This window comes from Mesoplodon mirus, assembly GCF_964341445.2.
Source record: "Mesoplodon mirus genome assembly, chromosome: 2".
In the NCBI taxonomy this organism is placed as follows: domain Eukaryota; kingdom Metazoa; phylum Chordata; class Mammalia; order Artiodactyla; family Ziphiidae; genus Mesoplodon; species Mesoplodon mirus.
The window spans coordinates 27,339,905-27,625,704 of record NC_138977.1 but is presented as its reverse complement, the minus strand read 5'-3'; the positions used below and the strand labels follow the sequence as shown (position 1 = coordinate 27,625,704).

The 285,800-nt window shown below is 39.9% G+C and overlaps 6 protein-coding genes and 1 pseudogene across 10 annotated transcripts; 4 read left to right on the top strand and 3 right to left on the bottom strand.

The window, feature by feature from the left end:
• The first annotated feature begins 46,121 nt into the window (after positions 1-46,121).
• On the top strand, positions 46,122-63,868 carry APELA (apelin receptor early endogenous ligand). Of its 2 annotated transcripts, none has more exons than XM_082611651.1 (3): positions 46,122-46,561; positions 47,757-47,846; positions 52,165-52,398. In XM_082611651.1, exons 1-2 carry the CDS (start codon positions 46,486-46,488, stop codon positions 47,843-47,845), a joined length of 165 nt encoding a protein of 54 aa, XP_082467777.1. In that variant the 5' UTR covers positions 46,122-46,485; the 3' UTR covers position 47,846; positions 52,165-52,398. The 2 variants fall into 2 exon arrangements, with proteins under 2 accessions (XP_082467777.1, XP_082467776.1); XM_082611650.1 differs by lacking the exon at positions 52,165-52,398 and adding an exon at positions 62,296-63,868 and having other exon boundaries at positions 46,127-46,561.
• On the bottom strand, positions 53,642-94,184 carry LOC309798910 (tripartite motif-containing protein 75-like; annotated as a pseudogene). Its single transcript, XR_014296216.1, has 6 exons — positions 93,287-94,184; positions 89,077-89,201; positions 88,521-88,718; positions 72,512-74,042; positions 56,743-56,840; positions 53,642-55,996 (listed from the first exon to the last, which is right to left on the bottom strand). The product of XR_014296216.1 is annotated as a tripartite motif-containing protein 75-like (transcript).
• A 105-nt stretch (positions 94,185-94,289) lies between these two features.
• NUDT9 (nudix hydrolase 9) lies at positions 94,290-127,285 on the top strand. Its single transcript, XM_082611649.1, has 8 exons — positions 94,290-94,649; positions 102,377-102,616; positions 105,765-105,860; positions 108,977-109,063; positions 115,595-115,706; positions 117,340-117,486; positions 119,033-119,117; positions 124,192-127,285. The coding sequence occupies exons 1-8, from the start codon at positions 94,543-94,545 to the stop codon at positions 124,368-124,370; spliced, it is 1,053 nt and encodes a 350-aa protein (XP_082467775.1). The 5' UTR covers positions 94,290-94,542; the 3' UTR covers positions 124,371-127,285.
• SCPPPQ1 (secretory calcium-binding phosphoprotein proline-glutamine rich 1) lies at positions 126,244-135,604 on the bottom strand (the record flags this gene model as incomplete). Its single annotated transcript, XM_082642534.1, has 6 exons — positions 126,244-126,267; positions 131,352-131,378; positions 132,536-132,574; positions 134,341-134,418; positions 134,511-134,543; positions 135,548-135,604. The coding sequence occupies 6 exons, from the start codon at positions 135,602-135,604 to the stop codon at positions 126,244-126,246; spliced, it is 258 nt and encodes an 85-aa protein (XP_082498660.1).
• Positions 135,605-138,776: 3,172 nt separating this feature from the next.
• SPARCL1 (SPARC like 1) lies at positions 138,777-184,483 on the bottom strand. Of its 2 annotated transcripts, none has more exons than XM_082611641.1 (11): positions 184,113-184,483; positions 162,873-162,936; positions 157,978-158,154; positions 156,602-157,591; positions 155,243-155,315; positions 154,408-154,526; positions 154,053-154,173; positions 152,180-152,316; positions 149,869-150,017; positions 148,880-149,028; positions 138,777-139,237 (listed from the first exon to the last, which is right to left on the bottom strand). In XM_082611641.1, the coding sequence occupies exons 2-11, from the start codon at positions 162,924-162,926 to the stop codon at positions 139,209-139,211; spliced, it is 1,998 nt and encodes a 665-aa protein (XP_082467767.1). In that variant the 5' UTR covers positions 162,927-162,936; positions 184,113-184,483; the 3' UTR covers positions 138,777-139,208. The 2 variants fall into 2 exon arrangements, with proteins under 2 accessions (XP_082467767.1, XP_082467768.1); XM_082611642.1 differs by having other exon boundaries at positions 157,978-158,088.
• A 51,125-nt stretch (positions 184,484-235,608) lies between these two features.
• DSPP (dentin sialophosphoprotein) lies at positions 235,609-242,317 on the top strand (the record flags this gene model as incomplete). The annotated part of the gene is made up of 5 exons (XM_082602330.1): positions 235,609-235,659; positions 236,700-236,786; positions 236,921-237,916; positions 238,399-239,597; positions 242,274-242,317. The coding sequence occupies 4 exons, from the start codon at positions 235,609-235,611 to the stop codon at positions 239,554-239,556; spliced, it is 2,292 nt and encodes a 763-aa protein (XP_082458456.1). The 3' UTR covers positions 239,557-239,597; positions 242,274-242,317.
• A 20,623-nt stretch (positions 242,318-262,940) lies between these two features.
• DMP1 (dentin matrix acidic phosphoprotein 1) lies at positions 262,941-269,565 on the top strand (the record flags this gene model as incomplete). 2 transcript variants are annotated; one of them, XM_082604924.1, is made up of 5 exons in its annotated part: positions 262,941-262,994; positions 263,482-263,529; positions 266,042-266,074; positions 266,256-266,303; positions 268,198-269,565. In XM_082604924.1, 5 exons carry the CDS (start codon positions 262,941-262,943, stop codon positions 269,563-269,565), a joined length of 1,551 nt encoding a protein of 516 aa, XP_082461050.1. The 2 variants fall into 2 exon arrangements, with proteins under 2 accessions (XP_082461050.1, XP_082461051.1); XM_082604925.1 differs by lacking the exon at positions 266,256-266,303.
• Between the last annotated feature and the right edge of the window lie 16,235 nt (positions 269,566-285,800).

The following is a 285,800-nucleotide window of genomic DNA, read 5'->3' as shown; positions in this document are numbered from 1 at the left end:
TAATATTATACCTTATGCTAGGGAATATATTCAGTGTTCTCTCTCCTTCCAGCAAGATTACAGACTGCTGACAAGGTGAGGTCTTTCTTTTGTTTTATCTATTTGTAAAGTTACAACATGGCCTTGCAGCTCAGCTGAATCAACAATTAGACCACTCTACATTTTAAATCTTATAATCAATGAGCTTGATTATTAGTAACTTGATATGGTTATACCTTCAACCTGTGACTATCTGAATTCATCAAAGCACAATTCGTTGCTTAAGCGTATATGGTCAATCATTAAAAGTGGATTTTCCATTTAATTTCTCAGATTTAAGGTAAAACTTCATTATAGACAGACTTCTATTTTTAAAATGTTTAATCCCATCCTATCATAACTCAATACCTGAGAACCCAAAATAATGAATTTAATTCCTGATACTAGATTTTTAAAAAATTTTTAATTAACATGACGGCCACCAAAATTAAAAACTATTTTTTCACTGTTATATAGCCTTTCCCTATAGTATATAACATCTATATTATTAGTTTGTTAGAGCTTCCATAACAAAATACCACAGACTGAGTGGCCTTAACCAACAGAAATGTGTTTTTTCTCTGTTCTGGAGGCCAGAAGTCCAAGGTCAAGGTGTGGGCAAGGTTGGCTTCTCCTGAGGGTCGTGAGGGAAGCATCTGTTCCAGGCCTCTGTTCGTGGCTGGCAGGTGGCTGCCCTATCGCTGCCTCTTCACAGGCGTGTCCCTCTGTGTCCTGGTGCCCTGTTGTCCCTTCCTCTTCTTGTAAGGACACCAGTCCTACTGAATTTGGGCATCCTTCTGATGGCCTCATGTTAACTTAGTCACTTCTTTAAAGACCTTATCTCCAAATAAGGTTACATTCTGAGGTGCTGGAGGTTGGAATTTCAACATATGAATTTCAGGGCATGCCGTGGGGAGGGGACGAGGACACAGTTCTGCGCATAACAACATCCTAAAATGGTTTCCATTTCCAAAGATAGAGGACGTTTAAGTACATTAATACTACTGCCCGCCCCCGGAGGCTTACAGGGCTCCCAAAGGCAATCTGTAAATAAGTGGACGGTTACATCAGAATCACTAGGGAAGCATTTTAAGAATGCAGACTCTCAAACCTCACCCCTGCCCCACCCCAGAAGTGTGATTTGTTAGGTGTAAAGTGGAATCTGGGAATGTGTAGTTTTGCAAAGTCCAGGAGACTCTGTCATGCTGCCAAATCTAGGAAGTCCTGTTCTATGGAGTCTCTCCTGCCTTGAGACATCGATATCAAATGTCGTTTGATAACAAATATCGTATATTAACACATATATGTGGAATCTAGAAAAATGGTATAGATGAACATATTTGCAGGGCAAGAATAGAGATGCAGACATAGAGAATGCACATGTGGACATGGCATGGGAAGGGGAGGGTGGGACGAATTGAGAGATTAGGTTTGACATAAATACACTACCATGTGTAAAACAGATAGCTAGTGGGAACCTGCTATATAGCACAGAGAGATCAGCTCGGTGCTCTGTGATGACCTAGATGGGTGGGATGGGGGGGTGTTGGAGGAAGGTCCAAGAGGGACGGGATATATGTATACATATGGCTGATTCACTTCACTGTACAACAGAAACTAACATGACAATGCAAAGCAACCATACTCCAATAATTTTTTTTAATTAAAAAGAAATTAAATTCAGAAACTAAAAATTTTTAAATGACTTTAATTAATAAAGTAGTCTAATTGTTAATGAAATAAGAAGAACCTTCCTACTCACACTGAAAATTTCAAATGACCTTTCAGTGAGGAAAAGGGTATTTTCCAAAGGAGAGGTAGAAATAGGCTCAAAAATCATAAGTACAAAATTTGTAGGTATGGATAGAATCCATACACCTCAGACCACAAATGTACATTTATAGGGGAACTGATGAAAATTTCAGCCTCAGAGGTTTAATCTTGGGGTTTCTGTGTCCCCTAACCCAGTTCCTTGCAAACATTCCAGGCAGGATTTTAGGATCTTAGGCAGTTGTGTATGTTTGGGGGTGGGAAGTGTTGCTTAAATGAATATTTCATAATATTACCTAGGTTCTTTGAAAGAATTAGTAACTCTCTTAATACATGGCAGAGGAGATTCAAATTGCTCCTTGAGGGTTCACATGAAAAGCAGCAGAGCCCTGACTGTAGACGTCCCTAAGGTGGCAGCCGTGGAGGATCAACCAACATCTTTTGAGCAAAGGACTCAGAATTACCTTACAGGTCCTTGGACTAGAAGCAGGGCTGTGGGGAGGAGAGGAGAGGAGCGGGGAGGATGAAAATATGTGCATTTCAAAATGACAAAAAAGGGAATTCCCTGTCAGTCCAGTTGTTAGGATTCTTCACTCTCACTGCCGGGGGTCCAGGTTTGATCCTTGGTCAGGGAACTAAAATCCCACAAGCTGTATGGTGCAGCCAAAAAAAAAAAAAGACAAAAAAGAAGAAATAATAAAACAGCTTATGTTTTCAACAGACACATTTTAAATAAAAGCCTGGAAAAGAGAGGATGACCTTGGAGTTTTCTAGAAAGAAATAGAACATGCTCATCGTCCCCCTGACAGTCCTGGAATCAGTTCCATGTCTTAACAAAAAAAAGCAAAAAAAAGAAAGAAAGGAAGGAAGGGAGGGAGGGAGGGAGGGAGGAAGAAAGAGAGAAAGAAAGAAAGAGAGAGAGAGAAAGAAAGAAAGAAAGAAAGAAAGAAAGATAGTCCTTAAAGGCACAATGCAGGAACTGAGTGATGACTTGTCAGCCACAGCACACACATTTTTATTAAGAAAAAATTTCTTTACACTTAGGAAAAAGCCCCAAAAGCACAAGTAACTTTGTTGTTGATGCTATTTTTACCGTGGTTTAATTAACAAAACTCTAAACAACTTAGATGGCATGGAGAACACATGTCAGCACCCTGTAGACCAATTTATACAGGCTTCTCAACTTTGCACTTTCCTTAATGTTATGGGTCAAATAAGAGTAATTTCACCAATTGTATCATAGTATCACACTGTAAGAAAAGAATTCAAAAAAAAGGATCTGTAATTTTGATTACGTATTCCAATTAAACTATTGCTACAAATACAACAGTATATCTTCCTTGGCCTAATGATATAAGATATTTAAAATTAACTGTCTAAAAAGAACATTCATCTTAATTTCTCAGTATAATACATTGTTGGATATAAACTGATTTGAGTTAGATATTTTTTCCAGGTTTCCTAAATTGAATTATAGCATTTTGCCTCTTGTGCATTAGAGATTAGAAACTTCACATTAAAAACTAGGCTTCATGCCACATACCAAAAAAAAATCCTAATCATTCCCAGTTTCTCTTCAGTATTTCTTCCATTACTCATCAAATGACTTTCCTTTGTCTTTTCACATACTTTTGAAACTCCCAGGACCTTAGAGATCTAATGCATCCACTCTTTCTGCCAGCAACATCACCACCTGAGTCCTAGCTACGCTCACTTCTCATCAGACACAGGAAGGCGTCTCCCAGCAGCGCTGGCTCTCTTCCCATTGTTCTCCACCGTGGAATCAGAGTGATCTGCTCAAAACTTTGTCAGCACTCACCCTACTTCCAGTCAACCCAGCCATCCACAGACATTCTAACCCACAACAGACACACCTTAAAACTCTTCCGTATCTTTCCACCATGTTCATGACAAAGCTAAAACTCCTTGACTCAGCCAGCCAAGCCCTGCAAAGTCCATGCCTGTGAAGTCTCCTCCGCCATCCCAGTCCATGCTCACCTCCACTCCCAGTTTTGGCCCCCTGACCATCTTGAAGTCCCTGGCACTCCCTAGGCTGTGTCCACCTTCTGTCTGAAATGCTCTTTTGCCCCTCTTGGCCTACTCATCATTCAAGGTACTTTTTCAGAGATGCCAATGCCCTATGTTTTGCATAAATCCCCAGTAAATTCTATTTGAATTTCCTGCTGATAGGTAAAGCTAACATTCACACGTGGCAGGTTTTTAACTTGTAATACACCTGAATCTGTATCCTATGAAAGAGCAGCAATGTGATGGCAAACAGTGTGAGACTTAGATGGGGAAATGTCTGCCAGGCTCACGTGTGGGAATGAGGAGATGTGGATAACCAGCCAGTGTGTGAAGGCTGGCCTGAGCCTATTGCAAAATCTGTCTGTCATTACCCCGCCTCAAGGTTAGGAAAGGGACCTCACATTGTTTGATCTCTTGAATTGGAAGTGCATCTAAAGAAACCAAGCCCCTCATCCACCTGAAAGACAGGTGTACTCATGGATATCAAAGAGGAGGAGGGAGAGAGGGAGGAGGGTAGAAGAGGGAAGGGGGGGTGGAGAAGACGAGTTTTCTTTCTCTTCTACTGGTCCGGAAGCTTCTCCAAGAACTCAGACATTTGTAAAGGGCCCTCTGATGTCTTTTCAATGTTTACTTATCTTTCTGAGTTATTGATAGTGGCAGAGAACAATGGTTAAATAAACCTCATATCATTGTTTTAGTGCCTCTTAAATGGGTGACAGAAGGTTTGGAAATTTGGTCAATAGACTCTACATGTTTCCTCAGTAATTTAGTAAAGACTGTTTAAAGCATCTATAGAGACTGGCAGTCAATTGACTTGTAAACTTATTGAGGCTTCTGTGTATTGCTTTGGGTCTTGTCTTAAAGGAATATATCAAAATAGTGAACTTGGTGGTGAAATATTCATTCATTTATTTGACTTTGGTGGAAGAACTGTGATGATTTATTTCTTCTTTGAAAGCATGATGAGTATAATCTGAATAAAATATCATTGAAAACTGGATTTATCTGAACCTAGGAATACATTCTGTTTTAACTTCACTATAAAATGACTGTCAACAACAGAAAAAGAATAAATAAATAAATAAAACAAAAAAAATAATAAAAACCGAGTTTCTGTCAGGATCAGAGGGTTCACAATAAACGTTACTAGATTATATTAATATTACAAAGCTTACTAATGGAAACCTACTGTTTTTAATTTAAATATCTTTAATTTCTTTTTAATTTCCAGGCTTTGATAATTTATCAAATAAACCACCGTGCTTTTTTTTCTTTCTGCAAAATGACTGTTTTAAACTACATTTGTGAGGACTCATGAGCAAAAAAAAAAAAAAAGGATACAAACTCAAATTCTATAACTGGTAACCTGATAGCTAAAATCAACAGTTCCTGGAATAGAAATGTCAAATAGCTAATGAGAATAAGAGCATGGAGTTGTAACAAATGAAACCACACGTGCACTGAAGTCTCTGACCCTAGCTGCAGCTCACCTTGCAAAAGCCTGTCATTTTAAAAATCAACCATATGTATAGCATGGAACTGAAAATTAAATGAGTTTTTAAAAATATAAAGGAAGATCTATTAAAATGTGGTTAACACCATCATATATGGTAATGACAGAGTAATTCCAAAGACATTTCTGTGATGATTTTGAGACATAAAGTAGTTAAAATTTTTCTAATAGCGACAAATTAATCATTTTAATAAGATCAAGATTAGCTATTTTACCTACCATTTCAGGCTACTATATGCTAAACCGCACTGTCACTTTACTATTTAATCTTGCAAGGCCTTAATGTGAGGGACAAGAAATATCATATGTGATGTGGAATTGTATTATGGCTCAGAAAGGGGGAAAACTTCACGTTACTTATATAAACTGCATTTGGGGAGAATAAAAAATTAAGATATTACATTCTACCTTGTATTTGGCTGTTCAGTAGCTTTTTAAAAAATAAAACGTATATTAATAATAAAGTAACAGCAATATGTACCAACATATAACTTAATCAGGAAATTTATTGTCAAAGTATTTCCTGGTTTGCTACTTGAAAAATCTTTTACTTTCATTTATTCAATTAAAAAGTAAACAAGCACATGCTAATATCAGGCAGGAAGAGTTTCGTGCTCAGGGAACATAGGAAGAAATAAACCATAATCCCTGAATTCCAGTGTGTCCTAGCAGCGTTGACCATTTTCTAGTCACTTTTTTCCTCCTCGCGGTAGACGCCTTAATATCATGTAACCACTGCACATACAGAGGCTGCTCTAAGCTCTTGGAGGATTCAATTCATCCCTTAGCAAACATTCATACACAAGTTCAAAGCACATTCAGAAAAATATGCAATGTCCCAGTATTTGTACAGGCCAGAAAATCTCCATAAAATATTGACTGAAAGATTTTGTTTCCAAAAAGTGAGCCTCAGGTGGGGAGATGTGTACTGTAGTTCAACAGATGAATAAACCTGTCAGGGTCAGATCTGGGGAGGAGGGAGGCGATATAGAAAAGGCACATAAATTGACTAAAAGGTAAAATCTCCCAATTTAAATTAAAATTAGGTTAAATATTTTCAAAAGAGGAAATGCTGCTTTTCAGAAGAACTGCTTCAGAGTTAAAATGGATTCCAGAAGAGTCCAGAAGATTATACACTAATTAATGTATGTGACACCCCAAATTGTCCACTCAAAACCTGAGAACACAGGAAAGAACATTATGCAGTTAAGGGTCTAATTTCTGACCAGAGAAAGACATTACTCAAGCCATGAACTAAAGATCCAAACACTTCTTTTATAAAAGCATCGATTTGCCCAAATGTGAGGCTGTGCGGGAGGCCCCTGAGACTGACTGCTGTTCCTTTCCAGGAAAATACATTCCTTTCCAGAATGTTTCACACTCTCAAACCCATCTTTTTAATAGTATTTTATTGCTTAAGATTAGTTTTATTATTTTTATTTTTATATTTTATAAATAAGTAAATCATTGCATACCTACTGCCTTTAAGGCTATGGACAAGTTATTGCATCTCTCCCAGCCTTTTTTCTTCGTGAGGAAGATGAAGATCATAATTCATAGCCAATTCCCACTACTGTTGGGAAGTGCAAAGACTGTCGTGTATATAAAACTCAGTGAGTGGCCCACAGGAAAAGATCAGGAAAGGGTAGCCACGGTCAGTATCCATCCTATGAAATAGCTTGATAGTGTTTCTGTGCCCATGGTTTAAATTCAGTTTTCAGGGCAGTTTTGTTTGTGTTAGTTAAATTCTTTATTACTTCTATACAACAAAAAACAGAAAAATAGAATTCTTCTTTAGAACCATTTCTTCATTGTTCCAATGAAATGCCGTAAACTTTTTATACATAGTAGATACAAAAAACGACCTCTAGGGGCTTCCTTGGTGGCGCAGTGGTTGAGAGTCCGCCTACCGATGCAAGAGACGCGTGTTCGTGCCCCGGTCTGGGAAGATCCCATATGCCGCGGTGCGGCTGGGCCCGTGAGCCATGGCCGCTGAGCCTGCGCGTCCGGAGCCTGTGCCCCGCAAGGCCACGACAGTGAGAGGCCCGCGTACCGAAGGGGAAAAAAAAAAAAAAAAAAAAGGACCTCTAGGATCACTCAAATGCCAAAGAATTTAAATTCCTTTTCCCGTTCCCATACATCATGAGCAGTGAGGAAAGATTTTATTTTATTTTTTGTGAAGTGATATTGCTTCGAAGATCTTGGAAATATGAAAGCAGCTGGAAAGCATAATGGAAATAAAACATGCAAGCCAACAGCCCTGACCACCAATACTAACACCAACCACATTCAATCCTGCTTAGTCAGCATGAAAACCAGGCAGAACAGCTGATGGAAAGCTGGAAAGTTTCCCTTTATTTGGAACAAGGGAGGACTATTCAAACGACTAAGGTGCTCAGGACTGTGTGTGTGTGTGTGTGTGTGTGTGTGTATCAGGACAACAATATCGTTGGTTATATGATAGGAAGAAAAAGGAGTAACTGTGCATTTTTAACTAATTGGCAAAGTTCTCAGCCTAAACTTCAAGACTATGATTTCATTAGAGCTGTGATTAGTCCGCTAGAGATGGCCACAGCTCTGTTTACTTTGGCTATTTCGTGCCTTCTTGCAGTATCTTTATCATCATGGATGCTAACTGTTATTCACATTAAAAATAAGCACACCTTAAAGTCAAAGAAAACTATGCCAAAAGGGTGTAGAAGAAAACCAAAAAAAAAAAGTATGTGAAATACACACTAGCCAGGAAACAGACGAAGCAGTCCCTACTTAAAAGAATTATACTAGTTACATGGTGTAACCATTCTATTCCTGTAACCACACAGGACTTGGTGTATTCTCCCTGTATACAGGAGAATCATTCAGGAATTGTCACTGTCACAAACTGATGAAGAAAACGTGTAGTTGATATCTTACAAATATTTTCAGCATCACTCTGCTTTTACCAGCTTTGATTTGCTAAGGATTGCCCTGATCCCAGCATCTACCTGGAGAGAGATATTAGAAAATCTCACCCACTCAAGCCACAGCCAAAGCACCTTCTATATTTATTTACAGGAGTAATAAATGCTGATAATAGATAATGACAGTCCAAAAACTACAGCCCTATAAAAGTTCTCCTGCTTATTTAAATGTCACCTGTGACTGAGTTTTGTTGGAGGTCACTCAGCTTGCTAAAGGATCACGGGGATGAGACTTCATGGACTGGAACCAAAAGGTAAGTCTGAAAAGTTACGAGTGCAAACAAAAAATGGTTTGGTTAAAGTCAACTTTTTCTCACGTTGTAAGAAGCATTTCAAGTCCACATTTGTTTCCTCAGAATCTATGTATAGCCAAGTCCTTATTAGCATTGCCTGGAGAAGATTACAACTTTAGTGCTCACCAATTTTCTAATTTCTTCAACCTTTTTCACAATTCTGTACTCACCTCAGCCCAGAGTAAACACACTCTGACTTCAACTATTTTGCTCTCCAAGCAATTAGAAGCAGAGAACATAATTCTTTAGCAAAATCTGTTTTCCCTTTATGAGAATGAAAATCACATTAATCTCAATACAAAAACAGGAGGAAAACAGGGAGGTCTTAACTTCTCACGTAAAGGTCTGCGATGCCCTTGTGGAAGTATCCTATGATGTTAAGAAATAGTCAATGAAATTACTTGTTTTTCTTCTTTCTATTTTCCCCCCTCTATCTGCTCTCATGTTTACTTAAAATAAGACTCTGGATACTCATGGTCGCTTTCATATTTTTGTTCTCTAAAATTTGAAGATTTTAATTTGGAATTTTGTTATAAACTAACTATATAACTGTGTTCTTATTAAAACTGCACTGTGTACTTTAGGTTGTAACTAAGTCAATGTACTGTGCAGCCCTGATATGCAAATGAGGTTTCAACATATTCTTTTCTATCCTGGTCCCCGTTCTTTTCAGGCTGCTCAGCCAGACTTACTCCAGATCTTAGATCCTAGGCTTTTCTTCTTCCTCCTTTATACCCCTAAGTGACAGCTCTATCTAAAACTGTCAAGTGAATTATCTGAGTTTTTCAAAATAAGTAGGGTAAGTATGAATAGCACAAAACCATTCAGCACAAACTAGCCGTTTCATTCCATTCTATGCTGCTTTTACAATGCCTTCCTGCGTGGGGTGGAGGGCAGGGAGGTGGTGACAGCAGTGACCTCAGGGGATTAGCTTACTTTCTTCTTTATTCATCTTTGATTAGCCTGCCTGATGTTTCCTTGACAGAACTTCTCCATTGTATATCTCTTTGTACCTTTAAGAACTAATCTGCGTTTTACAAGCCCACTTTGTGTTCAGAGACTAAAGGAAAAGAAGTTTGTTTTGTGATGCGATTAGCAACTTTCTCATTGTAATAAGCAGGGGGTCAGAATTTAGTAAGGGTACAAATTTGCATCTCCTTTCACCTCCCCTCCATGACCCATCCACTTAAAGAAGGAAAAAACTGAAGGGAAATATGTCTGGAACAGCATCTTTTTTTCCTCCCCAGTGAACGTCTAATAGTTATTTCTAAAGCCAAAAGATTTGAATCAAGCCTTTCTGTGACCATTACATTAATTGAAAGTAATGACGATATTAAGGCCAAGCTACCCTAATTCCTTGAAACAAGGAATAGCATCAGTGGGATCCGGCAGAAGAGAGGAAGGATGTCCTAAAAAGAGGTCAAACCACTTTCCTTCAGTTTCTGATTCATTACCTGGTGGGAGGAAGGAAGTAACTACGGGCAGGAATAAATTAAAAACATTTTACAGGGGGTGTTTGTTGTTTTGTTTTGGGGTGGAGATTTTTTCTTTCTTTCTTTCTTTTTTTTTTTTTTTTTAAGGATATTTCTTTGGAAATACCCTGACCAGTGTGCAAATATATACGTTAATTATATGTTATAACAAAAAATTGAGAACAACACAGGGGTGTACTTGTAAATGGCGGGGTGGAGGGGTAGGTGGGGAAAAGGAAGGTGATCCTCATGCAGTATTTGCCAATTTCCATGGTATACGTACCCCTACCATGGCTAGTTTCAAGCTACCAACACGATGTCAGCTGGGCACAGAGTTAGGAAGAGATGTGACCATAAGCTCTTACGAGCTGCTATAAACAACCTTCAACATACCACCGGGACTACAGTTAATGCCCACTGGGCAAGCTTTGTTTATAAAGTGAGGTACATGTATACAGTATTATAGTATTACTGGCAACGTTGTGCAACCATTAAAAGAAATTGCTCATTATAATTGTTGAGGAGGAAGAAAACTTTCCTCTACCATTCTAGGTTCTTCTGGCTGGTCTAAGAATTAAATTAACAAGAGACAGATTAACAGGAGAAAATTAAATTTATTTTCATCCATATGGGAAACTCACCTACACGAGAGGTTTTGAAACAGAAAGGTAAAATGAGACATATATGCCATCCTGAGCTAAGGAATGGGATGGGGGCCTGGGGCTTCTAAGGGCAGGAGGTTCATTCACAGGATGATAAGAAGAGCAGATGTTGGGTTGTTAGATGTTTTCCCTGCCATATACATGGGGCCTCTTAGATAAAATATATCTCCCAAATAACTTTCTTCTGGGAAAAATCCCCAATTTAATTTCTTCTAGGTAGTTGAGGGAAGGACAGTAGTTTCTCTTGAACATGCAGGGTCTCATTGCCTTTAGCTCAAAATAATCCTCATGCAAAAGTGGCACATTTGGAGAATTCTCTTCTGAACGCCTACACTTAATATATATATATATATATATATATATTATTGGGATATATAATATAGTTTCCCCTGCTATCTGAAAGTAGAGCATTCCTATGAAACTTTTCATAAGCCAAAATGGAGTAAAGTGAAGAAGCAATTACCTTAGGACACATCTTGCTAATGGGTGCACAAAATAAATCAAGTTAAAGCACAGATGCTCACAGACACAGTTCAAAGCTATGGCAGCTGGATGCTGAGATGCTGAGTGCATTTCCGGGGGAAGACCTTGGTGGTATCATTCCCACTGCTCAGGGTGCTTGCTGCCCTGGAAAGTCTCACTGCTGAACAAATACTGACCGCTATTGTCACTTTTCTTCTTTTTTCATAAAAGCAAAAATCCTCTTCAGATTTCTTTTGGTTAGCAAAACAGCTGCTAATGTAGGTCTTTCGTAAAAGCTAAGTGACATAAAGCAAACTTTCAAAAAGTGGGGAATACCTGTAATAGGAAAAGAATTTCAAGGTGGATATGATTAAATAGGAAAAAATAAAATTCTCTATAATTCTCATATCTATCACATTGATATTGATGAGGAAAAATCACGAATTTCTCTACGGCAGAAAAATCAAAGTCAGAATTAAAACACACACAACAGGCCTCCACATGCCCTGCTTTGTGGTAGGCCTTTCCCAGTGTGCAATGTGCACCTGCATGTATATTAACCAGACCTCCTCAAGGCAGGAGGGTGTAAGCAACCTTGAGAAAAATGGTCCCTGTCTTCTCCTTAGGGAACTGTTGACCAAACCCACCCGCCTTGGCCAGGCATGACCATAACCACTTGCATGAGCTGTCTCGTGATAAGAGGGCCCGATAGGGAACACAGCGCTGCCTCTGAAAGCTGAGAGAATTTGGGAGGGCCTGAAAGGAGGGAGGACACGCCAGCCGGTAGTAAAACTCACCCAGAAGAATCCGGGAGGGGCCAAAAGGAGGAGGGAGGAGATGATATGCTCTGCCAACCTCCCAGAAGCCCTCACGCTGGAATCCATCTTGGCTGAGAGATGCACGCGCCACCAGAAAGGACCATGAGTCAGACCAAATACGGGCCAAGGAAGATGATGGGCCAGAGACAACCTGGAAACTAACCCCATTACCATAAAACTTGAGACTGCAAGCCACATGACAGAGCAGTTCTCCTGGGTCCCCTTACCCTGCTGCTCTCTGCCCGGGTGCCCCTTCCCAATAAAGTCTTTTGCTTTGTCAGCATGTGTGTCTCTTTGGACAATTCATTCCTGAGTGTTAGACAACAGCCCACTCTCAGGCCCTGGAAGGGGTCCCTCTTCCTGCAACATTCTGACACCAGCACTGTAATTTTAAGATTATTGTTTCTTTCTCATCCTATACAAGGTGTTGCATTGACCTAAAATCTCGCTCTATACGTGCATACCTGAACAAAACATCTCTGATGAACTTTAGGTATAATGTTAACCTGTCAATCTGATACATAATTCTTTGCCTCAAAAATGTATAAAATTGCATTTCTAACTCTTGACCAATGGGACAGTCCTCAAGCTTCTGAGAGTCTGTCTCCCAGGTTATAATCCTTAGCTCGGCTCAAATAAAATTCTCTTTGTTTGTTCTTCTTGATTGTTAATTGAATTTTCATCGACAATACGTAACGCATATTACATAAGCATAAAAAGTGGCTAACTTTAAATGAAAACTTAATGTAAGCCATGTGTACAGAGCGTCTTATGTGTCATTTCATTGACTATTCCCAACACCTTGATAAGGTAGGTATATTATTATCATCCCTTTAGAAATGAGGAAACAGAGCATCAGCTAGTGAATGGTAGAGTCAGAATTTAAGACCACCAGACTTCGAAGCTGAAGCTCTTAATGAGTCCTCTTCCTATATGTGCTACTAAATATAAATACATAGGAGAACACATCTGTAATGTTATATTTACCAGTTGTTTACACCGTTATGTGGAGGAGAGAGATTACAGACAAGTTCACATTCTAAATCAACATTTCTGTAATACTTGAATATTTACCACATGTGTTATTTATTTAATCAGAAAAAGTGAACTTTTAAAAATCAACTGCATCTTTGCCTCTTGCTGTTACCCCCAAACTGGGTTCACCTCTTGGTGGGTGTTGAGCCAATAGACACAAGCAAGCCAAAGACTGAGAGAAGGAAGGATTTATTATTACTTGCAGCAAGTAAGGAGAACACCGGGGATCTTTCCCAAAGCAGTGTCTCCCTGGACTGCAAAATTGGGGAAGTTTTAAGCTAAGGGTACATGCATATTCATGCAGGGGCTTCAGCAGAGGAGAATTCTGCATAGAATTGGGGCAAAGGTCAACAGAGTCCAAGCTTTAGTTGATTGAAGTCAGGAAGGTCAATATCATCATTCCATTCTCACTTGGGTGGAAGCCTTAGTTCCTACGGAACTCAAAGGTATATTATTACATATATCCCTTAAGGGGAAACTAGGACTCTGCTTTATCACTGCACTATTATTTGCCTTTTCTCCATTCCTGCATTCCTTTGTTCCCTTAAGATCATTAATTACTGACACCTGTTCAAGGGCAAGCATTGCAGCCAGGCTTAGATCACAAAATGCTTTAGGCCAAAATGGCTTCTCTTATGTCAAGAAAGCCATTCCTGGTTCTCTATCTCCTGGCACCCCCTAACTTATCTGCTTACAATGCCAGACAGGAAAAGCAGAGATATTTACTTTGCTGGGGAGGAAGAAATTTTCCTCTACCTTTTTAGGTTCTTCTGACTGGTCTAAGAATTAAACTGATATGAGACAAATTGAACAGGAGAAAAATCAAACAAAAGTTTAATAACATGTATACATGGTAAATACCCAGGAAAATTGAGTAACTTACCAAAATGGCCAAAGCCCTCACTTTCAATACCATCTTCAGCTAAAGACAAAAGAGGATGTCGGGTAAAGAAAGTCAGTTATGGGAAGTTACCAGAAAAGTCACAGTAAACAAGGGTGATTGTGATGCAGATTTAAGTCATTGCCTTCTCTTTTCATAAGAGTTTCTAGAGATTTGATCCTTCTCCTCTTCCTGGTATAGAGAGGGAGGCACCCTTACAAATGGAGATTTCCTTTACAAATGTAAATGTTTCTTACAAAAGAGCAACTCCTACTTTGTTCTCAGAGCCCTTCCCATGTCTGCCGTCTCTCAGAAAATAACCAGCTTAAAATAATTAATATGCCAAAGAGACATGTTTCAGGGTGGCAAATTCAGTTCCCCTACAGCTTAGTGAAATTAGCAGGATAAAAATCAGTACTTGGCTGTATTAGATCAACTACTAATAAATATATCTGTAGCATACACAGACACACATATATGACAGCAACAAATATTTAATATTATTAAAGGCAGTACAACAGGCCCAACATGAAGTCACTTATACTAAGCCCCACATCAGCAAACTGAAACTTAATTATAGTTTTAGCTCTCACAGAAATGGAATCTTAAACCAGTTAATCAGGAATCCCATGATCAGACTAGTAGGTACTCTGCTTGATAGACCCTTGTCATTCCCTATAAAGAAAGTAACTTTGCAATAACCAATCTGCTTTCTGCCTAGTGTAACTTCCTTGTTTCTGCTCCCTTCTGCCTATAAATTCTCTTACCTAATACAACTCTTTGGAACACCTTTCTCTTAGCTAAGTTGAAAGATGCCCAATTCTTGAATCACAGAATAAAACCAATAACATCTTTAAAATTTACTTAGTTGAATTCTGTTTTTTAACGATATGATCCTGAATGAGTTCCTAGCTACTGTAAAAGCCTTGTTTTCTAGTTTTGACATTGAAACCGAGCAGGATCCTGTGGGGCTCCTGCATATGGAAGCCTTTCTGAGTCCTCCATTTCTTGTTTGTAGGGAATAGCCTTCAACCTCCATGACATTCCCTGAGTTCCAAAGGGCAGATTCAAACAGTTGATAATCAGGGAAGGGAGGGAATGCAGAAACAAGGGAGAAGCAGTCAATAAACAATAGTGCAGACTTGGGGCAGGGTCCTGGTTCCACCTCAAGGGATACACATAACAATATCTTTGAGCTCTTCTGCACAACTAAGACCCCCCAACAAATGAACTACTTGATGAAGCGCTCTTCATTCCAGAGAAAAGGTCATAGTTTGATAACCTCTAGAACCACACAAGCTTATCAGGAGATCACCTGAGGCCGGATTAAAGGAATGCAGGCCCTGCACACACCCTGATCCTTATCAACAACACTTCCCTTGAACCATTGCTATGAAACTCCTCACCAAATCCCCCCAGGTTGGGACGCACAGTTTTTGAGGGGTTGAACCTGCTGTGTCCCCCTTTACCTGGCAAAGCAATAAAGCTATTCTTTTCTACTTCACCCAAAACTATCTTCAAGTTTTGATTCAGCACTAGTGCACAGAGGCTGAGTCTTCAGCACCAAAATTACATTAAAAAGGTACAGGAATAAACCAGGGCCCCTCAGAATGGCAAAGGACAACATAAGGAGATCATGTTATATAAAGGTTTCTTGAGGAAAATAGAGAAAGACTCAGGGAGAGGCAGAGTTTTTCCTCCAAATATTGAAAGATATTTCTAATAAAAAAATTTTTTTAAAGGACCTAGATTTATTCTAGAACACCACAAAGTTCAAAACTAGAAACACTGGCTAGATATTTCAAAAAGGTATAACTCATTATCATCTTAGAAAATTTTTATTAAAATTTTGTAATTAAAAATACATTTAAAAAATGTAAATCTGTTCAATGGGATTCTCCGTGATGAAATAAATAAATAAGTTTCTCATTAGAAGAGTTGAGGATAACCATCTTGAGTTGGAGCAGGACCCTGTTGGGTCCTCCCAGGTACAAACCCTTTCTATGTCCCCTGTTTCTTGTTTGTAAGAAATAGGTTTCATTCAGCCTCCTTGACCTTCCCTGAGTTCCAAAGGGCTGATTCAAGCAGTTGCTCCTCAGGGAAGGGAGGGGATGCAGAGACAAGGGAGGAGCGGTCAAGAAACAGTAGTGCAGCCTTGGGGCAGGGTCCTGGTTCATCCTGAAGGAATATACATAACAATATATTTGAGTTCTTCTGTAGGAACTAAGACTCCCAACTAGATGGAGGATGGTAACATCAGGTTGAGCACAAGATTTCTGGAGCAGCACCCTGTTACCTCACCACCAACCAATCAGGGGAAAGTCTGCACACAGTAAAAAATAACGCAGACTCTCATCCTCCCCTCCCCCACCGCCATGATTCTCCCTTTAAAAACTTTCATGGTTGAGCAGAATCTTCAGAGTTAGTTTTTGGAGATGAGTCCACCTTCTCCTCCTCTCCTCCTGAATAAAGCAGGCTTTCTTTTCCAACCAACACTTGTCTCTCGAGTATTGGTTTTTGAGCAGTAAGTAGCCAAACCCAAGTTCGGTAACAATCTCACTAGGATATTGCAAAATAAATTCTTCCACTGGGTAAAAAGAAGATTAATACTTCTAAAGTACCTACCAGCCCTATAATTCTATGAAAAGTTATGGCTTGGGACTCATTAGGTCCATCAGAAAGTTTCAATGATATGAGAACCAGTCCACTGTGACCCAGCATTTACCACCACAGCCATTCGTTTTCCCACCCAACCATGAAGTCAGTAGATTGACTAGGAGAATCCTAAGGTTGGCTGGGTCCTGATAACATCTAATGTAGGAAACTCCCCACAAAAAGCATTTTTTAGGGGATCAGACCAACTCCTCAGCTCGTATAAACTGAGCACTAAAGATTCACTGAACATCTTAGCTAAACCCCAGACTGAATCCAAAATCCATCTATCCCAAGAAGTTGAAACTCACATTATATCCTGAATTAAAGGAATTATTTCAAAATCAAAGCACACTGGGAGACAGAGAACCCAGTCCCACCAATTCTTACCTCCCTTACACTAAAATGTGATTTAAAAAAAACATGTAGGCTGTCCCACTTTTAAAATGTTACTTAGGTATTGGAAATGACAGTGATGAGAGTGAAACAGTAATTTATTGATGACTGATTTTTTTAAAGTTACTATTATCATTCAAACTACACTAATCAATGGCCCAGGTTAGTGTGACATTCTTCATTTCAAGAGGTTTCTCTGAAAGCAGATGGAAATGACTATCTGTGTAAACCCTGGGCAAATGTTCCCTTACTAGGCTCTACTTCTCAGAGGGTCAGACATAAGGCAGTGTTAAGGTTCTTTTCCACAATTTCAGTCTTGAAGGTCATTTGAGAATTTAAGTTAGAGGAATGAACAGGCTCTGTGACAACTATTTATTTCCTCAGAAATGTAAGCGCTGTCTTCCTTTTAGTATTTTTAAATATAAAACACACTCACCTTAGATCTTGGTACTGAGATCCAGCTTCCTCTTCCTGAGTAAAATTAGTTTTTCCTTCCCCAAAGAAAAGTTCCCTAGATGGCTTCAACAGGTAACTGGTTATATTTCAAAGGCTCTTTGGAGAATGTCTTTTGGTGACCAGTCTTTTGGTCTTTGTTTTTATTTTACTTTTGTGGTATTAAAGTCTAGGGATTTTCTTTGAAGGTACTGTTGATATTTTCTCAAATCTTCTTTAGCCATTTTTTAAACTTGACTATATTCTTAAGACCCCACAAGTCAAACAAATTATGACTAATTAGATTAATTTGAAAGTGAAATATGAAACTGAAAATCTGTTTCCTAAACTAGCTCATTCTCAGTTTTGTTTCTGATGTTCCATTTCCATTAGTCAAGTATACATCCTCAGCAAAGAGCCAGGAAGATTTCATGACCTGAAAAGTTGTCAGTTGGAGAATCTGAGGCTGCTTATAGATGAAGTTTATTCTGCTCTATTAGAGGCATATGGGATTTGGGGAAACTTCTAACTCAGGCCCATCAACCATTGACCATAGAGTCTTCTTTGTACATGGCAGAAGATTTGGAGAAGCACTGCATTTTCTCAAACTTTCTTTGTATACCCCCCATGACCTCCTGTTACCAGTAAGAACACTTCTTTTGCAGCTAGCACCCTATAGATTAAACGCTTATACTTTTGAAAAAAACATTGCTTTGTAGCTTTAAAAATATGTACTACTCAAAATTCCACTTCTGGGAATTTATCCTGAAGAAATACAGCACATGTGCACAAAAATGCTTTATAAGGATGATCATTAAAATACTGTATGTGAGAGTTAAAATTGGAATATAAAATGTACTAATACAGAGAGTTATTTGAATAAATTATAAAACGTAAAAATGGGGACTTCCCTGGGGTTCTGGGGCTGGGACTCTGTGCTTCCAATTCAGGGGGTGTGGGTTCCATCCCTGGCCAGGAAACTAATATCCCACATGCCACGCGGTGTGGCCAAAAAACAAACAAATGTAACAATGACAGACTGCTATAGAGCTTAAAAAATTATCTAGACCTATAATTTATTGAACACAAAAGGCATATCATAATTCATTAAAAATAAAAGATTGTTTAAAAGTATAATCTTATTTCTTAAAATACATATTAATATGCAGAACATAAAATCTGGGATTAAACTCACTAAAATGTCAGTAGTGATTACCTCTAAGTGGTAGAATTTCTGTTGATTTTTTTCCTGTGTTTTCCATTTTTAATAAATATGTATATTTTTCAATCCAAGCTATTGCTTTGTTTTCAGAACAATATATGTTTGTGTGTATTTTACTGCACAAAGTAACTAAGGTGAAGGTCATTGTTGACTTTGAAAAGAGCAGTTGGTGGGATGATGAGTCTGAAAGGCTGTTTAGAATATGCTCATATACCTGTTACTGCTATTGGTTTTGAAATAATCTGGTAGAAGCTGGATGATGGGTATACAGTGTTCATTTCACAATTCTCTGTTTATTTTAAAATTTTCCATAATAAAGAGTCAAACAAATTTTAAAAAGAGAAAAAAAGAGAGAAATTGGAGACAAATCATCAATAAAGTATAGGCAACTCTTTGTGGTTTTTTTTGGTTTTCTTTTTGTTTTGGGGGGGGTTTTTTGGTCATGCCACACCGCTTATGGGATCTTAGTTCCCTGACCAGGGATTGAGCCCGGGCCCATGGCAGTGAAAGTATGGACCACCAGGGAATTCCCTAGGCAACTCCATCAAAAAAAATTTGTTTTAAAGAAAAGGAGAGAAATAGGATGGTAGCTGGATGGTATCTGAGATCCAGAGAGAATTTTTGAGATGGGAGAAAGTAAATCATTTGCAAATGATCCAGGAAAGAGGGAAAAAAATCAATGTTACAGAAGAGATTGGGGGCCAGTTTCTGGAGGGATGAGTTTCAGTGGGTGAGGGAGGGAGAGGATTTATTATGCAGGTAGAATGGCAGGAAATAAGAGGGGGAAAGGTCCAGGCCAAGATGACAAAGACCTTAATGCCTCTAGAAAGAGACTGGATTTTACTCAGCAGATTACAGGGAATCTTCAAAGGATTTTAAACAGGAGTGGCATGTTAAGTTGGTGCTTTAGATAACAACCATGTATCCAAGATGGGATTTAGTTTACAATGTGAATTGACCCCTTGTGGTTCAATATTTGGTATTTCTTATAGTGCACCAAAACCTGCAATGTTCAAGTGAATTATTTTGGAAGAAATTTATTTTTGGAAAGACTTTAAGTGTCAAAAAATAAAGTTTGTCTCACAAAAGAGTATCAACATTTATTATGTCATTACCCAATGGTGAATATTAGAAAGTGTCATCTTTTTCTTTGTAATTTAATGTACGAAAAATGGTATTTTATCACTGTTTTAAGTTGGATTTATTTAACTTCTAATGAAGGTAAACATTTCTGTATGGGTATTTGTTTTGTGTATTTCCTTTTCACTGAGTTGTTAGTAAACTTTATGGAGTCAAAGGTGAAGTTGTACAATGTGTTTTAATAGCTCAAGAAATCTCTTTAAGTAAAACAAGAAACTTTCTTGACTATTTCTATTATCAGCATAGAACTTCCTTCTCAATGAACATTAAGCTTTTAAATCCATGTAAAATATTTAATTTTAACCATCTAGACATAGAGCATAACGAGTTTGAAACCCAGTAACTATTAAAAAAACACATCCTCCCTTGCAGACAATGTAGTCAGATCCCCGGGAGACTGGTCCCACTGTACCATTACAAATTATCTCAGTGCAGACCTTCTGCTGCTGGCTGTAGAAAGCTTTTATTTCTGCCAAACGTAAACACCTCTTGTAAGCTTTAGTTTTTTGAGAAGAAGACTATACAGATATCAACACAGTATTAAGTAAGAAGAGAAAGTAAGGAAAAATCTGGGCCTAATTGGGGTTATGTGCAATTCAGGGATAAAGATTTCCATGTCCTCAAAGTTACTGAAATCATTGGCTCCTATTAAATAGCTATCTATATGTCCCACAAGTGTTGGGAGCAATAGGAAAGTACTTAGGATATTTGTTGCTGTAACGCAGGGGTGAGTAAACTCTATCCATAAAGGGCCAGAGAGTAAATATTTTAAGCTTTGCAGGCCACATGGTCTCTGTTGCAATCATTCAGTTCTGATGTTGTATTGAGCAAGCAGCCATAGACATCACTTGAATGAGCATGGCTGTGTTCTGATAAAACTGTATTAATGAACAGCTAAAATTTGGATTTCATATTATTTTCATGTCACGAAATATTATTCTTGTAATTTTTTCCATTTATTTAAAAATGTGAAAATCATTCTTTGCTCATAGATTGTACAAAAATAGGCACTAAGCCAGATTTGGCCCATGGTCTGCAGTGTGCCTACCTTTGCTATAACAGATTATCTTTCTTCTACTTACTGTTTATAACGCAACTCTGACTCAGTTCTTAAATGTCCTTTATTCTGCAGTCATGATCTTCTTAACTTTGTGGCATTATAATATCATTTATTTTATTAAATGACTGTGATAGTCCTGGGGTTATGGGTTTGTTTGTTCTTAATAGCCTAGCTTAGCTCTTTGCTTCAGCAAATATTCAGTGAGTGTTCTAGTCAACTCAGGCTGCTGTAACAAAAATGTCATAGACAGAGTGACTTAAACAACAACAAATATTTATTTCTCACAGTTCTGGAGACTCTAAGTCTAAGATCACGATGTCAGCATAGTTGGGTTCTGGTGAGGACCTTCTCTGGTTTGCAGACAGCTGCCTTCTTGCTATGTCCTCACATGTCAGAGAGAGCAAGAGATCATCTGTCTTGTGTCTTTCCTTATAACGACACTAATCCTATTTATGGGGATGCCACCCTCATGAACTAGTTACCTCCCAAAGGCCCCAACTCCTAGTACCATCACACTGAGGATTAAGGATTCAACATATGAATTGAGGGGGACACAGATATTCAGTCCATAACAGTGAGATTCTGCTTTTTTGTCAGGTGCAGTGGTAAGCACTGGAGATACATCAGTGAACAAAAGTTTTTAAAAAAATCTCCCTCTCCTCACAGAGCTACGTTCTAGTGGGCAAGACAGATAATAAATAAGTAAACTAACAACAAACCAATATTCAAGATGATTATTGATTGAGATGTGAATTATGAAGTATACAACATAGGTGACATGACTGTGTTGGTTGGTAGCACCAGGAAAACTTGTCTGAAGGAATGAAATTGAAACTAAAAAACTCATTCTGGATGAAACACAATACCTGGTACAGGAACACTAATAGTCAGTGGCTGTCCTGCTTGTTGGTCCCCTACTGTCATGAGGCTCAATAGTCAATTATGTTGAAGCCACGTCTCAAAAGCACTAAGCTATAAAGATGTGATTATATTTTGGCTTTAGGAAGATATATTTGTCAGCAGCAAAGAGATTGCACTAGAGTAAGTTTAGCATGGAAACAAATTGGGAAACTATTATTAGGAACCAAGAAATAGGTAATGAAGGCTTGAAAAAAGTCAGAGATTGTGGTGATTAGATACTTTGAGGCAGAATCAAGGCAAAGGCTTAATTAGAAAGGCAAAGCCAATAGGACTTTCCAGCTTGGATACAGGAATTGAGTACGTGAGTGTCAGGGTAATTCTGAGGTCTCTGACTCTTGTAGGGCAGGATTGTGGTACCAATAACCAAAATAAAGCATCTAAGGACAATGCTGTTACGACTTGTTGACCACTTGCTGCACATCAGGTTAAGTGGTTCATAAACATGAGCAGCTGTACAAACTTGGGGATACACAAATGCTGGGTTTACTCATGGAACTATGAAGGAAAATGTACCTTACTGCCTGCTGTAGACTGAATGCTTGTGTCCCCAGAATTCATGTGTTGAAACCCAATTCACAATGTGAAGGTATTTGAGGTGGGGCCTGTGGGAGGTGATTAGATCATGAGGGTGGAGCCCTCACAAATGGGATTAGTTCCCTTATGAAAAAGAACACTGAAAGCTCCCTCACCCCTTCCACTGCATGAGGACACTGCGAGAAGACGGCTGTCTGTGAAACAGGAAGTGAGTTCTCTCCAGACTTGGAATCTGCCAGAGCAGTGATCTTGGACTTCTCAGCCTCCATAACTGTGAGAAATAAATGGTTGTTGTTTAAGCTACCCAGTCTGTGGAATTCCTGTTATAGCAGCTCACACCACTATGACACTGCCTTTATGACCATGAGTAATTTTATTATGAAAAATAATTTCAAATACAAATTTCTAGGGCCCTCCCATGATCTTAGAAGAGACTCGTGCAAGTGAAGAAATGTGAAGCTTCAACTTCACTAGCTTCCTGGTAAATCCTCCTTTGCACAGCACAGAAGTTAATGAGTTTTATTTGCCTGCAAGATAATGCTGTGTGGAGAGTTGAAATGATGAGTCTGTATATTGAGAGAGATGGTCTTGGGAGTCATTGGTCATGGTTGAAACCTGGATAGAAGGGAAAATGTCCAAGTGAGAACATATAGAGTAAGGAGAAAATGGGGCCATGGGTGGAGCTCTGTCTTAATCTAAGGGTTTAGAAAAGAATTGATAAAGACACAGTATATTAGTTTTCTATTGCTGCTGTAACTAATTACCACAAACTTACTGGCTTAAAATAACACATAAAATATTCCTTATAGTTTTGCAGGTCAGAAGGCCAAAATCAGTTTTACTGGGTTACTGGGCTAGAGTTGAGATGAGGGCCAGTTTTTTTCGGAGGCTCTGAAGGGAGGGCGTTCCCCTGCCTCCTCAGCTTCTTGTGCTCCTGAGCTTTCAGCCCCTTCCTCCATCACTCCAATTTCTGCTTGCACCATCACATTGCCTTCCCCCACTCTAACTCTGACTGCTGCCGAATCCTTCTGAAAAGGACCATTGGGACAACATCTGGCCTGTGGGTTAATCCAATATAATCTCCTATCTCAAGACCCAGCTAATCACATCTACAAACTTTTTTTTTCATATAAGGTAACATTCACAGGTTCTGGAGATGAGGACACGAATATATTTGGGGGCCATTATTCAGTCCACCTTACATGGCCACAAAGGAAACTAAAATGGAGGGGGTAATAAAAAAGAATTTAAAAAATGGTAAATGCAAGGAAAGAGGAAACTCAAGGATGTCTTAGTCAACTGTGTCCACTGACTGAGTTAAATAGAGATGTACGTGGGAAAATACTGAGACAAAGGCACTAGATCTGTTCATAAAGAGCTTTGCCAGGTTGGTTTCAAGCAGAAACTATATCTCAGCAGATTGAAGGACAAACAAAGAGGAATACATAAAGTCAATAAGACCATTATTTCAAGAAGGGAAAGTGAAAGATTTGTTTAGGAAAGCAAGGGAATTCAGAGAAGATTTTTGCTTTATTTTAATTAAGAGTGAAAGAGACTTGAGCATGTTTATACCCTTAAGAAAGAAGCCAGCGGAGAAAAACTGAAGACAGCCATAGAGAGAGGACGCAGAGCAATTCATGGGTGCGTAGCTGCGGTACACCTAGCTGGTCATTGCTTTTTCAGTTAGTATCTCTGCTTCATTAATGAGAAAACAGCCTTGAATGGCTGAGTTGAGGAAAGAATGCAACATCAAGTATGATCACTCATACTGCAGCAAATAACCTGTGGACCGCACAGTCTTTAGTCTCCAAGATTATCCTTTGAGATGCTTTCCTAAAAACAATTAATCATGAATTAATATTTGCGCTCCCGTGATCATTGCAGTGCTATTCATAGTAGCCAATATGTGGCAACGACCTAACCTTCATTATGGTGAATAAATAAAGAAACCGTGGCATACGCATAAAATGAAATATTCTCAGCCTTAAAAAAGAAGGGAATTCTGCCACTCGTGACAACGTGGGTGAACCCTGAAGACACCATGCTAAGCGACATAAGTCGGTCACCGTAGGACAAATAACTGCATGATTCCACTTATCTGAGGTATCTAAAATAGTCACCAAGTCTGCTCATGGGAGCAAAGACTAGCATTGTGGTTGCCAAGTGCTGGGAGGAGGGGAACATAGGGATTTGCTACTTAACAGGTACAACGTTTTACTTATACAAGGTGAATAAACTCTAGAGATGCTATACGGCATTACGCCCATACCCAGCAATGCTGTACTGTACACTTAAACATCAGTTAAGAGGGTAGATTGCATGTGAAGTGTACTTAACACAATAAAATTTTTAAATTCATCATGCCAAATATTCACTGCATTTTACTGCACATACTGCATTAAAGTTTTATTACATAACTAAAAATATGTTTTTGTGGGAAAAGTTCTAAAGTACATATAAAAACAAGGAGGAAAATCTACTGTTACCATTTAAAGATCAAATGTTGTTAAAATTTATATATACCATATATATATACCGTATGCCTTGTATGTACTTCTTTTTTTCATCAACATGGGATTACACTCTACAGTAACCGGCTTGTTTCGATTTGCAATATTTTATAAACTTTTTTTTTTTTTTTTTTTCGGTACACGGGCCTCTCACTGTTGTGGCCTCTCCCGCTGCGGAGCACAGGCTCCGGACGCGCAGGCTCAGCGGCCATGGCTCACAGGCCTAGCCGCCCTGTGGCATGTGGGATCTTCCCAGACCGGGGCACGAACCCGTGTCCCCTGCATCGGCAGGCAGATTCTCAAACACTGCGCCACCAGGGAAGCCCTAAACATTAAAAAAAAATAAATATAGACCTGTTAATGGCAGCCTAACATACCGTTGTATTGCTGAGCCATAACTTATTTAACCAGTCCTTTACTTATTGGGCATTTAGTTTTGATTTTTTAATACATACCCAGTGCTGGATTAATATTTTTGTATAAACATCATTACACACTTGTCCTGTTTCCTTAGACGAATTCCTAGATAGGAAACACTGAGTCAAATGTTATGCACTGAGTCAAATGTTAAGGCAATTGATGCATACATATTGTCAGATTGTCCCCCAGAAAGGGGATTAATGCGGTTTCTGTTAACACACCAGCTGCGAATGCCCACCCTCAGGGGTATCAGATCTCATGCAGCATTCACAAATAGAGCAGGGTCTAGACAGGGATGGTCTTAGTGTGAATCTTAATCTAATACTTACTAATATTTCCCCACTGTAGTCTTGGGCAAGGAATTTAACTTCTGCAGGTTCAGTTTCCTCTTCAGCAAAATAGAAATAATAATAGTTTCTCTATCATAGGACTTTTGCCAGAGTTAAATGTGAAAAGAGAGGAAAAATACTTGAATATGCCCAACTCAGATTAACTGCCTGATAGCTATTATACGTCTTCTTATCTGCTTTAAATTATACTTTTATTGATAGTGAGATCGATATGCAATTATATAGTTTTCTGTATCTATTGTCCATTTTTGTTTTTCCTTTTGTGACTTGACTTCATTTCCTTTGCCTGTTTTTTACTGGACTGTTCATGTCTGTTCTCATTGATTCATAAGTGATTTATAATTTAATGATAATAACCCTATATATGACATATATTTAACAAATATTTCCCAAATTTGTCAGTTGAGTCTTAACTTAGCATTTTGTGATTATCAATAGAAGGGTTTTTTCAACTTTTTGTTATGAAAATTTACAAACACACAGAAACGTTGGAAGAACAATATATGAACATTTACCAATCAGGTTCAACAATATCTTAACAATGTGCCACATTTGCTTTATCTGTCGCTTTACATTTTTGCTAAAACATTTCAAAATACGTTGCAGACAGCATACCAGTCCACATCTACATGCTTTAGCAGATACCTCCTAAGAATGGAGACGTTCTCATATATCTACACCAACATCATCATTACTTCAAGCTTCACGTACACCTAGTTTAGAGAAGTTTTTAGTTGTCTCTTTAAAATTCTAAAAATAAGTAAATAAATAAGGCTGTTCGTCTTCAGAATCAAAGGAGATCTTTCAGTGACTCAGTTCTTCATTCCTGTAAAATTTCTAGCAAGCCTAGAAGAAATTATAGATATCACAAGTAAAAACCACAAGATTTTACTTTTTTTGTACCACAGCTGCAGGGAAGAACAGGAGAACAGAGAATTCTCCCCAGGCTGTGAGAAGCCCAAGTCACCCTTGATCACCCCACTCTCTCTCTTTTCTAAATATTCCTCATAAAGTAATTCAAATGGGCCCAACAGCTCAACAAAAGACACCTGGGAATGAGGGCCTAAAAGGCGGCTGGGACACTTGTTAGCCTCATATAAACGTGAGTAAACAGACTGAATAACAGCTTGGAATATTTAGTTGAACCTCCTTGAATCAGCCGGACATGCGAGTCATTTGTCTTCCGATTACCTGCCGTCTCCCAGGCACAAAGGTGTCTGTGTCAAACATTCACCCACAGAGCAGCCCTCCTTTCAACACGTCTTGGTGCAGTTAAAAAAAAAAAAAAAAAAAAAAAAAAAAAGAAGGCTGGTGTTCCCAGAGTTATTTTGCAATCACATGTGTAATAAAGACAAATTTGTGTTTTTTTTCCAACCATTTATGCCTACTCAATAATTCTACCAGAAGAAGAAAATGTTGTCATTGAAATCTAAACCTAACAGTGCAAAATAGAGATGATAAAATGTGTGCTCGTTTGAAGTGTCTCACTAATGGGACTATTGAAGTTTGGGAGGAATTCAAATATTTTACTTTTAACTATGACTTAGAGGTTGGCAGTCATTAAAGCCTGCAGAACTCAGCACCTGCTCAGTGATACTTAATGAAAAGCAGAAGCATCTCTCTTTTGCCATGAATTCAAACAATTTTAAATTATAACCAGTAATGGGCCTGAAACCCATTATGAAAAGTGTGGGCTTTTTGTGCCCTGGAATCTATATCATCAGCAACTCCTTGGAACCAGGAACTTTGGCCGTATCATCAGAGAGGGAAGCAGGCGTCCACAGTCACCCTGCATCCAACCAGGCATCCACGAGGGCCCGATCCAGCCAGCCCAGCACCCAAACTACAGTGGGAGGTGTCGGTGGGTTTCCTTCTGTACCTAGCCACACTCCTTCCTGACATTTAAAGTTCAAATTCTATTCCAACATACAGATGCTGTTTTCCACATCTTTTTTTTTTTTTTTTTTTTGCGGTATGCGGGCCTCTCACCGCTGTGGCCTCTCCCGTTGCGGAGCACAGGCTCCGGACGCGCAGGCTCAGCGGCCATGGCTCACGAGCCCAGCTGCTCCGCGGCATGTGGGATCCTCCCGGACCGGGGCACGAACCCGTGTCCCCTGCATCGGCAGGCGGACTCTCAACCACTGCGCCACCAGGGAAGACCCTCCACATCTTACTGACTCATAAAAAAATGCACAAATAATAAAAGTACTAGCTAATATTTATTTTTTTTTTGAGTTTATGGGCTCCGTTGTGTAAACTGTCTTACTGCATGACATGCAATAAACACTCGACCGAGTTCTGTTAATCTATCTTCTCATTTTTCAGTATTTCACAGGGATCCTTTAAGAGACTATGGATAAGTAATAAACCCATTTCACAGGTAATGAAAGTGGGGCTTAAAGCAATTTCATGACTCTCTCAAGGTCGTACAGGAAAAGGATCCTAGGTCTCATCCTGTACGTGACAGGATTAAGACTGTTACCGAAATTCTCTGTTAATCTGGTGCTTGTGCCGCCATGCTCTTTAGGTTTGCCTTATGTTCGTTCTTACTCTGCATAGGTGGCAAGGCTCTGGGTATTTCTACCCTGGGCGCAATCCACCCCCAGGAAAGGCAATCTGGAAGAGAAGGGCTGGAGGAAACGTAGGAACTGAGACGTTATGTGCTGTGGTCGAGAGTCCAATCTCTGCCCAGTGGAGAAGGCAGACTCGACGTCCCTGGCCACGGGAAGGAGCAAGAACACCCGGGTGACTCAGGGGAGAAGAGGACCGAGGAAATATGGAAGCTGCGCTGCTGAGTTTCAAGGACATGTCACCGCACTTCTGGTGGAGGACTGAGGCAGCGCTCTGGAAAGACGATCATTGATAGTATTAATAGTAAGATTGTTAAGAGCCCTGGAACCATGAAAAGCTCCACATTACCCAGTTCAGTGTGTGATGCTATGTCCCCCAGGTCCTGCCACCAGATTAAAAGATGCCTCTGTTTTGCTCGTTCCTCTGGTTGTCAAATCTGTTCCTCCTCACAACTGCACACCACAACAGGTGACACAGGCAGCAGCCCTGAGGTTAATGGGTCATGTCATCAGGAATAAAGGGACTGTATGTCCTGCGGGTCCCACTCACACTAACTATGAGCCATTGTTGTCTCAACTTGACTGTCATTTAAAATGTAATCGGTAGTAAAAACTAGCATTTCGCTCACCACGCCCTGCACTGAGTGCTTGCTCTGCATTCTCATTTATGGCTCACTCCTTTCCTGTTAGACTTGATCTCTGCTTACCGAGAAGTAACTTAAGAGCACCCAGTCAATGTGTGGTGGAGCTAAGTTTTGCACCCAATCTTTCTGAGGCCAGATGATAGAGCTCTTTACTGTATTATACTGTCTTTATTGAAATAAATTGGTATATCTAAAAATTAAAATAAATGAAAAGAGAGAGAGGAATAGAAAAGCAAGAAATGCATAAATGCATGAGGGGATGTTATCTGCATTCTTTTGTAAAGGCAAATTCCATTCCCATGTGAAATATGCAGATGATGTTTCCTGCCACATATACAAAATGTCACTGTAAATGACATCAATAAAACATTTTCTACACTACATGCATGTACGGCCAGCAGTTGGGTGAATGCCGTATCCAGCTGGGTCTGCTGACCCAGCTGGTCTGGAGGAGGTGATGACTCTTTAGTGCTCTCCCCTGACTTGACTTCCACTGGAAAATAGGTATCTGCCCTCCCGCTGCAAGTTACAATGTCCTACTGCTGCTTTTTTTTTTTTTTTTTTTTGCGGTATGTGGGCCTCTCACTGTTGTGGCCAGTTGCGGAACACAGGCTCCAGACGTGCAGGCTCAGCAGCCATGGCTCATGGGCCCAGCCGCTCCATGGCATGTGGGATCTTCCTGGACCGGGGCACGAACCCATGTCCCCTGCATCGGCAGGCGGACTCTCAACCACTGCGCCACCAGGGAAGCCCCCCTACTGCTTCTTGATTTAGTAGCAAGCATCAAAATCAGTAACACAAAGAAGGAATGAAAGGTACAAGCATCAGTCTCTGGGGGGACATTATAATATATATTACTATCCACATTCCAAAGCTGAGAAGTGATGCTTTTCAAATAGTATTTATGGGTAAGTCTTCCCTGATGAGGACGATTTGAAGTCAGAGAGCGTGAGGAGGAATTACTGCCTGAAAAAAAGCAAAAATTATTTGTTTCTATTCCCTGGTTTGACCACTGCTGTTGGGTTACTGGGTGCTGCTAGACTGATAGTTATAGCCCATTTAATCAGATGGAAATGTTTGGAAATAAAAACACAGACAAATGGCTAAATTTGTTTGGATTATTCTAAATCATGAAATGCTAATGTCTTTAAAACTTGACCTACTTCAAAGTACCTGATGCCAAAGTACTGCAGGCAGCCTTAATAAGAGAGCTATAAAGTTATCTGTTGGTTTTTAGAGTTAATGTTTGTTGACTATTTTGTGACAATAGCCACATCTATTTCAAAATGCTTTACTCAATACACTTATGGAAGACCCTTTGAAAAGAGAAATTATAGATCTATATGTTTAAGTACAACCCATGAAAACACTGAAAGGGTACTAAGGACTTCAGTATGAAAACACTTTGCAAGGTAGATCTTTGTCTGATATGTAACGTTAACATGCCCCAGGGTGAGAAGTTACCTAGGGAGATTAAAAAAAAAAAAAAACAAAAAAAACCAACCTGGGCTTCCCTGGTAGCGCAGTGGTTGAGAGTCTGCCTGCCAATGCAGGGGACACGGGTTCGAGCCACGGTCTGGGAAGATCCCACATGCCGCGGAGCAACTGGGCCCATGAGCCACAACTACTGAGCCTGCGCGTCTGGAGCCTGTGCTCCGCAACAAGAGAGGCCGCGATAGTGAGAGGCCCGCGCACCGCGATGAAGAGTGGACCCCACTCGCCGCAACTAAAGGAAGCCCTCGCACAGAAACGAAGACCCAACACAGCCAAAAAATAAATAAATAAATAAATAAATTAAAAAAAATACCTTTCCTTCTCCATAAAAGTCTTGACTACCTCCCCTTCCCTTCAAATAATAGAAATAATATTGGCTCTTTTTCTTCTTGCATCTCTAGAAATTCATGCTGGTCCTAAAAAATGATGAGCACCCTATACTTTTAATTTTCTCTAAGTTACAAATTAATTTTCACATGTAAATTCCATAGAAGGAAATGTCTGAGAAACGTGATGGTCAAAGAGGAGGCAGGCAATTCAGTTAAGTCTGAATTTGTCCCCCCCCCACACACACACACTCACACTCACACACACAGACACACACTCTCACACACTGCCGAGGCATGCCTGACTTGTCCATCTCACTATAATCCACACATTTTGATAAGATCAGGATAAATCCTTCTCTTTTAATGGAGATGAAACTAACACCAACTACACGAAAAGGCACTTACATTTATCTAAGAATATGCTAGGACAAAGAAAAACAAAAACAGCAACTGAACCATGTATATGGAGTTCAGCCATTCTGGTAGATTCTTGTTCAATGAATTAAGGTTTAATTCACAACTTTATTTTTTATACACAAATGAAAACTAGTGAGTAGTCCAAGCACCAACTTTAATTAGCTGGAAACCATTAACTGTTCTTTCCTAATTCTTTGACTATATATTCTACTCAAAACCTGGATTCTTTCCCAAAGGAACTCCATTAATTATGGGGAATCTTTTTTAAGTTTGCTCCTTTCCATTCCTAAGCTTTTGTTTCTCTCTCTAAAAATGCACAGGGCATACTATCCTAATTTGGAGGAATGCAATTTCATAGCAGAATATTTATTTTATAAATTATTCTGAGCTATCATTTAAAAAAAGAAAAACATCCAAAAGCCAGGCACAATTTTTTTTATTTTTTGCGGTACGCGGGCCTCTCACTGTCGTGGCCTCTCCCGTTGCGGAGCACAGGCCCCGGACGCGCAGGCTCAGCGGCCATGGCTCACGGGCCCAGCCGCTCCGCGGCATGTGGGATCCTCCCGGACCGGGGCACGAACCCGTGTCCCCTGCATCGGCAGGCGGACTCTCAACCACTGCGCCACCAGGGAAGCCCCCAGGCACAATTTTTTAAGGCTATTTATTAAAGGACAAAAGTTAGTGAGACCAGCGCTCTCGTGTCTGACATGCTCTAAAGTACAAAACGATAGAACAAGTCAGTCATCAAATGTAGAGTGACATATTCATTAAAATGTGGGACAACGTGAGAATAAGAAGAATAGGGGAAAATAGTTTTAAAGAAAGGAAGGAATACTTCAAAATTTTAATAGCGACTGCCTCCAAATGTAGAATTATGAGTCATATTTTCTTCTTTCTCATATTGTTTCTACACTCAGCTTTATTAAATTTAGGGTGGCTACAGAAAGAGCTATGATTCAAAATTCCAAAATCAGAAAGGAAGAGGCTCAGATGTTTTTCATTGGGAATCATAAGGTAAGTTGCTATCCAACATCCTGTATTTGACATTTCTGTCGGTGCAGGCAGCTTCCATGGCGAATAAGACAGGCGGTTTTGCCAACATGATAAAATACTAATTGAATTAAAATACTTGCTTGTGTTTAAACTCTAAGAATTCAGAGAAAGTAAAACTAAAATGTAAAGGCCTTTCCAACATCCCTTCTGTAGTTCGTTATCTGAAAACCTGGACACAGTTTTTAAACCAAAGTAATTGATTCCTTCAGACCAAAGTGTTTTAGTTTCTCAGGGCTTACAAAAATCCCTGAGATGGGTACTGTTAATCTAATGTGTAAAGCACATAGATTGAAGCTTTACACATTTGCATAAATTAAACCTACCAGTTATTAATCCAGGGGTGACTTCTGTCAGTTGGCGGTTGTTTTCTGACTCTCCGGATATAAAGGGAGGAGATGGCATGTTTGAACGGTTCCCTGGGTCTGGCATTTTGTAATCCCCCAGCCAGTTCTTCAGCACACAGTGAGTCAGCCCTGGGCTGTATTCTCTGCTCTGTGCAGACAGTGACAGAATACTCTTGTGGGATTTCACCCTTACATTTGTCTGCAGGCCGCGCAAATTAGATGCTTTCACAAAGTAAGAAAAATAGCTTCCCAGCTACATTACAAAATAAACATTTTCCCCTGAACTTGAAGTAGTTGAGTCATAAAAATGGTTTGTAGCCTGGGTGGTCAGAATACAGAAGCATAGACAAGGAAGATGAAATTTATTCTGGAAAATATCATTTCCCAGTCTGGTAAAAGCCCTCAGAAATGTTAAATTATTATGAAATGTTGCAGAAATGTTAAATTATATTCTGCTTGTTCTTTGTCCTTTAACCTTTCTTTGCCTTATGATTATTAAAAATAAATTAGTTCCCTTATATGTATATATAATATTTATTTATTTATTTGTATTTTGTTACTTAGAGTTAGGTTTTTGAACTTACGAAGGTTAGTATTTATGAACACCGATGAAGGTATTTTCATGCCATATTATAGCAAAAGTCAAGGAGTTTCCTGCAGTGACAACAAAATCTTTACATCCTCCTTCTCCACACCCATAACGCACCCTGGTGTTCTTGTGGGGAAGCTTGGGTGTTCACTTCTGATTGACAGGGTGAATACAGAACAGCAGTTGGCAGAGCTCAAGCAGAGCCTCTTTGCACGCATTCAGTGATTCATCAAGTATTTATTGAGTGACTACTATGTACCATGCACTGTCCCAAGGTCTGTGAGTCAAAAGAGACAAGATCCCCACTTTCACAGAGTTTATATTCTAGCGGAGAGAGACTCACTAAACAAATATATTTTAAACATTTAAGAGCACATTTGAATATTCCAAAGATAAGGAAATAGGACAGTGCGAGAGCGTATAACTAGAGGGAGTAGCCAAGACCAGAAGGAAAAGCCAATGTAGGGAGGAAACCTCCACCCTCTTAGGATCCCTGGCTGGGTCTGCAAATGAAGCTGACAGAGTCACAGGAGAAAAGCATACACGTGTATTTCATGTAAGTTTTACATGACATGGGAGCCTGCTGAGGGAAATAGAGATGTGAGGAAACAGAGCAGTTCAGGGTAGTTCATGCTGGGTTTGATGCAGAACAGGCAGTGGCGGAGGAGTATAGCAGGTGAGAGAGTGTGGGCTCAGGGTCGTAAACTGGGGGAAACGGCAAGGTCTGTTTGTCAACATCCTTCCTGATGTCCCTTTGTCTTAGGAGATAAGGATGCTTCTTTCCTCCAGGTATAGGGAGGGCACCTCTCAAATGAGGGTTTTATAACCTGCTTCATGGGAGATGGGAAGAGGGAACGTCACAGTGACCTTCCTGCTGCCATTTTCTCAAATTCCTTCAGCTTAAAATATTCGACATGCCAGGTGCCATATTTTGGGGTACTGTGTCCAGAACCCCATCACTATGCATGTGAAGATCTGAGGAAGGGAATTCCAAGAAGGGGGGGGAAACAGGTGTAAAGACCCTGCAGCAGGAAAATGTGTGGGTTTCATAAGCCATGGAACACAGCAAGGGGAAGGGAGGAGAAGGAAGCAAGGACGGGCCACACGACACAGGGCGTGGAAGGAACTGGTGCCACGTTAGATTTCCTTCTGAGGGAAATCTATACCAAATGCCTCTCACCATTTATGACTTTCCTTCTGAGACTCAAAGGGATTTTTGTTCAAGAGGAGTCTCTTTTTTATAAGCATATTCTAGGCTGTTCCTTTGGCCACTGATAAAAGAAATTTTCCCATATTGTGGAGTGGAGAAGTCATTCTGGTTTATACATGAGTTAACTTGAATTTTATCCTAACTAGAACAGCCTGTTTGTGGCCTATCAAACATACATTGTACATCTGATTTAATTAGTAAAGAAAAGGGCATATTGAGCAGAAGTAAAGAATGTCCATGTTAAAAGTAAAGATTAAATGTCTCCCTTCCTGGGATGCCAGTGCTTGTTCTTCCACAATAAGACTCCCTTCCCAGGTACCAATGTCATAGTGACTCATTGTGTATGTGCTGATCTGGCTTTTTTTGAAATCTTGAAGGTATATATCCCTGACTTGTTCAATCTTCTTTGTTCTGAGAAGACATAAAACCGTACTGAAAACCATGCTTCCCTGGAGCAGTTCCTCCGAGTTATCTGAGAGGCCGTCTTCCGGGCTATAGTCCTCAGTTTGACTCAAATAAAACTCTGTTCTATTCCTACCATAGATTGTTCGTTGACTCTTTTTGTTGACACCACTCTTACCCAACAAGTCCCAGCAGTCACACGAAAGATTAGTCTGTGTTTTACGTGATTATTTTCTAACTCCGTTTCTAAGCTCTTTAGTGTGAAAATTTTAAACATAAACAAAAGAAGAAAGAAGAGTATAACAAACCCCATTTTTCAACAATGATCAACTAATTTTTAATTGCACAAGCAATACATGCTTTCTGTAAATAATACAAAAAAAAAAAACCTCAAAGAAGAAAAAACACTTACAATTCCTCTACGTAGAGAAAACCACTGATAACTACAGTATAATACTACATCTTTTTTTTTTTTCATATACATCCATAGGGTAGGGTTTTTGCTTGTTTCTTGTTTTTGTGGTCAAGATGAATCCATGTTGTACGTGCTATTTTGGAAGCTCAGGCAACTTTTAAGCTGTGTCTTCTACTCTCTCCTCACTGTTCCCATAGAAGTTTCCATTTGACCCCAGCATTTTTTTTTTTTCCTGGCAGTACGCGGGCCTCTCACTGTTGTGGCCTCTCCCATTGCGGAGCACAGGCTCCAGACGCACAGGCTCAGCGGCCATGGCTCACGGGCCCAGCCGCTCCGCGGCACGTGGGATCCTCCCGGACCGGGGCACAAACCCACGTCCCCTGCATCGGCAGGCGGACTCTCAACCACTGTGCCACCAGGGAAGCCCATGACATGTTTATTTTGACATTCCTCCTGTTTATTCATTTTTGTACATGTCCAGCATAGCTGAACCATGTTGGTTGGGAATAATTTCCATGTTGGTAAACTATCTACATGGATGGAAGCTGAAGGTTAGGACAGTGGCTAGAAATGCAAGCTCTGGATTCTAATCCTGACTCGGCCTCTTAACCCTCTGAAGACAGGTAAGTCATTAGCCTCTCTGTGGCTCAATTTCACTGCTCATAAAATGGAGAAACAATCGTTTCTGCCTCCTGGTGTTGCTATGGATAATGTAGAATAATGTATGTACTCAGGGCCCTTGCCATATATCATGAGCTCAGTAAATGGTTGCTATATTTATTATTAAAACACTGGTTATTGGTGAACCGAACTTTTATGCCAAATGATAATATATCAAGGATAGTGATTTAACTTCCCCCAAAGCTGTACACAGCACCTGTGGCAAGTCACTGTCTTATAATAATATAACAGAAAGCACTCTTGCTTTTTAGGTCCTTAGTTGAAGTTAGACTAGATATAACCAAGCAAAGAGCTCATGTGCCCGCAGTGCAGAAAGCCAAACTCTGGCAGGGGGAGTTCGCCCCAAGGTAAGGGTCTCCTGCAGGACACCAAGCAAGGGAGAGGGAGACAAGCCTCAGATCCACTCCCACTTGGTCTTTGGGTTGGGGGTGTTTTAAAACAAAGAGACTGGATTAATCATCATCTTGTGACATTTCTTAATCTAGTTCAGGAGTCAGAATGTCTCTGGTTTAGATTCTCTGGCCAAGTGGTCCACGGCTCAGGGTCTGTGAGCTCATCTTGCCCTGGAGAAACAGCCTGAGATTATATGTTAATGATGATATCCATAATAGCAGTTTTAGTACATTAACTATGTTATTGACAGCAGCCATTTAAGTCATCTGATTCTGGTTGATGAGAGTTCAGTTAGTAAAGGACTGAGGTCAGAGGGGACAAGAAAGGGATGACATTTTGGATAGAGAGATTAATCATAAACTTCGTAAGGGAACTTGGTTTTAGGGGGACTCGGTTTCAACGTGCCACGATGGCATCTTATTTATTAATTAGTGTATCCTATGTAATATGCTACTTAGTATATAGAATAGCACCACTTGGTAATACTGTATTTATACTGAAAATATTTGGTCTTGGTCTGTGTTCAAGAGGGGCTGGCTAGTATATGATCAGCTCTTCCAGGTAAGGGAAGGAAAAGCCAGTAGTGTGGGAATAAAAAACATATTACCTGTCATTAATAAACAATAGTGAGGCTATGAGGGCAGGAGGAATCTTGCTACCACAGACCCCCATGCCCATTTGAGGGATAGTTTATGTGGGCTCCAGCTTGCAATTATCTGTGTGTGCTTCATTCCTCACCTGTAGGTAGCACTGAAAAATCATTAAAAAGTAAAGGAATATGTTCTCCAAAAGGGTGAAGGAGAAAGCCATCTCCTTAGTAATTCTGCCTTGCAATTTTCCTTCCACCCTATTTTGCTGACATCAATCTTCCTGCATTCGATTTTTAAAAAGAATGAGACTAAAAAGGAATCAGAGGAACAGAGCAGAGATTCAGCAGAAAACTTAAAGTGAAGAGGTTGATCACCTTTGTCAATTTTAGTTTTAAGACGAGATTTTATGGAAAATGACACTGTATTGTCCCAGTGCCATACTCAGGAGGAGACCAGCCTCTTTACCTCTCATGCTGAGGTGTGATTAGATGCCTAGCAAAGTATTTTCAAAATGTAAAGTTGTTTCCATAAGATCGCAATTCCAGCTCTACAACTTCCTTAAGTTCATTTAACATGGTATGGCCTTAGTGTTACATTTTACTAGGAGCACTCCTGCTGTGTGGTGATTAAATTTGTGAAACAGCTTTTCCTAAAAGTAAACAAAGAAAGACTCCATTGAAATTCCTTAACATGCAAGCTCTCTCCCTTTGTCTCCCTCCATCCCCTTCTGTCTCTCTTTCTCTCCCATTTTTCCCTTTTGCTTGGCACTTTATTCCTTTCCCTTTCAAATGACTAGCTTACCATAAAGATTTTTCCTTTCCACACACACACATACACAGACACAGACACACACACACACACACACACACACACACATAGGTACACCTGGCACCACTCACCCAACAGTGTCTGCTACTGATTGGCTTTCTCCAAAAAGGACAAAGGGTCAGTTAGAGGAGCCATCCTTCAGTTTGCAGTGGAAATCTGGCAAAATTGCTGAAATTGGTAGAAGTAACTGCCCTTACAACTCTGCAGACAATTAAGTAATTGGATCCATATCTGCTGGCTTAAAGAATATTTCAATGATGTTAACTTCAGCATGGGGCTCTGATTTCAGTAAGAAAAGGAGCAGAAGTAAAAAGACACACCTACAATGATCCACCTGGTTTATTTCTTGGCAAGTGAGTATCACATCTTCTACAGAGACTTGGGCTTGTGTTACAGGGGAAGTGGGTGCCTTAAAGCTGTCCGCAAGAAAGCAGTAGCCTAACCTAAATTATTAAATGTCTCTAAGCACATAATGCATGCATACATACTCTATAACTCCATAACCATTCGATTTCTGAAAAATAACATTTGACTGGGAGTTCATCAGTCAGAGATCTAATATGATTCGTTCATTTGAAGACAAGAGCATGAATAAAACTTAAATTCAAATAAAGCTTTATTAAAAATGCAAATCACTTTCACTATAAATATTAAGGAAGGCTCCACATAAAACTTTATGTGTTAAACTTTTAAGTTTAACACATAAAAAAGATTGTTTTGGGCTTCCCTGGTGGCGCAGTGGTTGAGAGTCCGCCTGCCGATGCAGGGGACACGGGTTCGTGCCCCGGTCCAGGAAGATCCCACATGCTGCAGAGCGGCTGGGCCCGTGAGTTATGGCCGCTGAGCCTGCGTGTCCGGAGCCTGTGCTCCGCAACGGGAGAGGCCACAACAGTGAGAGGCCCGCGTACCACACACACAAAAAAGATTGTTTTATTTCTGCAGCTGTGGAGAGGTAGCTAGCAACTCAGAAGAGGAACTCCAGGGTCTCACTGTCTGGGTTCAAATATTTCATCCTTTCAATCCTGAACTTTATCTCACTCCCTGGTAGCATCCTGCAAAATATCATTTCTCTTTCCCAGAGAATCCAGTCTGGATTCTAGCTATGTAGCCTTGGAAAACTCTCTGTTTCTCTACACCTAAGTTGCCTAATTTGTAAAACAGACATAAGAGGGTTGTTAATTAAACTAGTTAATTCAAGTAAAGTTCTTACAATAATGCTTGGTATATAGGAGGTGACAAACAGAAGATCTTTCACACTGAACTTGTCTCTAACAAGAACTATTATGGTGCATGCTTATTCTATCACTAACTTGCCTTGGCCTCTGCAAGCCAGCTAATGCTAGTTTTCTTGTTTGTATGAAGGAAGAGATAGGACTTCATTTCTAACATTCTCTCTATATAGAATACACATAGAATATTTACATTTCTAGGACATTTATTGGACTTCAATAGCACATAAACTAGTTTAAATATTGTTGTGTGTGATATGGGCTCAACAAATCTAAAACAGTCACAGTAATTGAGTAAATTGATCGCAAACATTTCTAGTTCAGGTGCCAAGTTTCGGGAAGGCAGAGGTAGCACCATGATAATAAATAATAATAAAATTCTTCTTCCAGCCAGGTCATGAGACATGACAGAGAACTGTACCCAACATCCTTGTCAAATAGCTCATGAGGGCACTCACTGTATAAAAGAGAGAGTTGAAAATTTTTCTTGACTGATTATTGGGAAGAAAGGCAAAGTGCAGCAACGCTAGACAACTCACCGGAGCACCCAGGGATAACATTAATTGGAGGGGATTCTCTGGGAAAGAGAAATGACATTTTGCAGGATGTTACTAGGGGGTGAAATAAAGGTCAAGATTGAAAGGATGACGTGCTTAGAAATTGATCAACAAAGTTTTCTGTACTTTGTCAACCACACATCAGTTAGCATGTTACCACCCAGAGGTTGTGACTTTAAGACATGGATGCTTTGGGTTTATATTTTTCTTTCTTATAAAATGCAACAAAACCCCTGCATATACCAACTGTTCACTTCATCTTTATTAAATCAATTAGTGATCCCTCTTACATTTTTAGCCAGAGGAAACTGGAGTAGAGACAAACAGGGTTTCAGAGAACTTAAGAATGTGTAAATTTAAAGACTAAATACCTCACATTTTAAATGAAGGATAGGATAAAACAACTTGACCAAAGCCATATGACTTAGTGACAGAAGCCAGGACTAAAAATTCAAGTTGCCTGACTCTAAGGTCATGCTAGTCCCATTACACCAAACTGCCTTCACTTTTGGAGATGAACAAAATCTTCACAAGCCAAGATTCAAATATCAAGTTTCTGTTCTATCAGTTAAACTCTAGACCATTCAAGCTCTGTGGTTCAAAAGAGAGTCAAAATTCCATGACTCTCAAAGTCTTAAATAGACCCTCAAAGAATTCCAATACAAGGTTTACTAGCAGCTTTATAGCATATATATATTGGGTTGGCCAAAAAGTTTGTTTGGGTTTTCCCATTATGGAAAAACCCAAACAAACTTTTTGGCCAACCCAGTAATTCATCCAATAAACAATAATTGTTGTCTTGGAATCATTTGGATTTATTATGAAAATTCTTGAGACTGTTTTTGATAAAAATAAGCATATAAACAAGGTTAAAAATAGGGTAGCGAAGATAAATCCAAAATATCTCACTTCTTTCTTTCTTTTCCTTTTTTTTTAAAGAGAGAAATATTACTATTTGGGATTTCTCCTATGTCAGTTGAATGATTTTTACCTAATTCACTCTTCATTACAAAAATATGTAAGATTACAAATATCCCTTTTTAACCTACCGCAATGACAAAAGTTTTCTTGATGCCATTTGGTCAATCACTTTAACCCAGTAGCCTGGGTAAGAATCACCACAATGTAGGGGGTGTCTGAATGTTCCACACATGTTGCGACTTCTATTATTTTTGTACTTGATATAATTGAGAGTCTAGTAAACCCATGACTGTGTTAATTTTTTTTTTCAGGTTTGCCAGGCATGTGAGGGCTAGAAAACTATCCATACTCTCAATAGTGTGTGCCTTTTTTGGAGTTATGGTTTCTTGTGAAAATATATGTTTTGGCTCAGATATTAGCTTGATGCAGCATTTATGATCAGTAATGTTTTTTCAACTAGCACATGTGCCCGAGAAGATCCTGGGAAAATTTTTGAGTGAGCATCGTACTGAATAAATGCTTTAGTATACTCAGTGTTCTAATTGTATACAATTGATATCTCTAACATGTTTAATTCACCATTTCCTCTAAGCGGGGAGAATGCCAATTTTGGTCACATCTGTTTTCAAAACCCAATAGTTTTTTTTATTTGCTAAGATTCTGTTTTCTATAACTTCTTTTGTTAGTTTCTTCTTCAGTGTTAATTTGGGACCCAAGAATAGCAGTAGATAAATAACGGAGGCCTAGGAGAACTAATGTAGGGAATGAAAACTGAAAAGCATGGGATTGGTCTAGACCCAGAAGTGGTCACAATGGAACCAAGGATCAAAGGAAAGATGCATACCAAACCAGAGGTCAGTCAATGTCCTGGTGTGAAGTCCAGAGAGTTGGAAAGCAGAGAAAGGGAAGAAATGGGAAGCCAGGAGGAAATGAGGTCTCAGGCAGAAAACTGAAGTCAGAGCAAGATTGGGAAGGGGAAGTTAACACACCACCCATCCTAGCAATCAAGAATCAAAGAGGAAACATTCTTGGGAAGGGAGACTCTAAACCCAAAGTCTCTCTCCACCAGGATTAGTTTTTTTTTGTTTTTTTTTTTTGCAGTACGCAGGCCTGTCACTGCTGTGGCCTCTCCCGTTGCGGAGCACAGGCTCCGGACGCACAGGCTCAGTGGCCATGGCTCACGGGCCCAGCCGCTCCGCGGCATGTGGGATCTTCCCATATTGGGGCACGAACCCGTGTCCCCTGCATTGGCAGGCGGACTCTCAACCACTGTGCCACCAGGGAAGCCCTCAGGATTAGTTTTAAATGTTTCCATCTATGGGCAGGAGCTAAGCCCACTACAGAGACAGGTGGTTAACCAGGAATCACAAGCAGATCCTGACAACATTAAGATCTACTTTACTAGGATACTTAGAGTGGAATTTTATTCAACAATAAGTTAGATAACAAAGATATAATAATGAAGAAAACAGATAACATTTCCTACCCTCATGAAGTTTACATTTTATAGAGGTAGGTAAATACAGGTTATGGAGCATAGTTACAGAACACAACTTTTCAGACTTGAAAGGTAACCTAATTTCTATCCTTATCTAGGTCCACTTCCATAAACAGCTATCCTAGCATTTGCTCTAATTAATTCCTGAACTTGTCTCTTTTTTTTTCTTATTCACTTTTTCTAGGAAATTTTTTTTTCACATATTCCTTTTCTTTGTTCCTATATTCACTTCTGGAGCCATTCTGGTTTTAAGTTCTCATTCATTTTTTTAATATCTCATGATTCCCATATCCAATTCAAGTCAATATGAATTCAATATTTCTAGGCTCCAGAGAAGACATCAAAAGGAGAAAGGGCAAGTCTCTCCACTCAAGGAGATTTTATTTCTGCAGGAGTCCATATGTCCTCAAGAAGCTGTCAGACCAGGATGAATGTATGATGGCCCACACGGGAGGCATTATGTACTGCAGTGGTAAAAAGGCTATGATAACAGAGGACAGTTTCCAGATTCCCAGAACAGAACTGAAATCGCTTTCAGTTGGCAGGCATCAGGAAATGCTTATAGAGGAAATCTAATGAATTTATAAGAAAATTAAATTAAATTAGATAAACTTTAATGAGTAAACATTAAATTCAAGAGTAGGGACTGTGTCTGATTCCTCATTTTATCCCTAGTACCTAGAACCAGAGCCTGGAATGTGGTAATAATTTAAGTACACAACAAATATTTGTTGAACTGATCTTGAATGATTGGATTAAATCCTGGACAACTAGTAGGACTTCAATTAAGTAAAAGTGGGGCAAACAGAGCAGGTCTTTTTGAAGAAAAGAAAGACATGACATGAGCAAAAATAAGAAAAGAGAACAATGTGAGCAGAGGGTAGCCTAAGTTGGACGGTTTGAAGTGTTGACAGAAAAGGCCTATTTGAAAGTTTAATGATTTTATATGAGACACGCTGGGTTCAGCATTGTGGTGAAAGCGTGTGCCCCATATCAAGGAGAATGGGGGAAGGAGTAAGACATCCAGGCAGACTCAATTCAGATGTCTGGCTGAATGAGGCTAATACGAAGGGGCCCACGAGAGAAGTTTCAGGTTGGAGAGAGCACTATTGTAGGGAGGGAGCTAGAGGAAGAGAGAGGGAGACCCCCATGGGGAGGAAGACAGGACAGGCGGGATAGGACCGCAGGACCAAAATCACAGGAGTAAGAAACACTGGGCTGGCTGGACACAGGCCTCATCTTGGCTTTGCCATTAACTATTTACTTTGGGGGCGAGTCACTTAATTCTGAGTGTGTTCTCTCGTCTGTAAAATGGAGATGACACTTACATCATACTATCATGTCTAAATAAGACAACTTTTGTTAAATACCTGACATATACAGTATACCACCATAAAAATAAGTATGTTTTCATAGAATTATATAGAGAATATGTTTACTTATAGAAGATATAGCAGTATTGGCTTGGCCAAAAAGTACGGAACATCATATGGAAAAACCCAAACTAACTTTCTGGCCAACCCAATACACTGATTTTCTAGGGCTGCTGTAACAAAGTACCACAAACTGCTGGAGTAAAACAACAGAAATGTGTTCTCTCATCATTCCAGGCGCCAGAAATACAAAAACAAGGTGTTGGCAGAGTTGATTTTTTCTTGGAGGCTCAGAGGGAGAATCTTGCCTCTCTTAACTTCTGGTGGTTGCTGGCAATCCTTGGTGTTCCCATGCTTGTAGTCGCCTAACCCCAATATCTGCCTCTGTTGTCACGTGGCGTCCTCCTCGTGTGTCTCTGTGTGTCTCCTTTTCTCATGAGGATGACAGTCATATTGGATTTAGGACCCAATCTACCCCGCTATGACCTCAACTTAACTAATTACATCTGCAAAGACCCCATTTCCAAATAAGGTCACATTCTGAGGTTCCAGGTTGGCGTGAATTTCAACCCAGCATAAGAAGTATATTCCTAACTTATTCTTATTTTTATAATAGCTTCGACAGGCTATTATTATAAGAACTAGGACTTGAGGCTTAGAGGGGAGGGGAACAAAATGGTTGAGATACCAGGTCAGGAAATCTGAATTCCATCTATTCCTCTTCCCACGTGTGTAGCCTTGGAGGCTACACCCTCTTTAGTGGTTAGTCTCCTCATCTGATAAAAGGGGGCAGAACTTCAGAGTGTTTGGGGAGGCCTAAGGGAAGTAATGCGTGTGATGCACTTAGCATGGTACTGGCCCAGAGGGATGGTGCTCAGCTCACTCCAAGGAGACCAACCTGTGCTGCAGATGGCAGGGGGTGGGGGGATGGGGGAGGGCAAGGCTTCCACTCACGTGCACGTGACTCACCATTCATCCAGATGCAGGCTGAAAGCACTGCGTGGAGAGCCACTCTCAGCTTTACAGTCTAGCACTCTGCCACTAAGATTTCCCCAGGCCAGCTTGTTCAGTGCCAACTCAAGTGATTTACCACTGCTCTTGATCCAAATCCCGAAGAAATGCCAGGTCACTGGTCACTGTCCAATGTCTAGCATTTCAGTTTGCCTATCAGCTTTATACACTATATTATTGGACTCCGAAAACCAACTGCTTAATCATCATCGTCAACTTCTTCTTAAGTTATTTTTGGAAAGAACGATTAAAAATATATGTAAATAAATAATGCCTTAACTTTCATAAATTTGTAATACATTTATGTAATGTATTTGTAATACATTATCTTGCTAAAAGGTAATGTACAATGATAATACATTATCTTGCTTTCTAACTCTTTCAGGTGGAAAACCAGGTAGTTTATTTACATGACTTAAATACAACACTTCACTGTATCCTGACTGGTGGGAACACCTTCCACAGTACTTGCTTATATTAGCCGTATTCTAGGAGTTCCTCGTTGGTCAGCTGGTCATGAAATACACAAATTTGAATCAGTTACGCAGTTTGTGGTAGTTATCTTATCCAGAAAGAAGGCTGACCATAGTAATACCTTTGAATAGACTTAAGACTTGGACTGAAGTTATATTGTCAAAATCTGTATTGGTCTCCTGTTGGTTTGCTCGATTTAACACTCAGTTTTGTCAGCTTGTGGTTGGTTTTCCAGGGTGCTGTACTGAGAAGCTTACAGGGGGAGTAAAATCTGAACATTACCTTTGCTATTTGTGAGGCATTTTTATATCATGAGTCCATACTCTTGTATTCAACTGATGTTATGGAATGATATATAAATGCAGCAGGGCTGCATAGTGCCCTTTAACCCCCAGATGGGCAAATATTCTCAGGATTTTTTTTTCTTTTTTTTTTCAGGATTTTAAGAAAATGATTTTAAGAATTGCTGTATGCTCTTGCCTGTTATAAAGTTCATGGATAAGCAGGCAGGCAGGGATTCTTACTGACTGATGTCTAAGAGAAGCAAATTATGCATTAATTTCAAACCTTAGGAAGCCCAAGGTTGTGTACCAACTACCTGAATCTAGAAAAGTGAAATGCAACAAAATTCCTGGCAATTCACAAGTTGCAGATGCTTTAGATTTGGTATTTGGGTTCTACCTGATAGTGTGTCTACACTATCATTTCCATTTACTTTATAGTTAAGTACAGTCCTTTTCATTTGTAACAGCTACATATGACACGCAAGGAAACACTTAAAACCACAAGCGATCTTGGAGCATGTGTGTAAAAGATGACACGAGACTGCTTTTGTCTTCTGAGCTCATTCCTAATTTCTGTGTCCGAAATATATCAGCCACCATATATAAATCTTTTAACAGAACCCAGATTTCATGAATTTGTGGCTTGCCTGAACTTACTTTTTTTTTGGTGCGGGGGGGTTCGCGGGCCTCTCACTGTTGTGGCCTCTCCCGTTGCGGAGCACAGGATCCGGACGCACAGGCTCAGCGGCCATGGCTCATGGGCCTAGCCGTTCCGCGGCATGTGGGATCTTCCCGGACTGGGGCACGAACCCGTGTCCCATGCATCGGCAGGCGGACTCTCAACCACTGCGCCACCAGGGAAGCCCTGAACTTACTTTTTAAAAATCCTGGATGTACTGCAGATGAAAATGATCTCCATTACTTTAGAAATTGCACTTTACGAAATAAAAAAGATGAACATTTTTCAGATTTATTTCAGAACATTCTAAATCCCAGGAATGTTTATTGATGGAAACCCACATAGATTACGCAATTTAGAGATTTGGGGCAAACAGGCACCACTTTGCAGTAGGTTTGGAAAACAGAAAGCATTTCAGCACATGTTCTGCCACAAAGCCTTTGGCAGTCTAAGTTAGAGCTTCAGATTTCCTTCTGAAAGGGACAAGAGACTTCCTGTCATTCCTCTGGGTTTCTGCATGTGACACCGATGTGCACAATGCAAAGTGTAAACAGATGTAAATGGTGAGGGAGGGAGCCAGGCCAGTGTGTGGTTCTACACACTCTCCACACCCTGCTCGGGCGCAGTCCGCCTCTCCTAGGAGTCGGCGGCGGACATTTCCACCCAAGTCACAGGACGCTTGACTGGTTTATTTCACCAATATTTACTTATGGAAATAAAGGGGGCGTGGCCGGGGCGGGAGGAGGGGTCTGGGGCCGAGGGGCTCCGACCGCAAAACAGCACCAGTAACCTTATCTGCAGGGATCATTAACCTTTCTGGAAAACGCAGCTGGCTGTGCTCTGAGGTTTGTCCTCAGAATGTGAGGAGCGCCACACAGATACCGCAGAGACTGTTCAAAGGCTGCTGGGTTTACCTTGCGAGCTTTTGCTCCACCGTAGTGTGGCAGAAAAAATGAGATTGCAACAATTCTTTGTTCTGTTTCTTGTTTTTATGATGAGTCTTCTACTTATCCCCGGACAGAGACCAGGTAGGACTTGGATGGATTTGTACCGAGTGACTTGTTTTCGTGCCTGTTTGTGTGAATGGGCCTCTGAGCATGACTGGGTCTCTGTCGAAAATCCGCGTAGGTGTGCTTGGGGGTGAGTGTGTAGGATTTCAGAAGTGTGTTATCTATCCCGTTAGGTCTGTTATTTGGATATTTAAAAAATAGCTGGATTTTAGAATGACGATAAATATTTGACCACGATTTTTCTAAATTCGAAGAAAATTGATCCCAAAGCTATCATAGATATGGTGTCCTTATAAGTAAAAAGAGAGCTGTTATTTCTAGATATATAGTTAGATGTGTCACTTTAAAAAAGTGCCATTTTAGTATTATTGTGCTTACAGGGGCAAAAAAAGTCAAAAATATGTATGGTCAAGATAAATAATATTAATTTACTTGACACATTTTTCAAGGATTATATCAGTCATGTTGTTCTTAACTAACAGGGATTTAGTAAACAAAGTTATTTTAAAGTGCTTTTACTTCAGAACCAAATATCTAAGATTTCAAAGCGCTGCCAAGTAAAAAAGAAAAAAAAAATTAGAAAGTTTTCTAAGGAAAAAGCCAACCCAAATTTAAATAGAAAGGTGACACCATTTATATCTAAATATGTTAGATTATTCACTTGATAATATACTTCTCCATTTACAACAGAAAATGGTGCATAACTGGTTAAACATTCAGTCTCTGCCTTTTAGTTAGAAGTTTGATCACTGAGACTATTTCAAATGACGTTCCCTGGTCTGCCCTCTTTACATAAATAAGAAAAAAAGTTTCAAATTAGCAATTCAGAAAGCAGCTGATCCCTTCTTACTGTTTACAGCAATTGCTATTCAAATTGTTTCTCCTCTCAAAATACAGAGCAACTTGGACAATAGTCTTGTAAAATATTTGTGATTAATTCACTATGTAAACGAAGAAGTCTAGAAACGTTTAGAAAGAAGTCATGCAGGAGAAGAATTTTACTATTAAATCCCACCATCAACAATGAACTCTTAGGAATACCCGTCCTGAATTTTCATCCCATTAATTTTTTATATCACAATCACATCTGAACAGATAGGAAATAATCACAGTATAATTTGGTTCGAAAGTATTCCCTCACAGTCTTCAGATTAAATAACAACTAATTTTCTGTAAATGCCCCTGATATTTTCCTCTTTTTTTTTTTTTCCAGCTAATTTGGCAATGAGAAGAAAGTTGCACAGGTACAACTGCCTTCAGAGGAGATGTATGCCTCTCCATTCACGAGTGCCCTTCCCCTGAGGTATTTCTGATGGAAAGGGTTTTATTACATTTAGGCAATGTTCCAGATTAGATATACCCGAGAATGCTTAAATGGCTTTAGAGTGATGTCAGTTTAAGGAATGCATACTAATGGTTTGCATAACTAACAGTGAAATGAAATGATGTTTGGGAATGGCTTTAATCATTTAATGGGATGGAGGAGGAAAATGTAGGAAAATCTTGATAATTGTTGAACCTGAGTGATAGTTATATGGGGATTCATACCATTGTGTGTGTTTGAAAATTTTCATAATTAAAAAAATCAGGCACGAGGAGGATGTAATTAATTATAAAGGTATCTTTAAACACGTGTTTTGAAAATCTCTGACTAGCTCCCTATGCTGTCCAGAACAAGCACGTTTCCCATTCACACCACTCTATGCTTGAAAGCATTTGCACACGTTTGCCCAACACCACCAAATGGATGATGTATTAGCCTCAATACTTAGTAATTTATGTTTCCTGAAAATATTTCTTTTCATATATAGAATCAACTTAATATTAATGACATGGCAGCTTTCCAGCTTCACTAATAGAATTGGTCATGATGGTTGCATCTTTAAGGATAAATTCTGAATAGAATTTTGTTCCTGATTTTACACTACCACCATCAGCAGTAATACTGCTTGAATCAGTTAACATCACACACCGCCCAAGTTTGTTACTTCACACTAAAAAATAAGAAACTTGACGCTCCATTGTAATTATTCTAAGCTCTTTAATTCACATGAAATATAGCTTCCTTTAAAAAAAAAAGTCATAGAAATATCCCTCAGCTGGTTAACATAACACAGGCAGTTGCTAAATTAGCCTATTCATTTAGCCTGTGGACTGGAGCATTTATGGCACTATGCATTCAGGGAAAAGAATGATTGCTGTGCCTGGTGTTTAATACACGCTTTTCAAACCAGTGAAGACCCTGTAGTAGGATATTAAAGAAAGGAAAAGCAGTTCAGTAATAAGCATTTACCAAGAGGACTGAGACAAAAACCCAAGGTCTCTACGCCTGCATCTGTAACAAATTACTCTTTGCTATCAAAATATGAAAAAGAAACTTGGTGGAGAAATCCAGAAAGATACAAGAGGAAGTTCTTGAGAAGCCAATTAATAGGGACTAAAACATGCTTTAACAGTGTTTTATATGTTAAAAAATCCTGTGGTGTATGTCGATAATGAATTTCAGTCTCATATAAATAACGGTAAAATCTGTGCTTAGGAGGAGTGGAGAAGTTCAAGATTTTTCCAGCACTCCTCCACAGATAACAAAGAGGCATTTCACAGTAGCAAGGGAATTCCTGCATATGCAGGAAAGGATGCCTCACAAATGCAAACAAAAGCCCTTAGTCAGCCACAGGTTATATTGGCTTTCTCCACAAAACACCTGCCATAAAAACTAGGGCTGTAAGTAAACAAGATAGAGTAGTGAAATTTGAATTGTCAAAGTTAAGGAAAATTTTGACCTATAAACCAAATTTGTAAACCAGAGGGAAACGTAAGTCGAAGCATATAAACTATTTAATAATAGCAATCCTTTACAAAAGTTGGGTAATCCTTTTAAAGAACTGCTCAGGTTACAGCATCCATTTTCTCAGTGTTTAGACTAGTCCTACGTTCCAGCTACAGTTCTTTGAAGAATGTGTAAAAGTCACATTTTGGAATCCAGCATTAGTATAAGAGCCATTGAAAGAAAAACGTTAATTTCCCCACAGGGAACTATATTTAATATCCAGTGATAAACCATATAGAAAAGAACATGAAAAATATATATATATATGTATAACTGAATCACTTTGCTGTACAGCAGAAATTAAAACATTATAAATCAACTATACTTCAATAAAATTTTCTTAAAAATTAAAAAAAAGATAATTTCCCAAGATCTTGCTCAACCAGTGCTCTAAGTGCCGTCTTCAAGTTTGATAGCATGATTCTCACTGCCCTAAATCCTTGCATCTTTTTTATATGTCTTGCAACAAAGATACTTTGACTACTAGATAAAGGCACTATAGACACAAGTAGTGGAACTCTGAGGCTGAATCTCTCTCCATTTGTCCCCCTCTGTTTTCTACATGCTTTAGATAAAATCACATGTCTTGACTTCATTCAGTTAGGGTCAAGGAAGACTGTAAAGGGATAGGTAAGGTAAACATTTGACTTTGAAGTTTTACAGATTAACCTTTTAGAGTGGTTTAGACTTTCAGCTCACTTGATGGAAAAGCCCGATTACATTTACTCCGTCAATTTTTCCTTCTCACAGAGTCCTCCCTAAAGATCCTCAGTGAGATTTCCTAACTGTTGAGGTAATTAAATAGAAAATCTTGCCATATAAAATTTATTTTCTGATAATTTTTTCCCACAAATATTTTGTCATTACCTTCAGCCCTAAGTGAATTAGAGTGAAGGAAAGCAAAAGAAGGGTGTCAGGAAATCTGAGCTTATAGGTTGATGTGGAAATGAGGTAGGGGCTTTGAGGTAGGGACTCTAATGATGTCCCCTTCCAACAGTATCATCTCACTACAGCCCTGATTGTATCGATAAATATGTGCTCTAGGTAACGACACACTCTGTTAACACATACTCTTTCTAGCTTTTTAATAATAGTTATAATACATGTTCATGGTATAACATTTTTTTCTAACAGTCTGGAAGAATGTAAAGTCAGAAGTAAAAGTCTTCCACCTTCCTCTGTTGCCCATTTTCCTTTCCCAGAGGTAATGGCTATGAAAATATTTTTGGTAAAGTTACCTTTTAAAATTGAGACCCTTGATTACCACTCAAATGTAAATGCTTCTAGTTTTCTATTTTCTGCCTTTTTAAAAAAATTGTTTTGTAGAAGTATAGTTGATTTACAATATTGTGTTAGTTTTAGGGGTATAGCCAAGTGATTCAGTTATATATTTTTTCAGATTTTTTTCCACTGTAGGTTATTACAAGCTATTGAATGTAGCTCCTTGTGCTATACAGTAGGTCCTTGTTGCTTATCTATGTTATGTATATCGTAGTTGTATCTGTTAATCCCCATACTCATCACTTGTCCCTTTGGTAACCATAAGTTTGTCTTCTATGCCTGTGAGTCTGTTTTGTGTATAGATTCAGTTGTATTATTTCATGCCACTCCTGCGTTAGGTCTTTGTGTGCTTTCTCCACACCCAGACAACCAGCCTCCATACTGTCTGCCTTATTCCTACGCCCTTAAAGTCATGATCCCCCCACAGCCATGACCAAATCTCTTCTCTGCCTCCAAACTCTATGCAACTGTCCTATTGTCCTGGCCCTTCTCACTCTATTCTGCCTCTTTGTCTTATCCGAAAGCCAACTCTGCCTTCAGCACAGAATCTCCACTTTAGTGGAGCACTTCACCTCCAACTTTAGTGGCACTCTCTGCAAATAACTCTTCTTACTTTGAAGCACCTCTGATTCCCATTCAGTTATATTTCAAGCCTTTAACGACCTCCAGTTTCCTTAAACTTTTTAACCTCCTCATCCAACTCACAGCAAGAGATGATTCCTCTTCCCACCGAAAATGGAGGTAATCAAGCTTCAAAACCAGACCCTGCCCTCAAACTACAAACATCTGCATCTGCAGCATCTTCTGTTTTCCCCTCCTAGTCTTTCATTAGGAGATTCCTTTCTTGGTTATGGTTCATCTCTCCACACCTCAGGAACCTTGATCCAACAATTACTGCCTTTCTTCCCTAGCATGTTCAATATGTCAAAACCGATCTATTTCAGCTTTAAAAAAAGAAAAAGAAAGAAAGTGCACCCTTGGCCCCATAGTGCTCTCTAGTGACCAGCTCAGGTTCTTCTCTGCACAGCCAAATTTCTTGAAAAGTGGCTACTTCCTTTCCTCCCATGTATTTTCGCCTTCTTCTTCTTCTTCTTTTTTTTTTTTTTTTTTTTTTTTTTTTTTTTTTTGCGGTACGCGGGCCTCTCACTGCTGTGGCCTCTCCCGTTGCAGAGCACAGGCTCCGGACGCGCAGGCTCAGCGGCCATGGCTCACGGGCCCAGCCGCTCCGCGGCACGTGGGATCTTCCCGGACCGGGGCACGAACCCGTGTCCCCTGCATCGGCAGGTGGACTCTCAACCACTGCGCCACCAGGGAAGCCCTCCTCCCATGTATTTTCAATGCACAGTTCCCACTGCATTCTGGGAAAGGTCCCTAGTGACTTCCCTCTTCTCAAATTCAGTGAACACATCAGCTGTCTCCGTGGGTCAAGTTGTAGAATGAATTTTCCTTGGTTTCAAAGATACCCTGCTCCCTTCTGACCATCTCTGGAATAAATCACTATTCCTTTCAGGACCTGTACAGGGTGTCCAACTGCCTACCTGGAATCACCTCAGCTGCCCTGCAGATACTCGAAGCCCATGGCCACAGTGCACATGCAGATCTCCACCATGGCTTCTGCACAGCTATTCCTGTAACTCAGCTCTCTGTTCCAATACCATGCATGTGATCAGGAAGGACTTCCCTGATGATCCTTTATGTAAAAAAGCAGTACCAAAATAAAGTCTTAAGACAATTCTTCAACCTGCCCAAGATATTTCCAGTTTTCCTTTTCCTGGATTGTTTTTCTCCATAATACTTAATGCCATGTGACATAACATATATTTACTCTGTTGTTGGTTTAGCATCTTCCTCTCTTCATTAGAATGTAAGTTTCATGAGAACAGGAACTTTGCTTTGGTCATCAGCTCTTCAGAAATATTTGATGAGCGACTGAATAAATAGCTAAAAGTAAATTCTTTAATTCCTTCCACTCAAATATTTCCCCTGTGTTCTCAAAGCTACTGTGTATTAGGCATTGTGCTGCGAAACGTAACGTGGTACTGTCCCAACCTAAACTTCTGAGCAGAGTGCCCTAGTGTCCAGTTCTGTTTGGTTCCTCAGCCTGTCATTTCTACCTGACAACCTGCTTCCTCCTTTTCATCTCTTTACTACTATTTCAGTGCCTGTTACATCTCTCCAACATGACTGCCACACCTTAACTGATCACTCCAGCCTCCAGGTCTCTTCTGGAAAATCCATTTTTTGTTTTATCATCTGATCTTTTTAAACTGTAAATGCAATCGTGTCACACCTTGATTAAAATCCTTAACTGTCTCTGTAGCCTTCAGGACAGTGAGAACTCCCACAATTTAACAAACGACACATTACAAAGGGTACCTCTGCGGCATCACCTCTTCTCCCCTGCCCTTTCTCAGAGTGGGTAAGAGTTAAGACAGGACTGCCTAGGTTCTAGCTCTGGCCACACAGCTCACCCACTGGTGATCTCTGGTAAGTCACTTATCTCTTCTAAGCCTCCTTTCACTTCCAGACCTGTACAATGGAGCTGGTAATGGTATGTACCTTATCGTAACTGTACCTAGCACATAGTAAGTGCTAAACACATAGTAGCTAGAATTATTAACATGGCTTTAAAGTCAGTCCATTCTTCACCTCTTGCCCTTCCTCAAGCTACACTTCTGCCTACTTACTCTTTTCCTCACTATCAAGGCGTCCTTCAAGACACCTTCCCTGGTTTTGATACCCCTACAGATTTTATTAGATGCCCACTTTTTGCTTTCAGCCCCGTTTGCATATACTTCGGTCAAAATACCCGACTCACTGCCCTGTAATAATGTGTTAACTGACTGGTCTCCTCCCTACCTCCCTCCACACGCTAGAAATTCTCTGAAGGCAGAGTGTGGGTGTTCTGACTTTGTTAAATTAACATTTGTTAAGTGGGGCACAGAGTACAGAATAGTGAGCCTTATTGCAACAGCTGACCACAGATATGCTGAAATAGAGAAGTTTATTACAGTCCTGGAGGAAGCGCCCGGCATGCCTCAAGGGGCCACATGGGGAGGCGAAGGCAGAGTGCAGACAGAGAGAGGGGACCTGGGGGACACACGTGCCTTTAGTAGGGTCTGTGGTGGAGTCCTCTGGATTCCTGGGCAAGGGCCTGATAAGTCAATTCAGACCAAAAGAGCATGGTTTTGGTAAGCCCCAGGGGGTCTTCTCTAAGGGGCACATAAGGTAACCAGGCCCTGGGAGACAGGGAGACTGTTGACCACAAGAGCTGCTGGGGAGCCACATCAGGAACTTCCATTTGCTTGTGACCTTGCACTGCTCTCCAGGGCATGTGCTTCGTTTGTGGGAGGTGCTGGTGTCAGTTTAAAGCCCCCCACAAAATGCATGCCTGGCAGCAACACCATGGGGTAGCTTAGCTAGACTCTCATCATTGGGTTGCATTGCTTTATCTTCCTATCTTCAGCTGAAAAAAGTGCCCGGAATACAGCAGACACTCCACAAATTTTGCTCAAAGAAATGAAATGAAACTTTTATCAATATTTATTGTCTTAGCATTTAAGAGGTACTACCATCAGGCCCCAACACGCATTTTCAGCTTTATTTCCTGATATTAACTGCCAGACGGAACTCTTGCTGGCTCATCTCACCAAGTTCAAACCCTGCCTCTCCCCCAGGGTTCTCTTCCAACTTCATTTCCTATATGAGGCCCACCCTTGTCCAAATAGTTTAAAATAATTTTCCACTCCCAACAATCACTGCATTTTTATCAGTACGTTTTTAAAGTCATTTATCATATTCTACTTTATTTCATCAAATTTTACCAGTACTGGAATGTGAGCTCCTTGAAGATAAGACTTGGCCCCTAAAGTTTAGACTATAAACCTTTATAGTGTGTGAATAGCGCAGAGCAGCTTTAAGTGTAGAGGATTCTTGCATGGACTATAGTATCTGTAGGACGTCTTGCTCAAGACTAAATAAAATATAGAAAATTACTCTTTTCTCAATTAATCATAGTCTAGTGTCCGAAGACCATGTCGGAGAAAATCCCTAATGTTGCTAATTTACCGATGGAATAAAGCTTTTTTATTTTTTTATTTTTATTTTTTTTTGTGATACGCGGGCCTCTCACTGTTGTGGCCTCTCCCGCTGCGGAGCACAGGCTCCGGACGCGCAGGCTCAGCGGCCATGGCTCACGGGCCCAGCCGCTCCGCGGCATGTGGGATCTTCCCGGACCGGGGCATGAACCCGTGTCCCCTGCATCGGCAGGCGGACTCTCAACCACTGCGCCACCAGGGAAGCCCAAAATAAAACTTTTTTATAAAGACCCTGATGCCTTTATGATAGTATATACAATATAACATACTGAATATTTAAATATACAGCTATGTTTTACATATATATTATTATAATACATGTACATTCCCCTATGCAAAATATGTATATGATGGACTAAAGCCAAATTTCAGAGTATTCTTCACTTTGGAAACTGATTTCTCATTACAAAGTGTGTAATAATTCTTTCTGCAGATATTTAGTTAAGGTAGCTGTTGTCTAACATGTTTAGGAATCTAAAATTTCTTTGTAGCATAAATTTTTTGTTCTCAATTATGTATTCAATTCGTGACCTAGTGATATCAGGTAAACTTTATTATTGCATAGCAGTAATGTATTTGAAAAATATATTAATCTTAGACAATAACAAGAGAATATTTTTTAAGTGACTTGAGAAAAACAAAATCACTTATCATTGACTTCTTCAATACATTCCACTTTTGGATGTATTTTTTTTTTTAATAGTGATATGTGATATTGAATGCCACAATTCTCTCCACACTACCAATAATATCAAAATGTTAGATGAATTCTAAACTTTCCTGATCTTAACAAAATTATCAGCAATTTTCACCAGAAACATTCAAAATCTTGTCAGTGTATCTAAAATTCCTCAGAATATTGCTGATTTATAATGTAAATCCTTGATAGTTTACCTGTTACCACTCAGAATATTTATAAATAAAATAACAATGCAAACCACATGTCTTCTGCTTTGCTTTGTTAAAATTCTATTAGAGAAGAAAAATAGGCAGAATAGACAGGCTTTCCCAAGGCCTCCTGCACACCTGGGGTCATGCCTAGAGCTTGGGTCAGCCACTGCCACTATTCTAACCCCATCAGGCCTTCCAGAGCATTGACCCTTGACTGGTCCCTTTCTCCTGCTAAGATTGTATAATTCATTAGTTCCATAATTGCTGCCAGTATTACACGTTTTCCTGCTGCTCTGTCTTCATCTCATTGTTCTGGAAGAATCCTGAAGTCTTCAAACAGGCATGTTATTGCTGCTGGAGAATACATAAGAAATACAAATGGAAATGCTTCAAATTCTTCATCGAACCCCAAACTGTACAGCAAACCTACATTTCTGTGGTCAACTTGCTGCCTTGCACTCCACAATAACTGTTTCTAACTTTTTCTATTCACCTCAAATTTTAGGCCCTAATCTTAAGGCCGGTGGCCTTGCCTCATATCACAGAGAAAAGAGAAGTCATCACATGGTATATCCCTCAGCCTCCAAGTATAAAACAAGACGCCCATCTAATCCACCTCCTACTCTGCCCACCCTGACCCTCCTCTTCCTCTGGGTTTCATGGAAGGTATGACCGTTGCTCCATCTGTGTGTGGATCCCTTCCCTTCCCACTTTCTCAGGAATCTCAAACTGCCACTTTCACACTGTCTTCATTCTCTTTGCCCTCTGGATCGTCAGGTCAGCACTGAGGTTTAAACACTGGTAAGACTACATAGTAAAACAACACGTGCACACACTCCTTAGTCAAGGCTCTCAAATGAGTCTTCTGTACTCCTCATCTCCAATTCATTATTTTCCATTCACATTTTAACCTACTCTAATCTCACACCTTCTTTAAAATAACGTCAATCATCTTCATTTGCTTAGTTTTCCCTCTGATTTCTCAGCAGAATTTATCAATTCTGCAAAAATCCCTTCCCTTAAATTCCAGGATACCATACTTCTACTTTTCTGCTAAATTCTCAGCTGACTCTCTGGCTCCTAGGCAGGTGTTATCTTACCTGGAAAGACTTGCATGGCGGAGTTTCTCTACTCTCTCCTGCTCCGTTTCAGCCATTCCTTTGGCCTCAATTACCTCTTCACGTGGAGTGGTAATACTCTGCAGGAAAAAAGGAAGATCATCTCAATGAGAACAAGCAACGCCTGTTTATTCAGAGCTTGCTATGGCAAGGGAGTAAGCCACCATGACTATTTGGCTATTAAGAATAATTCTGTTCTGAACGTTCGTGTACAAGGTTTTGTTTGAACATATGTTTTCTGTTCTCTTGGGTGTATACCCAAGAGTGAAATTGCTGCATTATATGGTTACTCTGTGTTTAACTTATTGAGGAACTGCCAAACTATTTTCTACAGTGGTTACAGCAATTTACATTCCTAACAACAATATATGTGTTCCAATTCCTCTACATTCTCACCAGTACCTGTTATAGCCATGCTAGTGCATGTGAAGTGGTATCCCGTGGTTTTGATGTACATTTCCCTAATGACTAACAATGTAGAGCATCTTTTCATGTATCCACTGGCCATTTGTCTATCTTCTATGGAGAAACAGCTATCCAAATCCTTTGCCCATGTTTTTCAATTGACTTACTTGTCTTTTTATTGTCAAGTTGTAAAAATTCTTTATATATTTTGAATACATGGCCCTCATCAGATATATGATTTGCAAATTAGTTTCTTCCATTCTATTGATTGTCCTTTCACTTTCGTAGTGTTGTCCTTTGAGAACAAAAGTTTTTAGTTTTGTTAAAGTCCAGTTTGTCTATTCTTTCTTTGGTTGCTTGTGCTTTATATGTTAAAACAGCATTGACTAATCCAAGGTCACATATATTTACATTTATATTTTCTTCTAAAAGTTTTATAGTTTTGTATCTTACATTTATGTCTGTGATCCGTTTTGAGTTAAATTTTGCGTATGGTGTGAGGAAGGAGTCCAACTTCTTTTGCATATGGACATCCAATTGTTCTAGCACAATTTGTTGAAATTACTATTCTTTCCCCCATTGAATTACCTTGGCACTACTGTGAAAAATCTGTTGACCACTAATGTAAGGGTTTATTTCTGGACTCTCAGTTCTATTTCACTGATGTAATATCAATCCTTGAACTAATCCTATAATAGTTCTATTGATTATTGCATTATTTTAGCAAGTTTTTAAATCAGGATGTGTGAGTTCTCCAATTTTATAGTTCAAGATTGTTTTGGTTATTCTGGTTCCTTGAATTTCCATATGAATTTTAATATCAGCGTGTCAGTTTCTGCAAAGAGCCAGCTGTGATTTGGATAGCATTATCTTTAATCTGTAGATCAATGTGGGAAGTATTGCTATCTTCACAATTATGTTTTTCAATACATGAACATGGACCCTTGAGCAACATGGGTTTGCACTGTGTAGGTCCACTTATGTGGATTTTTTTCACTAAGTAAGTGCCACAGTCCTATACAATCCATGGTTGACTGAATCTGTGGATGCAGAACCACAGATACAGAGGGCCAACTGTAAGGTTATACGCAGATTTTCAACTGTGTGAAGGGTCAGTGCCCCTAATCGCCACGTTGTTCAAGGGTCAAGTGTAATCAGATCTAACTTAGTTTATCTCAACATTTTATAATTTTTTAGAATACAATTTTTATACCTCTTTTGTTTAGCTTACTCCTGATATTTTATTCTTTTGGTACTATTGTAAATAGAATTTTCTTAATTTATATTTTTGAATTATTCATTGCTAATATATAGAACTGTAATTGATTTTTGCTTATTGACCTTATATCCTATAACCTTAATGAAATTATTAATTCTCATAGATTTTAGTAGGTTCCTTAGGATTTGCTATGTATGAGCTCATGTCATCTGCAAATAGATGTAGTTTTACTTCTTCATTTCTAATCTGGATGCCTTTTCTTTTCCTTGTCTAATTGCCCTAACTAGTCTGGTGCAATGTTGAATAGAAGTGGTGAGAACAGACATCCCTGTCTTATTCCTGATCTTAGATGGAAAGCATTCAGTCTTTCACCATTAAGTATGATGTTAGCTGTGGAACTCTGTAGATGTCCTTTATCAGGTTGAAGAAGATCCCTTCTGTTCCTAGTTTGTCGAATATTTTTATCATGAAACAAGAGCGTTGGGTTGTGTCAACTGTTTTGTCTTTATCTATTACTAGTGTGCATTTTCATCCTTTATTCTATTGAAATCATGCATTACAGTAACTGATTTTTGGATGTTAAACTGATCTTGCATTCCTGGGTTGAGTCCCACTAGGTATGATTTTTATATATTGCTGGATTCAGTGTGCTAATATTTCCATGTATTTTTGTATCAATACATTCACATTGGTCTGTAGTAGTCTTCTTGTCTTGTGATATCCTTTTCTGGTTTTGGTATCAGGGTAACATTGATCTCATAGAATGAGTCGGGAAGTGTTTCCACCTCTTCTATATTTTGGAAGTGTTTGTGAAGGATTAATACTAATTATTTAGATGTTTGGTAGAATTCACCAGTAAAGCCATTTGCCTAGGGCTTTTCTTTGTCAAAGATTTTAAATTGCTAATTCAATGTTTTTATTTGTTAAAGGTATATTCAGATTTCACTATTTCTTCTTGAGTCACTTTTGGTAGTTTGGGTCGTTCCAGGAATTCATTCATTTCATCTAAGTTATCTAACTTTCTGGCATACAATACAGAATATTTATAATTTGTTCTTTATTTCTATAAGGTCTGTGGTGATGTTTTCTCTTTCATTCCTAAGTTTAGCAATTTGAGTCTTTTCCTTTTTATTCTTGGTCAGTCTAGATAAGGTTAGTCAATGTTGTTGACCTTTTCATAGGACCAAATTTTGGTTTTGTTCATTTTCTCTATACTTTCCCCGTTCTCTATTTCATTCATTTCTGTTCTACTCCTTACTATTTTCTTCCTTCTCTTTGCTTTAGGTTTCATTTGCTCTTTTTTTCCTAGTGTTTTAGGGTGGAATGTTAGCCTATTGATTGACATATTTCTTCTCTTTTATTTATTTATTTATTTATTTTTGTGGATCTTCTTTTTTAATATGGATGTTTAGAGTTATAAATTTTCAGCTAAGCACAACTTTAGCTGCATCCCATACACTTTCCTATTCATCTCAAAGTATTTTCTTATTTCCCTTGTGATTTCTTCTTTGATGTAATGGTTGTTTAGAAGTGTGTTGTTAATTTCCAATTATTTGCGAATTTCCCAGATTTATTTGCTATTGATTCCTCATTTCATCCTGATGTTAAATCATCTATTTCTCATTTCAGTTGTGTCAGTTTTTGCTCCATGTGCTTTGGGACTCTGTTTTTAGGTGTATGTATCTTCATAGTTATTTTATCTTTCTCAATTGACCCTTTTATCGCTGTAAAATGTCTTTGTCTGTAATAATAATTGTTGTCTTAGAGTTTATTTTATCTGACATTAGTGTATCCACTTCAGCTCTCTTACGGTTGCTGTCTGCATATTATCTTTTTCTATCCTTTTACTTCCAATCTGTTTTGTGACATTGAATAAAAAGTGTGTCTCTTGTAGACCATAGAGTCGGATCATTTTTCTTTTACTGTCTGATAATATCTACCTTTTGAATGGTTTGTTTAGTAGATTCACATTTAGTGTAATTATTGATATGGCTGGGCACATACCTGATATTTTACTTTCTGTTTTCTATGTCTCACGTATTTTTTTCCCTCCGTTCCTCCATTCCTCCTTTACTTTTTTTTTGTTTTGCATTAAGTGAATATTTTCTGGTGTAATATTTTAATTCTTTTAACTTTTTTTCACGATGTTATTTTCTTAGTGGTTGCTCTAGGACTTAAACAATACATGTCTACACTTACCTGAATCTAATTCAGGTTACACTAGTTTAAGTCCAGTAAGATATAGAAATACATAGGTAGTGCTACTGTCTCTTCCCTGTTAATTCTATTATAGTTATACATGTTGCACACACACACACACACACACACACACACACACACACATATACAACACATCCAACTTTGCTGTAATTTTCGCCTTATACAATTTTAGGTCCTTTAAAGCTGAGGGAAGAAAGGAAAGGAAGTATATATTTATAGAGTTTTTATATCAGCCTTCTTATTTATCATTTCTGGTTCTTGTCATTAGTAGATTTTTCTGATATGTTAGTCTGTCAAGCTGTTTTAACAAAGTACCATAGACTGGGTGGTTTATAAACAACAGAGATTTATTTCTCACAGTTCTTGAGGCTGGGAAGTCCAAGAACAAGGCACCAGCAGACTCAGTGTCTAGTGTGAGCCTATTCTTGGTTCATAGATGGTCATCTTCTTACTGTGTCTTCACACGGTGGTAGGGAGTTCTCTGGTTTCTACATTATAAGGGCACTAATCCCAATCATGAGGGCTCCACCCTCATGACCTAAACACCACCTCCCAAAAGCCACACCTCCAAATACCAGCCACTGGGGTTAGGCTCCAACATATGAGTTTTGGGGGAAAGCAAACATTCATCCTATAGCACCTGAATAAATGTTTCTCTGTTTGCTATACTCCCTTAAGACAATTTCTATAAACTTTAAATACTTTGGAAAAAAAAATTTCACCAGCTATAGTTGATTCACAGGGAAGAAGGACCACAGAGTTCCTTATACCACCACTTTAAGTACTCTACAAATTATGCATATTTTAAACATGGGTACTTAGTGGCAAATTGCTCTCTAGAAAAGTTTCACCACTTTGCATTTCCAATAACAAGTCATGAGAATGTGTATTCCCCATACTCTTGCCAACACTGAATACTTTTAGTTTTTGCCTAGCTCATAAGCAAAAAAACTCATCTCTTTTTTATGTTCAAAATTTAGACAGTCTGAGTTGAGAGATGATTCCTAGAAGAGGCATACCTGCATATTCTTATTGCTAAATTATAGTTGACACTCCAACATGACTATCAGGAAAGTGAAGGAGAAAGAAGCTTCTAGAAATGAAGCAAGAGACTGTTTTCATGTCTTTGGGAAGTGGTCAAAACAAACTGCCTAGGACAAGCCCCAGGAATCCCCTGGATGCACAGCCAGCCATGCTGGTATCCAGTCCTACAAACCAACTGGCTAGTACAAGCCCTGGGATGCATGGGTCACATAGCCAGCATCACCATGACCTGGCCCTGTCCAGCAGTGGACTGGCAGCCACCACATGAAGCAGAGCCTCACAGCCAACTGAGCAGGGGGTCAGCCCCACCTACCAACATGCCCAAAGGGCTCAGTCCTGCCACAACTGAAGGACTCACACAACCAATATAGGGGACACCCCTAGAGCGTGTAACTGATGACCAGAGAGGAGTGTGCTGCTGGCCCCATAGGATGTCTTCTACATAAGGCCACTTATCCCAAGATTGGGAAATTAACTGACCTACCTAAGACCTAGAAATAAATACAGAGAATTTGGCAAAATGAGGCAACAGAGGAATCTGTTCCAAACAAAGGAACAAGATAAAAATCCAGAAGAGCATGAGTATATTGGTCTGCTGGATAGCATTTCTTATTATGTGTTTCTTTCTCCTTTGCTTCCAAATCTAGATCTTCTCTATCTAACTTCTCCAGGTCTACCAGAAGAGGAGTGAAGGAAAAGATACCCACCCACGTAATAGTGTGATCGCTTAGAAGTTTCTGTATGAAAAGGAATTGTTTGAAAGCAATGGGATGGTTTATTAGTTTCACACGATTCTCTTCTTTCTGGTTTCTCTTTAGAGAGAAAATAAATTCAAAAGCAATTCCAGTCTGAAGTATAATTATTTACTTGCTTAACAAAATTCTCTTATCTTTTTCTGCACGTTATTATTCTTACCTGGTTTAAGAAGAAAAACTCTTTAATGTCTTAGAACTCTCTAACAGTAAAAAGTGTAGGAGTTTAAAATTGTCCTTTCATATTCTTATAATTTTCCAAAGGTATTAAAATTACTTTTTATATGTTTGAGTGATTGTAAAAAAAAAAATCCTAAATCTGAAATCAGTTGCATTGGCTATTTGGCTTTGCAGAATAGGGAGAAAATTATTGGTTCATTGATTATTTATATAGAAAGACTAAGAAAGAAACTATTAACTGCTACCAATGTTATATAATAGGCTTTAATGTTTATGAACGTATTTTTTACTTTGAATAATATCCATTTATAGTTGTAAAATAAAGTCTGAAATACTAATTGTAGTTCAGTTTATATTACAGCTGAAATGTTTACTTCTGAACCTATTTTTCAACATGTCGTCATAAGAAGCCAATGTCTGATTTCTTTTGAAGTTCTGTTTTATGCCCTTTATTCATCTGTATAGACAGCTTCTTACAAAGGCCAACTTAAAATTGAAATTTAAAATACGCTTATGCCAATAAACTCTCAAGCAGAGTGATGTCTCCAATATATGAGTGCTCATCATTCTGCTAGGCTTTATGTTGGTGTGGTGGTGAGACATGTAAATAAAAACTCAGAGGGAATTTAAGGATATGATTACCAAAGAAGGACACTATCCTAAGTCTGAATTGTATTGATAATTAGTTGTTCTCAAATTGTTAAATATGCTCCTAATTTGTATTTATTCAAAGACTGTTAGCTCACTGCCATAAAGTTTTAATTCTTTTACTGTAAGTTAATGCTAGATATGAAATTTACATATTCATGTCTTGACTAGAAATTTTACTTTGTAAACATTCTAGAGTGGGAGAAGCCATAAACCTTTAATCCCTATTTTGTCAAAATAAAAAATTGAGATTTATATATAAAGAATTTGAAATATAAATTCTGATACATGAAAGTTTGTCTCCCTTTCATAGCTTGTTAACAGTGTTTTGGGGGGATGGAAGGTGCTTATAAAATACTGTAATTAAATTTACACACAAACAAAAGATGTTTTATGAAATGTGTTATTTCATTATTTAAATTGGATATTTGGGGGGAACTCTAAATGATTTTCTAGATGAATTATAATTCCTTTGCACAAGTGCATTTAAGTAGAAACAAAGCTATTAACAATTATATCTGTTGAAAACATATATGTACTTGTTTATATAATTTGTACAAAAAAAGAAGATTCATACAGCTCAGATACATCTCATGGAATACAATCCTACACTTTTGCAAGATCAGACTCTCACATTCACAGAAAAAGTTAAAAACCAGCCATAATTAAATGGCTATAGATTTCTGCCATACAACTGCAGTAATTGTTCAATAAAACGCTCAGTGATTTGAGTGTCTAGTTGTCCTTACTTGTGTAAGTTCAGAGTATTGAGCACAGCATGGTAGAACTGTTCCTGTACTTGTCTCTTTTCCCATTGTTCCTTTTCATTGGGGCATTTAAGACTGATCATACCCTGCCAATGCAGATCTTTTACCTAATTCAAGGTTATCAGAGGAAAGGCAAAGATTCTCTCAAAATTTATTAAAAAACTCAATAACCAGTGGCATGTATGTTGAAAGTGGCATACCAGCATAAGTCCATGGCAGTGGAGCCATATTTTATTCACTGGCAAGGTGAAGGGTGAGACCAGAGGCGTGTCAAATATGTGTACTTTAAACTTTACCTTCTCTGTGATTTGGTGTTTGTTTTATTGTTTTTCTATTAAAAGTTCTTTGCAATTTCTAACATTTTCAGAACACAAAGGAAAAGAAATTTTATATAGTTTAATCAAGATAGCTAAGGGTAAAAAAAAAAAAAAAAAGATAGCTAAGGGTATCAGAAGTAATGGTGCCACCTCAATTTGGAGTCATGGGTGAGTCAGTGAAGTGAGCAGATACAGAGTAGTGGACCAAAGAAGAGATGTAAATGTTGATCCCTTCTTTCTTGGCTCAGTCACTTCCAAACTCCGTGAAATCAGTGAGGGCTTTGGTCCCTTCATCATTTTCACTCTCCTGGTGCCAGTACTAGAATAAGTGGGCACAAAATTTAAGGGTGTGCCCAAAACCTCAGTAGTCAAGTTAACACCATTTTTAACATCATTTTTGAAAAAAAAGAGGACAATGAACAAAATATCAAGCTTTTAGATAAGTACAGGATGAGCTGAGCCATGTCAGAGCCTAAGGAAAAAGATAAAAATTGGTCATTCTAGTCCTATCAGTAACTATAGCCTTGTTTTAACACATTCGAGCCTGAATTCCAACCCTCTGTTTCTTCCCTTTGTTCTCACTTCAACAAATGACTTCACTCCCTAAACTCCAGATCTATATTTCCACTTCCATTCTTGGCTTCCACCTGGCCAGAGTGATCAAGGAAAAAACACCGGATTCTAGCCCCAGCTTCATTTTATATCTAAGCTCTCATCCTACTATAAAATCATATAATTGGATTCCAATGAGTCTTGGTAAGAGACAGTGTGGTTGATAATTTGAGGCTCTGGCCGCTGTCAGCTGCTCTGCAGAAAAGTCCTATCAACCTCCTCTGGAAATTTGTCATCTGATTGTACACTAAGAATCCACAAGAACTACCTACACCATCTCCTGACTGTACACTTTCAGGATTATCACATTACTCTATTTCTGCAAGTTCTCTTAATACCTTATATCAACTGTTTTGTGGCAGTTGCTATGGAAGTGGCCATATAATATTCTTCAAAGTCTTTAACTTGGTGTTAAGAGCAAAGAATACTTTGGTATATAACCATTTCTGTTTTTCTATTTTTAATGTAATGTTTCCTGTGATGATGTGTTAGTTGGTCAGTTTGCACACTATTTTCTTCCTTCCAAAGGAAGGAAGCTTTTGTATTTCATAACTGAAATAGTTATGCTTAACTAAATATGACTTGTATAAACTGAGCCACAAGTGTCATGAAAAGTTCAAATACTCTAAGTAAACCAAAACAAAAATATTTCTAATTTTTCAGCATTTGGAAAAATCTTTTAATAATATTAGCTTTGAAAAATGAAAAAAAAGTTCTAAACTTGCAATCTGGGACATGACCATCCTCTCTCACCCCATTCTCCTGCAACAAAAATAACTTGGCTTTTTCTCTTTAAAAAGTTGCTTTCAAATGGCAAAGAAAGTAAATACACTTTAATGTTGTTTTTTATTTTAAAAAAGCGTTTACAGTGGGACTTCCCTGGTGGCGCAGTGGTTGAGAGTCCGCCTGCCAACTCAGGGGACACGGGTTCGTGCCCCGGTCCGGGAAGATCCCACATGCCGCGGAGCGGCTGGGCCCGTGAGCCATGCCCCAGTGAGAGGCCCGTGTACCGCAAAAAAAAAAAAAAAAAAAAAAGGGTGTACAAAACAAAATAGCACACACAGACCTGCTCCATCTAAATCTCACTTCTGCAGGAAACAGATATAGGCATTTTTAGATGAATTTATAGATAATGTACGTGTGCATATGTATAAACGCACATAGACATGCCTGTGTGTGCCCATACATACACACATACATATATACGTCTCACACTACATATTAAAAGTTTGCGTGCCTTTGCAGGCATATGCAGGAAGGGGAAGGAGAGGAAGAGCAACTTGCTAAAACAAGTTGGAGCAACCAGAGCTCAAGACTGTAAAGTGCCTCAGAGAGCAACATACATAAAAAATATTCCTTGGCTGAGAAACTAGATCACTGATAAATTTAGAACAGTTTCAGTTTTTACACAGGAGGTGTAAGGGTAAAAGCCAGGCAACTTCTGAAGTAGTCTTGTAGGGAGGACGATGGTAATTCTTAAATGCAATGGGTCCAAAGGAGATTCAATGCATAACAATGAACTCTAGGTTAATTAGCATCTAGCAGGTAGGCTGGCCCCATCCTGTTGAATTACACTGTACCTTACAAAGCAGGGCCAGCCTTTCAGGATTCAGTATCATACTGACGGGGTTTCTGTCTTAAGGAATCTTGTGTGACATGAACTGTGACAGGGAATGAGTCATATTTTGTATCTTAGAGTATTTAAATTAAAGCCAAATACTCATCCCATAGTAAAAGAGCAAACAAAAAGGGGAAGCTGATGCCACCAGCAATTCAAAAGGTTTAGGGAAGACCTTCAAGATTGTGGAGGAGTACGACGCGGAGATCACCTTCCTCCCCACAAATACATCAGAAATACATGTACATGTGGAACAACTCCTACAGAACACCTACTGAGCGCTGGAAGAAGACCTCAGACCTCCCCAAAGGCAAGAAACTCCCCACGTACCTGGGTAGGGCAAAAGAAAAAAGAATAAACAGAGACAAAAGGATAGGGACGGGACCTGCACCAGTAGGAGGGAGCCGTGAAGGAGGAAAGGTTTCCACACACTAGGAGCCCCTTCGCGGGCGGAGACTGCGGGTGGCGGAGGGGGGAGCTTCGGGGCCGCGGAGGAGAGCGCAGCCACAGGGGTGCGGAGGGCAAAGCGCAGAGATTCCCGCACAGAGGATCGGTGCCGACCTGCACTCACCAGCCCGAGAGGCTTGTCTGCTCGCCCGCCGGGGCGGGCGGGGCTGGGAGCTGAGGCTCGGGCTTCGGTCAAAGCGCAGGGAGAGGACTGGGGTTCGCGGCGTGTACACAGCCTGAAGGGGGCTAGTGCGCCACAGGTTGCGGGGAGGGAGTCCGGGAAAATGTCTGGAGCTGCCAAAGAGGAAAGAGACCATTATTTCAGGGTGCACGAGGAGAGGGGACTCAAAGCTGTGACAAAGTGAGAAGGTGGCATGGACATATATACACTACCAAATGTAAACAGATAGCTAGTGGGAAGCAGCCGCATAGCACAGGGAGATCAGCTCGGTGCATTATGACCACCTAGAGGGGTGGGATACGGAGGGTGGGAGGGAGGGAGACGCAAGAGGGTGGAGATACGGGGATATATGTATATGTATAGCTGATTCACTTTGTTATACAGCAGAAACTAACACACCAGTGTAAAGCAATCATACTCCAATAAAGATGTTAAAAAAACCAAAAAAAAAAAAAAGGTTTAGAAACCACAACTTTAACAAAATCCGTTGAGGATTCTCTAACTCGCACCTGTATTTAACTGCTCACCATGCACGGCTTCTTGGATCTCTTAAAGACATCAAAAGACCTGTTTCCTGAATTGTCAGCCTTTCAAAATTCAAATATTATTATATCATGTTATAATGCTTCACAGGATTTCCTTTGCACTTGATAAAGACCCAGATCCTCATTTTTTGACTGAAAGGTGTTACAGCAGCGTTTCTCGCCCCCCCACCTGAGCCTGACGAAGGCCGTTTTTCACCTTGTCTACTTCCTGCACCTTCGTGCTGCCCCCAGGGGCCAGCTGTCAACTACAAATTGGCATTTTCCACTGGGACTTGCCAACTACCTCTACAAGGATTAAATCCTGCGCTGCTGCAGCTACTGACTTTCAACACTCCCTGAAAGGAGTTCAGGGCGGAAAGCAGAAACGAGGCCCTCTGTGCTCTGGGAACAACTGGCAGAACAGGTCTTCAGCTTCCCTCTTGCTTTCTGTTGACTAGTCTCTCTGGGGGGAAGCCAGTCACCATGTTAGGAGTCAGGAAGTTGGGAGTGGCTTGGCTAGCTGTTTCTGGCTCTGGGTTTCTCCTGAGGTTTCAGTGCAGATGTTGGCTGCAGCTGCTGTCCCCTGAAGGCTGCCTGGGACTGAAGGATTCACTTCCAGCGGGGTTCACTCACATGCATGGCAAGTTGATGCCACTTAGGTCCAAGAGGCCTCAGGTCCTCCACACCTGGGACCCCCCCACAGGCTGCCTTCTTCCTTCTTTTCTCCTTTCTTTCTCCTTTTCTTTCAAGGATATAGTGGCCTGCATGCAAGGTGGCTCCCAAGGATCCCAGCCACATTGCAAACAAGTGGTGTTGTGTCACTAGAACTAGGCAATAAAATGAGTGTAGACATGATGTGTGTTGTTTCCTGCCTGGCACGTAAGCGCCGCAGACCATCACGGCGTCGCTCTTTCATATAGTATTTAAATAACTTTGTTGTTTTACCATAGTTTTAGATTCACAGCAAAGTTGCACGCATATTAGAGAGAGCTCTCATATATACAGATGTTCCTTGGTGTCTGCAGGGAGACTGGTTCCAGCACCCTCGAGGATACAAAAATCCACAGATCTCAAGTCCTTTATATAAAATGGCATACTATAACCTATGCACATCCTCCTGTATACTTTAAATCACCCCTAGATTACTTACAATACTTCATACAGTGTAAATGCTATGTAAATCGTTACTGGGTATGGCAAATTCAAGCTTTGCTTTTTGGAACTATCTGCGATTTTTAAAAAATATTTTTGATCCACAGTTGGTTGAATCTGTGGATGCAAATCCCATAGATACAAAGGGCTGAGTCCTCCATACCCAGTTTCCCTACATTACTGAAGTACATTTTTCACAACCACTGATACATTAGTAACTGAACTCCGTATTTCATTCAGATTTCATGTTTTTCCTTAATGTCCTCTTTTTTCTGTTCCAGGATCCCATCTATGATATCACATTTCATTTGGGCGTCATATAACCTTGGGCTCCTCTGGTCTGTGACAGGTCCTCAGATGTCGCCTGACAGTTTAGAGGAATACTGGTCAGGTTTTTGTAGAATGTCCCTCAATTTCAGTTTGTTCTATGTTCTTATGGTAAGATTAGGGCTATGAATTTTGAGAAGAAGACCACAGTCTTCTGTATTATATGAATAATACAGTAATACAGTATTACTGTATTTGGAGATAGAGCCTTTAGGAGGTAACTAAGGTTAAACGTAATATTAAAAATGTACCCTAAACTGATAGGATTAGTGTCCATAGAAGAGACACCAGGTAGCTCTCTCTTCCTCTCTAGCATGTGAGGACACAGTGAGAAGACAGGCAGCTGCCTACAAGCCAGGAAGAGAGCTGTCTCCAAAAACTGACACTGTTGGACCTCGATCTGGGATCTTTTAGCTTCCAGAACTATGATAAAATAAAGTTTTATTGTTTCAGCCCCCCAGTTTATGATATTCTGTTATGGCAGCCCAAGCAGACTAATACATAGGTGATTATATAAAAAGAGGGACAAAAACTATCTTGTGATAGTTGAAAAGCATAAACAAATACATGATGCACTTATATGTACCTCCTTTGCACCATGGCATCTGGCAAGAGACCGAGAACAGTGAAGACCAACCCTCCCCCAGGGGCAATATGCCAGAGGGCTCGAGTTTGGCTCCATCTGGTAGTAAGGAGGTCTAGGTAGCTGTGGTGACCTGGTGGGGTTCTCGGCCCTTAATTCAAGGCATTGTGGGGAGCCGCGTAGGGAGGGTTACAGTCTCTGCCACTGTGAGAGCGTCTATGTCCAATAAATTCCAGCATGTGACTGGCAATGGCAATGACACAAATCTAAGCAGGTCAGCACAGGAGCCCAGGGGAAATCTATGGTGGTCATGGTGGTCCAGAGTCTCCAGGAAGCAGGAGGAAATTGCTAAAGTGAAGATATTTCTGGGGGCACTAATAGGAGTACCCAAAGAATTCCAACTTAGTTTCTAATCAGCTTCGTTGGAAGGGGCTTCATTAAAGGTGGGCTGATTTGCAAGTAACAGAAAAAAATGGCCTTAAGTGAAATTTAAGGAATATGTTGCTTCCAGAATCCCAAAAGGCCTAGAAGATGTTGGGTTTGTTTTCATGTTGTGGGTTTTGAGAGGGTCAATAGCTATTTCTTGACAGTGTTAGGGATAGAGATGCTCTCAGTTAACCAAGTAGCCTTCAGGAAATCAACCAAGGTTGAGTGTTCAAATGAATCTCCGAAGAAGGATGTCCTCAATGTAAATCATAATAGTTCTCCTAGAGTAAGTTGGATGAAGTAAAAATCTTGCCCTCACACACTGCCTGCCAGGGCAAGGCTGTTGATGTACCTGGGATTGCCTGGTTTCCCTTTGGAGGTGAAGGAAAATTATAGCTGGGAAGCTGTTGAAATAAGCCCTGAACAGAACATACTGGCCAAATCTGTAATGGCCACATATTTACCAGTCGCTGCTTGGATAGATCAGTAATTAGACAACGTTGGATGGGAACACTGCATTTAGGTTGTAGTAACTCACTGTGAGATGCAATCCATTCAAGTTAAAGAAGAGATGAAATTTAAGTAAAACAGAGAAGCAGTGGGAATAATTAATCTTTCCACTAAATAGATCAAGCGTAATGGATTTCAAATCTTGAATGTCTTGTTTTAATTAACATTTAGTCTTATTATCTATTGTAATTGGAGGTGGGGACACCTATAACGTCCTATGTCGTGAACGCAATGTGCAAGTGCCAATGGCTTGATTTGATTTCAATTTATTTCTCAGTGGGTCAGATTATCTATGCCTTCTCTTGGACATTTATGACAACATGTGCTATGACCATGGGGAATTTAGGCAAAACCACTGTTCCAATGGTTAAGATGAGACATACCTCTTTCATGTCCATTTTATCTTCAGTAACAGACTAACATTATCGGAGGTACTATGTTTAAATTTAGGGGGATCCTACCAAATCAACATCTAGCTTAGGGAGGCACAAAAGAGAATCTCCGCCTTTTACCTTTTTTGTTCTATCGATTCTTTCAGTAAATTGTGGATTTCCAATTAGGTCAAATTGTGGATCTCTGTTCTAGTTTTGTAATCTCCCCAGGTTTCTTTCTTTTCTTTCTCTCTCTGTCTCCCTTTTTTTTTTAAGGACCCCCTTAAGGGTGCGCTGATTCGCAAGTAAAAGTATAAATGCTCAAAGTGCATGCTTGCTTGGGGCATCAGAGCCAGTTAGAAGCCAAAAACAAACAAACAAAAAAACAGAGGAGAAGCACCCTGAAAATGGATGATGGTGAATATCACCAAAAGCCTGCTCAGAATGCCAAATGTTAGGACCAGGTTGCATTGCCACGGCGGATCCCCACTCAAAATTTGGTTCAGTGTCAGGCATCCAATGATGCCACACATAGCAGAGGAATATGAAAATCTTTACTACTCGTATAATAAGATTTATGGGGAGAGAACGGTGGTTACCCGAGTAGATCCAAGGTAACTTGAGAGAGAAAGGAGACTAGCTTGGATTTTTGTTTGTTTGTTTTGGTGGTTACTGTGTGGGGCTGGTGTCAGGATCCTGGCACTACTGGGGTCTCGCTTGTTTTGACATTGCCGCCTGCACCAAAGAAGGGGCTCTCAGGCTTTCCCAGCATCTTTCCCAGGTGTGTGGAAAAGGAAGAGAGAAAGGGGAGTCCTAAAGTCTGGATGGAGACACCACCTCTATCTTTCAAGGCTGTTTCCCATAATAAAAACATCCTGGGAAACAGTCTGGGTCAGGCAGTTTTTCGATCCCAGCACAGGCAGAAAAGCAAGAGACCCTCTCAGAACTGTCTCCGCACAGCTGTGTCTTCTCTCCCAACCTGGAACTTGTAATGTGTTTATGAACAGGTAAATGTGTGGTTATAGGAAAGATGCAAATGTTCACACATTTATTGAAGCTGTGAAATTATAGTTTTACAGGCTCCAACGTTAGAATTCCAGAAACACTTTACAGTTAATCTCCACGTCCCTGTTAGTTCCGACAACATCTCTACTGCTATGGAAACGACACCACCACCATCAAAATAGAAAACAAAATGAGAAAGTTTCTTCATGGCTTTAAGTAAAATAAGCATTAAAAAATAATGTCTCGGAGCTAGATGTACGGACAGGTGTAAATATTTTACCTAGTGTCCATACATTTCAGGAAGAAAAGGAAGCAAAATCACTGATCATCCTTCGCATCCGATACAGAAAGAGGGCTTTAGGACCTCAGAAAATTTATCGGTGAAAGAGTGGATGTGCGGGACCCGTCCTTCCAACTGCAGAAGGAAATCGCGCCCAACTCACAGTCCAGATACACACCGGTCCCGCCAGCCTCCTCCTTCAGCTCCAACGGGACGGCGCCCCCCGGCCCGCGGGCCTCGTAATCCCCTCGGCACAGTCCCGCAGTCCGGAGGCGGCTTTGTCCCTCCGGGGCGGAGTCTGCGCAGGCGCCCACGGCCCACGCAGCCCCGCCCACCCGCCCCTCCCAGTACCGCCGGCCGCTGGAGAAGACCCCGCGAGCCCTGAGCGGCAGGCTTGGGGCAGAATCTCTGCGCGCTTGAGGGGAAGAGCTGCATGCTCCTCGCAAACGTCACCGACTTTCTGTCCTCGGACACGAGCAGGTTGGGACGCGCCGTCTCGGGGTCCAGGGTGTCACGTCCTCCCGGAACGTCTGAATGATTTTCTGCAGAGCTGAGTGCGGCGGGGCGAGGCTGCAGCCTTCCCGCCTCAGCTGCAAGGGGCAGACGTCGGGGCACCTCAGACGCTCGCCCCTGCCCAGGATGCCCCCGATGCCGCTCAGCAGCCGGGCTCCGGGCAGCACGCTTCGCTCCGTCACCTCGTGCAGGAGGCCCCGCATCTCGCAGGCGTGGTCTGAGAAGGCGGTGATGTTGGCGCCCAGCTGCTTCCGGATGTGCTGCTCCTCCTGGAGCAGCCTCGCCAGGACGGCCTCCTGCTCGCCGTCCACTGCCCGGCTCAGCTGCCGGAACTCCGAGGCCAGCTCCCGCAGCTCCAGCAGCTTTCTGTCCTGCGCGGCCACCAGGCTGTGGACATGTGCCCCCCGCCTCTCCAAAGGCTCCACGTGAGCGCCGAGCCTCTGCCGGGCTCAGCCGCGGCCTCGCCCAGCGGTCTCACCAAGTGGCCCTGGTGCCCAGGGGTCCGGGCGCACAGGGGACAGACACAGCACCTCCAGGTGTTCCTCGCAGAAGAGGCTCAGGACCTGGCGGTGAAGCTTGCACAAGCGCGGCTCCTCGCACCTCCTCCTGTTGCTCCGGCTGCTCTGGAGCAGCCTGGCCACCTGGATCATCCTGGCCAGCTGGGCGTTGCTCCTTACCTGCTGCTCCTGGCACGGGTGGCGGCACGCGGGGCAGGGGAACCTGTCCTCCAGGTGAGCCCAGGACCGCTGGATGCAGGAGCGGCCGGAGTTGTGGCCACACTCAGTGGTGCCGGGGTCTCTCAGGCCCTCCAGACAGACCGGGCATCTGGCTTCCGCCTGGACTCCATCCAGGGCCGTGGCCAGCGCCATCGGGGCAGCACTGAGGTGGGTTTCTTAGGAGGCCGGGCTGCAGGGTCTCTGTGCTGAGCCGCAGGCGCACCCTCGGGTTTCCCTACTTGCCGTCCTTGACGCTGAAATTTTACAGGCCCTGCAGGGCTTGGTGTGCAGCCAGGTGCCCAGAGGGGCTTCCTTCACTCCTGTGGCCGATCACAGAGCATCTGGGCGACTTGCTGCCCTCAGCAGCTGGAGGTTGTGAAGCCAAGCTCAGCAACTCTCTGGGTCAGAGAGCAGACACAACTCCAAAGTTCCTTTTCCTTCCTGGGGCTAAGAAGATAATCCTTCCTGTGAAAAGGAAGTGCCCTGTGTCTTGAGGGACTCTCACTGCCACCGTGAGGCATCCTCTGATCCTCCCCTCCACCACGACCCACCTACACCTGCACGGACCACAGGTTGATGGGACCAGGTCCTGGGGCTGTGGAAAGTGTGTGGGCTTGAGGACAAGACCCAGGCCCTGGGTGAGAGTCCCCACTCAGTCACCTGCTATCTGGGGACCTGGGGAGAGTTGCATAACATCCCAGTTCTAAGAGAATCTGGTAAAAGGATAAAAATTCCAGCTTCAATCACTTCAATCTTCTCAAAAATCTAATAAAAGAATGGTATTTCTTGGCTTAAACCACAGATATTTGTGACAGCACTGAACTCATAATACATCAAAATTTACTTTTCACTTAAGCTTCTCAACTACAGGATGTATCAAATTGTGTGCGTAAGTGGATGGGATTTGGGCTAGATGAAGTTTGCTCTGGGCCCCTTCCCAAAACTGACTTTTCACATCAAGCACAGAATGAGATTGAGATCAGTATTTCAATTTGAGTTGAAGCGGAGAAACACATGCGCATACAAACGTACTCCCTGACCACAGTGGTGAGCTACCAACTAGTGAGGATTTGTGAGGTCAAGATCCTGAGCAGAAGGTGTGGTGCTTCCCCTTAGGAGCAGCTGCTGATTCTCAAGGAGGCTGAGAGGCCAACTCTCAGGGATGAGAACTTGGAGTTCAGGGCACCCACAGAGGATGTGTCCTGGTAGACACTCCAGACTTTCCACTGGGATCAGCGAAGTGATCCCAAAGCTGGAAGTGAGCATCCATGGGCGGAGGGGGGAGGGGTGTCTATTGATTTGATCGTCTCCAGCACTGATAGGTTTAAGACAATCTCTGAGTCCAGAGACCCCAGAATGAATTTCAAAGTGTTAAGATACAGCATCTTGGAGATATGTGGTGTCACTGGATCATTCATACACAGCTGGTGAGAGGTAAGTGGGCATAACCACTTTTTTTTTTTTTTTTTTTTTTTTTTGCGGTACGCGGGCCTCTCACTGCTGTGGCCTCTCCCGTTGCAGAGCACAGGCTCTGGACGCGCAGGCTCAGCGGCCATGGCTCACGGGCCCAGCCGCTCCGTGGCACGCGGGATCCTCCCGGACCGGGGCACGAACCCATGTCCCCTGCATCAGCAGGCGGACCCCCAACCACTGCGCCACCAGGGAAGCCCCGGGCATAACCACTTTTGAAAACTATTTTGCATTATTAACTATCTTAGAACATACACTCAGTTATGTCACTCAGGCTGTGTAACCATCCAGAGTATAAACTAGAAGGGGTACAAACTACACAAAACTACATTTACGAAGGATCGATACAACACTTTCCACAAGTCCAAACTGGAAATAACCCCAAAGTTCCACAACACTAGAATGCGTAAATGAATTCCTATCTCTTCATACAGTGGGACATTAATCAGCAGTGGGTGGGCACTAAGTACTCTTCACCCCAAACCTGAAATGAATCTCAAAGATGTAACGTGGTGTGACAAAAAGCCAGGCACAAAAGAATACACACCGTGTGTGCGGGAAAAATGACTTCATGGTGCTAGCCCTCAGCATTAGTGCTCATACTGGGGGAGGAGGGATGGGCTAGTGATTGGGAGGAAGGTGAGAAGGCTCTAGGGGTGCTGGTAACAATCTGTTTCTTCGTCTGGGTGGTGGTGTAGGGTTACAGGCGTAAACAGTTTTCTATGTGCATGTCTAATAAAAGCCAAAGTGACCATAAAACCACAGACTATAGAAATAAATTGTAGAGAAATATGTTCAATCTGTTTGGCCGAGGAGGCAAAGTTTTGAAAATCAGAAAACTACATGATTGCTTCAAGCATTTAATTAGCTTATATCAAGCAGTTCAAGCAAACATAACAATCAGGATACAAAAATGGGTAAAGAAGATTAACAGATGGCCAATTATGAAGTCAAAGCAGATCATTTTTAATAATTCAGAGACATCAGTGTGAAAAACAAGAGAGGCTGTTCTTTGTGCCTTGTCTGATTGGCAGAGATTTGTAGAAGACCACAGACAGGGTAGTGGAGCCAGAAGGAGAGGAAGCCTGGTGGGGTGAGCGAGCAGAGACTCTGAGCCAGGCTGCCTGGGCTGCAATCCTGGCTCTTCCATCTATGGCCCTGTGACCTCTGACAGCTCAGAAAGGATTTACAGAGGAGGGGAAAACGTGCCTAGCAGCAGGCCTGGCACATGGAGGTGCTCATGGTACTCAACTAACAAAACCCCAGAATTGCCATGCTCAGGATGCTGTGGTCAAAGAACACACCTTCTGTTGTCCCCACTGACAACCTGGCCCAAGCCCCTACATGTTCCCCTGGGTGCCTGCACCAGCCTCTGACCACCCAGCCCACCACCACCCGCTGGGCCCCTCCAGTCTCCTCCCACCCACGCCAGGATCTAATTACACCCTCTCCTGCAGGACTGCTGTTCCCCGCACAGGAACTGTGTCCTGCCCTCAGCCCCAGCTTCTCCCAGCACCAAGTCCTCTGCAGCGCTCAACCTCTTGCCCTCTTCCTGTAGGTTCAGCCCCCTCTGGCCCCAGCACCTTTGTACAAGCAGAGCCCTCACTTGTCTCCTGTGCTGCCCAGCTCAGAGCTCACTTGTCCCTTCCTCCAGAATCCAGCTTCCCGACTCCATGAGGAGTCACCTCCCCCAACAAAATGTGCCAGAGCTGTAAGGACAGGATCAGGAACTCTTTCCACTCTGGCTGTTGTAAATTTACACGTTTTGGAAATCTGCCTCCCACACGTGACTGTCAACTCCATGTGAACCCGCCATGATGGCATCTCCAAATATCACCTCAGTCCCCGGCTAAGCTGTCGAATGACTAAAACCCTGGCCAGGTTTCTGGTCTCCCTTAAGAACTGAGTGACTCTGGGCAACTTACTTATACTCTCTGTGTCTGCAAGCAGGCAGTGGTGAAGTTGAGGAAGGCCAAGTTCATACTGGGCTCCATAGCTCTAATCCCTCTCCTCCCCACCTATACACTGATGATGGATTTAAAGTCATTTAAAAATCAAAGTGGACCCAGGTGGCCATTGTCGTTGTGGTTTCAAATACCTCCCCTCATCACTGAGAACTTGAGTTTTCTGAAATGGTTCAAACTCAAGGACACAACCAGCCGTTTTCAAGTGTCTGCTAACAGCTCTAGTGGCAACTTTCCGATTTCACTATCACAGCCACCCCCCAACTGTGTAATCGTCTTGACCCCAGCCAGTGCAGCCAGACTGCCTGCCAGTGCAAAAGTCATGGGTTTGAGCCCTGCGCTGGGAAGATCCCACATGCTGCAGAGCAACTAAGCCTGTGTGCCACAACTACTGAGCCCGTGCTCTAGAGATGGTGAGCCACAACTACTGAGCTTGTGTGCCACAACTACTGAAGCCCACGCGCCTAGAGCCTGTGTTCCGTAACAAGCCACCACAATGAGAAGCCTGCTTGCTGCAACTAGAGAAAGCCTGCATGTAGCAATGAAGACCCAATGCAACCAAAAATAAATAAATTAATTAATTTTTTAAAAAGCCAATGGATCAATGATGAAATCAAAGAGGAAATAAAAAAGTATCTTGAGACAAATGACAATGAAAACAGAACCACACAAAATCTATGTGATGCAGCAAAAGCAGTCCTTAGAGGGAAGTTCATAGCAATACCATCCTTCCTCAAAAAACAAGAAAAATTTCAAATGAACAACCTAACCTACTGACTAAAAGAATTAGAAAGAGAAGAACAAAGAAAAGCTAAAGTCAGCAGAAGGAAGACAATAATAAAGATCAGAGAGGAAGTAAATAAAATAAAGATTAAATAAAAACAATAGAAAAAATCAATAAAATCAAGAATTGGTTCTTTGAAAGGGTAAACAAAATCGACAAACCTCTGGCCACGCTCGCCAAGAAGAAAAGAGAGAGGACCACATAAACAAAATAAGTAATGAAAGACAAAAGATAACAACTGACACCGCAGAAATAAAAAATCCACAAGCGAATATTATGAAGAGTTATATGTCAACAAGTTGGACAATCTAGAAGAAATGGACAAGTTTCTAGAAACATATATAGCCCACCAAAACTGAATCAAGAAGAAATGGCTCATTTGAACAGACCCATCACTAGAAATTAAATAGAGTCTGTGATAGACAAAACTCCCTGCAAACAAAAGTCCAGGACCAGATGGCTTCATTGTGGAATTGTACCAAACATACAAAGAAGACCTTATACTGATCCTTCTCAAACTCTTCTAAAAGATTTGCAAAGAGGGAACACTCCCAAAGTCATTCTATGTAGCCATCATCACCCTGATACTAAACCAGACAAAGACACTACCAAAAAATAATATTACAGGCCAGTATCTCTGATGAGTATAGATTCAAAAATTCTCAACAGGGCTTCCCTGGTGGCGCAGTGGCTGAGAGTCCGCCTGCCAATGCAGGGGACATGGGTTTGTGCCCCGGTCTGGGAAGATCCCACATGCCGTGGAGCAGCTGGGCCCGTGAGCCATGGCTGCTGAGCCTGTGCGTCCGGAGCCTGTGCTCCGCAACAGGAGAGGCCACAACAGTGAGAGGCCCACGTACCACAAAAAAAAAAAAAAAATCTCAACAAAATATCAGCAAACCAAATCCAACAACACATAAAAAAGATCATACACCAGGGTCTCAAGGATAGTTTAACATATGCAAATCAATCAATATGATATATAACAACAAAATAAAAAATAAAAACCACAGGATCATCTCAATAGATGCACAAATTCCATTTGACAAAATTCAATATCCATTCATGATAAAAACTCTTACCAAAGTGGGTATAGAAGCAACATATCTCAACATATTTAAAGCCATTTATGACAAACCCACAGCCAATGTTATACTTAAGGATGAAAGGCTGAAAGCCTTCCTGCTAAAATCTGGAACAAGACAAGGATGCCCACTCTCACCACTTCTATTCAACATAGTATTGGAAGTCCTAGCCACAGCAATTAGAGAAGAAAAAGAAAGAAAATGTATCCAAATTGGAGGGGAAGAGGTAATGTTGTCATGATATGCAGATGCCTTGATATTCTATATAGAAAACAGTAAAGACGCCACACAAAAACTATTAGAACTGGTAAACAAATTCAGCAAAGTAGCAGGACACAAGATTAACATGCAGAAACTTTGCATTTTTTTACACTAACAATGAAATACCAGAAATGGAAAGTAAAAAAAAAAAAAAAAAATCCCATTTGAAATCACATCAAAGAGTATAGAATACATAGGAATAAAACTGACCAAGGAGGTGGAAGACTTATATGCTGAGAACTATAAAACAGTGATAAAGAAAAATGAAGATGATTCAAGAAAATGGAAAGATGTCCCATGCTCTTGGATTGGAAGAATAAACATTGTTAAAATGGCCATACTATGCAAAGCAATCTACAGATTTAATGCAATTGCTATCAAATGACCCATGTATTTTTCACAGAAGTAGAACAAATAATCCCAAACAGAATTGCCAAAGCAATCCTGAAGAAAAAGAACAAACCTGGAGGCATAACCCTACCAGACTCCAGAGGAATACCACCAAGCTACAGTAATCAAAACAGTGTAGTACTGGAACAAAAACAGATCAATGGAACAGAATAGAATGCCCAGAAATAAACCCACACACCTGCAGTCAATTAATCTTTGACAAAAAAGGCAAGAATATACAATGGAGAAAAGTCAGGCTCTTCAGCAAGCAGTGTTGAGAAAACTGGACAGTCGCATGTAAATTAATGGTTAGAACACTCCCTCACACCATACACAAAAATAAGCTCAAAATGGCTTAAAGACTTAAATATAAGACAGGATACCATAAAACTTCTAGAAGAGAACATAGGCAAAATATTCTCTGATATAAATTGTAGCAATGTATTCTTAGGTCAGTCTCCCAAGGCAATAGAAATAAAAGCAAAAATAAACAAATGGGACCAGATCAAACTTACAAGCTTTTGCACAGTGAAGGAAACCATAAACGAACAAAAAGAAAACATATGGACTCAGAGAAAGTATTTGCAAATGATGTGACCAATAAGGGCTTAATTTCCAAAACATAAAGCTCAATGATAAAAAAAAAAAAGAAAATATGAGCAGAAGACCTAATTAGACATTTCTGTGAAGAAGACATACAGATGGCTAATAGGCACATGAAAAGATGTTCAACATTACTAATTATTAGAGAAATGCAAATCAAAACTACAATGGGGTATCACCTCACACCAGTCAGAATGGCCATCATCAAGAAGTCTACAAATAATAAATGTTGGAGAGAGTATGGAGAAAAGGGAAGCCTCCTATACTGTTGGTGGGAATCTAAATTGTTACAGCCACTATGAAGAACACAATGGAGATTCCTTAAAAAACTAAAAATATGATCCAGGAATCTCACTCCTGGGCATATATCTGGACGAATCTATAGTTCTGAAGGATACATGCACCCTTCTGTTCATACCAGCACTATTCACAAGAGCCAGAACATGGAAGGAACCTAAATGTCCCTTGATAGATGAATGGATAAAGAAGATATGGTACATATATACAGTGGAATACTAATCTGCCATAAAAAAGAATGAAATTATGCCATTTTCAACAACTTGGATGGACCTAGAGATTATAATACTAATTGAGGTGAGTCAGGCAGAGAAAGACTTATATCACATGATATGACTCATATGTGGAATCTAAAGTATGATACAAATGAACTTATTTCCAAAACAGAAATAAACTCACTGACATAGAAAACATACTTATGTTTACCACACATTAAATTGCGTGGGAGAGGAATAAATTAGGAGTTTGGTATTAGCATATACAAACTAGTGTATATAAAATAGAGAAGCAACAAGGACATACAGTATAGCACAGGGAACTATATTCAATATTCTGGAATAAACAATTGTGGAAATGAATATGAAAAAGAATAAATATATATATTTCATATGTATATATATACACATATGAAAAGTAATAAATAAATATGACTGAATCACTTTGCTGTACACCAGAAACTATTAAAACATTCTAAATCAACTATACTTCAATATATATATTTTAAATCAAGGCAGTTATTGCCCTGTTTCAGTGTGGATGACCTTCCATTCAGGAGACAGGGGTACGGCTTTTATTTTCATTGTGGACACAAATTCCTGTCCTAAGGACTTGTGCACTGAATAGTGCCTAGCACCATCTGCTGGAAAGCTTTTGAACAACCAAACTGATATGAATAGATGAAAAATAATGCAGGGTGTTCAGTCCTCTACTGGCCACTGCAGCACGTGTCAGAGCTGAATGTTTCCAGCTCTAGGTCTATACTGGGAGTGGTCTCTGCACATATAGGCGAATGTCCATTATGCCTTTTAAACCACAACTGAGAGGAGAAGTGTTCTCTAACCACACCCCTGCCCCTTTTTTCACTTAACTTTGGGTCTTAGAAATCATCCCATATCCACACAAATATTTCAATTTGGGGGGGGGGGTCAACTGTGAGCAAAAAAGCTTAAATGGAAAGTGTTATATTCATGATGGGAAAAGAAAGTTTTGGAGGAAGGATATCCTTTCGCTAGATCAGCCTTTCCTCCAGTATTCTTTGCTCTCTCATTTTAAAATAAAAGCTACCCTTTATTGAGTACTTTACTATAGTTTAGACCTTCTGCTCTATGCTTTAGTCAAACTTCCCATGAAAACTTCATGAGAATTCTCTGTTGTAGGAAGAATTGTCTCCCATAGACAAAAGTAGAAAGGGAGGCTTAGAGTGGTGATTTACTCGGGGCCACCCGGAGGGAATGTCACTTCTCTGCGCTGTGACAACAGCCTGTCTCTTTCAAAATACTTAGATCTGTACCTTTACTCCTCCTGACGTGCTAATTCCTGATTTGAGAATATTCTCCCAAAAAAAGTCCCAAAAGAGGTAAAGCATGATTCGTAAGACTTCCATAAAAGGAGGATTTATGGAAGGATGAGAGACAAGCCATGTGCGGGGGAAGCAGAATGACCTTGAGCTTTGGGGTGATCTCAGTTATCTGCCAAATAAATATAAGTCAAAAGTCACAGCGATGTTGTTAATAGTAAGTGTAGATGTATATTCTCCACGTTAACGGGCACAAATCAGTTACTCTGTAAGTTATATTAGTGTGAGATCAGCCTCCCAAAAAAGGGAAATGTTAGGGGATTAGTAGATTATAAAAAACTCAGAGGACAAGGAAACCTTAGCAAGTATTGACCCCAAAACCTTACTTCTAGCTTTCGTTTTCATTTTTTTTTTAGGTATGTTATCAACTATACAATTATAGAAGTGCCTAGAACTTAGGTATATTTTTGCTCAATCTGTACACATCATACGGTGTTAAAATCATTTCTAACATTCTGATTTTGAGGAATGAGAGTGGGTGCAAAGATGGGAAGGAGATTGTTCTGCATAATTTAATAATATATCCTCATTAGTTTACTGCACGAAGTAACTCATACAATATGGTAGAGTATAATATTTTTAAAAAATGACTGTATCTGAGTCTGTTCCAACTCACCAATTCACTTAATTCCAGGAATTGATCTCTCAAGAAGCAAACACTCCTATTTTTCCACACTTTTTAAAAATAATTACAAACCTACAGAAAAATGAAACGAATGGTAAAATTGACACCTATATACCTATCCCTCCAGCTGTCAAATGGACATGTTGGCCACAGTGTATTATTTCTCTCCATATATCCATTTTGTTTATCTCTTAAATTGTTTTGCTAAAGCATTTGGGAGTTTCAGACACCTGCTAAATATTCAAGTTTAACATCCTAAAAATGAGAATGTCTCCTACACAATATCATTACTGTAATGAAGAAATATGTTTTTAATTAATACGTAACATTCATTTCTCCAGTCGTTGCAAAGCCACTTTTACATTTATTTTCAAAATTCAGATCTCAATTAATGTGCATACATTGTCATTTTGTTTCAGCTATTTTAATCTAGAAAAGTTTCCCTGACTCTTTTAAAACATACATTTATCAAGGTATGATTGACAAGCAATAAAGTACAAACTAAGGTGCACAGTTTCATGGGGGCTGACATGAATATAATGCATGAAAGCACCAGCATCATCAAGGCAAGGAAAACACTCCTCACCCCCCATATTATCTTCAGTCTAGAACACTGCTCCTGTCCCACTCCCTCTTTGTCTTTCAACACACTGACTTTTAGGAAAACTTCAGGCCAGGTGTCTCCTGCAGTGTTCCCCATTCTAGATTTGCCTCATTGTTTCCTCGTGATTCAATTCTGATTGAACATTTTTGTCCAGGACATCACTGGGGCGATGTAGAGTTCCTCCCACTGCATCCCATTAGGGGACGCACAATGTCAGTTTGGGCACTTGGTTCAAGTGGTGTCTGGGCATGTCTCCATGAGAAAGGTCCCTTTCTCCTTCATCATCACAGGCCAAGTGGTCTGTCTCTGATACCCAGCTCCCTAACAAAGACTTTGACCACCAGTGAGGATTCTTTCTGGCTCAGTGGTGGCATTGTGGGTAGCAGATGGTGGTTCTCTAATTCTGCATGCCTACACTTCACTGCTGGCATCCTCTCTAAAGAAGACCGTTCCCTCCCTGACTCCCCCTCTGGCCTTTTCAAAGGTACCTCTTGGGCTCATGGATTCTTTTTTCTCCAATGTGTATAACCCCTTATCTTCTTTGCTGCGGTCCAGAGTGTTCTGTGTTGGGCCTGTCGAGGCCTCTGCCCCACCTCTGCATCCTTCTGGCGGGTCTCCACTAGTCTCCGGACACATCCCTGCTGTCAGACGTGAGCTTTCAGTCTCGTTCTTTCCAACCATTTCTCCATGACACCCTACCTGCCTTTATTGGTGAAGGACATTGAAAAATCAAGATCTGGGGAGTAAAGCCTTTACAATGTTTGGTGTAAAACATTTGAGAATGTACATGTTAAGAACTATGAAGGATCTGAGATTTGCCTTAGTTCTGAGCTAACAAGTTAGCCTGCCCCTGTGTCCTGGATGCTGGCGGAACAGTATCATCTTGGATCAGACGCAAAGCATGTTCTCACTTGTGGCACAGCGGGCAGCATGAGCTCCATGCTAGCGTCAGTTCCCCCTGTCCTTTCATCATGGATGGGCCTAGATGGATGCTGTGCACACAGCAAATTTACAGCACAGCCGAGGAACCTCCAGGCCAGGACATCCCAAGCTTCTCTACTGGGCTGCAGGCAAACCTGCCCAATCTCTGCCTCAAAGGGAAGCATCATCTTTATTATGTTGTACAGCAATCTCTCCTCCCACCGCTCTGGAGGGTGATTGTATATAGATTTTCCTAAGCAGTTCCTCACGCAAGCATCCTTGAAAAGATAGTCCAGAACTAAAAGGCAGTCAGTGCCTCTGCTCACAGGATGTTCAAACACTTAAGAGACTGATAGAGAAAACTCTCCTAATATTGGACAGACCAAGAAGAAGCGTTGCAATTTAACAACCGTCGTTTTAGGGACTATAATTGTAAAAACCAGCCCCCACTGGTTGCTACCCTGAATTGGATTTGAGATGAACATACAAGCCATTATCCTCGTTAGAATAAAAAACTTTAACCCACGGGCCATAGAAGCCTCTACTAAGTACGTCCTAACACCAGCCACCGCATCCATACTACTTATGATAGCAGTCACCATTCACCTATTGTACTCCGGCCAGTGAACCATTACAAAAATTCTCCAACAGCATCAACAGTAATAACCACAGCCCTGGCCATGGAACTAGGACTGTCCCCTCTTCACTTCTGAGTGCCCGAAGTAACACAAGGCATCCCATTAGCGGCGGGCCTAAGCCTACGGACATGACCAAAACGTGCACCTCTATCAATCCTTTACCAAATCTCACCATCAATCAACCTAAATCTAATACTATCCCTGTCCATACTCTCCATTCTAATCGGAGGGTGAGGAGGATTATATCAAACCCAACTCCGAAAAATCACGGCTTACTCATCAACCGCCCACATAGGATGAATAACAGCCGTCTTACCATAAAACCCACCCGGAACAACTCTAAACGTAGCAAGCTACTTCGTACTGACCCTCACTATATTCATACTGTTTATTCACAGCTCGGCCACTCCTACACTATCACGATCACACACATGAAACAAAGCACCTGTAATCACAACCCTCACCATCACCACTCTACTATCAATAGGGGACTCCCACCCATCAGGCTTCATGCCTAAATGAATGCTTATTCAAGAAATAGCAAGAGGGCCTCCCTGGTGGCGCAGTGGTTGAGAGTCCGCCTGCCGATGCAGGGGATACGGGTTCGTGCCCCGGTCTGGGAGGATCCCATATGCCGCGGAGCGGCTGGGCCCGTGAGCCATGGCCGCTGAGCCTGCGCATCCGGAGCCTGTGCTCCGCAACGGGAGAGGCCACAACAGTGAGAGGCCCGCGTACGGAAAAAAAAAAAAAAGAAAGAAAAAAAAAAAAAAAGAAATAGCAAGAAACAATAATATCATCCTACCCACACTTGTAGCCATCACAATACTACTTAACCTGTACTTCTACATGCGACTCACATACTCCACAGCACTGACCATGTTCCCCTCCACAAACCACATGAAAATAGAATGGCAGTTTGACTCTACAAAACAAATAACCCTCCTACCAACCATAATCGAATATCCACAATCCTTCTACCCCTCACACCAATACTATCGGTGTTGGAGTAGGAATTTAGGTTAGATCAGACCAAGAGCCTTCAAAGCCCTAAGCAAGTATAATTTACTTAATTCCGGCCTAATAAGGACTGCAAGACTATATCCTACATCAGTTGAATGCAAATCAAACACTTTAATTCAGCTAAATCCTCACTAGATTGGAGGGATACATCTCCCACGAATTTTTAGTTAACAGCTAAATACCCCAGTCAACTGGCTTCAATCTACTTCTCCCACCGCAGGAAGAAAAAAATGTGGGAGAAGCCCCAGCAGAGTTGAAGCTGCTTCTTTGAATTTGCAATTCAATATGAACAATGTTCATTGCAGCTCTATTTACAATAGCCCGGAGATGGAAACAACCTAAGTGTTCATCATCGGATGAATGGATAAAGAAGATGTGGCGGGCTTCCCTGGTGGCGCAGTGGTTGAGAGTCCGCCTGCCGATGCAGGGGACGCAGGTACGTGCCCCGGTCCGGGAAGATCCCACATGCCGCAGAGCGGCTGGGCCCGTGAGCCATGGCCTCTGAGCCTGCGCGTCCGGAGCCTGTGCTCTGCAACGGGAGAGGCCACAGCAGTGAGAGGCCCGCGTACCACAAAAAAAAAAAAAAGAAGAAGAAGATGTGGCACATATATACGATGGAATATTTCTCAGCCATAAAAAGAAACGAAATAGAGCTATTTGTAGTGAGGTGGATGGACCCAGAGTCTGTCATACAGAGTGAAGTAAGTCAGAAAGAGAAAGACAAATACTGTATGCTAACACAAATATATGGAATGTAAGGGAAAAAATGTCATGAAGAACCTAGGGGTAAGACAGGAATAAAGACACAGACCTACTAGAGAATGGACTTGAGGATATGGGGAGGGGGAAGGGTAAGCTGGGACAAAGTGAGGGAGTGGCATGGACATATATACACTACCAAACGTAAAATAAATAGCTAGTGGGAAGCAGCCGCATAGCACAGGGAGGTCAGCTCGGTGCTTTGCGACCACCTAGAGGGGTGGGATAGGGAGGGTGGAAGGGAGGGAGACGCAAGAGGGAAGAGATATGGGAACACGTGTATATGTATAACTGTTTCACTTTGTTATAAAGCAGAAACTAACACACCATTGTAAAGCAATTATACTCCAATAAAGATGTAAAAAAGTATATATATATGAACAATTCACCACAGGGCTTGGCAAAAAGAGGACTTAACCCCGGCTTTAGATTTACAGTCTAATGCCTACTAGGCCATTTTACCTATGTTCATAAACCACTGATTATTCTCAACCAACCACAAAGACATTGGTACTTTATATTTGCTATTTGGTGCTTGAGCCGGAATAGTGGGCACTGGCCTGAGCCCATTAATTTTTGCTGAATTAGGTCGACCTGGAACACTGCTCAGAGATGACCAAATTTATAATGTGGTAGTAACAGCCCATGTGTTTGTAATAATTTTCTTTATGGTCACGCCCATCACTATTGGTGGCTTCGAAAACTGGCTGGTGCCTCTAATGATCAGAGCACCTGATATGGCTTTCCCCGGTATGAACAACATGAGTTTTTTGACTACTCCCTCCTTCTTTCTTATTGTTACTGGCATCATCAATAGTTGAAGCCAAGGCAGGTACAGGCTGAACCACCCTTGGCTGGAAACTTAGCACATGCAGGAACTTCAGTTGACCTTACTATTTTTTCCCTATATTTCGCTGGTGTATCTTCAATCCGACAACATCTCCTTATACTTATCACCATCCGGCAATTACACATTTTATTATACAGCATGTCTTGTTTATTGTCCCTAGCTCGTAAGGCTTTCCTCACTGCCGTATCCTCAGTTCTGCATTAGAACAGTGCCTGGCAGATAGTAAGTGCTTGATAAATATTTATTGGGTAAATGCACTTAACTCCAGATCGGAAAGACGTTTGTACAGATCAGCACTGGACACTGGGAGTCTCAACCCTAGATGCGTAACCGAACTCTTATACATCTTTGAATTTTAGATTAAACTTCCCTTTGTGAAGGAATAATTATAACTAACATCTTAGTGTGTTTACCATGTGCCAGACACTGCACTACATGCTTTGCGTGCATTATTTGGTGTCATCTTCCCAGCCCTCCAAGGAAAGTACTGTTATTTTGTATGTTTTTGGGAAAAGGAACCTAGGAAGCTACCCATGACGCTGAGTAGGTTAGCCATGAAGTGCAGAGCTCATCTGAGTATGACACACCACCTGCAAGCCACTCATTGCTGTGACCACGTCAAATGAGGCTGGGCCTAGTTTCTACCTTTCACTGCACGTGTAATTATTTAATGTTTATTTTCCCTGCTAGATTGAGAGCAGGGGACCCTATCTCCTGTTTGCCACTGTGTTAATATCTAGGTAACAGTCGGTCAGTGGGTACTTGATGCCATCTCAATCACCGCTCACTGCTTAGCTCTCTGCCAGCCTTGATCCCCTGAATTCTTGTTTACAGCATTGGATATTGACTAATGTGTATGGGATGCTGTTTTATGCCATCAAGTGCCTCCCAGAAACCCCTTTGTCCATCTAACACTGGCCGAATAATAAAAGGTAAGAGTCTAAGACCTCCTCCCTTCCTTAAGGTACACCTATTCTGGGAATTACATTGAAGGTTTATTCATTGTTTTTAACTAAAAGATGATTTTAAAAATTCCTTTTGGCAATTACTATGGCATAGTAATGCTGCTTTCTGTTGGGTATCTTTTAACCACACTTACCTCAGTAACTGTAAGATTTTTCTCTTAATAGGTGCAAACCTCTTACTCTTTTAATATACTAGCTAAAACTATGACTTTTTCCATATGATTAAGATAGAGATCAGGGACTTCCCTGGCAGTCCAGTGGTTAAGACTCCACATTCCAAGTTCAGGGGGCACGGGTTTGATCCCTGGTTGGGGAATTAAGATCCCACATGCCTGTACAGGGTGGCCAAAAAAAAAAAAAAAAAAGAAAAGTAAGAAAGAAAGAAAAAAAGACAGCAGGATCAGTGAAATCAGGTTCAGGAGGAGATTACAAATTATTTTCAGGGCAAAAGTGAAGATAAATTTACAATGTCACATTGGTGATGGGCAGTAACTGGGAATCATATCCTCTAGGTTCGTTGATCATGTGATCAACACATTAATTAATCCATGTTTTTTCCCCCATCTATAAAATGGCAAAACTAGTCATTTTTTTCTACATGCTTAACAGAGATGCTGTAGGGGGCTGTTGCCAGCAAAATGCAACACAGATTAAAGGTACCAGAAAGTAAAACACAGCAAGCACTGTTACCTTATTTATATCCCACAGGACCAGTTTGCATTTAAGTTTGGCAAATTCATAGGCAGTCCGTCTCCCGATTCCGTGTCCAGCTCCAGTAATCAGGACGATTTCTCCGGTGACTGCTTTTCTCTTCTCTGGAATGAAAAGCATCAGGAGAGACTCTTAAGGTGCAGATGAGAAGGGAGGGCAGAAGCTGGAGGCAGTCCAGAAGGAACTTCATCCTTTTGGTTGCTGCGAGGTTTTGGTATACTTTACCAGTCACTCTGAATTGCTTCTGGGGGGTTGTTGCATCAAATACCAGAGAGAGTAAAAGCGAGAACAAGGAAGGGCTCGTTTGTCAAAGAGAAGCAAACAGCCCCGAAGCCGTTCCTTCTGCTGAGCTGGGCTTGGTTAGGTCTTCCACAACTGGCTCAAGCTGCAGTGCGGAGCGACTGCTCCTGAGCTCAGAAATCTGGGAGGGACAAAACCCAGAGGAGAGCGAAGCTTCCTAGTTCTGGGTGCCGCAGCCCCGGCTAGGTGTGCAGCCAGAGCCATCTTTTACTCCCTTTCTCCTGGTCTCCTGAGCCGATCTTGCAGGGTTAGTTGTCACTTCTTTTGCTAAATTTGATAAATTCCTTTTAAAGTTACAAGGCTAATGGACAGCGTCTGCAGTCCAGATGCTTCCTTGAAACTGGATGGTTGCCCTTCCCTAGTTAAGGGATGCAAATGTAGTTTGCTGTCTTTTTTTTTTTTTTAATAAATGTATTTATTTATTTTTGGCTGCGTTGGGTCTTCATTGCTGCGCGCGGCTTTCTCTAGTTGCGGCGAGCGGGGGCTACTCTTCATCGCAGTGCGCGGCCTTCTCATTGCAGTGGCTTCTCTTGTTGCAGAGCACGGGCTCTAGGCGCATAGGCTTCAGTAGTTGTGGCTCGCGGGCTCAGCAGTTGTGGCTTGCGGGCTCTAGAGCACAGGCTTAGTAGTTGTGGCGCACGGGCTTAGGTGCTCCGCAGCATGTGGGATCTTCCCGGACCAGGGATCAAACCTGTGTCCTCTGCATTGGCAGGCAGATTCTTAACCACTGCGCCACCAGGGAAGTCCCCTGTTAATCTGTCTTAATTAATAAATAAGCCCCCCCAAAATTAAGAAGGGTAGAGAAAAAGTTTTTCCTCCCTTACATTCACAGTTGTATTCCTGGCACCTAGGGCAGTGCTTGGTAAATAGTAAGTAATCAGTTAATATTTGTTGTATACAAAATAAATGGAAAAGGGGGGAAACAATTGGAATTCTTATTTTTAGCATACATATCAATTCCAGTAATCACATACAACGCTTTTCTAGTTAAAAGTATTTATTTCTGGGCTTCCCTGGTGGCGCAGTGGTTGAGAGTCCGCCTGCCGATGCAGGGAACACGGGTTCGTGCCCCGGTCCGGGAAGATCCCACATGCCACGGAGCGTCTGGGCCCGTGAGCCATGGCCGCTGGGCCTGTGCGTCCGGAGCCTGTGCTCCGCAACGGGAGAGGCCACAACAGTGAGAGGCCCGCGTACCACAAAAAAAAAAAAAAAAGTATTTATTTCTCAGCATCTTTTGTCTGTTTCACCAACTATTATAAGATGCCCTTAAATGTCGGTATATGGTTTCTAAATAAAATAAATAAAATAAAAACCAAAAGCCCTCACTTTCTTAAGTTCTGATGACACCCATTTAATTTGGGATGTGGGTAAAGAGTAATATAAAACAGTAAATATTCAAGATGGCATTTCTGTTCTGCCCAAGAGTGGGTTGCAGCACACACACTATGCTCTTGCAGACCTGGGAGTACATGTTCCTGAAGGGAGGAACCTAGGAGACCTGGCTGTCTGAGCCAATTGTGGCGCAGGCCCAGTGTCAGGGAGTGGTTTTGTTTGCATTGTTGTGTGATTTTGTTTGCATTGTTGTGTCGCTCTTTAAACTAAGTCCACTCCAACCTCCCCTTAAGGAACGCAGCGTTAGAAGACTAGGGCTTGAGGAACTTCCTATGAGAACTCCTGTTTCTCCCGTTCTTTGATCAGAGGTTTTGTGAATCACACTGCCTTGCTCCTCCTCCCTAATGAGTAATTCGTCAGCTGAATTAATTTGGATGAGCTGAGCCTTTTTAAGAGCCTGCCTAATACACTTCCAGTGTTCAAAAAGGAACAGTAGGTCCAAAGTGGAGTCACTTATGCTAAGCCCCAGAGAAGCAAACTAAAACTTAACACCTAACTGCAGTGTCAGCCTCACTCAGAAATGTAATTTGGGTTTTTTTTTTTTTTTTTTTGGCTGCATTGTACACTATGTGGGATCTTAGTTCCCTGAGCAGGGATTGAACCTGTGCCCTCTGCATTGGGAGCACAGAGTCTTAACCACTGGGCCACCAGGGAAGTCCCTGAGAAATGTAATTTTATTTTTTATTCTTTAAAATTAATTTTTATTGGAGTATAGTTGCTTTACAATGTTGTGTTAGTTTCTACTGTACAGCAAAATGAATCAGCTATACATATACATCTATTCCCTCTTTTTTGGATTTCCTTCCCACTTAGGTCACCACAGTACATTAAGTAGAGTTCCCTGTGCTATACAGTATATTATTTGTTATCTATTTTATACATAGTATCAATATGTATATGTGTCAATCCCGATATCCCAATTCCTCCCACCCCCTCCTTTCCCCCTTGGTATCCATACATTTGTTCTCTACCTCTGTCTCTATTTCTGCTTTGCAGATAAGATCATCTATACCATCTTTCTAGGTTCCACATATATGCATTAATATACAATATTTGTTTTTCTCTTTCTGACTTACTTCACTCCATATGACACTCTCTAGGTCCATCCACATCTCCACAAATGACCCAATTTCGTTCCTTTTTATGGTTGAGTAATATTCCATTGTATATATGTGTACTGGGTATATACCCAGAGAAATGTAATTTTAAACCAATCAGTTTGGAATTTCCTGATCAACACTAGTGAGGTGATCTGCATGATAAACCCCCACCCTTCTCCCCAAAGAAGGTGACCTTGCCTGAAATAATCCTTTCTTTTCTTTTTGACTTCCTTGTCCCCTCCTTCCAGCTTTTAAAAAACCTTCCATTGTACAGCTCCTTGGAGCTCCTTTCTATTTGTTAGATGGGATGATGCCTGATTCACGAATCATTTAATAAAGCCAATTAGGTCTTCAAATTCACTCAGTTGAATTTTGTTTTTTAATACCAGCTTAAGCAGAGGTTAATGGCAGTCAACAACACTGACAGCAAAGTTTATCTGACTACAGGAAGCCAAGTCCAAATATTTATTTTTTAAAAGGCAAGCATATTTTAATAATAGAACTTTACTACCTGGATGGATTGTTAGACATAAACAAAGCTGGACACGAAAGTGGTAAGGACATATTTTGTTCAGTAATACTACAGTATGAACTGAACTCCACTTCCCTGAATCAGAAGGCTGAAGACTTTTCAAAGGCTGGAGTGTGCTAAGGGAAAGTCACTAAGGGGTAGTAAAGGGGTGGGTGGGTGATCCATGTGACTAGGCCATCTGGGTTTGTTAATTGGCATTTGTCAGGGGAGAAAGAAACTTCTATCTTTATGAGAGGAAGCAGCAGTGCAAGTTGAAGAAAGGTAGGTCCTTATCCTCCCACAAGGACTGGGAGCTAGCACAGAGTTATCTCCCTGAATATCTGCATCTTAAGGAGAGGGGCTCACAAGTCCTTAAGGAAACAGTTCTGGGTGATAGATTTATATCACAAAGGTCAGAGAAAAGAATTTAAACAGCAAGCTTTCTAAAGTAGCTGCTCCAAGAGAGGGCTCTGGGGTCTGTCTGCCTATCCAGGTTTTGCTTGGAACAAATCACAAATTCTTTGGGCAGTGTTGAGCTTTTCTAGGCAGGTATTTTAAAGGGGTGGGGCGCTAGGATCACCCTAGAAGCCATAATAGAGTGATGAAGTAAAATTTATATTTTAAGGCAGGACAAGAAAAAATTACACATAAAATTCTCTGTTTGTCTGGGCCTCCTCCCTCCCTAATGTGCAGTGTGCATCTTTATTACAGTTAACCAGAACTTCTCAAAGATGGGAGTGCCCGCTCAACCATAAAGATCATTTTTTTCCCCTTTATTCTGACCCTAGCAATGTAACTTCTTAAAAGAACAGTGTTCTTTCCCAGCTCTTTAGGTGAGGGGGCGTGGGGTGGATAGGGATTAGATGCTTGCTTGGCATGTGCTTACCTGGACTATGTATCTTTGGTGAAGTTTATGTAAAATATTAGTCGGTCATTTTGATGTATGATCCTTTGTTTCAAAAATGTATATGATTGTGCCTTCGACTTCTAACAGGCAGAATGGTCCTCCGAGCTTTCTGAGACTGCTTCCTGTGTTATCACCATCAGCTTGGCTCAAATAAAATTCCCTTTTTTCTTCTTGACAGTTAATTGAATTTTCGTCAGCGAGAGTTTGTACAAGTCTCAGTGCAGAGGTTCTGAGGGAGTCTTCATATGCCGAGAGCTCTACAGCCTTCAGAACAGTTGTTAAGGTTTGATAAATCTGGTTTTTGAGATGGTCAAAAGTTTTATACGGTCTGTGTCCACACCACACCACAGAACCAGTGGGTTATGCACTTGCAAGTTAAATATTTCCACATATTAATAAGACAACGAATATCAAACATGAAAACCACATTACAAACTTCTGAACAATCTTGATTTCCAATTTCCCGTGTGGCCAAGTTTTGCCTCTGCAGGTATCTCGCGTCTTAACCCTGGGTTTCTCTTCCAGGCTCTGTGTCTATCTCACAACTGGTTTACTCCTCCGCGGGTTGGGACTTTTACCCATTGCAGTGAACAACCTGGTAGAAAAGAAAGAGAAAAGCCTCGGATGCGGGGACTGCAAGTCTCTCACCTCCCTCCTTTCCCTGCAACCACTCATAACTCAGATGTGGCTGGGACACGCGTGGCTCACTACATCAGCCGCCTGTAACCAATTCCTGCCGGAACAGTCAGGACGACACACTTCTCTCAACCCCCTTTCTTTCTTTCCCTTTCCAATTCTTCGGCTCCTTTCACTTTCCGCCTTTCTCGGCGCTTCCCCAGCCGCCTCCCTAACCGGGTCCCAAACACAGCTCAGCAAGCACGAGAACCTGAACGAGGCCGGCGCTACGAAGCCTGCGCCGTCTTCGCTTTGCGGCGCTGCCGTAAAGTGCCGTCGCGCACCGGTGACGTCACGGACCGGTTGGCTCTTTTCCCGACTGCTGGCGCTGGCCGCTTGGGCGTTCCCTGGGGGGCGTGTTGAGCTGGGCTGTTGTTTGGGGAGGGCATTTGGTGCCCTGTGTGTTGATGAGATAAAACTGGCTGCTCCAGCTCCGGAACCCGAGGGCCGCCCGGTCCTAGTGCCTGCTGGATACCCGGGGCCCAGGGGTGTGGGGAGGCCGGAGGCTGCGGCCCAAGCTCACAGCGACCACGCTCCGCACATCTCCCCGCGGACCGCTGATGGCCGGACGCTTCCTGGGGAAGACTTTAGCCACCGTATCTCTCTCTGTGGCCTTGGCCTCTGTGACTCTCAAGTCCTTGGGCCGTTGCAGCATCGCGGCGTGCAGGTATTCCCTCTTCTAGTGCTGGCTCCTTGTCCTGAGTCCTTGCTTTGCGAGGGGGAAGCAGCTTCTGGTCGGGCGGCTTCAGTAGGCTTTGCTTGGGTCCCAGCTCTTTACGACCATATACACGTTTTTTAAAAGGCTCTAAAATGTTTTACCTGCCTTTTGAGAAAAACAAGTGGTAGTGACCTTTTTTATGATACTCGAACTTTGCCATCCTCCATGAGTCACTAACATTCTTGTCCCCAGAGAGTTTAAATAGCACATGTTTGGGTGTGGTGGTGTTCCGTGCCATTTTTTTGTTTTTTGGGTGTTTTTTTTTTTTTTTTTGGTTAATTCTTAAAACATGATTATTAAAATTAGCACATGCACGTAGTTTAAAGATGCGAACAGTATAAATGCTGTAAAAGGAAAAATATAAGTCGTCATTGCTCTCCTCCACTTCTCCATTTCAGTGTAGATAATATATTTATTAGTTACCTTTTTTAAAAAATTTGTCTTGGATAAATTCAGGCATTTATGGTAGCTCACACTGCCTCCTCCTTTTATTCCTCTCTCCTTCTGGTTTCTAAACACGATGTCCTAGGTACCATGCCCATGCTAGGCGCGGAGTTATAAACAAGTTTTATGAGGCTGCCTCTAGTTTTTTTGGTTTGTTTTTTGTTTATGTATGTTTTTGCTTGTCATGTCATGTTTACTTTCGGCACGAGGAAATTTTCTTCTATTTGTTTTTTCCCCCATTTTTTCTTCTGTCCTGTCCTTTTTCCCCACCCCCGGAACTCCAGTGATAGCTTTTGGACTTTCTGGGTAGTGCCTCTATTTCTCTTTTCCTTTAATTTTCCATTGGTTTGTCTTTTTGTATGAAGTTCTCAGAGATTTTCCTCAAATTTATCTTCTAGATTACTAGTTCAGACTGCTGTCCTGTGCATTCTGTCATCTCTTCTACTGAACTGTAAATTTTGACAAGAACTTTTCCCCCCCTAATTGCTCTCTTTAATGGCCTTTTCTTATTTTATGGCTCTAAAAGTCCTTTGAATCTGTAAAAATGATAATTAGAATAAAAATTATCTTGTGTTTCCTGAATTGTCTGACCCTTCTGGGTCAGTGGTTCTTTTCCTTTTTGGTCCCTTTTCCTTATGTTTTTTTCTCAAGCATCTGGCGGATGCTAGTTATTTATATTTTGATTAATGTAGATAATAGGCATTGTTTTCTCTAAACAGGAGCACTGATTGAATTGCCCCCAGGTACCAGTGCACCTCGACCTGATGGTTTCTTCTGAGGGTGTGTGAGCACGTGGCAGCAGGTGGACAGGCTGGAAACCTCCCCCTTCCCGTTCCAGACTTTACACTTGTGTAGCAGCTTCCCCGTTGAACATAGCTGCTCTAACTTTATTTCCTCAGTGTGAATTACGGAGATATTAAGCCTAAATTTCTGCTGTGTTCTCTAATACCTAATTCACAATAGAGATTCTAGTCCTTCATTTTCTTTAAATTTTGGTTTTATCCTGGGTACAAACAACTAATACCGACTTTTTGTTTGTAGGGTAGGGAGGGAGGAGGGCTGATTTCATGGTTACCGTCCAACTGCTCACTTAGGACATTTGGGCCCACTTATTTCCAATGTAACTCTCTGGTGGGGCATGTTGGTATGGGGGGCGCTTTGTGTGTGTATGGCGGGGAGACTGGGGGTACATGGGAGCTCTGTGTTTTCTGCACAGTTTTGCTGTGAACCTGAAACTGCTTTAAAAAATTAAGTCTATTAAAAAAAAAAGGCAGGTAGTATCCTTTCCTCGATTCACACAGGGACAGGTACATGGAAAATAAAAGACATAATGCTCTTGTTAAAAAAAAAAAAGTTGACAAAACCAATGAAAAGATAGTGTTTCAAGCAAGAATGGTCTGAATATCAAAGGAGTGGTCTTGGGGAAATTTTGATGAAGGCTTCTAATGCTTTTGCTAAAATTATCCCCTCTGATTTGACTGTGAAGGTATAAAAGTGAAGTTTGCTGAATAATGTGGTTATAAATAAAATGTAATAGAAATATAATAAAAACAAATTTGATTAATTCCTTGTTTGAAGACTTAGGTTATAAACAAATCTATATACTTATATACCTATAATATAAAATTTATTTTCATAATTCTTCCCTTCAGTTTTATTGAGATAAAATGGATATACAACACTGTATAAGATTAATGTGTACAGCATAAATATTTGAAATACATCATGAAATGACGGTCACAACATGTTTAGTGAACATCCGTCATCACAGATAAATACAAAATTAAAGAAATAGAAAAAAATTTTTTCCTTGTGATGAGAACTTTAGGATTTACTCTCTTAACCACTCTCATATATTTATATAACATACAGCAGTGTTAATTATATTTATCATGTTGTACATTATATCCCTAGTACGTTTTTGTCTTGTGACTGGAAGTTTGTGTGTACCTTTTGACTACCTTCATCCAGTTTCCCCTCTAGCCCCGCCCCCCCGCCTTGTGACCACAAATCTGATCGCTTTTTCTATGAGTTTGTTTTTGAAGTATAATTGACCTACCACACTATGTTAGTTCCTGTTACACAACATAGTGATTTGATATTTCCATACATTTTAACTTGATAACCAGGGTAAGTCTAGTTACCTTATGTCACCATACAAAGATAACATAGTTATTCCCCACATCTTACATTTCATATTCGTGACTCATTTATTTTGTACCTGGAAGTTTGTACCTCAATTAATCTTCTCCCTTTTCTACTTCTTTCCTCCCCCTACCACCCTCTCATCTGGCAACCACCTGTTTGTTCTATGTATCTATGACTCTGTCTTGTTATGTTTGTTTATTTGTTTTGTGTTTTAGATTCCACATATAAGTGGAAAGACAGTATTTGTCTTTCTCTTTTCTCTGTGTGACACTTCACTTAGCATAGTACTCTCTGAGTCCAAGCGTGTTGTCACAAATGGAAAGATTTCATTCCTTTTTTATAGCTGAGTAATATTCCACTGTGTGTGTGTGAGTGTGTGTGAGAGAGAGAGAGAGAGACACCTTTATCCATTCATCTTTTGATGGGCACTTAGGCTGCTTCCATATCTTGGCTATTATAAATAATGCTGCTGTGAACGTGGAGGTGCATGTATCTTTTCTAATTAGTGATTTTGGTTTCTTCAGATAAATACCCAGCAGTGGAATTGCTGGATCATATGGTAGTTCTATTTTTAATTTTTTGGAGGAATCTCCATATTGTTTTCCATAGTGGCTACACCAATTTACATTCCCATTAGCAGCGCACAAGCGTTCCCTTTTCTCCGCATCCTCACCAACACTTGTTATTTGTTGTCTTTTTGATAATAGCCATTCTGACAGGTATAAGGTGATACCTCATTGTGGTTTTGATTTGCATTTCCATGATGATTAGCAATGTTGAGCATATTTTCAGGTTCTGTTGGCCATTTCTGTGTCTTCTTTGGAAAAATATCTATTCAGATCCTCCACCCATTTTTTTAAATTGGGTTGTTTGTTTTTAACGTTGTGTTTTATGGGTTTTTTGTATATTTTGGATATTAACAACCTATCAGATATATTGTTTGCAAGTATCTTCTCCTGTTCAGTCAGCAGCCTTTTTGTTTTGCTGATAGTTTCCTTTGCAAAAGCTTTTTAGTTTGATGTAGTCCCATTTGTTTATTTTTGCTTTTGTTTCCCTTGCCAGAGGAGACACATCCAAAAAATCTTGCTAAGACCAGTGTCAAAGAGTGTACTGATTATGTTTTCTTCTAGAAGTTTTATGGTTTCAGGTCTTACATTTAAGTCTTTAACTCATTTGGAAATTATTTTTGTGCATGGTGTGAGAAAGTAGTCAAGTTTGTTTCTTTCACATTTATTGAAGAGGCTGCCATTCTCCATTGTATATTGTTGCCTCCGCTGTTGTAGATTAATTGCCCATATAAGTGTGGGGTCGTTTCTGGGCTTTTTTTCTGTTCCATTTATCTGTTGTTTTTTTAGTCTCTATTTTATTTATTTCTGTTCTGGTCTTTATGATTTCTTTCTTCCTACTAGCTTTAGGTTTTGTTCGTCCTTAATTTTCTAGTTCCTTTAGGTGTAAGGTTAGGTTATTTATTTGAGATTTTTCTTGTTTCCCGAGGTAGGCTTGTATCACTATGAACTTCCCTCTTAGAACTGCAGGTCCCTTCATTTTTCTGAATTTGATTGAAAATAAAATTGTTTAGAAAATGAACTGTATTAGGAAATAATGAAACAGAAGTGAAAAGTAAATTTACACCAGGATTGGTGGTGCTGAACTCTTTTGGCTTTTGCTTGTTTGTAAAACTTCTGATCTCTCCATCAAATCTGGATGAAAGCCTTGTCAGTATTCTTTTTTTTAAATTGTATCTATTTGCACACTAATAGTGTATATGAGTTTACATTTTCCCATATTTACACCAGCTTTATTTTTTATTTTTTTCGCCATACTGTGTGGCATGTGGGATCTTAGTTCCCTGACCAGGGATTGAACCTGTGCCCCCTGCAGAGGAAGTGCAGAGTCTTAACCACTGGACCACCAGGAAGTCTCTGGGTACAGTATTCTTGGTTGTAGGTTTTTCCCTTTCATCATTTAAAAAATATCATGCCACTCCCTTTTGGCCTGCAGAGTTTCTGCTGAAAAATGAGCAGATAGCCTTATGAGAGTTCCTTTGTATGTAACCTGTTGCTTTTCCCTTGCTGCTTTTAATATTCTTTTTTAAATTTTTGCCACTTTAATTATGATGTTGATTTGGTCCTCAGTGTGGTCCTCTTTGGGTTGATCCTGTTTGGGACTCTCTGTGCTTCCTGACCTGGTTGTGTGTTTCCTTTCCCAGGTCAGGGAAGTTTTCAGCTGTTATGTCTTCAAATATGTTCTCTGCCACTTTCTCTGTCTTCACCTTCTAGGACTCCTGTAATGCAAATATTAGTGCACTTGATGTCTCTTAAACTGTTCTCATTTCTTTTTATTCTTTTTCCTTTTTTTCTGTTCTGCTCTAGTGACTTCCACTACTCTGTCTTCTAGCTTGATGATCCATTCCTCTGTATCATCTGGTCTACTGTTGATTCCTTCTAGTGTATTTTTTCATTTCAGTTATTGTATTCTTTGTCTCTGGTTAGTTCTTCTTTATATTTTCTAACTCTTTTTTTAAATTATTTTTTTGGCATCATTGGGTCTTCGTTGCTGCGCACGGGCTTCTCTAGTTGCGGCAAGCGGGGGCTACTCTTCATTGTGGTGCGCACACTTCTTATTGCGGTAGCTTCTCTTGTGGAGCACGGGCTCTAGGTGCTCTAGGTAGTTGCAGCATGTGGGCTCAGTAGTTGTGGCACGTGGGCCCTAGGGCGCATGGGCTTCAGTAGTCGCGGCACGTGGGCTCTAGAGCGCAGGCTCAGTAGTAGAGTGCATGGGCCTAGTTGCTCTGTGGCATGTGGAATCTTCCCAGACCAGGGATCAAACCCATGTCTCCTGCACTGGCAAGTGAATTCATAACTACTGTGCCACCAGGGAAGTCCCTAACTCTTTGTTAAAAACTTCTAACTTCTCACTCTGTTCATCCAGTTTTCTAACAAGTTCTTCGATCATCTTTATGATCATTACTTTGAACTCTTTATTAGATATTGCCTATCTCCACTTCACTTTGTTCTTCTTCTGGGGTTTTATCTTGTTTTCATTTGGAACATATCCTCTGTCGCCTCATTTGGCCTAATTTGCTGTTTTTATTTTTATGTATTTGGTAGGTTGGTTACATTTCCTGACTTTGGAGAAATGGCCTTTTATAGGAGACATCCTATGAGCCCCAATAGTGCACTACTCTCTGGTCACTAGAGCTCTAAGGGTGCCCCGCATGTGGGCTGTGTGGGTCCTTCTTGTATGGCAGGCTGACTACTGGGGCACTCTGGTACACGTGGCTGGCCCACATCCATCAGTTGCCAGGCTCTGCCTCCTGCAGAAGCTGCCTGCCAGTGGTGGGCAGGGCTGCGTCAGGAGGCAGCTGGCTGCAGATGGGCAGAGCCAGGTTCTGGGTTGGGTGGTAGTGGGGCTGGGGTCCCGGATCTAGTGTTGGCCTCCTGGTGGGCGAGGCTGGGACCCAGGGGATCCCAGGGCTGGTGGACAGTGTCTGTCCCCCAGGTGTCTGTGTGCTCAAGGCAACTTAAGGCTGCTGACCTGCTAGTGGATGGAGCTGCGTGTCCCCACCTAGCTAGCTGCTTGGTCTGTGATGTTCCAGTACTGTTGCTGACAGGCTTGTGGGTAGGTCCAGGTCCAGGGTCTAATAAGCTGGAGGGAGGATTCCAAAGTGGTGCTTCCCAGCACCAGAGTCCCTGTGGTAGAATGAGCTCCCCAAGATGACTGCCACCAGTGTTCGTGCCCGCAGGTTGAGTCCCGGTTGCTTCTGCCTCTCTGGGCGGCTCTCCAAGATGAGCAAGTGGGTCTGACCCAGGCTCCTTTCAGATTACTGCTTCTGCCCTGGGTCCCAGAGCGTGAGAGAGTGCAGTCTGTTTCCACTCTCTAGCTCTCCAGAAAGTAAGCCCCGCTGGCCTTTACAGCCAGACATTCTGGGGGCTCATCCTCTCAGTACAGAGAAGAGTCAGGAAGAGAAATGAAAAATTTTTGTGTAGGCTATGAGGTAAAGGTTAAGATTCAGTTTTTTGTTTTCCCTTTTTTTGTATATGCTATCTAGTTATTTCAGCTCTACGCCTCTTATTTTACTCTAAAGTTTATAATTTGTACATTTATCACAGTCTGACTTCAAGTAATATTACATTACTTTGTGTATAATGTAAGAATCCTACAACAGTATATTTCCATTTCCTGTTATTCTTTTATGCTATTTTTGCCATACATTTTTTACACATGTATGTTAGACCATAAACTTTTTTTTTTTTTTTTTGCGGTACGCAGGCCTCTCACTGTTGTGGCCTCTCCCGTTGCGTAGCACAGGCTCCGGACGCGCAGGCTCAGCGTCCATGGCTCACGAGCCTAGCTGCTCTGTGGCATGTGGGATCTTCCTGAACCGGGGCACGAACTCGTGTCCCCTGCATCGGCAGGCGGACTCTCAACCACTGCGCCACCAGGGAAGCCCGTAAACTATTTTTTAAAATTGATTCCTTCATGTAGACCTAAGAGTCTTCCTTTACATTTGTTTTTGTGGTTGAATTTTTATAACAAACTTCTCTTCCCCAACATTTGTGCTAACAAAAGTAAACTTCTGTCCCTTTTTCTCAATGAAAATAAATTCAGTGAGTAGGTTTCAATTAATAAGATTTAGCAATATTTTTTAAAAATATTTATTTATTTATTTTGGCTGTACCGGGACTTAGTTGCAGCACTTGGGATCTTCGTTGCCGTGTGTGGGATCTTAGTTGTGGCATGCAAGATCTTTAGTTGAGGCACGCAGGCTTCTTAGTTGCGGCATGCAGGCTTCTTAGCTGCAGCATGCATGTGGGATCTAGTTCCCCAACCAGAGATTGAACCCGCGCCCAGTGCATTGAGAGTACAGTGTCTTGGCCACTGGACCACCAGGGAAGTCCCTAGCAGTATTTTTATATTTGAAAATAATCTCTCACAGATGTTGGATCTTTACACTAATATGCATCAAATTAGAAGTTTCTGATTTTTGAGTCTTTGGAAAGTTCTCTTTTGGGGTCTGTGAATTAGGTTCTTTAATTAATTAATTTTGTACTTATATAAAACATTTTTCTTTTTCCTCCCAGTAACTCATTTTCATCCTGTGGATTTCATCTTAACTCCAACATGATGTCTGGTTCTAATGGTACCAAAGAGAATTCCCACAACAAGGCTCGGACATCTCCTTACCCAGGTTCAAAAGTTCAACGCAGCCAGGTTCCTAATGAAAAGGTAGGCTGGCTTGTTGAGTGGCAAGACTATAATCCTGTGGAATACACTGCAGTCTCTGTCTTGGCTGGACCTCGGTGGGCAGATCCTCAGATCAGGTGAGTAAATTAGTTGGTGTTAGCCGGGTGTAAGACTTTTGGAGAAGGTAATGGTTGTATTTGTAAATTATCATTTTACAGTTGAAAAATAGTTTTTATCCAGTGCTTGACTTTGTTATAACTCAGTTTCCACATTTGCTTGAATTCTTTTTTTAAAAATTATTTATTTATTTATTTATTTTGGCTGTGCCAGGTCTTAGTTGCGGCACATGGGCTCTTAGTTGCGGCGTACGGGCTCTTAGTTGTGTCAGGCGGGCTTCTTAGTTGCGGCATGCATGTGTGATCTAGTTCCCCGACCAGGGATTGAACCCAGGCCCCCTGCATTGGGAGCACGGAGTCTTACCCACTGGACCACCAGGGAAGTCCCTCACATTTGCTTGAATTCTTGCCAAAGCTATTGAGTTCATTTTTGTTTATTCTTTTGGGGGTTTTATGATGATCTTTCCAAATAGGTAAATCTATTTTGTTGTGGAGTTTTTTATTTTATGAAATGACAAGTGGTGGTCTCTGTTTTCATTTCTTTTGTTTGGGTTATCAATAACACATTTTGTGGTTATTTTCCAACATAGCTAGACTTGTATTTGAATAGTGAAAATATTTTTCAGAAACTTTTTCCAGATTACTAAGAACAGGATGATGATAAAATTAGACCAGTGTGAGAAGATAGAAAAGGGATAGAAAAAGGAGAGAGAAAGAGGAAAAAAAATAAAGTCAAGCAAAAATGTTTTGACTAAATTCAGAGAAGTGCTGTGTTGATTCACATTTTATATGTATGTTTCTTTTGATAAATATAATGATAGAATTGTAAAATGTGCTAACTATGAGCTAGGCACTGTACTAAATATTTTATAACCATTATTTTATTTTATTCTTATAACTATTCTGGAAGGCAGACAGGGTTGTTATTTCTACTTTATAGAAAAATAAACACACACAAAAAATGGAGGCACAGAAAGTTTGTCCTTTGCATATGGTCGGTCATGTAGCTAGTAGATGGTATAGCTTGGACTTGAACTCAGCCTGACTTCAGATTTCATGCCCTTAACTACTCTGCTAAACTGCTGCCCTAGTTTTGGAACATTTTATAAGTTTGATTTAATGGGTAAATTTATTATAAATGATAGTCCTCTCAAGGCCTTATTTAGTCAGTTAAATAAGAATTGTTGCTAGTTGGATTGATCCAGTATTCATTAGGTTGTTAAACTTTACCAGGTCACTTATTGCTGTGACTTGATTTCTACCCACAGTTTCCTTATTTAATCCAAAGGTGTGTTTGTGATAGTACTTGGATTATTAATTAATCATGAAGCTAACGTGTGGAGAAATTATTAGCTGTAAATGAGTTCCATTTCCCTCATTTTAGAGGATATACATGTTTACACATATATTATACATACACATTATGTACAATTAAAATTAATGATGTTGCCAGGGGTCCTATACAGTGTAAACAGAGGAAGACAATACATCTTCTTATTTTTCATTCAATTTGTGTTTTAAAAGTTAAATTTGTATCACTATCTAAATCAAGCTTTATTACTAACGTTAATGCTTCAATTATAACTAGAGTCATGCTTTTTTTTTCCCCCAGAAGATGGCTCCCTTTATTTATCTAAAATTTTATTATGAAACATTTCTAACATACAGAAAATTTGAAAGAACTTTATGGGGAACACTCATAAATCCACCACTTTGATTCTTTTATCAACATTTTATTATCCCTCCTCCTTCCATTTTGTTTTCTTGATGTATCAGTACATCTCCCCCTATATACTTCAACAAGTATTTCATTAACTAGTATTCATTATTTATTTAGTTTCCTTTCTTTTATTTTTAAATTTTTTATAGAAGTATAGTTATTTACAATGTTGTGTTAATTTCAGGTGTACAGGAAAGTGAATCAGTTATACATCTATCCACTCTTTTTTAGATTCTTTTCCCATATAGGTCATTACAGAGTATTGAATAGAGTTCCCTGTGTTATACAATAGGTCCTTATTAGTTACCTATTTTATATATAGTGGTGTGTATATGTCAATCCCCATCTCCCAATTTATCCCCCTGCCTCCTTTCCCCCCTGGTAACCGTAAGTTTGTTTTCTACATCTGTGACTCTATTTCTGTTTTGTAAATAAGTTCATTTGTACCATTTTCTTAGATTCCACATATAATGGTGAATTTCTAGAGTCCCAAGAACATTGTAACTCGGGTTTTATAATTTCATGATTTTTACCATTTAATTATTTTTACATGTGTGTTCAATGGAAGAATGGTTAGAAGTCTTGAGAAAATGTCTGGATCGTTCAAGTTGGAAATTATTTCCAAAACAGAGCACAAATATATCTATTCTCTTGCTTATTGGAATTAAAGCAAGAAAACAAGTGAAACTTATGTCAGAACTGCCCATGAACTGCCCAGTGCTATATAAATATTCACTGCCAGTGCAGTTATGTCAGCGATTTCATAATGGGGAGGAAAGTAGTTTATTTATAGCTTAAAAAATTTTTTTTGAGTATGACATACAGGCAGTAAAGTATACATTTCTTAAGTATGCAGGTGTAGCTCAGTAAGATTTTATATTTATATAACTCTGTAATCCAGAGTTATATCCAGATCAAATCTGGAACATTTCCAGCATATTATATCTCTTTTAATCTACATCATGGTTATTATGAAGTTTGTGGGTGAATTCATGTTTTGCGGGTTTACTTTGATAAAAGTATTAATCAGTGTACATTTGAAGAAATTAAAATTACTTTGAAACAGTAGAAATGACAAAGGAATCTTATTTTTAGAACTATAGGAACCATTAATTGCCATATTGTGCCCACGCACACTTCCACTTTGCCAATAGTAACATAGACCTTCTTGTAGTGTGTGGGAGGAGCTCCAGTTTGTCTGCCATTGGTCCTTCCCAGAGGGGTTACCACACATACCCTTGTCTTACAAGGTGTTTTGGTTAAACAAATTTTCTTTTTCCAGAAACTGTTTTGAAGGAGTTGATGAATCTGTAAATGAAAACTAACTAAAGTTGTAACTAAAAATTTAGTCTCAAGGATACTGCTTTTATAAATAACTGACTGGCATTATTAAGCTGTTGGTAATATTGGGTCATTATTGCTGATTTTGCATTGGTATTCTCGTTACAGTGAAAGCAGCTTTTCGCCAAAGTTTAATGAAAAGGATGGCCACGTTGAGAGAAAGAGCCAGAATGGCCTGTATGAGATTGAAAATGGAAGACCTAGGTAGGTACCGGGGATGGGACATCTTACAATAATGGGTCTCTAAAAGGTAGAAAATACTGTCAACGAAAATTCAATTAACAATCAAGGTAAGAAGAAGAAAGGGAATTTTATTCAAACCAACTGAGGATTATAACCCGGAAGACAGACTCTCAGAAAGCTCTGAGAACTGTTTCACCTGTTCGAAGATACAGTCATATACATTTTCGAGATGAAGGACTGTACATTAAAATGACATACCGATATTTTACATAAAGTTCACCTAAGATATACAGTCCAGGTGAGCACATACAAAGCAAGCAGCAAGTCACCATGACATCTTTCAGCGTTGGGAAAGAGTGCCATTCTTTTAAGAAGTTACATGGCTAGTGTCAGAATAAAGGGGAAAAAAGTGGATTTTTATGGTCAAGCAGGCACTCCCATCTTTGAGGAGGTCTGGTTACTGGGCAGTGCAGATGCACACTGCACATTAAGGAAGGAGGGTGGAGGCCCAGACGGACACAGAAAATTTTATGTTTAAATTTTCTTGTCCTGCCTTAAAATATACATTTTATTTTATCAATATAATTAATGTTTATTGAGTGCTTGTATATGCCAGACATTGTATGAAAGAATTTATGTATGGGATCTAATTAAATCGCCACAATAACCCTGTGGGTGGATATTTTTAGTTCCATTTACAGATAAGGAGAGAGAATGTAAGTTGTTTGCACACAGTGAGTAAGTGGTAGAGACAGGGTTTGAATGCATCTTCTTGTAACCTTACCTTGAAGTAGAAATAATTACAGTTGACTCTTGAACAAAACAGGGGTTGAACTACACAGACCCACTTATACATGGATTTTTTTTCAATAGTAAATATTACAGAATTACACCATCTGAGTTTGGTTGAATCCCTGGATGTGGAACCACAGATACAGGGGAACCGTGTATACAGAGGGCTGACTATAAGTTTATATGGGAGTATTGATCAAGGGTCAATTGTAATTGAATAAATTAACAGAGAAGGAAAGGATTAAAAACTGTATTTCAGTAGTTATTTATAAAATGAGATCATACCTTAAAGTAAGAATTTGTCCAAATATATAAGAGTAAAAATAAAAATAACCCAACAATTTAACATCAAGTATCTTTTTGTACTTTTTTTATTTTTAATTTTCTTTTAGCATGCTGCACAGCATGTGAGTGGGATGTGGGATGTTAGTTCCCCGACCAGGGATCGAACCTGTGCCCCCTGCAGTGGAAGCACAGAGTCTTAACCACTGGACCGCCAGGGAAGTCCCTCTTTTTATACTTCTAAAAATGATTTTTCTACACAACTCCAAAATTTTCCATTTTCCTTAAGAAGACATTATACAAATTAGGAAGAAATGTAAAAATTAGCGTGCCTCAAATAAAACAAAAAAAGGATCACAGATTTGGTAATCATGCTTATTACCTTGTAAAAATGTTGCAAAAACTAAAATATTTTTAATTCTTCTAAGACTTGGAGATAGTAGAGCTCCTCTCACCCCAGCCTGATCTTTCAGTTTTGCTAAGTTCTTTCTTTGTTCATTACTTACTTGCCTTTCTATGTTATTGAACCTTTTCAAGTCAAAGTGTCCATGCATTTGACTTATTCCTCAGATTCTTTTCTGGGTAAAATATATTAAAAGACATGTACGTATATAAAAGGATAGTCAGCAAAGGCAAGATAGCCTGTTGTTTTAGTCAAGACTCTCTGACTAATGGAAACCAACTCTAGCTTGCTTGAGTGAAAAAGTGAACTTTACCACAGGGCTATAGGATCATCTCAAGCCCAGAGCAGAAGTGCAGCTAACTTTAGGAACGGGTGGAGTTGGAAATCCATTAGAACTGTCTCTCTGCTTTATGTCTGCTTTTCTTTATATGTTGCCTTTGGTTTTCTTTTTCTGCAAACAAGTTTCTCTGCTGCTCAGGCTATAAGATAATCTATGTGTCTTTTCTACAGCTTCTAGTTTATTAGTAACAGGCTTGGTCATCTATAAAAACTAACATTATCTCTCTTAATACTGGCTTTGATCATTTGTATTCAGGGGTGTATGGTTACATGGAATAGAACATAGCTGCTGACCACTCTGCCCCTCCTGAATTTGAAAAGGAGAATTATCGTCACCTGGCCAGGTGTCTTGTCTTTCTGTTTTTATTTGCAAGTCTTGCTGAAATATTTCTGAGACTAGTATAAAACAATATAAAGATTCACTCAACTTTAATAAAAGTCACAGGGAAGACCAGAATAAAAAGAGATGGCTGAAAAGGAAAATTTGACAGGTTGTTTATTTACTTTCACATACTGGGAGAATCAAAGATATAACATTAAATAGGTAAGATTGCAGATTAGGGCATTTCATTTTACGTAATAAAAGTTGAACATTTAAGGAATATTGGAAGAAACTGGAAGAAAATCACTCAGGCATGAGTGTTGCTATGTTTATCTGACAGACTTTTTAACATTGGGTGTGGCATTAGGTTAAATAGTAGTTGGCATTTTTATAAAATTGTTTTAAAAAATGGAATTTGGTATATTTGAAATCTGGAAGTATTAAATACTTCTACCTCATTATATGCTACAAAATATCTATTACTGTTAATAAAAATCTAGAACCCACTGTGAAAAAATGGACTTTAAAATGTAACAAACTATTTGAGTGAAACAGGTTGTAGGAGAGTGGAGTAGGAAAAGAGGATGTTGAGAAAGTGAAGCGTGGGTGTCCTCAGTAATAAAACATTGCTGTCGCAGAGGTAGACGATGATTAGGCGCGGAGCATTTCATTCTTCCAGATTTGAGTCCAGTAAGGTTCTAGTTTGAATTTTGAAGTATAGGTGAAAACTGAAACAAATTCTTGTATTGTAGAACAACTGTGGAAATGAGATCCTCCTCCTGGATCAAGCCCAAAGCTTAAGACAAGCACAAAAGAAAAGTTAAATAACACTATAAGGAAATGTGTACTTTGAGTGTCAAATACGTAATAGTGTTACTGGATTTGTGTAGAGATATTATTTCCTTCTTATTGCTCTTACTACCTTGTTTTGGGCCATATCAAGTTGTGTTAAAAAAGATGAGCACATTCAATTGATTTTATGGGTTTTTTTTTTTCCAGAAATCCTGCAGGACGGACAGGACTGGTTGGCCGGGGGCTTTTGGGGCGATGGGGCCCCAATCATGCTGCAGATCCCATCATAACCAGGTAAGAACTAAAAACACATTTCAGTAGCAAAGAGCTAGGTAATTGGATAAATACAGACTGTACCATGTTTTTACATATCCATTATACACACACACACACATGCACACACACAGATGTATATATGTATATGTATGTGTTTTTATTTATTTATTTATTTATTTTTTTTGCGGTACGCGGGCCTCTCACTGCCGTGGCCTCTCCCGTTGCGGAGCACAGGCTCCAGACGCGCAGGCTCAGTGGCCATGGCTCACGGGCCCAGCCGCTCCACGGCATGTGGGATCTTCCCGGACCGGGGCACGAACCCGTGTCCCCTGCATTGGCAGGCGGACTCTCAACCACTGCGCCACCAGGGAAGCCCCTGTATGTGTTTTTATATAGAGTCATCCCTTGGTATCCTGGGGGATTGGTTCCAGGACCACCCCCTGTGCCTCAAGCAGATACCAAAATCTGTGGATGCTTAAGTCCCTTACATAAAATGGGGTAGTACAGTCAGCCCTTCTTATCCATGGGTTCCACATCTATGGATACAGAGAGCCGACTGCATATACGTGTATATATATGTGTGTGTGCACACAGACACGTATATATACATTCATATGCACACACATGAAATCTATATTTTAAAGGGACGTTATGTAAAATTATAGTGATGTGATTTAAGTGTAAAGCTGTAGTTTTTTTTTTTTTTTCTTTTTTTTGCGGTATGCGGGCCTCTCACTGTTGTGGCCTCTCCCGTTGCGGAGCACAGGCTCCGGATGCGCAGGCCCAGCGGCCATGGCTCACGGGCCCAGCCGCTCCGCGGCATATGGGATCCTCCCAGACCGGGGCACGAACCCGCATCCCCTGCATCGGCAGGCGGACTCTCAACCACTGCGCCACCAGGGAGGCCCAAAGCTGTAGTTTTATGTTGTGTGAGTAGGTTAGGCCTCATTTCAACAAAGTTAGTTCACCACACATTTATTGAGCATCTATTTGTTCTCAGAATTGAGTAAGTGCCTTGGTGCATATGAAAGAGTATAACAGTCCTAAGTTTCTGCTTCCTGTCATTGAGGAGCTATGTTCTCATTTGCAAGATAGAAAATATTAAATAAAGAAACATGTCAAAGTAATATGGATGACACAGGATGCTTCAGAAACGTAGAGAATCAGATGTGTGGGACATAATGATGGTAAACCAGAGCACCCAAGAAAGGTATTATGAAGAGGTAGACTGGAGCTGAACTAGAAGCTTAGATAGGGGGACGGGAGGACGCCTAGGAACAAGGCTTGTAGTAATATCTATTTGCGTTATTGAGGGACAGTGAAGAGACCAGTTTGGTTGAAACAGAAGATCCTTGTAAGAGAATAGCGGATGATAAATAAGACTTAAAATTAATTTTTATGTCATTCTATTGTGGAGAATATAAAATGCCAAAGTTAAGGAGTATGAAATGGAGCCATTGAAGGTTCCAGGACGGGGGGAAGGCATTCTCTTCCTGAGGCAGATCTATCTGGTAAGCCAAATCATAGTCAGAGGGTTCCTCGGTCAGCATGAATCACAGTAAAGGAGGTAGGGGAATGTCATGTTTAGATGGATTGTGCCATCTCCACTGGAGTCGTCTTCCCGACACATGTGGAATATTCCATCATCTCTGTCATTCTTTTATTTATTTTTTATTTGTAGGATTTCTTCACTGACAGCCTCTCTCCTCACATGTGACTGTCATTTTCCTTCTTTAAATAATGCAGATACCCTCAATATTGCTTTTTTAGTTTTGATATTTTGAGGGCTTTCCTTTCTTACAGGAGACTTTGTTCTCTCTGATCTGGGATATGATGATGATTTCATAGTTTAACTCTAAGGAAGCTTATTTTCAAGCTTCTGGGGGAGGCACCAGTTCTCTCCCCATCTTATTCTCGTATTTGCCCATCCAATTTCCTCTGACAAGAGGTATCTTTACCCCACACCCAACCGCAGTTTTATCTTCCATCTCTTCATTCATCCATCCACCCACCTACCTGCCTGCCTGTCTCCCTACGTACTGACCTACTTCTGTCCATCTAGAATTCCTTCAGAAACTTTATGGTTTAAGTGAGATGAGAAGAGTTAATATAGTCTTATTAATGAATGTAGTTAAAATAATATAAGTAAATATTAATGGTAGTATCCGTTTCTTTTGATTTTGGTGAGGCTGTCTAAAGGCAGGAAGGTGTGAAATATTTGAAGCAGGAATGCTAGCAAAGGGACAAGAAGCAGAAAAGGGAAGCCAGAGTCTTGAAAGTTAAGTTAGTCCTAATTAGCTTATCTTTATCTGTGGTGAGCCAAATAGCAACTGAGAGTAAACACGGTGACTGTGTGTCAAGTCGTTTTGAAATGGTAGACTTTCTGAACTTTATTCTTATACAGATGAGAAAACTGAAGGCTTAGAGATGGTCCAAGGCTATAAAAGAGCCCACAAGTGGCAGAAACTAGCTTTCAACAGTAATCTTAAGTTGATTTCTTTGCTATCTCAGTAATACATATATTATTAACTGAGGAGTCCCTTCAGATAGATGGGTGGCAGTAGAAATGGAAGGAAGAGAAGAAGGAAGGGTGTTGAAGAAAGAATCGACAAGATTAAATGAACTGTTAAAAATATTGCTTTACTCCAGGCACTCTGCTAGGTGCAATTATTAGTTTTTACATTTGTTTCTCACAGGAACTCCTCAAGGTAGGTATTAACATATCTATTTTATAGTTCTGAAGGTGGAGACTTACTGAGGTAAAGTGACTTGCCTCAATCTTGTAGATCTGAAATTTGAAACAGGGGTATTTGGCTCCAAATATTGTGCTTTCTCTTTTACACCAGTATTTCACTAATGAGTAATCATAAGAATCACACAGGCACTTTTAAAGCAAAGATTCTATCCCCTTTTCTTCCAAGTACTTCATGATGCAAAATAGCATTGAATCGTGCAGAATTTCACAAACTTTCTTGTTCAGAATCCCCAGGGAAAGTGTTAAATGTTTAGATTCCCAGATATTTCTCCTAGAGATTTCCCACGTATAATGGGAAGTTATCAGAAGTTCCTGTATATCTTTTAAAGTCGAAATGACAAGGGAAGTGTTAATATATTCTTGTGAATAAACTCCGGTCAAAAGTTAATGGCGGGGCTTCCCTGGTGGTGCAGTGGTTGAGAGTCCGCCTGCCGATGCAGGGGACACGGGTTCGTGCCCCGGTCCGGGAAGATCCCGCATGCCGTGGAGCGGCTGGGCCCGTGAGCCATGGCCGCTGGCCCTGCGCGTCCGGAGCCTGTGCTCCACAACGGGAGAGGCCACGGCAGTGAGAGAGGCCCGTGTACTGCAAAAAAAAAAAAAAAAAAGTTAATGGCGGTATGATTTTCTTTCCTGTTTGGTTAGAAATGGGAAGGTGTGGACCATCAGAAGTAGGGAGGGAATATCAGTCGTACATAGGAAAATCATGAGCATCTAATAAATGTTAATGAGGTTCACTAGTTAAAATGATACATTTTTTCTGTTGTATCAAGAAATTTTGTTTTAAATTTAGTGACCATGTATTTGGTACTAACAAAAACATAACAAGAAACGACTGTTTAAAATCCTTAAATGAGTCCACTGAGGATAAATCTGAGAATGTAAATGTGATATGCAAGCTTTTCATCATCTGTGTGGTCCTGCCTTTTTGCCCAGCAGCATCTCTCTGTATTCAGCTTCTCTTCCCAGGGCTCTAGCCATGACTGGCCGGCCGGCTGGCTGGCTGAGCAGCAGAGGCTCTGTGTTCGTCTTTGTTTTCCCAGCTCCTTGCACGTGAAGTGTAGTGGGTGCTGGTAAACGTTTGTGAGTGGACAGAACCATCATTTGCCCCCTTATCCCTCCTCTTACCTAATTAGTGTAAATCCTGTTTGTTTAATCGAAGTAAAATAGTATAGTGATTAAGAGTGCAGGTTCTGGAACCAGATTGCCTGGGTTCAAATCTCGGTTTGCACAACTTTTTTCCTCTGCAACCTCAGGCAAGTGATCCCCTTCTCTGCGCCTCATTTTCCACATCTGTAAAATAAAAACAACAATACAGCTACTTTATAGGCTGGTTTTGAGGCTTAAGTGGATACATACATTAAAGCACAACAGGATCAGGTCCATAATAAGTGCTATATAAATGACTTTTAAAAAGTAAAGGCTAAAAAAGAAAAAAGTGAAGGTAAAATCTGTCTTTTCTCCATTTTCGCTGTCTCTGCCTTCAGTCCTGTCCTCATCGTCTTGTACCTGGACCATGGTAACAGTCTTCTAGCTGGTTTTCTTGCCTCCAGTCTTGCTTCCCTCCAAACCAACTTCCACACTTTTGTCAAAGTGAGTGAGCTTTCTAAAATACAAATTGCTAATGGCTTTTTCCCTGCTTAAAAAATATTCTCTGGCTCTCTAAGCAGATGAATTTGATGAATTCTTTGCATACTTCTCCAGCCTCACCATCTATCTTTCCCTCCCTGATGCTTATGTTGCCACATATACTTTCAGTTTCTTGAATACATTATTTTATTTTATAACTTTGTTTCCTCTCTCTGGCATCCTTAAAAACAGATGTTGTCTTCTTATACCAATTATTCTTTCATTTCTATTTACTGTACTCATCAAGCTGTCACTCTTGTAGTTTATTCACATACATGTCTAGCTCCACTGCTAGACTATGAACTCTTCTGGGGGGGAATTATGGGTTAGATATGGTATTCATCCACAATATAAAGAAATTTGGGCACTCATATCTAAACTACTATATTCAAAAAAATTTTTTAACATCTTTATTGGAGTATAATTGCTTTACAGTGTTCTGTTAGTTTCTGCTGTATAACAAAGTGAATCAGCTATACATATACATATATCCCCATATCCCCTCCCTCTTGCATCTCTCTCCCACCCTCCCTCTCCCCCCCCCAGGTGGTCACAAAGCACTGAGCTGACCTCCCTGTGCTATGCGGCTGCTTCCCACTAGCTATCTGTTTTACATTTGGTAGTGTATATATGTCCATGCCACTCTCACTTTGTGCCAGCTTACCCTTCCCCCTCCCCGTGTCCTCAAGTCCATTCTCTATGTCTGTGTCTTTATATCTGTCCTGCCCCTAGGTTCGTCAGAACCATTTTTTTTTTTTTTTTTAGATTCCATATATATGTGTTAGCATACGGTATTTGTTTTTCTCTTTCTGACTTACTTCACTCTGTATGACAGACTCTAGGTCCATCTACCTCACTGCAAATAACTCAATTTCGTTTCTTTTTATGGCTGAGTAATATTCCATTGTATATGTGTGCCACATCTTCTTTATCCATTCATCTGTCGATGGACACTTATGTTGCTTCCATGTCCTGGCTATTGTAAATAGAGCTGCAATGAACATTTTGGTACATAACTCTTTTTGAATTATGATTTTCTCAGGGTATATGCCCAGTAGTGGGACTGCTGGGTCATATGGTAATTCTGTTTTTAGTTTTTTAAGGAACCTCCATAGTGGCTGTATCAATTTACATTCCCACCAAGAGTGCAAGAGGGTTCCCTTTTCTCCACACCCTCTCCAGCATTTATTGTTTGTAGACTTTTTGTAGATGGCCATTCTGACTGGTGTGAGGTGATACCTCATTGTAGTTTTGATTTGCATTTCTCTAATGATTAGTGATGTTGAGCATCCTTTCATGTGTTTGTTGGCAATCTGTATATCTTCTTTGGAGAAATGTCTATTTAGGTCTTCTAAACTAGTATATTTTATTGAGTCTCATGCGGAGTGATGATTAGATCATAAGCTTTCTTTTTTGGTTTTGTGCTGGAAGTTCAAAATCTTTATCTTTGCCTAAGGGACTATTAAAACAATTCTTAAAATTCGGCAGGAGGAAGTAGATGTGGTGGGTGTAGGGAAGGAGAAGGGGAGATTTATCAACATCTTTGTGAAGGAGGCTGTGGTTAGAAAAAGCACATTCTGAAATTAACGTTGCCTCGATGCTTTAAAAAAATGCAATTCAATTTGAAATATAAAATTAAATTAAAGGATAGTGTGAGACTTCTTTTATCAAAAATGGGAATAAAGATTGAGAAGTACTTTTCTTGAGACCAACTGAACCTGTATCATATAATCTGCTTTTCTGAAAAAGTAGGGCGAACTGTTAAAAGCAAATATTACAGATCTTTTTCACTACTTAAAATTCTTAAAAAGCATCCTTGGATTAAAAAAAAAAAAACTTTTATAACCCTTCTTTTAAATTCTGTTCTGCTTTTAATTTTTTTGATAACTTTTACTTTAAGTAGTAAAAACTGTTTATATCTTGAATTTTTATTATGGAGACTATAATATCCTTTATGGAAAGTAGACATTTGTCTTCGTTTGTAACAGTGCTAAATAAAGAATATTTTTAATACAAAACAATATTTCTTTACAAAACTAGCTGATTTGAGGTAAATTTATATATACTCTGTTATAAAGAAAAATATATCTTTATAGCTTTGTCTTAAGTTTGAAACAGAACCTTGGTCTTTGTTCTAAATCAGTTATGACCTTACATTACTGTTATAGGTGGAAAAGGGACAGAAGTGGAAATAAAATTACCCATCCCATTTCTGGGAAAAACATCTTACAGTTTGTTGCAATAAAAAGGAAAGACTGTGGAGAATGGGCAATCCCAGGGGTAAGCATTAAAATTAAGTCAAATCAGTGTTGTAAGTTCTTTTTAGTTGCTTTATTTACTACAAGGTTATTGTGTATGGATCTTTTCTACTTCATTTATTCTCCATTCCTCCCCAGTAATTCTTTTGCAATGAAGTATCATTGTCAATGACAAACGTAGGATAATACAACAAAGCTGTTAGAATCTGAGTCTTATTCTAAAACCCTTGGGAAAGAACATGGACTTTGGAGTTAGACCTGGGCTTGTGTTTTGACCTTTTTTCCGCTTTGAGCTAGTGATCTGGAGTTCAGACCTTTGTTTTAAAAATAATCATATATATTTCACAGGATTATTAGAGATAGCATATAAAGCACCTGGTATAGTAGATACTCACTAATGTTGGGTTTCATCTCAGAACTCAACACCTACTCCAAGCCCAAGGTAAGATTTTTAGTATTTTTTAAAAGATAACTCTATTACTGTTCCTTGTAGTTTTTTGAGTTTTCATAATATCATCGGGAAGAGTATACTTCTATTGGGTTCACGTCAGTAGTATATTTCAAGGGGCTTTTAAAAATGTGTATGGGTTCAGTAGTGGGTTTTATATTTTATGCCATATTGTGAAATGGAGATAGTTTGATGAGAGGATGGCTCTTTATATACACATTCTCCTATCTGCAGGAATGGGTTTTTTTCTTTGTAGGGTAAAATGGAATGAAAATGAAGGTTGTAGCTGACTGTGACAAAAGCTTAGGCTAATTATAAGAGCCAAATAGTCAAACTTCAGTCAGTGCTGAATGCAAAATACAATGATATCATCACAAGATCTTATATTTTTATTGTCATTTGAAATTCTGATCAGTCGGAACTGTTGTCGTTAATATAATTTTGAGAGTCGTTGATCTACTCAGTATATTTTGAGCATTTGCCTTTTGTCAGCTAATATTTTAGACATTGAGGATACAGCAGAGCAACATAAACAAACATCCTTGTCTTCTTGGTGCTCACACTCCACTGAGGGAGACAGATAATATAACATAAACAAGTTACTGTAATGTTAGAAGGTGATAAATATCAATATTAAGAAAAAAACTAAAACAAGGAAGGGGATTAGGAAGTGTTTGAGAGTTTGCAGTTTTTGATAGGGTGGTTAGAGAAGGTCTCCTGAGAAGGTGACATTTGAGTAAAGATTTGAAGGAGGTGAATGAGTGAACCATGTGGATATCTGGGGAAAGCATCTTGGGCAGAAGTCATAGCAGGTACAAAGGCCTTAAGGTTGGGATATGTCTGGCACATCCTAGGAACATTGAAGAGGTCAGTTTGGCTGGAATGGAATGACCAATGGGGAAAGTATCAATTTGCTGTATTCTTTCTTGCCTCCATCCCTTCCTTCCATAGCTTGACTTTGGAAGATACCAGGAAAGGAGTCTGACTGGCTCAGTTGACCGTAGGCTAACTTTGGACTAATTACTATGGTTGAGTATATGGGATATGCTGCCAAGCTGCTTCTACTAGAAACAAATGATTTAGAGAAGAGCATATCACAGAAGATTATGGGCAGATAGAGCAATATATGTCCACTGTATCACTCAGTAAATATCTATTGATTGAATTAAAGCTTATTAATTTTTTTAAACAAAAATGTGACTCTTAGGGGATGGTGGATCCAGGAGAGAAGATTAGTGCCACACTGAAAAGAGAATTTGGTGAGGAAGCTCTCAACTCCTTACAGAAATCTGGTGCTGAAAAGAGAGAATTAGAGGAAAAGTTGCACAAGCTCTTCAGCCAGGAACATCTAGTGGTAAGAAATGAAGATTTCCAGGAAGGACTTAGTCCTGGGGATTAATGAAAATTACTTAAAGTTCACCTGGAAATCTGGTAGATCATTTTCTGAATAAAGTGAAATACTTGTATATTTGAAATACACGTTCATAAAAACATTAAATTGTAGCTCTTCACTGTAAATAGACTTCTACTTAAATTTTTATAGTCCAACTTTAGGCCAGTTACATCATTTACTATAATACATTTTTTCCTCTTAATTTTTCTTTAGGTGTGAGCTAATGTGACACTGAGTTCACCCATCTAACGGAAAATCTTTTCTTTTTAAAAAAATTTGCATGAATTCAGCTTTTTTGAAAGGACATTTACATTTTAAATTATGTTATTCAGCGTTTTTCTTGTTCACAACCATTTAAGTCTCATGACTTTTGTTTACATACCCTTTGTGATTAAAAAAAATCACTTTATAAGGTATATGTGCACTAATAATAAAGAAAAGGGTGGATTTTCTTTTTTATTGGCTTTTCTTTGAATTGCTTTGTTTTCTTTCTAGAATTAGGATTTCTTAATTATTTATCTATCAATATGCTGTCTGGGTTTCGGGTCACATTTGTGTTAGATGGCTAGATCCAAATCTTTTCACGTATTAATAGCTTAAATATTAGTCTTTACTAACCTTATTTATAGATTTCTAACTAGAAGAATCTATCTTTGTATGTCTAAAACTATAATCACAGAAGTTATTAAAACAGAAAAATACTTATAGACGCTTAAAAAAAATCATATGGCCCAAATATGACTATTCTCAAATTCTGAAATTAGAGTCTGAGGTGTTGAGGGTTTTATGAATTTTAAAGCTGCCTCAGAATGTTCTTGAGAATATTGTTCCCTGGGAAATTTATTTATTTATTTTAAAAAAATTTTATTCTTTTGATGCTATTGTAAACGGAATTTTCTGTTTTTTAAAAAATATTTATTTATTTAATTTATTTATTTGGCTGTGCTGGGTCTTAGTTGCGGCTCACGGGTTCCTTAGTTGTGGCATGTGAACTCTTAGTTGCAGCATGCATGTGGATCTCGTTCCCTGACCAGGGATTGAACCTGGGCCCCCTGCATTGGAAGCGTGGAGTCTTAACCACTGCGCCACCAGGGAAGTCCCTGTTTTCTTAATTTCATTTTCACGTCTACTTTTTTTTGGCCGAGCTGCATGGCTTGTGGGATCTTAGTTCCCCGACCGGGGATTGAACCTGAGTTCTGGCAGTGAAAGCACTGAGTCCTAACCACTGGACCATCAGGGAATTCCCTCCCTGGGAAATGTAAAACAAGCGTATGGAATGCTACGTTAAAGGCCCTGTAATATTTACATTTCTTTTTTTTGTGATAAAAAGCACATAATGTATAATTTGCCATCTTAACCATTTTTAAGTGTACCTTTCACTAATGTTAATTAAATGTGCATTGTTTGCAACAGGATATTTCTGATTCTAATGAAGGTAGCATGCTCTTCTCTACCCATTCCTGTTCACCTTACACTTTTTTTTCGGTCTATCTCCTTTTAAAAATAGATATATAAAGGTTATGTTGATGATCCTCGAAACACTGATAATGCATGGATGGAGACAGAAGCTGTGAATTACCATGATGAAACAGGTAATTTTACTTATGTTTATTAAGCTAACTGAATTGGAGGATCCAATTTAAGTGAAGCAGACTACTGGGGCACAATTAAATCTGGACTATTTTAGCATTTTAACTCAATCAACTACTGGTTATAGGATAATATTTGTATGAAAGCAGGTTGTTTATATTAAAAGAATATGTAGAAGAACGCTTTAAAAGTGTCACCAGTAGGGCCTCCCTGGTGGCGCAGTGGTTGAGAGTCCGCCTGCCGATGCAGGGGATACGGGTTCGTGCCCCGGTCTGGGAGGATCCCATATGCCGCGGAGCGGCTGGGCCCGTGAGCCATGGCCGCTGGGCCTGCGCATCCGGAGCCTGTGCTCCGCAACGGGAGAGGCCACAACAGTGAGAGGCCCGCGTACCGCAAAAAGAAAAAAAAAAAAAAAAAAAAAAAAAAGTGTCACCAGTAACGAATATCCTTTAATCCATTGGTAGCGTATAAAATTAAGGTTAAATTTGTAGACTAAAATTATGTGCCTTAATGTTGTACAGTTGTTTGTATGACTCCATTTGTGTAAAATAAAAACAAAAGCAACTGGAGATTTGGGTAGGAAGTATGGCTGTGGTAAAGGAAATGGGATTTATATGTGTCTTAGTGTTTGAAATAATTTTATAAGAGCATGCATTATTAAAATACAAAACAATGCCAAAAAAATTCCAAGTACTGAAAAAATTTTAAATGAATGTTTTTTTTCTGGTCAATGGATTTAAAAATTTTAGAGGGTGGGTGGGAATCCACTATCTTAAAAATTAATTATGATTTTAACATACATTGAATGGCTGGCTTCTTTTGAAACATTTTATTGCAGAATTGGATGACATTCTAAATATTTTGTTTTCATCTGTAGCATAATGAAATGAGGGTACCATGTCAGAGAACTGGATGTTCCATTCATGGCTCCTTTCTAAGTTGTATTCTTGCAGGAAAAATAGGGCCCGAGTGGATGGTCATATCCCAGGTCTCAGGCGAGTCCCTGGGACGGGCTGCTAAGTGAGGGTCCTTGGCTTCATGCGAGAAGGAATACAAGAGCAAGACGAGTGAAAGCAGATTTATTCAGGGAGATACACACTCCATAGACAGAGTGTGGGCCATCTCAGAAGGCAAGAGGCCTCAAAATATGGGACATTTAGTTTTTATGGTCTGGGTAATTTCATAGGCTAATGAGTGGGGGGATTATTCCAGCTATTTTGGGGAAAGGGTGGGGATTTCCAGGAATTGGGTCACCACCCACTTTTTTCCTTTTATGGTCGGCCTCAGAACTGTTATGGCACCTGTGGGTGTGTCATTTAGCATGCTGATGTATTACAATGAGCGTATACTGAGGCTCAAGATCTAGTGGAAGTGGAATCATCCTCCATCTTGGACCTAGTTGGTTCTAACCAGTTTATGTACTGTCTGCAATGGTTTTGTCATTCTTTTAAAGGTTTTGCCCTGCCCCCTTCCTGTCTCAGTATAACCTTGTGCAAATCACATGTTCTCTTGGACTCAGTTTTTTCCTTACAAAGTGGGCTGGAACTAGGAGATCTGTCACTTTTACATTCTTGTTGAACTTCGGAAAACTCCCAGCACCAATTTCATTACTTCCAAACAACTCTAACCAAAACAAAGTATTAGGATAATTCATCCTTGTATTGAGAACTTAAAAGAAATATTTCAGAAGGTGAAGTATGCAAATATAAATTACAAGCAGGTCTCTACAACTTAAGTACTGATAAATTTGTTAGCTATTTATTTTTGGAGTTAAAAAACAATGATCCTCTAGAGGTTGATTTTATAGTGTTTGAGTTGTTCAAATCACTGTTTTCACTGTTTTATTTTCTCTCTGAACTTAAAAAAATTTTTGTGGTCCGATAATTCCAAATCTCTGCTATATCTGAGTCTGATTCTGATGTTTTGTCTCTTCAAACTGTGCTTTTTGCCTTGTAGCCTGCCTTCTAGTTTTTTTGAGAGGTGAACATGATGTATCCAGTAAAAGAGACTGAGGTCAATAGATCTTTAGTGTGAGGTCTTACGTTTAGTTGACTAGGAGTTAGGCTGTACTTATTATTTGCTGTAATTGTAGGTGTCAGAGGCTAAAATTTCCTCGGGTGTTTTTGTTTTTGTCTCTTCTGTTGTCTTTGGGTTTCTCTAGAGACTACTACTTAAATAAGGTCTGAGCCACGCAATTCTTTCAGTTACACTCCCCGTTATTTTATGGAATCCCTATTGCTGTGGGATTTGGAGGGGGTTTGTGGGGTTTTGGAGGAGAATCATAGGAGAACCCAATGATTAGGTCTTAGTTTTTCAGTGAGCCTGGGCCCCTGGGCTGTGACCTTCACTGCGGCTCTCAGCTTCTTCCTTCCACCTTCACACTCCTTAGGCGAGATAGGAAGGCTAGAGTTGGGTATTTCCCTTCCCCCAGGTTGGTTAGGACTGGTGAAATAGTTTTTCTTAAGGGCAGGATGCTCTGTCTTATTTCAGAATGGTTACTTTTCCCCTCTCCCTGCTGCAAGCAAGTGGGGATTTTTCTTGTCTTTACCCTGAGAACCTGGTGGCATCCCTGGAGGTAAAACTCCTGAAAATGTGACTCTCCCACCCCAAGACTGTGCCTCCAAGAGATTTTCTCTCTCAAGCTAGTTCACAGATCAGTTTGCAAAAATTAGTCAGTTACCTTTTAAATGTTTCTACCACTTGCTAGCTCCAGAGGTGGGATTCTGTTCCTGGTAAGTTGTGATTCTCTGTATTTGCCTGTCTCTCCAGTTTTCAGGGTGGCATTGTGCCCTGTGACCTCAATTCTCTGATGGATCCAAAAAGAGTTGTTGATTTTCAGTTTGCTCAGATTTTTTTTGTGTCTGAAGATAGGAGTGATGACTTCCAAGCTCTTCACATGTCAGACTATAAACTTTAAACTCTTTAGAATTCTGTTTTGTGTAATTTATTAGGTGACCAGAAGGGGAGGATGCTTTTCAGACATTATTAGATCTGATAAAGAGCATGTTAGAGGACACTGTTATTTAGATAATCAGATATTTTAATTTAACTTTTAGATTCAGGTTTACTTCTTAATTCTGGTTCTTCCTTGAAAATTGGATGTTGTAGTTGCTGTGAGATACACAAAGTGCTGTCATATTTTTTTTTTTTTAGAAATAAATACAGTTTGTTTGCTTTTTTTTAGATGTTGGGGGTAGGAACTTATTAATTTATTTACTTATTTTTGCTGTGTTGGGTCTTCATTTCTGTGCGAGGGCTTTTCTCTAGCTGTGGCAAGCGGGGACCACTCATCATCGCAGTGCGCGGGCCTCTCACTATCGCGGCCTCGCTTGTTGCGGAGCACAGGCTCCAGACGCGCAGGCTCAGTAGTTGTGGCTCACGGGCCTAGTTGCTCCGTGGCATATGGGATCCTCCCAGAGCAGGGCTCAAACCCGTGTCCCCTGCATCGGCAGGCGGATTCTCAACCACTGCGCCACCAGGGAAGCCCCAAGAGCTGTCATTTCAGCACTGGGATTTAGAAACCTGTTATACTGGAATATTCAGTTGATTCTTTTCTTTTAAGAAGCAGCTTTATTATTTTATTATTTTAAAGGTAATCATTGTAAAGATAAAGGATATAGTGTTTATAATGAGTTATTTAGAAAATAGATGACATAAAGCGGAAAAAATTTTAAAGCACCAGTTATTCCATTTCCCAAAGATACCACTGTTAACATTTTGATTTATCTTTTTCCAGATTTTATATAGCTGTTTTTAAAATAAAAATGGGCTCACACTGTACATTCTGTTTTGTTACTTGAATTTTCACTTAAAAATATATTATGGACATATTTCCATATCAGTATTTATAGAATGGCTTCACTTTTAATGGGAGTGCATTGTGTAGCTGTCTTATCATTTATTTAATAATCTGTGCCCTCTAGATGGAAAGTTCGGTTATGTCCCTTTTTCTCTTTTTGGTTATAAATAATGTTGCCTTGAATACTTCAGTAGCCTTGTCTTTTTATTTCCTTAGGATAAGTCCTTTGAAGTGGAATTGCTGGGTTGTTTCTTGTATCCCCAGTGCCTAGTACAGAGTCTGGTGCATAAGAGGCACTCTGATATTTTTTGAATGAATGCTCATCAAAGAGCGTTTGCTTTTTAAAAGCTCTTGATAAACATTGCCAAATTGTCCTACAGAAATATGCCATTTAGATTGCCAACAGTGATTGAAAGCATTTATTTTTAATTTTTGATAATTATAAATATTTTAATAAATATATTTATATGTAATTATAAATATAACTATTTTTTGAATTTTATTTTACTTATTTTTTATACAGCAGGTTCTTATTAGTTCTCTATTTTACACATATTAGTGTATATATGGCAATCCCAATCTCCCAGTTCATCCCACCACCACCTCATCCCCCCACTAAATATTTTATTGTATGGTTTCTGGTTTGGTGTCATGCTTGGAAAAGTCCACTTACCTTAAGACTCTAAAGTGAGTCATCAATAATTTTTTTCTTTCATTTTTTTTAACATTAAAATCTGTAATCCTGGAATTTTGATGTGAGTTTTCATGTTTATTTAATGTGAACTCTCTTTTTCTTTTTTTAAGGGTAATATTTTTACTTTTTAAAGAGAAAAGCTTTCTTACTGGTACCGTCACTTAAAATTTAGGAACTTAGTTAAAATTTGGGCATTTGGGAAATTTGGAATATTCTAGTTTTTAATTCACTTGGCCACTTAATATAATGATGATTTAAGATTATTATAGTGGGGCTTCCCTGGTGGCGCAGTGGTTGAGAGTCCGCCTGCCGATGCAGGGGACGCGGGTTCGTGCCCCTGTCTGGGAGGATCCCACATGCCGCGGAGCGGTTGGGCCCGTGAGCCATGGCCGCTGGGCCTGCGCGTCCAGAGCCTGTGCTCCGCAACGGGAGAGGCCACAACAGTGAGAGGCCCGCATAATGCAAAAAAAAAAAAAAAAAAAAAAAGATTATTATAGTAACAATACTTGAAGATACAGAATTATGCTGAAAAAGAAATGAATAAATTACTTTTTCTTGATGATGTTTTTTCTTTGGTAACCAGGTGAGATAATGGATAACCTTACCTTAGAAGCTGGAGATGATGCTGGAAAAGTGAAATGGGTGGACATCAGTGATAAACTCAAGCTTTATGCTAGTCACTCTCAATTCATCAAACTTGTGGCAGAGAAACGAGATGCCCACTGGAGTGAGGACTCTGAAACTGACTGCCATGGGTTATAGCTCACAATCTCCATGTAAGCCAAATGGCAACAAAGGAACATGTACTGAAAAGAAGGCAGCATCACAGAACTCATATATAAAAAGGGCAGGGTAAATCACTTGGAAATTATTTTATTCACTTTCAAAATGATTTGCATTTAGAAGGTTTTGCATCAGAATAAAATTAGCAAATATGGTGAAACAACACAGAATTTTCTGCTTTCCAGTCAAAAGAGGTATAAATAATCATATTTTGTATGCATTTTATTTAAGCATGGCTTAAACCAAATTTAACAACTGATACTCTTTGAAGAATCAGAATCTAAATAAAGGTAAATTTCTGTTCAGCCATAACTTCTGCTTTCCATGTAGTTCTTGTTTGTCATTTTTTTTTCCCATTGATCTTCTGAGGTCTGAAGGATGTTCCTGTCACATCAAGCTTCTTTCAGAATAGCACCAATCACCATTGTTTAATCTGATTTATCTTGAAATTATTTGCTTTGCATTTTGCTTCACATGATCTTGTTGAAGCTGCTTTCAAAAGTGGAAGCCTAATGTATTCCTGCCTTTAGAGTTGTAAGTTTTATAAGGAAATTTCAGTCACTCTTAGTTGGTAAAGATCAAGATCAGCGAACAAGAGCTCATGTTCTCATTTCCAAGAATTCTGAATTAAAAAAAATGTGTGCAGGAAATTAGTAATTTAAATTGCTATATGCATTTCACTCTACTGTAACTGTATGTGCCATAAATGAATTAAAAATAGATGTTCAGAAAGGAACTGAAATCAGAGACAGAGGAGGTCTTTGGGAGTTGTGGTGTTTTTTGTTAGGAAGAGATTGTTAAAGACTGACATAGGTTTTTGAGAGACTCACTATTAACATTGTAATTCCCAGAGGAAAGGAAAGAGTTGGTGTTCCACGTGTTCTTGGAAGCAGGGAAGAGGAAGGAAAATAACACTGCCTTGTCGCATGTGTATCACATTCTGGCCAAGATACCCATTGGGAAAGTCTCATGATACTAATTCCTGTCCGCCTGAGGCAGGGACTGTCATAATTCCATCTGCATTCCAGTTGGACTACAGGTGGGGCACCTGAAGAAAAGGAGGGTTAGGGGATAGAGCCATGGTTGTTTCCTTCAGATATTTGAAAAGAGTATTAGGCTTACTCTGTAGCTAGAGGAGAGAACTAGGGCTAAGGTAAATCCATCAAAAAGGTGTTTTTTGTTTTTTGTTTTCTCTCCCACCAACCCCGAGTTAGTGTCAAAACTCCTTTGGGGTAAATTGGAACTGAACTGACAGGAGGCTTTTTTCCCCTTAGTGTGACTATAAGTTTTGCTGAGAAACATTAGAATGTGTTGCTGAGAAACATTCGAATGTTTGACTTCAGAATAATGCCTCAAACCTCTCTGGAAGAGTTACAAGGTTTATGTGCAGTATTAATTTTCTAAAATCCATAAAATCCTGGTCCTTGGGTACATAACAAGGGACTTGTACTTGACAAGAATGATCTGCTCATTGGGTGAGGGGTAGGATAACCTTGTCCCAGCATGAAAGAGTCTGATTCTACTTTTACTGTTTGGTAGGAAGAAATTGCTTCTTCCTGGCGTGGAATAGAATTCTCTAAAATTGAAACTACTTACCAAAGCTCTTGAGAAAGTTTGAGCAATTGCCTAAAGAATGACATTTACTTATGTTTTCATAGTTTTGACACATCTAACCTGACATTAGTAAAATTATTAGGTTATATGAAATTTTTATTTAAAGAATGACTAAAGCACATGATCCGCAGATAATCAATTTTTTGTGGCATTTTGTAGTTTTCATTGGAACATTTACAAAGTATGCAAAATGATAAAACTACTATACCCTATAGATAGGGTAGAAGTAGATAATCTTCTAACTGTAAGTATCCAGCACCATCTATAATAGAAAAAAACCAGATTAAAATTTTAGTTTAAGACATTTCTGGAGGAATATCTGCTCCTGTATCACTAGGTGATATTGCCTTCATATTTACTTTTCTTATATTTCAGATATAAGGAATATTTTTGTTTTTTTTTTAGAGACAGTTAAAACAGTAATAGATACCATTTATTGAATATCTACGTTGTATCACTTAATGCTCATAACAATCCTGTGAAGTTAGGTGGTATTATTCCTATTTCACAGATGAAAATGATATTTAGAAAGGTTGCCCCAAGGTTTATTCAGTAAGCAATAGAGATGGATTTTTTTTTTTTTTTTGCGGTACACGGGCCTCTCACTGCCGTGGCCTCTCCCGTTGTGGAGCACAGGCTCCGGACGCGCAGGCTCAGCAGCCATGGCTCACGGGCCCAGCCGCTCCGCGGCATGTGGTATCTTCCCGGACCAGGGCACGAACCCGTGTCCCCTGCATCGGCAGGCGGACTCCCAACCACTGCACCACCAGGGAATCCCAGAGCTGGATTTTGAATCCTGGTGTGCAGGGTTCCAGAGCCAATTCTCCGTCTGTTGTATTCCCTATTAAGTTTATGAAGCTTTTATGATTTCTCACTTTAAGTTTGTAGTTTGGAAGATTCTATATTAAGCAATACTCATGTTATCCATAGTAATACGTTTATGGTTTGTGACTTGAAATTTAAGGGCCACATCTGATTTGGCTAGCCTTGTTAAACTTGTTCACATAATTTTGGCCCAGAGACAATTTATTGGTAATATCTTAACCTAAGGATGAGCGGCTGAAATCAGTGTGTCTTGCCTGCAGGTGTTCTTGAGATTTGAAAGCATTTCAAACTCAAATAGAAGCAAGATACTAAACATGCTAAAGAGGGCACCTAAAATTTCTAACCACTTTTAGAGGCTAAATGCTACTCTGTCTTACAGTATAAGGACTTATGATGGTTGCTGTTATTTTCTAAAATATTTGTGAAATTTTAATAAATAAGTTGATTTCAAAACACATCATTTGAAGAAAGCACTTGTCATTAATTTGGTCTTGTTTATACCTCCTTTAATCATATTATTAACTTACCAATATGGGCACAATCTGAAGCTGTTAAACTCTTAGGATAGAAGTATTTAAAAATGTATAATAATGCTCAAAAGATATTTGGAGATTTTACTAACTCTGTATAACTTCTGACATAGTAGTAAGAGAATTATTTCTGCCGAAATAAACAATACAGATTATAGTTACTATATGAAGGTATTTTTGCCATATTTTTTTCTTTGCCTCCACCCATATCTCCCATATTATGTTTATTTAATGTTGATGGATTAGTATGGGTACAATCATGTAATGTTGGGAGGTAGCAAATAATGTGGTTCTGTTATACCTAAATGCTGAGAAATTGAACCATCAACTGTCTTTTCTGCAACATAGAGCTTAATTTCTCCCACTTCACCCTTGATGGGCTGGTAAGAGCATTTGAATTGGTAAGAAACACAGAATAAACACTTTAGGGCAATGAAACTTTTCAGAAGGAAAACTTTGGTGAAATCCAATTTCTTTCTCAAAATTAGGATTGAGAATATTTTGATTCATCAGCTTCTCTCAAGGTAGGTTAAAATAAGTACATACTGGGCTTCCCTGGTGGTGCAGTGGTTGAGAGTCCGCCTGCCGATGCAGGGGATGCGGGTTTGTGCCCCGGTCCGGGAAGATCCCACGTGCCGCGGAGCGGCTGGGCCCGTGAGCCATGACCGCTGAGCTTGCACGTCCGGAGCCTGTGCTCTGCAACGGGAGAGGCCACAACAGTGAGAGGCCCGCGTACAGCAAAAATAAATAAATAAATACATACAAATATACATACATACATACATACTGTATATAATTTTAATTGACATTAATTCAGATATTTTAAAAAGGGATATACCTTTTTGGCCTCTCTCTTTTGTATATATTTTAGATGAAAGCAAACTTGGGTGAGAAAGCAGAAGTCTCAAGGTTTGTAGCCTTTCCATCAAGAGAGCTGATGCTTTTGTGTTAAGGAGACTTGTTGCCTTGCCTTGAGATTAGAGCATTTCTAGATTTGGTAGTTTCACAGCAGGCTTTTCTCACTGTTTGCTATGAATTGTCCGTAACACAAAAATAAGCTTGAGGTAAAATTTACTGTTTGAAATTTCTTAACCTAATTTCTGTAAACTGAAATTTTGTCAAATGCTATGGGCATTATGAAAAGAATACATTTTTAGACCTGCAGAAATTCTGATCTAAAGATTTTGGAGGAGGGACTTCCCTGGTGGTCCGGTGGTTAAGACCACGCTTCCAATGCAGGGGGCGCAGGTTTGATCCTTGGTCAGGGAACTAAGATCCCACACGCTGCATGGTGCAGCCAGAAAAAAAAAAAAAAAAAGATCTTGGAGGAAATCGAATTTATAACTCATGAGCTTTAATTTGGGTAAATCACTTGGGTTCCATTCTGCCATATGGTTTTATGGTTCAGAAGAATTATTCTTACCTTTTCTGAGATTAAATATCACTTGCTTTTATCAATATAACCATAGCAAAAAAGTTTTACCCCAAAGAAGCCCTAAATATTAAAAAAAAATAATAAGATACTATCTTCAGTCCATTAGGTAGATTTGTAGTTTATAATAGCTTAAAAATTGTGGACTTACCCCAAGTTGGTTCAAAACAGAAATGATTAACTGTGAAAGAAGAAAAACCAATGATCAGTGATATCAGTGGGTTTACCTTTAGCTTATTTTTAACTTTGTACATATGTAAGCTAAAATACTTTCTATATGAAAATCTTTTTTTTTTTTTTATAAAGGTGTCACATTTTATTTATTTATTTATTATCTTTGGCTGTGTTGGGTCTTCGTTTCTGTGCGAGGGCTTTCTCTAGTTGCGGCGAGTGGGGTCCACTCTTCATCGCGGTACGCAGGCCTCTCACTGTTGCGGCCTCTCTTGTTGCGGAGCACAGGCTCCAGACGCACAGGCTCAGTGGTTGTGGCTCATGGGTCCAGTTGCTCTGTGGCATGTGGGAGCTTCCTAGACCAAGGCTCGAACCCGTGTCCCCTTTATTGGCAGGCAGATTCTCAACCACTGCGCCACCAGGGAAGCCCCCTTTGTTTTTATTGAAAAATTCCATTTTTACTGCTTTGTGTTTTATTTACATGAGGTAAGATTTTTAAATGAATATGCAATATTTAGATTTAAATTCCCTTAATTCACAGAAATATTTTCTTGTAACTGCCTTGTAACGGTATTCACTATATCTGAAATATAGAAAATTGATGTGAAGTGTTGAGAAACTCACTGTAAACACTTCCATACAAGTGCTATCTTTCTTAAATTATGTGAATTCCCTCTGTGAATGATACTTGAACCAAAATTTTAGGACAGCTATGACTTTGCTTCGAGGGTTTGCTTACACAAGCAATTTCACTGGTTAAGTATTGTATTATAGCTTTCATGTGGTCCTGTTTTAAGAGACTGGCGGCTTGCTCAAGGAATTGACCACTATGTCAAAAAGGTGAATCCCTCTCTTTGTAGAGCTGTCCATCCCAGCGTGTATGCAAGAATATGTAAGCTAAACACTGTCCTGCTTGTTCTTAGGCAAGAACAATTGCCCGGAGGTAGCATTTGTTCCCTTAGGGTGTGTTTTCCTGCTTCTTGGTTTAACCACAATCACTAGGAGAAAAAAATTCTTACCACTGTGAAGATATGGCAGTTCTATAGTTTATTCTGTCAGGATCCTTTCTGGATCCTGGCTTGTGGCCAACAGCACTTTCAGTAAAGTTCAGAACCATAAAGTATAAATAGGTATTAAGTATTCAGATTTGGTAATTTGAATGAGTCGTATGTCTGAGGAGTCAATATTTTCACTGGAAGAGACTTTGGAGGTAAATTAATACATATACCCAAGGTCACAGAGCTAACTTAATTTTAAAGGTGAGCTTACAATTTAGGCTTTCCCACCACAGGCCAGGGCTCTTTTAGCCATGTTTTGATGTAAACATGAACTTGCTAATTTTGTAATCATCAATAATTAATTATTGATGGGAGTTTCCTAAAACATTTTTAGAATATATATTCATATTCATATATATAATACATTCTAATTAAAAGATGCTAGAATTTTTACAATTTGTCATTTGGAAATGGACTATAGAATCTCTTAAACAGTGGATTGTGGGAAGAACACTAGCTGTTTGAACTTGACTTAGGTTTTTTTTTTTTTTTGACTCTGGTTCTTATTTAGTTTGACCTTAAAGTTTCTGCCACACTTAAATATTCTTCAAGGTGATTGACTTTAAATAATCTGTAGTGAAGAATCCTGAAAATTTTTACCTCCGTCACGCAATGGTTTAGGCCTAACTTTTTGACATTTTTACGAATACTGCAGGTCTCTGAGATACCACCAACTGTAAAGTGTACCATTTAGTTAATGATGAATCTTAAAGAACAAGGAGATTCTAGGTTAAATGCATCTGTTGTGAGATGTATCTTGATTTCAGAAAATGTTTAAGTGTGAAAAGTATATGGGAAATGAAATTTTTAGTGTTCTCTTTTGTAACTCCCTTCAAGTATTGCTCCTGTGTTTTTATAAACTGATATTCCGAATAACATATATCAATAAAGGGCCTTGTTAAATAGTTGAATCTGTGCAGTTCAGTAAAAAAAATTATCTGTTGGGATCTAGATTTGATCATCTTTAATGTATTACACATTTATGCTAGTGCTTCATTAGTGAAGAAATAAACTAGTCTATTTCATCTCTGCTAAAGTAATTTATTCTGTAACTCCTAACTCTTTTAAGACTCTTCACCTTCATCCTTATCAATGATAGAAGATGTTGTTTTGTCAATTTATAGTTTGGATGAGTTGAATAAATGAATGTAGAACTGTTTGCATGTATCGAGTTAGTTTTTTTGGCTTTGAATTTAACAGCTATTAATTTTGTTTCCAAATGAATTGGACTAATAAATACAGTAATTTTTCTGATGAACTGGCTCATCTTAAATGGAGTATCAAATGTAATATTTTTGTAAACTTTATAGATCAACAGAGCAGTATTTACCGCTTTAAGATCATTAAGTGTCAGGACCTAGAAAAAAGGAAAGACAATCAAATAATCAAGGAGTTGGAACGCAGTATTTTATCTATCTTTTCTATGTTATATATTTTCTGTTAGCTTGATTAATGAAAACATGCTTTTTAGAATTCTTAGCATTTATAAAATTACATCAGTAAGATTCACATTCGCTAATATTTTAAGTACCCCTCCACTCTTTAGTACCCACCCACCCCCTTCAAACCTAGTATGTCAGGAAACACGAGTCCACATTTCTGTGTGTGTGTGTGTGTGGACTCCAAACGTAGCAGGGACTTCTTAGAAAGATAATTAAACTTACGTTTACGAGGTTGGAAAAAAGACTGTATTTGGGAATCCCTTTTTTTTTTTTTCTGGCTGCACCACATGGCTTGCGGGATCTTAGTTCCCTGACCAAGGATCAAACCCGGGCCCGGCAGTGAAAGCCACTGGACCGCCAGGGAATTCCCAGGGGTCACTTCTTTATGAAAAAAAAACTTTAATAATATCATCTCCTATGATTGTAACCGAAGTATCATTTAAAAATTTAGAATTAATATGCTATGTTACACACAATTTATTTTTTTGCTTGTGACTGAGTCAGTCTTGTTCTATGTAATTTCCCCTCATTTACTAAAATCCTGTCAAAAGTAAAATTCAAATAATCCTTTTATACCTTGACCATAACCTTAAATCTAGTTCAGAGACTTCTGGGACAGACTCCATTTCAGTAAGAATGAATTTTCCCCCCATTAATAGCAAATATAAGTACAAAATTTTAGAGGTGAAATGGACTTCATAAATCATTCATTTTTACTATTTTATATTCTAAAGGAAAGTAAGACACAAAGGAGTTTAAGATTACTCCAAAGTGTTAAATGACAAAGCTTGCATCCCCAGATTATTTGACTTCAAATGCTTTTCTACTGGTCTCCTTGGTTCCCTCCACATGATCAAGGAAAGTTTCAGGTCTCAGGTTTCAAGGATATATGAGATTTTTACATTAAATGACTCAAATCAGACAAAATATCAATCACTAATTGTCCCCAAAGGAAAATAATAACCATTATTTTTGGTATCAACTTCCTTTCCAAATAAATCTAAAGAATTTTCAAGTTTTTGTTTTGTATTCATTTAAATACTTTCTTAAAGGAAACTTTAAGTATAATTACCTGATTTGGATTATTAGGAAATGGAAAAGGAATTGGAATCTACACAAAAGAGGAAAAAAGTGAATTGTGAATAAAATAAGGTGGTACATTTTGTTTTAGCTTTCTCGTATATTCATTTACCCATCCCTCCATCCATCCATCCCTCCATCCATCAGTATTTATTGAGCAATTATGTGCTCTCAGGGAGTTCACCTTCTAGTTGATGGAGATTAGATTCTAGTGAATTTCAAATCATGTTTTTCTTTCAAGAAGTATGTTTATTTTGCTTAATTAGTCAAACCTAAAGCCTAGGAATCTGTTTTATGTGTTGATAGTTCTTGCAAATCCTTCAGTTTTTCTACAGTAAGCCATCTTTGCCTGATTTTTAATACTATTCTGCCATCTGGTGGAAGGAAGAGCTTCTGTTTCATATACTAGTGATTCTTTTTATTGCCACAAAAATTTACATAATTTTAAGCATAAGACGTTAGTAGCAATTCCTAAATTCTAATTATAAACCAAGACTCCAGAATTTTGCGTTAATTTACAAATTAACTCAAAATCCAAATTTTATGGATTTCAGAAAAAGAAAAGAACCAACGCACCTAACCCTGACTAGAACCAAAATAATTAGCAATTAATTATCAATGCAAGAACTTAGAAATGTAGTGTCTAACAGTCAGGCCATGTGAAAACATTAAAGGGAAAGAATGTTCCATTGAGGACTGTAACTTTAGTGACAATTTCTAAAAGACTACTTAAAGAGAAGTAAACAGTTCGAAATTAAATATAAGCAAAGGGAAGGTGTTTTGTTACATTTAGATATAAAAACAAAAACTGCAAAATTGTGTTCATATTTTAAAACTTTTAGATGATAGACAAGAAGTTAAACAAGATGCTATTTTAAAATGTATATGAACTTTTCAAAACATCATTGCCTAAATACTGTTTATTTAACATGTCCCAACCTGTGTGGCAGCCTCATTGCCCTGGTCATTCTTTCCCCAAGTTGCCATGTCCTTCTGAGCACTTGCTGTTCCCTCTGCCTGGAATGCCCCTCCCACTTCTCATGACCTGGCTTGGCTACCCCTCCTCTGTTATGAACTCTTTGACACATAGCCTAAGTCAGCTGGTTTTGTATTTGCATCTAGAAGCACTTACCAAATTACATTGTTTTTTCATTTCTAAATCTCTCTTCCTCATCAGATTGTGAACTTATTTATACTTTTTGTTTCTCCAGCACTCACTGTAGACCCCGTTATTTGGTAGACACTCAGTAAATATTAACCAAATGAATGCTGTCTATACCAAAAAGGTAACTCTATTATGTATTTAGCATTGTTCTGGCCTTTATTAAAAAGATATTATAAGAATTCAGATATTAGGAGAGATTGGAGAGGGTACGAGAAGAGCAAAATAATTATATTGTTTGACCTGTGGAAAAAAGCTGGAGAGCTGGGGGAAAAACATTAGAGAAAAGAAAACAGCATGGCTATTTACAAAAAGAAAAAGAACAGGTAATATAGAAAAAGGTTAGCATTCCCTTCATGGAGAGTAACTAAGTTCATCATGGTCGGGGTAATTCAGTGTAAACATCTTTTTGATAGCAAGTGTAGAGAGATATTGGAAGAAGTCACTGAAGTTTTAGAGGGAAATTTGCTACTCCTTTGTCTCACTTCACCACAAGCTATGCAGGGAGGGTAGTGTGAATAGCTGATGCCTGGTGGCCTCTTATATTTCTGTGTCAAAATTTGGAAAATGTTATAAACATCATCCAACTAATAAACACTGTTTTGCAATTTGAGATTCCCCAAACCCATGCTTACCAGGGGCAATTGTGGAGGTGGGAGAAATGGGATCTGAGGAAAAAATGGTGGTCCTTGTGGTGGGTAAAAGTTAAATCTCTATAATAAGAAACATGATGTCAGTCATTCCAAACATTTGAAAACTTTTAAAATGATGAACATGTCATTTGAAAATACAACCGGAAGTTGACCTGACCACTGGAACTTCCTCCAGACTGTTCAAGCTTGTAAAACAATAACAGCAACAAGGTAAAGCAACATATGGCAATACGTTATTCATTACAAAGAGATTTTATTCTAAATGAGAATAGGTAACAAGCCACTACTGAGCTTTATACTCCTCAGTGATGTAGCTGTCCTTCTGGAATAAAAAGCAGTTGAGTCTAATAGGGAAAAGTTGAATCAATTTTGTCCAGTGATTTAGAACTTGTACTTCTTACCTTTAAACTTATTTCCAAATAATGTTTTCTCTTTTTTTTTTTACATTTTGTAAGATTAATTACATATGCCTCTTCATCTTCAAATCAACAGTGTTCTCAGTTTAATTCTCAGCACTTATCAGTTCAAAGTGGAGAGAGTATGGAAGTGTAAATTTAAAGTTTGTATCCCCAAATACAGATTTTGAAAGCTCCCTCACTTCTTTGAAGGCTCCTTTGTTACAAAATGTTTAGGGCACAGGTGTTCCTGCCTACTAGGTACCCAACCTAGTCAGACTAGTAAGCAGAGCTTAAACTCATAGATCTCATTCGTACAGATGGGGACGCATGTCTATAATCAACATGAGATGGTTTGGGGTAAGGATATTGTAAACGAAACTCAATTCAAACTGCCGAATTAAGACTTAGGTCACTGTGGAATAGTTGCTCTATATTGCTAAGTTTATTTGAGAGCTTCCTACCTTCCAGTTAGGACTCTTAAGTGCGTTAGACGCATTTTTATCATCCTTGCACAATTCTGAGGTAGTTCTTACAACTCATTTTACAGTCTGGGAAGCCATGGGTTAGTTCCTCACTGAAGGTCATGCAGCTTGCAAATAGCATGTAGAGCTGGGATTTGTGCTGGGAAGACCCTTGGGCTGAAGAAGAGTGGTAAATTGCTGGTTCTACATCTTTCCTGGAGTCCACTTTCCTCTTCTGTGAAATGAAAAGATAAAGGTAATGCTTTCTAGCCCAGAAATACAATGTCTCTAGAATGGAAATGGAGTGGAAAACTGAGGAACAGTACTCACAGCGATGGGCAGAGCAGTGGCAGTTATCAAAAGGCCAGCAAGGATAAGAAATTTCATTCTGAAGGAAGAGTCTGGAATTGAAGGGTTAGGAGGTCATTTTTAGTTTTTTCTAAGTCTTAGTCCCACTATTAATAGACTGTTTAGTTAGAGGTGTTGAATAGTAGACTAAATTCCGTCTCTAGATCCAGGTTTTGTAAACCTACATCAGTGCTTTAAAAACAGTGTTTAGGGACTTCCCTGGTGGTCCAGTAATTAAGACTCTGCACTCCCAATGCATGGGGCCCGGGGTTTGATCCCTGCTCAGGGAACTAGATCCCACATGCATGCCGCAACTAAGAGTTCCCATTCTGCAACTAAAGATCCTGCATGCAGCAACGAAGATCTCGTGTGCCACGACTAAGACCCAGCGCAGCCAAATAAATAAAAAAATGAATAAATAAATAAATATTATTTTAAAAAACCACCTGTCTTTAGACAAGACATGCATTCTGTAGCTCATAATATTGCATATACTTACTACTCTTCCTTGTAATCTCACAGTTCAACCTGTATTGTTTGGTCCCTGAAGTTATTTGAACTTGTGATCTCTATCCACAAATCTTCAAACACCAATGTCGTATCATACTTAGGATTGGAGATATAACACCACTGGCTCAAGTGAGATTTCTTATGTAATAGACAAATAAATGCACCTTGAGCTTCTATCCCCCATGAGATCTACCAGGTCTTCACATGGTCTGGATGCTGTTACTGACAATTGCAATTTCTCAAGAAGGAAATGATATAGAAAAAACCTTGAAAGGCATAATGGATTGGTAGAGAATAAACACAATATGAATAAATTCAATGAAGCAAATCAATGTGATCTTTACTGGCCAGCTGATTCTGAAAGCAAAGCTTTATATGGCCCTAAATTACATTTAATTCAAATTAACTTACCTTAGGAGTTTCAAACTAAATCTGTACTCTGGAATTGAATATTGGAAGAAAAATCAATTTCATCATATTGCTATTAAGACTCGTCCCCATCATCTGAAGAAAGTCATATCCCTTTATGTCACTCTTCAACTATTTTATACATATGTATTTGAAATTCAACTCTGATTTATCTTCATTCTATTTCATTTTGCCTGAAATTAGAAAGCTTATCTCCCTTTCCCTTTTTCATGTTTCTTATTTGTATTTTTCTTCCTTCTGGATTCAAACCCTTGGCTTTATTTCTTCCTTTGATAAGTGGACCTATTCATTAAATTATCCAAAACAATACTTTTACCTAGTGTGATAGAATCAGTCCAAATTATACTGTGTCTTTTCAATTACCTTTGCTTCAAGTGGTCCTTGGGCAACAAATTCAAAGAGCAGTGTGATCTAGAATCTCTATGCCCATCTCGTATTTAAGCGATATTACTAATGCCTTTGTCCTCATGGGTAATATGAGTCACAGAATTTGAAGCAAAATTGAATAATTGGTTTTAGACTAGGAACACCAACTTCTAAAGTATTTCAGTTACACAGAGATAGGCTTAAAGACCGATTACTGAGAAAATAACTTCATCTCCTTGGTTGGGATTAACGTCTTTACCGCAAACAACACACAATTAAAAATTATGACCACTAAGAATATTAAAGTGCTTTTACAATATATCATCCAGCACAGCTATACGTGTGGAAGCCTTAACTAATAGAAAAATTTAAGGTTCTAAAACTTTCTATTATTAAATAATATTTTTATTTCAAAATGAAATTTATTCTCAAATAAAACATTTTTAGTGAATAGGTAGTGTCCTCAGCATTAAAATCACTTTTCACTATTCCAAAACACTTAAAGTATTTAAAACATTAAACATAGTAATTTAGGTCTAATTAATGCCTCCAAATTTAATTTCACTATTCCGAACAAATGTACAATTAGAAACGTGGTTTCGAATTAGTTAGGACCTCCCATGACATTTCTTTGCAGGTACACGTAAAAACATTCTGAATTTTGGAATAATTCCTAAAATTATTTCTGTAGTTGGAAGAAATTATAAATAATGCTTAATTAGATTTTAATTAATCAAATTGAACTTAATTATTTAGACATGATCTGGTGTGATGTGGTCTGGTTAAGAACAAGTGACTCACTGAACTAAGAAAAGGCAATACAGTATGAAAGATAAAATACAATTTTGAAATTAATCAGAGATTATTCTGATAAAAAACAAACTCTTCCCTAAGTGTCCTTCAGATAAAATTCCTAGGGGCATACTCTTTAAGTGACTATCACAGATAAGCCTCTGAACAGCAACAAATTTTTGATTAGTTGAAAGAAAATAAAGACAATTGCACTGATATATTCCATTTCAGATGGGAAAATATGTGGGGACTTCCCTGGCAGTCCAGTGGTTTAGGACTCTGCACTTCTGCTGCAGGGGGCAAGGGGTCGATCCCTGGTTGGGGAACTAATTTCCCACATGCAGTGTGGTGGTGTGGCCAAAAAAAAAAAAAAGTGGCCAAAGAAAGACACAAATTTTCTCTTATGACACATTGTCTTGCTATCAAGTTATTCTAGTACTATTCACCTCTGACTACCTTGGACATCAAGACACTTCAGGGCTCTCCACTGTCTGTTATCTTTACATTCCCTTTATTTTGAGGACAAGAAATGTGTAGAGATTTTGCTGGGCCTCCCTTTCCCCAGACACACATGCACGTCTGCACAAAAGCTAAAATTAGTTGCATGAAGCAGTGCACAATCACTCATGTTTTAAATTGAATTTGGTAAAGAGCACTTGAATTCTTTTTTTTTTTTCTGTTTAAACTTAAATTATGAAAAAAAACATTCATGAGCAACTACCATTTAACAACTGAATATTTGTTTCCCATAAGAAAGAGCTCCCCGGGCCTCCCTGGTGGCGCAGTGGTTGAGAGTCCGCCTGCCGATGCAGGGGATACGGGTTCGTGCCCCGGTCTGGGAGGATCCCATATGCCGCGGAGCGGCTGGGCCCGTGAGCCATGGCCGCTGAGCCTGTGTGTCCGGAGCCTGTGCTCCGCAACGGGAGAGGCCACAAAAGTGAGAGGCCCGCGTACAGCAAAAAAAAAAAAAAAAAGAAAGAGCTCCCCAACCACTCATACTTTTTTTTTTTTTAAACAGTAGGGTCTAGAAAGCATGATTATAGTTCGATATGAAGTATGAGCCCTGGGTTGGTCTTTCATATATAATTGTTCAAGTAAATGACTGGAAATAAACTTGAGTAAACATTTGGATTTTTATTTGGATACTAAGATACTGAAAATAACACACATCAACAACAAAGAGCCTTATTTCACTTTTTTGAAGTGCACGTGGTATTATGGACAAAATGAATGCATTATTTTTTCGAGTTTTATAATCTTTAAGTGTCTCATAAATGGATGCAGAGAGTGATGAGTTAAACTCCTGTTCACAAACAGTATACAATATTTTGCATATATTGACTTTACTTAATTTTAAAGTTTTATTTCCAAAGTTAATGTTAAATGCCTGGTGCATATACTGTTATCAAGCAGTTACTCTCATTGTCGTCTCAGACATGCAAGCATTTTGCTAAATATAGATCTACAAGTATCACACTGCATATACTTCAGAAGTGGTCAAAACAAAGGAGGAGGCCGGGTAGTTTGAGTTCTTTCAAATCTTAATTCAAAACAGGAGATTTTCATCTATGTCTTCTGTAAAAAACAAAAACAAACATACTTTTAGAAAGTAGCCAGAGCAGTAATATAAACAATGTTAGAACTAGGGGATCAGAGAACTCATCAATAAGGAGGTATGAAGGTGGTTCTCAATCCTGGTAAGGCGTCAACATCACCTGTGAAGCTTTAAGAACTATATAACCTTGGGCCTCACTCCTGCCCCCCCAAATCAGCATCCCCATGGGTGGGCCAATGGCATGTATACATTTAGAAAGCTCTGCAGGTTGTTCTGATGTAGGGTTGAGAACCACTGATAGAGGAGGTTGAGGGGAAACCAGGCAAGAAGTGCCAAGTATACTAATCTGTAAGGGTTGCTAAAATATAACCCAAATAAATAAAAGTATAGTGCCAGTTATATCAAATTTCCAATCAAGTAATCGTAAAAGAACTTGTTGCCACACTAATGGAAGAAGACAGCATCCTCTGGGGGATATTAGACCACTCCTTAGTGTTGTGGCCCACCCTTACTCAATAATTCTTGAACAGATACCTAAAGCAGATTAATCTGAAGCATACTACCCTGTCTGGGACACCAAGTAGTTTTCCTGCCCAATGTAAGTTTTCTTCTTGCCCCAAGAGAGGGAAAGATTACAGACTTTTGCTGTATTTCTTGTAAGGTAGGGATAATAGTCTTCTTACTTATAAATTTACTCATATTTGCACTCATATGTTTTGTCTTCTTTTTTAAAATTTAATTTAATTAATTTATTTTTATACGGTAGGTTCTTATTAGTTAATCTACTTTATTCATATTAGTGTATATTTGTCAATCCCAATCTCCCAATTCATCCCACCACCACCACCTCCTCCTCCCCCCGGCCCTGCCACCACTTTCCCCCCTTGGTGTCCATACGTTTCTTCTCTACATCTGTGTCTCTATTTCTGCCCTGCAAACCGGTTCATCTGTACCATTTTTCTAGATTCCACATATATGCGTTAATATACGATATTTGTGTTTCTCTTTCTGACTTACTTCACTCTGTATGACAGTCTCTGGGTCCATCCACATCTCTACAAATGACCCAATTTCATTCCTTTTATGGCTGGGTAATATTCCATTGTATACATGTACCACATCTTTATCCATTCATCTGTCGATGGGTATTCAGGTTGCTTCCATGTCCTGGCTATTGTAAATAGTGCTGCAATGAACATTGGGGTGCATGTGTCTGTTTGAATTATGGTTTTCTCTGGGTATATGCCCAGTAGTGGGATTGCTGGGTCACATGGTAATTCTATTTTTAGTTTTTTAAGGGAACTCCATACTGTTCTCCATAGTGGCTGTATCAATTTACATTCCCACCAACAGTGCAAGAGGGTTCCCTTTTCTCCACAGCCTCTCCAGCATTTGTTGTTTGTAGATTTTCTGATGACAACCATGCTAACCAGTGTGAGGTGATACCTCAATGTAGTTTTGATTTGCATTTCTCTAATAATTTGTGATGTTAAGCAGCTTTTCATGTGCCTCTTGGCCATCTGTATGTCTTCTTTGGAGAAATGTCTATTTAGGTCTTCTGCCCAATTTTTTTTTGTTTACTTTTTTTTATTAGTTTCTGCTTTATTCTGCCCATTTTTTGATTGGATTGTTTGTTTTTTTTGATACTGAGCTGCATGAGCTCAATATCCACTTCTTTCCATTACTCTATGAGGTGGGTCAAAAAAGATGTTGCTGTGATATATGTCAGAGAGTGTTCTTCCTGTGTTTTCCTCTAAGAGTTTCATAGTGTCCAGTCTTATATTTAGGTCTTTAATCAATTTTCAGTTTATTTTTGTGTATGGTGTTAGGGAGTATTCTACTTTCATTCTTTTACATGTGGCCGTCCAGTTTTCCCAGCACCACTTATTGAAGAGACTGTCTTTTCTCCATTGTATATTCTTGCCTCCTTTGTCATAGATTAGTTGACCATAGGTGCATGGGTTTATCTCTGGGCTTTCTATCCTGTTCCATTGATCTATATCTCTGTTTTTGGGCCAGTACCATATTGTCTTGATTACTGTAGCTTTATAGTATAGCCTAAAGTCAGCGAGTCTGATTCCTCCAGCTCCATTTTTTTCCCCTCAAGATTGCTTTTGTGTCTCCATACAAATTTTTTTGCTCTAGTTCTGTAAAAAATGCCATTGGTAATTTGATAGGGATTGCATTGAATCTGTAGATTGCTTTGGGTAGAATAGTCATTTTCACAATATTGATTCTTCTTCCAGTCCAAGAACATGCTATATCTCTCTATCTGTTTGTGTTATCTTCGACTTCTTTCATCAGTGTCTTATAGTTTTTGGAGTACAGGTATTTTACCTCCTTAGGTAGGTTTATTCCTAGGTATTTTGTTCTTTTTGTTGCAATGGTGACTGGGATTGTTTCCTTAATTTCTCTTTCTGATCTTTTGTTGGTAGTGTATAGGAATGCAATGAAGAACCTTACCAAATTCATCAATCAGCTCTAGTAGTTTTCTGGTGGCATCTTTAGGATTTTCTATGTATAGTATCATGTCATCTGCAAACAGTGACAGTTTTACATCTTCTTTTCCAATTTGGATTCCTTTTATTTCTTTTTCTTCTCTGATTGCCATGGCTAGGACATCCAAAACTATGTTGAATAACAGTGGCGGGAGTGAACATCCTTGTCTTGTTCCTGATCTTAGAGGAAATGTTTTCAGTTTTTCACCATTGAGAATGATGTTTGCTGTGGGTTTGTCATATATGGCTTTTATTATGTTGAGGTAGGTTCCCTCTGTGCCCACTTTCTGGAGAGTTCTTATCATAAATGGGTGTTGAATTTTGTCGGCAGTTTTTTCTGCATCTATTGAGATGATCATATGGTTTTTATTCTTCAATTGGTTAATATGGTTTATCACATTGATTGATTTGCGTATATTGAAGAATCCTTGCATCCCTGGGATAAAACCTCCTTGATCATGGTGTATGAATCTTTTAATGTGCTGTTGGATTCCGTTTGCTAGTATGTTGTTGAGGATTTTTGCATCTATATTCATCAGTGATATTGGTCTGTAATTTTCTTTTTTTGTAGTATCTTTGTCTGGTTTTAATAGCAGGGTGATGGTGGCCTTGTAGAATGAGTTTGGGAGAGTTCCTTCCTCTGCAATTGTTTGGAACAGTTTGAGAAGGATGGGTGTTAGCTCTTCCCTAAATGTTTGATAGAATTCACCTGTGAAGTCATCTGGTCTTGGACTTTTGTTTGTTGGAAGATTTTTAATCACAGTTTCAATTTCATTACTTGTGATTGGTCGGTTCATGTGTTCTATTTCTTCCTGGTTCAGTATTGGAAGGTTATACCTTTCTAAGAATTTGTCCATTTCTTCCAGATTATCCATTTTATTAGCATAGAGTTGCCTGTAGTAGTCTGTTATGATGCTTTGTATTTTTGCAGTGTCCGTTGTAACTTCTCCTTTTTCATTTCTAATTTCATTGATTTGAGTCCTCCCCCTCTTTTTCTTGATAAGTCTGGCTAAAGGTTTATCAATTTTGTTTATCTTCTCAAAAAATCATCTTTTAGTTTTATTGATCTTTGCTATTGTTTTCTTTGTTTCTATTTCATTTATTTCTGCTCTAATCCTTATGATTTCTTTCCTTCTACTAACTTTGGGTTTTGTGTGTTCTTCTTTCTCTAATTGCTTTAGGTGTAAAGTTAGATTGTTTATTTGAGATTTTTCTTGTTTCTTGAGGTAGGTTTGTATTGCTATAAACTTCCTTCTTAGAACTGGTTTTGCTGCATCCCAAAAGTTTTGGATCATCGCGTTTTTGTTGTCATTTGTGTCTAGGTATTTTTTGACTTCCTCTTTGATTTCTTCAGTTATCTCTTGGTTATTTAGTAATGTATTGTTTAACGTCCATGTGTTTGGGTTTGTTATGTTTTTTTCCCTGTAATTGATTTCTAATCTCATAGTGTTGTCATCAGAAAAGATGCTTGATATGATTTCAATTTTCTTAAATTTACTGAGGCTTGATTTGTAACCCAAGATGTGACTTATCCTGGAGAATGTTCCACGTGCACTTGAGAAGAAAATGTAATCTGTTGTTTTTGGGTGGAATCTCCTATAAATATCAATTAAATCTATCTCATCTATTGTGTCATTTTAAGCTTCTGTTTCCTTATTTATTTTCGTTTTGGATGATCTGTCCATTGGTGAACGTGGGGTGTTAAAGTTCCCTACTGCTATTTTGTTACTGTCGATTTCCCCTTTTATGGCTGTTAGCATTTGCCTTATGTATTGAGGTGCTCCTATCTTGCGTGCATAAATATTTATAATTGTTTTATCTTCTTCTTGGATTGACCCCTTGATCATTACATAGTGTCCTTCTTTGTCTCTTGTAATAGTCTTTATTTTAAAGTTTAACTTTTCTGATATGAGAATTGCTACTCCAGCTTTCTTTTGATTTCCATTTGCATGGAATATCTTTTTCCATCCCCTCACTTTCCATCTGTACGTGTCCCTATGTATGAAGTGGGTCTCTTGTAGACAGCATATATATGGGTCTTGCTTTTGTATCCATCAGCCAGTCTATGTCTTTTGTTTGGAGCATTTAATCCATTTACATTTAAGCTAATTATCAATATGTATGTTCCTATTACCATTTTCTTAATTGTTTTGCCTTTGTTATTGTAGGTCTTTTCCTTCTCTTGTGTTTCCTGCCTAGAGAAGTTCCTTTAGCATTTGTTGTAGAGCTGGTCTGTTGGTGCTGAATTGTCTTAGCTTTTGCTTGTCTGTAAAATTTTGATTTCTCCATCGAATCTGAATGAGATCCTTGCCGGCTAGAGTAATCTTGGTTGTAGGTTTTTCCCTTTCATCACTTTAAATATATCGTGCCACTCCCTTCTGGCTTGTAGAGTTTCTGCTGAGAAATCAGTTATTAACCTTATGTGCATTCTCTTGTATGTTATTTGTCATTTTTCCCTTGTTGCTTTTAATAATTTTTCTGTCTTTAATTTTTGTCAGTTCGATTGCTATGTGTCTTGGCATGTTTCTCCTTGGATTTATCCTGTATGGGACTCTCTGCACTTCCTGGACTTGGGTGGCTATTTCCTTTCCCATGTTAGGGAAGTTTTCAACTATAATCTCTTCAAATACTTTCTCAGGTCCTCTCTCTCTCTCTCTCTTGTCTCCTTCTGAGACCCCTATAATGCAAATGTTGGTGTGTTTAATGTTGTCCCAGAGGTCTCTTAGGCTGTCTTCATTTCTTTTCATTCTTTTTTCTTTATTCTGTTCCGCAGCAGTGAATTCCACCATTCTGCCTTCCAGGTCACTTATCCGTTATTCTGCCTCAGTTATTCTGCTATTGATTCCTTCTAGTGTATTTTTCATTTCAGTTATTGTATTGTTCATCTCCATTTGTTTGTTCTTTAATTTTTCTAGGTGTTTGTTCTTTAATTCTTCTAGGTCTTTGTTAAACATTTCTTTCATCTTCTCAATCTTTGCCTCCATTCTTTTTCCGAGGTCCTGGATCATCTTTACTATCATTATTCTGAATTCTTTTTCTGGAAGGTTGCCTATCTCCACTTCATTTAGTTGTTTTTTGGGGGGTTTATCTTGTTTATTCATCTGGTACATAGTCCTCTGACTTTTCATTTTGTCTATCTTTCTGTGAATGTGATATTCATTCCACAGGCTGCAGGACTGTAGTTCTTCTTGCTTCTACTGTCTGCCCTCTGGTTGATGAGGCTACCTAAGAGGCTTGTGCAAGCTTCCTAATGGGAGGGACTGGTGGTAGGTAGAGCTGGGTGTTGCTCTGGTGGGCAGAGCTCAGAAAAACTTTAATCTGATTGTCTGCTGATGGGTGGGGCTGAGTTCCCTCCCTGTTGGTTGTTTGGCCTGAGGTGACCCTGCACTGGAGGCTACAGGCCATTTGGTGGGGCTAATAGCAGACTCTGGGAGGGCTCATGCCAAGGAGTACTTCCCAGAACTTCTGCTGCCAGTGTCCTTGTCCCTGTGGTGAGCCACCACCACCCCCACCTCTGCAGAAGACCCTCCAACACTAGCAAGTAGGTCTGGTTCAGTCTCCTATGGGGTCACTGCTCCTTCCCCTGGGTCCCGATATGCACACTACTTTGTGCGTGCCCTCCAAGAGTGGAGTCTCTGTTTCCCCCACACCTGTCAAAGTCCTGCAATCAAATCCCACTAGCCTTCAAAGTCTGATTCTCTGGGAATTCCTCCTCCTGTTGCTGGACCCCCAGGTTGGGAAGCCTGACGTGAGGCTCAGCACCTTCACTCAAGTGGGTGGACTTCTGTGGTATAAGTGCTCTCCAGTTTGAGTCACCCACCCGGCAGTTATGGGATTTGATTTTATCATGATTGTGCCCCTGCTACTGTCTCATTGCAGCTTCTCCTTTGTCTATGGATGTAGGGTATCTTTTTTGGTGAGTTCCAGTGCCTTCCTGTTGATGACTGTTCAGCAGTTAGTTGTGATTCCAGTGCTCTTGCATGAGGGAGTGAGTGCATATCCTTCTACTCCGCCATCTTGCTGTCTTCTTTCTGTTCAGATGAGAGATGTCCCTCCTGTTGACTTGGAGGCTAATCCTCTGCCTGTGCTCAGGATCGCTTCTGATCTCAGAATTCTCCCCTATTTTCCTCTTTTTTTCTTATATCCTCAATCTTTCCTTTTTTTTTTTTTACTGGGCCCTTCCCATTAATGTTTAAATATGCTGTATATCCAGCCTTGAGAACGGTGCCTGGTACTATGTCGACCACCAGTAAAGACTTGTTGAAGGAAAGAATGCATGAATAAATGATACATTTATTCTGCTTCTGTTCTTGTGTTTTCTGTCTCAGTGGAATGTACCTCTCCTTACCCTGCCTGGCCTGTGCCAGGAACCTAGTCATTGTACTTCTCTTCCTCTCAACCTAACTGCCTGCTTCCTGCCTCTATGTATTTCCTATGAAACACTGTCTTATTATTTCTGCATACTGTACATCTTGAATATGTTTATATTCTCAACTATATCTTGAATATGTTGATATTTTAAAATATATTTGAATATGTTTACTTTTCTTTTTCCCTACTATAATTGCCCTAATTCAGGTTCTCATCAACTTTTGCCTGGATTCACCACAACAGTTCTCTGGCTTATCCACAATGTAACCAAAAGAATCTTTCTTAAGTACAAATCCAGTGAAATCACTCCCTTGTTAACAACCCTTTGGGGATCCTCCAGTACTGTGAGGATGATGTCTTTAACTGGCTTAGTAGGACCTGCATGATGTGACTCGTTTCCCCTGTTCATCTAGCTTAGAAGGTTTTCCTAAAGATTAATGTGGATATATGTTAATCCACAGTATGTCATAGGCACTAAATAAATAAGACTCCTTCACCTCGTAATTGAATCCCATTTTTACACACAAGGAAAATGAGACTTGCTAAGGATATGTGGCGTGCCCTAATTCGCATAGCTAGTTAATAACAGAGCTAGAATATTTGAGCACATCTAGTTCAGAGCAAAGGAGCTTAAAATTCAGGACAGCACTGGCTACAATTTATCTTGTCCTGTGGATTTCTCCGTCCTGCGGGAATACATTTGTATGCTTACAAATAGACATTTTTTTTCTTTGCCTAGCTGAATCCCAAAGCAGTAACTTGTTTACATGTCCTGACTGTATATTTAATATCTGCTTTATTGGCTTATTGTGTGATAATTCTTTCCCTTCTTCAAAATGTAATCATGGCCAAACCACAGTGAACAAACAAGAACATTAGGAGCTTTGCGAGTCACAGAACTTCAAGCCCTTCCTGCCTCTCACAGACAACCACCCAGCACAGGGCCTGAGTAGGCCCATATGCTGAAGAGCTGCCAGAAATTTCGAAAGGAACAGTGAAGTGCAACTGGTTTCCTTAAATGGTCTCTCTTTAAATTTGCCTTTGGATCACTCCTTTAAAATCACATGCCATATAAAAGGGCATACATAAACATGTCCTGTCCCAGCTAGTTTTTTTCTTGATAATGGTGGAGGGGAGGGGTCGGGGCAGCTGTCCTTGGGTACATTTTATCTTTTCAACATGGGAATTGGAAAAAACATTGTTAGCCATTTTTAGGGATGTATATGAATTTGTAAGTACTGTGCTTATAGAATAGGTGTTAGAAAGGAAATGGGCATTATTTGCATGAGACTGGGTCTTAATTGCCTGTTAATGTCCTATTGATGTTAATAGGGTGTAAATAGTATGTGGTCCACAGTCTCCACTCTGGCCCCCAATGATCCCCATCTCCTGTGGTCTCCCCCCACATTGTAGCAGGGTTAGACTGTGTGACAAACAGAATATGGCAGAAATATGTCACTTCTGAGATTAGTCCTACAGGGAACTGCGGCTTCTGTCTTGGACTCTCTCTCTCTCTTTCTATCTCTGACTCTGATCACTTGCTCTGGAGGAAACCAGATACCATGTTATGAGCAGCACTGTGCAAAGGACCACATGGTGAGGAACTGAAGCCTCCTACCAATAGCCATGTAAGTGAGCTTAGAGCAGATCCTAAAGCAGATCCATACAGGTAAGGTCCTCCTGGATTCCTGATTCTCAGAAACTGTGAGAGAGATTTTAAGCTTCTAATCTTTAGGGTAATTTGTTGTGCAGAAATAGGCAACTAATACACAGAACTAGGTGCTTACAAAAATATTCATTCTTTGCTCATTGCAGTTGTACTTATTTCACAGAATAACATTGTAGAGGAAAAAGACCTTTTCTGCTTATCTATTTATCAATAAATAACTAAATCCTCATATTCCAACTCTTTCTTTCCAATTTCAAGCCATCATACATAGGCTTAAAGAATGTTTTTAGAGTGAAGTTCACACAAGTTACCTCTTTTGGGGAAACTCTGACCTTTGATGAACTTACTTTTCTTTATTTCTTGGCTGCATAGTCATCCTACATATACGTATGTCGTGAACACAGGCATATACGTATGTCGTGAACTCAAACCTCTGCTTTAGAGATTTGATGTTCATTGTTGATTTACATTCTGTGAGCAGTTTTGATTGCTCATTTTTTGAACACCTTTCATATCTCGATTATTAAAAACAGCCTTGCTCATAAAAGTCAACTGTAACTTAGGAAAAGAAAAGGAAGTCCATTAAGACATAACCTAGCACAACAAATGTCTAAATTAAAATTCCTGCGCTGCAGGAGGAATTCCTTTTGGATTAAAGGAATAACACCTGGGCACAACTGGTGGAAATCTTTAGTGTGTTGGAAATAAATTCTAAGATTCTTCTGGCATCTCCCATTTTCAGAATCAAGCTTGCTGTTTTACTCTTCACGTATGATTTTTTAAAGTTTGGCCCAATACTCAGGTTAAGGAAGGAAGTAAAGTCCTTCCTTCCTTCTGTAGAAAGGTAGCCTTCGGAGATTAGGCTCAGCTCTCTGGACTCACATCACTTTCTTAGGCTTAGCCAATTTCTGAGACCTCAGTGCAGTTACCCCTTAAATATTCACCCTTGCTACACGTTGAAGCAGAGATCATAAAGGGAGTAAGAAATAACCTTGCAGTCTGCCACCTTGTGGTCTCTAGGTTTCAATTTGAACACACGGCAAGACCTGTCTATGAGGGCTGCAGGGCTTAGGGCTTATCTGGAGAAGAGGACACCCCTCTCCCTGGGCTGATGATGAATTTACCTTCTTTAATTTCAAAGCAGTGACCCCACTCCTCCAGGGTGATGTGTTTATCCTTGTTGGGGTCACACTCTTCAAAGAAGCGCGTTATGCAGTGTTCCAAGGGCACCAGAGATGCCCGCAGAGGAGCGAGCTCAGAGTGGGTCAAAACTCTGCAATGAGATAAATGGCAGCCAATTAACTGGGTTACTAACTTGTGTCTGAAGAGCTAACTCTTACGATCACCAAGGGCATTTTTCTTCCCCAAGGCTGCTGAGGACGGCAACTAAGTAGTGCGTTCATGAAAAGCTACAAACGAAATAAACGATTTGTGGATAAGACAGACAGCTTTGGGGATGTCAATTCATAAGGTTTCCTTCTTCCCTAGGAACTATCCTCCCTCCACCTTAAATTTATAGGGCTGCATCCCAACAATCATGTTTATACAACCTGGCTCTTACCACCAGCCGTACAGGATCATTCCAGACGTAGTTGCTTAATCCAACTGGGGCCAATCAGATTAGCTTCAGGATTTAGGATCAAGAATAAGAAAGGGTGGGTAGAGCCTCTCGGGAGGCTGGACCCTAACATGTAAACGTGGGAGCTTGTGGAATTGTGGCCATATTCTGTTATGTTCAAAGCAGCACTTTTCTTTTTTTCTTAAATTTTTTTGGATGTGGATCATTTTTAAAGTCTTTATTGAATTTGTTACAATATTGCTTCTGTTGTATGTTTTGGTTTTTTGGCCACGAGGCATGTGGGATCTTAGCTCCCTGACCAGGGATCAAACCCACAACCCCTGCATTGGAAGGCGAAATCTTAACCACTGGACAGCCAGGGAAGTCCCTCAAAGCAGCTTTGTGTTTAGACTCATAACCGTATTTGTTTGACATTTCTGTGTTCTAAAATGGAACTGGGAAGTTTCCTAAGTCTGTTTAGAATCCTTGGGTATAGATAACTAGACGTTATATCAGGGAGATGACCTAGTTAATGGGAAGGTGGAAAGTTTTTACCTGTCCCTAGGATGTTGATCCAGTTCACTAAACTGCCAGTGTACAGGATACACATACATGTGGTAGTTTTTCTTAAAGTCTCTTAAGAGAAGGTCAATTGAGTGGTCCCCAGCCAGGAGTCTCTTTTCATCCAGGTAAATTTTCTTGACCTGAGATTAGGAAGGAGATGATCATTAGAGAATCAGACAAGTGTGATGGAATTATCACTTGCTAAACTTTACTTGAAGAGTATTCCTAACATGACAGAGGAAAACAAACCCAGAACGTTATTTGAGAACAAATTACATGCCTTCTAATCAACACCACAGCTTTCTGCATAGAATAATAGCTAACATTTAAAAAACCCTAGGGTTTTCAGAAGAAATTTAAGACTTTTTTTGATCTTTTAACCAAGTGATATTCCTCACATTTCTTAAAACTATGAAAAGGTTTTAATGAAAAGGGCTGAACTGACCTAGACAAAATTGTTCATTTGTTGGTGGAAAGTTCTGTTCTTCCCCACTGGCATATTCCATTCTTTTTTTTTTTTTTAAGATTTATTATTAATTAATTAATTAATTAAACTTATTTTTGGCTGCATCGGGTCTTAGTTGAGGCACGTGGGTTCTTCGTTGTGGTACGCAGGCTTCTCTCTAGCTGTGGCGTGGGCTCTGCAGCTGTGGCGTGCCAGTTCCGGGCGCGTGGGCTCTGTAGTTTGCGGCACTCGGGCTCTAGCTGAGGTGTGTGAGCTCAGTAGTTGTGGCGCGCGGGCTTAGTTGCCCCGCGACATGTGGGATCTTAGTTCCCCGACCAGGGATCAAACCTGCGTCCCCTGCATTGGAAGACGGATTCTTTACCCCTGGACCACCGGGGAAGTCCTGGCATACTCCATTCTTAATCCTTTATGTATTTCCATCCAGTGCCTGCTGCGGCTCAGGTTAGCCCTGGCGTGATGCTGCTTGGCAGCCCCATTGAAATTTCCCTGTTTTGTATCTAATGCTCTCAAGGCTGTCTGTGGCAATGTGTAGTTAAAGAGAGAGGATAGAAATCATTTAGGGGCAATGCATATAAAACTACCAGCTTGCGACGTTACCTGTTAGAGCACTGAGTAACTGGAAGCCATCAGAACAGAACTTCTACTTGTTCCCATGAATACATCTACCAATTTCCCTCCTTGTCACCATGCATGAAATTCCTTCATTCCTCATCTACTAAGCCCAGCCGCTCACTGGTGCTCAGAAGCTCACCCCTTCTCATCTACTCAAGAATACCCTGTGGCAGTTGGGCACCCTTCCTTCTTTACTGGATTATTTCCAGAGGCATACAAACACCCTCTATCACCTCCCGCTGGTAGATAGGACCCTTGAACTCATATTCCTCTCCACCTGCCACCCATTTCACTTTTCCCCTTTACAACAAAATGTCTTCTATACTTGCTGCTTTTACATCATTCCTCCTATTCTCTTTTGAACCCTATCTATTCAGGCTTTTCTCTTGCAAAAACAGCTCCTGTCAAGGTCAACTATGACTGTCCAGTGCCAAATCCGGGGCCAACTCTCAGTCCTCATCTTAACCGCCTGTAAACAGCATTTGACACAGTTAATGCACACCCTCCTACATGTTTTATTTTTCTCTTTATAGCATGTTTCATCCCACCTGACATAACATATTTGCATAAATGTTTATCTGCATATATTTGTACATTTGCTTGTATGTTCATATTTGCATACATGTGTATATAAGTATATATCGTCTCTTTGCCTAGAATGTAGGCTCATGAAGGCAGAGATTTTTCTTTGGTCCCTTGCTGTATTTCCAGCATGTAAATCAATTCCAGGTACCTGGTATACACTCAATAACTATCTGATGAATGAATTTTCCCTGGGAACTTCTAGGATTAATATTCTGCACTTTTTAATCTTAGTATATTACTGACATTGTTAATAATGGATTTCCCTTATATCATAAATCTATGTCTGGCCTATAAAGGCAAAAAACACGTTTAGATTTAAGTAATATCCCTGGGCCTGAACATATAAACGCTGAATTGAGGTTCACTTTGGTCAACAGAGTTTGCTCTAGGGATGTGTTCAAAAGCTCTTGCTCAGGCCCCTGCCCTGCGTGCAGGAATCAGGTGGTTTGGCTGTGTCCCAAACTTTGAGGTGTGAAGGATGACCACTACTATTCTGTTAATCCATGGGTGTTAACCAGGTGTGGTTGCTGATATGCAGAGGAAGGGCTGATATACCCCTCCCCCATCCCCTCCCCCACCCCCACCCCCACCCCGTCCCCTGTAGACAGACACTTAGGTAGCTGGCCGTGGAGAACTTACTTTATTTCTCTGCTTCTCATTTAGATACCCAGCGTGCTCAGGGTTAGGTTCATAAAGCTGCATGAGGATATTCTTGAGCCAGTCTCTCATCCTTAGAGGGAACTGGGTCACTTCAAAGTCCGTACAAACAGGAATAGCTGTTCCAGGCAGAAAGTAAATTAATTTTAATTTTGGGAACTTACTCCGGTCCCAAGGAAAGTCCTCATAACAGGACGCTTGACAACTTCCGGTGACTGACAGCATCCTCACTGCTCCTCCGTCACAACGGTGGTCCTTAACCCTGGCGCCCTAACAGAATTGCCAGGAGTGTTTAAAAAACATACCAGATGCCAGCTTCCATTCAAAGAAATCCTGATTTGATTGACCTGGGGGAGGAGCCTGGGCATCAGGATGTTTTAAAAAGCTCCAGAAGTAATTGTGATGTGCAGCCAGGGCTGAGAACCACTACTCTAGAATCAGAGAGTTGGAATTCAGAAGTGGAGGTCACAAGAGCTCTTTGTTAGGAGAAAGGAGAAAAAGGCAGAAGCTAGCTTACACTGTGGAAATAATGTTAAATCTCAGTGGCTTAAGGGAACAAATATTTTTTTCAGGTTTATTGAAATATAACTGACATACCACACCGTAAGTTTAAGGTGTGCTGCATAATGACTTGACATACATATATTGTGTAATGATTACCACAGTGATCATTAGTTTAGTTAAACATTCATAACCTCATATAGTGACTTGAGTTTTTTATTTCCTTGTGGTGAGAACTTTCAGGATCTACTCTCTTAGCAACTTTCAAATATACCATATACAGCAGTGTTGGCTACTATGTTGTACATCACATCAAACGTTTATTTCTTCATCCTGCTACATGTCCCCTATAAGTTGGCAGGAGAGCTCTGCTCGTCTGTCTCTCTGGGGCTCAGGATGCGGGAGACACCGCCATTCAGCATCATCTCAACACGAGGTGAAGAGGGTATGGAGAGCCGTACACCAGCTCTTAAATGCTCTGTCCAGAACTCCCATGGATGATTTTTGCTCAACTTTCACTGGACAAAGCAACTCATATGGCTGCATCTAACATCAAGGGGGCTGAGAAACTGAATCCTCTCCTGTGTCTGGAAAGACAGGAGAGGTTAGTAAGCACTGCTAATGTGGAGAATCACTTAGCAACCAGGAGGTCCAAACACAATTGAGAGTATCCTGGGGAAGGAAGACAATTTCAAAAAATTCTGGAAGACTATGCTGTCACTAAAACTTCTTGACAAAGGCTTAGCTTTTGGAAGAGGACAAGTAATTTAACAAAATTCCAATGATTCATCTCAGTTATTAAGTGGATAACATTAGCATAATGGTTCTGAACCCTGGCTGCACATTAGAATTGTCTCGGTTACTTTAAAAACAAGTGAAGGGCCTCCCTGGTGGCGCAGTGGTTGAGAGTCCGCCTGCCGATGCAGGGGATACGGGTTCGTGCCCCGGTCTGGGAGGATCCCATATGCCGCGGAGCGGCTGGGCCCGTGAGCCATGGCCGCTGAGCCTGCGCATCCGGAGCCTGTGCTCCGCAACGGGAGAGGCCACAACAGTGAGAGGCCCGCATACCGCAAAAAAAAAAAAAAAAAAAAAAAAAAAAAAAAAAAAAACAAGTGAAAAAACAATGCCAAGGTTCCAAGCCAGTCCAATTAAATCAGAATCTCTTACAGTTAAAGCCTACACATTATTCTTCTAATTTTTAAAAAAGTCTTCCCAGTTATTTTAATGTGCAGCCTGGATTCAGAACTACATTAACTTTTTGTTGTTGTCAACTGCATATATATGAGTACATATATATATGTATATAATTCAGATTCACCCAAAACACTTTCAGCAGTGGTGGTTAGACTCTTACATTTGCAGGCTCCAAAGTAATCCAGCTGTAGTTGGTGCCCCTTTTTGGTCCCCTCCAATCTGCACTTAGTAGCAAAGAGATGGCAGGAGCTGGCATAGGTCTGATTGTCAGTGCCACAAGCCTAAGAAAGACAAGTATGAGAGAAACCTCAAGCTTGGGAATGTCCATTGGGAAAACACTCTGTTCCTTAAAGTCTGTCTAATGAACTGCTGTTTCTATTGACTGTTGTTTAAATATTAGATGATAACCTGGGCATTTACTTTTTTCTTTAACAAAAGATTTCAACTGCAAATTACTTTCATTCAAATCACTAACTGTTTGATGTCCCTTAAAGACCATTTTGTAGAATCCTTACTTGGTCAAGGAGTTTTGTAGGAGGACAAGTCACTGGATCTTGGCAAACACAGTGGGGTTTTCCCTGTTGATCAGCCTTGCAGACGTGTCCTCTTTTACACTGGAAGCTCATGCAAGAATCTAACAGAAAAGTTTGGACAGGAAACATGGACAAAGCTAAACTGAGTACGTAAACTCAAATTCATCCAGACAGTTCCATTTGCATGAATAAGAGAAAATTTGGGAAAACATTAGAAGCCTTTTTAATGGATGTGTTAATTCTAAGGTGGGACCCTCTGTCTCCAGACTATTTTGCATAATAGTCTAGATTTCTTTGCAGTTTGGATTGGGGATTTAAAAAGAACAAACAACTTTTCTTGACCTGCCGGCAATGGTCATAGCCTGACATCTACAGAGCAGTGCTGTGCAAGTTGGTCAAAAGTTAAATAAGCCACGAGAATTTTATGGTTGAAATTCAAAATTTTGTGATTGGGGTATGTGATTAAGAACTAGGTCTTTACTAAATATGGGATCTCAATTCTAATTTATGGGTTTGAGTATAAATAAGGTAGAATCAATTCTTCTTCTTCGAAGCGAAAGGACTTAGAGAAAAAGAATTCTAGCTTTTGCAGTAACATTGCAACCAGATTTCCAGTTTGTAAACACAGTTACCATAGTTGTAGATCAAATGTGCACATGAGAATTCAACAATTTATGGGAGCATTTCCTTGGGGAGGAGTGGGGAGAGGAAAAATTCTGTGCAGTAGTCACAAATGAAGGCGTGGGGATAGCCCAACATAGCCCATTCTGTCTCTCTCCTCACATAGTCACAGACCGCTTGCTTAGCCCGTACTCACCGACATTGTGCACCCTTGTGTTGCCTTCAGTTGAACTGTCATCTTCATTCGGTGAGCTTTCTGCTTTCTTGGCCTTTATAATAACAAGAGCAGAAGTTGAAGTCTATTTTAGGGAAAGCGTTTACATAATTTATATTTCCACTGTGCGTACCTTCACAGATCTTTTCACACTCCAATCGTTTCAGATCTCAGAAGGAGAAGACACCAGCCGCAACCGTGGAAATAGACAGTAACCCTCTGAGAACAGGAGCCATTTCTATCTTTATGAACTGGGTTTAGTGCTATATCTCTGGGGATTACCCAATAAACATTGGAACTAACATCAGAAGCGAAGTTGGAACCTCCCCTTTGGTTTGGGAAAACAGTAGAAATGCAGTATTACCATGTGATTCTATAGTTAAGACATGATTACATTAGGAATCTCTGTGACCCTATTGGGAAATGTTTCTTACCAGGTTTCTAAAATGTAAGAAAACTCCTGCCTTAGAATGGCAGCAGAGTTCTCAGGAATCAAAGTTAGTATTCACCTTGCCCCCCAAAGCCTGTGGTAGGGGCTCCTGGTGGGTGGCTGCCAGAGTTTGGCATGAAAGCTCCAAATGATTAAACAACCAAAGAACAAGATGTTTCTTCCCTTCCCTCACCCTGCTGTCATTTCCTGATTATCATTTTGGTGCGTGTTTGCTTCATAAAGCTGTAGCTGAAGTCTTTGTTCTTTGCCTTTATAGCTAAATCAATAAACATTGCTGGATCTCTTACGTTATTACATTAGAGGCATTTTGCTAGACATTGGTGATCAACTTGACTGTGGCCTGGCACCTGCTATCAGGGCATGAGAACAGCAGTTGTCATACCTCCCATCCCTCTTATCTATCAGAATTTACCACTCTAGTCCATGCCAGGGACGTTCAACTGCCAGTATCTGCCTCTCTGTGCCTGGAAAACCACGGCACTCTCTATGGCCTGCTCAAGGACAGACTGGAAGTGCTGGGGAATTCACACCTCTCCTAGTAATCCTCAGCTAATATAAAAGCCATAGCTCCCTCACTCTCCAAAGGGGCTAATTCAGAGGCATGTGCTTTACATGGCTTTAATTATGTACCGTTGATTAGCTTCCTTTGTTCCCTGAACTTCTCAAACAAACTGCACTAACATCCAGGATATGTTTCTAGGGGAACCCAAATGAAATAGGCATTTTCAGACTAATGATGGAGATGTAGAGAAAAATAAATAATTATAATATATTTTAGTAATGTACTAAGAGATGCGCACAAGGGATTGCAAGAGCACAGAGAAAGGTCATGCCCATTTTTGGAAAAGCTAACCACTTTATCGGACAAGCACCATTGTAAATAATCTCACCCCTCGGTTTTCTACAGGTTCTCTGGTATCTACATTCTCATTCTCACGTGCTTTTTCTCTTTGCTCCTCGTATTTAATGTGATGGTAATTGGACTGAGCTCTTTCATTTTCCAGGAAAGACTCGCTTGGGTTGAAGTCCTCCTCACTTGCACTGTGCCTGGGGCCATCATCGCCGTCATCATCAGCCCCATGATTTCTGGGCATGATGTTACTGTCATCCGTAGGCTCCACCAGCAAAGGCTCAGAAAGAGTCTTTTTGTCCATCTCCTCATGGTTGCTGATAACTTCAAGGCCAGGCTGTCCTTCTTGGCTCTGCCATTCTTTATCTTGGTTGGGCTTACTGATTTTTGATGCAGTTTCCTCTTCCATTTCTGCATTGGAGTTTTCCTCTTCTTGTTCTTGGCCACCCTGTTCCAATTCATCTTTCTGCATCTTGCTTACTTGAGTTGGTTGATAGGACTCTTCCAAAATATCATCGGACTGTGTACTGTCTTCTTCCTGATTGCTGGTAGAATGCTCCTCGGGAACTTCTCTCTCCCCTTCTTGGTTATCACTGTGGGTACCAATTTTACCTGGCTCTTTTTCCCCTTCCTCTTCTCCATTTGGGATATTTGGATCCTGCTCTTGGTTTCCTGGAACACCTAGGTCTTGGCTATGTTTGCTGCTGCTGTTCAACTGAGGATGTGAGTCATTTATAGGTTGTTCTTGGATTTCCTCTGTCTCTGTGATGCTTTCTTGTTGATTCGAATCTACAATGGAACTAACATCATGACCAAGGAATCTCTCGGGGAGTTTTTCCTTTGGAGGCTCACTCATATCTTCTTTTAGGTCCAATGTACCTTCAGTTGGTGTAGACTCCAAATTCTCAATTAAGTCACTTTCACTTTTCTCTTGATCCTGTAATCCCAGGTTTGGGCTGTAACTCTGGTCCTGATCTACTGACTGGTCATGGTTTTCCTCCTCTGACGTTAGTACTGAAGATTTTTCAGGCTAAAAAGAAAAAAGTTTATCCTTGAAACAAATGATAATGTCATATCTACATCATATTTACAATTCATAAGCCAACACTGAATATTTCTTAATTCTTTTTCTTCACATAATGTCTTATAAACTTATTTTTTATGTTCTTCACATTCGATAGCTACAAGTTTAACCTGAACTTGAATTTTGTGAAATAAAACAATTATGTAGCACTTCAGCCCAAGAAGTAAAACTCATTAATCCTCACAATTCTGTTAGAGATTGGAGGCAGTTGATGTGATCATCATCTTAAAAAAATTAAACTTAGAGTGAATAAGGTAGTCTCTTTGACCACACTTTAGAATTGAGACCTTGGGAGACAAAAGTCTGTACTAGTATAACGATGTTACTTTTACCTTATGAGTGGGATGGTCTTCTATGGATACTTCAGTTTCCTTTTCATTTTCTGCATCTTCAGCCCTTACAATGGGGATTGCAGTGTGCTCAGATGTTACCAATATTTCAGCCTGTTGGAAGGAACTCAAGGAATCAGCAGTTGGGTTGGAATGATCAGATAGGAACCTTGCTTGTGTCTGAAAAAATTAAAAACTGGTTTGTTATTCATGCCTAAATGTTAATGTTTAAAATTTCTAGCTACTTTTTTCTTGACATCATTGTTAGTAGTAATATATTTCATTTAAAACATCAGTTAAAAGATATTCTCTAGAATTTTTAAAGATACAAACAAATAGTTAGAATATAATCTTAAGTGAAAACAAAATCCCAATCATGATTAAGAAAAAGTTATATATGCAGAGAATGGGGGAAGATAGGGCCAAAATGATTTCAATAATAGCAACCTTTGATTTTTGGAATTATTTTCTGTGTTTTTCAAACTTTTACAAAGCAGTTGTACTTTATAATTTTGAAAAATGTTGTTCAGCATAAAGTTGAAATCAAATTAACCATAGGCTATAGCACTGTGCATTTTCTTAAATTAACTTTTAACTACTCACTGATAATTAGCAGAAAAAGTTATAAACCCTTTATTCAATATTTGTGTACTTTCATAACTCTATCAGTCATATTCATCAGGAAATCATGTAATAAAAAAAATTTAATCTTGAACTAATTGAAAAACTGTATGAAACAGGACACCAAGTTTAGTAGGGCTGAACAGCTATGGAGTATTATTTCCTTTATAGGAATAGCTCTATTTCTAGCAAGACTGGAGGCATAGATGAAGAGCTGGGTGGTGATACATGATGGAGAATTTGAACAACTGGACGTAGAGATAAGAGACCTTTCTTCAAGTCTTGACTCTACTATTTACTATGTGTGGTGGTTTGACAAATTGTTCATCTGTACTCTCTCATCTCTCAAGGTGAAGTGAGCAGAAATATCAAGATAAGTCTATGTATACAAGACATTTTGTGAATTTTAAGGGGTAACTCAAGTGAAAAATTACTATAGCTAGTAGTAATATCACACAGTGGTAATAATATGAACTGTCTGATATCTTAGGCAGGTATTCATCACAGATCTTTATTAGAGAGATACTGTGAACACTCGTGTCAGACAGGTCCAGGTATAAGTATAAAACTAAGATTTTATTTGAATTGACTTGTCTTTATTCCATTACCAGGTCCTGTAGTGCTGATTATATAATGTAAAGAAAGTCATGGAGTACAGGATTTTGTTTATTGATTTATTGATTGATTTAATTTTAAAGTGAAATATAAATTACTTTTTTAAAGTTTTTATTTCATATTGGAGTATAGTTGATTAACAATGTTGTGTTAGTTTCAGGTGTACAGCAAAGTGATTCAGTTATACATATACATGTATCTATTCTTTTTCAAATTCTTTTCCCATTTAGGTTGCTATATAATATTGAGCAGAGTTTCCTGTGCTATACAGTAGGTCCTTGTTGGTTATCTATTTTATTCTATTATTTATTTAGTTAGTTTTTGGCCACACCCCACAGCATGTGGGATCTTATTTCCCTGACCAGGGATCAAACCCACGCCTTCTGCATTGGAAGGCAGAGTCTTAACCACTGGACTGCTGGGGAAGTCCTGTATTGTTTTATTAATTTTTATTGGAGTATAGTTGCTTTACAATGTTGTGTTAGTTTCTGCTGTGCAGCAAATTGAATCAGTTATACGTATACATATATCCACTCTTTTTAAGATTTCCTTCCCATTTAGGTCATCACAGAGCACTGAGTAGAGTTCCCTGTGCTATACAGTGGGTTCTCATTAGTTACCTATTTAATACATAGTAGTGTATATATGTCAGTCCCAATCTCCCAATTCATCCCTCCACAACCAGGATTTTTTTTAGATGTGGTTTCTTCTCTTGCTTCTTATTACCTTTTCAACTAAAAGGAATAATCATATTTGAAAAAATTTCCAGAGAAGCCATTTTTAAGAGGAGCATGGAGAAAGAACGGTGGCCAGGTTGGCAAGTTGCCGGCAGGGACCGGATGGAGGACAATAGTGGAGGAGACTTTAGGCTTATTAATGGAGAACTGCTCCCCGTCTCTGCACCCTTCCTCCTCCACTCCCCCTCAGCAAGCTGGAAGAAATGCAACAGCTTATCTTTCAGAAATTTTCAGAAAGTGAAATTCTGTTTCATCATTCTCTCCACATGTATGTTTGTAACAACATACCCTCTAGAAATCTGTGTGGTTTCTCCGAACCATACAGAACCCACTTATTTCTGGAGAATTCAGGCAGGCAGAGAAAATGATACAAGATTTTTAACAGGTACATCCTTTGAGAAGATACTTAGTTTTTTAACACGGGACTGAGTCTGTATGAAAAAAAAATTTCCTAAGAGGGAAACATCTGGAACATGTCTATATGCAGGCGTGTCATTCAAACATTTGGTTCAAAGACCCTTTTGATGCTTGTTTACATAGTGACAACAGCTGCAAGGGCAAACCGCATTTTCAGGAGAAAACAATGGTTCTGTGGGAACTTCTCTCTGTGCTGAACATATTAAGTATTCCACTCCTGTAATTTCAGAGGAGAATGTATAATTACAGCTGGAGTAGCTCCTCACTACTTAAGCATGATTCTTAGCAGTGCTCATAAATTCCTTTTTCTAAGAACTACTTGGTCTGGGTGGCATGGTATCTATCCTTGTTGACACATCTGTCAACCAGAAGCTATCCAAAAAGCAGGGACAGGGACTTCCCTTGTGGCCCAGTGGTAAAGAATTTGCCTTACAATGCAGAGGATGCATGTTCGATTCCCGCTCAGGGAACTAAGACCCCACATGCTGCGGGGCAACTAAGCCCGCGTGTAGCAACTACTGAGCTCACACGCCTCAACTAGAGCCCGTGTGCTGCAAACTACAGAGCCCATGATCTCTGGAACTGGCATGCCACAACTGCAGAGCCCACGCCACAACTAGACAGAGGACTGCGTACCACAACGAAGAGCCCACGTGCCACAACTAAGACCTGATGCAGCCAAAAATAAAATAAATAAATAAATCTTAAAAAAAAAAAGAATGGAGTATGTCAGTGGGGAAAAGCAGAACCTTTCACTAGCCAATGAACAATTTTGTCTTGCACGCCTCACCTAGAGCCCATGTGCCGCAAACTACAGAGCCCACGTGTCCTGGAGCTTGCACACCACAACTAGAGAAGAGAAAACCTGCACGCCACAACTAGATAGAAACCCGTGCACCACAAAGAAAGATCCCGCGTGCTGCAACTGAGACCCGACGCAGTCAAAAATAAATAAAATATATAAATAAATAATAAATAAATCTTTAAACAACAACAACAACAAAGGCAAGGACAGAATCTTAGACGTAGTAGAGAGGGAAGGAGAGAAGGGACAAGAGATAAATTGCTTTGTCTGTTTCAAGGAGGTTGATTCATCCATTTGGTGAAAAGGAAAAAATGGCACAAATCCTTTAGTCTGATTAAGGATGGTATGGATCCTTTGGGAGATATCCAAATGATCATCCAAGCTACGGTCCCATTAAATAAACAAAGACAACTTTCAGGTATTTTGAGGCTGCTGACATGGTCTCAGATGATCTGATTTGTGTGTGGCTGATTTACTGCAGTGTGAATGGTGGGGCTAGTATATCTGGCTGTGAAGAAAAGAAAGTTCTAGTCCTGTCTGCTTTCAGCATGTTTGCTTGGACGTACCCCCAAGTGTGAGTTAGGAGCTGATTTATGGTTACCGTATCATTTCCTGTCCCTAACCTATTGGGTCCTGCTTTCATTATAGACTCAGAATTTCTCAGCCAGTATGTATTGATCTTGAAGAAACTGCTGCTGGCGAGTGTGGGTATTTGCTCCAAGATTTCTCATACTAATTTCTTAGATTTCTCATATTAGCCTGGTGAACTTCCTTAGGAGAAGTTATTTCTTCCTGTTCTCTTTGGTATTTGGTCATATTCCCTGGCTAATAGACTGTTAGTCAACACTTTCAGCTGCGTACTTGTATCTGGTAGAAGCTGTTAGCTCTTAAAGAAATATTTTTTTTGTCGACCTTTTTTTTTGTTGTGTCTCGTGGCTTGCGGCATTTTAGTTCCCCAACCAGAAATCAAACCCAGGCCCCTTGCGGTGGAAGCATGGATTCCTAACCACTGGACCACCAGGGAATTCCCAAGAAATATATTTTTTTAAAGTACCTTATTTCCTTTTTACTAGTCATTCATTCCTTGCTTGGGAAAAAAAATAATTTGATTAAAATAAAAATGAACTTATCTACAAAACAGAAATAGAGTTACAGATGTAGAAAACAAACTTATGGTTACCAGGGGGGTAAGGTGGGGAAGGGATAAATTGGGAGATTGGCACTGACATATACACACTACTATATATAAAATAGATAACGAATAAGGACCTACTGTACAGCACAGGGAACTCTACTCGGTACTCTGTAATGGCCTATATGGGAAAAGAATCAAAAAAAGAGTGGACATGTGTATATGTATAACTGATTCACTTTGCTGTACACCTGAAACTAGCACATTATAAGTCAACTATACTCCAATAAACATAAAAAAATTAAAAAAGAGAACTTCAAACCATTCTATAAGAACATTTTATTTATTTATTTGTTTGTTTATTTATTTATTTATTTAGGGAGGGTGGTCCCTGATTTGTTTATTTCTTAAAAATTTAGGGCTATATAAAATCAAAAACACCTCACAAGTTATATGACTAACATGCTACTAAGTAAATAGCGCAAGCTGAAGAACATTTTCTTTTAAATGGAGGATTTCTAAATTGAATGTCAGGAAGGAGAGATGTAACAATAGAAGAAAGGATATTTACCGGGATTGCAACTGCAGTTCCCAAAATGAATAGGAAAAAGATCACAGACTTCATTTTTCTAGACCTGTAAACCAAGAAGATAATTAGCAGTAGTGGGTAAAAGTTTCCTTGTAAAAGATTAAAAGATACTCTGCTTAGCTAATATTGAGCTTGATACTGTCCTTTGAATTTAAAGGTAGTTGCTGTCCTTGTGGACTAACATGTCTGAAAAGACCGACTGATGACAGTTTTTACCCAATCATGTCCCTCTGAGAATGACTCCTTGATTTTTGGGCCCAGCTGTGTTTGGCAGAACCTGTCTTTGTTTTGTTTTGTTTTGATTAATTTATTTATTTTCTTTTATTTTTGGCTGCGTTGGGTCTTCATTGCTGTGTGCGAGCTTTCTCTAGATGCAGCAAGCGGGGGCTACTCTTTGTTGTGGTGTACGGGCTTCTCATTGCGGTGGCTTCTCTTGTTGCGGAGCACGGGCTCTAGATTGCAGGCTTCAGTAGTTGTGGCACGTGGGCTCAGTAGTTGTGGCACGTGGGCTCAGTAGTTGTGGCACATGGGCTTAGCTTCTCCGCGGCACGTGGGATCTTCCTGGACCAGGGATCGAACCCGTGTCCCCTGCGTTGGCAGGCAGATTTTTAACCACTGCGCCATCAGGGAAGCCCACCTAGCTTTGTTGATGACTGTGCTTTCTTGGATAAAGGCTTTATGCAGATCTTGGTTCTGAAGATTTGTGAGTGTTCACAGCGCATGCAAAAGTCACAGAGTGAAGTAATATAGTGGGTCAGGTTTGGATTAAACAAACTGCTTCTTTGGTGTTGGAGAAACTCATACATTCAATAGAGATTTTTAGAAATGAGACATTGCACTGCCCTACAGGGGCCATCCACGTTCACTAATTTAGAGGTCGCACACTGGGAATCTGTGAGCTGGTGGTGGCTGGCAGATGGGTTGGGTTTGGCAGGCACTGTCTGTTTTAAACTAGCATTCTAAAATCTGGAGCTTTCATGTGAAAATTCAGATTTGTAGTTTCTCTTGAACCATTGGGCCTCTTAGCACCAATATGTCTTTATGGCAACCGCTGGCTGGATCTGAGTTGAGACTATCATCTATAAACGATGCTGGCAGTTGTACCTGGTCTGTCTCATTTTTGTTATTTGCCATGCGTTTGAGTTTAATTAGCTCCAAATGAACTTATTTAGTTTAGAGATGAAACAAGTGAGGCTCAGAGAAGCTAAGTAAATTGGCCTCCACATGAACTCTTAAAATAGTGGGCTGTCTACATTTTCTTGCAGAGTATCCCTAAGCCTGGTAGTCTGAAATCTGACTGGGATTAGGGGTACACTTTTTATTCTTTAACAGAGATTCTCTGGATCTCCCAGAACTAGAATATATGACTTTTTAAATGATTTTTTAGTCATAGCTTTATATATAAATACATCCATAGAGCTTTAAATATTACTTTGATGTTTATAAAGAAAGTGAGGAATTTCTTCTGCTAGTTATACAATATTTTTAAATAAATGTTTAAGTGGGTATTTAAAAATATCTTAATATTTAATATTATTCAACTAATTTAATACTGTAACAGCTATCACTTCACACACACACACAACACATGCAGGCACACATGCACGCAGTACTCTTCTTCTCCTCCTTCCCCTCCCCCTCTTCCTAAAATAATTGTATCACAATTCTTATTTAAATCACTATTTAACATTATGACAAGGTAAATATTCTTCACAGCTGAGCCAAGTAGCAGTTTCTTGTGTTGAATAATACTTACATTTCTTTTCTTGAACAATATTTTGTTTTTGTCTGGACCTAGAAATTGTCTCCCTTTTCAAAGTACTTTCCCATGTACCCATCACTTATTCTTCCCAAATTTTCCAAGGTAGGTGAGGCTATTAAAATAAATTATAATCTAGAATGTAACATTCATTCACTCTTTTCACCAGTATTTATTAGGTTTATGGAACTCTAGTCATTTATATTTTAGATCAGCATATTATTACTAGTCTACTGTTTTGGAAAACTGTTAAAATAGTATAGTTTCAGGCAGTGTCTCTTTATCTTGGCACTATTAACATCTTGGGCTGCATAATTTTCAGTTGTGAGGGCCGTCCTGTGCATCGTAGGATGTTTAGCAGCATCCCTAACTTCTACCCATTGTATGTCAGTAGCAAGTCCCTCAATCCCCACCAGTTATGACAACCAAAAATGTCTTTAGACATTGCCAAGTGACCCTGGAGGGCAAATTCACCTGATTTAGAATTACTGTCTTAGTAGAAGGAACATGGTGCTTTGGGATTAGAAACACATGTATTTGAACTTGAACCCACACTTGCCATCCATGTAAACTTTGGAAAACTACTTAACCCTCTGAACCTCAGATTCCCCATCTGAAAATGGGGATAACATCTGTGATGGTTAATTTTATGCGACAACTTGACTGGCCTGTGGGATGCCCAGGTATCTGGTTAAACATTATTTCTAAATGTGTCTGTGAAGGTGTTTCCAGAAGAGGTTAACATTTGAATCAGTAGACTGCATAAAGCTGATTGCCCTTCCAGTGTGGGTGGGCTTCATCAGATCTGTTGAGGGCCAACAAAAAGTTGGAATAAGGGAGAATTTGCTCTCCCAGCCTCAGTGTTTGAGCAGGAACATTGGTCTTCTCCTGCCCTTGGTCTGGAACATATACCATCAGTGTTCCTGGTGCTCAGGCCTTCAGACTAGAACTGCAGAGTTACATGAGATCACCATGTTTACTGGGTCTCCAGCTTGCAGAAGCCAAATCATGGAACCGTATCAGTGTATATAGTTGAATGAGCCAATTTCTTATAATCAATCTCTCTCTATATATAAACATAAACATAAACACATATCTATTCCCTGCCACCCTGGAGAACCCTAATACAACATCTAATTCCGTTTTGTGAAGATTAGAAGAAATAGTATTTGTAAAAATGCCTGATACCTAGGAGATGCTCAATACATCTTTCTTCTTTCTTTTTTCATTTTCTATAAAAGTCAAATTGCGATTCTTAGATAAACAACTTAAAGCCTCAGAAAATAATAGAATTTAATTTTTGCTGTGAGGTCAGAATAATTTTCCAGTGGACATTTAGAGTCTCTTTTGCCCACACATTTACCAAAGCTCCCTTTAACTCGAGGAGTCTTTCCTACATTCATCAAAAATAACAATGGAATTAGGCTAAGGCACCGTTACCACATTTCTTATAAATGGTAGCAACATAAAGAGGAAGCAAAAATCAGCAAAAGCATTGCGGGTTTTAAAACTCATTTCCTTCAGATTTTAGTTTTTATAGAACCATGTATAGCTAATTCAACTTGAGAAAATATTTCCCTTTGATTTGATCATAGGATCTCACAAATGCCCTTCACTTTCTTAAATCTAATGCAGCTGAAGGAGTCAAAAAGAAACATGTGCCCAGTTGGCCAGAGCTTGCATCACTCATCTACTCTTTTATTCATTTATTGAGCACTTACTGGACACTGCCTAAGCACAGGGCCACCTGTTTCCTGTCTGAAGAGTTACAAATGAGGAAGTCAAGTAAATCAGTGATTTAGTATCATGTGATGAGTGTGTACATAATGCTGTGGAAATACAGATAAGAAGCATTTACAGTTAGGTAGTTAATATTGCTAACATTTACTGAGTCCTAAGGGCTTAAGTTACAGGCACTGTTCTGAGGGTTTTGCACATAGTAACTCTTTGAATCTTCCCAACAGTTCTACAAGGTAAGCACTTTATTTTCATCATTTTATTAGTAAAGAAACTAAGGTTAAGTAACGTGTTCAAGGTTACTCAGTTAAGTGGCAGAACGGACATTAGAGACCTAGCTGTTTGGTTTTATGTCCATGTTCTTAACTAGTACTCTATACTGCCACTGTATAGAAAAGACTTCCAGAGGAGGGAGTTCTTGACCTGAGATTTGAAAAACCACTCAGTACTAGTTAGCTGTGTGAAAGATGGGCAATCTAGAGCGTAGAAGCAGCATGGGGGAAGGTCCAGAGTCCTAAGACAGCATATGTTTGAGTTGCTAGGGTGTTAGTGGGTGAAGCAGAGGGAGATAAGGCTCAAAACAAGGCAAGTCTTTGTGAATTAAACTAGGAATTTTAAGTTCCAGTTGAAAAGCTATGGGGCTTCAATGACTGTAAGTGGGGGAATGATATAATCAGATCTGAGTGTTAGAAAGGGTCCTTGGGACAGCGATGTGGGGGACAGATGAGTAGAAAGACTTACTAGAAGGAAATTGCAATATCAAGATGACAGGTGGTCAGAGCCTTAAATTTTGCCTCTGGTCTTGAGAATGGGAAAGAGAGGGATAGATCCAGCTTGTACTGGTTCATGAGAGCCAGTTGTTAAATTTCCAGGAATTTTGTGAGCTGGCTATGAAACAAAGCCATCATTGAAAATTAAAGTATATACACTTAAAATTTAGTTATATTAAAAACAAAAGAAATAAATACTCAAAACTCATCATTTTATACTTATTTTACTACTTTTAGTGCTACTACTCTCTTGAGGTTATTTATGCCTGTTGTATCTGTAGGTGGAAATACTATATAATGTGTGGTAATGCACTTCTCTTCCCAATTCTATTCAGTGATGTCACATTAGTAGCTGGAAATCAACCATGGTGGGAGGATTACACCATGGAAATCATCAAATGCTACTAATTCCCCCATCCCCTGCAAAAGCTGGTAGATAAACATTTGCCAGTATACCACTGGATAGTTATGAGAAATATTTAAAGCCGGAACAGATAAGACTCAATGTCAAATTGTATACTGTGGGAAGAAGCGAAGGAAGAGTCTTGGACTATCACATTTCTAATTTGGGCAACTGGGTAAAGGGTGGTGGTAATACAAATATAAGAGATTATAAGAGTTTTAGAAGAAAGATGATGATTCATTTTGGACTTGTTGGATTTGAGTAGAGATATACTTAAATGAAGGGTCTGGAGGTAAGCATAGAGTTTGGGGCTAAAGGTATAGTTTGGGTGTTTTTCGCATGAAAAGCTCTACAGTGAGTAGAACAGAGGGTAGGAGCCAGAACCCTGGTGAGTGAAGACCATTAGGTGCCATTAGAGGATGGGAAGAACTAAACATACAAAGGATGAGAGAAAGGAGAGTCACGTAAGAAAAAGAAAACATTAAATGTTACAGAGAGGTCAAAGTAAACAAGTCTGGGATTCTCCACTGCATTTGGAAATGCAGAGGTTACTAGAGAGTTGAGGGAGTGTAGTTTTCATGCAACAATGTTGGTAGAGGCCAGTCCCCAGTGACTGGGGAGTAGATAGACAGTAATGGAGTGAAGACAGTGAGTGTAGACCACTCTTAAGATGGCTGGCCATGAAAGGAAAGAGAGTAAGATGGAGATGGTAGCTAAAGGGGAAATGCAGTCACAGGAAACTTTTAATTGTATTCAGATGTGGTCGTCTAAGTCTTTTCTATGCTGAGGGGGAAACATAAGTAATGAATGAGAAGATAGACAGGAAGAGAGGAGATGTGGTAAACATGATGGCCTCCGGGGAACTGCACCTCCTGGGTTTCATACCCTGTGACTTTGCCCTTGACCTTGTGACTAGTTCTGGCCAAAGGGACATTAGCAAGTAGGATGCCAGCAGAGGCCTGGGAAGCCCTTGCAAAGTGGGATTTGTCCTCCTGTGGAAGCCATCTGCCATGCTATAAAAATGCTTGGACTAGAGGCTAGTCCAGACCACTGAATGATAAGCAGCCATGTGAAGAGAACCCTGGAGGATGAGAAACCACAAGTGATGGTTCAGCCCCAGTTAAACTCCCAGCTGGTTGGAGCCTCATGAGTGACTCCAGACAAAGTCAGCAGAAGAATGACCCAGTTGAACTCAGTACAGATTGCAGAATCATGTGCAAATAGGGGGACTGGTTTTAAGCCATTTAATTTGGGGCTGGATTGTTATGCAGTAATAGATAACTGAAATGGGGGAAAACAGAGAAGTTGCCTGAGTCATTGGGGAGGCAATATTGCACAGTGATTAAAGACATAGGCTCTGAAATGGGACTTCCTGGGCTCTAATACTTAATCTGCATAATCTTTTAAAAGATGACTGCTAGACTCCATTTTTTAAGTATGGCCTTTCTAGGGAAGCCCAGGATTTAGAATTTCAAATGCCTGCAGTTCTTCTACTGGCTGGCCCATATACCATCAAAACGAATATCCAGATGAAACATTTGACATGGCAGAAATAGGTCTTCCATTAAGAACTAAACACCCACGAATGTCAATTCTATTCTAACTCATGCGAATAGTTGCCTTGACACAGTTTCTAACATTTTTCATTTAATATGTATCAACAGTATGGTAAAGTAAAGATGCCTATCAATTCTTTGCTGTTCCTCCCATTGAGAGGTGAAGTTGAATTCTCCTCCCCTTGAATCCGGACTGGGCTTAGTGACTTACCTGACCGAACAATTGAGGGGGAATTGATCTTCTGGGACTTTGGAGGTTAGCTCATAAGAGGCCTTGGACTTTTGACCTTAATCTCTCAGAATACTTGTTTTGGGAGTTCCAAGCCAGTTTTTAAGAGACTGTCACACCACAGAAGACACTGTTCATGGTCCCTGCTGATCTCAGCTATCCACGTGTCCTTGCAAAGGCACAGTGTATGTGAGTGGAGCCACCTTGGACCCTCCAGAGTGGCTCACCTGCCAGCTCAGTACCTCTGAGTGACCTGCCCAAACTCCTAACGCACAAAATCTTGAGAAATTATGTAATAATTGTTGTTTAAAGTCCCAATTTGTATGCAGCAATGAAGAATTGGACTGAACATTAAATATCTTGAGTGAAATATTCATTAGAAGTAGAATAACTTATGTTCATCAAAGTATTATTTTATTGAAAAGTAGGTTCTTATCATTGACTGTTTAATATAGTAGCTAATGCAATGGCTTATATTTTTTGAGATTTTACTATGTGCCAGATACTATGGTAAGTACATCACCCATGCATCACCCATGTATTCCCACCTGTCACCTCACCTCCCCTTCATAGAGTATCCATCCTTCCAATGAGAGCTTGCTGCACATCCCCCTGTGCCACTGTGCCCAGTCTTGAGTGAGAAGCATGGAAGCCAAAGGAATTTCCAAAGAGGTGGCCTTGACATTCTCAAAGATCTCTCTCTTTCTAGCTCAGGAGAAATTAGTATATTCTGCCTATTCTATAATGTGTAATTGAGGGATTCCTTTAACTATATTTAGAGGATCCCCACAGGCTTATCTTAGGCAAGACTGTGCGATAGCCTTGTTCCCACACCTCTTCATCATCCTTTTCGGAGTTCCTCATCTTGCTGTGTCACCCACCACTCACTAATCTCACTGGGTCTCATTTCACAGCTTCATTCGGGATGGCCGCCTGGAGGCAGCATTCTGCTCCTCTCAGAAGGTCGCCACCTCTCCCTGCCCTGGGGTGTAGCGGAGGAATGACTCTGGCCACATTTAATTGTCTTTGCTCAAATCATACTCTGATATCTGTCCTTTAAGTTCCTCTTTCTCTGTGAATGCGGGGCTTTCTCATATTTACATCTATTTAATCCTCCCTGCTTTTTTGCATATTCTTTGGGGTATAGACTTTTGAGTATGGTCAGAGGTGGATGTGCCACAAAGCTAAGAAGCTTAAGTTTCAGGGCTCCTCTCTTTTACAGGCTCCTTACAAATCCCTACACCTCATTTTGATATTTTTATTTTATTTTTTTCACTGTTTTGAATTTGTCAAGTTTTATTTGTGGCCAAGTACATGATATATATATATATATATATATATATATATATATATATATATATGAGATATAGAAATATACATGATATTGAAATATATATAAATATACAAATGTTTTATTGACATAAGGTAAAAAAAAGCATGTTCTGTATTTGTAGGTTTCAAAGTTCTATACACATCTATTAAATTGAGCTGGTTGATTTTAATACTCAGATCCTCTATGTCCCAGCTAAATTTTTATCTTCTAGATCTGTCAGATTTTGAAAGATTTATATTGGAATCTGTTACTGTAATTATGCATACATTTAAAAAATATTTATTTATTTATTTTTGGCTGCGTTGGGTCTTCGTTGCTGCGCACGGGCTTTCTCTAGTTGCGGAGAGCGGGGGCTACTCTTCGTTGTGGTGCACAGGCTTCTTATTGCGATGGCTTCTCTTGTTGTGGAGCACAGGCTCTAGGCACACGGGCTTCAGTAGTTGTGGCTCACGGGCTCAGTAGCCGTGGCTCACGAGCTCTTGAGCACAGGCTCAGTAGTTGTGGCACACGGGCTTATTTGCTCTGCGGCATGTGGGATCCTCCCGGACCAGGGCTTGAACCCATGTCCCCTGCATTAGCAGGTGGATTCTTAACCACTGTGCCACCAGGGAAGCCCATGCATGCATGTTTTAAAATGAGGTTCTTCTTTTATTTTTATGTTTTTATTAAAAAAAAAAAAAAAGAAGTCCCAGGACTTCCCTGGTGGTTCAGTGGCTAAGACTCCACACTCCCAATACAGGTGGCCTGGGTTCAATCCCTGGTCAGGGAACTAGATCTCGCATGCATGCCACAACTAGGAGTCTGCATGCCGCAACTAAAGATCCTACATGCTGCAACGAAGATCCCTCATGCCGCAACTAAGACCCGATGCAGCCGAAATATCAAGCAATCAATAAATATTTAAAAAATAAAAAAATAAAAATGAAAAAGAAGGTCCCACACATTGTGTAAACCTCTGCTTCACAAGTGATGACTCTACTCCTTAGTATGGCTCACCTGAATGCCTGTGGCATTTGTCATGTTGCAGGACTTAGTAATATTTGAATGATTTGCGTCATAGTGCTAATAGCATGGCAATTCACCTTTTGAAACCTCCCTAGCCCCTAAAATGATCAGTTACATGAGTCCTATTCTTTTCCTGCCTTTAGCTCTTCTCTCTACCCCCTGAGTTTATTCTCAACCTTCTTAAAATTTCTTTTCTCTGAATGCCACGTTCTTAACTTTCTCCTCTGACTACTCTTATTTGAATTTCCCTTATTAGTTAAACTCTACCAGCATATAAAACGTCTTTGGATTCAATGGAAATTGTCTCTCTTCTTTAGTTAATATAGTAAGTCGGTCGTTAATTTCAGCTGGTTGGGAGAAGAATTTCAAGTGTTTCAGCTCTGTGAAAGTACCAAGAATTACTTACTGGGGTAATTCTCTTCCGGGATTAAGAAAAACAACAAATCATACCTAAGAACAGTTCCAAGTAGCCTCATTCTCATGGCGTTGGGACCCGCTGGGGAACAGCGGTGGGCTTTGATGAGTAGTTTTTGTGCGAACCGCTAATGAAAGCATTCACTTCAAGCAGAAGTGCCTTCAGGATTCATCATGCTTCTCGTGTGCCTTATTGAGAGCCAACACACTGAATAGGGGAAAGACTGCTCGCCCAGTGGTACAATGTTACTCATTACCTGCCTTCTGTGAAAGAAGCAGATACAATAAACCCCAGCGGATTTTGTGGCTGAGGTTTGAGGAGTTCTTTGAAAATAGGGTGAAAACCTAGGCTTATTTATGCCCTCAGAGGGGAAGCCCTGGAAGATTTATTCAAGCAAGGAGAAGACACGGCTTGTCTACAGCTGTACATTCTGCCTTTCCCACATTGGGAAGAGATTATTTTTCTCTGAATATCCAGATATCTTCCACTTGCCCCCCAAAATCCACTCCACACCCACTCTCCTGCCTTCTCCGCCCTGAGCTGTCTCAGGGCCTGTGTGAACTGTAGCATCAGGTTCTCTTGCACGATGGTTTCTGTTGGGTTCAGCCAATGGGGTGCCCTGGCAGGAGAGATTTGAGGGAAGGAGGAGAGTAAAACCAGGGTGTGTATTTTCTCAGCGTCCTCTCTGTGACTGTGTCCCTCTCCGGAAGGTCGCAGCCCCTCTTAGTGTCCCTGTCCACACAGCATTTTCTGTCTGGGCTCAAAAAGTTCTCCTTTCCCTGGCTCATACAAGCTTAGCTTTTACTAGTCTATTCCTACAACACCTTGTGACTTCTCTATGCCCTGCCCATTCTTTGGTCAATCATCCCTTAATTCCACTCTCCTCAAATCCCCAAATTCCGTTTTCCTGCCCGGATCTGTCATTTCCTTGCTAGACCTTGACCCACAACACTTGATCCAAATTTAGGATTCATGGGTTTGAATATAATTCAGACCCCCTGCCAGCAAAGCTGTGTCCTGCTCCCCAGTGCTGCCCTGTTTCAAGTCTTTCTATAGTTGCTATGGGTCTGTATAAAGATTATTTTAAGATGAAGACGTTTGAGATTCAACAGCGAAGCCTTCTCAGAGCATCCCTTGTCTGACTAAAAGCAGAAACTTCTGAGAAATGAGAACTACCATAAATTCCCTCTTCAGGGTGGCTCTATTCCCAGTAGAGAGAACAAGGGTAAATCTACCATAATTTCCTCTCCAGGGCAGTTTTATCACCTTGAAAAAGACAGAAAAACCACTTATACCTTTATGACAAATATCATAAACTCTCGTATTTCCAGTTTGTTCTAAAAACCCATTTGTCTTTCCTCAAAAATCTTTTTGTTCTTGCCACAGAAGCTGTTTCTCTCCCTTCCCTTTCTCCTACCAAATTAGGTCAGTAAGCCTTTAACAGTTTAAGGAGCCAGCTACTTTTGTTGGCCTCTCTATGCATGTAAAGAAACGTTTTTCTCCTATTAATCTGTATTTTGTCAGTTTAATTTGCAGGCCCCAATTACTGAATACAAGAGGGTAGAGGAAAAAGTTTTTCCTCCCTTACATTGCCTTAGCAGGTGCACATATTTCTTTTTAAATGGAGCATAGCAGTCCTCACCTTTGGAGAGAATCAAAAGTTACAAGGTAGTAACACGTGATTAGCACTCAATAAACTTGATTTCACCCAGGATTTGAAGGTGTTCTAGAATCGAAGAGTTTTAGAAACTAACACACCATTGTAAAGCAATTATACTCCAATAAAGATGTTAAAAAAAAAAAAAGAAATATGGGCATCTAGCTCTGGGAGTGCTTTGTGTTGGAACTTGGCATTTTCACTTTACCCTCCTATTTCTCTTTTCATGTAATTGCTCGAATGTTATGACACCAGGATTACTCTGGAGACTTGGAAAGTAAATCAGTCTCTCTGTTCTTTTCCCTTCCATTATAGTCCTTTCCCACACCAAAGGAAACCCAATTCATTAGCTTAGCCTGACTGAACATTTTAAACATTGTCCTAAATATACTGGTTTTGGCTTGTTAGTCCCAGAATGTGTAGAAATTTGCCTAATCAAGGGTAGTCTAATTAGGACTTCCCTGGCGGTCCAGTGGTTAAGACTCCACGCTTCCACTGCCAGGGGCACAGGTTCCTTCCCTGGTCAGGGAGCTAAGATCCCCGCATGCTGCATGGTGCAGCCAAAAAAAAGAGAGGGAGAGAGAGAGAGAGAGAGGGAGAGAGTAGTCTAATTAGCCACATTAAAACAAAACTGTATTTTGCATGAATAATGCTGCACAAGGGAGTCTATTGTTAATTCTTTTTGGATAATGACTATTTTGGGTTTCATGGCACTAAAATGTACATAGCACATTCAGTAACTGACTGGGCTATGGATCTCTACAGATATTAACCCTGTTAACAAGATGCTGGGAAGCATAAGGTGAGTCAGCCACCTCCAGCCATGACCACAACCTCAGACCTTACTGTGGCCACCATCTAAACACAGGATTTAAGAAAAATAAAACAACAAAGAACCAAATGTAGAGTAAGCATGGGCTGGATTTTTGTGTGCCATCTTTTGGAAAAGAAAAGAAGTTAGTCATATCCAGATCTCAGGCTATAGTAACCTCCAACATCCCTACCCGGAGTATTTTTCAAATTATAAGAAAACATTTATTTGCTTTTGAAATCAATCACTTTAAATTGCTTTCCTATCGCCAGAAGACATCAATCAGTTGTTTTTATCGGTGAGCTGATGCTGGTACTTCCCACCCCTCCCTCCCCCTTGCCTATCTAAGAAGCTACTGAATGCAGGGTCACTGGGAATGCCAAGGTCTATGCCAAAATCTTTAAGCTCCCAGTTTAAGACAAAAGCTTCCAGTAGTTTCCTCTACCTATATTTTAGGAAATTACTGAGAAGTTTTCCTAGAAAGAGCTTCATCTATACCCCGTGTGAGGTCCTCAAAGCCAGCTGTTACATGTGCTGGAATTGGGGAGCAGGGAAGAAAAGGAGAAGGAAGGAAGACCCTTGGGGTTCAGCATTTGTATTTTGTTTCTTCTGAATTCCAACAGAATGCTGTGTAGATTTAGAGTTAGCTCAAAGTTGCTTGGTCCCCAATAAAAGGTTGAGAAATCCACTGAACAAATGGCTTGAGAGTTAAAAATGATTCCATTGTGCTAAGACAGCATGAAGATCTGACCAATCATGGTGTCTTGAAACCAGCTACAAGTTTTCTTTGACCCATAATCAAGATCAATTCTTCTGACTTTTGTAGATTTCAGGCCACCTTCCCACTGGGTCTCTATCATATTATATAGATGATTAGGTAACTCAAGTTGAATCAAGTATGGTAAAAATGCATTGCTTTTGGTGCACTTTGAGGGTAATTATGAATGGTGGATTCTTATCCTTGTTTATTTACTTTTTATTAACTCTATGGGCATATCAGTATTATTGAAACTATGGTAAACTTTATCCTACTAAAACAAAACAAAAGCATTTACCTGTTCATATTCCATTCATATTCAGTTAAAAACTTATGAGTTGATTGGATGCTCCTTCTAAAAATTTTGCCCATTTGGGGGCATAAGCTGCAAATCCAGGTCTTATACATATTCAGTGGACTACAGTGATTATGTTGTAGTGATGGAGATTCGATTAGAATGTGGTTGGTAGTTTTATTGTTTCAACAATTATAGAGTTTTGCCAGGTATTTGTAAAATATGTATTTCCATAAATGACTACTTTGAGAACTATCTCCATTTATCTCAATTAAGTTTTAGGAATTTGAGGTGACCCTTCTTTAAGCAGCACTGCAGTTTCTCCTTATCCTTAAGGGAATGGGTGGCACAGGGCGTGAAAGACGTCAGAAAAAGATTATAGGAGGATACTGGCTTAAATAACTCACTACTTTTTTTTCTTGTTTGACATGACATTCCAAATTCAAAAAGAGAAGTCATCTTGCTGAATCAAAAATGTGTATGTGGAGGATTTTGCTTTGCTCAGCTCATGGATCCTGGAGGAAATCTCCAGAAACTCCTGGCATCAGATATGAACATATTTTTCCTTCTTATGGGAATGGGGGTAGTAATAGTATGACCATGGTTCCTAAGTAAGGCCAGTCAAGGTCACTGCAACCTTTCTGCATAGTTGCCTAAGAGAGAAGACAGAACACAGACACATCCCCCGTGTCTGAAACCCCTTTGTTTAGTTTCCTTTTGTATCAAAAGGATTGGCTTTCCCCATGGGAGAGGCTGTAACTGGATTTCACCATGAAAGGAGGTTGTAATTAGATTTCTCAGCAGGTCTACCAGTTCTGTCCCCGGAAAAAACAGAGGAAAGGGCCTGAATATTCTTTCCTCTAGCTGGAAAGGTAGCCAGCCAAGCCTGCAGAGATTGGTCTGACAGCCTCGGGCAGAATGGGCCATGGGTGTGTCATCCTGCCCCGACCTCTGATGGAACAATGTCAACTCTGGCCTCCAAGGCTGAGTGCGTGGTCCTTCAGGTCGAGGGTGGAAAGCAATGCAAGTGATAGCTAAAGATTTCTTGGCATTTGGTAGGAAACATAGGACATCCCTCCGAATGAAACCCTCTGACTCTTGGTCTCTCTGTCTCTTGGCGCCCTGAAACTTCTATCTCCTAGAGAAGCGGAGGGCACCTAAACTTTGGAACATTCTAGAACATCATTCTCCATCTAGATTTAAGAATGAACTTACACAAACAACCAGAATATATCTTGGGTACTGTGGTTCATTCTGAGTCCTTAGTTGTATTGGTTCCATTCCAGTTTTCATGATATTTTCTAGAAGTTTAAATTGGAATGAGGTTATGTCAGAGTAGGTGTCTGTATTTGATTTCTTTTCAGTTGTTACAGTTTTTAAAAAGAATGTTAATTTAAATTCACATTTAAAATGGCGAATTTTATTTCTGAAGTTCTGCTCGTTGCCTTGCCACGTAAATCTACTTAATCTAACCATCTATCTCCACTGGGCACTCCTTGTCTCGCTATATCCCTTTTCTCTTCTTATCTCCTTGCTCTTTCTTTTTCTCCTCAGCATTAACAAGCTGTCTGACCACTGAACCAGAGTGGAAACATGGCCATCCATACTTTTTTTTTTTTCAGTACGTGGGCCTCTCACTGTTGTGGCCTCTCCCGTTGCGGAGCACAGGCTCTGGACGCGCAGGCTCAGCAGCAATGGCTCACGGGCCCAGCCGCTCCGCGGCATGTGGGATCTTCCTGGACCGGGGCACGAACCCGTGTCCCCTGAATCGGCAGGCGGACTCTCAACCACTGCGCCACCAGGGAAGCCCCATCCATACTTTTAAAGGCAGGAACAGGCTTGGAGTCTACTCTTTTCCATCTCTTGTATTGACTATGTCAATGACTCCTTGGAAATTTTAGTTCTGGTAATTATCGTTTCAAGTTTTTTTAACTGAATCTCCCTCATGTTGCCTGGAGCTCCTCAGGCAGCCAGTATTTTCCCTAACCCCTCCCCCTTGCTCTCCCACCCCCGGTTGTTGGCTCCTTCGTTGGCAGCCTCAGCCAAACGTATATACGTCCTCCTCCTTCTCTTGGAGACCAAGGAAACTTCCTTCAGCATTTTTGGTTTTCAAGGCAGACAATGACTACTTGATCTGTTTTTCTTACCTTGTCTAAGGTCAAAAGAACTGAGAATGGCATACATATGTGCAGAGAAAGGAGAGGTTTGCCCTGACTGTTTTCCCTGTTACTTTACTTTTCTTCTTACGACTGGCGTCTTATTTCCTGGAGTATGTACATCTACACTTCCAAATAAGGCCAGGTATCTTTTGTTGAGTTTGTTTATATCAAGGGAAGACTGTAGGCTACTATTTTTAGTAATTATGATAACTATGGAAAAATTTCCCTTCAGGGAAATGTAGTAAACAAAATGATTATTATCATTTTGCTTCATAATCAGACTCAGACAGAACATTCTCCTTCACCCTGACTTTACATGGTGGCCAAAGGCTTAATTATCAGACAGCAAACACCTTAGTCATATTTTGGCTAACGTATACATGTTGTTACCTGATCCAGAGTTAACACTGACGCTTTAGGGCTTTTAAAGTATGACTGAATCTCTTGGGAGAGCTCTATAGCTTGGCGTCAAATTCATCTGAAGATTTAAGAAAGATGGCTTTCTATTTTGAGTTCTCTGCTGAGTCACCATTTGATATCAAAATGTCCCAGTCCTGTCAGTGTATATGATACACTCAGACTCAAAGATGCAGACTTTTCTGGGGCTCTGACCTGCAACTGCCTGTCATCCTGCCTAAGTGAACCTACCACTGTGTGAGTCTAGGCTAGGGATAGATATGGTTCATGCCCATCGGAACTTTGAGTCTAACCAGAGTTCAAAATTAAACATGAATCAAGCAGAGGACAAATACTTTTAGGGCTTCACGTCTCCCACTGCTCTGACCCTTCCTCTCAGAGGATCTGGCCTTCTCTGTTCCTCAAACAGTCTACGGTCCCTCCTGCCACAGGGTCTTTGCACGCTCAGACTTCTCTTGTCAGCATCCACTTGCTCCAGCTACCACTGCCCAGCACACACACCTCCCACGGAGCTAACCTCTATTTAGCCTTCCGATCAAGGAAAGCCATCCCTGACCTTGAGTGGAGGTCAGGATCCTGACGTGCTTTCTTAGAAGAAAGGTGCTTTTCCTTCTTAACACTTATTTCAGCATATAATTATACAATACACGCTCAATATAATGTGAACTTTTTCACCCCCCAAAATCATGCTATAGAAAAAGGGATGTGCCTTATATTCTAGCACTTCTGCGGTCTCTCGCGTGAAAGGATATTGTCTCAATTACTTCATTTTGAACAACAAAGTACCATTTCAGGCAAACAGCCTGAAATGATCTCAAGCAATGCTTATTTTTGTACTTAAGAAGGTCACCCGGACAATGAAAAAGGAGATAAAGATATTTAAAGCAGATTTAGCAATTATTCTTGAGGTATGACTTCATTTTTGCAGCTGTTGGAATTACACAGTTTTAGAAAACCACACTTTACAGACTCAAGCGGTTTTTCAATAAGCCCTTTAAAGAGCACTGGAAAAAAACATACAGTAGGTAATTAATATGTAGAGATCATCACCATGGAATGAGAATTTATGCTTGGGGCTCAAATTTGCAGCCCTCGCAGGTTTCTGAGAAGTGAGTTATAAACAACTTGTAGAGGATTGATGATGCACTCCTACCTCCTGGACAATTACAGAGTGGATGCAGTGAACACAGACAGTGATGTTAAAGACACATAGAGTTTTAACAAAATCATTTCGTGAAATGTGAGACTAAAAAAATCATTTTTATAAGTACAAAATATTTTAAATGAAATGAGATTTAAAAGAATGTATTTGTAGCAATAGAGTAAGTGTCCTAAGCATACCTTCCAATATTATCCATCTGTATGTGCATTTAGGTTGGCCAAAGATTTTGGCTGAGGATTTTTTTATTAGAAAAATGAAGGTGGCTTTGTATTTGAGGTCACCTTATGTTTGGGCAAATGTACTTTAAAAAACAATTTATCAAAGTCTAGTTGATTTACAATCTTGTGTTAATTTCTGCTGTACAGCAAAATGACTCAGTGATACACACACACACACACACACTCACACACACATATATATTCTTTTTCACGAATGCAGTTTTTATTAATGTGATAATTCGATTAACAACTGTCTCCCTAACTACGTAGTAAGTGCCACGAGAGCACAGCCATTCTCTGTTTGTTCCTGTAGCATCCCTGGCATTTCACACAGAATAGAACTGAGTACATTAGTTGTTTGAGACATAAGATAAAAATATTACTTATTTCATGACCTGGAAAACACTGGAGAAACTAAAACAGAAATTTTAATAAAAAGTATTTTAATGAAAGATAAGATGTTTTGATACATTTTGCCCTAGTGTTACTCAAGATGAGAAGAATCTCTTTTACTCCTTATAAATGTAAAAATCCTTAATTATTCCCTTTTATTCTTTTAAGAAATTCAGTGGTTCCTGTTTATACAGGGATAATTCTGAGGCCTGTTTTCATTGCAGTTTCCTCACTGGGAGATTCCAAGTTCAAAAAAGCCGTTCTTATCAGCGTTAGACCAAATGAGAAAAGTATTAAAAGAACGACTACTTCTTGAGCACTTCCATCCATTGTTTCAGTTAATCCTACAACAGTCTTATGAATTAGCTGTTATCCCCGTTGAAGAAGTAGGGGACACTGAGGTTTGGTGAACTTCACGGCCAACATTTACCACTGGTCAGATCCTGTAATAAGAGCCTTACGTAGAGTATCTCATTCAATTCCCATGACAATTTTATGACCATTATTATCTCTCTTTTACATATGAGAAGATGAGGCAAAGAGTGGATGAGATAAAAAACTAGAGAGTATAAGTGCCAGGATTCCAGTCCAGGCAGCCTGCCCCTGGGTCCCCTTGATTGATAATCACCTGGATAAGCACAGCGTGAAGGTGGGAGGCGGTAGTGGGGACTCGGAAAATGGCTTTATCGTAGGGCCCAGCCTGTCCTACAAAGTGAGGTCCTGTCTCTTTCTCCTCCTGTGCCTTTCCGGTTGCTTTTCCCTGCACTCCACAGCAAGCTGGGCACCATTTCGTGGTTTTCTTGTTCATTTTCTTAACACCTATTCACTGACTCTTTAAAGGAAATGTTTGGCGTTCATAAGTTGGTTGCATAATAGGAAGGAAACAAGCCAGGATGGGAGACTTCATTTCTCAAGGATTTTTAAAGCAGACTAAGAGTTATTTCACGGAGAGGGCTGTGAAACTCGAGCCTCTCTATACCCTTTCGTTGCTATGACGACAGGCTGCTCCTGCTACATGTAGCCAGAAAAAGCAGCTGACGTTTCAATTCTAGGATCATAGAAGAGAGGTTTACAAAAACAAAAAAACAAACCCTTTTGTTTGAATTTCAGTTCGAGAGGAAAAAGATACCCCCTAGAGCAAGTCAAAACCCCTATTCCTGCCTTTAGAAAAGATAAGAAAGGAGAAATGTTGGGGCCTTTTCCCCCCCTCCAGGTAGGCCAATAAAACAGAATTGAATGCAAAGCAGCATTTCGTCTCATTCCTCTTAATGGCAATCTGAAACAGAAAACTCACTCTGGTTTCGTTTGACTTGGCCATTAAGAAGCTACTAATGGATGAAGCAGTAAGGTCTCAGTAATAAATACTTCACGCTGAGGCCCTCTCAAGGGCAGACGGTAGTGTCAGATTTATTTTTCCATTTCTTTAGATAAAAAAAAGACAATTCAACGAATATTTCCTTCTTGACCCCCACTATTACTGCCAGAAAAATTATTCCAAGTGTGTAATCCAACACTTCCTCACTGTGTGTAGAAAAATTATTCCAAGTGTGTAATCCAACACTTCCTCACTGTGTGTAGAAAAATTATTCCAAGTGTGTAATCCAACACTTCCTCACTGTGTGTCTAGTACGCTGCCAGGTGCTACACCTGACATTTAGAAAGCATCTTATTTAATTCCTACAATGACCCCATGGTGGGTATTATTATCACTATTTGCTTAATAGATGGGTAAACTGAGTCCTGGAGGTGTGAAGTGACTGCCTAAGCTCGCATAGCCTGTAAGAGGCAGAGTCAGGATTCAAACTGAGGTGTGTTAGACGCTGAAACCCGTGCTCTACCTGCTCTGTTGGGCTGACTCTGAGGCATAGACCTGGCACTGACATTTGATTATACAGCAAAGTGTGTAAGTACAAGGAAGAAACCCTGAGGGAAATCTTAGCGTAAATTCCTTTTCTACAGAGTTCCATTCGGGACATATAGGTAGACTAGGGCTTTAATATCAGCTACGATCTATAGATTGATTCAAACGTACCAGACATAGCTGTTTTCCTCGTTTATCACAACAAATCTCTAAGGTAGTAATTAATTTTATGATCCCCATTTTGGCAAATGAGGGCATGGAGGTTCAAAGTGTCATTTGTGCAAAGTCACAGACCCTGGGAAAGCCCAGATATAAACCAGATCTGTAAGTTTCTAGAGTCCATGATCTTAGTCACTTTATTACACCATCTCCCTACAATCAGTCAAGACCACACACCCTGTCCCCCAAACTTCTGATCATCTTTTGATGCCCAAGATAAAAATCAGGCTAGCCTCAGGTGGTACAACCTGTGTAAGCCCAGGCTTTGGGGGAAGATGCTCTGTGGGCCCTGTTTGAACCAGACCCTGGCCTAACTGGGCATCTCTTGGGCAGCCAGACCTACTGGGGAAGTTCTCCTGGATGTATGGCCCCCCTTCTCCTTCACTGAAGGGTGTTCCAGAATGATATGTGAGAGAAAAGGGCATCTGAAGTCTGAAAAACAGTCGCTTATGTTCTTGGTGGAAAAAGGTTCCCAACATGTTCTGGACCTTGTGCTAAACTTAGCTAAAATAGCAATGCTTGTGTACCGTTACATATCAACTGAATAAAAATAATAAGCAGTCAAGAGGAAATGAAATGAAGAATGTTTTGGAGTTGTCCAGATGTATCACTATTCATTTCATTTCCGTCATCACTATTTATTATTTTTACTTAGCTGGTAAGTGAAACTGTGCCTAAGAGCCTATTGGGGATTAAATACCAAAGGACCTGGAAGGAAACCCCAGTACTCAAATTGCTAAATGGCTGTACAAAAATTCCCTGAAAGAAAAAAGGCAAGATTCATTAATAACGTGTACATATTCTTTTCCAAAATGTGGAAAGCAGCGTTGTTTGATTGGATGATAAGTAGATGAAACAGACTGCTGTGCCTTGCTGGATCTTGTTAAATGGATAGAAATATAAACTTAAATGTTTCCTGAGAGGGGTGTCCTTTTTTTTTTTAATATTCATAGTTAATGTACCCATTGACGTTTAGCTGAATAAGCTGTGAATTGAAAAAAACTGGTATCCATGAGAAAGGGGAGAATCAAGAAAAAAAAAAGATTTCTGCTGAGTTGGACAAAGTGGACATGTCTATTCAGTGTACTTAGGCCCTGGGCCAGAGGGGAGCTCAGATATAATGCCAAGGTGACATAATTAACCTCTGTGCAGATTAAAGGCAGTTCAAAAGAGATACTCTCTCTGCACTACCTCTTGGTTATAGTATCAACAGCATTGATCTGCAGTTGAAAACATGGTTTTCTCCTGCAGGGTGACCTCTAATACCCAGGAGGAAAGAGGAAGCATGACTTGCATTATTGTTTTATTTTAGAAGATACAGCCAGAAATGAAGGTACCTTACAATATAGGAGTTATCATAATTTTTTAGCTTTTTGATTACCCTCCCTCCTTTTTCCCTTGCTAAATTAGACATCATTAGGAATTAGAAATTTTACTTATGTGTGTGTGTGTGTATCCTAAAAAATGATAGAAGAGGACAAGAGACATTGAGTCAGAAAACTATAAAAGGGAGTCAGGAAAAAATAATCACAATAACTAAAAAATAATCAAAGGAAAATATAGTATTATAGGGATTTTCTTACCTTTTGGAAAAGCAAAATGTTCCATTTCTACATTGCTGTTAGGTACAGACTGGGACAGTGGTGGTGACTGAATAACTTCAGATAATTTAAACATGGAAAACACCCAAATTACTTTGATTTGAAAGTTTTTTTTTTAACAACTACTTTCCTTTTGATTTATTTAATACATTTAGTAAACTATTTCTATAAAACACATTTCAGGATTTCAGACTTCAACCAAGATCTGAATGCTAGTCTGGCCAACAACATTTCTACATTTCTAAACATCATTTACTAGTTCTTACTATTTAATCTTGGAGAAGAAAAGGAAACATGAATTCAAGTGTTAAAATTCCCTAGTAAGTAGCTTTTCTGTAAATCATGCAAAAGGGTTTTTTTGTTCTTGTTGTTAAAAAATGGCTTTGTATTAGGCAAAAATATTAGACATCTTTATCAGATCATGCAAATCAGGTTAACAAATACAGTAAACTTATTAAAATTTACCTTCAGGTAGGTGGCTGGACCCAGAGCCTTGGCAGAAAATTGACGTTGAATCCTGTCTTTGCACACAGTCAGAAAATAAGTTTCACAAATGCCCAATACTCTTTAAATCTCTTTCCTCGTTAGCCCTGCTTCTTTGCCCAGAAACACATTCAGGTCTATTGGAGTTGAAATTCTGCTGCTCTGTCAACTACTCAGGGTCTGAGGTGACAGACGAATTTGGAGGTTGGCACAGGGACGTATTTCAGACTGTCATCGTTTTTCTTGCAGATTCCTGCAGTTCTCCAGCGGGCTAGCCTCTCACTCCAAGGGCGAGGGCTCAGCTTTGCAGGCAGCGCAGACCTACAGGGAAAGAGCTCATTCTGCCGGAGAGAATGGGTTAACAGTTCTCCCCACAAGCTCTTGTTCTCAGAGGCTCGTAACTTGGCCAGAATATAAGCACTTGGCTCCCTTAGGCCTTTTTCTGTTTTTCTTGTCTTTTTTCAAACAACTCTCAAAGGCTTTACAAGCGGGATCCCTTTTGGGGGAATTTTTATTTTAAGACTGAAAAGAAACTCCATGCTGTGGTTTCTTCCTAAAGGAAATCGGTGTGTGGGGGGGGTTTAAGGAAGGGGTAAGAATAATTGCAGCAGATGCATTTTTACATTGCTTCTGCAAAAATTATTCTCACGAATATGCCTGAATTTAGTAACAGCAGGACACTGCAGATACTTCAACCTTTCTTTAAGTGACCTTCAGGAACTTACATATATGTGAAGCGTTACTCCTTCATAGTGTAGCTCATTTATAAGCCGATTCAGGAATGTTACAGTTCATAGACTATTCTTCCCCCTACACAGCTCCTTACCACAACCTTCTGTATGATGATTGGTCTGGAAGAAGGAGTTTTGCCATGAAATAGACTTGGCCTTCTGGTTATTTATGTATGTATCTAACCTCTTCCATGGCTACATCTACATTTATTGCACATTTATTACGTCAGACACTGGCTAAGGGTTTTTTTAATGCATCCATTTCAGTGGATCCTCACAAGTCTACATGAAGTGAGTATTACACCCATTTGAGGATAGTGTGGTTTAGTGGGAAAGTCTCCGTGTTTGAGGCGACACAGCTTGGGTTTGCATCTTGGTTCCTAACTGGATATGACCTGGGACAAGTTAGGTAATGTCTCTAAGCTTCAGAATTCTTATCTATAAGACACGGATACAAATAATGGGATGATATTAGTATCTACCTCAGGTGGCTGTCCTGTGTTTTAAGTAGGTAAACACCTCCTGCCACCCTGCAGACACTCAAATGTTAGTGATGGTGATTTGCATGAGGAAAACAGAGCTTGGTGAACCTGAGTGATTTTTCCAGGGTCTCTGGCTGACTGCTGCGCCTGTATTACTCAATGTCTAGGCTATGACACCTTGTTCTGAGGGAGCCGTGAGCCCCTTGAGGGTGGGGACGTGCCCCCTCTGTATTCTCTATGTGCCTAGCACAGTGCTTTACATACTGTAAATGCTCCATTAACCTTAGATAAATGGTTAAAAGTCAATTTAACTTAGATTTTTCTACATTTATGCCAAAGTCAGGCCAAAAGCAAAACGACATTAGCAAAAATAAAGAAAAACCCCACCTCTAGTTCTAGGTAAATATGCCCTCAGTCAGTTGTCCTTAAGCGCTTTAGAAACATTTGCCCCATTTATTTTTCAGAACGCCACAAGAGAAAGGTAACAAGAATTATCTCAATTTTGCAGTTGGGGAAATTTGGGAGCGGAGGAAACTGGGCAATTTGCCTAGGAACCGAAAACAAGTCACAGTGCAGCTGGGATCGTCTCAACATCTCTAGAATCAGGATTACTTGTTCCAAGCCGCCTTGCCTGGCACAGGATGAAATGACGGTGTCCTTTGGCCTCGGACAATGGGATGTTTTTCCTTAGCCCAGATCTAGGGTGTGAGCCGTCTCCTCAGAGAAGGATCAAAGGAGTGGGCTGTGCTCGACTCTGGTGGCCCTCTGCTTCCGTGCACATGGTTTGAGAAGTGTGGGAGACACAGGCACCATTTCTCCAGGGGCTCCCGAGGGCCACAGGTGTGGTGGGACTATTGCGGGATATGTAGGACAAGCATTTCTGATGATTTTGCCTGGGCTTGGCTAAAGGCGGTTTTCTCTGGAACTCAAAATGCTAACTTCTTCTAACAACATTCCCCATTTACTTGACATAGCTTCATGAGATTGGTTTCAGGGGACTACAGCAATTCAATGAAAATGTAGAGAAAGTTTTAGCTAGAGGGCTATGGGGAAGCGATTTGACCGACCAAAGTATTTTCTCTAATACTAAAATTGATATTTTATGTCTTTGCAAAATGATCATAAAATTTCTTTCGGAAATCTATGCTAACATAAAAAATAACTTGGTTAGAGCAATCTGGATTTATCTCTCAAATGTGAATATGTACCTTGAGAGTTCCTTTGTAGGTGGCAAAGCTTGAGAATTTTGACTCTTAGTTATACAGGATGTTTGCTCTAGGTCTTATTAATCTATAACATGGTTAAAAGGATCCACTGTATTTCTTGTAACTAGATAATAGAGAAAAGTGTGTGTGTGTGTGTGTGTGTGTGTGTGTGTGTGTGTGTGTGTGTTTTAGTAAAGGGACCTTGAATCCACAATGTCTTTTAAGTATGACTTTATTTTGGGAATGTTTATGGGCAGATATCCAAACTTGTATTGTTTCTGAAGCTGTCATTTCTAAAATCGTTTACAGCTCATGAAGCTGAGGACAATAAACCTACACCAATACCCACTTAACAGATGGAGCTGTGGAATAGATTTAGAAACTTATCCAATATCTAAATGTGATGAGAGAACTTTGATAAAAAAACAATTGTTACATTCCGGCATATGAACTGACCCAGATAACATCAGCTTTGGTCAGAAGGGTCTAACAAAAGTCAGTATCAAAGCTGAAGTGTGTTTTCAACTGTTTAATGCTCGGATTTCCTTTGAGAGTCTGACGAAAGCTGTGGGCAAGCTCCTAAAGTTCATCCGTGAACTGCCCTCCACACCCCTACCCCAGGGGTTCCACGAAGTTAAGAACCTCTGATTCAGGTGCAGGACCAGAGAACACATTCATCAGTCCTTAAGCATCAAATGAGCCTTTTTGTTATACATAGCACAAATCTCTGGGTGATAGGAGAGAAATATCATAGTTCCTGCCTATAAGCAGTCTAAGAGACAAGAATATACTCATTGTCAAAAGCGGGTATGATTCCCTTAGAGTAGGCGTCGATGAAAAATTAATCAGTTGATTTCAGAAAGAAATGGAAAATTTTATTCGAGCCAAATTGAGGATTATAGCCCAGGAAGAGCATCTCAGAAAGCTCTGAGAACTGTTCCACCCATTAGACTTTAAGATAGAGTTATATAAGTTTTTTTGAGACAGAGGGCTGAACATCAAATGATGTATTATTTTTTTAACATCTTTATTGGAGTATAATTGCTTTACAATGGTGTGTTAGTTTCTGCTTTATAACAAAGTGAATCAGTTATACATATACATATATCCCCATATCTCCTCCCTCTTGCATCTCCCTCCCACCCCTCTAGGTGGCCACAAAACACCAAGCTGATCTCCCTGTACTATGTGGCTGCTTCCCACTAGCTATCTATTTTACGTTTGGTACTGTATATATGTCCATGCCACTCTCTCACTTCATCCCAGCTTACCCTTCTCCCTCCCCGTGTCCTCAAGTCCATTCTCTAGGTCTGCATCTTTATTGCTGTCCTGCCCCTAGGTTCTTCAGAACCCTTTTCTTTTTCTTTTTTTTTAGATTCCATATATATGTGTCAGCATACAGTATTTGCTTTTCTCTGTCTGACTTACCTCACTCTGTATGACAGACTCTAGGTCCATCCACCTCACTACAAATAACTCAGTTTCGTTTCTTTTTATGGCTGAGTAATGTGCCACATCTTCTTTATCCATTCATCTGTCGATGGACACTTATGTTGCTTCCATGTCCTGGCTATTGTAAATAGAGCTGCAATGAACACTGTGGTACATGGCTCTTTTTGAATTATGGTTTTCTCAGGGTATATGCCCAGTAGTGGGATTGCTGGGTCATATGGTAGTTCTATTTTTAGTTTTTTAAGGAACCTCCATACTGTTCTCCATAGTGGGTGTATCAATTTACATTCCCACCAACAGTGCAAGAGGGTTCCCTTTTCTCCATACCCTTTCCAGCATTTATTGTTTGTAGATTTTTTGATGATGGCCATCCTGACTGGTGTGAGATGATATCTCATTGTAGTTTTGATTTGCATTTCTCTAATGATTAGTGATGCTGAGCATCCTTTCATGTGTTTGTTGGCAATCTGTATATCTTCTTTGGAGAAATGTCTATTTAGGTCTTCTGCCCATTTTTGGATTGGGTTGTCTGTTTTTATGATATTGAGCTGCATGAGCTGCTTGTAAATTTTGGAGATTAATGCTTTGTCAGAAATGATGTATTATTGACAGTTTACATGATCCAGATCTAAGGGTCATCATGGTAGGTCATGTGACCCTGTACGAGATCAAAAGCTTTATGATTTTTTTAAGGAGTTGTCTTGTTGGTGCTGGGAGAATGTTGCTCTTAATGGTTGAACAGGTGTTCCTGCCGATGGGGAGGTCTGATTGATGCGTAATGCAGATACACAACGCACAGTGAGGGGAGAGGGGAGGCCAAAGAGCAGAGAAGAACTTTTATGTTTAAATTTTTCTTGTCTTGCCATAAAATATGAATTTTATTTCACATAGTGGAGAGCCCAAGTGAGGAAGTGAGTATGGCTGAAGGGAAGCTGCAGTGACAACAGAGTGTTGACAATTCTCTTGGCCAGGACCTGGCCTGTAGGACCCTTCTCCTTGCTTATGCCATGTGGTAGTTTTCTAGGGCTACCATAACAAAGTGCCACAGACTGGGTGGTTTGCATAACAGAAACTAATTTTCTCCCAGTTCTGCAGGCTAGAAGTCCAAGACCAAGGTGCAATCTGGGTTGGTTTCTCCTGAGCCTTTTCTCCTTAGCTGGAGATGGCTGTCTTTTCACTCTGTCTTCATCTGGCCTTTTTTCCTGCACTCATGTACTCCTGGTGTCTCTCTCTCTTCTTATAAGGACACTAGACCTTATAAGGACATTAGTGTCCCACCCTTATGACCTTGTTCAACCTTAGTTACCTCTTTAAAGGCTCTATCTCCAAATCTAGTTACACTAGGGGTTAGGGCGTCAACATATGAACTTTGGGGAGACACAGTTCAGTCTGTAACACTGCATATATCTTTCAGACTTTGACATTTAATTCTCTGTGGCTTTACTTCTGGGAACCACACTCATTTCTCAATTCTGGCTTAGTTACTGACCTCTTTCTATGCCATTTCCCCCATTCCCCTGCACTACCATCATATCTCAGCACAGAATCATTTCAGATCTCTCAGCTCTGTCTTGTTTATCAACCCACTGGGTCAATTTCTGACTATGGATTCTTGCAGGAGTTTACTCTAGCCACCCCCCCACCCCCCGACCCAAGCCCAGCACATCTATGGACTTAGTCAAACCCTCTATTAGGTCTTAAGCAGAGGTTTGACTCACAGAAGTAATTAATAAGTACAAGTTGCAAATATGCATAATATTTTGCTCAATATGTGGTGAATGTGATTACCTGCCATTTGTCTCATTATAACTTTAAAAGCAAAAATAAATAAAAAGAGGAAGATTGGTTAGGGCTAGGTGAATTTTCTATGTCAGGCTAAGCAGTTTGACTTTTTTTCATTAGGTAAAAGGGACCTCTGGGAGGTTAGAAAGAGTAGGAAGGAAATAACATAAAATACATCTATCAGGATAGATTATGCTACAATAACAAAGAACCCCAAACTATCAGGGGCTTACAGCAAAGGTTTGTTTTTCATTCATGCTCCATGTTTATTGTAGCCTGCTGCAATTCTCCTCTACCTTACCTTCACTCCAGGATCCAGGCTGACAAACACGTTCCCTTGGCAGAAGAAAAAGAAATATGGCAAACTAGGCTCAGTTCTTAAAGCTTCTGCCTGGATGTGATACACATCACTTCCGCCCACATTTCATTGACCACAGCAGGTCATGTGGCCACAATTGAGTTCGACAGCGGGGGGCAGTATCGTCCTCCTATAGAGAAGAGAAACCATAGGCAAGAGAACCAGAAAATAGATTTTAATTGGAAGGGAAGGATAGGACAGACGGTGGGGAAAAACGTATTAGGAAAAAGGAAGAGAAGAAAATAAAAGGGGCAGAAACAAAGTTTAAAAAAATGTGGAGAATAAAAAAAAAATAAGAGGGCAGAAGAGAGTAGACGTAGGGTAAAAATAAGAGGTAGTTTCCCAGGGTTGTCATAACAAATTACCACAGACTGGGTGGCTTAAAACAACAGAACTTTATTTTTTCAAAGTTCTGGAGGACGAAAGTCTGAAATCAAGGTGTAAGTGGGCACAAGTTGCCAAGGAAGGCAAAGATCCTCCCTTGCCTCTTGGTAGCTTCTGGTGGCTCCCAGAATTTCTTGGCATTCCCTGCTTTGCAGCAGCATCATATGAAACTCTGCATCCATCTTCACGTGGCCTTCGTCCCCTGTGTGCCTCCTCTGAATCTCTGTGTCCTCTCTTCTTCTTGTAAGGACACCAGTTATTGAATTTAGGGTCTGCCTAAGCCAGTATGATCTCACCTTAACCTGGTTATGTCTGCAAAGACTCTATTTTCAAATAAGGCACATTCACAGGTACCAGGGATTGAGACTTGAACGTATCTCTTGAGGAGACACAATTCTACTCACTACAGTCTACTGTCCACCTCCCTTGCCCCAGATTCATGATTCTCCCACATGCAAAATACATTCGCTTCGTCCTAACATTCTTAATCCATTTCAAATGTCTTAACCCATTCCAGCATCAACTCGAAGTCCCAAATCTCCTCTGTCATCAACTCAGAAAGTTTCAAATCTCGCCATCTAAATAATCTAAATCAGGCACAGGTGAGACTCTATGTATGCTCGATCCTGGGGCAAACGTCCTGTCCATCTGTGAACCTATGAAACTAAAAAGCAAGTTATCTACTTCCAAAATACAATGGAGGGACAGGCATAGGATAGACATTTCCATTCTGAAAGGGAGAAAATGGAGGGGATAAAGGGGTCACTTGTTCTAAGCAAGTTCAAAACTCACCAGGGTAAGTTCTATAAGGTTTCAAGTCCTGAGAATAATCCTCTGTGGCGCAGTACTCTTCCTTCTTGCCCACAGAGGTTCGACCCTTTGGGTCTGTGGAGGTCCCACCAGCCTTTGGAGCTGTATTACTTTGGTAGGGCTACCATAAAATACCACGGATTGGGTGGCTTAAGCACAGGAATCAATTTTCTCACAGTTCTGGAGGCTAAAGGTCTGAAATCAAGGTGTTTGCAGAGTTGGTTTCTTCTGAGGTCTCTTTCCTTGGCTTGCAGATGACTGTCTTCTCCATTTATCTTCACAGGATCTCCCCTCTGTGTGTGTTTGTGTCTTAATCTCTTCTTAAAAAGACAGCAGTCATATTGGGTTAGGGCCCATCCTTATGACCTTATTTTACCTTAATTCCTTTAAAGGCCCTATCTCCAAATACAGTCACGTTCTGAGATACTAGGGGTTAGGACTTTAACATGTGAATTTTGGGGGGACACAATTCACCTCATAATGGGAGTCCATTTTCCTTTTCCTTCAAGGATAACACCTGTTTATAGCCATGTAGAATTTTGGAAGTCTGACAGGCTTCCTTCCATTCTGTCTCTCTCTCTCTCCCTTTCAGCCCAGAGTGGAAGTATTTCTGCTTCAATAACATTCTCAAAAATTTTGGGGCCTCCCTGGTGGCGCAGTGGTTGAGAGTCCACCTGCCGATGCAGGGGACATGGGCTCGTGTCCTGGTCCGGGAAGACCCCGCATGCCGTGAAGCGGCTGGGCCCGTGAACCATGGCCATTGAGCCTGTGCGTCCGGAGCCTGTGCTCCACAACGGGAGAGGCCACAACAGTGAGGCCCACATACCTCAAAAAAAAATTTTTTTTGTTGGTCTCCTGTGAAATCTATGGGGGTTCATGCCATCAGACAAGAGGGTCCTCCACAGATCTTTCCTGGATAAATTCATCTTGATTCCTGGCTTCTACTGAGAAAGTTGATTGGATCCATAGATCACATTCACGTGCCTAATCTCTGTAGCAAAAGGTTGCCTAGCTATAGGCATGCTTGATGTTCTTTCCAGAGAATGCTCTGTGGTCTTTTGCTATCTGGAGGCTATTTTCAAAATCAAGTCCTGGTTCTTTTTTGCTTGATAGTTTCTTTCTCCATTTATATCTTTCCTCTCACATTTTACTATAAGCAGCAAGGGGAAACCAGCTGTACTGTCCATACTTGGGAAATTTCCTTAGCTCAATATCTAAGCTCATCACTAACAAGTTCTCCTTTCCAACCCAACAGCAGAAGATAATTCAGCCAAGTTCCTGCCGCTTTAACCAAGGGTTGTTTTTTCCCCTCGTCTCCCGTATCATGTTCATTTCCTCCTGAGACCTGACCAGAATCACCTTTAACATTTATATTTCTACCAACATTTTGTTCGTGATAATACATGTATTCTCTAAGATGATAGATTTCTCTATAGTTCTCCTTACTTCTTTCTAAGCCCTGACCAGAATCTCCTTTAATGTCCATATTCCTACCAACAATCTCTTCAAGGCAATCTAGACTTTTTTCTTTTTTTGGCCGCACAGCTTGCGGGATCCTAGTTCCCCGACCAGAGATCGAACCCCTGCCCCCTTTAGTGGAAGCGCCAAGTCTTAACCACCAGACTGCCAGGGAAGTCCCTAGACTTTTTCTATTATGTGCCTCAAAATTCTTCCAACCACTGCTCAACATCCAATTCCAAAGCCACGTCCACATTTTTAGGAATTTGGTATAGAATTTGGTGTAGTTTTGGTCTCAGGACCAAAAATTCTATTAGTTTCCAACACTTGCCATAACAAATTACCAAAAATTGGATGGCTTAAAAAAACAGGAATTTATTTTCTTAAAGTTCTGGATGCTAAAAGTCTGAAATCAGCAGGCACAGGCTCTTTAAGGAGGCTTTAGGGAAAAATTCTTCCTTACCTCTTCCTAGCTTCTGGTGGCCTCCAACAATCTTTGGCTTTCCTTGGTTTGTAGCTGTATCATTCCAATCTCTACCTCTATCTTCCCATGGCTTTCTTCCCCTGTGTGTCTCCTCTGAGTCTCCGTGTGTTTTATTTTCTTACAGGGACACCAGTCACTGGATCTAAGGCCCATCCTAATCCAGTATGACATCATCTTAACTTAATTACATCTGTGAAGACTTTATTTCCAAATAAGGTCTCATTCACAGCTGTCAGGGGCTGAGGCTTGAATATATCTTTTTGAGGGACACAATTCAACCCACTACAAGGTGGATTGCAGATTTGACTCTCAACTTCTGGTTGACCAAAGGAATGAGGAGATGATTAGTGGTAAAATTCAAAATGTAAACAATTTCATAAAAAACATATAAGACACTTTGTAGAGCAGCAAATGGTACCCTTATAGCATTCTTGCAACATCACATTTCTTTTGGCTATTTCCTATAACATCTTAAGGTGAATAGGTAGTGGGAAAATGTTAAAGTCCAGTTAAGTAAGAGAAATTCTGTGAGACAGTAACAAACAGTCTGTGATCGTTTGGCTTTTATTCTTCAGTTTTGATGGTGGCAAAACTCCAAAACAATGTAATTCCTATTTGCAATTAAATTCTGACCTCTCTTCTGTGAGTTCAGCTGGCACCCAGTATTATTCACAACTGAATACATTTGGGTATGTCTGAAGGATGAGTGGGATGGGTCCTCTAGGAAGAACTAAGGACTTCTTGGGAAAGACTCATTCTAAGGGAACAGAAAGCCAGGCAGATAAGATTAGCTGCCAAAAATATATAGCAAGTGGAGTGGCGGAATAGTTTATTTCCGTTAGATTTGACCCTAAGCCAGTCCTCAATGGACTCAAGAGTACTCTGAAAAGAGGGGGACACAAGGTTTAAAGGGAACAAGCTATTTAATCAAATCTCTTGAAAAACCAGGGCATAAGCAGCCCTGCTTTCATACTCATGTGACTCAGTGTAATACAAGGCGTAGCAGGATTTGGTGTATGGATGACTCCAGAGCACACAGAGGTAATTTGGTATCTCAGTGTCCTCAGCCACAGGGAACAGTGCACAGCGTAGACCCTGGGGGTGATGGCAGTAGTGATGTTGACCAGCAGTGACAGTGTTTGGCAGAGGCAGAGTGCCCAGTGAGGTTGGTGGCATTAGCCAGTAATAGTGGTGCCCGGTAGAGGTAGTAGTGTCTGGCAAACAAAGTGGAACTCAACAGGAGGGCGCAATGGTTGGTGAGAGGTAGCCCAATCGTGGACCTCAGAGCAGGACTGACCTCATGTAGCTTCTGAGGCAGTGGATAACTCCAGAGGAGCCATGGCAAGAGATTACAAATTTGGAGACGTGATCATTGACAATCTAGGAATACATGAGAAGTCTTTGAGGACGTCAGGAAAATAATGATTGAGTATAACTTTGAGGTGGAGGGCTGAGTTTAAAGAGTAAAGTTGAAAGTGAAAGAAGTAAAGCTACAGTGGCCTGAGGAAGGAAACAGGAGCATTTAATACATACCTTTTTCTTCTGTAATTGCTTAAGGTTATTCTCAGCTTAAAATCTACAGCTGATTTTAATGCAGACTAATTCATGATGATATTTTTGTACCTGTGTGTGAGCAGATTTTCAGGTAGTAGTTAAGCATCTGTCTCCTTTTTTGTGTTCCTGAAGTTCTTCATCACAATAGAAAGAAATCTTTTCTCTTATTTTTTGTCCTCTGAGAAGTTTTAATCACCACTGAAAGATTCCAAAAGAACCTAGTCTGATGGTATTTGACTATGAACATGGATTATTAAATCCAGTACTAAGATGCAAGTCACATGTCTGAGTCCCAGTCCAAAAAGTTACCTGTAGATACATATAGCCAATGATTTGATTCAGAATTGGTAAACTGAAGGACATCAGGAGTTGAAATTCAATGCCTACCATTTTCTTCTACCTTCAATCTTTTGCGCCCATCTTCCTATCAGATGCCAGATTATCAAAGGACATCAGAAAGCCCTGACAGGATATTGCTAACCACTGATATGATTGAATATTACCAGAAACAAATTCTACTACCTCTCAGTATGATTTACACCAATCAAGCCCTCAGTGGAGGGAGTACATATTCAAAATCCTTCTTCTCCCTGGATGAAGTATAGTAGAGAATTGATGAATCTGACAGACCTGAATTCAAGTCCCAGCTCTGATGCTTCCTAGCTGAATAACCTTGAGCAAGTTGCTTGACCTCTCTGTGTCTTCAAGCCCTCATCTGTCAAATGAGGATGCTAATAATACCTCATTGGGTAATCTTGAGGAAGAGATGATGTTTGCATAATGCTTTGTCCAATGCAAACATCATCTCTTCCTCAATTTATAATAATAATAAAGATCATGGTGATGGTGAAGGCCACCAATAAGGAAGCTGGATGTTGCTGGATAGTGTCATGGAGCCTTCTGTAATAGAAATTACAACGCCTCCTCTTTTCACACAAACTGCTAATAAACCCTGTGAGGGATGCAGACGTTCAGGCAGAGGGATGAAACACATCCTTTTAGTTAAGCTCTGCAAACACAGCAGCTGCTCACATCAGTCCCTGGAGTTCTATGTCGTCGTTTTTTCTCAGACAGGGCCCTCATTTAGTTTGGGGGAATCTGGGTTGGCTGTGCAGATAACACATACCAATGTGAGCTATGTAGCTGCTCTCATTCTGACCTCACCTTGGGATATACACACAGCCCAATCTATCAAATTTCTCAGTGTTTGGATCTCGTCCAGTGCACATTTCTGTGCATTTGCCTTGCAAGATGTCTCTTGTTGACCAAGAAGTTTATACTGGGGCCTTCTCACGGGTGAGATCATTTTGCTCTTCTTAGCCAAAATCCACGCCCCTCTAAATCTGTCTGATGTTTTTTTGGCTGTAGTGTTAAGTTCCCAGAGCAAGATGCTTTAGACTGAGAAGAACTGTCTGTGTAATGACGCAATTCCAGTGTTCTGGAAATGCGTCCCAGTGGTTGTTTTCTTCTTGGTTTTAAGCAAAGGCATTTGTATTTTTGTCAATATTTCAGTTGTGGAAGAGCATTGGGTTTGCTATAGAGGTTTCACATGGGCTGTTTGTACAAATGAGTGCTGGCCGCGCTACAACTGAGGCTCCATCTCTAGCAAATGGTAAGAGAGCCTGATGAGGACTGATTGGAGTCTCACTGCCATTAACTGGCTGGCAACTCAAATGGAGACACAAAGGATAATTTGAGCAATGCCTGTTCTCTCTAGTCTAGTATTTCTCAAAATTTTCTCTTCATTATCACTCTCCTAAGGGCCCTTTGAACAATTTTTTTCCTGAGTGCTCCCCGCTCCCAACTCACTCATGAAATTGGGACAATGGGTATACTGTATATTCATTTATGTACTATATCCAAAGCTGTGTTTTATATATTAAAATATTAGGATTTTTTGCCTCTCCCAAGAATCAGTTTTGCCCCCTTGACTAAAGAGCCTCACCAATTGACTTCAGCATACCTCATGCTTAAAAAGATACAATTTACTGTGGTATAATCAATTGACTATTATAATTCATGGTTGGAGAAACTGAGTCATTTATGTTTTCCTGTTGAACAGCATTCATCACTCTAAAAACTCTTGTAAAGGAACAAGGCAGAAAAACTTTCTGAAAATATTATAGTTCTTTTCTAAGAAAATGTAGTTCCATTTTTCATAATTATACATTTTTTCCATTTTGTTAGCCCTTCTTGGGTTGTATGTTAACAGTTAGTTGAGATTCAGCAAAAACAGCAGGACAAATATCTCTAGCACGTGCTCTTCCTCATTCCATGATCACATTCCTGATGGAATGGCCTGGTCACCTCACAGCTAACTCTTTTCTCCCTCTGGACTCACATTCACAAATGTGATTGCCCCAAGGGCCAGGGAGGTCCCATGAATTAATAAGGAAGGTCAGAAGTCAGAAAGCCACGTACCCAGGACAATGATAACTGGCAGCTGACACGGCCTTGTGTCAGGAAGAGAAGAGGGAGAACTTGGGACTTGGGACCTGGGAGGTAGGGTCCATCTAAAGGGGGCAGCTGCTGCTGCACTCTCGCATCTTATTGCCATGGGGGAATGACCGTCCCGTGTTGCCAGACCATTTGGTTGTTTTAAAGAGAAACCAGAAATCTGAAACTTTATTTGATCTTTAACTGTGGACCAACACTCCTTAGGCCAAATAATACAGGGCTATGAGCTGGACTGAGCCACTGAACCGTCATTGTTGACCTCCATTCCAGGTATTCAATACTTCTTCCCTCCCCAATTCAATCCACCTTGAACCATATTAAAAAGAAAATTCACCCTTTCAAGGTGTAACTCACATCATGTCACTATCCCGCTTAGAAGCTTTCAATAGCTTCTCACTGCCTTCCAAGTCTCTTCTAAACACATGAGCCAGGCATGGAAAGCCGTCTGCCACAGTATGTACTCTCTTCCATTCACTTCACTGAATGTCATCTCTGTTCCTTGCTCTGTAATTTTCTGCCTCTATCCTTTTGCATAGGTGGCTTCCTCTACCTGAAACCTCCATGCTTAAATCCTACCCACCTTTCAAGGTCCAAATAGATCCTCCCTTTCCAAGAAACCTTCTCTGCTACTTCTGATAAGAAGTTATTCTTTCTCTGAACTTCAATAGCATATTTTTAAAAAATATTTATTTACTTAATTTATTTATTTTCCTTATTATTATTATTATTTTTTGGCTGCATTGGGTCTTAGTTGCGGCACACGGGATCTTTGTTGAGGCATGTGGGATCTTTTTGTTACGGCGCACTGTCTGCTTGGGTTTTTCTCTAGTTGCGGCGCACTGGTTTCTCTCTAGTTGTGGCATGCGGGCTCCAGAGCGTGTGGGCTCCGTAGTTTGCAGCATGCAGGCTCTCTCGTTGAGGTGCGAGAGCTCAGTAGTTGTGGTGCGTGGGCTTAGTTGCCCCGTGGCATGCAGGATCTTATTTCCCCGACCAGGGATTGGACCTGCGTCCCCTGCATTGAAAGGCAGATTCTTTACCCATGGACCACCAGGGAAGTCCCAATAGCATATCTTTTAAAAGACTTTTTAATTGTGGTAAAATACACATAAGGTAAAATTTACCATCTTAACCACGTTCAAGTGCCCAGTGATATTAAATACATTCATCATGTTGTGCAACTATTGCCACCATCCATCTCTATCACTCTTCACCATGTAAAATTAAAATTCTATACCCATTCAACAATAACCCCCATTCCCTCTCATCCCTCAAAGTCCTGGAGCTACCATTCTGCTTCTGTCTGTACAATTTTGACTACTCTAAGTACCTCATATGAGTGGAAATGCACAGTATTTGTGTTCTTTTTGTGACTAGCTTATTTCCCTTAGCATAAAGCCCTCAAGGTTCATCCATGTCAGAGCATATGTCAGAATTTCCTTCCTTTTTAAGGCTGGATAATATTCTGTTGTATGTATATTCCACATTTTGCTTATCTATGCATCTGTCAGTGGACACTTGTGTGGTTTCTATTCAATACACTTTTGTTATTGCTTATTTTTGCTGCTGTGAACATGGGTATACAACTATCTCTTTGAGTCCCTGCTTTCAATTATTTTGGTAATATACTCGGAATTGGAATTGCTGGATGATACGGTAATTCTATTTTAATTTTTTGGACGAATGGAATGGTCCTACTCTTTTCCACAGTTGCTCTACCACTGTACATTCTCAACAATAGGATGCAAGGATTCCAGTTTCCCCACATCCTTGCAAACACTTGTTACTTTCTTTTTGCCATCAGCCATCCTAATGGGTGTAAAGTGAATAGCACACTGTTTTTGACAAAGTGCTTAGAACACCTGATGCAGAGTAAGCACTCTGTCCATATTTGTCCTGCACTAGAATGTGTTGGTTCAGAAGCAGCACATTACTGTCCCCTACACTTCCCATCTCTGGCTTTGCCCTGTGTCAGAGGGGAATAGCATATTAATTTAATTTTTCATTTGGAATTTATTGCTTTTTATCATGTAATATAGTTATATGTATACAGGTCCCCTTCTCCCCTACCTGGTAGTATTTTTAAGGCAGGGATTATTTTTTATATAACCTTGATTCCCTGTGAGGCAATACTCAATAAACATCTGTAATATGAGCATTTGTAATTCTATTGATTGCTTCATCCACCAGATCATTCCTTCCCACACTCCCCCCAAACTCCACATCTACTGATGTGCTACTTGAGGGGGACTAAACTGAGGTAAGGCAAATATAATTAAGGAAGGGTAATGTGTAAAGAATGACCAGACCTCTAATGTATTTGCATCAAACTCTCCACCAGCTTTAGGTCAAATGTTGAGCTTTTTAAAAAAAAATTTTTTTGTTTATTTTTGGCTACTTTGGGGCTTTGTTGCTGTGCGCGGGTTTTCTCTAGTTGTGGCGAACAGGGGCTATTCTTCACTGCAGTGCGTGGGCTTCTCATTGCGGTGGCTTCTCTTGTTGAGGAACAGAGGCTCTAGAGCGCAGGCTCAGTTGTTCTGGCGCACGGGCTTAGTTCCTCCGCAGCATGTGGGATCTTCCTGGACCAGAGATTGAAACCATGTCCCCGGTATTGGCAGGCGGATCCACTGCGCCACTAGAGAAGCCCCAAATGTTGAGCTTTTAAAACATGTTAAAACACTGATTACTAAAAATTTAATACAAAGTCTATTGACCATTGTTTTAAGATGCTGTTAAACATTCAGCCAATTAAAAAAAATTGGTCTGATGTTCTAGAATGACTGAAGAAGGAGTGATTCCAAGGTTACCTGAGGAATTTGATTTCTCACTTGCCTTACTGAGCTCTTGTAGTATACTTGAAAGCCAGTAAACTTGAAAGTGGCCACAAGAGGGGAGTATGAACCACGGTCATCTTTCACAAATGAATGGAACTGATGAATCATTCTCCGGCTGAACTCATACTCCATTCTGAACAACAATCAATTGAATAATCATACTCCTTCCAGATGATGGCCGAAGAATGAGTGTGGGTTTGCCCTTTATATGTTCACATAGAATATAACCTTCAACTCTCAGCTGTCCGATCGTACCCGAATCCTAACTGGAAGAAATATTTAAGGGAGGAGGGTCTGAAGGACAGGCCATCCCTCTCCCTCAATTTCACTAACGTGATTTTACCTTTGCATTAAACCAGAACCCTGAGGAAACTGTACTCATGGGTCACCTTTTTCTTCCCCTTTAAGAATTATTTATATTGAATTGGGATTTGGCATGTTGTCATAGGCCTGTACTGAGGGATGCTTTAAGAGGCAGCTCTTTAAAATGAATTCTTATATCAACATAAAGATATTATCTGCAAATTCACACAATGTTCTGTTTATGAGAACCTACGGGAGAAAATTTGCTCAAAACTCAGAACACAGGAAAAGCTGTGCTTTGCTTGGAAAACTTGTTTTCTCTTACTCATTAACTTTGTACATGTTTTAAAGTAACATGCTTCTCTCTTTCCTTTGACTGCTGGGAGGCTTCTTTTATTCAACAGATATTTATGAAGTGCCCGTTCTATGCCAGGCACTGCTGGCTATGGTGGGGAGCACAAGTCCTCACGAAGCCTCCAGTTTAGTGGAGGATACAGATATTCATTAATGACTCAGGTGAATGGGCAAACTGCAAACTGAAAAGTGCTATGAAGGAAAGGGAGCTTCATAGCATGAGACACATAAAAGGAGGACTGGACTTAATTTGAAAAAGTGCCCTTTGGACCCAAGGATGAGTAGGAGTGACCAGAGTAGCAGGGATGGGGGGCACTGGCATTCCTGACCAGAAGGGGACAGCACCGTGCATTCTGGCAACTGGAAGAGGAATTCCAGGAGGGCTGAAGTGTAGATACAGGTGGGGAAGGGATGGGGCAAGGCTTGAGAGGACACTGAGGTTTGGGCAGCCTTACCCGGGCTTTGGTTTCACCCTCTATCTCTTGTCTACGTTATTCTTTCATAATAAACATGTTTTTGTGGAACAAGATGGGGAATAAATTAAAAGTTATTATTCCAATACTTGCACTGCATTACAAGCTGCCTCCATCAGACATTACGTGAAAAATGATTTCACACATGTATCACCTCCACCAAGCCTTGCTCATGTACGTGGGGTCTCACTCACAGACACAGGTGTACAGGTCCACTCTGGGTGAGCCCATGGACTTGAGAACATAGATTGGCTTTGCTCTGATGACATTTGGAGGCTCACATGATTCCTCTTTTGCAGCACATCAGAATCAAGAATGAGAGAGTTCTTCCTAGAAGATAGGTTTATATATAATTTAGAAATAATAGCCCTGTCTTCTGGTTCTGTAAATTATTACCATCAGTGGCCTGTTACAGACACACAGGAGTAAACAGGCCAAGTGAATAAGAAGGCAGTACTTTATAGTTCCTTTTTGATTATAAGCCTTCATTATGACAGCCGTGTTGAGGATTAGAATGCATTGGTAAAAGATTCCTAGAGGAAACCTCTGTGGTTTGGTGTTCTTGTCTTCCTCTCTCGCCCCTGTTCTCAGAATTGAGTTGAAAGAAGGCCTTAATGGGAAGAAAACAAAGCACGTATCAAAGCTACTTACCTTTCCTAGGTCAGGAAAGACCTGTTCCTGAGCCCTTACTTATTGTAGTAAAACACGTTTCATTTAACAGAGCGGGGAACCAGGGAAGAAAGAGGAAAAAGAATTGGAGACACAAGCTGAGAGTGGTTACAAATAGAGTAACTCACTCATTCTCTCTTAACCAGACTGAGCTCCTTCCCGAGCTTCTAAACACACCAGACACATTGCTGCCACAGGACTTTGGCACTGGCTGCTCCCTCTGCCTGGAATACCCTTCCTCTATATGATCAGATGCCTGACTTTTTCACCTCCTTCTAGTTTTTCCTTGAATGTTACCTTCTCAGTGAGGCTCACCTTGATCATCCTGTTTAAAATTGATGGCTCCCTTGAATTCCGAGTCCTTTTACCCTATTTCAGGGGTCGACAAACTATGACCCCCTGTGTTTGTCAATAAAGTTTTATTGGAACACACCAGATTCATATTTTAATGTCTTGACAATGGCTGATTCTACCCTACAATGGCGGAGTGAGAAACAGTGTGGCCTGAAATGTGCATGGCAAGTCTTCAATTACTGTTTGTTGAATGAATGAATGAACGAATAGAAAGTGTTCCACAAAGATTAAACAGTTAGTTATGATCATGATTATTATTTTAATACATCTACAACTTTTTGAAAGGGGAGGATATCCATTATACCAGCATATATTCTCAACCTAACATGTAGAAAACTGTGACTGTCAGGCTTCCCTGGTGGCGCAGTGGTTGAGAGTCCGCCTGCCGATGCAGAGGACACGGGTTCGTGCCCCGGTCCGGGAAGATCCCACATGCCGCGGAGCGGCTGGGCCCGTGAGCCATGGCCGCTGAGCCTGCGCATCCGGAACCTGTGCTCCGCAACGGGAGAGGCCACAACAGTGAGAGGCCCGCGTACTGCAAAAAAAAAAAAAAAAAAAAAAGATAATTGTGACTGTCACAACTTTCTCACCTGCTGCAGGAAGCATGCGCCTATAGGTTTGTCTCTGAGCCTTATATACCTGCTTACCTCTGCTAGAACACCTACACTATCCCAAGATAAACACCAGAGGAAAAGGCTTTTATATAAAAGTAAACATCTTTGGCCGCTCTAAGATGTTGGCTTTTGTCGGGGAAGTACTATTTTCATGTTCAGACAGAGGACTGTCTATTTTTACACTACAGCCAGACAAGACCTAACCATTGAGCCAAATGGGTAGGTGCATTTTCAGATTATGTCTTTATTTCACTAAAAGGAAGAGGGGAAGGGATAAGCTCACCTTTTGACCAAGGGAATAAAAGATTCAGACTTTCAGTTCCTTCAGCAATTGATAAATTTTTTCCAACTGGGTTTACATTTCTTGATCACATCAACAAACACCAATTTATATAAAATAGTCTCTTTTCTATGCAAACTATCCACATAGTCACTGCAAAGGGGTTAGGATCCTATCTAATCAGAATTCTGAAATTTATTTTTTATTTCTGCTGACTTTTTAATCAGTTGTAGTTTTCAAAATTACATGTATATCATCAGCCTCTTTTTTTTTGTTTTTTTTCGGTACGCGGGCCTCTCACCGTTGTGGCCTCTCCTGTTGCGGAGCACAGGCTCCGGACGCGCAGGCTCAGCGGCCATGGCTCACGGGCCCAGCCGCTCCGTGGCATGTGGGACCTTCCCAGACTGGGTCACGAACCTCTGTCCCCTGCATCAGCAGGCGGACTCTAACCCACTGCGCCAGCAGGGAAGCCCCGAGTTGTCAAAGATTTTTAAGGGGAGTTTAGTGATTAGGATCTAGCACAAGGCTCTTCCACTCAGCAAGCTGGAAACACTTTAGATGTAGAAGACTGAGTTGGGGAGGTCATTGGTCCTCCCATTATGTCCTTTCTTAGGTTTTTATATGTGTTCTTGAAAAAGGAGAAATAGACTGTCTAGATCCATTAAATTCAAGAGAAAATGTAATTGACTTCCCATTTCACCCACTTCACATCCAAAGCCCTGGCATCGGTCTGCAAAGTCCAGAGGCTATGGTGAGCCTGGTCTCGCTGACCTCACGCCCCAGCGCTCTGCCCTCACCTGCTCACCCTGCTCTAGAAGCCTGGCCTCCCTGCTGCGCCTCAAACCCTCGGATCACTCTGGCCCAGGGCCTCTGAACTTGTTCTTTCTTATGTTCTTTTCTACTTTATCCACTTGGGTCATTCTCTCACAACCTCAAATCCTTGCTGCAACTTCTCCTCCATGAGACCTCTTCTGACTGCTCTATTTAATAGGGCAAAGCACGCCTTGGCTTTCACCCCGCAGCTCTCTGGATCCTTTTTTCCTTCTCCCCGGCTCACCTTCTGCCCATTTTTACACAATAGTAATGATCTTCTAACAAACTAAGTAATTTACTCATTTATGATGCAACGTGTTTGTATTCTGTCTGCCTCTGCTGGAATGTAAACTTCTCAAGGGCAGAGATTTTTGTCTGTTTTGCTCAGTAATGTCTCTCAAGAGCCTCGAAGAGTCCTCAGCTCACAGTAGCCACTCCTTATATTTGATTAATAAAAGAATGAGTTGGTTAAACACAGCAGGGACAGTTGTAGTTAGGGCAGGAGGCTTCATGAGGAATTTGTGATTGTCAAGAGGGCAGCTTGAAGACACCACAAAACAAGTACAGAAGGAAAACAGAGATGGGGGAAGCAGTGATATGTACTGCACTTCATAAATGTTCCTAGGGTTGACCTTGCTGATGGGCATCTAAGGTGCAGGAAAATGCTTGGATGTAGACGCTGATAGGCAACTGTTTCCAGTGGATTTTAGGAATGTGTGTGTGACAGGGAGAGGAGAGAAAAGGGAAAACATTGCGACGGTGTGGCTGAGAAACTATGTGCCACACACTTATCTCTCTTACCTTCCACCTCTCTGCACTCAACCCTCCTGTTCATACCTGCAGCATGCCATCTGGTTCTATTTTTATCATCAGACAAATAGGACAAACTCAAGATATCTCTGGATATAACCTTAAATGCCTCTCAGGGCCACAGTGAGACAAAACAACTTCATCTTTACCAGACACAAGACAAAGATGACTCATCAGACAAAACAAATCTAGTGTTACAAACCCACCTGTTCACCCTTGGGAAGCTGTTGGAACTTGACATCCCAGTTTGTTCTGACTGAATTAGAAAGCAGAATGGAAATGTTATTAGCAGATGATAAGGTCTTATTAGTTTGTGAATTCTTCTCCAGGAAGGGGGTGCTGAAAGGGAGCACATCTCTGAGCCTGAGCTCTGGATTAACTTGGAGGATAGGAATCAGACTGCCTGGGTTTAAATCTTTGCTTCATTATTTAAGAGCTGTATGACTTAAGGAAAGTTATTAATTTTTTTAATCCTCAGTTTTCCCATCTGTGAATAGTACCAAGAGATTATCTGAGGATAAAATGAGCTAATAAACACATAAAGTATCTAGCATGGTGCCTTAATAAAGGGTATCTCTTAGCGACCTATAACATAGGCAACCAGGCTTCCTATATTAAAATCCTGGCTTTATTACTTACTTGCTGTGCAACTTGGGACAAGATGCTTCACCTTATTTTGCTTCAGCTTCATTTTCAAGAGGCAAATTACTTACTGCAAAGGACTCTTATGAGGATCCAACAAAATGGTGACAGCAAATAACTTAGGGAAGACCTGACATATAACACGTGTGCAGTAAAAGGCATCGTCTCTGACTCCTAGTTAACACCACAGTCACTACTGCTACGGTGACTGCCACCATTGCTTCCGCTGCTACTACTATATTACCTGACAACGTGAGAAGTTTGGGGAAAAGAACCCATAAACTTGACTCTGAAGCAGACTTCTGTTTGCAGCTTTTTTTAAAATATACATATAGTTTTAAATTTTATTTATTTATTTATGGCTGTGTTGGCTCTTCGTTTCTGTGCGAGGGCTTTCTCTAGTTGCGGCGAGCGGGGGCCGCTCTTCATCGCGGTGCGCGGGCCTCTCACTATCGTGGCCTCTCCCGTTGCAGAGCACAGGCTCCAGACGCGCAGGCTCAGTAGTTGTGGCTCACGGGCCCAGTTGCTCCGTGGCATGTGGGATCCTCCCAGACCAGGGCTCGAACCCGTGTCCCATGCATCGGCAGGCGGACTCTCAACCACTGCACCGCCAGGGAAGCCCTGTTTACAGTTTTTAAAAGCAATTTCCTTCACCTCCCTATCCATATTCCTTTGCTTATCACTGAAGTGTAATCACTTATCAATAGAAATGAGTGAGTGTTATCAAGATATTAGAGGAAGAGGATGTACTTTAGATTCTTGACTCTAGAAGCAGTACTGAAATTCCTTGGGGTGTAATTTGAATACCATCTTTGAGGGCAAAAGTTCTAGTTTTCCAGTTCATTTCATTTGTACTTGGACTTGGTGACATACTGAAAATAATGAAAGGGATGGGGAGCTGGTTATAACTGAGGAATAGCTTAGTCATTGCAGAAGAGGTCATGAGTTGTCTACCAATATCTATTCTGTCCCTCTTTCTTTAATATTAAAACTCCCGGATCATAGCTGGGCACTCTGCTTTTCATGTGGAGACTTTATTTCCCAGATCCACTTGTAACTAGCTGTGCCCTAGAATTATGACTAAATTCTTGACAATAGAATGACAACGGAAGTGATGTGTGCCAGTTCTAGGTCACACCAGTAAAAGAAATGCGTAATGCACACTTCTTTTCCTTTCTTTCTTCTTACTAACTGGGATGTAGTCATGATGGAGGGTTCTGAAGCAGCCACTTTAGAACCAGAGATGGAAGGTTCATAATAAGGATGGCAGAGATGCCTTATAAACCTTGGACCATCTCTGGACTTTTACATGTGAAACAGCAATAAACCTCTATCTTGCATTAGCTACTAGACTTTGGGATCTCTTAGCCTAGATACTATTTTGTATGGTTAGAATTCGAACAAGTACCAATATGATTATCCACATAACCTATAGTTAGGGTTTTAACATCATCAGTCCATGGATAGAGTGATGTAGATACCAAAGTATAATAGACACTAAAATTTAGGATAAAAGATAACTATATTAAAATGCCAACAAAAGGTCAATACAGTCATATCAGGAAATGACAAACTCAAGATTTGCACTGAATTATTTACTGTGAGCATGTACTGCTTTCATATATAAAACTGTCTTTAAAAAATTACATGCTGGGCTTCCCTGGTGGCGCAGTGGTTGAGGGTCCGCCTGCCGATGCAGGGGACACGGGTTCGTTCCCCGGCCCAGGAGGATCCCACATGCCGCGGAGCGGCTGGGCCCGTGAGCCATGGCCGCTGAGCCTGCGCGTCCGGAGCCTGTGCTCTGCAGCGGGAGGGGCCACAACAGTGAGAAGCCCGCATACAGAAAAAAAAAAAAAAAAAAAAAAAAAAAAAATTACATGCTAAGGTTGAGATTGATTACTTACAAGTTTAGAATTATCTTACAGTTTAGAGGTATTTACTCCACCATGAGAGTGAGTCCAAGCATCCTTAGGCAGTCAGCATTTTGAAATATAATAAATGAAAATTAGTCAGTACACTTCGGAATCAGCATGTTAATGGAAATGGAAAGAAACAGGTTCATGTTGCAGTGTTAAATCCAAAAGAAGATAAGTGACCCAGCTGTAGAAAGCAGATTAAAATTGGACCTTTTTCTTTAGATTGTCATGGCCAAAGGATGATTTCATCTTATAGACTGGGATTGCGATTCACTAGGGAATATCTAAGGTGAAGGGAGCCTTCTATCAGGCTAGTATAGCTTTATAAAAATGCCTGTAGGAACATCCATGTCCTGTGCTTTCTTTCTTGCTCTGAGTTTTGGGAGCTTATGTAGACCCACCATGCCAGAGGAAATGGGCGAATTTTGCCTGATTTTGTTATCCCTGATATTCTAGCCTGCTGATAAGTCTTTTAGCAGATTATTTGGCATGGCTCAATGCCTATTTAGGTCAATGAAAAATATAAAGTTTCTAAATTTTTAGAGCTGGGACCAGATCATTGATCTCAGTAAAAGCCATCCATTGAGATTCGGTCTGAAATAGCAATCCTTGGTTTCATATCATTACATGTATTTTTATGCTAATTTTATGTTTAGGAAGCACTATTCTTTTTTTTTTTTTCTTAACATTTTTATTGGGGTATAATTGCTTTACAATGGTGTGTTAGTTTCTGCTTTATAACAAAGTGAATCAGTTATACATATACATATATCCCCATATCACTTCCCTCTTGCGTCTCCCTCCCTCCCACCCTCCCTATCCCACCCTTCTAGCTGGTCACAAAGCACGGAGCTGATCTCCCGGTGCTATGTGACTGGGAAGCACTATTCTTGATTATTTAAACAGTTCTCAATTTTCAATTGGACATACAAAGAAAGGAAAGGTTATATTGATCTAAAAATACATGATTACTACACACCAATTAGCCTGGTGGAAAACACTGATAATATTAAATGCTGACAAGAGTATAGAGAAACTGGATCTCATATATTGCTGGTGGAAATGCAAAAGGGGGCAATTACTCTGGAAAACAGTTTTGCAGTTTCTTAGAAAATTAAACATAAACTTACCATACAACCTAGCAATTGCAGTCTTGGGCATTTATCCTACAGAAATGAAAACTTATGTTCACACAAAAACCTGTACACAAATTTTTTAGCAACTTTAATTTTAACAGTCCTAATTGGAAACACCCAAATGTCCTTCGAAAGGTAAATGGATAAAGAAACCGACGTAAATCTATCCAGTGGAATACTACTCTGAAATACAAAGGAATGAATTATTGATACACACATCAACCTGGACAGATCTCAAGGCATTATGCTAAGAGAAAAAAGTCAATCTCAAAAGGTTGCATACTATATGATTCCATGTATATCACATTCTTGAAACAGCAAAATGATAGGGACCAGGTCAGGAGAGAACAGATCAATGGTTGCTAGGGGTTCAGGAGGGATGGGGATAGAGGGAGGTTGTGACTACAAAGGGGTATCGCAGGGGAGTTTTGTGGTGATGGAATCTATACATGTGAACAAAATCTATGGAATCATACAAAACAGTGGGTATATGTGAAATCTGAGTAAAGTCTGTGGTCTAGTTAACAATATTCCTGGTTTTGATAATGCACTTTGGTTATATAAGATGTTACTTTTGGGAGAAGCTGGGTGAAGGGTTCACAGGACCTCTCTGTACTATTTTAGCAACTTCTTGTGAGTCTATAATTATTTCAAAATAAAAATTTTAAAAATAAGGATTACATTAACCCATCAACTATGACAATTTATTATTTATTTATTTATTTTATTTTGTGGGAAATAATGCAAGGAGGGGAGAACATGTTTTAATCAGAGCAGTTCTGCTTTTATCTGTTTATCCCTCTGGCAAGATTTCTTATGAAGAAAGAGTTTCTGGGATAAGGTTCAAAAACCACTTTTAAAAGGTTACAGAAATTTCTTGAGATGATAAAAATCAAATCATGTACAATAATTTAGTTTTTAATCAAGAAAAGTAGGTGTGCTTTACTTTTTAAATTTTTTTTCTTTTTTGGCTCCCCAACCAGGGATCGAACCTGTGCCCCCTGCCGTAGAAGCAGAGTCCTAACCACTGGACCACCAGGGAATTCCCAGTAGCTGTGCTTTAGAAGGCAATCTGAATTATTATTTATGGTAATGAAGGGTTACAACTTCCAAGGGAAGTGATAACAAATAGCCTAGTGTTTTAGACATGGTATCAGAATTGGTTTGTTATGAAATTACAGATGCTGATGTTAACCATAGCTAATATACTGCTTGTTGCATTGCAGGGAAATAAAATTGTTGGTGTATTCTTCCTCGAAGTCATTTAAAACTAGCTGTTAGCTGGTAGAGCAGTGATTTTTCAGTCTGAGATCCAGTTATGTAAGACAAGGCAGCTGCAAAACTACTTAGCTTAACCTAACACAGGGTTTGTTGCCAATATAAACTGCATCTCTAAACATTCCAGAAATCTTTGTTCACTTCCATGAAATTTTGCTCCCACTCACATATTCTGGACAGCAGAGCAGTTTGAGGTGGTCGTCCACTGTCTCATGTAGAAATAAATGTCTCTCACAGCATCTGTGGAGGCAACGTTTTCCTGGTAAGACCTGACCAGGTGCGGTTTGGACCTTTCACCCTCCATGCCCAACATATCTACCCAGAGCCCAATATGTCTTTTCTTCCGGTGACCGATGCCTGATTACTGCTGTGGTACTTGGGGCCTCTGAGTAATTGTAGAGTTCGCCTGTGGTTGTCTTCCAGGAAATGGCAAGTACCACTTGCCCCAGTGTGTCCTGGCAGAATTCACTTGGGGACAACAGGAAACAATGCCATGTAAGGGCAACCGGCAGCAGCTGCTGCTTTTCTGTGGACAGCTGGAAGGTAGACCAGTGTGTCTCTTACACCATCTCTACTTCCCCTTCCTAAATCGATCGGATGTTTATTAGTAAGAGATATGTGTGCATATACAGTGATCCTCAAAAGGACCTACATGAACTTTCACGCCAGAATTTGTATGCTTGCTTTTGACCTTCCTCTACTTACAGTGACTCTGAGAATGTTTTTGCAGCTAACTTTTTCAGCAATATTGTCTTAGGGCCAAGTCTCATGGAAAGGTTTTCAAAGAGTTTCTCTGTTTTCATCATTTATTTGAAAGAACAGTAGCTTTATTAACTTATGGCCAAAAATGGTTTTAAAATATATAACTTGGGCTTCCCTGGTGACGCAGTGGTTGAGAGCCCGCCCGCCGATGCAGGGGACATGGGTTCGTGCCCCGGTCCGGGAAGATCCCACATGCCGCGGGGTGGCTGGGCCCGTGAGCCATGGCCGCTGAGCCTGCGTGTCCGGAGCCTGTGCTCCTCAACGGGAGAGGCCACAACAGTGAGAGGTCCATGTACCGCCAAAAAAAAAAAAAAGGTCACCCAATTTGTGGCTATTTGTATGGCAGCTCTAGGAAATTAGCATAGTCCCTAACCAGCAGACCAAGCATTTGCCACTGACCGTGAGTCCATGTATATTCTAACCTTGGGTTGCTTCTTCCTTCACACGAAGTGGATGATCAGGTACACGGCCTGAAGCACTACCCACTTGGGGTGACTTCCCTTATCATTATCTTTCAAGGCTACCTCTTGAACATTTATGATAGCAGATTTCTCTCATAAAATAAATTCAACATATTAAACTAAAATGTTCTGTATATTGAAAGATATCTTTAAGAAAGTGAAAAAACTAAATGGAGGCAAAATATTTGCAATACCTCTGCAAAGAATTGATAGTAAGAATATGTAAGGCACATTTACAACCTAATAAGAAGAACACTGTGAGATACAATTTTAAACCCAATCCATTAGTAAATTGAATATGTCTAATATCATCAAATATTGGAGAGAATGTGGATTAATAGACTAGCTTATACTTTGCTAGTGGGAGTATAAATTGGTTCAACTACTTGGGAAAATAATTTGGCATTATCTTTTAAAGTTAGAGATTCATATACTCTGATGAAGAATTTTACTCTTGGATATATACTCAAAAGAAATTCTTCCACATACATTAGGAGACATACACAAGAGTGTTCATGGAAGCATTCCTGTTTGAAACAGGAAAAAATTAGGGAAAATTCACACACCCAGTAATAGGAGAACTGATAAATGGTGGTATATTCAGGCAATGAAATATTTTACTACAAAGAAAAATGAAGGTAAATGTATCCTAGAAATATAATTTGAGTAAAAAGTAAGCCCTCAACATTAGATATAACCATACACCCCCTCATTTTTTTAAAAAAAGTTACAAATGACTACAACTACCCAATGTACCTCGAAGAAATATTTATATTGTGTTAAAACTATCATTCTAAAAGGCTAAGGGAATAATAGAAGTGGCCGGATAGTGACTTCCAGTGGAGAGAGGCGGGGTGCAAGAGAGGGAGGAGAACTTAGGTATATGTTAAAAATGATGAATGTTCTCATTTCCATGCCAGGTGGCACATATACAGGTATTTATTGTTTAACAAGAAAATATGAAAGTAAAAATAAATAAATAAAGGCCATGCCTAGACCAAGGTTACACTGTGTCATGGACCAAGGATTATGATTAATCAAGTTTTAGGCACCTAGTGTTGGAAACACAACAATTGGACTTTTAATTGTGCAGAAATGTTCCCGGTTGTATCAGTATTGAGAGAAAGAAGAGCCCTGGACCTGGGACAGAAGGAGAGACAAAATGGTGTCTGAAAGAGAAGGGGCTGTGACAAAGCGAGAGAGAGGCATGGACATATATACAGTACCAAACATAAGTTAGATAGATAGTGGGAAGCAGCCTCATAGCACAGGGAGATCAGCTCGGTGCTTTGTGACCGCCTGGAGGGGTGGGATAGGGAGGGTGGGAGGGAGGGAGACGCAAGAGGGAAGGGATGTGGGAACAGATGTATATGTATGACTGATTCACATTGTTATAAAGCAGAAACTAATAATAAAATTTTTTTAAAATGTACTACTGGATGTAAAAATAGGAAATTATTTGTATATATATTAAAATATTAACAATTAAGGGTTATTCTACCATTCATTAGATGGAAGGTCGGTACATGTAAGTTGGTAGAATAAAATCAAACAAAGGAGCAAAAAAAAAAGAGAGAGAGAACGGGAAAGAAGCCCCAAGAAAGTCACAAACATGGCTTGAAGAGAAAGGCTTGTGAGAAATTCCCTGGGGGGATGGTCCAGGAGCTTGGAAAACAGAGATGTTAAGGGGTCCATTTTAAGTTGTGTCCTGTTCTGAGTTCTGGTGTAAGTAACCTCCATTGACTGAAGTTCACAAGAAAGATCTGCTACACAGATAAAATAAATGATAATAATAAACGTCTTCATCCATGACTCAGTTATTATACACACATTCATTGAGTTCCTACTGCATGGGGTACGGCACTAGGGATATAGCAGCAAACCAAGCAGGCCAAGTGTCTGCCCTCATGAAGTCACTACATAATTTTTCAGCTGATGATAAATGCTAGGGCAAAAATAAAGTAAAGGAGAGGGAGAGCCAGATGTGGGGTGATTTGTATCAGTAGCGTTTGGGGTGAATGAGGAGAAAGCAAGTGCAGGATGGCTACAGTGGGGTGAGAACACAGGAAGGGAGACAATGAGTGGGGATTCAGAACTCGGCAGAAGCAGGAATGTGTGGTGACAGGCATCTAGGAGAACACAAGTTCCCTTTACAACAAATCATAGGAACATCAGAGAAGCCTCTGTTTTTCCCATGATATGCAGAATGTGGTTTGCATTGCTTAGTTTGTAACTTAAGGGAAACGTTAATTCCAAAGGTTGGAGCTTATACTTCATACTGCCATTATACTTCCAACATTTCAACTATTAAGTTGTTTACCCTCTTTTGTACGAGTGGTTCTTTACCTATAGGAAGAGTAGGGAGGATGCATATTTGTACTTTGAAAAGTTTTCCAAGTAGGGCTTCCCTGGTGGCACAGTGGTTGGGAATCCGCCTGCCAGTTCAGGGGACATGGGTTCGAGCCCTGGTCCGGGAGGATGCCACCCGTGCACCACAGCTGCTGAGCCTGTGCTCTGGAGCCCGCGAGCCACAACTGCTGAGCCCGTGTGCCACAACTACTGAAGCCCGCGCACCTAGAGCCCATGCTCCGCAACGGGAGAGACCACTGCAGTGAGAGGCCCGCGCACCGCAAAGAAGAGTGGCCCCCGCTCGCCGCAACTAGAGAAAAGCCTGCGCGCAGCAACAAGGACCGAACGCAGCCAAAAATAAATTAATTAATTTAAAAAAAAAAGATTACCAGTTTAAAAAAAAAAAGTTTTCCAAGTAACTCTGCCTCCCAACATCCCACTTCCCCAATCCCACCTCCCTTCATTGGTGAACATTTCTTATATACGACAGTGATTCCTAATTTGGTTATCCTAGGGTATTTCAAGTAACCTCAGGTTATAACATTTTAACAAAGTAATAAGTAAAATTACTGATAACATTTTTTAAATTTATTATTTATTTATTTATGGCTGCATCGTGTCTTAGCTGTGGCACGCGGGATCTTTGTTGAGGCACACGGGCTCTTTTGTTGCAGCACGCGGGCTCTTGATCATGGTGCTCGGGCTTCTCTCTATTTGTGGCACGCAGGTTTTCTCTTCTCTAGTTGAGGCACGCAGGCTCCAGGGCGTGTGGACTCTGTAGTTTACGGCACACAGGCTCTCTAGTTGAGGCGTGTGAACTCAGTAGTTGTGACATGCGGGCTTAGTTGCCCCACGGCATGTGGGATCTTAGTTCCCTGACCAGGGATCGAACCTGCGTCCCTTGCATTGGAAGGAGGATTCTTTACCACTGGCCCACCAGGGAAGTCCCTGATAACATTTAATTTTTTAAAAAACCTAGCAGAGAATTTGTTTAAAAATAGTAGTATTCTTAAATGAAATGCCAGGACCCTCATTGCCTCAATTTGAGAATCATTGTGTCATTTTTTTGATACTCTTGAATAATGGCCCCCTTTTCCCTGGCATTGTTTATTTCCAATGTATTGGAACTGAAACTGAGCAAAACAGTTAGATTAATGTTGAATGAGCATAAAAGTCTCTTTTTTGGTCTTTCTAGGTGTGTGTTTAAAATAACTTATTAAATGCTTACTACATGCCAGGAACTATTTTAAGCTCTCCCTATGTATTATTTCATTGAATTCACAATATCCCCGTGAGTTATATTTATTACTCCCCCTACTTACAAGTGGGGAACCAAGGCACAGGTTTATGCAGCCAATAAGTACAGTGCTGGATTGTCACCAAAGCAGTCTGACTCTTGAGCCTGTGGCTTTAATTAATTTACAGTACTATCTTCAGTCAATACCAATGCAATTAATAGAATCATGTTCTAACATCACCCAACAGTAATGAAACTAGAACACAAAAAATACTCATTCTCACAGAAAGTGCAGAAGTTCGTATTGACCCATCATTTTAAAGTTTCTTGTTCAAATTCTTCAAAAAACTTGCTACCTTGAATTTTCAAGGTTTTCCAAGTTCATGATTATCAGCTCATGAATGCCGGAAGAAAAGATGACTCATTGCTGCCTAAACTAAAGGGCAGCAGGTTCTTAGTGAAAACAGTCCAGGGTGAGTTGATGACTAATTCTAAATGCCACATAGAATATGTCCTTTTATTTTTAGGGGCTCCAGGAAACAAAGACATCCAGGTATAAGCACAGTACAAACATCAGTGGGCTTTGCCAGACAGCATAACTTAAGCATTTTATTTTGAGTAGAAAGAACTCGGTCTTTGTGCCCTACAAATGTCACACTGTTTGCTTTCATACCATGTTCTTTCGTCTGCGGTTATTACTTCCTTCTCAAGTACACAGATAGAAACTTTTGCTTGTATGGAAAGAGACTTTTCCAAACTCCTATTTCCTTTCCCTACCACTTTCCATAGTAAAACAATAATTTTTTTTTAATCTCAAGTTTCCTTTCCTCTTTCTACAGCTATTTTAGTATTTCCAGGATTTGAACACATGCACACACACATCACAATCACCATCTCTTGAAAAACATTTTGGGAGCTCATAATTTCTCTATTCTGAATTTTCCCCCTCAAATCCTGTAATAAAGTTATCCTTAAGATATAAGCAAGAACTGTTAGTTGGAATGTAAATTGATACAGACACTATGGAGAACAGTATGGAGGTTCCTTAAAAAACTAAAAATAGAATTACCATACGACCCAGCAATCCCACTACTGGGCATATACCCTGAGAAAACTGTAATTCAAAAAGAGTCATGTACCAAAATGTTCATTGCAGCTGTATTTACAATAGCCAGGCCATGGAAGTAACCAAAGAGTCCATCGACAGATGAATGGATAAAGAAGATGTGGCACATATATACAATGGAATATTACTCAGCCATAAAAAGGAGCGAAACTGAGTTATTTGTAGTGAGGTGGATGGACCTAGAGACTGTCATACAGAGTGAAGTAAGTCAGAAAGAGAAAAACAAATGCCATATGCTAGCACATATATATGGAATCTAAAAAAAAAATGGTCATGAAGAACCTAGGGCCATATGGGAATAAAGATGCAGACCTACTAGAGAATGGACTTGAGGATTTGAGGAGGGGGATGGTTAAGCTGGGACAAAGTGAGAGAGTCGCATGGACATATATACACTACCAAAGGTACAATAGATAGCTAGTGGGAAGCAGCTGCATAGCGCAGGGAGATCAGCTCAGTGCTTTGTGACCACCTAGAGGGGTGGCATAGGGAGGGTGGGAGGGAGGGAGATGCACGAGGGAAGGGATATGGGAACAGATGTATATGGATAACTGATTCACTTTGTTATACAGAAGAAACTAACACACCATTGTAAAGCAATTATACTCCAATAAAGATGTTAAAAAAAAAAAGAAAATGCATACTCTTCCATCAAGATAATGCAAGACCACATGTTTCTTTGATGACCAGGCAAAAACTGTTACTGTTACTTGGCTGGGAAGTTCTGATTCATCCACCGTGTTCACCAGTCATTGTACCTTTGGATTTCCATTTATTTCGGTCTTTATCAAATACCCTTACTATATATGATGCTCTGTTCTATTCTTTCATGAAAAATACACTAAAATTGATTTTATGATCCATTAATGGGGGTTGCGACCTACAGTTTGAAAAACACAGCATGTTATATTCCTTTTCCTGTGACCATTCCATTAATATTGTGGAAGAATCTTTCCTTTCCATGCCAACCAACAGTTCTCTTTTTAGCTTCTCAGATCTTATGAACCAAAATTAAAGGGGAAGTTGTCTTAGTTAGTCTTTGCTCATTTAAATTTATAATAGCTCGTGCAAAACATCATAGCATAATTCTTCCTGTGGCTTTAGGCATTTTACCACCCACATCCCGTACTTCTCTCTCTCTCTCTCTCTCTCTCTCTCTCTCTCTCTCTCTCTCTCTCTCTCTCTCTCTTCCTGGCTACATCCCTGTGAGGGAGCAGATAAACCCATTCAAATTGAACCCTGTCATTTCCTGAACTGATAGGTGGTTTGTTGTTTGAGGAGACTGCAAGGCTATGTCTATAAGAGGCGAATGTAGGCAAGTTATCCACTGGTTTACATTTGGCTTAAAACCTTCTCTGATTGGGTGTGTTGGGTGGTAGTAGTGGTGGAGTTGGCCCACGTATCATTTACCCTGGCACTCCTCCATAGGGCAGGGTGTGCTTGGGTGACCTGACATTCCTAGCTCATTTCCTGGTGTATGCCATGATGTACCTACTGGGGACACCTATATCACCCATTTACAACCCTTCCTTGTGTAATGATATATCAGGGCCTTCAATTTCCTGGCCCATATGGGATTACTCTGAGAGCCCAGAAATGCCATAGGTTTGTCAGTGGTTGTGTTAGATTTTGATAACTGCTGGAACTGATTTAGCCTCCTGGGTGTCAGGGACTGAGTTAAACACATCACACACATACCTTGTTGAATCCTCAGAGCAGTCCTGTGATGAGGATATTATTACAACATTTCATATTAGCAAAAAGGCTAGGTAGGTAGGTGGTTTTCGCTCAGTAAGCACTTAAAGGGCAGGGAAGGGTTGAATTAGAAAATGTAATGGGAAAGGAAAATATAGAGATGAGATACACACACACACACACACACACACACACATCAAAAATAAAGTTTTGAGGAGTTTTGGTGTCCAAGTTAAGCCTGTCCTGCTTTCTTCCTTTTCTGGCCTTGATCATCTGGGCTCTGTCATCGCCTGTTTCAGCCAGCATGATGACAATTTAAATCCTAGAATCTGCTATGCTTGGCTCTTCTCATTTAGAAAAGAAGATTGAAAATGGCTCTTAGTTCTGAGCTTACTTTTCAGTCACAGGCAGACTCAACTTTCAGGTGGAAGATAGTTCAGTTTTCCTGTTGGCAGTGGTTCTCAAATACCAGTGCACACAGGAATAAACTAAGAAACATCTTAAAATGCAGATTTCTGAGCTCCGCTTAGTTAGATTTTGATTCAGTAGGTCAGAGGTGGCTCCTTGAAATCTGTATTGTATTTTATTTTATTTATTTATTTATTTATTTATTTATTTATTTATGGCTGTGTTGGGTCTTCGTTTCTGTGCAAGGGCTTTCTCTAGTTGTGGCAAGCGGGGGCCACTCTTCATCGCGGTGCGTGGGCCTCTCACTATAGCGGCCTCTCTTGTTGCGGAGCACAGGCTCCAGACGTGCAGGCTCAGTAGTTGTGGCTCACGGGCTTAGTTGCTCCGCGGCATGTGGGATCTTCCCAGACCAGGGCTCGAACCCGTGTCCCCTGCATTAGCAGGCAGATTCTCAACCACTGTGCCACCAGGGAAGCCCAAAATCTGTATTTTAAACAAATTTAGATTTAACAGTGTGAATCAAGGTGATTCAGATTCAAGTTACCTAGGAGCCACATTATGAAAAATGTTAATTCGATGTCTTATGAGATGTACGCAGGAGTAATCCACACTGTGGGCTTACTTCCTTGTTAGTCCCATCTTTAAAATTGTCTTAGGGAGGACCTCAAATATTTTGCTAAAGACAATAACTATAATATACATATAATATTTATTAATATTATATTTATTCATAACAGCCATGGATAGAGAGTTAAACGGTGCTTCCAGGCTACCTAGATGTGTTCTCAGCCATATCTAATCAACCAGGATACAGGTCCCCTGCAGAAATGTGAGGTTCTCCACTCTGTCTGTGCAGAGATTATTTGTGCTCTTTCGTATCCACGTGTTCCTCCACATTTCCCAGCTTCCCTTGGAGTTGGTTTGGCCCTGTGACTGGGTGACTGGCCAAAGGAATGTGGACAAAAGTAAAGAACCACTTCCAGGCCTGATTCCTAAAATACCCAGCATAGTCTTTCACTCTCTTTTTCTTTCCTCCCCCAACTTCAGATAGGTAGTGCCAGGGTGAGACTGAAGCTCCAAGTTGATAGAAAAATAAGATGGAAACAGCCTGGGTTCCTGGGTCATTGTCTACAGGAGAGCTACTTTGAACTGTGACACAAGCAACAATAAGCCTCTATTGTACTAAGCCCCCAAATTTGGGGCTTATTTATTTTAGCAGCACAGTCTATCCTCTCTTACACTGCTATGTTATTAACAACTGATTAATAGTCATGATGGCAATACTTCCTTTACTATGGCAGAACAGACTAATTTGAACTGAATTCCCCATTGTACCAATAACTTAGCAGAACAAAGCCTGGGCAATCTTACCATTGCCCCTTCAAACCAATAGCCCACACAGAACTATTCCAACCAAATATTTGCTGAAAAGTATAAAAGTAAGTCCTGTTCAGCATGCAAGGAATAGCTACCCACTTTTTCTTTTTCTTTTTTTTTTTTTTGCAGTACGCGGGCCTCTCACTTGTCGTGGCCTCTCCCGTAGCGGAGCACAGGCTCCACACGCGCAGGCTCAGCGGCCATGGCTCACGGGCCCAGCCGCTCCGCGGCATGTGGGATCCTCCCGGTCCGGGGCACGAACCTGTGTCCCCTGCATTGGCAGGTGGACTCTCAACCACTGCGCCACCAGGGAAGCCCTGTTTTCTTTTTTTGATAGGTAAGAAGTGGATTTATTTAGAGAGAAACACACTCCACAGACAGAGTGCGGGCCATCTCAGAAGGTGAGAAAGGCACCAGGGTATGGGGTTGTCAGTTTTTATAGGGGTGGGTAATTTCATAGGCTAATGAGTGGGAGGTGTATTCCAGCTACTTTCGGGAAGGGGCAGGGATTTCCAGGAATTGGGCCACCGCCCACTTTTTGATCGTTATGGTCAGTTTGGGAACTGTCATCGCGCCTGGGGGTGTGACATTTAGCTTGCTGATGGGTTACAGTGAGGTATACTGAGGCACCTCAAGGTCTAGTGGAAGTCGACTAGTCCGCCATCTTGGACCCATTTGGTTCCAATCAGTTTACGTCATGTCCTTGGGCTATGTCATTCTTTCAAAGGCTATGCCCTGCCTCCTTCCCTCCTGTTTCATTCTCCAGTCAGAGATTTTACTCCCATATTCTTATGGGAAGCAAAAGGGCAATAGTCCATCTTCTGTAACCGCTTCAAGGCTGAGTAGGGACATCGACTCTGCCTGTCAGGGGGTAAAAATCTCTGGATGCCTGACCTAGGGGCCTCAAGGGCAGGACAGCTACTTGTTTTGAGTTGTTATGGGTGGAATCCTTGCATAGTCATCATCTTGATGTGGAACTGGTTGTAACTGCTTCCATAGCCTTTCTATGAATCTCCTTGATGATGAAGTGCTTTTTGTAAGAGCATAGAGTACAAGAATAACTATAAATGACAAAAGACTTAAAAGGCATAGTTAAACATCTGATGACAGTGTAATCAATAAACAAACTTGGTTACAAGTTTCTGGCCCTATGCCTCAAACTTGATCACAAACCAACCTTTTCTTTACTGCTTCATCAACAGAAAATTATGAACTCCCTCAAATCTCAGAAAGAAATGGTGTCCATGAATTAAATGGTTCTCACATTCAACAGCTGCTACATAATCTATGACAAAATAGAAACTAACATGGCATCTAAAAGGATGAAAAATAATGAAAACCTAAGAAGGTACTGCTACCACTCATCAAATTTCTTAAGAATGTGATCACTTAACTTGGCCCATTATCTTTCCCATAACTGTTGAATATTGACTTTATTGACTAAGCTGAGAAAAATTGTTTTTCTTTCTGTGTGTGCTGGAGCAGTGTTTTCCAGATGCCCGTCATGACCTCTCAGTGGGTTATAAATCGATTCGGGGAGTTGAAACAATTATAAGCAGCATTATAAAAGAAACATAAGAGAGATTATCAAAGTGTGTCACAAATAGTAAGGGTAAGTATTATATTTTATGAAAATTGTTTCTGATTAAGCACACACACACAATTCTTGTTATCAAGGTAGTTATGCTTTATTTAGTTGCCTTGGGCAGTGAATTAGCAAATACTGAACCATTGCTCCCAGAAGACATGCAGGGTTAGGTTCCTGCGAATCTCTGGTCACAACATTTTCATCCACTGATGAATACATAACCTTGTTTTATGTGTGTTTCTGTTTAAAGACACCTTATTAATAAACACGTTTTATTTATTCATTGACACTGAACTCACGGCCAACAGCACTATAACTTATGCCTTAACAAAGCTCATCTAACATGTATTTTCTCCTTATGACACATCACAGCCTTTCTTGCACTCTGGAACACTAGATAGCACTTCAGCACTATGCTTGGGAGCCATTTTAAACAATGAAATCACCAACAAAAAGCACAAGATACAAAAATGTGGCACTAAATAGACCAAAAAGGACACGTTTACAGTATGAGAGTTGAAATAAGAAGGCTGTTACCTTGTTTGACCTCAGCTAGGAATTTGCGTATAAGGCAACTCAATTTTTTTGATGCTCTGTGCAAGCACGTCCTCGATTGACTATAAAATGACTGTAAATATTGATTTTGGGGTTACAACTAAATGTTAGCAAGTTAGTAAATTAGCAAATATGGAAACTTTGAATGAGCAGGATTGACTATCAAAGCTGTTGGATATTGAGAGATGGCCTCAATTAAAAGTAGAATGATTTTATGAATACATTTATATTAATAAATATGCTACAAAGTTTATATATAAATAATATGTAAATAATATTAAAAGATACTATACGTAAGACCTGTAAATTCTGTCACATAATAGGTAATTAACAGAAATGCCACTGATGGTTCAAAGAATGGAGCTTCCATAATGGCAGATTACCTGTGTCCCTCATGGAGTCTAGCCCAGTGCCTTTCTCTGAAAATCTGCTGACTAAATATGATTGGTAGCCAAAGATGTACAACTGGTCTTAGAAGAGTTTTATTACACCTGGGGGTAACTGCCCAGATTCAGAGAAGGTTCAGTTGTGGCAGCTCTATCTAAACACTTCTACAGTCTAGACCTAGTCTGTTTTTTCTACAGAACTGGTCTGGGAGGTAGTGGGATATGAGATTAGGGATCTCATTAGGGATGTGATTTTATTCATACAACATTTTGGATAAGGCAAAACGATAAGGACAGAAAACATATCAGTGGTTCCTAGTTGCTTTTTTTTTTCTCCAACTATTTCTTTTAGATCTATCCATGTTGATATGCAGAGTTCTAGTTCATTCCTTTTTAACTGCTACATAGTTATTTCATCATATAAATATATCATTCTTCATTTATCTAGTCCCCTACTGATGGACATTTAGGTTGTTGTATTTTTTGCTAATACAACAAACAACAATGAATATCATTGTGCATATTTTTCAAAATGAATAAAATTTTTTTTAAATTTTATTTAAGTATAGCTGATTTCAAAATGAAAGATTTTTATTTATTTATTTATTTTGTGGTATGTGGGCCTCTCACTGTTGTGGCCTCTCCCGTTGCGGAGCACAGGCTCCGGACGCGCAGGCTCAGCGGCCATGGCTCATGGGCCCAGCCGCTCCGTGGCATGTGGGATCTTCCCAGACCGGGTCACAAACCCGTGTCCCCTGCATTGGCAGGCGGACTCTCAACCACTGTGCCACCAGGGAAGCCCTCAAAATGAAAGATTTTAAAATCTACTCTTTAGTAACTTTCAAATATGCAGTACAGTATTACTAACTATAGTCACCATGCTGAACATTACATCCCCATGACTTATTTATTTTATAACTGGAAGTTTGTACATTTTGACCCCCTTCACTGTTTTCACTTATATCCCACTCCTTGCCTCTGGCAACCAACAATCTATTCTCTGTATCTATAAGCATGATTTTGTTCATTTGTTTCTGTTGTTGTTTTTTAAAATTTCACATATAAATGAGATCATATGATATTTGTCTTTCCCTGTATGACTTACTTCACTTAGCATGATGCCCTCAAGGTCCATCCATGTTGTCGCAGATGGCAAAATTTCCTTATTTTTTATGGCGGAACAATATTTTAATATGTGTGTATGTATGTGTGTATGTGTATATATATGTGTGTGTGTGTGTATATATATATATATATATATATATATACACACATATATATGTATATATATTTAGTTTTCTTTATCCATTAATCCATCAATGGACACTTAGGTCATTTCCATATCTTAGCTAAATAATGCTGCAAAGATCTTGGGAGTGCTTACATTTTTTGAGTTAGCATTTTTGTTTTCTTCTAATAAATACCCAGAAGTGGAATTGTTGGATCATATGATAGTTTTATTTTTAAGTTTTTGAGGAACCTCCATATTGTTTCCCATAGTGGTTGCACCAGTTTACATTTTCACCAACAGTGCACAAGTGTTCCCTTTTCTCCACATCTTTGCCAACATTTGTTATTTCTTGTCTTTTTGATAAAAACCATTCTAACAGGTGTAAGGTAATATCTTATGTGGTTTTGATTTCCATTTCTCTGATGATTAGTGATGTTAAGTATCTTTTCATGTATCTGTTGGTCATCTGTACGTCTTCTTTGGAAAAACATCTATTCAGATCTTCTGCTCATTTTATTTTAAAAAAATTTGGATTTCCTTGGTGGTCCATTGGTTAAGACTCTGTGCTTCCACTGGGGGCTGGGGGTGGCATGAGTTCTATCCCTGGTTGAGGAAGTTCTGCATGATATGTGGTGCAGTCAAAAAGAAAAAAAAATTATTGAAGTGTAGTTGATTTATAATGTTCTGTTAATTTCTGCTGTACAGCAAACTGACTCAGTTATATATATATATATATATATATATATATATATATATATTTAATATTCTTTTCCATTATAGTTTATCACAGGATATTGAATACAGTTCCCTGTGCTCTGCAGTAGAACTTTGTAGTTTATCCATCCCATATACACTAGTTTTCATCTGCTGACCACACGCTCCCAGTCCTCACCCCACCACCCCCGACCATGGCAACAATGTCTGTTCTCTATGTCTGTGAGTCTGTTTCTGTTTCATAGATATGGTCATTTGTGTTATATTTTAGATTTCCACATACAAGTGATATAATATGGTATTTGTCTTTCTCTATCTGACTTTGCTTAGTATGATAATCTCTAGGTCCACCCATGTTCCTACAAATGGCATTATTTCATTCTTTTTCATGGCTGAATAATATTCCATTGTGTGTGTGAGTATATATATATATATATATATATATATATATATATATATATATACAACATCTTCTTTATCCATCATCTGTTGATGGACATTTAGGTTGTTTCCATGTCTTGGCTATTGTAAATAGTGCTGCTATGAACGTAGGGGTGTAAATATCTGCCCATTTTTAAATCAGATTTTTTTTTTGCTCCTGAGCTGTATGAGTTCTTTATATATTTTCAGTATTAACCCCTTATAAGATATATGATTTGCAAATGTTTTCTCCCATTCAGTAGCTGCCTTTTCAGTTTGTGGCTGGTCTCCTTAAGTTTGATTTAATTTAACTTGTTTATTTTTGCTTTTCTTACCTTTGTTTTTGGTGTCAGATTTAAAAAATCATCACCAAGACTGACATCAAGCAGTTTGTGTTTTCTTCTAGTAGTTTTATAGTTTCAGGTCTTACATTCAAGTCTTCAATCCATTTTGAGTTAATTTTTATGTATGGTGTAAGGTAGTGGTCCAGTTTCATTCTTTTCCATGTGGCTGTCCATTTTCCTGACAATTTTTATTGAAGATACTGTCCTTTCTCTACTGTATATTTTTGGTTCCTTTGTTGTAAGTTATTTGACCTTATGTGCATGGGTTTATTTCTGGCCTCTCTCTCTCTGTTCCATTGATCTGTGTGTCTGTTTTTATGCCAATACCAAGTTGTTTTGATTACAGTAGCTTTGTTTTATAGATTGAAATCAGAAAGTGTGATGTCTCTAGCTTTGTTCTTCTTTTTCAAGATTGCTTTGGTTATTTGGGATCTTTTGCTGTTCCATACAAATTTTAGGATTGTTTGTTCTGTTTCTGTGGAAAATGCTATTAGAATTTTTATGGGGATTGCATGGAATCTGTAGATTGCTTTGGGCAGGATGGACATTTTAACAATATTAATTCTTCCAATCCATGAGCACAAAATATTTTTCCATTTATTTGTGCCTTCTTCAATTTCTTCTGTTAATGTCTTATAGTGTTCAGTGTAAAGGTCTTTCCCCTCCTTGGTTAAATTTATTCCTAGATATTTTATTCTTTCTGATGCAATTATAAGTGGGATTGTTTTCTTAATTTCTCTTTCTGGCAGTTCTCACAAAAATCTTTTAATTGCTCAGTTTGAACAATATAAATGCTGAAGTAGGAGAAAATTTTCATGATAATGACTTCAATGTCAGTAGAAAGGACATTAGATGCTGTTTGAACAGCATTTTCAGAATATGGCAGGGTAACCAACACCTTACATTCATGTTTGCTTCAACTTTGACTAAACATTGTCTGCACTTTCATGCAAATATCTAGCAGAATTTGTATTCATGGTTTTGCCACCAAAAGCAGTACAGTTTTCTCATTAGCTCCTAACACAATAATAGAACCCTTCTGAAGTCTCATCTGGAAGAGATTTTACTCACAATAGCCTTATAAGTAACACTTTTTCATGAGAAAAGTAATTGTACAAACAAAGGGAACATGTTTTCTGCATTATGGCTATTTGCATCTATAGCTATGTTGTAAAAAGATAAGGCATTAGATTTTCCATAAGCTCTGTAACAATAAGTGAAACTGTTACATTTTTATTGTTGTAATAGATTTCACCCTGATAATTTATTTGTAATTTTGGGATCTGAAAATACTTCTGGTAACAGCACATTCTAACAGTTATTTGAGATGAAAGCGGATGATATCCAGTGTGGAAAGCCATTACAACTTCTGCTGTGATTATTTTATCTTCTTCATCTGAATGTCCCATAAAAATTTATTATTTTATCACATCTTTGGCAGTAGTTGAAGAAATTACATTTCTTATATTTAGTTACTATTTTATACTGATTTATATCTGTCTTTCTACAATTTTTAAAACATTAAATCAACAATTGGGAATTGTACAGAGAATTTCCAAAGGACGTTTTCCTCATTTAATCAATGTTCACTGATCAGAAAATTTATTACAAAATTTATATTATGTTTTGGCATTTTGGGATTCAAATATACACAAATTAAAGAGCACACAGCAAGGAATGAAAATTGAATTTGATAACATCACAGTCGTGATGGTGTGTTTGTCATTCACAAGTAAGAACTCATAACTAGCTGTAAGCAGGGGTTGAACTGTTGAAAGAGTTGCAAACTTGTGAACTACCTAATAACTGATGTAAAAAAGATGAACTTCCCCTTTGCACAAGGAAGAGCTGTACTCGCAAGGCACAGTATTACTGAGTTAATGTTTTGGGAAGCCTGACTTTCAGGGATCAGTGGACTTTCAGAAAGTCCAGATGTGCTAGTGTGGCCACTGGAATGAGGCACTTACTGATTGGCTGTTGTCCTGAAACGTGGGGTTGTCACTGATTGGCAGACTTTCGGAAGCTTGGATGTCATTGATCTGCTAACTCTCAGAAGCAGTTACTGGAGTGAGGCTCTTGCTGATTGGGTGATTTTTCAGAGCATGAGCACTGATCTATCACTAATTAATGGTGGTTCCCTGATTGGCAGACTTTCGGAAGCTTGGATGTCATTGATTTGCTAACTCTCAGAAGCAGTTACTGGAGTGAGACTCTTGCTGATTGGGTGATTTTTCAGAGCATGAGCACTGATCTATCACTAATTAATGGTGGTTCCCTGTTCATGACTTGGGACTTTAGCCAAAGAACAGCCTTTTCTTTTCTTATGTATGAAAAATATGTATTTTAATTCTAAGTCCCTCCTTTTGGTTTTCCCTCAGCCAGACCTGCAGGAGAGAGCATCTCAGGTTGTACAGATGTGTGGAGGAATAATTTGGGGCTGGTGTTGCTGTTTAAGAGACTTAAGCTCCAATTACTGTGGTGGAAAAATAGCACCACCTTTTCATAATTATTGAGAAGAGCTGAATATAGGACATTTAGGTAGACCCGACAAAGTCAATACAGAAAGCAGGGAAAGTCATTTAAATACAGGACATGTCCTGTGCATTCAGGAGGACAGGCAACCGACCCCAACCGCATCTCTGGCCCTGCTTCTCTTCTTCCAGGGTCTTGAGGGTTCTCAAAGGGGAGTGGCCCAAGTTGGAGTTGGATGGTTTCAGAAGTCCCATGCCACATTAAAGAGACACTGAGAAGTTTGAGTCAAGTAGTGACGTGATTAGATTTGCATTTTAGAAAGATTATGCCAGCATCTGGGTGATAGATTCAGGGGTAGGGCCCAGAGACTGGAACCAGGCATGCCTGTTAAGAGGGTCAGCACTCAGGACAAGAAAAATTAATAATTTACTTATAATATTTCATAAAATAACTGTTAACATTTAAATTTTTATTTTATTTAATTTATTTATTTTTAATTTAAAAGACATCACTTTACCAATAATCCTAGGGAAGTTTGGGCAGTGACAAGGAAAGGACTCCAACTTGGTAAAGAACCATGAAATTCATAATAGCTTCCCCTATTAGGAGTCATGTGTGTGCTGCGTACGGAGTGGTTTTGCATACATTATCTTCACTGTGTCATTATGAAGGAGGCAATTAATTTAGTGCAGTGGCTAAGAGCCAGGTTCTGAGATCAGAATTATGGGGTTCAGGGCTTCCCTGGTGGCACAGTGGTTGAGAGTCCACCTGCCGATGCAGGGGACACGGGTTCGTGCCCCGGTCCGGGAAGATCCCACGTGCCGCGGAGCTGCTGGGCCCGTGAGCCATGGCCGCTGAGCCTGCGCATCCAGAGCCTGTGCTCCACAACGGGAGAGGCCACAACAGTGAGAGGCCCGCGTACCACAAAAAAAAAAACAAAAAAAGAATTATGGGGTTCAAATCTGGGTTCTGTCACTTATTGATTGTGCCACCTTAGGACCCACTTTCTTCATCCCTATGATGGAGATAACAGAGTTATCTTGTGTGATCATTTAAGGACTACATGAGATAATGGGCTTAGATCGCTGTGTACAGGGTGTATCTTGTTATAAATGCTAATATATAAATGTTATATAAGTGTTAGCTGTTATCATAACATAATTTTACAGATGAAGAAACTGAATCTTAGAAAGATTACGTTACTTTTCCAAGGTCACATAGGAAAAGGCAGGGGTTTGACCCAGCTACATCTGACTTCAAAACTTCAAATCTGTATCATTACTCTCTACTAGCTCTAAATATCTAAGACACAGGTCTGGAGAAAAGAAAATATGTGCCCATGAAAGAGGAAAACTTGAAGGTTTTTTTTTCTTTTCCATAAGGAGAAAGGATTATGTGTTCTAGCAGTTGTTGTCTCAGTCATAATAAGATATCGGAAGCTAAGACAGGCCAACAGACATATCTATTACTTGAGGTTCAGTTATAATGTCTTTTTAAATCAAGCTATTTCAGACAACATTATGCCAACTAGAGCCTTGGTGGAAATGGAATACGGAATCTGAAAGAAATGGTTACCACTTTTTAAAAGCCTATGGTTGTTTTTAAAAAAATTAATATTGTGTCTGTTTTTTTAAATTGCATCGACATTACTTCAATAGCGGGCAGTTGAAGGTTTTTGCCATTTAAACTTCCATCAGTCAAAGATGTCCAGTAGGGATGTTATACATCTGCTCACACAGAGAACACCTACTCAAGTGGCTTCTGCTGGTCTGTGAACTAGTTTGAGTCAACTTAGAATAATTTGAGTTGGAACATTCTCCCTGTGTCTACGCTGCTATTGCTATTCTTGCCTTAGTTTTGACGTTTGGCTCAGCTACTGTTTATCCAAATTTAAGGAAACAGGAAGACAGATAGTTCAAAGTCATGGTAATAGAGTAGTCTCTAGATTAAGAGTTCCATTCCAAACGCTTTCTTTAAGAACAGAATAACAATCCTAATTAAGGGTTTATAGATAGCTTTTTTAGTTACTAAATTGATGTAGATCTCTGAGTCCAGATCTTAAATTTTAGTTAATTGTTTGGTTTCCACAATAAGTTGAAGTTTATGTTTCCCTTTAGGTAGACCTTATTAAAAGCGCACTTTTTTTTTTTTTTTTTTTTTTTGCAGTATGTGGGCCTCTCACTGTCGTGGCCTCTCCCATTGCGGAGCACAGGCTCCAGACGCGCAGGCTCAGCGGCCATGGCTCACGGGCCTAGCCGCTCCGCGGCATGTGGGATCTTCCCGGACGGGGGCACAAACCCGTGTCCCCTGCATCGGCAGGCGGACTCTCAACCACTGCGCCACCAGGGAAGCCCTAAAACCGCACTTTTAACTTCTCAATTTACAAAATTTGAAATGGGTTAATTACTTTTTTCCCCTAACAGCTTCATTGAGGTGTAATTGACACACGATAAAGTGTACATATATAAAGGGTACAATTTGATGTTTTGACATATGTACACACCCATGAAACAATCACCACAATTAAGACAATCAAAAGTATCCATCAAAATTTCCTCATGCCCCCTTTAAAAATTCCTTCTTTCTACATACCCCAGCACCGTGGCCCCCAGCCCCAAGGCATGAAGATATTGATCTATTTTCTTTCACTGTAGCTTAACATGTGTGGTAGGCAGAATTTTAAGATGATCCCCCATGACCCTCACTTTTGTACAATCCTCTCTCCTTTGAATGTGGGGAGCATGAGTAAATATGATGACGTATCATTTCCATGATTGATCTCTGGTGGCCTTGGCCTATAGTGGCTTGAAGCAGGGTTTCAGATCCCAGCCAGATTGAGGTCACGTCGTGGCGGTGAGAGTGCCGAATCCTAGCCACTAGAACAGTGGTCAGTGACAAGGCCCTGGCCCTATGGCTTTGCAGAAAAAGAATTCCCACAAAGATGGAAAGTAGTGAAACACATAAAGTATTTATTAGGGAAAAAAGAAGTACAGTATGTGGGGATAGACATATATGGGCAGGCTCAAAGAGAGAGTCATGCCCTCGTGGCAGTTTGAATCACTTATATGGGACATTTCTTCTGGGTTTCCTTTGGCCAATCATTTTGATTTGCCTGGTTCAAAGTCTGTATTTGGTATAGCTCAGGATTTTCCCATGTGCGTGCACGCAGCTCTTGGCCAAGATGGATTCTACCAAAGATGCCTATGGGTAATGAGCATCAGTTGGCATCTGTTAGCATCACTCCGCTTTTGACCTCCAAGGAGGCTTTCTGCTCATGTGGAGTCGGGGAGGTCTCCTGATTTCGAGAATGAGGCATATGTGGTCTCTTATCTTCTATCTGGGCAGGGCTCAGCCTCCTCCATCATCCTGCTTTTATGAAGTTTCTGCTATTATGGAGCTTCTGTCCACAGTGAGGATACTGTTCAGGCTGGGGCCCATCTATCTCCTGCCTCATGATGAAGTCCTGTTAATATGGCAAAAAGGATTTGGCCAATGTAATTAAGTTTACTAATCAGTTGACTTTAAGATAAAGAGATTATTTAGGTGAGGTTAAATGAGCCTTCTAAAAGCAAAAGTATACTTGGCGACTTGTTAGGCAGCAAGAGAAAACTAATATAGATTTTGGCACATGGAAGTGGGGTGCTGCCATAAGAAATTCTTAAAATGTGGGTGTAGCATTGGGATCAGACAATGGGTAGAGGCTGGAAAACTGTTAGTAGAAATATAGATGTTAAAGACACTGCTGGTGAGGTCTCAGAAGGAAGTGAGCAAGACATTACTGGAATTTGGAGGGAGAGGATTCTTGTTATCCTCGTGACAGAAAGCTTGGCAGAACTTTGTCCTTCAGTTATGTGGAAAGCAGAATTTGTAAGCAATGAATTTGGATATACAGCTAAGGAGATTTTTTTTTTTTTTTTGCTGTACGCGGGCCTCTCACTGTTGTGGCTTCTCCCGTTGCGGAGCACAGGGTCCGGACGCGCAGGCTCAGCGGCCATGGCTCACGGGCCCAGCCGCTCCGCGGCATGTGGGATCTTCCCGGACCGGGGCACGAACCGGCGTCCTCTGCATCGGCAGGTGGATTTTCAACTACTGCACCACCAGGGAAGCCCTAAGGAGATTTTTGAACAAAGTGTTGAAGCTTCTGCCTGGCTTCTTCTTGCTACTTATAACAAAATGCAAGAGGAGAGGAAATAACGTTGAGAGAAAAACTGTTAAAGAGAAAGAAACAAGGACCTGATGGTATTGAAAGGTCTCTGCCTATCCAAATGGCAAAAGATGTTAAAATTAAGAGATTTGCCATCAGGAGAGAATGATCTAGAAAAAGCTGAGGGTATGACGCTATGATCCTTTGCTGAAACCTGGGAAAGTTAACAAAAGATCGGAATTCTCATGTTAATTCAAATTAACGGAAAAGGAAGGCAGGTTCAGTTCCCTAACCTCCACTAGTATCTGTTGTGTTGCTCCCAGAAGTGACTTAAGACTCCTTAACATTTGATTAGGTCCTTTAAGCCACCCACGTGAACATGCTGTTTAGATAAGAACAAAGTGCTTGCTATGAAAACACAGCTTCAAGACAAATCTCTTTCCATTCCTCCCACTCCCTTTCAACCTTACTACCGTCCCTGTAATAGTTCTATATATAAATCCTGGAGTTACCACTGTTTGGTAGTAGCAAGTTACTTGGTTCACATCCTTTAATATTATGCCATTTTTAAAAATTGGAATATTTTGAACAAGTACATGGAGAGACTTAGACTGTCAAGGTTTTCAACTCTTAGATTGGAGGACTGGTTTAGGGGTTACCCGCATTATAGCATATGTCTGGGGTTCAAGTGAATGGTGAGTTCAGATGCCAGAACTGCTAGAATTATGGCCTGGCTTTCTAGGTCGTCCCCCACAGCTAGCACAAGTAACAGAGATAACTGACAGCTACATCTACTGGGTGTACGCACTTTTGCACATCTAGCTACCTTACAGTAAGTTTTAGTATTTTGAATATCTATTTTTAAAATTTAGTTTGAATACTAAATTGATACATTTTTTTATTAGTTTCTGCTTTATAACAAAGTGAATCAGTCATACATATACATCTGTTCCCACATCCCTTCCCTCATGCATCTCCCTCCCTCCCACCCTCCCCATCCCACCCCTCCAGGCGGCCACAAAGCACCGAGCTGATCTCCCTGTGCTCTGTGGCTGCTTCCCACTACCTATAAATTGATACATTTCTAAGCTTCACACCACTGTTTATTTAGGTCAGAGAGATTTCTTGGGAGTTACTATTTATAGACTATTTAAAGACCCCTCAGGCAATGTCAAGGCTGTTGCATGTGGACAGTTCCTTGAATTATAGCACAGAAACTTTAATACCTACCTCAGGAATGATAGGGGTCTTAAATAGGCAGTATATTTACTAAAGAAACCTAGAGTTTTCTTAGATTGCCAACCTTAGTAAGACAAGAAATGTCAGGGTGACAGAGTTTAAGTGGCTCTTTTCAGATATGTTACACTGATTGTCTATATTTAAGATGCAAAACAGCCTCCCAGGAGCTATTTAATTAAGTGAAAGTAAGTCTAGTCCCTTTGGAATCGAATGGTTCAGTGAGCAAGTACATATCAGCAAGTGAAGGAAGTGGGGTAACTTATTATGTGCTTCATAGACACAGTGACACTTTATAACCCCATATCAAGGATCCTAAACAGTGATTGGTTGAGAAAATTATCAAACTGACTTTAAATTTCGGTAGGTACAAAATTGTCATGCAAAAGCCCAGGACAGTGTGCCACTCTCAGTCCTCAAAGAGAAAGATAAGAAATCCTGGATTTTCAAAGTCCCTTTGAAGGCTTTTAAGGTAAGATGGACCCAACTGATTTCTTTGGAAAGAAATTTGAATTTCAGAGAAGCCAACTTGATTTAAAAAAATGAATAAGGAAAATTAGACATTTTCCTTCCCTTTTGACTTGTCAAATTAAAATTATGTTTTAAAAGATAATGGAAAATTATGTGGTAAGTGGTGCTAATTCCACCTAGCAAAATATTGCATCACTGAAGAAGAAGATTTTTTTTCCACAGCCATTATGTTAAAATATCAGTTGCTAATAGTCACGAAAAGTATATGTAAGATGAAGCACATATTTTATATCTAAAATATTAACAATGGAATGAGTGATTAGAATATTTTATGCATAATTCACTAAAGCTCCATTACTGTTATTTTTTATGCAGAAAAACCATCTCTTTCAAATAGTAACATTTAAACACTGACTGTATTAAGAAATAAACATGGATTTAGGAATTGGATTTAACACATTATGTTACATTTATTTCAAAGTTTGGCTAATCTAGTCAGTAATAAACTCTATGAGGATAGGACTCATATCTGTTCCCAGGGTTCAGTATCTGGCCCACATTAGGCCTTCAAATGTTTGTTGAATGAATGAATGAATCTCAGTTTACATTTAATTTTTTGGTCCCTGAAAAATCAACCTTTGGCCTAAAATAAAAATAATAATAATAATAATAATAGTTATTATTATTATTTTACCAATTGACATTAGGGTTTTAAAACTAGATTAAAATACTTCTACTTAGGATATCTGGAGAGTCTGACTTCTGTCACACACTTTTTCTGTTTCATGATATAATAATAGGTTTGGAAAATAAAAGGCATGTTACTAAAAAATTGGTAAATTGAGGTAGAAACCTTGTAAGTATCTGGTTGCTTTTATTAGTTTTGATAACAAATTAGATAACCAGATATAAATAGCTACCTTGGGCTTTGAAACAGGGCTTTATTTAAGCTTTGCTTTTCAAGGTTTTATTAACTTGTTCAAATTTAGTAAAATCTCATTTTGTTTGTGATAATACATAAAATAATCTGAAGGGGGTTCACACAATTCTGAAGCCTCTGCTTTCAGACTGACAAAACTGAGGCCATTTCTATAGTAGTCTTTCAAGCCATTTACCTACCTGTGGACACAGTGGCAAGTAGCGTTGTGCATTGTGCAATTGTTCTGGAGTAGCTTTGAAAGGGAGCTAAAGTGGTCAGATTGCTGGATTGCAGTCTAGACATGGGATGCACATAACTCTGTCCTCACTATAAGTTCCTTTCCAGGATACCATGTTTCCTCCAAATCACAGTGTAGACTGCTCTTCTGCAGAGTCTACGTAATAATTAGGTTTGGGGCTGCAAAGTACAGTATAACCTCTGCTTAACAAACAGCTGCCGCTCAACATCTATGCCCCAGAGCTCTGCATTATAGTGTCCTGAGGCCACATCAGCCTCGTTTTTAATCTATAGCATTTTTGAAAGAGGTCTAGCTATTCTTGGCTTTCTGTTGAACAGCTATAAGGGTAAGCACATTTTTTTCCCCTCTCAATAGCTCTGGAACTGGGTCCTCTCTCCTGTGAAAATGCCAATACTTCTAGGACAGTCGATATTCACTGTGGTTTTATTATGCTTCCACTATCAACATTAAATTCAATCAAGGCTATCTTATGACATACAATATTATAATCTATAAATCCAGTGAGAGTACATGAAATAGAAGTAAAATTCCTCCTTCCTATCTATAGTAATAGCATCCTTATATCAAGAAATCCAATTTGCAGTAAACAACGGTTTAAAATTTTGATTCTCATGAACTCAATGTCTATCCCAATGTATCAAAAATGCACATTAGGTCGTTTCTGAATGTGGATTCTAATAGGACTGAAGGATCATGTTTTTAGAAGTCCCACATAATAATTGCTATCATTTATTGAGACTGTTAAATACCCGGAACAGTGCTACATGTTGCTTATAGTAATAAGTATATATTCATCAGCAACATTCACAAAATAGCTTTTTCTGTGCTATGGTTTGGAATACAGCATTCACCAAGACACTCTCCTGGACCTCAGGAGTTCTCAGTAGAGTGGGGGAACATATAAGTAGCCACCAGGCTACTTTAAAACAGTGAAAACTGTTCAGTGCTACTAGCAAGGTGTGCAGAAGCTCCTGGGTGTAAAGAGGAGAGAGACACCAAACGCCCTTTGACATGGAGTCAGAGAATGTTTCTCAGAGAAAATTCTTCTGCTAAGATAATTGGGATAATCCTGAAGTGCAGGTATTATTATTATCCCAGACCGAGGAATCAAATGCTTAAGAAAGCTACTTAAATTCTTCAAGCTCACACATCAGGTAGCAAAGATAGAATTGGAACGCAGGTCTCTGAATCCAAACTCCATGTTCTTTCATCTTCATGCTAGTAATTTCTTTTCTGTACAGTCTAGCCAGCCCAGGTGTGTGAATTTGGGGTGGGGATGATAAGCACAATCTTTTAAGCACAATCTTAGCAGAATTAGTTAATCCTTGATTAAAACTATTCAGAAGACACATTATTGCCATCAGGAACAGCAGAAGGAGAAAGTTATAGTTATGGTTTTTGTAATTGCCTGGCTGTACCCCTTCATTGGCAAAGGCAGAAAAAGTCTAGGTAGCTCCATCAGTGCTGAGCTGGATGATAGCACTGTATGTCACTGTGACCACTCCAGGTGTGTCCTGGAGCACTGAGTCTTGACAGCTTCTTCTGATGTTGGATCCATACTCCTTGCCTAGGAAAAACGCAAATGCTCACAGACCAAAATAATACATTATATGGTTGTCATATTTTGCTTTATAAGTAATTTTGTGCTGTTCTTTTTTCTTCAAAACAGCCACTGATTAATATTTCTAAAGGAAATGAAGATAATTATATATTTTTGCATTTGGACAGTAGCATGGGCCATTCCAGTAAGTATGCCTTCCTCAAAAAAACCTTCTTACTTTGTTATCTCTTTTAAGCTAACATATATATATATATATATACTTTTTTTTTCTTGAGACCTTGTCGATCAGCTGAGTCTAAACTTTTAGATTTACATGAAAGACTTTACAAGATATATTTGGGGTCTCAACAAAACCAAATAGGCACTCCAATTCATGCTCCCGTTCTTCTAATTGAAACTCCTGTCTTGTTGGAAGGATTATTTCCTTTAAAATTCATTCAGATTCATTTACATTTAATGCTTAGAAGTCATGGAGACTGTCCATCTTTGCTAATGCCCTATGAGTTTCATTCTAATATCAACAAAGCCTGTATTGTTTAGGAAGATTTCAAGAAAGAAAAATAGGAAAAAAAATCACGTTTTTTTTTTCAACAAAGGGAAAACTGATGTTTCACTCAGAAATTTAAATTTGGAATATACAGATAAATACCAACAAAGAAAAATTAGGAAAATTAAACCATTTGTAATTTTATTAGCCAGCTGCTATGGTTAACATTTTGATATGTTTTCATAATACCAAATACTTTGGTATTTCTGAAGTTGAGAATTCTCTCAACTCTTTTCATTGTGCTCCTGAAGGGCAGAGAAGTAGCAAAGTACTTGCCTTTGCTTCCTCCCTGGCTCTGGTCAGACCTACTATTTTCTTAGGGGTTTTGGCCAGGATTATACTTAATGTGGGTCTGGTGCTATTGTAAGAAGCATCATACAGAAATATCAAAGGTCTCTCTCTTCATTTTTATAAAAGACTATTCCCTTTCTACAGTTAAGTGATCTGGTTAATACTTCAATAAAATTGGGAATACTGCCTAGTTTAAGTTCTACATAAGCCCTATAACAAGCCACTTCTCTTTTCTACCCAGTTAGATCATACTTTGACCTTTGTGTTATATCTTTTTTTCTTCACTTGGGGAAAAATGTGTGTGTGTGTGTGTGTGTGTGTGCATGTGTGGGCACACATGCACAAAATAAGAATGTTTTCAATTTCCAGTATTTTCACTTTGGTAGGTTCCTCAAATCAAGCCATTGGAGAGACATGCTGTTGACAAATATGTGAATTTAAATCTTCTAGCAAAATTGAAAGTGTCAATACAGGTATAGGATGTAAAATGTGTTTCTAAGTTGTTTTTAGATTCCATTAACTTCCAAAAAGTTGATGCTCATCTTTTCAGTTTGCTTTAGTTTAAGATGGTATCCACAATTTATTTTGCATTGTTTCTCTTTTCCAGGATGAGTTAAATGCCAACGATACCACCAAAGAAAGTGGTGTCCTGCTGCATGAAAATGAAAGAGGAAGGCAACAGTACAACAAAGATGGTTACGAAGGAGAGAGAAATGGTTCTGAGGGGGCAGAAGTGGGAGAGAAAAGTTCTTCTACACGTTCCACGTTAGCAAATGAAGAGGGGAATACTGAGGATCTGAATGGGGGCACAGGAAAACCAGAAACATATGGTCATAATGGGATCCATCAAGAAGATAGCACCACAGCAAATGGCATCAGGGGACAAGTAAGCATCATCGACAGTGCTGGAACAGCAAATGGGAGCAATATTAATGGGATTACTGAGAACAATTCCAAAAATGGGGGTGTTGGAAATGCAAGTCAGAGTGAAGATGCCACTGTTGTCCAAGAAGATGGACATCAAGTAGCTGGAAGCAATAATGGTACAGGCCATGAGGATGAAATAAGTGGGAATTTCTGTAGAAATGGAAGTGATACAAGTGAAAAAACACCTCAGAGAGAAGGCGAGAGCAACGGGAATGAGGAGACAGGGGTAACACCAGGGGAAAGTGGAGATAGCAATAGAGAAGATGTTGCCTTCGATAATTCTGATGGAAGTCCTAGTGGGAATGGAGCAGATGAAAATGAAAACAAGGGCTCTGGTGATGATGAAGGTGAAGAAACAGGGAATGGAGAAAAAGGCCCTGACAACAGCAAGAGGCAAGAGGGTCAACCTCATGAAACAGAAGATGGCGATGACAATAGCTTAGGTCAAAATTCAATTAATAGTGAAGATGATGACGCTGCAGACAAAGAAGACACCCATGCCATTGATGGAGACAACACCTCCAAGAGTGAGGAAGATTTTGACGGTATTTCAGGAGACAATGGTAGCCAAAAAATAGAGGACACTCAAAAACCCAATCACAGAGAAAGCAAAGCTGTGGAAAATGGAATCACTGAAAAATTAGAGCCACCTGCTATTGGGAAGAACCAAGTTAAGGTTAGTTTGTGAAGCTGGTTTCTTTCAATGGCAGTTTAAATTCTCCCCCTCCTTCCATGCTGGTAGCATGAAAATAAATCATGACAAATAGTCATGTATTTTTGCATCTAAATTACTTGAATATTTGATGGGAAAGCTAGAGTCCGTACTAGACTTTGCTATAGAACAATTTAAAAAAGCAGAAATCTCTGAAAATTTGGTTATAATTCTTCAAAAGTCTTATGCTAAATAATTAATGCAGCACGTAACTGTTTACGAAAGCTCTTACTGGGTAAAAACACAAATGGGATGGTCTATAATCTAAACACCAGAGTACTTTCAAGTACTGAATAAAGCACGTTTTCACAGACAGATGTTTCTGACGTACTGGAAGCTGAACTCCTGTTCTATGGCCACTTTCCCCAGTCAGTCTTCCTCAAACCAATGCAATTTTGCGGAATAACATTCACTAATTAATCATCCTTTTCTCCATCTTTCCATAGGGAATAGAAATGGAAAGTCCCAGCAGTGGCAACAGAAACAATATTACCAAAGAAGCTGGGAAAATGAATGAAGATAAAGAGAGTAAAGGCCAACATGGAATGATTGTGGGTGAAGGAAATGTCAAGACACAAGAAGAGGTTGACGTCATGCAAGGACCTGGCCAGAATTTAGAACCTCAAAATAAGTTTGGACCCAGCAAAACACGTAGTGACAGTGATGGCTATGACAGTTATGAGTTTGGTGATGAATCCGTGCAAGGAGATGATCCCAACAGCAGTGATGAGTCTAATGGCAGTGATGATACCAATTCTGAAGGTGACAACAACCACAGTAGCCGAGGAGATGATTCTTATAACTCTGATGAATCAAGTGATAAAGGCAATGACAGTGACTCAAAAGGAGGAGAAGATGATAGTGATAACACATCAGATGCTAATGACAGTGGTAGTGATAGCAATGGTAACAATGGTAGTGATAAGAATGGAAAATCAGGCAGCACCAAAGACAAATCAGAGAGTGACAGCAGTGACAGTAGTGACAGCAGTGACAGTAGTGACAGCAGTGATAGCAGTGGCAGCAGTGACAGTAGTGACAGCAAATCAGACAGCAGCGACAGTAGTGAAAGCAGTGGCAGCAGTGACAGTAGTGGTAGCAGTGACAGGAGCAACAGTAACGACAGCAAATCAGACAGCACTGACAGTAGTGAAAGCAGTGACAGCAGTGACAGTAGTAGTGGCAGCAACTCCGACAGCAGTGACAGCAGCGACAGTAGTGAAAGCAGTGACAGCAGTGACAGTAGTGATAGTGACGGCAGTGACACTGGTGACAGCAAATCAGACAGCAGTGACAGTAGTGACAGTGACAGTAAATCAGACAGTGACAGCAAGTCAGACAGCAGTGACACTGGTGACAGCAAATCAGATAGCAGTGATAGCAGTGACAGTGGCAGTGACAGCAGTGATAGTGACAGTAGTGACAGTGAGAGCAGTGACAGCAGTGACAGGAGTGACAGCAACAGCAGTGACAGTGCATCTGACAGTGGTGATGAGAGTGACAGCAAGAGCAAGGCTGGTAACGGCGACAACAATGGAGGTGGTAGTGACAGTGATAGTGACAGTGAAGGCAGTGACAGTAATCACTCAACCAGCGACGATTAGAACTAAAGAAAACTCCACAAGATTCCTTGGTGAACAATCTGGTGAGTAATTGATAGGAAATAAAGACTTCCAAGAAAGTAAAGAAAGGGGAGAAATAAAAGAGAAGACATATGTAAACAACTACAGAAACAACAAGAAAATAGTCAAATTATCAGATTCAGAACCAGGTCTGAACACCCTCAGAGAGAGAATCTGTGTACCCACGTGTTAAATATATTCTGAAAAGATTTTGTTAGAAGTGTACATGTAAACATAGAAGAATGATTAAAATATTCTTTAGTATTTTACACAGAAACCTCAAGTAATCACATACTAAATAACTTCAATTTAAATGCCAAGTGCTTTAGAGAATGTAGCAAGTAAACACATCTTAATGCCTTAATCTTTCAGTAATTATATATTCTGGATAGATGGTCTGATAACTGCTGAGTAAAAGATGCTGTTACCATGATCTCCAGCTTGGCTACAATTCATCTGCTTGTTCTAAGGAAGAAATACACTTGCAACATGAAAAAAAAATCACAGCAACCATTTAACCTACCTGGACCATGGGAATAATCTTTGTAATTAGTGAATAGAGTAATTACAAATTATGGAAATTCTGAAGAGCGCTAAGCAGGAAAGAATTCAGAGGCTGGTTTAAACAAAACCTCATGTATAGTATCACATTCCTGCAAAGTGCTGGAAATGGAGCATAAAGTCCCCAGAACTATTGACAAAACTGAGGCAGTGCTTAGAACATGCTCCAACTATTAATAAATAAACAAACTCCTGAATGAAGTGCTCTTGGAGGGGATGCACTTTTTGACCTCTCTGTTCAGAAGTCTGCCAAGTGGAATCAGTTATTTGTCTTCCACCTCAGTCTCACCAAGCCAAACTTGGTTCACATTTGCCTTTAAACCCCTACAAACCAAAAATTCCAAATCAGACTCTGAGACTTCCTTCTTATTTTACTCTCTTTACTAAAGCCCACAGTTGCTTTGGAAACTACTCTTTTTTATCTGAGAGTCATACATGTTGCTAAAATCTGAACATGGGTTCTTCAGATTTTGCATGAATGAGGGTACTTCTTAGTTTTGAGATGAAGCCCTAACCCTAGAACATGAGGATCTTAAAGGTGTATGAAACTAGAGTGTGTTATGTAATAAGGTGGATATATCATTTATCCCCAAATTAGGATACCCTTGAGAATGAAAGGGCTGCTATGAATAATTACCCAGGGACTGGAGGTGTAAATTTGGCTTATCTGGGACTCTGGGAGATATAATGACCATAAGCATAAGCCTTTAGGGTATTATTCAAGGTTTAGTAAGTGATGATTTGTAATATCTCTCTTCCACTTAGGTAATTATTTTAGATTTGTTCTAATTCAAAGGTAAAATTCTATATGGCGAAGGTTTTTTTGTTTTGTTTTGTTTTTGCGGTACACGGGCCTCTCACTGTTGTGGCCTCTCCCGTTGCGGAGCACAGGCTCCGGGACGCACAGGCTCAGCGGCCATGGCTCACGGGCCCAGCCGCTCCGTGGTATGTGGGATCCTCTCGGACCGGGGCACGAACCCGTATCCCCTGCATCAGCAGGCGGACTCTCAACCACTGCGCCACCAGGGAAGCCCTATATGGTGAAGTTTTGAATGCAACTTCTTTAATGTTAATTTTCAGCTAGTCATTAGCTGACTGGTTGAAAATTTATGCTCTCTTATAGGGCGTATTTTACACAAAGAGTTTCAGTAGGCTTTTTTTTTTTCCTGCCTCCTTCCTCCTTTATGCATGAGTTTCTTAGTTAAGAGATCAATATTGCAAGTAATATTGCTGAAGGCTTTAAAAATACTGCCATTTATAAACTACTTGGTAATTCATAATACTGTAAAATTTCAAGTTTCTACTATATCATAATCATGTACATGACTCCAAACTTCTTTCCTTAAACTATGCTCTAGATTTTTAACTCCTTTAGCCCTTTTGTTTTTTTCCAATTTGTAAATTGTGGCTTCTAGTAACTGTCCTACCTATTTCAAAAGGTTGTTATGAGCAGTAAGTCAGGCAATGGATATGAAACTCTTTGTAAATTATATAATATATGTAAATGAAAGAGATAATGAATTTTGGTACTATAATAAACATCTATTTCTAGGACTGTTCACAAGGAAAACTCCCTTCATCTCAATGAGTTTCTGAGTACTTACTTCCTCCAATATATTTTTTTAATTAGTTTTTTTTTTTTGTCCATGCTGTGCAGCGTGTGGGATCTTAGTTCCATGACCCTGGCAGTGAAAGCGCCAAATCCTAACCACTAGACTGCCAGGGAATTCCCTAAAATAAGTTATTTTTTTAATTGAAAAAGTAGTATGTATATATACACAAAATAAAAATTTCAAACACTATGAGAAGGTAGGCAAAAATATTAAATCTCTATCATCCCAGACTCCCAGTCCTCTATTTCTCTCCCTTAGAGGCAATTCCCATTACTAATATCTTGTGGAAATTTCCAGAAATATTCTATGACCATATAAGCACATATGTCCCCCTTTTAAAAACACATGGAAGTCTACTACACACAGTGTGCTTAACTTATTCTTTTTAACCTAAAACTATACCTTGAATATTGGTTCGTTACACACAGATTGACGTTCTTTTTTCAAAGCTGTGTCGTATTTTATTTTATGAAATGCCTTAGGTATTTAACCTGTCCCTATTTTTTTATCACTTTCCATTTCTAGTCCAATGAGAGTCTCTGCAGGTGTCACCTGAGTCAAGCGGGATAAATTTCCTGCCAATTCTTATAAAGACTTCACCTTAAAAAGTATTTCTGGGGCAGGGGAGAGGAGATGTTCAGAATCTAGGGCCGATGTCAGAAGCCATGAAGGAAGACTATGATCCTGACCTTCCACTGTAAGATCTTCGTTGACCTCCGTCCGTAACTTCAAGGTGAAAATGAAGGAGAGACTCCTAAAGAACGTCTCAAGGGTAGACCCTTTGAACACAAGAAGTCTGATATTAGAAAATAAAATTGCTTTTAGGTTATTTTCTGGACTAAAGATTAATGAAGAAACTGCTAATATTGCCCATGAGAGTAGTATTTTTTTAAACTGTAGGTTGCCACTCATTTAGTAGGTCATGATATCAGTTTAGTGACACATGATCAGCATTTTGTAAAATGAAAGAATAAAAAAGAAAAATCTTTAGTGTATAATGTGTAGTGTCTTATGAAACAGTGTTATTTCTCTCTATATACATACATACACAAATATGTCTAAGTATGCATATACTCTTGGTTGCAGTAAGAGAAAGATGTGAAAGCCATTGGTTTAGAGAAGGGTTATAAAACATTGTTACTGCTAGTAATCATTTTACACTTACTTTTGTCATTTTTTTAAACATCTTTATTGGAGTATAATTGCTTTACAATGGTGTGTTAGTTTCTGCTTTATAACAAAATGAATCAGCTATACATTACATTTACTTTTCACATTCACTTTTCTCCTTACAAACCTCTGTTTCTTTCCCACTTTTAAAAAATTTATTTATTTGTTTATTTTTATTTATTTATTTTGGCTGTGTTGGGTCTTCGTTGCTGCATGCTGCAGCAAGCGGGGGCTACTCTTCGTTGTGGTGTGCAGGTTTCTCATTGCGGTGGCTTCTCTTGTTGCGGAGCACGGGCTCCAGGTACTAGGCACACAGGCTCAGTAGTTGTGGTGCACCGGCTTAGTTGCTCCGTGGCATGTGGGATCTTCCCAGACCAGGGGTCAAACCCGTGTCCCCTGCACTGGCAGGCAGATTCTTAACCACTGCACCACCAGGGAAATCCAAAATCTATTTTCTAAAATAGATTATAAAAAGATAACCTCTAGAGAATCCATACCTCATCATATAAATACATTTTAAATTATTAATTGGAATAGAATTTCCCAGAAGTCAAACTTGCTTTATGGTTTGTAATAGAAGTTCTGAAAAACTTGAGACCAAAATAACTAGGAACAATTTTCCTCTCCCTAAAAGGAACAAGAACAGAATAGAATAGCTCAGTTCACAGATGAAAATAATCGTTGTGTTCTCACAGTGATCCATTCACTGCTGCTTGCAAGCAAATCCTCTAGAGAGTGAAACAAGCCAACAGCTGAATGTTCCCAACCTCTCCCCTCTGAACAGGGACCTTGGGTTCATATGCTAAAAAAGAAAAAAGAAGAAAGAAGTAAGAAATAAAAAAAAAAAGGAAATAAAGAGTCAATTCCTATGGGGCACACATGTAGCTCAGAAAATAGTATAAGGTCTAAAGGTTACCAATACATTAGACGCAGTGTGTTTTCCATTAGTTTGCATGGCCCCAGCTGTAGCATGAAAAGCTGCATTTACAGACAGCTGTATCATAAGTTGCTTCCCTTACTCCCACGTCCATTATTTTGGGCTTTGCTACTAGCTATACCCCTCCCTCCTTTACTCCTTCTTTCTTTTCCTCCCTAGAATTTTCTTTTCAAAGAGATGAAGATGTGTCTGTGGGAGGAAAACACTTGCAAAATTTAATTCCCAAACATCGTCCAGGGTGAGGCTCCAGTCCAAGCCCCTAGTCAAGGGCTGCTGTGCTTGAGCTTACCTCACTGGCTCTTTGGCCTGCTCCCGAGATCTGTCACAACCAACTGGTTCCCAGCTCCTACCTCCCTAGTACTTTCTTCCGTTGAAACCACTGAATCTTCCTTGTTGTTCTAACAAAATCTGAACTGAAGGCAGGAGGTACTCAGGCTGTAACAAACCAACATTTAGGCTTGGCACGAAAGCACATGTACCTTTTGTCTTGTCCTAATATCTTGATTCCCTTAAGTGGATCCTTATCTTGTCCTCAAGCAACAATCCCCTGTGATCTTTCTAACTGGGCTTCTGCATAGCTTCCTCATCTCATTCTAGCATGTATGCTGATTAGAACTGTCCCAGCCCAATCAGCCTAAGGCAACCAGGAGCAAATTGTCTGACACAATCAGGCTTCTGGACCCAAGGCAAGGAAGGAGACTGCCCACCAGAGCAAATTTGGAGTCTTAGCAAAGGAAAAGATAGAACTATTGTAGGATTTGGGGAAAGGATGGAACTGAGGTGATATTTAAATGAAGCAATGTTTGAGAGGCTCAAAGCAAAGCTGGGCTGTGACTGAAGGGGTCAACATCAGGTTTGGACTGTGAAGTAGACCCAGGCTCCCGTGTCCTTGGGAAGTGCAAAGTAAAGTTAAGATGGATGTGGACTATTGTATCTGAATCTCTGCCCCGGGGTTGTAAATTGAGACGGAGTCTTTCTGTCAAAGTGCCTCCGACGCTCCAGGCAAGAGTTGGGTGTTTTATTTTTATGGATATAATTTTAAAAAGCAAAGTCTCTGCTAAGCTATGATTTTAGAGAATAAAATTTCTCAGTGATTAATAAAGCAGGAGTCATTCAACGTAGGGGGTTGTCATGACACGTTATAGATTCAGTGTCCTTGAGAGAGAGGTTATTTTCTGTTAACATTTGCAGCTGGCTTTATTTCTGTCTGTTTTTCCAGTCTCACAAATGGTGGGTAGATTTTTACTTTCTCAGTCCAAGCTAATTTTTGCTTTCTCAGGAGATATGTTTCTGCTAAAACCAAAAGTCTGATTATCTTGCTAGTCCTCTTCCAAAATTCTGGCAGAACTTCTAGATGCCTGCCTGTTCTTTAAATATTGCCCATTCTAGATCACCACCTGTTGGACTTTGCATCACTCCTGGGATTTGTTTCTTTTTCGCTGCTTACTCTCTGTACCCTGAACATTTGTGCTGTGTAAGCTGGTCTGTCAAATGGGCCATACGGTTCACCAGAGCCAATGGTGTTTGAAGTGGCAGTGGCAGAGAGGATGCTGTTTGGAGCCTTTGGCAGGTCCCTACAGGTGAATTGCAGCATAGGCCTTTAGGGTTATGGAGCAAGGTCCTGCCATCATCTGAAGATAACTACCTTCCTTTTGAGAGAGAGCTCTGGGCCTGCTCCTGGGCCTTTGTAGAGATTGAACAATTTACCATGTGACCTGAGCATCCCATGATCACCTGGGTGTAAACTGGCCCATGAAGCTCTACAGTTAGGCATGCACAGCCAGCCACACTCCATCATCAAATGGAAGTGGTGTATACAGGACCAGGCCTGAGCCCTGAAGGCACAAGTAAATTATATGAAGAAGTGGCCCAAATGTCCGTGGTCCCTACTCCCGCTACCCTGCCTTCCCTCTCCCAGCCCGTACCTATGACCTCATGGGGCATTCCCTATGACCAGCTGACAGAGGAAAATGAGACCCAGGCCTGGTTTACAGATGGTTCTACAGAATACGCAAGCACCACCTCAAAGTGGGCAGCTCAGCACTACAGCTTCTTCCTGGGATATCCCTTAAAAATAGTGGTGAAAACAAAGCCTCCCAGTGGGCAGGACTTTGGGCAGTGCACCTGTTTGTTCACTCTGCTTAGAAGGAGAAAAGGGTAGGTGTGCAACTACATCCTGATTCATGGGCTGTGGCCGTGGTCTGACTGGATGATCAGGGGCTTGGAAGGAACATGACTGGAAAATCGGTGATGCAGAGATCTGAGGAGGAAGTATGTTGACAGATCTCTCTGAATGGGCAAATCCATGAAGATATTTGTGTCCTATGTAAATGCACACCAAAGGGTGACGTCAGCAGAGGGGGATCATAACCATCCGTAGGATAGGATGTCATGTTTTGTGGACACCAGTCAACCTCTTTCCCCAGACCCCTGTCATTGCCCAGTGTGCTCATGAGCGAAGTGGCCATGGTGGCAGGGATGGACGTTATGCATGGGCTCAGCCACATGGACTCCCCCTCACCAAGACCAGCCTGGCCGTGGCCACTATTGAGTGCCCAATCTGCCAGCAGCCGATTCTAACACTGAGCCCTCATATGGCATCATTCCCCAGGGTGGACAGCCAGCTACCTGGTGCAGGCTGATCAATTGGACTGCTTCCATCATGGAAGGGGCAGTATTTTGTTCTTACTGGAATAGACACTTACTCTAGATATTGATTTGCCTTCTCTGCATGCAATGGTGATGCCAAAGCCACCATCCGTGGATTTACGGAACACCTTGTCCACTGTCATGATTTTCCACACAGCATTGCTTCTGATCAAGGAACTCAAATCAAAGCATAGGAAGTGCTACAGTGGTCCCATGCTCATGGAACTCACTTGTCTTACTATGTTCCTCACCATCCTGAAGTAGCTGGCTTGACAGAATGGTGGAATGACCTTTTGAAGACTCAGTTACAAAGCCAGCTAGGTGGTAATACTTTTCAGGGCCGGGGTGAGGCTCTACAGAAAGCTGCATATGCTCTAAATCAGTGTCCGATATATGGTGCAACATCGTATTTATATGATAGCCAGCATTCACGAGTCTAGTGATCAAGGGGTAGAAATTGTAGTGGCACCACTCACTGTTAACTCTAGTGACACACTAGCAGAATTTTTGCTTTTCGTTTCTGTGACTTTATGCTTTGCTGACCTAGAGATCTTAGTTCCAGAGAGGGCAATGCTTCCACCAGGAGACTCAACAATGACTCCATTGAACTGGAGGTTAATACTGGCACCTGGCCACTTGGAGTTCCTCATGCCTCTGAAACAACAGGTAAAGAATAGAGTTACAGTGTTGGCTGGGGTGACGGATCATGGTTACTGAGGGAAGATTGAATATTATTCCACAATGGAGGTAAGGAAACATATGTCTGGAATACAGGAGATCTGTTAGGGTGTCTCAGTATTATCGTGCCTTGTGATTAAGGTAAATGGAAAACTACAGCCACCCAATCCAGGCAGGACTACAAATGGCCCAGACCCTTCAGGAATGAAGGTTTGTGTGACTTCACCAGGTAAGAACCATGACCAGCTGAGGTGCTTGCTGGAGGCAAAAGACATAGAATGGGTAGTAGATGAAGATAGTTACAAATATCAACTATGACCACATGACCAGTTACAGAAATAAGGACTGAAACGGTCATGAGCATTTCCTCCTTATTTTGCTATGAATACATTTGTGTGTGAATATATATGTGTGTATATATATCTCAAATATCTTTGTCTTCTTTCCTTTCTTATTCCCTTATCATGTAACAGAAGAAAATGTATTGACTTTATATCAGTATTTAAGTATTGTTAACTTTCATAGAACTTCTCAGCCTCTGTAATCATGTGCCTATTCCTATATCTATATCTATATCTCTTATATAGCTTTGCATATCCTATTGGTTCTGTTTCTCTGGTGAACCCTGACTAATACAATCGGTGGCGAGGAGGGAATTCTGAGTCAGATGAACCACTGATTAGAAGCAGAATGTATTGAGGTGTAGAAGGAATAGATGAGGAAGCCAGAATTTCATAGAGAAATTACAAAAAAGAAGATGAGGTGGAGAGATAAGAAAGATGTATAGTTGACCCTTGAACAAACATGGGTTTGAACTGCATATGCAGATTTTTTTCAATAAATATCTGCTATAGTATTACATTATCCCTAGTTGGTTAAATCTGCAGATACAAAACCCAAGATACAGAGGAACCAAGAATATGCATGGCTGACTATAGGCTGATTTTCGACAGTGCAGGGGTCGGCGCCCCCAAGCCCACATTGTTCAGCTGTAAGGTAGGGCAGTGCTGGTTGCTTCATTTCAACCGTTCTTTTTTTAACCTAAAAAAAGCAATTGCAAATGGTTCAACCTAAGTTGTAGCAAATAGGAAGTTGGACAAAGCTATTTATTCCTTTAAATTATGCAAAGAAAGAAGAAATATTATCTTTTACGAAGTGCCTTATAGGGGTCTGTCTAGCCCTAAAGATATTAACAGATAATAAACAGTGAAGTTATTGGGAGCAGCTAAAGAAAGAAGAGAGAAGAAAATTGAAGAGTAGAAAACTAAAATCCAAAATTAGTTTACTGAAATAGAATTAGGAAATATACTAAAACAAGCACATAGATCACAACTGATATTTATGCATGTAATTTTATGTGTTCAGGTAAGGAAGTAGACTAATAGATATTCTTTTTTTTAACATCTTTATTGGAGTATAATTGCTTTACAATGGTGTGTTAGTTTCTGCTTTATAACAAAGTGAATCAGCTATACATATACATATATCCCCATATCCCCTCCCTCTTGTGTCTCCCTCTCAACCTCCCTATCCCACCCCTCTAGGTGGTCACAAAGCACCGAGTTGATCTCCCTGTGCTATGTGGCTGCTTCCCACTAGCTATCTATTTTACGTTTGGTAGTATATATATGTCCATGCCCCTCTCTCACTTTGTCCCAGCTTACCCTTCCCCCTCCCCATATCTTCAAGTCCATTCTCTAGTAGGTCTGTGTCTTTATTCCCGTCCTGCCCCTAGGTTCTTCATGACCTTTTTAAAATTTTTTCTTAGATTCCCTATATATGTGTTAGCATGTACTTGCTTTTCGCTTTCTGACTTACTTCACTCTGTATGATGGTCCCTAGGTCCACCCACCTCACTACAAATAACTCAATTTCATTTCTTTTTATGGCTGAGTAATATTCCATTGTATATATGTGCCACATCTTCTTTATCCATTCATCTGTCAATAGACATTTAGGTTGATTCCATGTCCTGGCAATTGTAAATAGAGCTGCAATGAATATTGTGGTACATGACTCTTTTTTTTTTTTTTTTTTTTTTTTTTTTGCTGTACGCGGGCCTCTCACTGCTGTGGCCTCTCCCGTTGCGGAGCACAGGCTCCGGACACACAGGCTCCGCGGCCATGGCTCGCGGGCCCAGCCGCTCCGCGGCATGTGGGATCCTCCGGGATCGGGGCACGAACCCGTGTCCCCTGCATCGGCAGGCGGACTCTCAACCACTGCGCCACCAGGGAAGCCCCATGACTCTTTTTGAATTATGGTTTTCTCAGGGTTTATGGCCAGTAGTGGGATTGCTGGGTTATATGGTAGCTTTATTTTTAGTTTTTTGAGGAACCTCCATACTGTTCTCCATAGTGGTTGTACCTATTTACATTCCCACCAACAGTGCAAGAGGGTTCCCTTTTCTTCACACCCTCTCCAGCATTTATTGTTTGTAGATTTTTTGATGATGGCCATTCTGGCTGGTGTGAGGTGATACCTCATTGTAGTTTTGATTTGCATTTCTCTAATGATTAGTGATATTGAGCATTCTTTCATGTTTGTTGGCAATCTGTATATCTACTTTGGAGAAATGTCTATTTAGGTCTTCTGCCCATTTCTGGATTGGGTTGTTTGTTTTTATGATATTGAGCTGCATGAGCTGCTTGTATATTTTGGAGATTAATCCTTCGTCAGTTGCTTCATTTGCAAATATTTTCTCACAATCTGAGGGTTGTCTTTTCATCTTGTTTATGGTGTCCTTTACTGTGCAAAAGCTTTTAAGTTTCATTAGGTTCCATTTGTTTATTTTTGTTTTTATTTCCATTTCTCTAGGAGGTGGGTCAGAAAGGACCTTGCTGTGATGTATGTCATCGAGTGTTCTGCCTATGTTTTCCTCTAAGAGTCTTATAGTGTCTGGCCTTACATTTAGGTCTTTAATCCATTTTGAGTTTATTTTTGTGTATGGTGTTAGGGAGTGTTCTAATTTCATTCTCTTACATGGAGCTGTTCAGTTTTCCCAGCACCACTTATTGAAGAGGCTGTCTTTTCTCCATTGTGTATTCTTGCCACCTTTATCAGAAATAAGGTGACCATCAGTGTCTTATAATTTTCTGCATACAGGTCTTTTGTCTCCTTAGGTAGGTTTATTCCTAGATATTTTATTCTTTTAGTTGCAATGGTAAATGGGAGTGTTTCCTTAATTTCACTTTCAGATTTTTCATCGTTAGTATACAGGAATGCAAGAGATTTCTGTGCATTAATTTTGTATCCTGCTACTTTACCAAATTCACTGATTAGCTCTAGTAGTTTTCTGGTAGCATCTTTAGGATTCTCTATGTATAGTATCATGTCATCTGCAAACAGTGACAGCTTTCTTCTTCTTTTCCAATTTGGATTCCTTTTATTTCTTTTTCTTCTCTGATTGCTGTGGCTAAAACTCCAAAACTATGTTGAATAATAGTGGTGAGAGTGGGCAACCTTATCTTGTTCCTGATCTTAGTGGAAATGCTTTCAGTTTTTCACCATTGAGGATGATGTTGGCTGTGGGTTTGTCATACATGGCCTTTATTATGTTGAGGAAAGTTCCCTCAGGGTTTTTATCATAAATGGCTGTTGAATTTTGTCAAAAGCTTTCTCTGCATCTAATGAGATGATCATATGGTTTTTCTCCTTCAATTTGTTAATATGGTGTATCACGTTGATTGATTTGCATATACTGAAGAATCCTTGCATTCCTGGGATAAACTCCACTTGATCATGGTGTATGATCCTTTTAATGTGTTGTTGGATTCTGTTTACTAGTATTTTGTTGAGGATTTTTGCATCTATGTTCATCAGTGATATTGGCCTGTAGTTTTCTTTCTTTGTGACATCCTTGCCTGGTTTTGGTATCAAGGTGATGGTGGCCTCATAGAATGAGTTTGGGAGTGTTCCTCCCTCTGCTATATTTTGGAAGAGTTTGAGAAGGATAGGTGTTAGCTCTTATCTAAATGTTTGATAGAATTCGCCTGTGAAGCCATCTGGTCCTGGGCTTTTGTTTGTTGGAAGATTTTTAATCACAGTTTCAATTTCAGTGCTTCTGATTGGTCTGTTTATATTTCTATTTCTTCCTGGTTCCGTCTCAGAAGATTGTTATTTTCTAAGAATTTGTGCATTCCTTTCAGGTTGTCCATTTTATTGGCATATAGCTGCTTGTAGTAATCTCTCATGATCCTTTGTATTTCTACAGTGTCAGTTGTTACTTCTTTTTCATTTCTAATTCTGTTGATTTGAGTCTTCTCCCTTTTTTTCTTGATGAGTCTGGCTAATGGTTTATCAATTTTGTTTATCTTCTCAAAGAACCAGCTTTTACTTTTATTGATTTTGCTATATTTTCCTTCATTTCTTTTTCATTTAATTCTGATCTGATTTTATTATTTCTTTCCTTCTACTAAATTTGTGGGGTTTTTTTTTTTTGTTCTTCTTTCTCTAATTGCTTTAGGTGTAAGCTTGGGTTGTTTATTTGAGATTTTGCTTGTTTCTTGAGGTAAGATTGTATTGCTATAAACTTCCCTCTTAAAACTGCTTTTACTGCATCCCATAGGTTTTGGGTCTTCATGTTTTCATTGTCATTTGTTTCTAGGTTTCTTATTATTTCCTCTTTGATTTCTTCATTGATCTCCTGGTTACTTATTAGCGAATTGTTTAGCCTTCATTTGTTTGTATTTTTTACACAGTTTTTCCTATAATTGATATCTGGTTTCATAGCGTTGTGGTCGGAAAAGGTACTTGATATAATTTCAATTTTCTTAAATTTACCAAGGCTTGATTTGTGACCCAAGATGTGATCTATCCTGGAGAACGTTCCATGAACACTTGAGAAGAAAGTGTATTCTGTTGTTTTTGGATGGAATGTCCTGTAAATATCAATTAAGTCCATTTTGTTTAAGGTATCATTTAAAGCTTATGTTTCCTTATTTATTTTCATTTTGGGTGATCTGTCCATTGGTGAAAGTGGGGTGTTAAAATCCCCTACTATGAATGCGTTACTTTCGATTTCCCCTTTTATGGCTGTTAACATTTGCCTTATGTATTGAGATGCTCCTATGTTGGGTGCATAAATATTTACAATTGTTATATCATCTTCTTGGATTGATCCCTTGATCATTATGTAGTATCCTTCTTTGTCTCTTGTAATAGTCTTTATTTAAAACTCTATTTTGTCTGATATGAGAATTGCTACTCCAGCTTTCTTATGATTTCTATTTGCATGGAATATCTTTTTCCATCCCCTCACCTTCAGTCTGTATGTGTCCCTGGGTCTGAAGTGGGTCTCTTGTAGAGAGCATATATATGGGTCTTGTTTTTGTATCCATTCAGCCAGTCTATCTCTTTTGGTTGGAGCATTTAATCCATTTACATTTAAGGTAATTATTGATATGTATGCTCCTATTACCATTTTCTTAATTGTTTTGGGCTTGTTTTTGTAGGTCTTTTCCTTCTCTTGTGTTTCCTGTCTAGAGAAGTTCCTTTAGCATTTGTTGTAAAGCTGCTTTGGCGATACTGAATTCTCTTAACCCTTGCTTGTCTGTAAAGCTTTTAATTTCTCTGTCAAATCTGGATGAGATCTTTGCTGGGTAGAGTAATCTTGGTTGTAGGTTTTTCCCTTTTGTCACTTTAAATATGTCCTGCCACTCCCTTCTGGCTTGCAGAGTTTCTGCTGAAAGATCAACTGTTAATCTTATGGTGATTCCCTTGTATGTTATTTGTTGTTTTCCCATTGCTGCTTTTAATATTTTTTCTTTGTGTTTAATTTTTGATAGTTTGATTAATATGTGTCTTGGCGTGTTTCTCCTTGGACTTATCCACTGTGGGACTCTCTACACTTCCTGGACTTGATTGACTATTTCCTTTCCCACATTAGGGAAGTTTTCAACTATAATCTCTTCAAATATTTTCTCAGTCCCTTTCTTTTTCTCTTCTTCTTCTGGGACCCCTATAATTTGAATGTTGGTGAGTTTAATGTTGTCCCAGAGGTCTCTGAGACTGTCCTCAATTCTTTTCATTCTTTTTTCTTTACTCTGCTCTGCTGTATTTATTTCCACTATTTTAACTTCCAGGTCACTTATCCGTTCTTCTGCCTCGGTTATTCTGCTACTGATTCTTTCTAGAGAATTTTTAATTTCAGTTATTGTGTTGTACATCATTGTTTTCTCTTTAGTTCTCCTTGTTAAACATTTCTTGTATTTTCTCCATTCTATTTCTAAGATTTTGGATCATCTTTATTATCATTACTGTGATTTCTTTTCCAGGTAGACTGCCTATTTCCTCCTCATTTGTTTTGTCTGGTGGGTTTTTACCTTGCTCCTTCATCTGCTGTGTGTTTCTCTGTCTTCTCATTTTACTTCACTTACTGTGTTTGGGGTCTCCTTTTCACAGACTGCAGGTTTGTAGTTCCCATTGTTTTTGTTTACTGCCCCCAGTGGCTAAGGTTGGTTCCGTGGGTTGTGTAGGCTTCCTGGTAGAGGGGACTTGTGCCTGTGTTCTGGTGGATGAGGCTGGATCTTGTCCTTCTGGTGGGCAGCACCAAGTCCGGTGGTGTGTTTTGGGGTGACTGTGACGTTATTATCATTTTAGGCAGCCTGTCTGCTAATGGGTGGGGTTTTGTTCCTGTCTTGCTAGTTGTTTGGCATAGGGTGTCCAGCACTGTAGCTTGCTGGCTGTTGAGTGGAGCTGGGTCTTAGTATTGAGATGGAGATCTCTGGGAGAGGTTTTGCTGTTTGATATTACGTGGAGCCTGAAGGTCTCTGGTGGACCAATGTCCTGATCTCGGCTCTCCCACTTCAGAGCCTCAGGCCTGACACTCAGCCGGAGCACCAAGACCCTGTCAGCCACATGGCTTGCTTTATAGAGCATGGGGGTGTGAAATTTTGTGGACATTTTAATCGTTTCCTTTTTGGAAGTCTGAGGTCTTCTGCCAGCATTCAGTAGGTGTTCTGTAGGAATTGTTCCACATGTAGATGTACTTTTGATGTATTTGTGGGGAGGAATGTGATCTCCATGTCTTACTCCTCTGCCATTTTGAAGGTCTCCCCCCTCCCCATTTCTTTTAAATTTAAAACATTTTCCTCTTCTTTTTTGCCTTCTAGTTCTCTTAAGGAATTATCTGTTGTGTTTATTCCCTCTTTTGTTCCTTTTAGTTTAGTCTTCATTTTCAAAATTTTTCTCTTATTTCAAAATTTTCATGACTTTCAATAATTTCTGAATTATTCTAATTTCTATTTATGTTGTTTTTCATCTATTGTGCCATTTTCATAATGTCTTTTTGCTCTTTTTAAAATAGAATGTCGCAGTTTTGATATATTCTCAGAATGCTTTCATTGCCTGTAAGGTATTTGTTTTCTGCTCTAATATAAACTTCATAGCTTTTCGCTGTTTTTATATGAAATTGGTTTTCCTGAGCTTTTGGAAGGAGATATAGCTCAGGGTAGCTTTCACCCTCTTCTCTGGTTCTCATATTGTGTTAAAAAATATAGCAGCTTGCTTTCTAAGACTTGCTGTATCCATTTCCCTCTCCCACACTTATTTGTGCCTTCTCTACTTTACCTATTCTATACAATTTTTATTCCACTCCCAGCAGTTTCTCCTCTACGTGGGTCTGTCCTGGAAGGCAGCTGTGGTGTCTGTTTTGAGAATTTTTAGGGGCTGGACTGCTCCAGATCTTTCAGATTTTATTATGTTCCCTTCGCACCTACCAGCAACAATTATTGACTATGTTGGTGTTTCTTGTTCGCATGTCCATCAGCTGTCCTGTTGCTTCCCTCTCCTTAGTCCTGCACAGATGACGTAGGAATTGTGGCAGTTGGTGGCTTGTCCTCAGCCACTTTGTTTGGAGTTTGTGGCTACAACCGTCATGTAATGTGGTAACCAATCTCTAAAATGGCCTCAACATTTCCTCTGCTCCCTGTACATTCATTCTTCTCTTCACATCAAAAGATAGAGACGATTTCTCCTTCTGAATCTGGGATGGCCCTGTGATTGATTTGACCATTAGAATATGGAGACAGTGACATTCGGGCAGCTCTTGGACTCCAGCCACCATGTGAAAAGGCCAAGCCACAAGGAGAGGCCATGCGAGGGCGAACTAAAGTGCTCAGAATAACCGTTCCAGCTCCCCAGAAACAACCATATGAGAGCGATATTGAATATTCTGTTTCAATTGAGTCCCCAGATGACTGCAGCCCTAGCTATGAGAGATAACAAAATAGTTGTTGTTTTAAGATATAAAGTAGTGAAATGGCTTTTAAGGCAGCAATAGGACTAAAACATTTAGTTTTGTTGTACATGTTGTCCATGGTTTTCAGTTTTGTTATCTAGTTGCTCTGTCTGTTTTTATGTGGGAATTTGGAGAGATCCTAAAACAATGTCCTGTAATACCCTTTGCCAAAACCTTCCCAGAATCCGCTCTGACATTAGATTATAAGTTTCTTCTAGGATAGACCTCAGTCAAGACCTATGAAACCACCAGGAAGTGTAATTCAGAACCAGAACAGAACATAGGGAATTTATATCTTCTGCCTATGAACTTTGGTCTTTTAATCAGCCCTGTATGAAAATAGACTCTCCTCTCCACATTTTCTGCCCCAACCTCATTGCAGTTCACAGTGAGAAAGTTAAAAACCCATGAGTTAGATGTTAGTTTCCTGGATAACGCTGGGCACCCCAATTCTCCAGAACCAGGTTGGTAGGAGCATCAATTAAAATTTCCAACAATCATAACTCTTTCAAAAAATGTCCGAGTGAATCATGTGGGTACTGCAGGCAAGCTAATAGTCTGGCCCATTTAAAAGCCACTCATTCATTCATAAAACTATTTATTGAGTGTTTATTATGACCCAGGCACCTAGCTATTAGGACAACATACACCAGTAATTAAAGCAAACATCCCCACTCTTGAGGAAGTTAAATTCAGGTGGCTTATATTCTTTAAATATTTGTCCAGTGGTCTTTCCACTGTTACCTGAGCATGCTCCTTGGGAGTTGCCCACCTCATTTCCAGCTCCCTACACAACTTTCAGCACACTCCCTGAAGAGTCTTGGTCAATACCATTTTATTCATTTCATTACTTTTTCAGGAATGGCAGAACGTCCCTTGGAAATTGGTTTCTCTGGATGCTGCCCAACTAGTCTTTCTTTTAATCCAATACTGATTTCAGAGTCACCAGCGTTAAAACCAAAATGTGGCAGGCAGTTGAGGGGAGTAATGAAGTGCTGGATTTAAATTATTTTCAATTAAAAATGAAAGTTACTTAGGGAGGTGCTTTAACATTTCCAATCACCACAGAATTCTGTAAGGGGCTACTTTGTTAGATTAGTAAGAATTTTGGAACTTTGTGTGTATAGGAGGGTAAGGAGATGAGAGGAAAAGGAGATGAGTAATGGAGGTTGTTAAAAGATGAAAAGGGCAAGAATGAGAGCCCATCTTCTCAACATCAACAATTTAGGCAAATCTAGTGTTTAAGTAGGTTCTTCATGTGCAACCTGGAAATGTACATTAACAGGAAACTTTCTACCTACTCCTTGACTCTCCTTTTCCCATCCTTGTGTCTGCTGGGATCTGCAAGTGGGTGGAAGACATTGTCATTGTTTATAATGTTCATAAGCCTGCATGGATGTGAATGACATATATTTAGAAATCAAAATAAAGCTTTAGGAAGATCTTCAATTTAATTGAAACTAGTCTAGTCATTTGGGAACCACAAGAGCTTTTTAGGGAAAATCTGCTTCTGTAAGCTGGAGGAAGTGTGGGTGTACTGGAGTCCCGGTCACACCTTGTGATGTCAGTCACCCCCAGGCCACAGCTGATTGGCTGGGAAGAGCCGAAGCAGAGTTTAAATTCCTGCACCATCAGAGAAGTGTTCAGAACCTCAATGCAAGAGTGGCTTCATTGTCACAGATTTCCTTTGTGAGAACATCAGCCTGATTGTTGAGACATTTGGGGCAAAGTCTTTGTGAAACTGAAGAAGGTAAGACATTCTCGTTGTTTAATTTTTTTAAATGACTTCTGCTGTGTTGTTTGGAAAATATTAAGTATGTGTACACGTTGAGCAGCGTTATGTCATGCAGAGAAAGATGGGGAGAGCTGTGCCTTGGGTAAAAACGGTTCCATTTTGTTCCAGTTGTTTATGCCACAGTAAATAATACATTAAAATGACAGGTTAAGTCAATAGAGACAGGTGTTCTTCTCAGCAATACTTTAATTAGATCTCTGCATGGTATTCTGAAAGGGAAATTTTACTAATTAGGAGGCAGATGGAAGGTCATTCTGAAGTTTTGCTTTAATTATCAAAACAAATACAGCTTTTACATTTAGATTTTATGGATATAGGTATGCTCATGGCCTACAAGATGTTATAAAAGAATGTAAACTAGACTGGCAGAACTTCCTAAATATGGTCTCTTAAGTTGAAAATCAGATAATGCTATTCATCCAATAATATTCCTTATGAACTGAGTAGCTGAAAGAAGATGCTAAGACTACTGAAACAAACCATGGCTGTGATAATTATACTGCTTTTCTATTGTCTGGCTGGGTATTCATGTTAGCATACAGTCAGAGGTCAGTAAATGTTGAATATAACTGTCCTTTAAAAAACCTTTCCTAGTGTAGAAGGCTTAGGAGTATATATACTCCTGCCCATGTGTATTTTTATTTGCTGCATTTATTGCACTTCTTCATCTGTATCAGAAGTGTCTGTCTTCCACAGCAGAGTGGGAGCTGTGGTCAGGCAATGCTTTCTGCATGACATCTAGACGATCCCACGTGTAATAACAACACTTCAGGCACTCCTCTTCTTCAAGAGCTATAACTTCTGGTGACCATACTTTCTGTTTAACTGAGGGCCAAGTAGACTATGCTACTTTGATCTGGTTGGTTAAAATATTTAAACAAACAAGTAATTTTCTAACGGGTGTTAGTCCGCTAGAAATCCCCCAAATGGTGATGTGGACCAATGCGTCTCAGATGCTGTGTGTCCTCCCACATCTATATTTAATTTGGGGACACCTAGGAGTTATTTTACTGTGGTTGAAAGCGTATAACATGGGATTGATTATAACTGACCTCAAGACAATTACAATTGGAATGTTTGGAAATCTTTATTGATTTATTTATTTATTTTTCTGAATTCGTGATAGAATTCATGTCCTGGCCAAATTCCACTTCATTTTCGAAGAGTAATAAAGAAACAAATTCTAGCTAATGGAGGTTCTGGTTAGTTGGGTTCTGGGTAATTTTGCTTTTGTTAAGACAAGCATATTATCATTATCACAAGCACCTAGAACAGTGCCTGGCACATAGGATGTTCTCAACAGCTATTTATTGACTGCTAATAAATAGATATATTATTCATTAGTATTATTAAGGATGACAACATGAAGTCAAAAATAAGCAAACTGGGCTTCCCTGGTGGCGCAGTGGTTGAGAGTCCACCTGGCCGATGCAGGGGACACGGGTTCGTGCCCCGGTCCGGGAAGATCCCACATGCCACGGAGCGGCTGGGCCCGTGAGCCATAGCCGCTGAGCCTGCGTGTCCGGAGCCTGTGCTCCGCAACGGGAGAGGCCACAACAGTGAGAGGCCCGCGTACCGCAAAATAAATAAATAAATATAATAAGCAATCTAAGCATGATACATTGAGCTTATGATTTCTCAAGTTTTTCATTTCCTTCCTTTAGCCTACCTCTTTCATTTAGTTTACATAAAAGAAAATATATACTTTAAAAGTGAATATTGACTCTGAGGAAGTTCTGGAACAAGGTCTCTTACTTGAGAGCACAAAGAAGTCTGGCTACGCTTGAGGGTGGCCAGAGAGAGAAGGGACTGCAGTCCACTTCTCCAGATCCTAAACACTTTGGATCTTTTCAATTCTGGGAGAACAACTCATAAAGGTTGAAAAGCTCTGATACACACACTGCCTTCCATACAGGTGGAACTCAAATTGAGATTGTTGATTTCCTTTTGTTACATGTTCTCTTTGTAGAATGACAGCACGTGCAATGTAGAAATGACATTTACCAATCACTGAAGAAGAACTTAGGGTTCTGGACTCATCTTTTAGGCTTGTAGCTATTTTGCTCATTTATTACTCAGAATAGGGCTACTGCATATCTGCTTCTACTCTTTTTGGGGTGGTAGGTGAAAAGCTTATGGAAGTTTGGAGCTCTCATTTGGAACACAAGTATAATTATTCTTATCAAAAATACTAATTGAAAACCTAATAGGTATAGTGTTTGAGCTCTGACTTTCTGTAATGCTTGATGGCAGACTATATTCTATGGCTGGCAACATCAGCTCTCTCGGGACCTCAGGCTGTATTTTATTTTAGTTTGCCAGACTTCCATTTGGAAAATTATGACTTTGAGTCAGGGTGCTAAATGTTATTTCTAGAAGCATGAGCGAGTTACTGCATCTTCCTTATGTTTCATAATATTACACCCCTGAGAAACTGAACACTGGAAGCACACACTTCCTTCATAAAACACACAACATTCATTGGTGTAGAGCATTTTTTTGTTATTTAGATAAGAGAGAAGTAAAAGAAAATACAAGAGGAGAACTCAGTATTCGTTGACTTCTTGGAACATTTGCTGGTTTGTAGAGCGCCATGAGATTATCATTCTATTCAAATTTCACTTTGAAAATGAAAATGGTGAGCCACCCATGATTATTTGACCTATGAGGCCAAAACCATTGGTACACAGTTATTCTGAGAGTGTCGTATTTGGGAGAAACTTTCCTTTCCTTAAGAAATGAACCTGAGAACTTAAAAGAAAATGTTTTGATTATGGGAACTAAAGGGAAGTGTAGGGGAGGAAAAATTTTCCTCTGTCCTCTTGGGGTCTCTGGCTGAGCCTAAGAATTAAACTGGCATAAGACAGATGAACAGGAGAAAAGCATACAAGTTTTATTAAAATTTTTACATGTACATGGGCACCTTCACAAGAGAATGAGGACGTGAAGAAGTGACCGGAGTGGAAGCTTTTACACCTTTTAGGCAAAGAAACAATACATTTGTGAAGGATTGACAAGACACAGGGGCAGTAGACTGTGGAGCAGTAACCAGGAAGATCGGGTTACTTTAACAAGATTTGTTTGCATGGATTTCCCTCAGCCTTGACTCCATCTCTGGTGATGAGAATGTCTTCCCTCCTCCTGGGAGAGGGAGGGCACATTTCACGTGGGAGATTTATCTCCTGCTTCCGGGAAAAAGAAGGAAGATCAGAGCACCCTTCTTCCATCTGCAGTCTCTTGAGTGCCTTCAGCTCAAAATAATTTTTATGTCAAAGAGGCATATTTTAGGATGAGATATTCTGGTTTCCTTCAGAAGTAATATCTGTTTAATTAGGCTTGTTTTAGGGGCAGCTGAACATTTTCATATGTTTTCTCTGTTGGTATTAGGGGAAAGATTTGAAAAAGAAGTAAAAATAATATCAACACACAAGGACTGATATGAAGTATGCTAATTAGAATAAAGAAAATAACACAAAGAATAGCTATGTTGACGAGGAGTAACACTCAAAATACAGGAGGAGAGGCTCTGTTGGACCGTTTGAGCTTTATGAAGGTAGAAATGAGGAACCTTCTCAGTCTCCTTATCTTAGGATTTCTACTGTTTTCTTGAATAAATAAAAAAAATAAGATTAGGTGACTTCTTCTCTTTTTTTTTTTTTTTTTTTTTTTGTGGTACACAGGCCTCTCCCTGTTGTGGCCTCTCTCGTTGCGGAGCACAGGCTCCGGACGCGCAGGATCAGCGGCCATGGCTCACGGGCCCAGCCGCTCCGTGGCATGTGGGATCTTCCCGGACCGGGGCACGAACCTGTGTCCTCTGCATCGGCAGGCGGACTCTCAACCACTGCGCCACCAGGGAAGCCCAGATTAGGTGACTTCTTGAGCCCAATGTTTCAGACATTACTCAGTGTATTCAGACATTATTGAGCAAGGCACTATTATTTCTTAGATCAGAGGTTAAAATCATTTGGAGCACCTTGAAAACAAACCCATGCTTATTCCCACCCGCCATGAACTGATTTATTACCCCGTGGTGGGTTTGTGCACTGGTATTGCTTTAAATCTCCCCAGGTGATACTGATATACAACCAAGGTTGGGGATCTCTGGCTTAGATCTTTTGTCACTGGCATAGTATATATTTAACATTTAAAGACACAAATCAGCAAAAGGGAAGTCTGAAATCAGCCAGCAGGATTTTCCACAGAGTATACGGATGTCCATCTGACAAGTCTGTTAGGACAGCCCCTGGGCTCACGAGTGCAGGGCAAATTATTTTCCTTTTAAATCATTTCAATAACTTTTTACATTAGCATCTAGGATGTCTATTTTTAGATATAGAACAAATTGTTTTCCAAACCACCAGTCCTTGAAGTGTGAAATGAAGCCACCCTCCAGGAAAATACAGTTTGATTTGGCAGGTTTCTCTCAGTGTGATTCACAAGTGTATCCCAAACCTCTAATCTTCCCTGAATCCTTCAGTATTGTGAATGACACTTTAAAAATTTAGCATAATCATGTATAATGTATGACTAAAAGTAGCACAGAGGACATTAAATGCTTTCTGGAGCTGTAATATGAAGCCTGCCATAATGCATCTCTTGAAGATGAAGAAAAAAATGCAAAACCAAGCTATTTTGTCTAGACATTATTATGTGGTTATAAACGTGAATGAGGAGCCGTGTGTGTGTGTGTGTGTGTGTGTGTGTGTGTGTGAAGACAAATGCCCACCACCTATCAATGGTATCAATGGTATCAATAAATGTAGTTTTTTGGTCAGAAGATATCTGCCAGTCCGTTCTGCCACATTAGATAGCTAGTGGGAAGCAGCCGCATAGCACAGGGAGATCAGCTCGGTGCTTTGTGACCACCTAGAGGGGTGGGATAGGGAGGGTGGGAGGGAGACGCAAGAGGGAGGAGATATGGGGATATATGTATATGTATAGCTGATTCACTTTGTTATACAGCAGAAACTAACACACCATTGTAAAGCAATTATACTCCAATAAAGATGTTAAAAAGAAAAAAAGTGAACGGTCAGAAATTTCTCTATTGCTTTTTCTTAACTTTTCCTCCATTCGTCATAGCTTATGTGTTAGTGAAGAAATGTTTACAGAGCTCCTCACTGAAAAATTTTCAATTTATCTCTTCGGAGGGAGGATTTTTTTTTATTTTATTGGGTTCTGGGTTGGTTATTGGTTATTGAGATATAATTCACACATCGTATACCTCACCCATTTGAAGTATACCGTTCAATGGTTTTTCATCTATTCACAAGAGTTATTCCACCTTCACCAAAGTCAGCTTTAGAACATTTTCATTATGTTCAAAATTCACCCCTTAGTTGTCACCCCAACAGCTCATCTCCTCCAGCCCGAGGCAAACACTTACTTTCTGACTCTATAGATTTGCCTATTGTGGATTTTTCATATGAATGGAATCATACAATATGTGGTCTTTTGTGTCTGGCTTCTTTCATTCAGTATAATGTTCGCAAGGTTCTTCTACTTTGTAGCATGTATCAGCACTCCATTCCTTTTTATGGCTGAATAATACTCCACTGTATGGATAGAGTGCATTTTGTCTATCCATTCTTCAGTTGATGGACATTTGGATGAGTTTATTTTTTTTAATAGAAACAAGGTGCTAAAAAGTTGAAGCTTCTATATTTCTTGAGGGTGGAGAAAAGCATCTTCTGTCTCTCATCACAGGTAGAGGTGACATACCCAGCAATGAAGACCAGCATCCTGCTTATGTTCTTGTGGGGATTGTCCTGTGCTCTCCCAGTAAGTATCAGGGTAGGGATGCATGAAAAAGAAAAAACTGTTTATACTAAAACTGCACGAATTGCATTGGCTATAAGCCAAAGTGGCTGTGTATGTTCCAGTCAGATGAAAATGTAGCTTCTTAGGAAGCTCTTTTCTTTAAAATATCATCCGAATCATTCCTTGTTCTGTTCAGTTGCCGTTCATATAGTTAGGCTGCCCATGTTTCTTCCTCATAAGCAGTGGTTCTCAAAGCGTCATTCCCCCGACCAGTAGCTTCAGCACCAACTAAGACCTTGTTAGAAATGTAAGTTCTTAGGTCCTCCATCAGACCTACTAAACCAGACTCTCCAGGGATAGGGCACAGCAATCTGTGTTTTAACAAGGCCTCCAGGTGATTTTGATGCATGCTAAAAATTTGACGACTACTGCTCCTAAGTATATGAAGTGTTAGTAGCTGCTGCTTTGGAAGTTTCTGTGGGCTGACCACTTGTGCTGAATTTTCTAGGTAGCCAGGTATCAAAATACTGAATCTAAGAGTTCTGAAGAATGGAAGGTGAGTAGAAAAGATATTTTTGAAATATTTTTATTTTAATATGTTATTAGTATAACCAAGATGGCTTCATTGCAAATGTTGAAACTACTAATGACTTAATGAACACATTAATAACCTAAGATATAGGGATAAGGGCTATAATTTCTAGTTCTTATAAGAAAATGTAGTTCATATAATGCTTCAACTCCAACTTAATAGTATAATTTGGTGAGGAAGCATTTTCTCCTTTAGCTTTATTTTTGTGATTGGTCTGGATAGTAGTGCAAGGGGATGGATGACAGTGAACCAAGATTGTCCTTGAAGGATTAGGACTAGAAGTCTGTTTTATCAGATGTCTGGTAGGCAGGAGGTTAGGAGATCAAATCCCGGAAGGTGAGAAGAGAAAGAAGAAGGAGAGAATGCTAGAGTCTTCGGGATGATAGCTAATGTTTATTGAGTGTTGGCTCTGAATAACTCAATCTTTATTAACTCTCAATAGCTCAACAACCACTGCCAGACATGGTTCTGTGTGTTTTGCATGTATTAACTTTCTCAATCTTCACAGTACCCCTAGTGAATTAGGTGTTGTATTTTCTGTGTTGAGACACAGAGAGTAATAACCTAGTCTGTCTAGGTTATGTGGTTAATTACTGTTAGAGCTAGACTTTGAACCCAGGTCGCTCTGACTCCAGAATTCATATTCTTTACTGCGGTGTTACAGCCCTCTTGGGAAGGGGCCAGGTCTAGGTAGTCAGTAGCTTTTCAAGATTGGAACTACAATCTTCACTCTGTATCCATAGGGCATTAGTTCCAGGACCCCCTTGGATACCAAGATCCATGGATGCTCAAGTCCCTTATATAAAATGATGTAGAATTTGCATGTAACCTGCATACATCCTCATGTGTACTTTAAATCATCTCTAGAGTACTTATAATACCTAATACAAAGTAAATGCCATGTAAATATTTGCTGGAGTGCAGCAAATACAAGTTTTGCCTTTTGGAAACTTCTGGAGCTTTCTTTCTTTCTTTCTTTCTTCTTTCTTCCTTTTCTTAAAAATATTTTTGATCTGAGTTTGGCTGAATCCATGGATGTGGAACCCATGGATATGAAGGGCTGACTCTAGGAGTAAGGGTTAAAATCTCAACCGAAATCAGAATGTTTTTTCATTACCTTGTTTCCTGCTGGCTTTTACGTATGACACAGCTAGGGCCCGATCATATTAGTGATGGCCAGGTAATGTCAGAGGCCTGAGATGGGGTCCTGCCCCTGCTTGAGGCTGGAATAGATATTGCAGGATTTCTTACATGAACTTTCATCAGGAATATCCTTAGGCTGGTTTATTTAAAAGCAGCTGCTGTGGATCCCTTCTTTCATTCAGCCTGAGTACCCCAAACACACTGTGTTCGCAAGTCTAGCCTTGGCATGAGAAAAATACCAATGTCTTGCTCCCTGCCATTCCTAATTCCAGATGCTAAGTGAATGGGGTAGAGTCTGCCATGGTGCCTGCTGCAGTGTCACAGGGCAAAGACTTTAAGTGATGATAGGTCCTTCCTCTAGGAGCTATCCCAGCCCAGCATTGCTGAGAGGATTTTTGAAGACATGCTGACAGCAGCTACTCTCTGCTCTACTCTGCACCTTGGGGCTTCATACCCATTGCTCAGTGGCTTTGAGCCACATGGCATTTGGTATTTCATCATGTTCAAGGCGAGGGGGAGAGTAGATGGGGAGAGGGCACCAGAGGTGGTACAGGCATTCTTAGAGATCTCATCAGATTAAAGAAAGTGAAATAAATCAGAACTATGACCAAGTTTCAGATTTAGCATTTGTTCTTTTGGTGATCTTATGTCTCTCAAGAAAGGTTTAATGGCTTTTTCAATTCAGTTTTGTCTGCTATTGAATTTTATAAAGTAGATGTTCTCAAAATGGATCACTTCTTCAGCTTATATCATATTGAATACTTTTCAAGATGCTTCCATAGGCATTAGCCAATTTCATCCTCACAGCAACCATGTGCAATAAGCACAGTGGTTGCTAATATTCTTAATTTATGAATAAGAAACTGACATCAGATAGGTGAAGTGAATTGTGCAAATTCACATAGAGTGACCAACCATTGCAGTTTACCTGAGACTAGATGTTTCCTGGAACACATGAATTTCAGTGCTAGCATCAAGACAGTTTTCAAGGCTAAAACCTAAGCCAAGGAGCTAACTGAGACTTAAATCTGGGTTTGTGAGTTCCAGTGCTGTTTTTTCTCTCTAGGTTGTATATTTTTCTTCAAAGAAATTGTATTTTTGTCTAAGTATTGGAAATACAAGAATCTTCTAGGTTTTTTATATCACAAGGTCTTTTCAGGCCACTGGTCATCTGACATTCATTGTTTAGCCATTTCATTATAAAATAGCATTAATATTCATGTGAATACAAAATATATATCAATATACTAAAAAAACCTAAAATTATCCTAAATGTTTTCAATGATATGATCCATCTGTGAAAGAGTAACTTGTCTTCCTTCCTTTTTTACAGGGTCATTTGGCTCAGGCACCAACACCACCTTTGGTAACTATCTCATTGATTTTTTACCATAAACATCTCATGAAATCACTTTCACACGCTTATCATCATCTCAGGCCATTTGGAAAGTAGTAAATCCAAACCACAAATGATTGATGTGTGTCCTATTTTTTCTTTTATTCAGGAATTATGAACATGAAAAATAAACATTTTTTTTTCTTTTTAGGAGAGAAGTGAGTCATCAGAAGAAAGTAAAGTTAGCTCAAAGGAACAGGTAATTAAACAAACCTTTCTTAACTTTCCAGGCTACTTAGGAATCAAAGGAAATGATGTTATATTAAATTACCTAGTGACCATTCTAAATATAATATTTTCTAACCTTTGGTTATGCTGGCTAAATTGTCCCATAAAATAGGAAGGGAAAAATGAGTGGGAGAATTCGGAGGTAGACATGCTCTTCATTCCATATTTATCACTGGGGCCAGATGATAGACACTGTGGCCCTAAATGTCCCTCTAGTTAAAGAGAACACACACACACACACACACACACACACACGGTCATAGACTTTGTAAGACAAGGAATAGCTCACTCATAAATCTCAATGTTGGTTTCACAATTGGAGCAGTTCAGATCAGGCAAAGAGTTCTGGTTAATTTGAGATGCCTTCTGGGCCTGGAGACCACCTCTGGGCCCGGAATCCTGTTGGAGGAGAGAATAGGAGAGCCCTGAGGAACCTTTAAGGAGACAGCTGCTTTAGTCATGACATCTTTAAAATAGTCTCATCTGTGGCCCTGGGAGAGAGAAAAGCTGACTTAGCTTATATCCCTTTAATAGAAAACTTGGCAGCTTCCTTCTTCTTATCCTCTTTCCTGTCCCCATCTTCCCTCTCCCTTCCCCACTCTTCTTCTCCTCCTCCTTCTTCTTTTCATTTTTCTAAGACAGTGTCATCGCTTTCTTAGCTGTCCTATCATTTTGACCAATCTCAACCCCGAGGGGCTCCAGACATTCTAGGAACCAGGTTTCTCCCTGAAACTTTGACCCATGTTGCATTCTATACTCACTCAGAGTTGGAAAATGAATTTAGGCTTTTTACCACTATTTACTAAAGATTGTCAGAGGAACATTTTACAATAAATCTGTAAGCGTAGAATTGGGGAAATGCTCTTTTCTGGGGACGTTGTGATTTATTGCCTCCGTGTTCTCTGGGCTCTCAGAGGACGATAGCACCTTGGGAGGGGTGCAGTATGTGCCTATCGAGGTTAGGAAAACTAAATAGATGCTCAGTTCCAATGGATCAGGGTAAACCCTAGCTATGGGAAGAGGTGTCATCACCCTGTAGTCCTGACTGGAAACTCAGACATTGATGAGTAGGGACATGTGGGGAAAAAAAAAAAAAGTTGGCAAGAATGTTCTGTCATAGGATATGGTAGAGAAAGCAGATTTTTCCACAGCGTAATGAATGAAGATTCACTCTCCTTCCTTACCTGAGTAGAGCATCCAGTTGTTTTACTTCTGGGGATCACCTCTCTGAGTTCACACTTAGAACTAAGCTGCCTTGGTGGTCACACTAGTTACAGTCCTTCAGCTAAGTCTTCTACAGGCAACTCTCTGCCTGTGCAAATGAGTTATAAACATGGTTTTGGTGAGATTTATACCTTACTACAATATTATGCTTTCATTTTAGCTAAAGGTTTCATCCGCCTGCCCTAATACAATTTTTCCCCCAGAGTTGATTAGAAAAAAAAAATTTGAGTCATTTTAAAAATCACCTGATATTTTAAAAAACTGTGTTTTAAACCAAACAACTTGATGAGTGAGTATTATAAACCAATTCTTTAATTTATAAAAAATTCTCTGAAAGTATCCTTTAAGGACTCACACTTAAATATTGAGTTCCATAAATGTGATTTCTATAAAACTTTTTGAGAAAAATTTTGCAGCATTAAATGAACTGTGCCTATGTAAAATGGAATGACTTGACTTTCAACTGTTCTTCCTTCCTTTTTAACCCCTGGTTGAAACATTATTGAGCCATAAAATTGGCTCAATGGCTTTGATGAGGGACATAGGAAGACGAAGGCAAAAAGAGCCTAGATGGGCATTAAATAACACCCTTGAGAGCAGCTCCTGGGGCACTAACCATGTCTGTTAACCCCAAACTCCAGGTAAATGAAGACCCCAGTGACAGCACTGAATCAGAGGAAGGCCTGGGCCTTGATGGTCAGCAATACATTCATAGACCAGCTGGTGGCCTTTCTAGGAGTGGAGGAAAAGGAGGAGATGATAAAGATGATGATGAAGACGAGAGTGGAGATGACACCTTGGCTGATGATGACAGTGGCCCAGGACCTGAAGAGAGGCGAGGAGGGGACTCCAGACCCGGAAGTGATGAGGACTCCACTGACACCACACACTCCACAGAGGATAGTGTCCCACAGGGGGAAGACGGTGCTCAAGATACCACCAGTGAGAGCAGGGACTTTGCCAGTGAGGACGAGGGGCACAGCAGGCCTGAGGGAGGTGACTCCACTCCAGACAGCAAGAGTGAAGAGCACTGGGTGGGAGGCGACGGTGAGGGAGTTAGTAGCCACGGGGACGGCTCTGAGTTTGACGATGAAGGAATGCAGAGTGATGACCCCGACACCTTCAGGAGTGAGAGAAGCAATTCCAGAATAAGCAGTGCCAGCATCAAGTCCAAAGATTCGAAAGGGATCAATGAGCAAGCAAGCACTCAGGATTCTGGTGAAAGCCCATCAGTGGGGTATCCCAGTAGGAAATTTTTCAGAATGTCTCGCATCTCTCAGGAAGATGGCAGAAGTGAGCTTGATGATAGCAACACAATGGAAGAAAGCAAGAGTGACTCCACGGAATACCCCGGCTCCAAAGAAGATGGCCTCAGCCAATCCAGGGAACACAGCAAGAGTGAATCTCAACAAGAGAGTGAGGAGAATCAGTCCCCCGAAGACAGTCAGAATGCCCAAGACCCCAGCAGTGAGTCCAGTCAAGAGGTTGACCTGCCTTCTCAAGAAAACAGCAGTGAATCTCAGGAAGAGGTAGTGGGTGAGCCCAGGGGTGACAACCCCGATAACGTTACCAGTCACTCAAAAGATCAGGAAGCTAGTGACTCCAGTGAAGAGGATAGCTGGGATAAACCCTCCAATTCAGAGAGCAGATCCAGAGAGGGGCAAACTGACAGTGAATCCAGTGAGAGCCTCAGATCCTCGGAGGAAAGCCCGGAGTCCACTGAAGAGGAGAACAGTTCCAGCCAGGAGGGCCCCTGGTCTCCCAGCACCTCAACAGAGAGCCAGAGCCAGGAAAGCCAGGACAGCCCGTCTGAGGAAGAGCAGGACAGCGATTCTCAGGACAGCAGCAAATCAAAAGAAGAGAGCAACTCAACTGACAGCACGTCAAGCAGCGAGGAAGATATCCAGTCCAAAAACACTGAGATAGAAAACAGAAGATTAACAGTCGATGCTTATCACAACAAACCCTTCGGGGACCAGGATGACAATGACTGCCAAGACGGCTATTAGCATGGGCGTTCCTGAGTGCCTCTCACATACACGTGTCTTGGGGGTTGGAGACTAGGGAAATCATTATAACTGTAATTTATTGATGTTTGTATCAGAAGAATAACCAGAGACCATTCCTTTATGAAAGGAAATACTGGACATTATACTTCTTTCTAGGATGTCACCAAACCATAGAGGTTTCAATCATGGGGAATTTCACTAGAATATCCTCAATGAGACCTGAAGCAAGGAAAGATGTGCATTATAGCTTCACAGCTGAAATAGATCCTAACTCATTAACCTAACACACAGTTACTGAGATTCTGTTAGGTACCAGGCACTGTGCTAGGTGCTGGGGATATAAAGAAGCTTAAGACTTGTTTCTTGCTCCTGAGGAGCTTATGGAGGGATAAATAAAGCTAAAGAGGGATACATATGACAGAAGCAAGGATTACTATTATCCAGTGTGTTGGGTCCTATAACACAGGTATGAACAGGACATACGGGAGCACAGAGCGGGGACCAACTTTGCCTTAGAGAATCGGAGAAGGCTTCACAGCAGAAAAGACACTGGACTTGGAGCATTGCATAGGATTTCTCCATTTAAGATAAGACAATTCTATTTATTCTTGGTATAAGCAATAGAAAATCCTGCATGAATAAATATTTAGTTTGTGAAAGCACTTTCAAATTATGGCACAGTGAGGTGTTCTGGATAAGTAAAACTTTGTTTTTCAATTAATTTATCTTTTTCAATGTTTTTTGTGGAACTCCAGTGGGCATCACCTCCCTGACCACTGGTGATGATATGGAGGAATGGTTTGGGGAGAGTAGAAAAAGAAAATTCCTCTTTAAATAACAACTTTCAGCTTACTTTTTTCTAAGATCAGTCTATGTGCAATGTCAGAAAAACTGTTCTCAGAGTCCTTTGCCTGTGTCGCACGTAGCAAAATTGTGTGTATAGAATTCAATTGATTTTTGCCAAATACCCTTTGAAATGTTACCTCAACATAAAATATTTGTTTTGTAATAAAGATAATAATATCCTGAAGAAGTATGTGCTTATTTTTTATAGTGATGTCAATTTTTAGGATATATTTATATGAAACAACTCTTCCTTAAAAGCATTGCAAAATAGTCTATTAGCTTTCTCCCATTAAAACAAAAGATTTCCTTATTTCCTGAAAATTTAATTTTACTTATACTTCAGGCAGCATTTTGATAAAGTTACTTTGCATGTTGCTTATGATATTTCACTAAATATACCTGTTATAGATAAGGTTAAAAAAAGGAAGCAAACTCTCAGCTTTTGTATAAGGCCATGCCAAAAGTTCATGGTGTTTGGGTTTAACATTAGTTCTTGCTGGTCTCTCTGACAGTCGTAAGTGTAAACTCTGGCAACTACAGAGACACATATTCCTCACAGTGTATTTGTTTGAAGGAAACTACCTCACCTCAGCACTTCCACTTTTCAAATGTGTTTTCACACACACTGCCACTAGAGCACATCAAAATTCCCCTACTAATTCATTCAGAGAATCAAGAAAACTTCCTAACCTTCAGTCTGACCCTTCCCATCCTTCACATAGCTCTGTTCCCTCATAACTCAAAGCTATGGTCTCTTGTGGAGATAAAATATATATAGTTCTCTAAGCCTCTCCCTTCAGATTTTAATTCAGTAGATCTGGAGTGAAACCCCAAGTCCTGTATTTTAAAAAGGAGCCCAGGAGATTCTGAAGTAGCCCATCTGCACACCTACATTTGTGTTCTCTGACTCTCTGGATTACTTACCTGGCTTTATTAACCTACAGATTCCTACCAACCCACAGTGTCTTCTGAGGAGAACTGCCCATGGTTGCTTGAGACATAGGTGACCAGGTTCTAGCCACTCCAATGCCCCGCCTCATCACAGGTGATGGTGTGTGATGAGCACCCAACCCAAGGGTAGTTGGCCAGCAGCCTCAGAGGAGGCATGTCACAAAGGCTCTGCCTGAACAACAATGATGGTGGCTTGGGGTCTAATCTGATTTTCCCTCTCTGTAAATTTGGATATTTAGGGAGAGAGATGTCAGAAAGTGGTCTGAACAAAAACAGACGGGAAAATACAGAGGAGCAGGAATAAGCAGAAAGCCTAAGTCCATTAATGCTGGAGCACAAAACTGAAAATTATTGAACTCCTGATGCTGGGGGTGGAAATCGTAATCCTCTTGCTCTCATGCTTGGATCCTGGCTCTCCTCTTGCCTATCAGGCCTTCTTGGATCCCTGTGACATGCTTTCCTCTTAAGTGCCACCTGTATCCTTACAATACACCCACCTTTCTGACGTCTTTGTTCCTTGCAACCAAAAAGCCTAATGAAATCAGACTCATGAACTTAGGTCATGTAACCTCGGAACACTGGCTAACTTAACAGCTAAGTGGAGGAAGTACTGGACAACATAGGTGGACCTTGGGGAGTGAAAAAGAAAACAGGGGAGAAGCACATTCCAAGCAGAGGGAACAGAGGAGAAGATATATGGAATTGTTTATGGCACATCAAGGTATGATTTTTAAAATCTGGTGTCACCAAAGCATTCGGAAGAGAGGAAGAGGGAAGGGAAGTGATAAGAGAAGAGACTGGAAAGGCAGATCGTGATCTAAAGTGAAGGCCTCTGAATGCCAAATTAAGGAGAATAAACTTCATTTTTATGGAGTGCCTTCCTGGCACCAGGTTTTCATGTATTACATATCATACATATCACAAACATCTTTCATGGATATTACAAACTCTCTACCCCTTAAAAAAATATATATAAAAATAAAGAAGAGTGAATGAAGCACAGAAAAGCTAAGTTAATTATTCTAGTTTAAAATCCAAAAAATGACAGAGCCTGCTTCCATTTCAGTTTGATGATGAACCACTGAAAGTTTCAAACAGTGGAATAAGATTCATGAGTCTACGATTATGGCCTTATCTGCTTGAAATATAAGTAAAGGAAATGCTATATTCTCTGCTTGTTCTCAGCATGTAAAGAACCCAAGAGCCTCTCAGTCATTTTCTAATGGCTTATTTTCCTAGACCTGCCCCTTCCAGTGGAGAAATCCATTCTTATTTCCCACAAAATTTCCCATGTAGATCTATGTCACAGTGAAGATTACTACTGAAGATTTTGTACGAGGAAATATCATAGTGATGCTGGAGAAGCTAGGAATATTGGTGTCCAGAAAAGGAAGCTTATACTGAAGTCTTTAGGAAACATGGCTTAATATGCAGGAGAACTCATTCAGCCTGGAAGCCACTGATTCTACTACAAAGCCTTAGACACTGTGGCTTGTACTGCTGATTCCACTGGTAATGACTCTGGCTGCTGCCGGTAACACTGGTACTATTACAATAACACTGGTACTGCTGACCCCAGCTGTCACTGCTGCCAGAGACCATTCTCCACGGACCCTGCTGTGTTATATCACTAGCTTTCAATTCGAAGTCTGTGGCAGATGCACAAACCTGTCAGAGCCTATACTAAGTGCCCATGCAATAGTTACAAGGGGCCCTAGAGAGAAAGTATCTTGCATTTTCAGCTTCAATATCACAAGGTGAATTTTGTCTCTCATCCAAACGTATAAGGAGGTAATATATGTAAGAAGGTGCTTCAGATGCTGCGTGAGCAAAAAGATTGAAAAACATCCTACTGATGGGAAGAAGGTCCATGTCCACGCCTAAAGGAGGAGTGGCATTAATGTCACGAGAATGACCAAGTCAACTGCCAAGGCTGTGGTTGGGATTCATGTTGGTGAAGATGGGAGAAGTAACACTAATACCAAGGGGAATGCATGGACCACCAAGGAATTCTTTTTTTTTTTAATTAACAATAATTTTATTTGTTTACTTTCGCCTATGCCAGCACACCAAGGAGTTCTTACAGGGAGTAAAGGAGCTTTGAAATACAAGGGAACTAACATCATGGAGCATCACTATGCTCCAGGTCCTGTGCTAGGTGTCCGCCTTGGGCCAGAGCTCCAGGAATTCCATTGGTGGGTCCCAGAGAGAGGGATTAGTGATTTTATTTATACTTTCCCAGGCTTCTGTGGAAGACAGAATCAAGACACTCTGAAACTGGGCTTCGTGGAGGAAGGTGTTTCTAACGCCCCTAAAATTATTTGCTAAATCTTTGATATATTTGAGTAGAGGATCCACGATTTTCATCAGATTCTCAAAGGAGTCCATGACTAAGCTGCCAGAATCTATTCAATTAAATAAAAGAAATAACACTGACAATCATATAAGATCTGTATGAACGCTGTTCTGTGGAACTATTGTATTCTGTAAAAGCCCAAGTCAGTGCTGAGAGTATTAGCATGATTCATATTACATGCATCACTTGCTATGCATCACTTGCATATCATAGCTAAAGCTTGTATAAAGGAAAATAGTATATCATAAAATATCTTTTTGATCAAACGAATACAAATTTTAAACTTCTTAAATGTTGATATAGAACATATAATGAAAATAAATTTTTTCAAAGTAAAATTTTAAACCATATAGTTCCTTTGCATTCCAAGTATATTTAGATTCTGGACTGTATGTAGATGTTGTAGAAATTGAGATTTATCCCCAATGTCCATTTTCCTCTTCTTTGTATTAGTAATAAAAATCTTTGGTTTTCAGTTGAGCACATGGCTGCCAAGATGGAGCCTCCATTTCCCAAACTTCCTTGCAGCTAGGCATGCACATGTGGCTAAGTTCTGGCCAACAGCATGTGAGCAGAAGTGATGTGCTTGGCCTCTTTCCATTGGCTAGAAATTGGCAACTTTAGAAAGAGTTTCCTTGTACCAAAAGGTACCCTCCTCCTCGTTGTTTCATGAGAGAGAAATAAACTTCAATATTGTTTAATCCTCTGTATGTTGGGATTTCCACATTACAGCAGCTTAATCTACATCCTCATTAATATATGTATATATTCAGAGGCTATATAATTTACAGCTCTCACCAGAAACACTGAGTTAGCTTTCCTTTATTTTATTTTTTAAAAGATCCATACTTTTGACTAGATTTAATAGCTTTATTTATTTATTTATTTATTTATTTATTTATTGGCTGCGTTGTATCTTCCTTGCTGCGCACGGGCTTTCTCTAGTTGCAGCAAGCAGGGGTTACTCTTCGTTGCAGTGCGTGGACTTCTCACTGTGGTCGCTTCTCTTGTTGCGGCGTACAGGCTCTAGGCGCGTGGGCTTCAGTAGTTGTGTTGTGTGCGGACTCAGTAGTTGTGGCTCGCGGGGTCTAGAGCGCAGGCTCAGTAGTTGTGGCACACAGGCTTAGTTGCTCCATGGAATGTGAGATCTTCCCGGACTAGGGCTCGAACCGGTGTCCCCTGTATTGGCAGGCAGATTCTTAACCACTGCGCCACCAGGGAAGTCTCACTTTCCTTTACTTAATCATTGAAGAAAACATGTTCTCCAACTGTGCTCTCAGAAAATCGTTATGCATCCTGAGTAGGTTTTAGTATTAGTTAGATTAGATTAACTTTTAGACTGTGAATTTACTGTTAAAGTGAATGGAATATTTAGCTTTTGCAAATATGGGTAATGAAGAGAATATCCCAGTATATAAACTATTCTTTGGGAATAAATAGAAATTTTATCATTTCACGAAACTGCTAGGTACCATTTGGTAAATTTCTACATCTAGGACTGAAATTATTGGTCAGAATTTCAAGTTGAGACATTGATTACTCAAGTGCAATTTGCAAATCTGGCTATTATTAATTAATATAATGAAAATGAGGTAAGGCTGTAAACTTGCTTCTATTCCATTGTACACTGTCTAATAGCACTGGTTCTCAGCCCTGGTGCACATCAGCTGAGGAGTTTTTTTTTTTTTTTTTTTTAAAGTCTTTACCCAGGCTCCATCCCAGAGAATCCTATTTAATTGGTCTGGGATTAGGCTTCAGCACTGGTATTTTTTTAGTCTTCAGCAATTCCAAAGCGTAGCCAGCATTGAGAACTCTGATATAATATAGTGGTTAATTCTGCAAACTTTTGGCCATTCTTTGGTTCCAGGCATAGGTCTCATTTTGGAAGGAAAACACTAACCAAATTCTGACCCTATTTAATATGATGAGTTGAATGCTTATGTCAATTACACAGGCTTGTCTGCTTCCTCTACCAGCACATAAATGGACCCAACATTTGAGTGACTGGAGCATTTAGCTCTCATCAGCTCCCGGACAGCGACTAGTTAAGACATAATCAGTCATCAGAAAAAATGTAAGGCTCTTTTTGCTTTTTGGTAAACTGCCCACCCCAAGGCCATTCAGAGTATAGGATCTCTGAGGTTTACTCTAGTTGGCTTTCTATCAGCATCTGAATTGTCATCAAAATAAATCTTACTTAAGCTCGTGAATGGTTTCCCTCTGTCCTTGCACCATAGTACGACAGATGGAAGAGATTATAGCAGGAGAAACATCTACAGACTGTCGGTCTCACGGTCAGACACACAAAACAGCCTCGTTTTCCCTTTTTTGGCACAGATCATGACTATTATTTTAAGCAACTGAATATAAACATAGTGTTTGGTTAGAGACCTTATTGTGTAACTGATATGAAAGAGACTATTACCATCCTTTCACATGACACAGGTCATTCTTTATGAATTGTACATCTAGCAGATTGTCTGGAAGTCCCCCATGGGGAAGAAGGGAACTAGCAGAAGGGAGGGCACAGGAAGTCTGTCTGGGACGTTGTCGCTGGGACCACATCCACACTCCACCCCACACAGAACTTCAAAGCAGTCTCGTCTCCTTCCTGGAGTGGGTGCTTCCCTACTCCCATCCTATTCCCCCACTCCCACTGTCAATACAAGCTATGGCAATAAATAGGGAGCTTACATAGGTAGAGAAAGGACAAACTCTGCTATGCTTTAAAATGGTGACAATATTACTAAGAGAAAGGTTTTTTTTGTCCTTTAGATGTTTGCACTCTGAGGATGGACCTCAAAGTACACTGTCCTTTATCCTGCCTTATTCAGGACTTAAAGGATATGAATTACTCTCCCTACTTGTCTCTGTTCCAGCTTCACTAAGGGGGAAATTTGAAAGAGTCAGATGACTCCAGGGGATGAAAAAGGTCTAAAATTATGAGGGGGTAAAAGGAGAGGAGAAAAGAGGAAGGCAGAGAAGGGAGACCAGAGAGAACGGACCCCCTTACACCCATGGGAATTGTATTCCATAAGGGTTGATAAATGTCTTGAAAGGCAAAGTAGAGAACTGTTTTCACTGTCCTTCAGAAATTGTATGTGTGCTTGAAGGGGTAATGTTAATCTTTTTTTCTGGAAGTGGACCGTACCTTCCTGACTTCTCAAATACTAAGAGGAGTAAGGGGGACACAGTAAGTCGGAGGGATTATGGCATCTTGAAATATGGTCCACTTGACGTCAGAAGCCAAAAGAAGGTCCTACACGAGAGAGTGAGACAGGATGCTTTGGACCTTGGCCAAAACTAGGTTCATGTGTTTCAGAATCTGATATAGAGCAGGGGAACCATAGAGATGATATAAAAGTTTACCATCCTCTAGAAGTTCACCCTAACACGATTTAAACATGATGAGTTTCCATCAAGGGATGTATAGTTTGACCTCCTGGCCACCACTCTGTAAGCATGCATATCTTTTCCATAGTTGCAGTTATAGTGATTTTTAATTTTCTCACTTAATATATTTTTTTTATGTTTTACAGTTTCAAGTTATCATATCTTTCCTCTTTTTTCTTTTTACTATTTGAAATGAAGCAATGAACAACTTTATGCAAATATAATTTGTTACATATCAACCTTAGATTGATTATCCACTTTAAATTCATCCATTTCCAAGAACAGCCATGAAAATTTTTTCCCTAGGGTAAGACACCTTCTAATTTAACTACACGTATTCTTCCACCCAGTCTGAATGGAGAGTTATATGTGTCTTTTTAACCTCCCTCTATTGAAATACACGTTCAACTAGGCTATAATGCTTGATTTAATATTGGTAATTTAATGGCACCAACTAGAGTAAAAATGTAAATTATCCTGAGAAGAGCAATTCCTAAACAGCAGCCTTTCCAGAGTTCAAGTCTAAGAGTCATAATGTAATAGCATTATGACCTAAAAGATAAGAATTATCATTAAATACAATTGGGATTTATTTACATTTCTTTAAGAACAAGATTCTTTAAGAAAGCTTCAAATCCTGAAGCTCAAGAATATTTGGGTAGTCCCACTCTGTAACTTCTCTAACTCCCAGCAGGTGGCAGTGTTGCTCGCTGCTGTGGTCCCCGAGAGGCCAGAAGAGTCTGGAATTCAGAGCACAGGTGGATGGGTTAACCCTGGACAGAAATGCGGGCAGCTCTAGCATTAGAGCTAGATGATGAGTGTGATAGATGGACTTGATGATGTAGGACATTTTGAACGGGCTTGGAAGGTCCAGTAGGATTTTGGGGGCAGATTAGAATATAGGTCAGGAAAGATTTTAATTTAGATTTTATATTCTCAGATTAACAACTCAGTAAATTGCCTTAAATTTTGAAACTTAATTTTCCTAGAACCAGCTCTAAACTGGCTTCTTTCTCCTGGCTGAAGCACATAGTGAATCTTATAACCTTAAAAAGAACCTAAGAGACAATTTTCTTTCCAGGAGGATTAGTTCTACTTCTGACAATTTTCCCTACGCCCAACGTCACAAACCTTACCTGAATTGTAACGGTATTTAACATTCAGCGGAGATACTAATAAGGTCCCTTTAAATATTGAAAATATAATGAAGTCAGGCTTCAGTCCAAATATTCTACTTTTTTCCTTGCATAAATACAGACAGTGTGCAGGACCAAATTGAGTTCTAGATATGAGTCCAATTTTGCTCTGTTGAACTAGTCACTTATCTGAACCTCTGTTTTTACTTTAGTTTATTTAAGAAACATTACCAATACTACTGAAGTAATTGGGATGTATAGGTTGGGAAGCCTGATGTGGGGCTCAGAACCTTCACTCCAGTGGGTGGACTTCTGTGGTATGAGTGTTCACCAGTCTGTGAGTCACCCATCCAGCAGTTATGGGATTTGATTTTACTGTGATTGTGCCCCTCCTACCATCTCACTGTGGCTTCTCCTTTGTCTTTGGATGTGGGGTATCTTTTCTGGTGAGTTCCAGTGTCTTCCTGCCGATGATTGTTCAGCAGTTGGTTGTGATTCTGGTGTTCTCACAAGAGGGACTGAGCACACGTCCTTCTACTCCGCCATCTTGAACCAATCTCCTGTACATCTTCTTTATCCATTCCTCTGTCAATGGACACTTAGGTTGCTTCCATATCCTGGCTATTGTAAATAGTGCTGAAATGAACATTGGGGTGCATGTATATTTTCAAATTATGGTTCTCTCCAGATATATGCCCAGGAATGGGATTGCTGGATCATATGGTAGCTCTGTTTTTAGTTTTTTAAGGAACTTCCATACTGTTCTCCATAATGATTGTACCAATTTACATTCCCACCAACAGTGTAGGAGGCTTCCCTTTTCTCCACACCCTCTCCAGCAATTATTGTTTTTTGAAGGGCTGCTTTAGTTGGCAAGGAGGATTCCGAGAGATTTGGTGGTTTTAGCATTCTCAGCATGGTCTGTTCCTGCCCAAATGCTCTCATACTGTTTCAGAATTCCATTTTTCCCCAACCAAGGCCTTTACCTTAGTGTACCTTGATATGATTACTATTTAATTGGTTTTTCAAACTCGGCAATCTGTACAATCAGGTCTTGGTTAAGATCCTTAGCTATGTCTTTCTTATGGCTACGTGAGACAAAGATTTTATTTAAGGGCATTATAGAGAATTTTAGGTTCTCTCCCTAAACATTGATTTGGATGTTTAAGACTTTAAGTTTAGGGACTTCCCTGGTGGCACAGTGGTTAAGACATCATGTTCCCAGTGGAAGGGGCCCGGGTTTGCTCCCTGGTCAGGGAACTAAATGTCACATGCATGCCTCAACTAAGAGTTCTCATGCCACAACTAAGGAGCCCACCTGCCACAACTAAGACCCAGAGGAACCAAAGAAAATAAATTAGTTAATTTTTCAAAAATTTAAGTTTAGGGCTTCCCTGGTGGCGCAGTGGTTGAGAATCCGCCTGCTGATGCAGGGGATACGGGTCCATGCCCCGGTCCGGGAAGATCCCACATGCCGCGGAGCGGCTGGGCCCATGAGCCATGGCCGCTGAGCCTGCCCGTCCGGAGCCTGTGCTCCGCAACGGGAGAGGCCACAACAGTGAGAGGCCCACGTACTGAAAAAAAAAAAAAAAAAAAAAAAAGATTATCTTTTTAAAAAAACTTCCCAAGGCAGTCAGAAATAGTTATATCAACCCTATAGATTTGTCATTATCATTGAAGCTATAACAATGTGTCCAAGCCTTGTTCTCTGTTTGTACTCTACCCCATGCTATGGTTGGTGATAATTTGAGTTAACATAATGCCTTTGTATGCTATAGCTTACCCATGGCACATTTCCTCTTATTAAGAGGATTGTCAGGGGCTCATGACAACCAATCCAGAATCTACACTGAGAGTCTATTTCCTGGGGTCACATGGGAACACGTCAGTCTATGCTCAAGGAGGAAAGAGATGGCACCCTTAAAAAGATGCAACTAAAGAGAACCTAATGAAAGGATAGTTTACAGATGTATGGACAGGGGTAAAATACAGCAAGGGATGGTGAGGCAGTTAGGTGTTTGCAACAATGAGAAGTTGTTACCACCCATAGACCTGAAGGCTCAAGAGGATGAAATAGTGTTTTCAAGCCTGGGAAGAGGTTGCACTCTGGAAGAGAGGCTGTCTGACACAGGCTGACTGATAGGTTTTGGCAACTGCTGTCCAAACCACAGCAGGACAAGGAGGCAGTGGGCAGATTAGTACACTGACCTCTCTCTCCGCTCACCAGCTAATCTCCTAGTCTGCTGCTTCTCATTGGCCAAAACCAAAAGGTAAGGAAGCAAGGATGATGTGGACACTATCAGTTATAGGAAAGTCATCCCTCTTCCATTTCCAGGTAAAAGGAAATGGAGACTATGGCAGCCTGAAGTATTTTGCTAAGGCTGAAACTTTCTATATACATATGTGTGTGGGTGTGTGTGTATATACACACACACATATGTATATATAATACATGTTTACATATAAATATGATGTACAATATCTTAGGCACACTCTCAAATTTCTAAACCTGTTTATATTTTCATCAGTCTGTTAAAATTTTTGGTTAAAAATCTGCAATATTGACAGATAAATACAATAGCAAAGGATGATACAGAACGAAGAGGTGGGAGAAACGACTAGAGAAACATACACTTTAAAATGAGAGTTGGCCCGTGAGCCACAACTACTGAGCCTGCGCGTCTGGAGCTTGTGCTCTGCAACACGAGAGACCGCGACAGTGAGGGGCCTGCACACCGTGATGAAGAATGGCCCCTGCTCGCCGCAACTAGAGAAAGCCCTCGCACAGAAATGAAGACCCAACACAGCCAAAAATAAAATAAATAAATAAATAAAAATTTAAAATGAGAGTTGAGGGCTTCCCTGGTGGCGCAGTGGTTGAGAGTCCACCTGCCGATGCAGGGGACACGGGTTCGTGCCCCGGTCCGGGAAGATCCCACATGCCGCGGAGCGGCTGGGCCCATGAGCCATGGCCGCTGAGCCTGCGCATCCGGAGCCTGTGCTCCGCAATGGGAGAGGCCACAATGGTGAGAGGCCCGCGAACCGCCAAAAAAAAAAAAAAAAAAAAAAAAATGAGAGTTGATCAAGTTACAACTCTGAATTAAATAGCCTGACTGCAATTTGACCTTTTCAGTTTAACTTCCTTAAGGGGGAAAGCTCAGGAGAACATTTACCTATAAATACTTGAAAATAATGTTTTCACAAGCATAAATTAATATAAAACAACTCGAAAGGTTTCACACTGCACCTGAAATGCTCCTGTGTTTAAGGGAGTTAAGATATACTAGTTGGGGGAAAAACATGTTTTGAAGCCGATTTATGTTTGGAAGACACTTCAAGGACTACCTCTGTAATCCAGCAAAACCACTGTCTCAATAGTAGTTATACTAGCTTACTGCAAGTACCTCTTTAAATCTCTCATCTAAATATAGACCCATGCTGTTTTCCTGTAACCTTGACTGATACATTTTGATGAGGTGGAGAGAAAGATTAATTTGTAAAAGGTTAAAGAGCAAATGTATATCTGGGGTAGCCAAGGGTCTCAGAAAGATGAGAACATGAACTTCTCTCTCACATTTCCATTTTGTACTTCTACTTTATATATATAAAGATTACTTTACACTTATAGCCAAATGAAGTGACGTCTAGGAAAGGATAGATTAACTGGGAAATTCATGAATTGCATTTTGTTTTATCATCCAATGCATCAATATTTGTGACACTGCTTAATCAATGTGGTAAACCATATTAACAAACTGAAGGATAAAAATCATATTATCATTTCAATAGATGCAGAAAAAGCTTCCAACAAATTTCAACACCCATTTATAATAAAAAACCTCTAGAAAGTAGGCATAGAGGGAACTTACCTCAACATACTAAAGGCCATATATGACAAACCCCCAGTCAACATTGTTCTAAATGGTGAAAAACTGAAATTATTTCTGCTAAGATAAGGGACAAGACAAGGTTGCCCACTCTCACCACTATTATTCAACATAGTTTTGGAAGTTTTAGCCAGAGCAATCAGAGAAGAAAAAGAAATAAAAGGAATCCAAATAGGAAAAGAAGAAGTAAAGCTGTCACTGTTTGCAGATGACATGATACTATATATAGAGAATCCTAAAGATGCTACCAGAAAACTACTAGAACTAATCAATGAATTTGGTAAAGTAGCAGGATACAAAATTAATGCACAGAAATCTCTTGCATTCCTATACACTAATGATGAAAAATCTGAAAAAGAAATTAAGGAAATACTCCCATTTACCACTGCAACCAAAAGAATAAAATACCTAGGAATAAACCTACTTAAGGAGACAAAAGACCTGTATGCAGAAAACTATAGTTTTCTATAGGTAGTATTGACATTTTAACATTAATTCTTTCAATCTATGGGCACAGAATATCTTTCCATTTATTCAAGCCTTCTTTACTTACTTTCATCAGTGTCCTATAGCTTTCAATGTATAGGTCTTTCACCTCTTTGGTTAAATTTATTCCCAAGTATTTTATTATTTTTGATGCTACTATAAATGGTATAATTTTTTTATATTAATACAGACATTCCAGCTTTCTTATGCTTAGTGTTTCATGGTATATCTTGTTTTCCATCCTTTTATTTTTAACCTATGTCTTTATATTTGAAGAAAATCTCTTAAGAACAGCATATATTTGGATATTGCTTCTCTGCTTTTTAACTGGTTGTCTAGTATTTCTACATTTAATATAATAATTGATATGCTTAGGTTTAAGTCTACCATGTTACTCTTTGTTTTCTATTGCCCCATCTATTTTTTTTCCTTTTCAATATTTTCCTGTCTTCTTTTTTTAAATTTTTTAAATTTATTTATTTATTTTTGGCTGTGTTGGGTCTTTGTTGCTGCATGTGGGCTTTCTCTAGTTGCGGCGAGTGGGGGCTACTCTTCGTTGTGGTGCACGGGCTTCTTATACCAGTGGCTTCCTTGTTGTGGAGCACGGGGTCTAGGCGTGTGGGATTCAGTAGTTGTGGCATGCAGGTTCAGTAGTTGTGGCTCATGGGCTCTAGAGCACAGACTCAGTAGCTGTGGCGCACAGGCTTAGTTGCTCCGCAGCATGTGGGATCTTCCCAGACCAGGGCTTGAACCCATGTCCCCTGCATTGGCATGTGGATTCTTAACCATTGTGCCACCAAGGAAGCCCTCCTGTCTTTTTTGTAATTGAGCATTTCTTAGTATTACATTTTAATCTCCTCTTTTGGCATATGATCTCACTATTAACCTATTACAGTACACCTGGAATTGATAGAATAACACTTCATATGTAATTTAAAAACCATATATAAATATACTTCCATTTCCCTCTCCCCTTTTTTGTGCTATTTGTCATGTATCTTACTTCTACACATTACAAACTCCACAACAAATTATCACTCATGTTTCAAATAATTCGTTTCTTTTTAAAGAAGTTAAGGAAGTAGAAAAACGTTTAGTGTTCTTTATTCATTCATGTAGATTTGAGTTTCTATCTGGTATAATTTCCCTTTAACCTGAATAAGTTTATTTAACATTTGTTGTAGTGCAGGTCATCACTTTGGTTATCTGAAAATATCTTCACTGGAGTTAAGTTTTCATGAAAAATTTTGCTTGCTTTAAATTCTAAATTCATAGTTTATTCCTTATTTAGCATTTAAAAACTGCCATTCCATTGTTTTCTGGCTTTTATTGCTTCTGATGAGAATGCAGTGGTTATTCTATTGTTACTTTCCTGTATGTAATACGTCTTTTTCTTCGGAATGTTTTGAATTTTTTATTTTTAATTTGGTTTAAAGCAATTGTACTACAATATGCCTAGGTGTGGTTTTCTTCCTGTTTATCCTGTTTGTGGCTCATTCCTCCATCATGGTCAGAATAAGTTGAGATTTTCAAAATTAAGTTTTAAAATGTTCAGTTCTTGCTGAGGAGATGAATAGATGTCCTCAGAGACACTAGTTATTTGGTGATGGACAATGTTCTCTGTGTTTTTTATTTTTTATTAAATTTGGGGTTTCTTTTACTATTATTTCTTTTAACATATTTTTTTTCCTGCCAAAAGTTCTCTTCTACCTCTGGGACTTCTATTCCACAAATATTAGATGACTTTACAATACCCTGCAGGTCACTGAAGCCCCGTTCATTTTTTTTTTTTTTCAGCCAATCTTTCTTTATTGTGTGTGTTTCAGTTTGCAAAGTTTCTATTTAACCTGTCTTCAAAATATTTTCTTTTGTAGTATCCAATCTGCTGTTTCGCCCAATTCAGCAAATATCTTTAAATTTCAGATATTTTTTAGTTCTACAATTTTCATTTGCTTTCCTTGCTCTCTTTTAGTTTCCATTTATCTACTGAGATCCCACATCTGTGTACTCATTTATTTATTTGTTTTTAGAGTTTTGGCCATTTTTATAATAGTTGCCTGAAGTCCTTGTCTGCTAATTCCGACATGTCTGTCATCTCTGGTTCTGTTTCTACTGCCTTCTCTCCCTCCAACTTTGGTCATATTTTTCTGATTCTTCACATGCCTACTAATTTTTTAAGTTTCATGCTGGACAGTGGAATGCTATGTTGTTGAGATTCTGGATTTGTCTTCCTGTAGAGAATGTTGGGTTTTATTCTGGCAGAGAATTAATTTACTGGCAGCTCAGCATGTTTTTCCTGAGGCTTGGGTTTAAGCTTTGTTAGAGTGGGGCTGGCGCATCCCTACGCTAGGGTTGGAGGAGTCCTCCTGCTAAACCATGACTCTTCTGGGGCCTCAGCCCTGGCTTGTTGGCATTCATTCCATTGTCTCCCAGCACTATGTATTCTCTGGGATTTCCATTCAGCCCACAGGCCCAAAGTAGCCACTCCTTACTAGGCCTCACTGAGTTTGACCAAGTGTACACACAGGTACTCAAAGATTCAAGAGGACGGCGATGCAGATTTCTGGGGCGCTTCTCTTCTGAGCACCCTTATTTCTGGTGCCCTGAGATGCAAATCCTGGCTGCTTCAGTAGTCCCAAACTTCAAAAATCTCTGTGTCCTATGGATGGATGGGTGGCAAAACTGCTGCTTTCTGTTCAGGCTCTGTTTCCGTGGGCCACAATTTGGAAATTGCATTCAGTAAATTAGAGTGAACTTGATGTTCAACGTGGACTTCGTGTCTCTCAAGGGTCACAGCCCTAAGCTGTCTGTTAACCAAGGCCTGAGAAGAGCGGCTTCAGGAGTTTTGTTTGTTTGTTTATTTTCCAGTTTCAAAGTTGTTAATCGTAGGAGAGTAAGTCTAATACCTATTCCTTCAATCATGGCTAGAGCTGGAAGTCAGGATTTTCAGAATTCAGTTCATTTCTTGCTCCGTAAATGACTGAATGTCCTCCAAGACATTAGTTAATTGGTGACTGGAAAATACCCTCTAGTCACCACAACACATATGTATTGAGCAGTCTCTACTACCAGGCCTTATACTAAATGCTTTACATACGTTTTCTCAAACTTGCCAAAAAACCACTGAATTGTGCGTATTCCTATTAACGTCATTTTAGAGATGAAGAAAATAAAATTTAG

Bases quoted from the DNA above. Each gene is read 5' to 3' on its own strand.
- NUDT9 (XM_082611649.1), top strand. From the start codon at position 94,543: ATGGCCGGACGCTTCCTGGGGAAGACTTTAGCCACCGTATCTCTCTCT. The intron at 94,650-102,376 runs GTATTCCCTCTT...TTTTCCTCCCAG, and splicing joins TGCAGCATCGCGGCGTGCAG to TAACTCATTTTCATCCTGTG. The intron at 119,118-124,191 runs GTAATTTTACTT...TTTGGTAACCAG, and splicing joins GAATTACCATGATGAAACAG to GTGAGATAATGGATAACCTT.
- SPARCL1 (XM_082611641.1), bottom strand. From the start codon at position 162,926: ATGAAGTCTGTGATCTTTTTCCTATTCATTTTGGGAACTGCAGTTGCA. The intron at 157,592-157,977 runs GTAAAAGTAACA...TTTTCTTTTTAG, and splicing joins AAGACCATCCCACTCATAAG to CCTGAAAAATCTTCAGTACT. The intron at 155,316-156,601 runs GTGAGATTATTT...GTTATTATAAAG, and splicing joins AACCTGTAGAAAACCGAGGG to GCCAAGAAAGCAGAAAGCTC.
- APELA (XM_082611650.1), top strand. From the start codon at position 46,486: ATGAGATTGCAACAATTCTTTGTTCTGTTTCTTGTTTTTATGATGAGT. The intron at 46,562-47,756 runs GTAGGACTTGGA...TTTTTTTTCCAG, and splicing joins TATCCCCGGACAGAGACCAG to CTAATTTGGCAATGAGAAGA.